This window comes from Hibiscus syriacus, unplaced genomic scaffold (genome assembly GCF_006381635.1).
Source record: "Hibiscus syriacus cultivar Baekdansim isolate YM2019G1 unplaced genomic scaffold, ASM638163v2 tig00110933_pilon, whole genome shotgun sequence".
NCBI classification, from domain to species: domain Eukaryota; kingdom Viridiplantae; phylum Streptophyta; class Magnoliopsida; order Malvales; family Malvaceae; genus Hibiscus; species Hibiscus syriacus.
Window position 1 is genome coordinate 1107848 of NW_024062919.1, and position 248322 is coordinate 1356169.

Here is a 248322-nt window from a genome sequence, read left to right on the forward strand (position 1 = left end):
TGGTTGCTCGGGCTATCTCAACATGGAAAGGTAAATCACTTCTTTCTATCTTGTATTGCTGAGAGCTGTCGAAATGGGTGTTGCACGCATACCTAGGATGGACCTTTCACCTGGATTGATGGGATTCGATCAGATTCGATCTAAAAATTCCAATCCGAATTGAGTCAGTTGAATCGAATTCATTTTAAAATATGATTGAATCAGATTCAAGTTTAAGATAAAAATTTGACTCGTCCCGACATAATGTTATACTTATCTCTTACCTATTTTGAGATATTTTCAATAATATCTATTTCTATGTCATTTTTTAATTAGATTTTTATTTTACCTAATAAAAATTAATTATATATATATCTAAGTTGAATCGAGTGCAAGTTTTGACCAAGAAAATCAGACCGAGTTTCAGGTTGGATCTTTTAAACCCAATTCGAATAAAATGTAAGTGGAAAGATTTTGAATTGGATTCGGGTGGAGCCAAAAACCGACCTTTCCCATTACCATCCTACACATACCTACTTCCAAGCAATTTAGGTTATAACAACAAAATCACAAGAAACAGACAAGGTTGAAAAAAAACAGCTTCAAAATTATCTTTGATGTTCTCTGAAATTAAAAGAATACAAGTATAGAAAGAAAACAATGAAACAGGGGATAAAAATAGTTTCCCATATGCAGGGGAAAACAACCATGAATTTTTACGCTACTATCAAACTGACAAATAATACTAATAAAAGCATTTGCAATCAACCCTTCATGTTGGGCTCACGATTTGCACTAATTATAGTGTTCTTGGTGGTGATGATGATGGATTCTCTCTAACATAAAGGCAAATCTGACGGTGGTGGTTGAATGGTCTGTAATTCTCCCACCCCATTTTCAACAAGGAAAGCCATTGCCAAGCCCCAATTGAGATGAACATCCAGGTGACAGTGCATTAGCCACACTCCTGTTTTTACCAAAACACTTTTAATAATCAACCATGACATGCATGAATGTTAAAAGAAGTAATTTTTAATGATGTTTTTACCTGGATTATCTGCTACGAATCTTATGACTGCCCATCCATTCACTGGCACTCCCACCGTGTTCCTTAAAGGTGGATCAACAAGATTGAATTTCGATGTATCTCTTTGTGGATTGAAGTTCCCAAAACCTTCTGCTATTATATAGAAATCGTATCCATGAAGATGAATCGGGTGGTTCTCTGGTGTCACAATGCTTGTGTCTTGAATCACGATTTGCACCCTTGAACCATACTTCAATCTGTACAACTTGGTTCCCGGAACAGGCTGAAAGAGGGAGCGGCTCACGTTTCCGGTGTAATCGAATTTTAATGGAGGGGCTCCGGGGAAATCTGTGGTGAAGACCCCCTGGAATTCCTTGTTGGTGAGCTTGTAACAGGGAGAAGTTTCGTGGGAGGACAAACGAGACATTGTTAATGCTAGCTGTGAAACGTGTACCATTCGGTCCTTGGCAACGCCGCTTGCGGAAATTCGGTGGGCAGTTGTTGAGCCCCAGACCAACTGTGAAGAACAGGCTTTCGTCGATATCTGTCGGGACTTCGACCTTTTCTCGACTCCTAAAGCTTTGGCTGAAAGCTGTGACAGTATTGGTATCATTGTAGGCTGGCAAAGAAGGCATAACTGGAGTGGTGACCTTGCAGTTTTTGGCAGCACAAGTGGCAGACTTGTATTCAAGAATGGCGATGGTGGTCGTGTTGTCGAATGGTGCGTTTTGTGCACTTTGGTAGGCTCGACCCGCCATGTAATATCGAGACGGTGGCTGATCACCTTGGATCAAAACATCAGTGGTCTGGCCAGGGCCTAGCATGAGGACTGAAGTGGTAAATGGTTTGGTATAGGAAGCATCAGCTCCAACAACAGTGAGCTTATGATTAGCTACTTTGAAGAAAAGGGGTTGGTTCAAGGCGGCATTGATCACTCTGAGGAGATTCGTCTCGCCAGAGTCAATGGGAACTATTGTAGTCTCTGCAAATATAGAATATAAAAATCATATGCAATTCAAGTTTGAATTTCAGTTATTATGGTTAAGATCTTGAAAGGTCGACGGGCGCACCGGCTGAAATAAGGAACGGAAATTACCTTTGGAGGAGCATTTATAGAGATCACCAGGTTGACCATTGATGGTATATGCATCAGAGACATTTGGAGCTGCCCCTGTTCTTGTTGCTTCCCTCATAACATCAATGGGGTTAGCATCCCACCATTCACCTAGTCATAATCATATCATCAACAAAATTTATCATTTTGATCATCTTAATTGTACTCATAGTCTAAAAGGAATTGTTGATGTTTTTACCAAGAAGGATTGGTGTTTCACGTTTCGGCTTATGGAAAGGGTAGGATTCGCCGTCTCTGGGACGGATGATGAGAGCTCCATAAACAGTAGCTCTAAGCCAAGAACTATGAGCATGCCACCACAATGTTCCTTCTTGTCCTTGAACTGTAAACCTATAAGTATAACTTCCTCCAGGTCTAATCGGACACTGAGTCACAAATTCCGGTCCATCTGCCCATCCGGTTCTCATTTGCCGAACACCATGCCTATATATCAAAAAAGTGGTTATGGTAACTCAAATGTGCAAATGACCATATGCAACTAGAAAGCTGATGGCATGCATGCATGCATGAATGAGTGAATTATACCAGTGGATGGTGACATTATATCTGGCTTTGTTGACAACAAGGACTTCAAGGGGTGTCGCCACTCTTAATCTCCAAAGTAGGTCCAGGAAACATGCCATTGACAGTGATGGAGTTCTGAGTCTTGCAGAGCCTCTTCACTTTTGTCGCTTCAATCTGTTTCATTGAAAATGACCAACATCAACTCTTTGATTCGAATCAAACGAAAACAATGGACAAATTAAGATCAAAAGAAAGTAACGAAGACGTACAACAAACCGGTGTCTATGAACTTCAGCATTTGCAGACAACACATAGCAAATGACAAGGAAAATGGCAAGGACAATGAAAGAAAAATTCTTGAAAATCTCCATTTAATCAAAGCTTACTCAGCTAAAAGCTTTGCCTTTGGTACTGATATGAGAGATAGAGAAAAGGGTATTTATAGGAAAGAGATGGAGATGTTCATAGGTTGGCCGATTAGGTGTTTGATCGGGCAAAAATGGTGATATTTGCAGCCAGAACCATAGTTCATACCGGCAAGGAGTTGTTGCACCACCCACTACTAGCCTATTAATTTCTTCAATGCTTGCTTCACAAGGAACCAAGAAATTATTCATACACTATATGCTTCATGGAGTCAGTATTGGTTTATACATCAAAATTGATATTGATGGTTAAAATCATTGTTTTAACCAAATGCAGTTTTCACATGCAACTTGAACTGTATGCTATACCATTTTTCACAATTTAGTATACATATTCAACCGAAAAATTTACCGGAGAAATTTATTAACTGACGAGAAACATCATTGATCGTTATACATTAAATGATTCATGATGCTGAATATGCTAGATCTTACAAATTAAACTCTATCGAACTTGAGTTAATTATTTTAATAAATTTTCTGAGATGACTAACCCATTTATATGCAATTTTTATTCATCAAAGTCATCCAACGTCAGCCGTAAAGGATTATTATTAAGACACGCACTTGGCTTACGTCAAATGTAGACTGAAAATTCTCCAGTCTTTATTTACTTTTTTCCAAAGAGAAAGACGTATGGGAGAAAAAGTCCACGTTTATTAGGTGGTCAGAATTATTATTAAAATAAAGAGAAATCGATTGTCCAACAACAGATTTCTTTAACGACATGTCTGTTGGAAACTTCCACCAGTCATTCGGATTTAGTTAGAATGTCATAAAACAGTTAAAGAGAAGATCTAAGTCTTTTATACGCATGTTTTCATGTTTGTTGAACTACAAAACATCACATTTATTTTTTAATAAGATATTTTTATTATAAAGTTTTTATTTTTTTAATTAAAATAGAGATTATTTTACATATCGGGTATGGACTTTAAAAAGTGATAGTTAGTGTCATATTTTATATACCTAACACGAGCTAAACTATATCAGTGATTAAGAGATGGTTGGTATTAAGGGTGAATATGAATTTTTATGTTAAGGGGCTGAATTTATAAAATTTAAAAGGGAGGTAAACTTATAACAAAGTTATAGGAGGGCGAAAACTTATTGTCAATAAAAAATCTAAAGAAAATATCTAAAATATATAACAATTTGAAATTCTTATGTAGCTACTACCCCCGCCCGTTCCCCCCGGTCCATCCCTGGTTGTTATCCCTAGAATTTTCAGGTTCAAGTACGATATCTGTATGAATGTTTGAGCATTTATTGTCAAATGTTTGAGAGTATTTCGAATATATATTATATTATAAAACTCATACTAATAAAAGAACATATTTTAGAATATAAGGGAATATTAAAGATATTGGATTTTTTTTTGAATAGTTTGGGGTGATTACAAAGTAATATATATTCAAAATCTTTTTTAGTGGTGAACAATGTATATACACCCTACAAACGTAGGTTATCAAACTCGAAACAATACATAGATTTGCTAGTGAATAAAAGCTAGTTTCATGTTTTTATAATTAAACAAAAAAGCAATGTATAAAAAAGATTAAAACCTTTAATTGCACCAATAGATTTGAGTGAAAAATGGGTAAATTTTGGTGGTTTTATGTTTTAGGTAACCAAATCAAATATTTCCCCCCAAAGTCGTAATGAGAACATCATAGAGAGTTTTGTCTGAAATTGGTTAGCTATCCATAAAAACCTGCCAATATAGGAAACTGTCACCGTCAAGAACATTGTAAGAGCGAGTAGGTTGATTTTATAATTTAAGTTTATTTCTAATTGGATTCCGTTTGCCCTATAAAATTACGGTTTTTTTAATCTATGTTATAAATTAATGAAGATCAAGCCCTATGCTATTGGCTATCTTTTTAATTTAATTTTCAATTTGATCTTTTAAGCATGGAAAAAGTTAAATAATATTACACATATCCGTATGCAATATACACCTAAGCTTATCTTTAATATGACTAAAATGAAATGAAAACGTGGTTTAAAACAATACAAGAATAATGTTTTGGATAAATTATAAATTTCATCATTCAACTTTTTTCTTACTCTTGTTTTGGTCACTAAAGTTTAAAAATTTTCAATTTACTCAATGAACATTCAATTTGCTCCTATTTTGGTCGCTTAACCATTAAATATTTAATGGTGTTATGTCTTGATAATTTTCTTTTAAAAGTTTCCTCAAAATTTTCTTTATTTTTTGTGAAAAATGTATAGTTTCAAAATCCCCTTTAATTTCTCGATGATGAATCATCTTCTTCCAAATCCCAATGGTGGGGAGGTGGAGGAGGAAGCAAGTTGTATATCGTGATTCCATGTTGACCAGATTTTAGATGTTATAGATCAGAGTAGTTTAGGGTTTCACAAGCTTTGGATTTAGGATTGAGTTTTGTGAGTTCTAAATTGATTTAGGTAAAATATAAACTAATAGAGTGGTATGAGACAATGAAGTGAGCACGTTCGTATCTTGAGTGGTCGGAGAAGATGTCGAAGAATGGTAATTGCAACGTCGACATGGCACAATCATGAACTGTAAAACTTTTATCTTTGGAGGAAAAAGATAAAATAAAAAGAAAAAAAGAGAAAATGATGTGGATGAAACATGGATTCCATATCAATAAAAAAATCCACATCAGCACACTCAATTCTCATGCCACCGTTCCGTTTATGATTTAACATCCAAATTATCAAACTAGAAGTAAATCGAAAATTAATGAATAAATTGAAATTTTTAAACTTCAATAACCAAAATAGGAGTTAGAATTTTTTTTAATGAAATGTATGATATACCCAATGTTTTTTTTAGTTCAACGAACATGATAGCATGAATAAACCTTTGGTTACGTACATCTTCTCTCTAACTGTTTTACGACAATTTAACTAATTCCAACATGACTGGTTCAAGTCCCCACCAGACATGTTAAAGAAATCTGTTGTTAGACAATCAAATTATCTGTTTTTATAATAATTCTGATCACCTAATAAAATTGGAGTTTTTTTTTTTTATTTATTTTTCTTCTCTTTTCTTTACATTGTCATGAGGCTGACTTTGAATGACTGATAAATTATAAAATATTATATTCATATGAGGTAGTCATTTCAGTAAATTAGTTGCATATAATTCCTTGTGAGGCAAACATTGAAGAAACTAATAGGCTAGTGGGTGCAACTACCTGCAGGTTTGAACCAAGTTTTTTCCTGGAAAAAAAACTACATCTCTTTCCTATAAATACCCTTTTCTCTATCTCTCATATCAATACCAAAAGGCATAGATTTGAGCTGAGTAAGCTTTGATCAAATGGAGATTTTCAAGAATTTTTCTTTCATTGTCATTGGTAGTTTCCTTGTCATTTGCTCTGTGTTGTCTGCAAATGCTGAAGTTCATCGACAACGATTCGTTGTATGGCTTCGTTTCTTTCTTTCTATCTTAATTTGTCCATTGTTTTCGTTTGATTTGAATCAAAGAGTTGATGTTGGTCATTTTCAATGAAACAGATTGAAGCGACAAAAGTGAAGAGGCTCTGCAAGACTCACAACACCATCACTGTCAATGGCATGCTTCCTGGACCTACCTTGGAGATCAAGAATGGCGACACCCTTGAAGTTCTTGTTGTCAACAAAGCCAGATATAATGTCACCATCCACTGGTAATTCATTCATTCATGCTTGCATGCTTGCATGCCATCAGCTTTCTAGTTGCATATGGTCATTTGCACATTTGAGTTACCATAACCACTTTGATATATAGGCATGGTGTTCGGCAAATGAGAACTGGATGGGCAGATGGACCGGAATTTGTGACTCAGTGTCCGATTAGATCCGGAGGAAGTTACACTTACAGGTTTACAGTTCAAGGACAAGAAGGAACATTGTGGTGGCATGCTCACAGTTCATGGCTTAGAGCCACTGTTTATGGAGCTCTCATCATCCGTCCCAGAGACGGCGAATCCTACCCTTTCCCTAAGCCGAAACGCGAAACACCAATCCTTCTCGGTAAAAAACATCTTAACATCAACAAATCCTTTTAGACTATGAGTAGAATTATGATAATCAAAAGGAAATGTGATGTTAATGGTATGATTATGATCAGGTGAATGGTGGGATGCAAACCCCATTGATGTTGTGAGGGAAGCAACAAGAACAGGGGCAGCTCCAAATGTCTCTGATGCATATACCATCAATGGTCAACCTGGTGATCTCTATAAATGCTCCTCCAAAGGTAATTTCCGTTCCTTATTTCAGCCGGTGCGCCGGTCCTTTCAAGATCTTAATAACTGAAATTCAAACTTGAATTGCAAATGATTTATATTCTATATTTGCAGAGACTACAATAGTTCCCATTGACTACGGCGAGACGAATCTCCTCAGAGTGATCAATGCCGCCTTGAACCAACCCCTTTTCTTCAAAGTAGCTAACCATAAGCTCACCGTTGTTGGAGCTGATGCTTCCTATACCAAACCATTTACCACTTCAGTCCTCATGCTAGGACCTGGCCAAACCACTGATGTTTTGATCCAAGGTGATCAGCCACCATCTCGATATTACATGGCGGGTCGAGCCTACCAAAGTGCACAAAATGCACCATTCGACAACACGACCACCACTGCCATTCTTGAATACAAGTCTGCCAATTGTGCTGCCAAAAACTGCAAGGTCACCACTCCAGTTATGCCTTCTTTGCCAGCCTACAATGATACTAATACTGTCACAGCCTTCAGCCAAAGCTTTAGGAGTCGAGAAAAGGTCGAAGTCCCAACCGATATCGATGAAAGCCTGTTCTTCACAGTTGGTCTGGGGCTCAACAACTGCCCACCAAATTTCCGCAAGCGTCGATGCCAAGGACCGAATGGTACACGATTCACAGCTAGCATGAACAATGTCTCATTTGTGCTCCCACGGAACTTCTCTTTGTTACAAGCTCACCAACAGGGAATTCCAGGGGTTTTCACCACAGATTTCCCCGGGACCCCTCCATTGAAATTCGATTACACCGGAAACGTGAGCCGGTCCCTCTTTCAGCCTGTTCCGGGAACCAAGCTGTACAAATTGAAGTATGGTTCAAGAGTACAAATAGTGATTCAAGACACAAGCATTGTGACACCAGAGAACCACCCGATTCATCTTCATGGATACGATTTCTATATAATAGCAGAAGGTTTTGGGAACTTCAATCCACAAAGAGATACATCGAAATTCAATCTTGTTGATCCACCTTTGAGGAACACAGTGGGAGTGCCAGTGAATGGATGGGCAGTCATAAGATTCGTAGCAGATAATCCAGGTAAAAACATCTTTAAAAATTACTTAATTTCTCATGTTAATGAAATCATTCATTTCTTGTTGTGAAATGACAGGAGTTTGGCTAATGCACTGTCACCTGGATGTGCATATCAATTGGGGTTTGGCAATGGCTTTCCTTGTTGAAAATGGAGTTGGAGAATTACAGACCATCCAACCACCACCGTCAGATTTGCCTATATGTTAGAGACAATTCGGCCTCATCGTCTCCAAAAAAACATTATAATTAGTGAAAATCATAAACCCAACAAGAAGGTCTAATTGCAAATGTATTCTTTTCATTACAGAAAGTTTTGTTTTGTTTTTTTAATTCAACTTAATTGTTTCTTCTGATATTGCTGTTAAAACAATTTAGATTTTGGATTCTAATGGAAGATCTGATTACAAAAAGTAAGAAACAAATGAAATAGATTATTCATTAATTGCAGAGATGGCCAGGTCAAGACTTAACTTTCTGAAACAACTGCTCTTAACAAACATCTCTTTAATTTAAAAAACACCATAAGCAATTAACAACCATGATTAACCAGCAGAAGATGGCTTGTTCAGCGCATCAGCAAAATGCAGATCTAAGTCTAGTTTTAGCTTTACCGGTTCTCTAACATAAATCCTTTCTTTATCTGTTCTATGTCAATCTAACTAATTTCAACTATCATGACTGGTGGAAGTCGACAAGGGTCGAGTTGAATTCGAATAATATTAGTTGAATCTGAGTGCCAAATTGACAGTATAACATAGAGTTCATATTGCACATGAAGAAATTACTCACTTTTAATAGGCTAGTAGGTGCAGCAGCCTTCTGCAGGTTTGAACCAAGTCATTGCCTGAAAGTATCACCATTTTGCCAAATCAAACACCAAATCTGCCAACTTCTAAACAACCATCTCCCTTTCCTATATAAACCCTTTTCTCTATCTCACTCAAATCACCAAAAGCAAAGAATTTAGCTAACTAATTAAGCTTTGATAAAATGGTAATTTTCAAGACATTTTCCTTCATTTTCCTTGTCCTTTGTTCTGCATTTTCTGCAAATGCGGAAACTCAACGACGCAAATTTGTTGTACGTCTTCATTTCTTTCTTTTAATCTTAATTTGTTTTGATTAGATTTATGTCAAAGTTTTGATGTTGGTGATTTGAATGAAAAAGATTGAAGCAACTAAAGTGAAGAGGCTCTGCAAGACTCATAACACCCATGACTGTTAATGGTATGTTTCCTGGACCCACCTTGGAGATAAAAAATGGTGACACCCTTGAAGTCCTAGTTGTCAACAAATCCAGATATAATGTCACCATCCACTGGTAATTCATTCACTCATGCATACATGCCATCAGCTTTGTAGTTGCATGTGGTCATTTGCACATTTGAGTTACCATAAACACTTTGATAGATAGGCATGGTGTTCGGCAAATGAGAACTGGATGGGCAGATGGACCGGAATTTGTGACTCAGTGTCCGATTAGACCCGGAGGTAGTTACACTTACAGGTTTACAGTTCAAGGACAACAAGGAACATTGTGGTGGCATGCTCACAGTTCATGGCTTAGAGCCACTGTTTATGGAGCTCTCATCATCCGCCCCAGAGACGGTGAATCCTATCCTTTCCCTAAGCCAAAACGCGTAACACCAATCCTTCTCGGTAAAAAATACATCTTAAATATCTACAATTATGATGATCAAAAGAATAAATTATGTTGATGATATGATTATGAATAGGTGAATGGTGGGATGCAAACCCCATTGATGTTGCGAGGGAAGCAACAAGAACAGGGGCAACTCCAAATGTCTCTGATGCATATACCATCAATGTTCAACCTGGCCGTGATCTCTTTAAATGCTCCTCTGAAGGTAATTTTCTTCCCTCGGTTCAGACCGAGTGAACCACACCTTCAGGTTTCAAGCTTTAAGGGTTTAGCCGGTGCCACGGTCATTTCAAGATCATAGCCATAATAACTGAACTTCAAACTCGAGTTCCATTTTCTTTTTGAAGAGACTACAATAGTTCCCATTGACTTCGGTGAGACGAATCTCCTCAGGGTCATCGATGCCGCCTTGAACCAACCCCTTTTCTTCAAAGTAGCCAGCCATAAACTCACCGTTGTTGGAGCTGATGCTTCCTATACCAAACCCTTCACCACTTCAGTCCTCATGATGGGCCCTGGCCAAACAATGGATGTTTTGATCCAAGGTGATCGGCCACCTTCTCGATATTACGTGGCGGCTCGAGCCTACCAAAGTGCGCAAAACTCACCATTCGACAACACAACAACCACTGCCATTCTCGAATACAAGTCTGCCACTTATGCTGCCAAAAACTGCAAGGCAACAACTCCAGTTATGCCTTCTTTACCAGCCTACAATGATACCAACAGAGTCACAGCCTTCATCCAAAGCTTTAGGAGTCAACAAAAGGTCGAAGTCCCGACTGATATCGACGAAAGCCTCTTCTTCACAGTCGGTCTTGGACTCAACTGCCCACCGAATTTCCACAAGCGTCGTTGCCAAGGACCAAATGGTAATCGTTTCACAGCTAGCATGAACAATTTCTCATTTGTGCTCTCGCGGAACTTCTCTTTGTTACAAGCTCACCAACAGGGAATTCCAGGGGGTTTCACCACAGATTTCCCAGTTACAAGCTCACCAACAGGGAATTCCAGGGGGTTTCACCACAGATTTCCCAGGAGCCCCTCCATTGAAATTCAATTACACCGGAAACGTGAGCCGATCCCTCTTTCAGCCTGTTCCGGGAACCAAGTCGTACAAATTGGAGTATGGTTCAAGAGTACAAATCGTGATTCAAGACACAAGCATTGTGACACCGGAGAATCACCCGATTCATCTTCATGGATACGATTTCTATATCATAGTAGAAGGTTTCGGGAACTTCAATCCAAAAAGAGATACATCGAAATTCAATCTCATTGATCCACCTTTGAGGAACACAGTGGGAGTTCCAGTGTATGGATTGGCAGTCATTAGATTCGTAGCAGATAAGTCAGGTAAAAACATCATTAAAAATTACTTCTTTTAACATTCATGTTTGATAATTGAAAGTGTTTTGGTAAAAACAGGAGTGGCTAATGCACTCTCACATGGATGTTCATAACAATAGGGTTTGGCAATGGCTTTCCTTGTTGAAAATGGAGTTGGATAATTACAAACCATTCAACCACCGCCGTCAGATTTGCCTTCATGTTAGAGGGAATCCATCATCATCATCTCCCAAAACACTATAATTACTGCAAATCATAAGCCCAACAAGAAGGGTAAATTGAAAATACTTTTATTGTTATTCTTAGAGATGAATGCTTGCATTAAAAGAGACTAACCGTCATCACTTAAACTTGTTTTTTGTTTGTCAGGTTAGTCCTTTAAGATAAAATCATTCTCTTCCTTTTGAAGACATTTTCTACATCTTTTTCATAACCAATAGAATTAAACTTAAACGTAGTATTATAGAATTTTCATATTTTTTTAATTTCTTCTGCTTGTTTTGAATCATTGTAATTTGTATATTATCAGCTTGTTGGTTCTTACATTATTTTGTCAGTGACAGTTTCCTATGTATGTATGTATGTATGTATGTATGTATGTATGTATGTATGTATGTATGTATGTATGTATGTATGTATGTATGTATGTATGTATGTATGTATGTATGTATGTATGTATGTATGTATGTATGTATGTATGTACGTACGTATATGTATGTATGTATGTATGTAGTATGTATGTATGTATGTGTATGTAGTATGTATGTATGTATGTATGTATGTATGTATGGTATGTATGTATGTATGTATGTATGTATGTATGTATGTATGTATGTATGTATGTATGTATGTATGTATGCATGCATGCATGTATGTATGTGACAAAAGATTTGCATTGAAAAACAATATTTTCTCTACTGAATCAGTTGCAGACAACTTCAAAATCTCCTACTCTTTCCAGGGAACGGAAGGAAACCAACTAACCTAAATCATAACAAAACTCGCTAGATATTTACAAGCTCATAGTCTAATGTCACTCGCTAATGCCCTAATGTCACTCGCTAATGCCCTAATGTCTCTCGCTGATTCCTAATGCCCTAATGTCACTCGCTAGTCGAAGGAACTCCAGCTCCATCATCACCAGAAGGTGCAGAACTAGCAGGTGTGTCTGGTCTAATCTCTTCTAGCTGCTGGAGAACCTGTTGAACTTCAGGCCTTGCCGACGGAGATGGATCGACACAATGTAAACCCAGTTTCAAAGTGTTTAGTAACTCGTCGCCGATGGAAGATGCATCCCTCATTAACTCGAGATCAAACACTTCATTAGTCCACTCTTCTTTGACTATGGAGGCAACCCATTGTGGCAAATCCACTCCATTCATTGCCTCTCCGGGGGGATTTCCCTGTTAGGAGTTCTAAGATGATGACTCCGACGCTATAGGCGTCCGTTTTAGTGTTGGCTTTCTTAAGCTTGGAAAGCTCCGGTGCTCGGTAACCTAATGCTCCTGCGGTCGCAATTACATTTGCATTTGCAGCAGCCGTCATCAGACGAGAAAGTCCGAAATCTGCTATTTTGGCATTTATTTTCTCATCAAGTAAGACATTGCTTGATGTAAGGTTCCCATGAATGATGTTTTCTTGAGTGTGAAGGTACATCAGCCCTCTCGTAACACCCTTTGCTATTCTCATCCTTGTCGGCCAATCTACCGTTGTCTCCGGCCCTCGAGCTGCCACAAGAATCCATGTTAGAAAACATAATTAGACTTCCCTTTAATCAGTCAAAATAGTTAAAATTTTACTTACCATGAAGGAATGTTGCAAGACTCCCTTTAGGCATGTAATCAAAAACAAGAAGCTTTTCTCCTTTAGGTCCCAAGTAATAAGCCCTCATCGCGAGAAGATTCCGATGCCGGATTTTGCCTAGAAGATTAACCTCGGTTTCGAATTCCTTTTGACCTTTGGTAATCTTCTCTCTTAATCTCTTCACTGCTACCTGGTTCCCATCCTCTAATGTGGCGTTGTAAACAGTCCCATAAGTACTTTTCCCCATAATCTCAGCAGTGGCACATAGAAGATCATCAGCAGTGAACACCATGGGACCATCGAAATGAACTAGTTTCCCACCAGTTTCTCCTCCCGGTTCGATTTCGCCAGCCGGAGTTGGAATCCCCTTCTCGCCTGCAGAAGACTAAGAAGCGGCTGGGGTCGTTGTTTGACCGTCTTTTTCTTTCGATGTAGCCCTTATAATCAAGGCGCACAGCAAAATCAAACATAGAACAAGGAGAACTATAAGAAGGGTTCCAACAGCAATCAGGATTATGTCTTTGGTACTAAGTTTTCGATGTTTATGTCTCGGTTTCTCGACGGCGAAGAAGGTAGATTCTGCAAAGGTGGTGGAGAAGGGCATGGAGGTGATCCACTATATCCACATAACTCGATATTCCCGACAAAAGAGCTCGAGTTGAACTTTTGGGACAGTGGAGCTGGAACAAGACCAGACAGGTTATTATATGAAACATTGAAGGAATTAAAAGTTTTGAGATTTGCTAGTGAAAATGGGATTTCTCCACTGAGCTTATTCCCCGACAAATCAAGTTTAGTCAAACTGGAAATGTTCCCAACAGATGCTGGAATTGGACCACTCAATTTGTTTCTCTTCAAAACAAGAACTGAAAGGTTGTGTAAACCCTGAATGGATTCAGGGATTTGGTCTTCAAGGCCATTGCTTTCCAGGTTCAAAACAACAAGAGAGGAAAGATTGAAGAGACTAACAGGCAAGCTTCCATTGATTGCATTATAAGAAAGGTCTAGATTTCTAAGCCTGGAATGATTTTGGGGACCCCAAGAATCTGGGATTGGACCAGAGAGGTTGTTGGGTTGAAGGTCAAGGAAAATAAGAGAACTTGACCGAGCGAAACTAACCGGGACCGATCCCGAAATCAAATTGAAGCTCAAGTTGAGCCTATAAAGCTTAGTAGAATTTGCAAGACTCTCAGGGACTACACCAGTGAGTGAATTGTTACTCAGGTCAAGAGTTTGAAGCGAAGGGCATGACCCTAATGTAGCCGGGATCGAACCCGAAAGCCTATTCTTGAACAATTGAACACCTCTAAGATCAGGAAGAACGCCCAATGCACGAGGTATCGAGCCTTGGATTACATCATCGTGGAGGCTAAGCTTACGAAGAGCTTGAAGCTGACCGATTTTCTCTGTAATTCTACCACCTAAACCTTTCCATGGGAGTTGAATAACAATGAATTGACCTTTTGCACACTTGATCCCGACCCAACCGTTCCAGCTCTTTAAGAACCCTTTGGAATCGATTAACTCTTGCTTAAACGCTTGAAGGGCTTGGAAATCAGCTGCTGTGACGACAACACCATCCCAACCCTGCTGATCACTTGAAACTGGTTCAATGAAGAAGCAACTGAAGAAACAAACAAGAAAGAAAATGTGGGTGAAAGGAGAAATACCCTTTGGTTCATCGTTTTGTTTATGCATTGCCATTAATGAATGAGTGGCAAACAGCTTAGAAATGGGGTTTAAGTGAAGTTTGAAGGCATGGGAGGAATGAAACAGAGGAAATGGGTAAACTTTACCAGAGGTGGGGTTTTACAGGGAAAGAACCACGTGAAGATCTCTGAAAGAGAGAATCTTTTGGCATTGGGACAAAATAGAAAAGGAAAAATAAAACCAAAACAGAAGACAAATGTCTGATGAAGATGTAATAAGGTAGCCTCTAGCGGCTAGTTTTTTTTTAATTTTTATTTTTGGAGGGGATTTCGAATTTCTCAATGTCGTTTTAAGTCTACGTTTTGACTGGCGTTCCTCTTATAACGGCTATCTTTTTTGAAATGGGTCCTACCCAAGAGACACCTGCAGGCTGCAGGAGATGATTATAATAGTATTATATTTGTGATGTTTTTCTTGAATCATATTTAAATTTAGATTGATAAAAGATAATGTTGTTCTTTTTAAAAATTTAGATTCAAATAATTATAGTTGTAAAGTATAAGTACGATATTAATGGACTACGAAACATTTTGAGCAAATTCTACATAATAATCACTTCAAATTATTAAAAAAACTAAGTTTAAGTGTTTTTGAAAACGTTTGATTATTTTTTAAAAAAATTAAAGCATATTTATCAAAATAATTATTTTGACCCCAATTTTTTGGAATGTTTTGACCACCAATGTTTGATTTTACCATAAAAAACCCTTAACATTTAACGTAATAGTCACTTTGGTCTTTATTCTTTTTTTCTAGAGCATTTTAACACTCAAAGTTTTCTAGGTTAAAATGCCCCTATTTTAGAACGTTAATAGTTTGTTAATTAATGATTTTCATTCATAGAAGGATATTTTTTTGCCTCAAAATGAAAACTTAGTAACTAAAATGTTAAAAAAAATAAAATCAAAATGATTATTTTAATAAAATTGGGGTCTAATTTTAATATCGTGCCAAAAATTAGATAGTTTATAATTTTTTTCATTCATTTAAGTGTCTCGTCAATAACTTCATTTCACATCCAAAATGCTAGTTTAATATTGGCTCTCGAGAACAATAATTTTAAGATTCAAATTCTAATCTTCACCCGAAATTGTTATGAAAAAAAAAACTCATTTTATATGAAAATCACTTTTATTAGATTTTTAATTTGAAAATTCAAACAATAATATTAAACATTTTTAAGATAAGAAAAAGGTAAAATGATTGTGTTAATTACGAGGGATGTGAGGATTTTGAGGGAGTGATACGAGGTTAAGATAAGATATTGAAATGTGATTTTGCGTTATAAAGTGTTGGATTTCATAAATTAATAATGATTTTATGATACGTTTGTATGAGATTTGAAGCTGAGTTGTTAAGTCCAAATCCGACATTATGGGTTTCATGTGAATGCATTTATGGCTTCCATTCTCAACCCATTTTTCCACATTAAATGGTACAGCACTTCAAACAAACTTAACTGTAGTTTTAACCTGATTCCTTCAACCAGACATGAAATTCCAATCACTGCATTTACAACCCATGCATGGTATCTACCAAACACATGCCATACATACATATCCCCATGGCATTACACTGTTCATGGTGAACTTTACTGAACCATATATATAGAGAGACGGAACTAAGATCAAACATTGAGAGATGTGAGGATTTATTAAATATAAGACCTTATTTGATTAATATATAAACTAACAATGACTTAAAATGTTATTCTACCAAAAAGTTTGGAAGGGCCACAATCCCTCCCACCCAACAAATGGCAACAATACAATACCATCCAAATGACATTGTAATCTGTTCCCCTAACCTCACCTAAAGTTAATATGATCAGCCAAATGCCCAGAGCGGGAAACCATGAGAGGTTCTCAACCTTTTTTTCCCTGTGCTCGCCATATCTCTATACTCATGTCAGAATTTGCGTTGAACACAGATTTCGCATGAATAATTCAAGCAAAATGAACAGTGGGAGCAACATAGACAACCAGAATGTTTCATGTTTAAAGAAAAAGCATTCAGAAGAAAACCATTTCTATTTTCGCTTCACTATAAATAAACCGCAAGCCTGGTTTATCAGATGCAACGACAATAGCCAGCAGAAACATTTTTTAATGTCACAGAAACTACATTATGCACTAATGATAAGAGGCGCTTTGCCCTCGGAAGATGGGAACAAAACAACTTTGAACAGTTGATGACGAATATATTACCGACGATTAGGCAATAAATGATTTAATGTTACCACAGCTGGCATTTAACCTCCTTATCATTACACCTAATACACCGACGATCAGGCAATAAACGATGCTATTCTGTATGTAGGAACATAAAACAAAAGGAACATCTCATTAGACTACATTTGAAGGTATTTCATGATTTTAGCACTATCAAGGATAGCAATTTTACTTGGCCGAGAACCTACGAGATTTCATGCATGTAAAAGTAGAGAAGACCATAAAACATGTGTTATCTAACAAGTACTATCATATTAAATCATTAAGCACACCAGTAAGTAGACAGGTTTTTATTTTTGAAGGTCAGTAAGCAGACGGTTACTACTAATCCTATTTGGTAAACTCAAAAGCAGAAATTTTGAATCGGTACTAGCTTCATAACATGATGACAGACACTTGAACAACATTGTTCTCACACATCTTGCAAGATGTACCATTTTCGAACAAATATGGAATAGTTTTAACCCCAATTCCACAGAAATTCAATTACTACAAGTTGATTGATGATTCTACTAAATCAAATAGCATACACTATGACGGCATCTCTAAAGAATCAGAATCACCTAATCATCGAAGATGTTAACCAATCAAGCTATTAATGCCCAACATTCACGTAAGCTAGAATCAATACACAATTTAATCTTTAAGCAACAATCAGAGCTAAAGTACAGGACAAACCAGTTAGCTAGGCCAAACCCCCACCTATGTTTAATTGCACTGGAGTATGAGTGTCGAATATAAGTACATCCTACATGGGTATGTTCAATTTTTTATAAGCTTTTTCATATACTTGAAGGGTTATCTCCTCAGACCCATGTCTGAACATTCATTGGACAAAGTCAAGGACATATTACTTCAAAAAAAATGAAGACCCAAGCAACATAGACCTCTATATTCACGAACAAGTAATTACTAAAGCATAACTTCCAACAAACAATTGCTATTAGACCTGAAAAACAGCAGTATAACTGTATAAGGCCTTGAGAAATAGAACATGAATACAAATACAATTGTTTCGTAAACAATTTTAAGCAAAATCTGATTCATAAAAATCAAAATTCCGAAGGTAATTAATACAGTATCCAAATCAAAACACCATAAGATGAAGATCTAACTCTTAATCCAAGTTCAGATTCAAATCTACATACAAAGGACATTAAGTAACAATTGAATATTCTAAAGAGTAAATCCTAATCGATTTGCCATAAGCGAAGGAAGTAAAAAAAATCATAAGCATGTAATGCTTGAAAGACCTGTTGATCACACGCGTGAGGCAACTGCAGGTGCGGCCGCAGCAGCTGCAGAGGTGGCGGCGCTGCCGAGGAATGAAAGGAATCCGGAGTTCGCGGGCTCCTGATCGTCTAAGAACAAGTCCTCTGGAACCCTAAAAGCACCGTGTAAGCAAACGATGGCGACACCAACCAAGAGCGCAGAGATCAAGAGCGATCCAACGCTGGTCAAGAAGACGACGAAGACGGTCAATACCATCAATGAGCCAAGCGTCTCGCGATCGGAGAACGTACGGCCGAAGATCACAACAGGTTGATCCGACGGTCGGAAGAGGTAAAGGAGGACCCAAGCGGCAAGGAGGCCAAGGAGGACGAGCAGAGAGAAGGGATGCGATAGGATAGAGAAAGCGAGCACAACCGCCAGCAGAGTAACATAATTGACCTTGAAGTATGAGAGGTTTCTGCGGATCCGGGAATAGGCGTCTGTTAAATTATCGGGCCGGGCCATGGCGGACCGATCTATGAGCTCGTACCAAGGACGGCGTTGGGAGAATCCTTGACGAATCGAGGAGGAAAGGCGCGACAGGAACGCGCGAAACGCGGGCGTGGCTATCGGAGGCTGCGATTGGGCACCAGTACCCGCCGTAGATTGAGAGGTAGTCATCGGAATGGTCGCGGGGGGCGCCATGGGTAACGAGTGAGACGGAAGTAAAGGTGGCGCGTGGGTTGGTGCTACCGTTTTTTTATAGCAATAGCAATTTGAGAGTACGGGGAAGTAGTTAACGGTGGATTGGTTATTTATTTCATTAAAGGTGCTAGGCCTGTAAATGAGACGAGACAGATCGTGAACTACTCGAAATTAATTTGATCTTGACTCGATAAATACTCATATCGAATGGACTCGACTTGAGCTTGAACTCGACTCGAGTTCTTAACGAGCTAAAACAAGCTACTAGATACTCGACTCGAAAAACTTGAGCAGCTCGAAAAAAATGTTATATTATAATTTTAGATTTTTTAAAATTACATTATTAAAATTACATTATTGATGAATAAATATTCTTGAATTGAAAATGGTTAACAATTATTTTTAAATAAATATTCTTATATTTATTTTAAATTAATAAAAAAATTATTTATCTAATGACAAATATTTAATATATTTCTAATGATAATATTTGCAATAACAATTTTTTTTAAATTGTTGTTATATTTTGAGGTTTCGAGTTCAAATATCATAAATATCAAGGGTTTGAGCATTTAATATCAGTATATTATATTGTACTTACCTCGTAACTAATTTTTTGTTTGATAATACATATAATATAATAAAAAATATGATTCAATTTAAATATTAATAATTTAAAAAATATATATCAAAATAGAGTATAATCGATTTTATAAAGAATTAAGAAAGAAAATCATTTAGACTTACATTAATATCTTAATTAACAAAATTAATGGCATCAAATCATATTTGAGAGAAAATGATCATCCCTACTACTAACTTGTACCATATAAAGTGATAGGATTTAGGGTTTATAATTTAGGGTTTAGGGTTTAGAGTTTATGTGATAGGATTTATGGTTTAGGTTTAGAGTTTATGTGATATGATTTAGGGTTTAGGGTTAAGATTTTTGTTCCTCAAAAAGCAAAAGAAAAACAATTTCACTAAGCCATCTAATTCCTTCTAATTATGTGACAAGGTTTAGGATTTAGGGTTTATAGTTTATGTGATAAGGTTTAGGATTTAGGATTTAGGGTATAGGGTTTATGTGATATGATTTAGGGTTTAGGATTTAGGGTTTATGTGATATGATTTAGGATTTAAGGTTTATAATTTATGTGATAGGATTTACGGTTTATGGTTTACGGTTTAGTGTTTAGGATTTATGATTTACGGTTTAGTGTTTATAATTTTAAACAATTTTTCGAAAAAAAAATTATGTGTGCAACTAGATTAAATTTATATAATTATCAAGATGTTTTTATCAATTTAACACGGTAGATCCGATAAATAACCAATCTTTAAATAAATTTAAAACAAATTAATTGTAAGGTTTACTTAGAAATACGAAAATTAAAGGAATGGTTGTAAATGTTTAATTTTAAAGTTTAATAAAAAAATTATATATAATTGCAAGAATAATTCAAATGTATTAGCTTTTCAACGATTATTATTCAATGCTTTGTATGGGCAGACGTTATTATTCAAGCATTCCAACAATTATTTAAGCTTTTCTTTAACTACTTACAATGCTTTTTTCACGCTTTGCCTCCTTTTTTTATTTACCAAATGTTAATGCAATCCACGTGGAACGCAAACGGGGAGTGTTCAGATAATATAGTACCAATTTCATTGTTGGGAACTGTATTAGGAACTTTTTTTTGAAAAGCATTCAACTTAATAAAATGTGTAAACGAGCCCCACTACCCAAAAAAATCAATTAATAATTGATTATTGTTGAAGACCAGCTGGTTCTTAATACACGAACAGAATTTTATTAAGACCAGCTGGTTCTTTGTACATTGTAAACGAGCCCCACTACCCAAAAAAAATCAATTAATAATTGATTATTGTTGAATTCACGACCAGAATTCAGATAATATAGTCGTTTCATTTCATCAAGTGTGTTGGGAACTGTCCAAGCACATGCTAACCTAAATGTGAGCTATCCAAGAATTGTTTATGGCCGTGTTGGGAACTGACAAAAGAAAGTTGATCGAAGCATTCCAAAACTGAGGAATCGATCGAAGCATTCCAAAACTGAGGAATCGATCGAAGCATTCCAAATGCTTGCGTCTGTGTGTTGGTGAACTTTGACTATACTTTCATGTCTCGGTTCCTACGATCGAATAGTACATTTCCCCTTTGGTGAGTTTGTTTATGAGTTTGTTTATCATTAAATAAATATTCCTTTAATTTTTTGTTTATATTGTCACTTGTATTTTCAGATATGTCTAGTGAACCACAAAGTTCTTCAATACCCATTGGTGTTTCAAGAGTTGAAGAGTTTTTTGTGAATGTTGATGATGAACATAACAAAGAAGAGTGCAATATAGAAGCTTCTGAACCTACTGTTGACAGCACAACAAAAGAAGTTGAGGTTGAAAATCCTTTCAAAGCCTTTAAGAGACCAAGAAGATCAAAGGTGTGGGATGATTTCTTTGAACCTGAAATCATAAACGAACAAAGTAAAGTAAGGTGTAAGTATTGCAAACATCCTCTTTCTGTCTTGAAATCTAAGAGCACTACTCATTTGAAAATTGCTTGAAATTTTGAAAAACATCCTCTTTCAGAAAGGTATTCCCTAGATATGCTTTGCATGATCATTCTTATAAGCATTGTCTTGATGATGATGAGTGGGGGAAAATTGAAAAACTGCTTGAAATTTTGAAAGTGTTTAAAGCCACTACTAACATTATATCAGGCTCTGAATATCCAACTTCTAACATGTTTCTTGGAGAGGTGCAAAGAATTAAAGTGTTGTTGGATTCAAAATTTGAGTCTACAGATGATTTTGTTAAGAATATGGTTGGTAACATGAAAGAGAGGTTTGACAAGTATTGGGGTGAATGCAATTTGTTAATGGCAATAGGTTCAGTATTAGATCCTAGATTGAAAATGAGGGATGTAGAAATTGCATTTCCCAAAATGTTTCCATCACATTTAGTTAGGGAGAACATTAGTAAGGTCAAAGACATCATGTATAAACTTTTTGATGAATATTTGACGATGCATTCTTCATCTTGTAATGTAGAAGAAAGTGAAGAACATGCATTTTCTATGGATGTTCATGGAGGTGATGTTACATCTAGTGGTTTGTATGAGTTTTTGCAAGACGTTTTTAGTGGAGAAACATTTGTACCGCGTGTGAAGTTTGAACTTGATTCATATTTGGATGAGGGGTGCATCTTTAGTCAAGATGTGAAATTTGATGTCATTGCTTGGTGGAAGGAGAAGTCAAACAAATTTCGTATTTTATCTAGGATAGCAGTAAATGTATTGGCTGTTCCTATTACTACTGTGGCTTCTGAAGCCACATTTAGTGCTGAAAGTCGTGTAATAGATCCTTATAGGTCTTCCCTTACTCCATAAATAGTTCAAATGTTGATGTGTGCAGGTGATTAGTGTAGATCCCTTCATGGAGTGAAAAGAAAGAATAAGGTAAATGTATTTTCTTATAACAAAGTTTGTTTACTTTTTTAAATATATGTAGACTTATTTGAGTTTTTAAATTATTGCAGAATGATGACAAACAACCGAAATAAATTATTATATCAATACATTTGAAAGAATCGATAATGTGACAAATTAAAAGGTTTAATATTTGAATTTGTTAATCTTGTATTTTTTTACTTCATATTTGTAATGATTTCATGTTTTTTATAGAATATTTTTTATTATATATTATCTTTTACTCTTTTTTATAAGTGCTATGTATGGAAGCTTGGGCATGTTATTGTTATTTTTTTTTTTGTGAATTTGGGTTTTGTGGTACATGAACATGTAGATTGGAATATTTTGTTGTTGAATTTCCTGTTTTCTATGGAAGATTAGCCTTTGTATTTTGAGTTTTGAAACACTACTTTTATGGCAATTGGCAAAAGTTGTTGTTTTGCTTTGGTATGCATCCTTTAAAGTTTATGAAATGAGTTCATATTATCATAAAAAATGTATTGATGATAGAAGGAACAAGGGAAAATTATTTATATATTTTAAATGTAATATAAGATTTTTGTAGATTCAAATTCGAGTTCGAGTTCGAGCTTCAATCGAGCTCATAATTTTTTTTAGTTCGAGCCTTTTCGAGTTCAAGTCGAGTTTCAATATTATCTTTCGAGTTCGAGTCGAGCTTGAAAATTTTAGGCTCGCGAGTTTTTGAGTCGAGTCAAGTTTACATTTAAAGTTTTTGAGTTCGAGTCGAGCTCGACTCAGCTCGTTTACACCCCTAGTCGGTGCGATGAAGAACTTCAAGTGTGCATGTTATGGGCATCCACCCTTCAACCCTAATAGTGGGTTGGATCTTGAAGCATACAACTTGCATGTTTGTAATTTGAGAGGGTGACATTGATTTGTCCATGTTAGGAGAGTGTGTGAGACACTATGACTGTAAATGAGACGAGACAGATCACGAGTTAAACAAGGTCGACTCAATCAGTGTTTGATAAATACTCGGATCGAATGGACTCGACTCGAATTTTTAACGAGCCAAAACAAGCTACTTGACACTCAACTCGAGTTAAACAAGATCGACTCGATCAATGTTCGATAAATACTTGGATCGAATGGACTCGACTCGAATTCTTAACGAGCCAAAACAAGCTACTTGATACTCGACTCGAAAAGCTCGTGAGTAACTCGAAAATATAATATATTAAGATTTTATTTTTAAGGCTTCAATCTAGTTAAGTTTAAGATTTTTTTTTATTTCGAGCCTGTCGAAACGATTTTTTTTCTTAAAAGTGAGATTTTGAAAACCACATTAAAAAAATGTGATTTAAAAGACCTCTCATTTCAAAAAATTTTGGATTTCATTTACGATCGAAAGATATGGTTCAAAGAGTCGCTACTAATCTTTGATTAGGGTGTGATTGGGCACCCAAAAACGCTTTGTCATTTTAAATAAAAATTAATTTTAATTAAAACAACAAATTGAGGTATGCGTTACCAAAAAATGAGTTCGGGAGTCGGTTACGTGTGGGGAAGAATTAGCACTCCCACAACGCCCTAAATCGGTACCTAGTCGATTAATTAACGTCTTTGCAATGAAATTTACAAATTCGACTTTAATTTGACTTTTGATCCCATAAAACAAATATGTAAATTTAAAAACATTCAAAAGCACTAAAATAAATTAAATTAAAATTACCGAGTCGTTTTAGAAAGATAAAGAATATTCGGTTATTTACAAATATCAAGACCAGATCTTAAAAGCTATAACAACCTTTTCTCGATAAATTTAAATAGCCGAACATTTCTTTTTCTTACATTCCCAAATTTTAAAGTAATTGATCAATTTTTAGGCGTCACTAATGAGATACACTTTTATTTTAAAATCATTAAAAGCGGACCTCAAATGCGTTATGACAACTCACTTAAAACAATTTTAAATTAAAAGTGTATTACCCTTAATCTAATTATGTAATATGTCGAGTTATGCACATGAGGATGTCATACATATCATGCAAAAATGTCATGCGATTCACAATTAAATCATTTGCATACTTGTACATGTACGAAAACATATCAACAATGCAAAACAAATACGAGCAACTACTTAAAGAATACAATCCTAACAATGGACTAAATTAAAATAAATTCACATGACTTTACACACATTAAATCGTAAATGTAATTTAAAGACGAGAACACATTATATGCAAACTACTCTTGCTTAATATGCAAAATACTCATATCGCGTGTACATGCATGTAACTACAAGTTATAAATTTATTCACAAGATGCAAAATACTACTTACATGTCATTACGTGTACATATATATCTATATTATATTATACATCACACGCATATATAAGTGGAATATAGAAAGCCACCACATGCATTCAACACGCATTCATGAAATATAGACTTACACACACACATATATTTATATATAATATTTGAAGAAATTTTAAAATAATCTAACACAAAGGTTCAAAGTTAATGGAATTCACAGGTAATTATTCCACTTACTACACGCATATTAAGGCTAAACATTGTAATTTTAATGAATTTATATGTATATTATTCTATGTGAAATCTAAACCTAGTCTCACTTCTCCATTTTCACGATTTGCACTCCTCTCCCCTTGTCTCTCAACAAACAGCGGCGCTAAATAGAGCCCACAGTTCCTCCACGTTTGGCAGGCCACCATGTTGATGGCTTTCTTCACTCCGACCACTATAGGATTCGACCAGGTAAGTCCTCTCAGGTCATCACTCTAGCCTGCACTCTTTTTTATTTAAATCCCCCAATCTAGAAACTAACCCCTAACTCATATGTAAGGTTTCCCGAGCAACTCTCAATGCTTCGGTCTCAACCCGGTGACTCAAATCGGTAAGCTTCTAACCTTTATTCTCGTTTCAAACAAAAATACACACACACATAAATCTCTGCTAGAAAATAAACAAAATGAAAGAAATACCTCCTAAATGCTTCATTTTTCTGGTTTTGTTCTTGTTAATACTTTCTATTTTTTGGTGTTGCTTTTGCTCGAGACAATGCTATGACCTTTGTTAATGATTGATGTTTTCCTTCGAATGGAACCGTGAAATTAAAAAAAATGAAAATTGCTTTCTTTTATTGCTTCCAAAAATGATGAACCAGAAAGTCTTTACAAAATTCCCCTTTTTTTAGTTATGTCTGTGTAATTTGTGATGGTTCCCCCCACTGATCCCTTTTGGTTGCCTTTTTGTTTCTTGTTTTTGGTCTCCCCTAAAAAACTGACCTTTTTCAGTTTTTTAATTCCCCCTATTTCCAGTGGTTAATTCCTTTGCACTCCTTTTCTTTTGTGTTGATGAATCCCCTTACTTTTTCTGTGTGTGTTTTTTTTTGTGTTGTCTCTCTTTCTCCCTTTTCTGTGTATCCTTGTTTCTGGTGGTTAATCCCAAATTTTTTATTAAAAAAACCCTTACAAACAGTTTTTCCGTTCTTATCACCCCTTTACAAACTATTTTTTAATGCAGTTTTCTTCCTCTCTTCTATAACTGTTATAACTGTTGCAGGTACGATTAAGCCGGTTTAGCAAGTGAGGCAGCTGGCAAGAGAGGCTTCCACGGTTGTTTGGGTGCATTTCGGGCTTGCTGTTCTTTGGGTCTTGTAACATGGTTTGGACTTAAACCCAAATTGAGTCATTGTAATGACCTAAAAAAATAACAATAGAATTAAATTAATATCTAATATTAATAATAATAAAAATAAAATAAAACAATAAAAATCCCGGACAAAACGCGTGTCTACATAGCCTTTTCGAGCTGCTCACGAGTTTCAGTTCAAGATTTCGAGTTCGAATTGAACTTAAAAATTTTAAGCTAGAGAGTTTTGGAGTTGAGTCGAACTCTATTTTAGAGTTTTCGAGTCGAGCCGAGCTCAGCAATACTCGAGCTCGACTCGACTTGTTTACACCAATAGGAGAGACATGCTTAAAGATGGAATTATATATTCACTTTGATATTTAATAGATAATATTTATTCGAAATTTTTTTAAATGTTAATAAATGTATATACCATATAGATGTAACTACTTAAACTCGAGACTTCTTAAAAGAACAACAGTCTCTTCTATAACTAATGTCGTACAATAAATTTTAAGCTTATTTTTTAATAATTTATTATAATTATAAAATAATATTTATTCATACAGACATAATTGTTTAAACCTAAAATTTAAAAAAAACAACATTCTCAGAATTACTAATGCTAGTCAATAGGTTCTTTAAGTCTATATATATATTTTTAAACTTACCATCTAAAAAAAGAGATATGTGTCCGTTAAGAATTTTTAACTAGTTTATAGATTATTTATTTAAGTCTATATTTTTAACGAAATTAAATTTAGATAAATATAATATCTGTCATTACATGCATGAATTCGACTAGACGCGTACACAATAATCAATGATGTACAGAGTAAAGAATATTTCTTTTAAGACTTTTATTTAATAATTGTGTAAATTATACGTTTAGTACTTAACAAAAAGAGATTTTTATGGGTAAATTATATTATTCATCACTCAACTATCTTATTCATCACTCAACTATCTTATCATTCCTATTTTGTTTATTAAAGTTTATTTTTTTTAATTTAATTATTTAACTTTCAAATTACTCCTAATTTAATCACTCTAACTTTCAAATTTATTTCTTTTATTTTAATTATATATCAAAAAAATAATAGTGAAAATTTTTCATGTCACAAAAATTATTAATAAGATAAATTAGAGTGATTAAAACATGAGCAATTTGAATGTTGAGTAGTTAAATGGAAAACTTTTAAATTTTAGTAACAAAAATAGAAGTGAGAAGATAGTTGAGTGGTAAATGATGTAATTTACTCATACTAAGTTTGTAACACCGAGATTCCAAAATGAAAAAAAAAGGTTAGATGTGATTTTAAAATAAATAAAAGTTTAAGTATTAAAACAAAATAAAATGGTTAGTTTAAGTATTAAACATGTAGTTTACCCTTAATAATAATGTAATATTCTCTTGTACATTTATTAGAGTTTTGATCGGAGAAGTTTAATATATGTGCGATTTTACCTAACAAACCTTTTACATTTTAAGGCCAATCATCAAATGTTCGAATATTATTTTAATAAGCTCTTATATTATTTTTGGCTTAGTGAATAAAAACTAATTAAATTCTCATAAAAGATTTACATTCAGGTAGTCTTTATATTTAAAATTTAATTATTAAACTTTTTTTATAATCGCGGGTATTCGATCTATTGATCAACTAATTTATATTAAATACTGTAGAGACAATGATGATCCTCCCAACATAATTTTATCTATTCGCAAACCCCCTAGTTTACCCTCCCAATCAATTATTTACCCTTAGCTCGGGCTATGCATATGCCTACCATAAAATTTGAATTTTCTTTGATTAATTATTTATTTTATTGATGTTGTCCATCTGAAAATTATTTGTATCTACTCATACGAAAATTTTATATTATTAATGGATATTTACCTACCCTCAAAAAATTTTATGGGTCTTCTACTAATTAATATATCTTATTATGATGATGATATGTGTCATTCAAGTAAAGAGTTTAATTAATTACTAAAGAGGTTAGTTCAATTAGCAAGCAGTTTGATATCGTTTAAGCAGATCTCGAGTTTAAATCTTTGTGTATGCAGAAAAATCTCATTGAGAGACTCACCCACTGAAGTCAGGTGTGTGATCCGGGTCGGTCTATCAAAAAGAAAAAAAAAAGAGTTTAATTAATTTTTTTTTTAAATTTTATTGATTTAATCGAGTGAAAAGTATAATATATATATAATTAAATATATTTAGAAAAATCAAAATCATTAATTTAGAAGATATATATAAAATTATATATATATATATAAATAAGAAAACTTATAAAATTTATAAGAGATATAAAAATAAAAAATATAACATTACATAAAATATTAAAAGAATTAAAAAGTATACTAAAGAAAATATTTGTTAAGTAATTAATTTTAAAGAGGTTAAAAACTTTCATGAAAACTAATGAGGGTTGTCACAAGTGGTTGGAGTTCATGAACTTAAACTCGTAAGATTAAGTTTGAAACTTACCACTGTCATTTTTGGTGGACAATCTATAAATTCTTATGTAAATCCTAATTGCGTCTTAGGTATGTCCTGACATTGTATTGGGAAACTATCCTTACCTAAATTTTTTTGTAAAAAAAAACCATGAAACCAATTTGGAGTTTTTCTATTTTATTTTATTTTTGTTTTTTGACAAGATAGTTTTTCTAATTTAAAATATATATTTATAGGGTTTAAATTTTCATTTGAGTTTACTCATTTGAAAAATAAAAGAGGTATATATTCTTTCCTACACGTTCCGAAATTCTAAATGTAATTTCTATATTCGAAAGCAATACTTTAGCTTTTCATTTTCACTATAGAGTCATCATTGAACCAATAATATTGATTGGAAAATTTTGCTTGCTTGGTATCATTATACTCTAAACGATTATAAAATAATATTTATTTAAAAAAATTAATCTACGACAATATTTATGATAAACATAACTGTTTAAATTTAGATCTTCTAGAAGAAAAAACATTTATTTTTATTATTATGATCATTTAATAAATTCATAAAAATATTAATTTAAAATAATTATTAGTATATTAATAAAGGTTTGTATTATTTAACTTGTTAATTGACATATGTCACAAATTTAATTTTATACACTTTCTTCCACTCATTTCATATCGAATAAATAGAAAATGGAATAATACATTAAAATATTATTATTCTTAGAGATTTTGAGTTCGATCAATTGTGCTTGTAATATGTGTACATTATTAATTGATTAAAAAAAATTCTAAACAGATACTACCTTATAATCACTTATATTATTAAAAACAAAATCAATAGAACAATAAATTAATAAAACCCTACATGTTCTCTCTTTTGTCTGTCTTGTATTATTTTTTCTTTACTTTTTTATATTTTTTTCATCATCTTAATGGTATTTATCTTAAATTGATCGTGGAGAGCTAATTTTTCTTTTTCTTTTATTTCCTTCCCCTTGAAATCTAAATCTAAGTTATGGTATTTTTATTTAATTAATATTTTTATTTTCGTATGAAAATGGTAACTAATTTTATATGTTATAATATACTATTTGATTATTTTTGTATCATTTTTTCTCGGGATTGAATTTGAGGTTACCTCTTTATATAATATTTATTTGATTACCATGTTGATTTATCCCTATTTTAGATCATTGAGTTGGATATTGATAGGATCTCATAATCATAAGAGATATGTTGCGATTAATTTATGCTAGTATTAATTTGTTAACGAGTCATTATTGTTATATGCATTTTTATGTTAGTATTGATGATGTTTATCCTTCATTGTCGATAATGATATTTATTTATGTATATTATTTGTCCAAGTTGTTTGATTGAGTTTTAATTATGGATGATCATGGGTTAGATCAGATCGAGTTTTTGGCTATCTGAATCCATCTTGAGTATAACATCCTTGATCCGATAATATATTTCAAAAAAACCCTAACACCTGAACCCGAACTTGATCCGATAATATATTTATTTATGTATATTTATTTATGTTTTAATTATGGATGATCATGGGTTAAGCATTTTTCACCTAAACCCGAACTTGATCCGATAATATATTTCAAAAAAACCCTAACACCTGAACCTGAATTTTCAAAAAAGAAAAACCAAACCTATCATATCAGAATGAGTCTGAACCCATCGAATTCAAGTTAATGTTCAATCCCTAATTTTAACTCTTTCATTATACGTCTTAATTCATACAGTTTAATGAGTGATTACTGATTATACTAATATTTATTTTATAAAATCCTTTTATAATATTTTTATGAGCCTAGGGTGATTACAATGTATTATTTGTTCGAAAGACTCTTAATCATTTGGTAATAAACGCTCGAACATTCCTGCAAATATAATACTCGAATTTGAAATCTCTAAAGACAACAATCATTTTTTAACAATTAAGTAATTTTAACTGTGCAACTTCCTTATAATTTTAGATATAAGCTCTTTATTCAATAAAAATAAGTGTTATTTTTAGCTAGAAAAAAAAACCTTGACCAACCCAGTGTTCAACATAAGGAATCTTGAAGGGACAAATTTCATCCAAACTTTTTAACAAGCGTTTGCTTTCTGAATACAAAAGTAGAGTTTTATATATTATTCCATCTAACCTAACCTTGCATGCATTGATTCCCTCAACTTTTGACTTTCCTTCCCCACAAGAATCTTAGTTTTTCAATAAAATGATCATCAATCTCATGAACTATCCATAACTTTCAAAAAAAAAAAAAACCAGCTTTCTTCAATGGCTTCCTGCTGCAATCCTGATATTTTCACCTGGCTTCAAAACCTTCCTCCAATTCATCAATGGAGAACAAATTCAGTGTCTATTTGCATATGTTCTTCATCGACGTCATTCCATCCATCACTCAACCTCTCCGTGACCAAAAACACGGAGAACTCGGCGTTTTCCGTCTCTGTTTTAGCCGATTTCAATCTCCCCATTCCTCTTTGGGCTTCGAAATCATTGAAAATGAACTCTAAAACGTCGAAACCATTCGAAGAAGAAACCATTTCTTGCCTTGTAATCAATGTAATCAAAGACGTTCTTAACTACGGTTCTAACATGAACAAGTACCCCACGATTCAAATCCCGAAACTCAACTCAATCTCGGGATTCAAACACGTCTTCAATCTCGCGTTTCTAACGCTTGCGCTCATGATTTGTATCTATGAAGCCCCGGCCGATCTCCGGTCGGCTTGTCTTGATAGTTTGAAGAATCAATTAACGAGTTGTCAATTGAGGGCGGCTTCGAAATCTTTGATGAGGTTGTTGGGATCAAACTTGGAGGAGCAATGGATGCGGTCTGTGAACCTTGCAATTACTAATTGGATCGCCGAGTTTCGAGTGACTAACCGCGGCAGGCTGACGATGAAGACGCCGTCTCCTTTGTATGCGTATGCCATTTCGAGGTTCGGATTATGGAAAGTTCAACTGTATTGCCCTATGATAGCCATGGATTTGGTGAATTCGAGCAACCCTTGCGCTGACGAGAGGCTCCTTTTCTCACTTAATTATCACCAGCTTGAAGGGGTTACTCAATTCAATTATAGGGTCATTGTGCAAGAAAAATGGATCGATGTGATGGTGAACATAGACAACATAAGGTAAGTTTATCTAAATTTTCATTAAATTCCGATCACTTCGTGTCAAATGCGAGTTTAGATCTAATTCGATCTATGATTATCGAGATTTGAACCTGTCATTGCTTCATTGCATGCACCCAAATTTGGTCATTATTTAAGTATATGGTCTGTTGTGCAACAGATGTGATGTAATCCGGATTGTAAACGAGACTCTAATGAACGAACGAGGAGTTGGGGTAGACGACAAGCATTTTCCGTCGCGAGTATCACTGCAGTTAACCCCGACGATCCAGTCCAACATAATAAGTGTCTCGGTAAGCAAGTCGTCGGACAACCCGACGAGAGAAATAGGAACAGAGAGAACCGTGGAGACCTCATTTGATCCTCCAAACTCTTTCTTGGGGCTGAAGGTATCCGCCGGCGAGACCATGACGATGAGCATGAAACCATGGAAGTTTGAGCAATCCGTTAAGGGCTACAGCGGGACGCTGAATTGGTTCCTCCACGACTATGTCGACGGCAGGGAAGTGGTGTCATCGAGACCATCCAAGTTCGCGTTGATTAACCCCAAGGCGTGGTTCAAAGATCGGTACTCGAGCGTTTACCGGCCTTTCACTAAGCAAGGAGGGGTGATCTTTGCAGGGGATGAGTATGGGGAAAGAATTTGGTGGAAAGTTGATAGGAGTGCTTTGGGGAAGACGATGGAATGGGAAATTAGAGGATGGATTTGGGTAACATATTGGCCTAATAAACACAGAACGTTTTATACTGAAACTAGGAGGCTTGAATTTAGAGAAATCCTTCATCTCAACATTTGTTAGCCAACTATAATATAAAATTTAATTTAATTATAAGTAATACATAACGATTTTGAGATTCGAATCTCAAAACTTATTATTATATTTTTCTTTGTATAAAAAATTATTTAATAGTTAAAATTAAATTAGTTATTGAGATATTTATCATTTATCACTTAAATTCATATCATGTTTGTATTAATTTATTAAATTATAATGATGTTTACATATTTAAATAACATTTGTTATTGTATGAATCAATTGACCTCGACGATTAAAGGAATGGTTGTTATTTTTATAGGTTTCAAGCTTGAGTTCTAACAACTTCAACATATTTAAATAACGATGGTTGTTATTGTTGATGTTTTTTTAGGAGGTGTTGGAATAGTTGATGTTGTTCGGGGTAGGAGGTAGTGGCATTCTTGATGTTGTTCATGTTAGACAAAATATTAATCTGAGAATTAAATAATAATAAAACAAATAAATATTATTATTGAATCAAGCGAAGCAAAATAAATACGAAATTAAAATTAAGAAACATGTAATCAGACATAGTTGGATAAACATAATAGGAATTTTTGTTAAGGCCTGTATGAATATAATTTTTTTTGTTGAGACATTTATGAATAGTTTTTTAAGATAAATTTATATCTCTTCGGTGTGAGTAATGTTGGCCGTCGATCTTCTAAGATATAACAACAAACGATCACAATAATAAGTATATCTGTAGTAATCAGTCGAACACAATCATGTATTTCTCTATCACCAGAAAGAACAAAATTGAAAGAAATTTTCTAAGTATTTTTCTATTCTGAAGTTCTAAGTTGTAACTTGTGTCCAATTTTATATCAACTTATTTATAATGGAGAGGAAATGAACTTAAAAGTTAATCTTTTGATGAAGAATTAAGACTATTTGATGAATGGATTCATTGAAAAGTTAACATGTGTAATTAAATGGATGTAACTTTAAACAAAAAAAAAAGTCTATTCATTAAATGAAATGACTTATTATAAATATCATCAATTTTATTCAATTAATATTTTATTTTCCAATATTTGAGGAGGAGGCAGTGGCGTTGTTGATGTTGTTCCAAGAGCTAAGAGGAGGTGGCATTATTAATGTTGTTCCAGGAGGAGGTGGTGGTGAAACTCGAAGTGGTGCTCCATTAAGTTCTATTTTTGACAGCGATGGGACTGGAGGTGGTGACAGAAGGCAAATGTGAAGGTGAAGGTGACCGTGGAAGCGGAAAAGGTGTTACAGCTGAAAGTAATGAAGGCAAATGTGACTCTGTCGCCATCGGTGTTGCATGTGCAACTTCTACATTTGGTTGCGACGTTAGGGGTGGGGGCAACGGTGGTCCTCTTGAGTCCTGATACTACACTTGGTTATAACAATGGTGGTGTCGGTTTCCGTTGGTAGATTACATTTGGAGGCAACAACGATGGTGCTTGTGGCGTTGGTGGTCCTCCTCATATTGCATTTGGCTGCAAGTATGGTGGTGCTAAGGATCTTATATCTACTCCGATATCTTTTGACAAACTTCGATGGTTGGGTTGGCGGTAAAACTTCAGCCAATGGTCTTGACGGTGGTGGTGAACGTGCTTCTATGTCAGTGTTCATATATGTTGATATCTTTGCTCGCTTTGATGGTGGTGTAAGTCTATGCTAAAAAAACTAAAATTACAATATATTTTTTAAAAATTATTATTCTATTAAAAATCTGTTTTTTATCATAAAAGTTTATAAATTTGTCATTTTTTTTAATTTTAATCTATAACATAAAATCATACGTATGTGTTTAGTAGCGTAAGCAATGAAACTTTAGTTAATGTTGATGTTGATAATGGTCACAATGGTGATGCTGACTGTGGCACCGGCTTATAGTTTTTGTTTTTTTTAAATGTTATATGAAATTGTTTTATTTTAATGAAAATTAAGCTCTTAATAATCTAAATCCAACGAATCAATAATATAAAAAATCATAACTAAACCCGTTTTAGCTAAACGTAAGAAACCACGGTTTAAGCTAAACGTAAGAAACCACTAGTGTAGTTTACCCAAAAATAAAACAAACTGACGTACAAGAAGACGATAATTTAAATATACATGCAGGTGATTACAATAATTTTTCCGCCACTGTTCGGCGAGCTTTGGGGCGGAGAAATTGAGGACAACGGCGGACATTTCGAATCTCTTCTCTCTCTCTCTCGCTCTTGAAAAGTACACTCTTTTTTTTTTCACCAACTGTTTAGCTATAGATCTTTATTCATTCTCTTTCTTTTCCAGTTTGCCTCACGATTTTCCCTCTATATTTCCTCTCTCTTTCTCTCTCTCTCATTGATTGTCGATTCCCATGACTGTCTCTTCCTCTTCCATTTCCAATGGAGTCCTATTCTGTTCTCGGATCATTTCACGGTAACTTCCTTTCTCTCATTTTCTCTCTTATTAGATTGATTTCTGTATTTTTTATTGAGTTCTTTTGGTTTGGTTTTATTGAACCATGAATAGAGAAATTTGTAATTAGGTCATAGATGTTTAATTTCATTCGGTGAAATCTGTTCTGGATCTAGTAAATTTTTTTTATTTTTTATTTTTACTTTTGATTTGTCATTGAGAAATATAAAATTAGCTTAAATTCCAGAGATCTGTCATTGGTCTTTTTTAATTTGAATAACAATTGCGGAAGTTAAGTTAGTCAGCTATGTGAATCTTTATTTCAAAAAATTTAGTGTTTTATTTTTACTGTTTATATTATTTATTGAAATGTTTTGAATCTTTTGAGATACTCTGTAGCATAGACTTAAATAGCTGTCTGCTATAGTAATAGTGGCCATTATATAATGCTTTTGGTGCCGTCCAAAACTGTGATTGCATGGCCGCAATATCCACAATAACACCTATTATATCCGTAATCGTGATAAAGGTAATGCAACCGCAATATAAGGGCCTGCTCTGTAGATTATATGGTTTGGCAACCATTTCGTATCTGTAGTTTTAATTTCTTTACATTAGCATAGTTGTGAGTTGTGACCTTAAAATTCATAAATTTTTTACACAAAATTTTGCGTATATGGTTTTATTTTCCACTAAAGCCCGCGCACTGCTCTTGAATTTTAGATTCTGTATTTGGTGTTTCACCAGCACATGGCTCACTTGAAAGGCCCGGCACAGTTCGTTTTTATTCCGGCAGCTGGCCTGCTTCAAGAAGATCATGTTTCCCAGGCTTGATATTTGGGGAGGAGAACCATTTTTCCAGAAAGCAAAATGTAACCCTAATATCATGTGTGAAGACACCGGAAGCAACTGTAACAGCCAAGTCAAATGGTGAGACTTAGGATGAAAAACTTTACTTGATGGTCCCTTATTGCATAAAGCTTGTTAAATATAGTTCAATTGCAGATCGAATCATGACACTGTTACTTTTGTATTTAAGCGTTTCTTCTGTTCAGAAATAGCTGATCTATACTGGTAGGAAAAAGGAAAATCTTCTTGTTTTGAATAACTAAAGCAAAATGGTTTTTAAAGTCATCTGTTTTGTGATTACATTACAACCTGAGGAATTTGTCTGATTTGCATCCTAAGGTTTAATAACTATTGATCCCACAGTTCAATCTGACCGCACCAAGAAAGGCTCATCAGAGAAGAAAACTTCACGGACTGCAACTTTTCCAAATGGATTTGAGGTGATTATAGAATCTTCAAATTGACCATATTTTCCATTCTTGCTTGTCATTCCTCCCTTCTTTATGAAAAGAGTTCGTTGGTGCAAAAAATTTGTTCATAAATGTTACCCTTTTCAGGATTTCATTTACATTTTGAGTCGGTTAATCATGTTTCTTTTATTCCAAACAACTTGATTGATGTAGTTTAGCTTGAGCATAATAATTTGTATCTGCCTCATTTGGAGAAAAAATTAGTATAAGTGCTGCCTGGTTTTGATCTTTATTCTCTTATTAGGTATAGCTGGAGTTTAACAAGTTTTTTTTACAACAGTACTGATATCAAGAATTCTATATTTTGAACATGAACAAAAACACCCACCTTTTAGGCAATACTTCATGCACTTTACAAAATCTACTAATCTAATAATCTTCTGTTTGCCAAACATTCTATATTGGGAATGTTTGTTTCTGTCTTTATGTTGCTCGTCTAGTTCGTACTATGTTTGTAGTTGTTTTCTTCTTGACAAGTCTTCTTTTGACCCATTTTTGATATTGTTGTCATCATTCATTGTAGCTTTTGCCCCTTTCATATTAATCAAAGAAAAAAATTCATTATTTTGAATATAATTTCCTAGCTATTAGCATTTTAATTCCTTAAACCGTCAGGCATTGGTACTGGAGGTATGTGATGAGACTGAGTTTGCTGAGTTGAAAATGAAGGTTGCTTCCTTTTCCCTTGTCATGTGATAGACTTGCATGCTTCTGCTAAATTCAGTCACAACTCAATGATTAATCTGTAAACATTTCGTAAAGATGTCTTAGTAATTATGAGAAAATCATAAGTGATGAAACCTTTCATGTCGATTATTTGACAATTGAATGGATGTAGAGCAGCTAATTATCCTACAGTATTTTCTATTCGGTTACCTTTTGCTTTATGCTAGATTGGAGACTTCAAAATGCATTTGAAGCGGAATGTTGGTGCCACAAAAGCTCCTTTGTCCAACATTTCACCTACGACAGCTCCACCAATCCCAACCAAACCAATGAACAAATCAGCTGCTGCCACCCCCTTCTCCTTCACCTCCGAAACCCTTTCCAGAGAAGGTTTCCCCATTCAAAAATACCGATTTCGAGAAGTCATCATCCAAGTTAGCTGCCTTGGAAGCTTCTGGATCTAATAACTATGTTTTCGTACCATCTCCTATTGTATGTTTTCTTCTATCAAGTGCAAAGCTTATATTTTTGTTTTCCATTTCGGAACACTGTAATGATCTTCACATTACTGCAGGTCCGCACATTCAGAAGGGGTCGACGTTAAAGGAAAGAAGCAACCTCCCATATGCAAAGAGGTATTATTTTCTTTCTTAATTGATGTCTTATAATCCAAAACATCATTCGATAGCAAATGAAGTGAACGCTGTTGTTTTCTTATTATGACCGTGTAACTTCAACTGGATTTTAATGATCCTCATAAATTGCAATAAAAAAATATTTAGGGTGATTTGATCAAAGAAGGACAAGTGATAGAATTCTTGGATCAATTTGGTACTGAACTTCCTGTTAAGGTGATTTCAAATTATTTCCGTTTGTTAGATAATAGTTTTTCCTTTTCAAGTAAGGTTAATGGTGATTGAGTGTGTTATTGATTTGTCGAACAGTCGGATGTTGCTGGGGAAGTCTTGAAGCTCCTCTTCGATGATGGAGGTATAACATTATCTGCATTTCATATTTAGTTCTATATCTTAATGTCTAGATTCGAGTCTATTTATAATGGTTCTATGGGTCTACTTGGTTTGATGTAATACCACATGAGAATTATATACCTAACCTAATCCTGAACAATAGTAACAACTGGTTTGATTCTTGAAACATTATGGCTGGTTCTAAAACAAGTCTGGTATGTGATCTGTTACCTTCGTTTCGACTGTTTGTGTTGCACAGATGGTGTCGGTTATGGAGATGCTCTCATTGCAGTCTTGCCATCGTTCCATCCCATCAAGTGATTTATGCTACTTTTTCTGCAGAGTTAATGTCCATTTTTCTAATCACACCCTTTCAATTGCTTCGTATTTTGACGGAGCAGCTTGCAATCATGCACAATCATGGCCGGTCATCTATAATCAATGGTTGCGCCCAGGAAATCATGGAATAATTGTTTAAGCATAACTATACATTGAGCATTACGCTTATCAATTGTATCAGTTAAAATCTATTTTTATTATTTTGATTTTTTTGTATAGTAAACTTGAAGACATTGTTGCAATCCTATGAGGTTATCATGTTTGTTGCAAATATACATTAGCTTATACTTGTCTAACTCTAGTTTTAATCAAGGTATGAGCTTCTAAAATACATTCTAAGCTTGTTTAAAACCTTTCCTATATATATAACCGATCATTTCCCTCGTTGGCTTGTCGATATTCATTGATCCCATCATTATCATGCTTTATGTCTTTAGAGTTTGTCTCCAGAAACGAGTAAACGAATGATCTTTAGATGAACATGTTCATTTTTCTCCATTTGGCAACCGTAAGCTAATGATTTCAGTTCATCGGGGCCATCAAGGTCAAGGACAGTGATGTCTGAACTGAAATGGAACCGCTTAAGGTTCCCCTATGGATCAGGATTCCGACAGAACATGGTGCCTTTTCTAGGACATTCAAGTTCACGTACCTTCATTGCGTGCCTCGTATTGGATCAGGGAATTGAGTACTTGGTCCGCTACTGATGACGTTTTTCAGTTGTGGTTGGTGCCCTACGAGGACCGGGGTTGATCTTCCCGTGAGTTCAAGCAGGACCATAGCCGTGACAGCAACGGAGCTAACCCGAGACTAAGGGTGTATAATGAACCCACCCTCCTTCCAAAGGTCGATGAAAGTAAGTTCAATAATGCCTCTTTGAGGGGTAAATTGAAGAACAAAGATGGTAGCATTAAATCTATAAGCTTGACCACAAAAGCAAAGACGACTATGATTCCAACAGAGTAACGTGTCCCAAAATCGATGCTGAAGACATTCGTTTGCAGGCCGCTGATAGTGCAGTAGGCCGGATAGAAAAAGGATAACCCGAGACTTTCTAGCTTCTACAATATAGCTGCGCCTAAAGGCGGTGGGACGAAGAATAAAATAGTTGGGAGGAAGAAACAAATGGTTGTAGAGGACTGAAAACACGATGGGAACGGAATTTCTGTGATAGAGAAAAGAACCGAAATCATCGAATGGCCGATCAAATAGCAAAACATAGAGGAAGAGAGAGTGATTCGATCGACATCGGTGTTGAGAATCTTGAGCTCATCTAGCAGTGTAGAAATTACAGGGAAAGCTGTTAAAGATTGTGATGAAGCAATAAGTAATAATGTGTTCTTGAGGTTGGTACTCATGGTGATCGACATCTCTAAGACAAACGCAAGCACAGCCGGCAAATTCATTGTAATGATGAGAACGGAAGTGCCGATGACCGCAAGAAATTTTCCCGGATGGGCCATCAGGGAAGGGTCCATCTTTACTCCGATTTTGAACAACATAAAGTCAAATCCGGAGAATACTTCCATTACCATTCGACTTCTTAAACTCATGAACAAGTTCGCATTCTCTAACATAATTCCCTACGTCCGTCTCTGCTCACAATCATCACCATACTCACCAGATCAAACTCATGAACAAACCAATACCAAAGGTCCAAAACTAAATATACCCTGAACCAAATCACTGTTGAATGTCAACTTAACCTCATGGTTCGTATCCTACACTGAAACCAAGAAAAATGCAACAAATAATAGGAAGAGAAATCATAATAGAAGAGAGAAAGAATAAAATAAACAAAAAAATCATCAAGATTCATTCTAAGAGTGATTAGAGGTAATTAGAGTGTTTTCTCACCGATCCGAACAGTAAATCAAGAAAAAAATTATATTTAAACATTTAAAAAAATATCTAAATAATATAGGATTTAAAAATATCATCAAAGTTAATGATTTTGAGCTATAAAATATAGATTTTGAACTTGATTAAACTCGTACTAGTAGAATAATTAAAATAAGTTTTAGATATCCAAATTTCTTTGTCAGTTGTTTACTTCTAAACTACTCGGGATCTCAATATCTAAGTATTCATTTAACTATGTACTAATCAAATTTTTTGACAACTCAAAATCAACAATTTTAGTCTTAACATTTGATCAAAAGAATTAAGTACCAAAATGAGAAAACATGTAAAATTTGAGGGGTAATTTGTCAATTAAACCCCTTACAACTTACTACTAATATATATATTGATCAGACCCTTACAAATTACTAATACAAAGGCATGCAAATGGTGACTATGAATAAATACAGGACCTCTGAATCTATTGGTAATATACATTACTACAACTCTTACAAGTTTTCTGCAGAAACTAATATCACAACGCCCCAATATAACCATTAGCACATGAAGAAGCCCCCATAAAAACCAAGGCTAATCTCGCAATCCGAACCCAATGGCATTTTCTTGGTCTTGTTGGGATAACACTGATCAAAGGAGGATACACTTTGGGGTCACTTGCCCCATTTAAAGCAATGATCTTTCCCATTAGGACCTGCAAGAGGGTAAGCAGCCCTTCAATTCTGTGACTGAATAGCTAAAGTTTCACTCATTTTCCAATGACCTGTTGTTGAACCACAAAGACAGAGACTGGTTTAGAGATCCCTGTTGAAGCTAGCATGTCTCCGATTGGCCCGAGCTCCGGCAAATCAGTCCATGCTGATAGACCTTCAAGGAGTGGTGATTCGGATTTCGCGTGTCGTCCGACTAGGATGAGATCATAGTTTGCATCCAATACAGACCCAACAAGCACGGATGTATCTGCCCCATGTCTTACTATCTCTTCCTTGTACAAAACATTCCCATTCTCCTTGCTTTGGTGTTTTATTTCTCTGAAGCATTCGTCATCTAACATAGCTTCCCATCCTTTGTGGCTGGACTTGTCGTCCTCTTTGAACCGTACGATGGTTAGGTAAACGGAAGGCCATCCTTTCATCCTTCTTGCAATGGAAAGAGCTTCTCTATCATCCTTGCCTCACAAGTAAAGCACACATACATGGTATGTGCATGAATTATCAGTGATCGATGAGGTACGAGCTTGGTCACGATCGATTAGGATGCCTACAGAACAAGGGGCCTTGTTCATGACTTTAGTGTTGAATGCCCTCAATTCTTTCGAATCCGAGATTAGGCTCCCTTTCCTGTTCCATTTCCTATGGAATGGAAGTGTGATCAATTCTACTGCATTGTCAAAGGCAACCCAACAGACGTCTTCATGCATCAGTGAGGGAGGCGATATCGCCGTGTAAACTTGCACTTGAGTTGGCTTAGTACATTGGGACTTGAAGTATTTGAAAACATCGATGATCGGTTTCCAGCGGCCACCATCGGAAGAACTCTTTTGGCCTAATTGGTGATTAAGGAGGAGAGGACTCGATCCACCAACAAGTTCTTCCAAGTAAAGCCCGAAAACCGATAAGGGAGTCCCGTCAGTAGGATTTGAAAGCTGAAGTAGCTTGATTGCAGACAATGCATCGTCTTGCCGATGTGCGCAGGCAAGAATTCGAGCACCCTCATTTAGAGAAGAGTTCAAGACGGTTCGTTTCTGGTAACCGCTGTATGTCTTTGATGGATCATGAAGCAATCTGGCAAGTATCGGCACAAGTGATGCGAAAAAGAACACTATCAATACGCCCCAGGTGAATTCTTGAGGCACAGCGGACTGAAATCAAGAATAACAAAGAGATATATAAGAAAAACAGACTTGTCTTGTGAGCAAAGAAAGGGTTAGTTAAGAACAAATGCTTCAAAGGGATTCCGAGGTCGAGTACCAGCTTGTCCGCAGTCGTCGCGAACGTCCCTAATTCGGTAATGCCTTTGGAACTCAACATCAGTGACAATGCAATGGCATCCTTTAAGGGAACTTTGAAACAAATTGCTGGAATGAACCCACAGGAGGTCTTAAACAAAAAACCTAAAGTGCATACGAAGATGATCCAATAAGGTGGTTGTCGGTTGAGTTCCCATAGATCCGATTTGTATCCGCAATAAGTCGACATAAGCGGCAGCATCCAACCCGATACAATGGTGTCGAGTTTCTCAATCAGAGTTGAAGCTAAGGGATGCCCTGTTGGCACTGTCAAGCCTAGTATAAAAGGGCCATACATGTATTGAAGTCCAGTATTTTCACCAACTATTGCAACAACTAGTAATGCTATAATCACAAAGAAGAGGTAAGAATCTTTGACAGGCTTCCCTTCCGGAGTTCTTCTGATGATCCAGTATATCATTTGTCGTAAGACCGTTACGATGAACAGAATCAACGTGATGATGAGAAAAATCGACTTCATCGCTACATGGGGCGATGCCAATCTCGTTAGCTGCACGAATTTATCCAAATTCACGATGACTACACTTATTAAGTCGCTAATCAAGGCCGATGACAGAGTGAGGTGTCCCAATTCGGAGTTGATGATCTTGAGATGCATCAAAAGGATGGCCACCACCGGAAACGGTGTCAACATCAATACGCCGGTGAAAAGCGCGACACGTTCCAGGTAAACTTCGTCGATCTTGTCGACGTTTAAGCTTATTTCTTTCGCGGTGTGGACGCCGAGTAAGAGGGGGAATACGATCACCAATGAGCCTATAGTCCATTCCCTTTTCCCGGATTTCCTGATCAGGTTCACATCCATCTTGACACCGATCAAGAACATGAAGAACAAATATCCGAACCGCGTCATCGTAGCGAGGACTTTCACCGACTGTCGGGGGAACAAAACCGACGATATGTTGGGAAAGAACCGGCCGAGAACCGACGGTCCGAGAATTATACCTGCCTGCCATTTGTACAACATTCCAACATCATTAACACTAAATTCCAAACATGTTTTACGTCAGGGAAAAAAAACAAACAAGAGTCAAACCCCATTGTTGTTACCAGAACTTCGGACGTAAGACGAGGCAAATATAATCGCCGGAGAACGAGGTGGAAGACGGTGGCGAGGATGAAAATAATAGCTAATTGGAGCTGTAAAATGATGAGGTGATGTTTGAAAATATTGTCATCACCTTTCTGGTTAAACAATCCTTCGGAAGTAACTGGAATGACTTTCCAGCAGGATCCATCGACCTTGTATTTAGGATCCAATTCATCGATAAACGAATCAGCCATGGCTCGTTTCTTGCTTCTGAATTGATAATCATTAACCCTTTTTGTTTTGGAAAACAATGGAGGAGTTAAATTTGGAGAGAATTGGATGGAAATATTTGGAAGAATACGAAGAATACGGCGAGTGCCCTTTGGGATTAATGGAGCTTACGATTTTTCATTTTGCACTGACCAACTGTTTTGTTTCTATTATTATTATTATTATTATCTATATGGAAACCCATTGTGATAATTAGGGATGAGAATGGTTGAGTTTGATCGAATTTTCAGTCAACTTAATCTTACTTGATAAAAATTATATTTTTTATTTGAAATATGACTCGATCTGGATTTACGACGATTTTATCTTACCCGAAACTCGACATGTCTTTGAGATAAAACTCAAACTCAACTACATCTAACCTGACACACATATTTATATATATATTTATATATATATAAAAGATTTTAAATTTTATTTGATAAAACTAAAAATCTAATTGAAAAAATAATAATATATAGAGGTGTATTATTAAAATTATCCCTAAATATATATAAGGTCTGATTACATTAATTTTTGGTCATGTCAGGTATTTTTCACCTTAAATTCGAATCTGACTCGACCCAAACTCATAATCGAAAAACCTATTTTTAATATAAAAAAATCAACTCAATAGAGTCAGATCAAATCGAAACTCATCAAATTTGGGTCTCATGGGCATCCCTAGCGATAACATCACATTTGGTATTTAGTTTTTTAAAAATTATTCAATAGGGTATCTATATTCTGTCAATATGTATATTATAGTACCTGAATTATTTTTTCGTTTATCATTATGGTACCTAGGTTAACGACATTAGTAAATATTTTTATTAAAATTATTTTTTGATTAATTTAAAGTGATTATAAGATAACATTTACTCTAAAATTTTTTAATCATTTAACAATAAAAATTCAAACACTCTTATAGTCTGGTGCTCGAACCTAAAACCTTTAAGAATAATAAATTAATTTAAAATATGTACATAAATATCAAATTAATCATTATTTGCATGTCCTATAATAATAAACAAAATGATAATTTTAATTTAAAACAACTCATTTAATTTAAGACATGTTCGAGTAGGTTTTTTCATTGTATCGTATTCAATAAAACCTAGAGAAAGTAGAGTAATAAGTCGATATAAGAGAAAACAAAAAGGAGGGGAAAGGATGAAAAATCGGAGTTTAACTCAAATATTTAAAGAATTATTTTAAATTATGATTAAATTTAAATAAAATATATAAATTTTAAAGACTAAAATAATTTTAATATCATGTCACATCGTCGTTTTCGTTTAATTGATAACTAAAATTAATTTTAGGCGACTAAGAAAAAAAGTTATAACATAAATGATCATTTATGTAAAAAAATAATAATATGATAACTAAAATTAAGTCGCTTCATCACTTATGTACATGTAACATGTAATACACTATCACTTTAAACACATATGACTTATCATGTAGAATATGATCGCAAAGAAAATGTGTGATAAGGGATCCATTGTAAGCAAATTTGAAGGGTATCCACAAGTTATCATCAGTAGCTCAACAAATGCTATGGCCTAAACGTTTCAAGGCCGAGACGAAGAAATAGGACTGGAGAAGATTATCTTGGTGCATATCTCTTTTTTGTCTAAAAGAAACGGCACGAAAATTATTTGTTAACTCACGATCAATACCTTAAAATTATAGGTTTAAAATGCAAAAAAATAATAGTAAATTCTAAAAAATATTTTTAAAATTATAGAAAGTTATATTAGAAACTCAAGAGGTATGAAATTACAAATTTAGATATAAAATTAGATCATCAGGTGAAAAATATAAAGAAAATATCTTGTATCGTTCTTCATCTGGATTTAAGATAATATACTTTACTACCACAATTCTTACACGTATATGCAAAAAAATTAATATCCTAAAGTTTAGATATCAATTACTAGGGTACATATGCATAACGTACGATAATGTTGGTGTTTATCTGAATCCAATGGCATGTTCTTGGTCTCTTTGGATCACTTGCCCATTTAAAGCAATATTGATCTTTGCATGAAAGAATGCATCCAGCCCTTCAATTCTCTCACGGAAAAGAGTGATGTTTCACTCAATTTCCAAGCACCTGTTGTTGCACCACAAACACAGAAACTGTTTTACTGATCTCTGAAGAAGCTAGCATATCTCCGATGGCCCCGAGCTCTGGCAAATCTACCCATGCCGATAAGCCTTCCACGAGCGGCGAGGAAGAGTCCGAGTGTCGTCCCACTAAGATAAGATCATAGTTTTCGTCCAACAGGGAACCAACAATCAATGATGTGTCTGCCCCATGTCTTGCTATCTCTTCCTTGTAGAAAACATTGTTGTTCTCCCTGCTTTGGTGTTTTATATCTCTCAAGCACTCCTCATCTAACATAGCTTCCCATCCCTGTTGAGCATCGTCCTCTTTGCACCGAATGACGGTTAGGTAAACCGAAGGCCATCCTTTCATCCTTCGTCCGATGGCAAGAGCCTCTCGGTCATCCTTGCCTCCCAAGTAAAGCACGCATACACGATACGTGGATGATTTGTCCGCCATTGGTAACCAACGGGATCGGTCACGATCTACTAGAATGCCTACTGAACAAGGTGCCTTGTTCATTACTCTAATGTTGAAGGCCCTCAATTCTTTGGAATCAGCTATTATCTTCCCTTTCCTGTTCCTTTTCCTATGGAATGGAAGTATTATTAATGCTACTGAATTTTGAAAGGAAACCCAGCAAACGTCTTCATGCATTAGTGATTGAGGTGATATTGCTGTGTAAACTTGAACTTGTGTTGGTTTACTGCATTGGTTCTTAAAGTGATTGAAAACGTCGATGATCGGTTGCCAGTGACCACCTTCGGAACAACTCTTTTGGCCTAATTGGTGATTAAGGAGGAGTGGACTCGATCCACCGACCAGTTCTTCCAAGTAAAGCCCGAAAACCGACAGGGGAGTCCCTATGAATGGATTTGTAAGTTGAAGTAGCTTGATTGCAGACAATGCATCATCTTTCCTATGTGCACAGGCCAGCACTCGGACACCCTCGTTTAGAGACGAGTTCAAGACGGTTCGTTTCTGGTAACCTCTGTATGTCTTTGATGGATCATAAAGCTTTCTGGTAACTATTGGCACAAGTGCTGCGTAAAACGATACAGACAATACGGCCCAGGAGAATTCTTGAGGGTCAATATCCTGAAATTAAGGGCAACAAAGAGAGATATAAACAAAACAGCCTTGGCTTATGACCAAGTAAAAGGACAGATTAAAAAAGTGATTCGAAGAGATTCTGGATCGAGTACCGTCTTGTCTACATTCGTGGCAAAACAACCTAATTCTATTATGCCTTTGGATGTTAACATCAGTGCCATTGCAGTGGCATCCTTCAGAGGCACTTTCAAACAAATTGCAGAGATGAACCCACATGCCATCTTAAACAAAACTCCGAAAGTAACCGTAAAAACTATCCAAGCAGGCGGTCGTCTTTTGAGTACCCACAAATCCGATCTGAATCCGCAATAAGTCGACATAAGTGGAAGCATCCAACCTGCTACAATGGTGTCTAGTTTCTCTATCAGTGTTGAAGCCAAGGGATGCCCTGTTGGCACTGTCAAGCCTAGTATAAATGGACCATACATGTATTGAAGTCCAGCATTTTCACCAGCAACTGCAACAACTAGTAACGCTATAATAACAAAGAAGAGGTAAGCATCTTTGACCGGCTTCCCTTCCGGTGTTCGTCGGATGATCCAGTATATCATCCCTCGTAAAATCATCACGACAAACATGATGAGGACGATAACGAGGAACGTCGACTTGAGAGCGACACGGTCCGACGCCAATTTACTTAGCTTGTCCATTTTATCCAAATTGACAATCACTACACTTATTAAGTCACTAATCAACGCTGATGACAGAGTAAGGTTTCCCAACTCGGAGTTGATGATCTTGAGATGCATTAGGAGAATGGCCACCACTGGAAATGAAGTTAACATGAACAAGCCTGCGAAAAGAGAAACCCATTGCTGGGCATCTTCTTCGACCTTGTCCACCTTTAAGCTAATGGTTTGGGCAGCGGAAACAATGAACAGAATGGGGAAGATGATAACAATGGAGCCTATAGTCCATTCCCTTCTACCAGATTTCCTTACAAGGTTCACATCCATCTTCACACCGATCAAGAACATGAAAAACAAGTACCCGAACCGTGTCAACGTCGACAGGACTTTCACCGCATGTCGGGAGAACAAGGTGGCCGAAACATCCGGAAGGTACCGGCCGAGTATCGTCGGACCGAGAATCACACCTGACTGCCATTTGCACAACATTCAAACATGAAACATCCTTCAGTTTGGTCCTTTTGGGACAAAACAAAACGACGTAAAAACATGCTACATATGTGATATTAAGGGTGTAAATCAATCAAACTTGAACAACATAACTTTTTTCGTGTTTGTTGGTTTATTTTTTAAAGTGTTCATGTTCAATTCGTTAAATTTTCATTATCATGTTCATGTTTATTTATTTATTTTTTAAAAGTGTTCGTATTCGTTCGTTTAACGTTCCCGAACATATTTATTTAATGTTCACAAACATATTCATTCAACGTTTGCGAGTATATTTGTTTATGTTGACAACAAACACTTTTTACCATTTTATTTATGAGTCAAAACAAATAATGAAATTATGCCATTAGTCCTTAAGTACCTTAGATTTCATAGTTTAAACTCAAAAAAATTTATTTTATGTTCAATGTACTCATTATCTTCACTAATATTTAAAATATAAAAAATAAAAAGGAAATGAAAAAGTAAACAAACTTATAAACAATTTGATAAAGAACCAATAAACGGGTATGTTTGTGAATATACCGAACACATTTTCGTTTGTATTTGTTAGTTTATTAAATGAACATAAAATTTTGTTCATACTCATTTATTTAGTTTAATAAACGGATATTATACGAACAATCTATGTGATATGTGCAAGGAACAAAGGGGAATACCAGGACTTCTGAGATGAGACGAGGCAAATAGAAGTGCCTTAGACAGAGGTGAATGGTGGTGGCAAGGATGAAGATGAGAGCCAACTGCAGTTGCAGAAGAATGAGCTGATGTTTGAAAATGCTTTCACCTTCTTTCTCGTTGAAGAATCCGTCGGAGATGACCGGAATGAATTTCCAACATGATCCGTCGATCCGGTATCTGGGATCCAAATCATGGTCAGCAGATGAATCAGCCATTGGGGTTTGCCTCAACGATCATTTCACAAAAGCTTTATTGTTTATACTCTGATACAATGGAGGAAGAGGGTGGATGAAAACATTAGAGGAAGACGAAGAATACGGAGAGTATCCTTTGAGATTAATGGAGCTTACGATTTCTCATTAGGCACTCACCAGCTGTTTTTAACTACTACATTTTAGCTATTTCTTTCTCGTTATTCTCATTTTTACATTTTTGGGCACCCTAATTTGGCCAAGGAAATATATATATATATATATATATATGTTTTGCGCATTAGAGCCATACCTTTTCTTTTCTTTTCTTTTTTTCTCGAATGGAACCCAAATAATATTATTAACGGGCATCTTTTTAATAAAGACACACCAACGTGAAAACGCTCTTCAAAAAGCGCGTTTTAGAGGGAGTGTCTTTATCTACGTAACAGATCATTCAGACGGTCTTTTCTACGTTGATGTCGCCCAAAGTCAAAATGAAAAAAATAAAAAACGATGGACTAAAATCTGTACGAGTTTCATTCAAAAAGAAACAACGTGCGCAATACTTGCTGAAAAAGGTATTATTCTAACAAAATTATCTTTTCTATAAAATTTCCATAATGCATAATTTATAGAATTTTCGATTATAGTAATTTTTCCTAATTATCTATGATTAATGTTAATATCAGGTTTAAACATTGTTGATATTGTTTTTATTTTTTAGAGTCTATAAAGTACGGTTGATAGATGTTTTTTAAATGAATACTATTTTGTAAAATAATTAAAATATGTTTACACAATTTTATCAATATGTTATAGATGGTTTCTAGTAATCTCTTACCGATAATCACAATTAATCCTAATAAATAAAATTAAATATTTTATTGTTGACGGAATTTGAACTCATTCTTAAGGTGTATCATTATATTTCTTTTGATGCATTTGATAAAAAATATTAGAAATAATTTGATTCAATAAAAAAAAGCTTTGAAAAAGATAAAATATATAAGAGATTATTTATTCGTCAATAAAAAATATTTATCAATTGTTTTATATAATTTTTAGATATAATGATAAATTTAAGTCCACAATTACATTTTTTCATTTTGGTATTTATTTTTTATTTAAAGTTCACCATCAATTTTTTAAAAAATCGTAAAATTAATCTTGCATTTTTTTCAAAATAATTAATTTTTTATTTTTTAAAATAAAATTATTTTTAAAAACATTAAATTTTCGACGTAGTTAATATATGGCGGTATGTGTAGACTTCATGAATGTTTTCAAAATATTTTTATAATTTTATTTAAAACATAACATATAAAAAATAATTTTATATTAATATAAAAACCCACATAACATATTAACCCAAATGTTTTTCTTTTTAGAAATAAAATACACATGAAACACAACCGGCCCCCAGACCGGGAATTCCTCCGAGCAATCTCACACACGCAAACGTTTCTTACAATATACGAAAAAAGGAAACCGTTGACTTGGAACTTTAACAGCGTACAGTTTACAGATCTAAACTGTTAATCATTATCCACCAATCAAACCTAACCACGTGTCCCTCTGTAATTCTTCATTCGTTTTTTTGTTTCTCAAGGCTCTCTCCTTTCATAAATCTCTGCAACTTCGGAAGAAAAAAAAAGATCAGATTTTTTCTATGGGGAATGCTCTGAGATTTTTGTATAGCCGTTGCTGCAAGCCCACCACAGCTGGAGGCTCCCACGGTGTCCCAACCTCCGACGACGGTGTTTCAGCTCTCTCCCATGATCTATTCCAATTCGATACCACCTCTCAGGTAATCTTTCTTCAACTTTTCAATCTTTGTTCCTTCAATAAAGCTAAAGAACGAATCTGGTTTTGCTTTGATTTTCGTTAAGATTGTGTTTCCAAATTTGTTTTAGGTTCCTGAAGGGCTAAGTAATCATGTGGTTTCGTCCAAGAAAGCTCAGGCCAACTGGTAATTTAATTATGAACAATTCTCCGACAATAATGATATGTTTGTACTTAGTTTTTTGTTTTGTCTGAAATATGACAACTGATGATGAAGGTATAGAAAGCTATTAGATGCTTGGAGAGAAGCCAAACCGCCGCCGAAAACGCCGGAGGAAGCTTCAAGGTTTGTCGTTCAGACGTTGAAGAGACACCAAAAGGCAGATGTTGAGGTGCAAAGTTGCAGAAACCACCATTAAATCTTACATCATTTGATTCAGATTATGACAAGTTTGTTTTTAATGTTTTCAGGGATTGTTGGCATACTATGGACTTCCTCAGCAGCCTTCTGCTAGCGGCCCAACATCATCGTCTCAAGCAGTCAAGTTCGAATTGCAGACTTTACCGGTATGGACCATCTTTCTCGAAACTTCAGATTCGGGTACAGATTTATGCTTGAAACGTGAATGAATATGAGTCGAACATAAGTATTGACATGGATAATGGAGTTGAAATAATTAGGTGGATCTGAAAGCAGTACCAGATGGAGATACCATAACAGTTTATGTAAGTACTACAGATCCTAGAGAGTCAGCTAACTTACCTCGAGAAGTCCGATTGGCTGCCGATCAAAGATCGAAAGCGTGTGCTGCCAAGAACCATACAAAAGCCAATGAACTTCACAAGAAAATTACTAATTCGGGATACAGGTTCAACAATTTAAATCATTCGAGTTTCCTATATTATCTCTTAAAACTGATGGTTACTAATACAGTTTATCTTCTTAACAATTACAGATTCTTAAATCTTCAGAATCAGGAGATCCTCGCTAGAAAGTATCGGATCCGGTTAAGGTAACATTAGTTCCTTCGTGAAATGTCGATGTTTCATCAGCTAAATATCATGACAGTGCAATGAAACAGGGGTATCGATGCGCCGGAGAGTTCGATGCCATACGGCAAAGAAGCAAAAGCAGAGCTGGTGAAGCTTATTCAAGGGAAATGTTTAAGGGTTGTTGTCTACGACGAAGATCGATATGGCCGATGTGTTGGTGATATATACTGCAATGGCAAATTTGTTCAGGTATTTATCTTCGAATGTAACACTTTCATCTCCTGGTTTACCTCATAAGAGCAGATTTCTCTAACAATCTCCATCTTGAACAGGAAGTACTGCTGAAAAAGGGGCTTGCATGGCATTACTCGGCTTACGACAACCGTGTAGAGCTCGAAACTGTGAGTAACCAACCATAACAATCTTGGTTTCAGGATGTCTTTTCCGCATCACCTTACGCATCGAATTTCGGCTGTCACCACTAGGTTTGCTCATCAAAGGTATTGTTTTCTTTTGGTACCTATAGGTGCCCAAAGAAGACAATACATTGATGGCTAAAATTCTAACTGATGCTCGGTAGAGACATCTTGAAACCTGATCGTTACACCATTCCTTTCTGCTAAAACTTTTTTCTGCCAATTCTGAACATCATGTGATTGAATAAAACTAGTGGGAACAAGAGGCTCGAGCAAAAAGAGTCGGTTTATGGGCTTCAACAAATCCTGAGAAGCCATGGGAATGGAGAAAGAACAAAAGACAAGGCAACTGACGCTGTTCCAGATAGAAGTGACCATCTAAACCAGCATAAAGAAACAAAGGATTGCCCTAATTAAGTTGTTGTGAATTGTAATAACTGTTCAAATGATATACAGAGTGTTCTAATTTATTATGAATTTGATTATTACAAATCTTATACTCTTTTGCATCAATATGACACTAAATTTGAGCAGTACCAACCGGAATCCGCATAAATCCTAACGAAGAGATAACGGAGCATATAAACAATCAATCAACTATCATAGACCGATATACATCAAAAAGAAGTCTACACTTATATGCAAGTTTCGCCAATAGAAGAGACCAGCGCTTTATTCATATATCTCGAATAACCGAAACATAATCAAGTGAGGCACAATGATAGAGAGATAGCCAAAATCAAGATAATGAGGAAAATTTCTGTTTATTTGATTCTTTCAAGTAACAAGAAATGGAGAACCAACAATTGAATACAACTTACGTATTTGCTGACAATTTTAAAAGGAATACAAGTTCAAGCTCATTGTGCATCACCCCTCGGTTCATCAGAGTCTGAGTCACTGGCGTTGTAACCTGAAGGAAACCGTAAGAATGATCATCCAAGAAAGCAGTTATCGACCGTAGTTTAGCAGAGAGGGAGCCAGGGAGAGTACCTGGACGCTTATCACTAACTTTCCATACGGAAGATCTGCTCCTTGAAGCTTTACCGATCCAAGCATGCCCCTAATTTCAGAAGAATCGATTAGCTAATACCAACATGATTCCGAGTTAACAAGCACACCATGAATGAAACTTTCAGGTGTCATCAAGCACCAATATAGGAACAAGTTCAGTGACATGAAAGCACCTTCTCTTGCAGAGAAATGCAAGAATTTTCCATATAAAAAGCAATCAATCAAGATTCCAATTAATGCAACATTTTTCTCAATAAAAGAAATACTAATTTGAGAACCAATTCCCAGATTTCCTAGGCATTTGGAATACTATTTACTACATCGCAAGAAAAGTTGCAAGAACACAAAGAACATGAAAAGCAACAAAATGAATCAAATTAGGCCTTTTTTTCAAGAATATATAACTCCGTGAATCAAATTGAATATGGAAAACTAAAGAGAGAAAGAGAGGGACCTGTTGAACATCTTTAGGAACACCATAGCCATTGCAATACATCTGTCCAACAAGGATTTGCATGTTGGTATCACCGGCCTTGGCCTCCTTAAGAGTGTCTTGGAACCATCCTTTTACCAACTCGGAAACCACCTGAGCCAGCGGAACCCGGTCCTGGTCACCCCAGGTATTATTATTATTATCCATTGCCTTCTGATTGACTCGCTCTGAGTTGAGACGGACGCCACTCGGCCTCGCCTTTTCGCGGCAAGAAACTCTGTTTCTGGATATGGGTTTGACGTGTTTTGGCCCGTGGAGTTTGTCTGATGGGACTGCTTTTGCAAAGTCTTGGCCTTTCGTCGTGCAAACAATTGATTTCCCCATAAAACAAACAGTTTTTGAAACCCAGAGTTATACTCCTAGTTTTTAGAACCAAAAAAAATCAACGAATTAGAAGCAGAGAATTGGAAGAAATGGGTTTACTATTTTTAGTACTTTGTTTTTGTGCTTTCTTTTCCCTTATCTGATCTTATTTCATGGTGACTGTTTTAATGAGACATGTCCCAAAGCAAAAGCAATTAGATTTTTTTCACATTTTAGATTTTTGAAACCCAGAGTTATACTCCTAGTTTTTAGAACCAAAAAAAATCAACGAATTAGAAGCAGAGAATTGGAAGAAATGGGTTTACTATTTTTAGTACTTTGTTTTTGTGCTTTCTTTTCCCTTATCTGATCTTATTTTCATGGTGACTGTTTTAATGAGACATGTCCCAAAGCAAAAGCAATTAGATTTTTTTCACATTTTAGATTTTTTTTTAAAACATCAATTTTTTAATTTATTAATTGACTAAACTATATCAGATTTTATAGAGACATATTATGGGAAACTCTCTCAATCCAATTTACTTCACGGGCAAATATTAGAATTCAGACTCTTAATTTTATTTAAGAAATCTAATATATTTTCTCACTAAACCTACTGGTTTATAAAAATAATTTAAAGTTTACTGGTAAAATAATTAAGGCTTCATGTAAAATAAATGCTCAAATTACTCTTAAAATTAACTTTAGATACTTAAATAAATTTTTATTAAAAATAGGTGTATAACGTCTCCAACGTTATACTTTTAGGTGTCAAGACTACTGTTAAGTGACACGTGTCATGCAAATAAATTTTCAAAAAAATTAAATAAAATTTTCAAAACTTTTATATACCTGAAACGCGTCACTTAACGATCAAATTTAACAGCAGGTACCTAAAAGTGTAACGTCGAAAATATTAGACGCCTATTTTTAACAAAAAAATTCTTTAAATATTTAAAGTTAATTTAAGTGTAATTTAAACACTTATTTTTTTTCAATAAGTAAATAATTAATATCTTTGAAAAGTGTTAAGGTATAGACAGATTCTTAGCGTGTTACTCATCCAATCCTAAAAAAAATTTGATTATTTTATCATTTCGAACCAAATTCATTCAAAACTAGATAAACAAGACCTACCATAAAAAACATATAATTAAATTTATCTAATCATAAAATTTAGGATAAATTAAATATCTAAATGATGTTAATTAAATTACATATTATTAATATTTTCAATTTAATCATTAATAGTTTAATTTTATCAATCAAATTATTTAAATATCTAAATGATGTTAATTAAATTACATATCATTAATATTTGACGTAAGTATTGATATGGTTGTTAACAAATTTGGTAACATATACATGAATTTAACTTTTTTTTTAAGCTTGTCCTATAAGTTAATTTTTTTTCTAAGATTCTTTCTATTTCAATATTGTTTTTTCCCACTATTTCTCAAACTATGGTATTATTGGCTCTCCTCTTATTTTTATAGTATTTTTAAATAAAAATAAAAATTTCATTAAAGAAAAATCAAATTTTTATGTTGTTATATTATGTTAATTGATGGAAAATTGAAAAAAAAAAAATCAACAATCTTGCATAATATTTAGATAATTTTAACTTTTTTCTACTAAATTCGTATTGATTTATTCAGCCTCTTAAGAGGCTATTCTGTTAAAGAAACTTCATGAAAGAAATAATAATCGAAATTTACGCTATATATACACATTTTATAATGTATTTTTCTTTTAAAAAATAATTATTTCAAAAATCGGGAGTTAAGCTCCGTCACTAACCTAAATAAATTGTATTAGTAGGTCTCATGCAATTTTTTTTTAAGAAAACATGAATTGACATACAATTTTTTTATAGCATTACAATATTCAATCTTCCTTAGTGTTATTAACACACAATTTCACATATTGTTATTAATAACAAACATAGCTTATTTTATTATTTGTCTTATCAAGTTAGCGGTTTGTTATTAGAATAACCATAAATAATTATTCGTGGTTAATTTATAATAAATTGATAATATAAGTGATTGAAATGAAACTTTATAAATGTTAATGATCAAAATAATAATAAAAATAGTCTTTTAAAAAAAAAAACTACTTATTTAAGAAAATATATATTTTTACACTTTTCCAAAATACAATTGTTTAGTCCTCTCTCTCATCCATGAATTTGTTTCGGTCTAATTTTCATCAAAAAAAAATCTCCACCATCCCTAGATTATTGGTGTGTTAACTCTAACAATTCATCAAAAATCACAAACAAATTAACAAGTTTATTCCTTTAAAACTCTCCAATTTTTATCTTCCCCATTCTCATCGGTCTTTTTCAACTTCATTTGATGATAATCTAAACTCGAAATGATCTGAAGGTATGTTTTTGAAGGTATGTTTTTATATCGACTTTATATGCATATCTGTACGCACATAAAGTGATTGTCAAGTTGTCGGTTTAAAAAAATGAACATTTGCAGGTATGTTTTTTAATTTTCAAAATACTTGTTTTTCACGTTTAAAGATGTCAAGTTCATGAAAGGAAATGATTTTATAGATATTCGAGCGTCGTATTAATCGTATTTATAATGCGACGTGATTTTGTTGAAAATTAGGTTCATAGAACTAGACTTGTATAGCACCATGTTTCCCACACTGGAAGAGATTCATTTTCCAGGAAATTTCAATATTAAATTTCCAGCAAAGAATTTGTAAACAGATTCAGAAACATGGCAACCGGCGATGAGATGATTAAGGTTGTTGGGGACAGATACTGTGTCCCATACACGATGGAGCTTGTCGTGAAGAAGAAATTGCAATCGTTTTCGAATTCGCACTACGATGTCTTCGACACCACCGGAAACATTCTGCTTCGAGTCGACTGCAGTGTCTGGAACTTGCAGCGGCGAAGGGTCGTGACGGATCCCGCAGGCTTCCCCGTCGTCACTCTCCGCGAAAAGGTTCGTAACACTCGAAAATCTCAAACACGTCACGGTTACATGAACAACATTTTTTGTGTGTCTAGTTGATGGATAATGATGTCATAGGGTACTGGAAAATTGCAGCAACCAATATCGTGGAAACAGGAATGGCAAATTCATGAAGGCGGAAACTCGGATTCGAACAATATTCTCTTCAGTGTGAAGAAATCGAGTGGTTTTCATATCAAAAGCAACCTCGACGTCTACTTAGGAAGCCGGTGCAAGAAAGGCACCGGCGATTTCCGCGTGACCGGGAGTATTGCTTCTCTTTCGATCAAGGTTCGGAGAGGGATTTCAGTCATTGCTGAGGTATAAAATTGATGCCTTTGCTTTGGTTTCTAATTTTCTAATTCAAGTATATGAATTCAGAATTAAAAAATTCGAATCGATTATCTGAATCAGTATTGCTTATTGCGAATTAAAATACAGGTTAGCCACAGCTACACATGGGAAAGCTACAAGGGCAAAGAGAGTTTCAAAATAAAAGTTTATCCAGAGGTGGATTATGCCTTCATTGTAGCTTTGCTGGTTATTACGCACGAAAACGAAAATGTATAATTTTTTTACGGGATAGAGATATGATTTTATGTTAATAATATAAACTTTTAGAAAGTTATGTAAAAAGTTAAATGATGTAAAACTAGATTACTAATAGAAAAAAATATAACTACGTGGAAATTTAAAATTTTAAAAAATACAATCGTATTTGAAATTTAAAAATAATTAATTGCATACAAAAGCCCAATATAAAAGACTTAGTTCGACCCATGAGCATGTCTCGACTATATTAATATAAAATATGAATCAAATTTAAATCTTAAAATTTTCATTCATTTTTTCCAAACTATATCTTTTAGAAAATAATTTACATCCATAATTACAATCAACATATTTGTACGAGTACAATAAAAATATTTTTTTATCACTTTGGTTTGTGTGAGTTTTAAATTTGGATAATTCCTAATTAGATTCATTCTAAATATGTGTTATTTTGAGTTCGAGTCATTACATGTTCAAATCATTTGAGGTCCAAATAATTATTTTAATATTGTTTGTTGTTTCATTTTCAGTTTAAATTTAAATTATTTTGAACCGAAATCGTTTTGAATCAATTTAAATTCAAATCAATTCAAACTTAACTAAAATAATCGAATTTTTATGATCAAATTAAATTGAATCGAAAACAAATATCGTGAATCGGATCAAAGTTTCAGAGTTGACATTTGAATCCACAAGATCACAACCCAACCACCAAGTTTGGAAGACAACAAATGAACTAATTCCAAAAGTGATGAAAAGAAAATAAAAGAAAAGTTTTCAAAAATATCTTTGTCCATACGTTAATACATTTGATGTTTGAGGCATTCAAACACTCAATCCACATTTGAACATATTATTTGGTTTTATTTCTCACATTAGTTGTTGTCTTAGCCTTTAATTGTCTAGTAAGCGTAAGAAAACGACGTAACAATCAGAAATATATTAAAAGGGCAGGTGGAGACAGTCACCTCTTTTGAAATTTTCATATTTTCTATGTATATTTTCTATTAACAATCTATTTTTATAAATCCACTCTCTAACATAAGATCGTACGTCTGTCCCTAGAAACAAACTCATGACTTGTAAAATAATCAAAACGTAGAAATTTGTTTAATCACTTTACGTGTAGATATAAAACAATAACTAACGAAGAGGTTTTAAAGAATTAACTATGTGTAAAAACATGAAAAACAAAAGTCAATGACAGATTAACTTGTCCAATTGATAGTTGTCTAAATGTGACGTAAGATCATTTAGATTAAAAAAACAACACAGTCCCCTCTTTTAGGGTCTGGAATTTAAATGGATAAAAACAAATACGTAGGAATTTTAAATCGTTGTGTGTTGATATAAAAAGAGAAAAAAAAAAACAGGAGTGAAATGAAAAACCATACAAATGTTGTTAAAAAGGAAAAAGAAACATGTACATTACGTGTTAGCACAAGCCCTAATCTAACATCAATGACAACACACATGTGTAAGTTTTATCTTCAATCATTCAATTACTGTATGTTTAAAAGATTATATTTATATGTTTGAAAAACCTAATATCTAAACAATATAAGAATTGATAATGTAAAGAAATAAATCTTACATTATTTTGTTATTGTTTTATTTTTCAAGTATTTAAATACAATCTTTTAAATATACATTTGTTAAGTGGTTAAAGACAAATTTATTCATATGTCATTGTCGCTCAACTCAACTCGTGCTCGTGCTAATATGTAATGTGTGCGTTTTTTTTCTTCTTGAACAAAATTTATAAAATTTTCCATTTCGATCCTATTTTTTCTTCTAAATTTGGTCCATATTATTTTCATTCTCCTTCAATTTCGTCCTCTGCCACCAAAATCGTCTCCATATGTCACTATATGCTTGGGGAAACATTATTCCCCATATCTTGTGCAAATATATATGTATATATATATTTGATAATGTATATGTTATAAACATGTGAAATTTGACGCAACGTTTCAAAGAATATTTCCAACTATCAATAAGAATAGGTTCAGATGATTGAATTTTTCCTATTAAGTAATCATTTTCCATTGTTCTTATCTTTGAATTAAATACAATATATATGGCCCTCAAAAGGTCAAGAATAAACCACAAGGGCTTCACAAGTTGTGGGTATTATTCTTTGAACCTTATCCATGTTGCCATCAACTGGAAATAACAACAAATTAAACCCCTTTTTCAAATAACAACAACGACAACAACAGTTACGACTACAAACACATTTCTTTAACATTTTTTTATGGGTGAAACCACAATTTTTTTTTAGAAAACTGAAAGATAATTTTACCATTTTGAATCTAAAATTATATAGGACTTAATTAAAATGTATCATTTTGAAGGGGGGATAACTCTTAAATTATATATCTTTTAATAGGACTTAATTAAATCTTGAAAATTCAATGGACTAAACATGAAAATTTCTCATTTACATGAAAATTATATATCATTTAGATGAAATTTTATTGTAATAATTTAAAACATTGTAATTTAAAGGGACTAAATTATCAATTTACACTTGAAGATTATATTTTTCTTGAATTAATCCAGATCGGTTACTACAGAGGCGAAGGCAACCCTTCCAACCCAGTTTGCTCAATTCTCAAACGCCAAGATTCGAACTCCTGACCTTACTTAAAGGATCTAGTGTCTTATCTCACTAGACAAATTGTTGGTTGGTAACTTAATTGTGTAACAAATACGTATATTTGAAAATATAAACTTAAAATTTTGGATTTAAATTTTATTTATTATGTTAATAAATAATAAAATAATAACTAAATTAGTTCAAGTGATAAATAATTTGATTTCATTTAAATATGTTTCGAGTTCAATGTCTTATATATAAAGAAAATTCTCATCGAGAGACTCGCCACCAAAATCATATATGCGACACAGATCCATCTGAATTAATCAGGACAAAATTCTAAAGAATCAAGAGGGCAATCATAATAATAATAATAATAATAATAATAATAATAATAATAATATAATAATAATAATAATAAAATATTAGATCTACTTATATTCTTAATATATCCCATATACATTGATTCCAATATGATATTATCTTTAATAAAAAGAAAAAGAAAAGAAGCAATATGCTCTTATCATCGTTTCATATAATCTCATATATAATATCACTTAAAAGTAGATAATTTATGTTATTTAATGGTAATATTACTATTAGGTCCCTCAAAGAATTTTATAATTCAATTTATGTTTTTAATGAAAATTCAATGGCTTTTGACTCTTGATTTTAATTATATCGATGATGAAATCGAGTTAACTTTCATTCATGATAGTCGAATTCAAGATATTTTTTTTAAAATACAATAATTTTATTACACAATGAAAACACATTACATTATAGGAGGACCACACTGGTAAATACATTGGATAGAAAACGCAAACACACCAAATGAAACAGACCCTACAGCAAACTGAAGTGGAAATAAAAGGGTCCCAACCCTACCAAGGAACTCACATCTCTGATCTCTCTGTCGTAAGTACAAGACCAATGAGGAGCTGACACGAGAGCACTCCTCGTTCTTATTTATATTATATTATCCTACTCACGGCTGCACCTGATCAGAGAGGAAGATAGTGAAATGACTAAATTGCCAGGACAAGACCCGGCACGGACTTTCCAACCCTGTTGGAAAAGCTGCTCTCCCAGACGGAAGTGCAATGCACCGAGGTAATCTCAGCCGTCGACGGTGGATTGTTGTAGTCGGACGGCGGAGATTGACTAGAGTTTCCGAGTCTGGTAACGGTGAGAGAAGTGTTCAGATACTCCCTCACTTGGGTGATTATCCCATCCGTTACGGTCCAGGCGTGAACCCAGGAGATTGAACGGCTGTGATCGCAGCCTTCGACGATGACGGTGGATCCGAAGGTGGTGAGTGAAAGGGGATCAAACTCGAATCGGAAAGAGTCGTCTGATGAAGCTCCGGTGAGAAGGGGCATCAAAAACTGGTGAGTAGTGGGACCGTGGAACCACCATTCGAGTTCGGCGGCGAGGATTTTGTGAACGGTGTTTACGTCTCGAGTGTTTAAGGCCTCATAGAGGGCAAGAACCACCGCTTGGTTCTTGTTGGTTTCCTCCACAGCTTTATCCTGAGTGTTAGCCAGATCTCGGAAGGGAACACGAAAGATCAAATGGATTGTAGGCGGAGATTTCTAGAGAGAAATGGATATAACCAGAGAGAACTGGTGAGGATTTTTGGGAGGATCAATGGGGGGGTTTATATAGGAAAAAGCAAGAAGCAACCATCAACTTGGCTTTGATTCTCTACAGTCGTTTCTCGTCCCGTAATCTACTCTCAATCACATCAAACCGGATGAATTTAAGTTTGGGTGAATTTAGGCTCGAATATTTCATATTTACATTATTTTATGTTCAAATCATTTAAATATTCAAACTTAGTTTTTTAATCGGGTTTTTATAATTTATAATTTATGAATTTGAATTATTTTATATTTGATTTATTTGAAATCATTTATTTATATTACTTAATTTTATTTTACTGATGGAATAAAATAGCCACATCGTGAACGATTCACTTTTTTAATTTTAACGGAGAATCATGGTCGATAGAGGAAATAGTTATCGTCGATTGATAGCTTTGTATAATGTGGTGAAAGTGGCATAGGGAGAAACGGAGTTAAGGGAAATGATGTGGCGTAGAGAGGAAGATTATTGATTTGATGGAGATGAGATCCTCTCTTCAATCTTTCTTTGAGGTACAAGTATCCTCATCATAACATAGTTGGTATCAGTCATATGATAACAGTATAATCAAATTTGTCTCTGATAAATTATATGGAGTTTTCAAAAGGTCTAATTATAAATATGTCTATGACGAAATTAAATTTGGTTCATATAATTTAGGGGTTAAGATGAGAATTCCCCAATATAAAATAATGTGAAAATATGGGTACACGTGGGAGGATCAGAATGGTGATACGGTAGACGGGGGCCACCGGCCAATGGTGTTGATAAATGATTTTTTGTTTTCGTCTATAATCTTATGCGGGTAGGCATACAGGTAAGCAGTCAGGAAATCTGGTCAAACCGACCATTGTTGACCCTAGTTAAGTTGCCTATAGTAAGGATTAGTTAAAAGCAATGTGAATTCATCATATAAACAAACAAAAAAAGAAAAGGTAATTTGACTTTTTATATAGGTAATTGAGAATACAATAAAGCTTATGATAAAATATAGGTAATAGTCGTTTAATATCACTTTCCAAACAAACAACGAAAAAAATTAGAAAAAAAAGAAAAAGAAAAAATACCGTGCTAATTTGACTTTTTATATAAACACAATTTATCATTTTTTGAACTTTAATAATATAAAATTTTAATTTCTTTAAAAATTTATTATTATTAATAATTTTAAAATTAAAAGTTATTTTTATTACATTATAGTACTCTTAAATTACACTTCATATAAATTTAAAAATATAATTATTATTATAAATAGATAAAATTAAATAAATATTAAATTATACTTTATATTCATCACGTTGTCTTGTTTTTTTTTTAATTTATTATGATCTTAATGATTAAAGGAAGTGTTATTATCCCTAGAGGTCTCAGGGTTAAGCGACGATATTTGCAAGGTGTGTCTCACGTTCATTGTTATTTGATTGAGAGAATTTCAAACATATACTACTTTATCATCACCTAAATAAAAAATGATAAATTTTTTGAATTATCTTATATTCATCTTAAATTATATTTTCATTATAATTTAAACTTTTATTTTTATAATTATATTAAATTAAATAAACAGTTTGAATAGATGATGTCAAATAAAATATTAAGTTATATTTTCTATTTATCTTTAATTACATATTTATCATATTCAGACTATTAAATATTTTTAATTTATAGATAAGAAATATCTTATTATTTCAAATTATTTATTATTTTATCCCAATTGTCACATCTAGAAATCAACATTAGGGCCGGGTCCTAGGAAAATGAAGACAAGAGAGCTTTGTCTTGTACAATAAAAGAGCAAATGGAGATTAAAAAGGGGCACCACTTGTTAATAACATGGTGAAATGCAGGCATCTGCTCCGACACAGTATGGAATAGGGATGTTGAGGGTGATCGTATTTTTATTTTTTTATATAATTTAAATATTTTATCAATTATCTAATTGTGTTTTCTTTAAAAAAAATTATATTTTTATATTTTAAAATTTTTAATATATTTCTTTTAACATAAAATTGTACTCCTGGCCCTGCTCCAACACTTTGCAAACCATGGGAACATGGTAATGTGCCCCAAGCTAGAAAATATAACGATAACTCGAATTAAGTGATCTTAGTGATTAAGAGATTATTGTTATTTTCAGAAGTTTTAGATTCGAGCATGACATTTGTAAGGATGTTTAAACGTTTATTGTCAGATGATTGAATCTTTCGAACATATGTTATAATAACCAAAAGACTAAACAAAACAATATCTTATAATCAAAAATCATTTGTTTACTTTAATCTAAAAAAGTGATAGCAACCTAAATTTTGCAAATAGATGCGGATTAAGGGGTTTGCTTTTATAATCAAAAATCATTTGTTTACTTTAATCTAAAAAAGTGATAGCAACCTAAATTTTGCAAATAGATGCGGATTAAGGGGTTTGCTTTTAACTCTTTAGTTCTAAATAGCAGTGAAATTAATGGCTAAGCTAGGAATTTATCTTAGGACCGACAAAAAACAATAGAATTTTGAAGGTTAAAAATGTAAATTTTATATTAAAAAGATTATAATATCTAATCTAAATTAATCGAGTGGAGTCTAGTTTTGTTGGTTGGCACAATAGTGCTTGTATTAAATAAATGGTTTGACAATTGAAATATACAATTAAAGCAATGTTTGGAAGGAATCTAATTCCCTAATATATTGTTAATACACTAGTTCTGGTAAATTTTCTTCCTTTATTCCCACTTGATAAATCACACCATTTCCCAACTCTTAGTGACTCTTGCCCACTCATCTACTCTTTTATTTTCTCTACCAAGTTTTTTTCAACGTCGAAAATATACCAAAAAAAGAATTATGAATCCGTAGTATAATAAATTTAAAGTTCAAATCTCAACATCTACATATTTTTTTGGTAAAGTACATAAATGATCCATCAACTATATGATGTTGCTTTGTTGAGTCCCCCAGCTGTCAAAAGTTACAAAAATGATCCTCCGACTATAGGATGTTGCTTTGTTCACTTCTCGACTATTCATATGTTCTAAACTCATCATTTTTTGTTAAAAATTTGACGATCGTTTGAGCTGACGTTAACCTCTTGACTAAGATATGATAAAATTATATTTTAACGAGACTCATGTTTCGCTTCTCATTTTGTACAGATTCAATGAAATCATGCAAAATCTTCCCTTTCAAAAAACAAATGATGTCTACTAGTACCGCCGTTGCTTTCAAGCACTGGCTCGACGACATAATATTTCAAATACTGACTCGACGACATAATATAAATAGAGACTCGGTCCATAAAATACATCCCAAACTATTATGGGATAATATTTTTATCATATCTCAATCAAAAAATTAGCGTCTAGCTCAAAAGACCGTCATTTTTTTGACTCAAAACGACAAGTTTAGAAAGTATGAATAATCAGATGATTATTGTGTAACTTTTAATAGTTGAATGACTTAACAAAGCAACATCCTATAATTAATAGATTATTTTATAACTTTTAATAGTCAAGAGACTCAACAAATAAGTGTTCTACAGTCGGGGACCATTTATATAATTTACCATAATTTTTTTTTGGGATTGATAAATAATTTGATTTGTATTTATTTATATTATTCGTGAACATGATTAGTTATATGTTCATTAACATGTTCGCATTCAATAGTCATCTTACTATTAATTCAATAATAATAATTACATTTATGATGATAATAATAATAAACACGAATAAGAATACAAGAAAGCTGGTGTCTCGCTGGCCATGATAATGACCCATGCAAAGAAGTAGAAAAAAATGACAAGACCACCATCCTCCTCGACTCCTCGTAATGAAGCCTTTGCTATTAACAGTACACCCCACTGGGATAGCTTTTGTTGGGAAATAATTGCCACGGCTTTTGTAGACACTGGACATGCCACTAAACTCTTAACAAATGAAATTAATTAATTTAACTAATAATAAAATGAACTCGATAATCACGTTAACATGAAAGGTATGGGCTGTGATACGAGGATGACAAAGGTGAATCTTAGATAAAGATTTGTGGTTGTTTTTAAAGTATGGAATATCAGTTGACTTACGATAAATTTTATGATAAGAATTAAATATTTTTAGATTGAGTTTCATCTTAATGAATTGTTTTTCGGTTACATTTCTATTTTTTTTGAAATGTTTCAATTGGACGTAGAACTTAAGATATGTATGTTTTAACGAATATAACACGTACATAGAATTATATACGATTTCAGTACGAGACTTTTAATGTATTATGATTTTTTAATTGTTATACTGGTTATTTGTGATTAAAGTTAGCATAATACTTTATATTATTTTACTCCATATAATTTAGGATAAAATTTGTCATTTATTTAATTTATTAAGAGTTCTATAGGCTTTATTTATTATTATTCAATCTTTTAAATTAAATCAAAGATGGTATTTTGTAAATTATCTCTTATATTTGAAATGTTTTCATAAGTTTCTCATATTTGAAGACACACTTTGATCGGGTAAGTTTCTCTCTTATATTTGAAGACATACTTTAGTTCTTTTTAATATTTTTTTATTAATATGGGATAAGTACAATATAATATCTGTTTTATAAGATTATTTTCCTTATATTTTTAGCGATTATTTTAACGTGTTCTTGTTTCATGTTCGTGGTAGTCTATATCTATCTTTCTCTTTACTAAGATACTTTCATAGAGGAAAGATTAGAGTCTGAAATAATTATTTTAAAAAGCGTGTAATATGAACATTGATTCGTCAGACAATGACACCGCTGCTCGGAAAATTTCCTCAGTTATGTTTCTTCTCTCTGTATCGAAGACGGAGTAGGTGGAATCATGGTTTCATCTTTACCTCCAATTGAAGACTCTTCTTTCACCGTAGAAAGTTGCCTGTCCGGACTATAATATTCCTTTGAAATGGGACTCGAAGAATTGGCTGTAAATCTCGTGGTCGGGCTGGAATTGTATACGGGCAAAGAACCGGGGCCGGGACTGAACTGGAAACTTCCGCCTTCACGAGGTAAAGGCGACATTGGCAGCTCGTTACCGTTGTTCGTTTGTTTTCTTAACAACTTATCTTCTACGATATCATAAGAATTCCCGGAGCGTACTTCCTGAGCAAGAGTGCACCAACAACAGAATATCCATAGCGTGCAATCACCAGCTCCTGGATTACCAAAACAAAAATTGTACGCCGGCAAATTGAATCTCTTTCTCATTTGAATCCTCCAGAAGCCACCGTAACATAAACCGAACAGACAAAGAACGATACCGGTAAAACTGAGAACCTCTCTGACAGTCTCGTTATCGATATTCACAGCAGCCAAGTTGAAAATCCAGAAAGGGGCCATACAAAACAGGAGAAAAGTAGCAATATGTACATACATGTTCCCGAACCCGAGTCTCTCCATGTTCCACCCGAAGACACAACAGCTACAGAAAACAGAAAGATATGCTAGAGAAATGTCATTCCAGAAGTCTAGTATCCCTCCACTCCAGAGAGGTCTGCTCTCAAAGATTTGTTCTGCATCTCCGGATGCGAATGAATATCGTTTCTCGAATAATTTTCGTCTCGACTGCTCCGATCTCCTACTTTCACCATCATCAACCACCTTCTGTGCTTCCTCGTCCATTTCACAAACATAATCCTTCCCAAGAGGGCTAATAATGGTGTAAAGACCAGCCAATGCCGGTGCAGCTATTGCAAATGATATACATATCGCAACACCAATCGGAGGTCGCTCGGATCTTTTGAATCCCCAGTTCAGACTACAAAGGGCATACTGCGCAAAACAGTTTATATGGAGTAGCACGACAACCACCATCATGTGTGCCCACTCATGGGGCTTATAAGTCCCGTTCTTACAGTATACTTTTCGGAGCCGGGAAACATCTTCCGGTTTCCATCTACAAAGAAGCACAAGATGGTAAAATCGCTCAGGGTGATGGTACAAACACATGAGAGTAAACAGAGCATTCAGAATTTGATTGTTGACTTCGAACCAGGCGTCTCTCTGGGACTTCTTAGGGAGCGCCTTATTCAACATTCCGGTCATGACAAGGAACAAAATAGCACCCGAGATAGCAACACACAGGATCCATACGAAAAGGGCCATATTCATGGGGTCCTTAATCCATTCCTTGCTCATTTTCAGGACAGAAACCCAATTGATCTTTTTGGTGAAAACCCCAGACAAACGTTCTCGTATCCCATGGCCACTTGAAGAAGCCACCAACCGAGAAACCTTGTCTCTTTCTTGAGCTAAACACTTGGAACTAGCAGATGCAGAACCGAAATTAAGAAACTTAAGCCTACTCGGTGGAGACATAGAGCTGATAAAGGACTTTCTTTGAGGGTTTTCACCATTTAGAAGCGTCTTTCTCGACGATGAAACGTGAAGAGAAATTTGCTTGGATTCCTCAATTGGCTCTTTCGAATTCCCATTATGACTTGAAGCCATTCTAATATCAAATAGAACCCTCAAATCAAATCCCAGAAATATGCAGGAGAAGCTCATATGCAGCAAAACCAGAAGAGTTGTTACTCTTAATAATTTTCACTTATTTAGTTGGCAACCCTAAAATTTCTTCGATTGTCGGCAAACAAATAAAATTTGGTCTTTAGCATCAGAAGAGTTTCCAGATAAATGAAAGAACACCCAGAAATTTGCTAAATTTCTTTCATCTAACAAACAAATAAAAAATCAGCAAATATAAACAAAAATTTGAAGGAAGACTGACCTGATCAGGTGAAACAGAAGCAAACTTATTGGCTGAAATTTAGGGTTATTGAAAGCAGAGAAATTGATTCATGAGAGAAGCTGCAATGGAATTTGTTTCTAAAACGAAAGATATCCGCTTTTGATTTAGTTGCAGCAACTGCAGGAAATGTGAACTTTCAGACATGACAAGATCACTCGTTTTGACCAATCACAAGTCTTACAGCAGAGGAGGATCTTCCTTTGAATGTTTGAATTGAAGTGGTCCCGATGTTCATCAGGTGGCTTCAAGGTTCAAACGTTTCTAGATGGCTTAATGCCACTTTTTTAGTCCCTGTATTTTACCTAAATTCTTAGTTTGACCATGGTACAAGGACCAAAGTGGTATTAAGCCATTTTGGAATATATTTTTCAGAAAATAAAAAGAAAACCCGTTAGATGAGAGTAATATTGTTGTTAAAAAAATTATTTAAAGATTTTGAAGACTTTCTACAGTATTCGTCAATTTCGTCAAATTTTCCGATGTTTTTGGTAAAATCATCATGCTTTCTTAATGATTATATTGTAATATTTTTAAATTTTGGGGAAGTCGATATCATTCCCTAACGATTATCTTCAATTTTTTTTAATTTTAAAGACTAAAATGAAAGGAAGGACGTACGTCAAATAAAAGGAATAAAAATATGGGTTAAAATGTAAAAAAAGAATCTTACGAGTCTAAAAAGAACAAAAATACAAGCGACATGTGTTTGTTACGAGCCAAACAGTAATTATACGTGTGTTTGAATAGTGTCTTCAATCACTTTAATAAATTAATATTTAAATATTTTTAAAAAATTATATATATACAATGAAAGGGTTAAAAAAATCTCATTATCAAAATTCTTGATTTTTAAACTGTCTTCTTTCAAAATAAAATTTGTAATTATTTTTACGTTTCATCTTTGTTTATTTTCATTCATTTAGCTTTTTTTCTTCTCTTTCTCATTTTGATTTTTTTCTTTGATTTTAATTTTTAATTAAAAATTAAAATTAGGGAAAAAGTCATAATCTTTTATTAAAAAGTCAAAAACTCAAAATTTTCTTTTTATAACAATAATATGAAAATCTCTTGATATGCATGTTGCAGTCTATGAAATATTTTGAAATATATATAAATTTGTGAATTAATAATATCCAAGTAAGCAAATTATAAGAGAGTATGGTTCGAATCTTATTTAGTTTTTTTTAATAGAAATCTTGTTTAGTTTGATTTAGAAATTTTAAAGTATAATCAATTTCTTTTAATAGTTTAAAGTGATTATATAATAATATTATATTAAAATTTTTCTTATTTTTTATTATACATTTTATATACACAACTATTTGAAGAAAAATCTACAAGAAAAAGACGTTTCTTATTATCACTAACTATCCAATAAATTCTTATAATAGTTATTTGTTTCTCTCGTTGGTAAGAACAGACCAAATATCAAGCCATAATAAATTTTATTTATATATATATATGATTTATTTGAATTATTTTTCCTTATAAATTGCAACATAAATGGTAAAAAATCGCACGTCTTGGAGTTTTGACGGCGGTACGCCGTGAAGAAAGAAGAAGAAAAAGATGTGCACAAGCTGATTGCTTTGTCATAAAGCCTTATCCTTTCAGACCAACCGAAATTTATTCATTATTTTATAGCAAACGGTGATAATTCAATATCCTGCAATCTGCTTCAATCATTTTCATTCTTCTATAATAACTCTCCAAGGAGCAAAGAAACTATTCTGATTCCAAAAACACAGCATGAAGGAAACAGAAGCTGGTTCCAGTGATCTCAGTGCACTTTTATCTGATGCAGATTCACTGGAAACCCAGTCTCCAAGAGCCCTTGGATCAGTTTCTGGTGCGGTGTTCAACATCTGCACAACAATGGTTGGAGCCGGAATCATGTCGATTCCGGCCACCATCAAGGTTTTAGGAATCATTCCGGGCTTTGCCGTCATGTTCATGGTTGCTGTCTTGGTTGAAATCACGGTTGAATTCTTGTTGAGGTACACTCAACATGGAAAATCAACGACTTATGCTGGATTAATGGCTGAGTCATTTGGATCATTGGGTTCCCTTGCTGTTCAAATCTCTGTTATGATCACTAACCTCGGTTGTCTCATCATTTACTTGATTATAATTGGTAAGTGGGTAGCTTTTTCTGTTTCCTTTTTCTGGGTTTTTACTGGTTTTGGTGTTTGAATCCATTAAAATGTAATAATAATTTTTTGTTTTCTAGGAGATGTTCTGTGTGGGAATCAATCTGGGGGGACCTTGCATTTGGGGGTTTTGCAGGAATGGTTTGGGATTCATTGGTGGAACTCTCGTGCTTATGTTATACTCTTGGTTGTGCTCTTTGTTATGCTTCCATTGGTGTCCTTGCCTCATATGAGTTAGTCAACTGATTTTAATGGCTAAATTGGTGTGTTTTTTAAAGTGTTATTGGCATCTGATTCTGAAGTTTTTGTTCTTTTTGCACTTCATTGTATGACAGATTCATTGAGGCACAGTTCCGCAATATCAATTCTTCTTGCATTGGTGTTCATTGCCATAAGCTCGGCAATGGCAATTTATGCATTTTGCAAAGGGAAAACACAGAACATTAGATTACTACCAGACTTTGCCAATCAAGTCTCTGTCTTTGATCTTTTCACTACTGTTCCGGTCCTCGTAACCGGATTCAGTTTTAATGTTAACGGTAATCGAACTGCATTTCTCGATTCCAGCATTGCGATTTCGGTTTTATTATGACGAACTTAAAATCTTTGGATATGAATGCAGTTCATCCCATAAGGTCAGAACTCAGCAGACCTTCTGATATGAGATATGCTGTCAGGGTTTCTTTAGCAATCTGCTTAGCCATTTACTTCTCTATCGGTTTCTTCGGGTACATGCTCTTCGGGGACTCCATCATGGCTGATATCCTAGTGAACTTCGATCAGAATTCGGATTCCGCAATTGGTCGACTCATAAACGATACAGTTCGATTAAGCTACGCGATGCACCTAGCTCTAGTCTTTCCAGTACTCAACTTCTCATTGAGGGCTAACATCGACGAACTCCTCTTCAAAAAGAAGCCCATCCTAGCCGAAGACAACACGAGATTCGCGATTCTCACTTGCGTATTGCTCACTGTTTCGTATATAATCGCCATAGTCCTACCGAATATCTGGTACTTCTTCCAGTTCCTGGGATCAACAACTGTTGTTTGCCTATCATTCATTTTTCCAGGAACCATTGTTCTCAGGTAATCAATCTCGAAACTTGAACTCGATAATAACTGCATGCAAACAGATTTCATCACTTACAAAATGGGATTTCATTGTCTTCACAGGGATGTTCATGGGATATCAACAAGACAAGATAAGATGATAGCCATTTTGGTGATAATGTTGGCTATTTTGACAAGCATAATTGCCATAGCTACTAACCTGTGGAGCGCGGGGTAGTTTTATATTGGAAGACAAAATGATAAAAATTTGTTGTTGTATTTAAAGCTTGTCTCTTATCACCATGTGAAGCATACTCGCAAGAGAATGTTATAGAGAATTCAAGAGGCCATGCTAAAGGTCAAATAAAGCAGCTTGGCCAGCTCATACAACCTTTACCAGATTTTATTGCACCATAAAGTTGAAAAGAAATCAACACCTTTGACTTATTATTATATAGAGAGAGATAGGGTTAGTATAAGTGAAAACACAGGTTAAATTTTTTTTACCAAAGAATTACACAGAAAAAAACGTTTTTTTTTCTGTGGGCCGCCTTCATTAAACTGCACATTTTAACCATACAAAGCCTAAACCTTTAGGTCTCCATTGACCCTTTGGACATGGAGTTCTACGGTTACCTCAGATGATTTCTTTTAGAAAATATTGAGATTTTGAGACATTATTAATTGATAAAATTAGATATTTAAACAATGATATTATTTTATAAAAAATAATGATATTATAATTTTATATTTTATTCATGAGACTTTTAAAAAAAATTATGATCAAAATAATTTAATGATAAAAGATAAATTAATATTTAAAATAAGTCATATGTAAATATTATTGAGGAAAATATGGTATCTTAAAACGTTTTTATCCCATATGAGAAAAGTATGAATTTAGAAAGTGATTATGAGGAAAAACCATTATGCTGACTAAGAATATGCAAGCTAATAGACTTTTCGGGGTGTAAATTAATCTCATTTAGGGTTGGGGTACCCACACGACATAGACATCTCAAAACAATCGGACTAATTAACTCCAATCGTTGAATACCACGTCGTGAGGATGGTTAGTCGAATTATTAAACTGGTGATTCCTATCTCCTGCTTTTAAGTCCAGATTCATTTTCGTGTCCATTTTAAACATTTTCCATGTATGTACATTCATCCAAGACAGCATTACCCCACTGATTTGTCCCTTGATTAAAAAAGAAATTATAATGATGATTGAACTGAGTAAATTACTTAATTCCTGACGCACCCTTCCTTAGATCTCACTGTCAACTGGTGACATTTATGTCATTGGACTGTTCCGCAATCAGCATCTTCATCTTTATATACACACATAAATTATTCTACTTTCACCAACCGCAAAATTTTCCATCTTCTGAAAATGTCGCCGGCTGCCGGAGTAAACGCACCACTGCTCCCCGATAGCAGGAAGTCTCCGGAGAAGCCTCCGTCGGTATCCGGTGCGGTTTTTAACGTGTCCACCAGCATTATTGGTGCTGGGATAATGTCAATCCCTGCAACAGTCAAGGTTCTAGGTGTGATTCCTGCGTTTGTGATGATTGTGGTTATAGCTTGGCTAGCACAGATTTATCGGTTGAGTTCTTGATGCGATACACTCATGCCGGCGACACGACTACGTACGCCGGTGTCATGAGGGAGTCGTTTGGGAAGGTTGGATCCATCCTTGTGCAGATATGTGTGATGATCACTAATCTTGGGTGCCTCATCATTTATTTGATCATCATAGGTAACTGGAATTACTAGCTTTATGCGTTTTCGACATGATCAATTATTAGATTTGTCGGTTTCGGATTGTTTATTCCGATATTTGACAATGTTTTTCCCATCAGGGGATGTTCTATCAGGAAATCAACCTGGAGGATCAGTTCACCTAGGTGTTCTGCAACAATGGTTTGGAATTCACTGGTGGAACTCGCGTGCTTTCGCGCTCCTCGTCACCCTCGTCGTCATTCTGCTTCCGTTGGTTATGTTCAAGCGCGTAGGTCAGTATACTCAAAAAGCCTTTTCATCGGTTTATAATTGTCGTACCGGCCGAAGAACTAAGCTTTAGTGTGCTCAATTTGCAGACTCCTTGAGGTTCAGCTCTGCAATATCAGTTTTTCTTGCTGTAGTGTTCGTCGGCATAAGTTCGGTTATGGCGATCATGTCGATTTTCGAAGGGAAAGCGAATAGCCTGAGACTGCTACCGGAATTCGGCGACAAAGCATCATTCTTCGATCTCTTCACTGCTGTCCCAGTAATTGTCACAGCTTTCACATTTCATTTCAATGGTGAGAAGTGAAAACAATTTGGCCTACTTAGTTGTATTTGTCACAAAAAAATTCTCATTCAAAAGGTTTTAATGAATGGTTGCAGTTCATCCGATCGGTTTCGAGATGGAAAAGCCTTCCGATATGATATCGGCAGTCCGAATTTCGATGGTCTTATGTGCTGCAATCTACTTCACCATCGGAGTCTTCGGATACCTACTGTTTGGTGATTCAATCATGGCAGATATACTCGTAAACTTCGATCAAAATTCCGGTTCGGCGATCGGATCTTTACTCAACGACATAGTTCGATTGAGCTACGCATTGCACCTCATGCTGGTGTTCCCTCTTTTAAACTTTTCGTTACGAGCCAACATCGATGAATTCCTTTTTCCAGGGAACACTCTCCTGGAAAAAGACAACACCAGATTCATGTCCATCACGCTTATTCTTTTAGCCTTCAGTTACTTGGCAGCCATAGCCATCCCTAACATATGGTACTTCTTTCAATTCATGGGATCGACCTCCGCGGTCTGCCTCGCGTTTATCTTCCCGGGCGCCATTTGTCTTAGGTAGTCTCTCAACCTCTGCACTTGTATCGAACCTCTGCAATCCGTTTGCATACATATATACACACATACACGCGAATATGCATAGTGTTTTGATTTGTTTTCCTTTATAGGGATGCTTGGGGCATATCGACGGTGAGGGATAGGATTTTGGCGGCGGTGATGATCATTCTGGCAGTAGTAACGAGCACGATCGCGATTTCTACCAACATATATAACTTTGTCACAGGAAATGAGTCATGATCTGGTTCCTGGTTTTTTGTTTTCTTTTTTTGCAGATAATTTTTTGTATCATAGTGTTTTTGGTTGTTTGTTTCATTACAACAGAGACAGCTTGGGTTTTGTTGCAAGAGTTTCAGATATTTAATACTACAAAAACTGGATGCCTGAATGATCCTACTTCATCGAATCACATGTTCTTTACAAATTGCTCACTAAAAGCACTTGCATTAGAGGATATTAGAATTTGATTCTTTTATAATGTAGTATTTATGTTTTATTTTTCTACAATTTAATATTATAATTTAATTTTAATACATTATCTGTATTTTTTTAGTCTGACATGATATTTGAATTTGATAAACATTGCATTTTTTGATATCCGAATCTGATATGTGCTACCATTATACATTCAATTGATGAGATGATATGTGATGTTTGTCAAACCCACCTACCACATTAGAGGAAAAAAATAACATAGGTATCGCATTAGAAAAATAAATAATTTCAAGTACCAAAATGTATAATAATTGTTTGATTCAAGTACTATATTGGAAAAATATAAATAATATATTAAAAACGTTAAACTTAAATATCAAATTATTTTAAAGTAGATATGTGGCACATAAAATTTAAAATATTTTTTAAACATTCAAAATTCTGATGTCTGATTGGGTAAAATTGTATTCTTTTCCTACAGTTTTTGATTTATGATTGTTATATTTTCATGTATTATTATCAAATAATATTGAATTGACAAATTAATTTTTTTATTAATATTTATATAAAAATAGTTTTTTCTTTGATTTTATTTGAATGAAATGTTAGAAAATTTTAATGAAAAATATTTAAATTATCGATTAAATATTATTAGATAATGTTATGTGAAAAACATGTTAAATAAAAGTGTTAATTTAAATTTTTTCGCTGAACGCCATTAATATAAATGACTTATTTTATTAACAATGATAATCGAATGATATAATTTGATTAAATTAAAACGTGTAGTGATCAAATTATTATTTTTTAAATTAATGATAAAAATGAATAAAAAGAAACTAAAGTGACGATTTTGATAACTCGAGAAGAAAGCAAGGCAATGCTAAAACAGTAAGTTTGTAGTTGAAGCAGAAAGCCGTCCCAAAAAAATTTTTTGGTAAAAATCCAAAAATGCCACCCAAATCCATCTCCCCAAAACCCTACTTCTTCTATGGCCACCGGAAGCCCTCCCAAAACCGTCCAGTTGTTTATGGCGGCCTCTTTTCGAACCGCCAGATCCTCAAAACACCCCAAACTCCTCCACCACTTTCACCACCCTTTGATCTCCATAAATGGGACCCACACCACCTCTCTCAGAATCCATCGCCGCCGCCGCCCATTCCCAATCCACGCCTTAACCCTAAACTCTCACCAATCGCCCGCTTCATCACGGATGCCTTCCGCAAGAACCAGTACACTTGGGGACCAACTGTTGTCTTTGAACTCAATAAGCTCCGTCGTGTTACTCCCTCGCTCGTGGCGGAAGTGCTCAAAGTCGAAGACGACCCCGTTTTGGCTTCAAAATTCTTTCGTTGGGCTGGTAAGCAGAAAGGATTTAAACATGATTTCGCTTCTTATAATGCTTTAGCTTATTGCCTCAATAGAAACGGTCGTTTTCGAGCTGCCGATCAGTTACCGGAGCTAATGGATTCGCAAGGGAAGCCGCCGACTGAAAAACAGTTTGAAATTCTAATACGCATGCATGCTGATAACAATAGAGGACAAAGGGTTTATTATGTGTATCAGAAAATGAGGAATTTCGGAATTAAGCCGCGTGTTTTTTTGTATAACCGAGTAATGGATGCATTGGTCAAAACAGGATATTTAAATTTAGCATTGTCTGTGTATGAGGATCTTAGAGGGGATGGTTTGGTGGAGGAAAGCATTACATTCATGATTTTGATCAAGGGTTTATGTAAGGCGGGGCGGATCGAAGAAATGCTAGAGGTTTTAGGGAAGATGAGGAACACGTCATGTAAGCCGGATGTTTTTGCGTATACGGCTATGATTAGGATCTTGGTTTCCGAAGGAAACTTGGACGGGTGTTTGCATGTTTGGGAGGAGATGCAGCGAGATGGGGTGGAGCCGGATGTAATGGCTTATGTAACATTAGTTGCAGGGTTGTGTAAGGGAGGAAGGGTGCAGAAAGGGTACGAGTTGTTCAAGGATATGAAAAGGAAAGGGATATTGATTGAGAGGGCTATCTATGGTGTCTTAATAGAAGGATTCGTGAAGGACGGGAAGGTTGGTTCTGCCTGTGGTTTGTTGAAGGATTTGATAGATTCTGGTTACAGGGCTGATTTGGGGATTTACACTTCACTTATCGAAGGCTTGTGTGATGCGAGGCTGGTTGATAGAGCACATAAGCTTTTTCAGGTAACCGCTCAAGAGGGCTTAGAGCCGGACTTTGCAACTGTGAGGCCCATGTTGCTGGCATTTGCAGAGATGAGACGAATGTCTGATTTTTGCAAGTTGCTAGAGCAGATGCAGAAGTTAGGGTTTTCTATTAATGATGATCTCTCTAAGTTTTTCTCGTTTGTGGTCGAGGAGGAGGAAAGAGCAGTAATGGCTTTACAAGTGTTCGATGAGTTAAAAGCGAAAGGTTACAGTAGTGTCCCAATCTACAATATTCTGATGGGGGCTCTCCACAAGACTGGGAAGGTGAAGCAAGCATTATCACTATTTCAAGAGATGAAGGATATGAATCTCGAGCCTGACTCCTCTACATATAGTAATGTGGTATTATGCTATGTTGAAGACGAGAACATTAGGGAAGCTTGCATCTGCCATAACAAAATTATAGAGATGGTATGTGTTCCTTCCATTGATGCTTACCGTTCTCTCGCTAAAGGTCTCTGCAGAATTGGGGAGATCGATGCAGCTATGATGATGGTTCGTGATTGCTTAGGTAATGTTACAAATGGTCCCATGGAATTTAAGTACACTCTTACTATCCTCCACGCTTGTGAATCAGGTGCTGAGAAAGTGATGGAAGTGTTGAATGAAATGATGCAAGAAGGTTTGCCTCCGGATAACGTTGTATGTTCTGGAATTATAGCCGGCATGTGCAAGTACCGGACCGTAGAAGAGGCGAGGAAGGTGTTTGCTAATTTGAGAATCCGGAAACTTATAACCGAAGCTAATCTGATTGTATATGATGAATTATTGATTGAATACATGGAGAAGAAAGCAGCTGACCTTGTGCTTTCGGGGTTGAAGTTCTTCGGTCTGGAATCAAAACTAAAAGCAAAGGGCTCCACCTTGTTGTCTTAGATCAAACTATAATGCAGTTGCAGTTAAATTGGTTTCGAGATTGAAGTTTGTACAATTGGCTCCGAGATGGAAACATCTTTCGACATGATATCAGCAGTCCGAAGTACGGTGCTCTTATGTGCTGCAATCTACCTCACCATCGGGGATTCAATCATGGCAGATATACTCGTTAACTTTGATCAAAATTCTGGTTCGGTAATCGGATCTTTACTCAATGACATAGTTTGATTGAGCTACGCACTGCAAAGCCAACATCGATGAATTTCTTTTTTCCAGAGAAAATTCACCTGGCAAAAGATAAGGACCAGATTCATGTCCCTCACGCTTGTTCTTTAGCCTTCAGTTACTTGGCAGCCATAGCCATCCCTAACTTATGGTGTACTTCTTTCAATTCATGGGTGAAAGTTGTCCCAATTTTATTTTAAAGTGATATTAAATGTATTTTTAATATTTTTATATAAATTTTGTAAAATAAAAATTCCCCCCAAAATTTGGATATATTATGTTGTTTCACCATTGATGTGCACCAAGATGTGTAACGTCTGTTAAGCCCATGTATCACAAAATATTAAAGAACATATTAAGTTGTTGAAATATAAAGAATTAATAAAAGCATTAGATGTTAAATTAAAAATAAAAAGTAAATAATGTAGTATTTGGTCAAAAAAAATTATCTTAATCAATTGATAATGGATATACACACTTTCTAAATTCAACTGTTCAAACACAAAAATTTTAGAAAAAATAACTCTCTTTTATCATTGAGGTTGCTTAATGGTTGAATAAAAAAATTATAATTTAGGAATCACTTCTACAGAAAACAGTGTAGAATCAATGTGGAAATTGGGTCAAGTTTAGGGGGCAATTTACTAATTAAACATTTTTTAATAAGAATCCGAATAGAGTAGGGTATTATAAGCCCAAGAAAGTATGGACTTGAATCATAACCCTAAACCCTCGAAGAGAAAGCCCTGCGTTAGTGGAAATGTTGAGAAGGAACATTCGCTTGAGAAGAATCTGTACAGGAAGAGCTTGGAAGGCAAAGAACGTTTGCTTTATGAGAAGAAACGGAAGATCAAAGAAGCCCTTGTTGGTACTATTCAATTTTCTCTCTTTTTTATCATAATTAAAATGTTCAGTATTTTTTATATAAAAAAATTGTTTCGTTGTAGAGGGAAAACCCATTCCGACTGAGCTCCGGAATGAGGAGGCCGTGCTTCGCCAAGAAATTGACCTTGAAGATGATTACACGGCCAGTAATGTTTATTTTTGTTTTTGCTAAAATTTGGATTTTTTTTCTTTTGCTATACTCTGTGGATTGGTGTTGATATATAAGTGCTTAATTTTGGTGGATTTTTAGTTCCCAAAACGCATATTGATGATGAGTATGCTAATGCCTCCGTACGAGACCCTAAGATTTTGCTGACAACGTCTCGGGATCCCAGTGCTCCCCTTATACAGTTTGTGAAGGTTGGTTTGTCTATTTTGCCGATAAATACCACTTTACTCTGATATTGTGTGTGTACGCGCGCGCGCTTTATTTTACATACTAATTTGGTTTCCTCTGGCACATTTCTTCTAGGAATTGAAGTTTGTCTTTCCTAATGCGGAGCGAATGAATCGTGGTGGTCAGGTCAGTGCATCATTGCATTGTTTCTTAATCTATGCTTTATTCCTTAGATTCTTCTTTGTGGTCTTTTTGTAATGATGCATTTGCTGAATTGTTGATAAGTCATTGCTTTTTATGTTGAGGATATGATATATGTGTGGTACTACTACTATCGGTTTTGGCTTTGGTTTTATTATCAGTAAGCTGGCCACGGTCATGTTCGTGTTCAGTGTTTAGAGTAATTCATTTAATTGTCAACATTCCATTTAACCTGTATTTTCTTTGAACCATTTCTCCATTAGTCTTCTCGACGCAATTTTGCTGTGGCAACCATTTTGATTTGCAACTTTCACCTTTTAAATAAAACCATTTCGAAAGCTTTGCCTCAGCTCTGCTAGTCATGATCCACATAATGAACACTAACACACTTATTTCACACTATAAATCTATATACTTATTTGACATCAAACTGGTTTTCTAGTGAAAATTAGAAGGTGATTTTATATCCCTATTTTTCATATTTGCAGGTTATATCTGAAAATATTGAAAGCTGCCATGCACATGAGTTTACAGATGTTATTTTGGTTCATGAGCATCGGGGTATACCAGATGGTTTGATCATAAGTCATCTACCTTTTGGTCCCACTGCATACTTTGGGTTACTCAATGTGGCAAGTATTTGATGACTCTTGCCTGCACAGTTGTTTACTTCATTTTCTATTTCTATGCTTGTTTTCTTAATATAATATTTCCCTCTAGGTTACAAGACATGACATTAAGGATAAGAAAGCCATGGGGACAATGCCTGAGGCTTACCCGCATTTGATTCTTGACAATTTTAAAACCAAGGTAGTCTAATCGCTTTATATGCCATATTTATAAATCATATAATGCAATTGGGTACAAATTATGCTTGCATACTTGAACCTTTGGGTTATTTTCTTTTTCAATTTATTTTGCCAGCTTGGTGAAAGGACAGCCAATTCTAAAACATTTATTCCCCGTGCCAAAGCCTGATACAAAACGAATTGTGACTTTTGCTAACCGGTCTTATTTCTTTCAGGTGGGTTATCTTGTAAATTTTATTGTTCTTTTGCATGCCATGGGGACAATGCCTGAGGCTTACCCGCATTTGATTCTTGACAATTTTAAAACCAAGGTAGTCTAATCGCTTTATATGCCATATTTATAAATCATATAATGCAATTGGGTACAAATTATATGCTTGCATACTTGAACCTTTGGGGTTATTTTCTTTTTCAATTTATTTTGCCAGCTTGGTGAAAGGACAGCCAACATTCTAAAACATTTATTCCCCGTGCCAAAGCCTGATACAAAACGAATTGTGACTTTTGCTAACCGGTCTGACTATATTTCTTTCAGGTGGGTTATCTTGTAAATTTTATTGTGTTCTTTTGCATTAGAAGGTAGATTAATATTGATATCATTAGTGGATAATAAGGGACCACTGAATTTCATCATGCGTACTTTCGAACTATCGGTCAATTGATTTCGAAACCTCGAAGTGAGTCAACTTCTCAGTTGTGGTTTTCTGTTATAATCCCAACAAAGATTGTTCTGCCGTGTTTCAATGGTATGAAGTGTTCACCCTCACTCATTGATAGCATGTAAACATGCAGCATCATATCTATATGAGAAGCCTGGGGGTCCTAAATCAGTTGAGTTGAAGGAGATTGGTCCTAGGTATGAATTGCGGCTTTATCAGGTAAGTATCTTGCCATATCGATAAACTACAAGGTTCCTCAAATCATTGGAATTGCAGTTTAAATTCAATTGACTTGGTTATGTTGCAGGTAAAATTAGGAACAATGGAGCAGAGTGAAGCGCAGATCGAATGGGTTATTAGACCTTACATGAACACAACCAAGAAACGCAGCTTCATCGGAAACGACCAAGAATCCGATGATAAAAGAAAGAAAATTGAAGGTTAAGTACCTCGAAACTTGTCACATTTTATTAGAGGAACAGTTATGAAGGATTACAGGCAACTTCCCTTTTTCTCAGTTCTTCCAGGGCCAGTTTCCTATGCACATTCTTTATTACAGTATAAAAGCAAAAATCAAATGGCCAGAGCATATCCATAACTGTACAAGCCCAATATCCTATAATTGTGTTTACTTAAATTTTTTACTTCAACAAATGTAATACCTATGTTCTCTTTTTAACCAACTTGGTACTTATATTGACAAACTAATACGCATTTGGTACATGTATTTCTAAATTAATATGAATTTCATATCATACTTATAATTTAATTTAAAATCTATTATTTAAGTTATTTAATATGGATCATTCTGTTTTATGTTTGATAGATACAATTAGCAAATATAATATTTGACAATTATAAGTACCAAATTGGTTCCAAGGAAATACATGTACCAGATTTATAGAAGCGACAAATTCAGATATACCAAATGGGTTTAAAAAAAAGGGTAAACTACATAAATGGTCTCTAATGTTTGAGTGTGTTTTCGTTTTCCTCACTAAAGTTTCAAAAGTAACAAATTTAGGTATCAAATTATATATTAAACCATGATTTTTCATGAAAATTCTTCCAAAGAACCATATTTAGCAACAATTCCCCTAAACTATAACTAAGTTTCAACCATAAAGTTACCGACATGGATAATCAGTCTACATCATCAAGGAAGGCTCCTCAACATAACCATTTATCACCTACATCACATTCTCCTTAGGTCCATGATGTCAACAATTCAACAAGGAGATAAGAGGTGTCATTCTGAATGAAAGCTAAAGCATTTTTTTTCAGTTTCCTTTTTGAATGTTAATTACTTTAATTTATGCAATAATGATGGGTTTGACTCCGTGAGTGGTTCATCATGTGTTGCATGTGAAAAGCAGCTAATCAGACAAAGGTAATACAATGTGTCTACATCTCTAATTAATTAGCCTCTCCCATGCAACAGTTGCAGAGACCAAAGTTAAACCTTTTCTGGTATAAACAACAGCCCCAACTATCATTGTCTCCTCTTTATTCTCAGAAAATGGGATTGTTTCAAGCTATTATCACCATTGTTATCTTGTCATGTTTATATTTAGCCCATGCAAAACCAAAAGGCAATGGCTTTGAGTTGAGAAAACAAGAGACTGATTGCAATCTGTACCAAGGGAAGTGGGTTTTTGATCACTCCTATCCTCTCCACAGCTCATCAGCTTGTCCCTTCATCCGCAAGGAATTCGACTGCATCAAGTACGGCCGCCCCGATCGCCTCTACCTTAAATATAGATGGCAACCAAGCAACTGCCAGTTGCCAAGGTGAGAGTGTCCAACACACCGATACATCTGATATAACATGAATGCTCTATATGTCATCCTAAGCTAATCTAATTTAGATAGGAGTGTCGAACACACCGATATATCTGATATAACATGAATGCTCTATATTTCATCCTAAGTTAATCTACTTTAGGTACAAGTGCCAAATACATGTATATGTTCTACGTACACGAATATATTCGATCTTTCTCGAACTTGTCATCTTTTGTTACTGTTGTCAATGTGGTCATCTGCAGTTGCATGCTTGGTTTTGAAGAATAAGATCCATTGTTTTTTATTGTTCAGTATGCTTTTTAGTTTCTGCATTAAAGTTTTTGGAGGAGAAATTAAACTAAAATACAGCCTGCTATGAGTTGTATGATATGAAAGGTCAGATGGTGATGGAAATTATTGAAAACGAAATTAGACTAAAAAGAATAGGAAATTAGAGGAAAATCAATAACTTTTGCCTAATCATAGCAATGAATTTTATATTCGTATCGAACATATTCATTCTAGAATCAAAATATTCGATGATCTCTCTTCGATCTAGGAAATTTAAATGATTTTATCTTGAAACTACTCTTTATTGTGCTTGAAAGTTGAAATTAGTATTATGCATTCCCAATAATTCTGGGATTTGTTTGAAATTCAAAACATCTGAATTGGACACAAATGAATGCCAGGTTTAATGGAGGGTATTTTCTGAAGAGATTGAAGGGGAAGAAGATAATGTTTATTGGGGACTCACTGAGTCTCAACGTCTGGCAATCATTAATATGCATGCTCCATGCTGCAGTGCCAAATTCCAACATAACCAGACAAGAGTTGAAAAACAACAGCATTTCCGCTGTCACATTCCAGGTAAACCTGCAATAAAAAACTTGACAGGTCACGCTGTTGATGAGATCTAAAAGTAAATCATAAAAGCAAACCATGTAAGAATCTGTGATTAAAAAAATGTTTCACGTGATTCATTAATTTGTCAGGATTACAAGGTATCCGTGATGCTGTTTCATTCACTGCACTTGGTGGACGTTGATGAGGAGAAAATTGGAAGAGTTCTGAATCTGAATTCAATGAGGAATGGGAATCTATGGAAGAACATTGATGTGCTAGTGTTCAACACTTGGCTATGGTGGTACCGCAGAGGATCGAAACAACAGTAATAAGCTCTACAATGAAACTCCGGCATGATTACCGAGCTTTTAACATCGGGAAATAAAAACAGTGTATGTGCTCGTTAAATTGCAGGTGGGATTATCTGAAAGTTGAAGGAAAAGTTGTGAAAGACATTGATCGTATGGTTGCATTTCGGACAGCTTTGACAACATGGGCCAAATGGGTTGATTCAGATGTGGATACTAACAGAACTAAAGTTATATTTCAAGGGATCTCTCCTTCACACTACAAGTGAGACCAGCAATTCCTTATGTTACTCGAATTTGAATATCTGTCTGACTATGTTTTCGTATGATATGAAATTTCAGTGGTGCGGAATGGAATGAGCCAAGAGTGAAGAATTGCTTGAAGGAAATAGAACCATTCACAGGATCGGTTTATCCGGCAGGGTTGCCTGAGGCAGCACATGTGGTTAAAGAGGTGATCAGTAGCATCAAGAAGCCTGTTCATTTGCTGGATATTACAGCTTTTGTCACAACTAAGAAAAGATGCACACCCTAGCTCTTACAATGGCTTCAAGGGGATGGATTGCACCCATTGGTGTGGCTGGCCTTACAGATACTTGGAATGAACTTTTGTATGCAGCTCTCCTTGGTTAAAGCATATATATTATTATAGATGCAATAGAGGCAGTATAAATTCATCATTGGAAATATTTTAAAAAATAAAACCGACTAGATCTTTTGTCAATCGACCAATTATGTAGCTAAACCATGAAAATATAATGGCGGATATTCTCCAAAAGCAAATAACATGTACACACAAATACAATAGTGTATGTCCAATGTATTGTATACATGCATAATTACTCTACCTAAAAGGAGTTGTCTTTAACTTTATGCATATAACAATACTCATAATAAATAATAAGAAAACAAAACAAAATCACTACTTAAGAAACATTAGAAAAATTTCAAGGACTTCCTCATATAACAATACTCATAATAAATAATAAGAAAACAAAACAAAATCACTACTTAAGAAACATTAGAAAAATTTCAAGGACTTCCTCAGTTTATCGTTACAAAAGATGATCTATATATATCAGTTCCAGTTAAATTCTCCATCTGAAGGTAAGGCGTGAGTCTTGACCAACTGTTAAACGGGAAGGAATAATCAAAGAGGTTGAATATTGTGCGAATGAGGTATAAAAACCGGGACTTCTATGTTTGTTGGTAGAAGAGAACATATGCTTGGTCATGTAACACCTTGTTTGTCCCAATGGCAGTGACAGAAGCATCATCGAAGTGCAGCCATTGGCCGTTGGGATAACGAGCATCAGCCGTATAATGCCCCTTGGAGGGCTCACTTCCATGATGGGTTATCGTAGCAACAAGTTCATATTTTGGCCCTATAAATAAAGTGCAGAAGTAAATGTTGAATACTGGATTGCAAACAAATTAGGAGGCAAAGAATAAAGAACATGAATGCATAATCATAGCAGATAAAGCAATGTACTCGTATTTAAACAAGTGAATGCAAAGAAGTATTACCTCAATGGTCGGAGAAACAAGTAGTTCCCGACCCAATACCAACTCAAGTGGGAAGTGTACAGGCTTATGCAGCTTAGTACTCCCCTGGCTTCCATAGCTAAAGCGCATCAGGTGCAAAATCATTATCTTTGAAAGTGTCTGTATCTTGACAAATTTTTTGGCAGTAACAACACCAGCCTGGCATACAGGAAAGTATGAGCCATAACATAAAAAAACACGCTTGAGATTTATAAACGTAGCAACAGCAGAAAGGAATCAATTAAAAGAAATAAATACCTTCCCAGCTGTCGATGCACGATAACCCTCAAGATTTTCTGGTGCCGAGAACAAATGAAGTGCATCCTCAATAGTATGAACAGCTTCAGGATGGATATCAAGGTGGAGCAATAGAAATGGTTGAACAGTAACAGAAGCTTTATTTCCTGCCACAATAATTAGGAAAAATAAAACATTACAATGTTAATAAATAGTACTATATCCAGGAAAGAGGGTACGAAATCCACCCAAGAAACAAAGCTAACATCTGGATTTGATAGATGGAGACAACCAAGATGAATATGTATTTTCACTTTCTTTACAGATAAAAATTAACATGTGGTTTCTCTATATCAGTGTTTAGGTTGTTTAGGCAAGGTTCGGGCCACTAGAGTTGTGAATTAAAAAAATAAAAAGAGGTTAGCAAACCCCATATAAGTACGTAACCAAACAAATAACCCCATGAATTGATTACATTCATATAATCCAATATACTTGGCAGCCATAACAAATGTCCTTACCTATTGCCTTCACCACACTTCTCAACTGTCCTCCAAAAATATCACTTAACTCTGATGGAAGGAAGCTTTGAGTTCTTGTGACTGCAGATTTGTTTTTTGGTCCAACAGTCTCCCATTCATCATCTTCCTCAGAAGAAACTAGTGAAGACCTAACCCCATTTGAGCTACTGGACTGCCCTTGAAGCTTAACCAATTCATCATGCATTTGATCCATGATAAAACTTAAAAATTCCTGAGCATCTTCCTGCCTGAAAAGGATGATAAACAAAATTCATCACAATGTTATTTCATTGAAAATGGTACATAGTTAAATATATTTACAGCTCTGATTTCAGGCATATACAAATATTTAAAATTTTAAATCAATAACAATATTATTAATAAAATGATGACTAGGAAGCTGTAGCAAGGTGGCAGTTAACTGTTAAACAATTGAGACCAAATGGGAGGAGAGAGAGATTGATAGGTGAGATTATTAAGCTCTCAAACAGTTTTAGCATTCCAGAAAGCATTAGAAAGAAATCTCGATGGCCAGGACTAGCATATATAAATATCAGTCCTACTCCATGATCATGGAGGGTGATATTTCAATACTAACACCTTGTTAACTGATCAAGTCTAGCTATTTTAAGAGAAATGGTCTACGTAAAAAAAGGCTACTTGGGACTAACAATTATAAATATAGCAATAATAATTGCGTAGAAAGTATACAAACCTTGGCCTACCAGATATGCTATTTGGAACATCTGGCGTAAAGCTTTTAAGGACAGATTCAAACATGACAGGGCTGAAAGGTCTCCCGATCTCAAGGGCTTTTGTATCCTTTTTCTTCAAACTAGAATCGGCGAATGACACATCAAAGTCTAGAAACTCAGCAAAAGAAGTTAATGTTGGATAGCCAACCTATCAAATCAAAACCAACAGAAGCTATGTTAGGTTAAATCTATCGAAAAGCTCATATTTGATCATCTTCTGATGATCATTTATTAGAACATAAGTTAAGGGAAACAACATAAGTACACAACACACCTTGGGCACCTTACAACATCTAAATCGCAGCAAGAGCTGGACAAAAGGAGAACAGGATAGGAGAGCCTGTAAAGTGGCATTGAGAAAGCATAAATTTCCAGAGTTAATCAAGCCACGGGGTGATAAATTTTTAACAACTTTAATTGGATCCTTCGCTTCTTTTGCAATGTCTCCTTGAACAGATCTTACTACTGAAATATCTTTCGTCCCATTCTGATCTATACCCTCTATAATGTGGCTCTCAAGGATGTGAAATTTTGAACTCCGAGAATCATTCAAAGGACCATATTCATTTAGGGATAGTTGCAGTGGAGTTGCATCAATGCCTTTTGCATTCGGCTTTTTTATGCCATTATTGATGCCACTACTGCCCGAACTCTTGGCACTTGCAGATTCTTTTGGAATTTGAGTTGCATTCGAGGAATGATCTATTCTTGTTTGACTACTTTTTACCTCCTCAATTAGAGAAGTTGAGGATGAAGACTCAACAGCCCCATTCGAGAAACTTAGCTTGTTGCTTAAATTACCATTGGTACTTCCCAAAGACCCTCCAGCTGAGCAATTAAAAGAACCAAATCGCAATTCCTTCTTTTCCACAGGCTTTTCAGATTTCCCAGGTGACTGTTTTGACAGCATTGACCTGGTTTCATCTTCAGTGAAGGACCCAAAAACAAATACCTGTTCATCATTCATAATAATCCAATTACAACCAAATCATATTTGTTATGTACGTAAGCCCAGCTACCAATCATCAAACAATTAGAAAACATTGATTCTCTAAAAACCCAACCCTATCTCCACCACCTCCCCCCCCCCACCAAAAAAAAACTAAACTAAACTTTTAAGGGCTGAACAACGAACCAAAAGTAAACCTATCTCAGGATTGAAGGAAAGTTACATGGTGCACATTTAACAATAATCCATATATAAAAGATATACTAAAAAGAAATTGAAATCGTTGAAAAGAGCTAAGGGGAAAATGAATAAACCTTAGAATCACTCATGTTTTATGCAAAGGAGAAGTTTGAGATGAAACGAGAACTATAGAGAAAAGATCAAAGCCTAGGGCTTGGGAGAACCCTGAATGTGAAGAGAATAAAGAGGATATGATTGAAGAAGACATGAAAGAGGAAACCACTTTGAAGGGGATATAAAGAGAGATCATTTATTGGAAGAACCCTCTCTTTGATCCTCTTCAACTCCACCAAAACTCAGCATCAACCGTCTTGGAAATCCAACTCAAACGCGAAATCTTAATCCTTTACTTGTTCGGATTTTTCTTTTGTTGTTTTGGATTTCTAGGGTTAGGTTTTTCCAATTATGTTTTTTATTTCTTTTTATTTAATGAGAGGATTGCACATTGCTTGTAAATGCAGATGGCGGTGACGTGTTGATGTTTTGGAAGGACTGGACTCTAGGTTTAGAATTATTAACCCTAACACCATTTTATATATTTATATAAAAATCTTTCATTATTCTATTTGTTTTTATTGAATGAATATTTTTAAAAATATATATAAATAGTTAGAAATATATTTTTACTTATATTACTTTCATTCGTCAAGACTTAATTAAAAAAATACTTAACATAAAAAATAAATTTTAAATTATACATCTTTTTATATTTAAAAAATATATATTTGTACTCACCCTATACAAAAAAAATTATATTATTAATATATATATGTGCTTACTCTAAAAATATTCATAGATTTATCATTGTTTGTTGTTGATGAAAATCAACATTGATCGTTATGATGTTAATGTAGTAATTAATTATATTGATAACGATATATTACGTTGACCTGATGATTATATATATTAACGTGAGAATTTATGTGAATAAGTGATGAGATAAATGAGTTTAATTTTTTGACCGAATTAGAATGTTTAATTTTGAAATCTAAAATAAGACTCTTAATATAACTTTATTGCAAAATTTATCCCAAAATTTGATTAAAATTATCAATTTTGTTGTTAGTAAAGTTGTCAGAAATTGTTAAAAGCGTATGACCTTAAAGAAGCCCTATGCAAATTGGAGTATTCGTAAGCTTCTGAATATGAGGGCAGAGGCTCGGCCTCTCTTTGATTGTGCTGGCGATTTACGCTTGATTTGGTATGAGATTCGTGACAAGCATCCTAAGGCTCTTTGGCATAGGATGGTTTGGCTTCCGTTACATGTCCCAAAACATGTTATTATTGTTTGGATGACTGTTTTGCGGAAGTTGCCTTCAAAGAATGGTTTGGCTGTCTTGCGGTTGTGTGGACTGAAGGGGGGGGGGTGAAGTTATGTATTGCTTGGGGTGTAGTTCTGTAGGGTGAGTTCTTTTTGGTTGTTTGGATGTTTGTAGCATCTTGGCTGCTGTCTTTTGGGTAATAAAATACAACTTATCCAAAAAATAATAAACTGTCAGAAAATTATATTTATGGAACGTCTTTGGGATTGTTTGATGGACAAAGATTAATTGATATACGATCAAAATAAGAATTAACCGTTTGAGATAATTATATAATCAATCTAATTGACACTAAAGTCAGGATTGTAGATCAAACATTAAAGTAGTTTGCTACTGCATCTATAGATCAACACCTCTTTGCATCACTTATTTGCTCTATGTTTGTACCTGCTAAACAAGATTGCCCGAGTTGTTGATGTTGATAGGGGTAGACCGAAGTGAGAAAAGTTGGATTGGATTCCCATCATTGCGTGTAGACGATATGGAGACGACCCCATTGCTGATGACTCGAGAGTTCTCATTGTAGTCAATACCGGAATGAAAATTAATTGTACCGGTGGGAATCCTATCAACCTTTTCTCACTTCAATCTACCTCTGTCGCCATCAACAGTTCCGATATGAACCTCGTGTTATACAATTCGGGAAATCTTGTTTTGCAAGTTACAAACGGAGAACACTTAGTATTGTGGTAAAGCTTTGATCATCCAACTGACTCTCCTGCCCGAGCCGATGAAATTGGGGGGGGGGGGGGGGTCAGTCATGGGAGAAGAATGTCACTTATGTCTTGGTTGATTGATTCGATCCTGCCGTACGGATCATTTACACTGGAATGGGATCTTGTAGAAACCTATTAGTTGTTGGGCTTAGAGAAAGGGTTTTATGTTCTACTGGAGACATTCTGTCCTTGGATATAAACAAGAACTACAATTTCCCTTATGTTTTAGTCTAGATGAACAATAATTTATTATACGATTGTAATTAGTCCATTTGTACATGGAGAAAGGAACATCGCCGGGTTATTGTTCCATCACGACGGGCTTTAGCACGGAGTACGGTTGCAAGAGATGGGAAGGACCAAAGTGCAGAAGCAAAGGTGATAAGTACGAAGTGAGATCCATAAGATCTACAGGTAGAGTTTCTATCAACAATACACTAATGGGGAACACCAGTCTTTCCATGAACGATTGTAAGTACATATGTTGGAATGATGCAATTGCTTTGGAGTCAATGCGATGATGGACCTCCGCCGTTGTCGGTTTCTTTCGGGGTCTTACGATGAAGGAGTGGTGGGTGGAATATCATTTCAAGTCATAATTTAAGCTTAAACTTGCTTGAACAGAGATGTTCCCACTTGACTTAATGACTTCAGAAGATGCAAGTGACATAAGAGCTTCAAACTGGAAACAAAGGTCAAAATCTAAACATATATACAGCAGAATTAATTGTGTCCGCTACAAACGGTTCTCGCCAGAAAATTGCTCGGAAATGGTGGCTTTGTACTCGTTTTCAAGGTGTACGGCGCTCTAACATTTTAAAACTTGTTCATCATTAGGGAACTCTGGGAGATGGACTAGAAGTGACAATAAAGAGATTATCTAGAGGATCAACACAAGGGCAAGTGGAGTTAAAAAATGAGCTTGTACTTAGAAAGTAAACATTTACTGTAACAACCGGAGTTTTCCCGGTGTGCAGGAAAATGCTAGAACATGTCCTAGAACCTGGTTGTTACAATTGATATACCAATCATATTACCGAACAAGAACATGGTTATTAACTGTAAGTTTGAAGAATGCAGTGGCTACATGTCTCCAGAATATGCAATCGATGGCATATTCTCTGAAACAATCTGACGTTTATAGCTTAGGAGTAATCGTGTTGGAAATGGTCAGTGGTCGGAAAAACAACAGCCACTTTGAGTTTGACCGTCCACTTAACCTCGATGGACATGTAAGTTCATATCATATTCTTACACGCAGGGGAACAGACACCATATTTGAACATAGGTTGATTTAAACTGTAAATGATTGTTGTTTGCAGGCATGGGGAAACATGATTCAGCACTAGAATTAATGGATCTGCTATGCGTAGATGATAGTCCACTTGATCGACCAACGATGTCTGATGTTATTTCGATCCTAAATGGAGAAACGCAATTGCCATTGCCAAAACACCCTACATTTTCCACTGGAAGAAGGATTGCAGAAACAAATGTAGGGGATAAAGAGATGGAAAATTACTCTGTCAACGGCCTAACCATGTCTACCATGGCTGCAAGATGATTAAAAGAGGTATAGGGGTTACATATACTCATATTCGTACTCCAAATCTACCGATGAATTGACCGAGCACTTTCCTATACCGTCCATCAGCTGAATCACAGGACAATCAGCAATTCTGATGAAAGACTAAATGTTTCTTTTGTGTTGGTTCTTGTAATCATATTGCTACACCATGTGGTTTACAAAGGTTGCAGTTTTCAACTCTATTATCCTGTTTGCAAGAAAAATAAGAGATATGACTTACTCTATGCAGAGTGCAGACAATCAGATGGTATGTAGCTCAGTTAAATGCCTGTTTCGGGTCAACCATAGATCATGTAAAGCCTGAAAAGAACATGAGCTGCTTCGGTTGTCGAAACTGTGTCGTCTTAGACATGGCTTCGCATGTACTTAGAAAGTCTCGATTTTGATAAAAATGAATAGTCGGAACAACGTAGACTACGCTAAAAAGATGCCATAGTTGACATCCTAGAGGCATATGCTAAGCAAAAAACCAGTGGATACTAATTAGTGAATAGTGATGATGACAATAATTCAGGAGTTTAAGGTGATTTGAAACAGCATGTGCATGCCATGTTCTTTAACATTTGTTAGACCTGCAATTTCCACTCACTATAATCTATTAAAAGTTCATCATAATTAGTACTTTGTAAACAAACCCATCATCTGATTGTGGACATATTTATATAATATTATATTAAATTGGCTATTTGATTATAATTGACAAAACTTGGATCGTGCTTTAATTGCAAAGTGCATCTGAAACACCTTAAAACAGTCCATTATATGACGTTTAACAGAATAAATAAATTGATGGTTTATAGTGGAGAGGAGACAGTATGTGAGGGCCAATAGTCCATTATTAGTGGATAAAAGAAGGTAAAGTATAAGAATGAGAGACTATTGTAAGGGGCAATGTACTTAATAAGTCTCTCTCCCTATTATAGGGATTGCATCAATTTAATCTCTCTATTATTGAATGGATCAGTTTAATCTTCTATTATTGAAGTTGGTACAAATTAGTCCTATTATAAAGACCTAGTTCAAATTAATCCCTCTACGGTTGAATGGATGAATTTAGTCCCTCTATTGTTTAGAAAATGACAATTATTGTTCAACAAAGTTAATCTTTTTAACTTTTATGGTTCAGCAAATGAAATCTCTTTTTGGAATTGAACTGTGACTGAAAAAGAGATAATGTAATTTTTTAAACAGTAAATGTCACATCTGTAAAAAAATTGTACTATTTGAGTCTTTTTATTAGTAGAGGGACTAAATTGATAAGTCATTATAATAGAGGGATCTAGCAGGTACTTTTACCCAATTATAAGTGATGGGTGATTCTTCATTCCTTGACATTCGGGCCCTTTCACAGCTGTCATTCCCTACCACAACACAAGGCTGCTTTGTTTTCTGGTAATATTCTCTCATCCCATCAATCAATAACCTCCCCACCCCACCCCCCAACACAAACACACTTCCCTCAATAATGCCACTTTGTATGTCATATGTATATACATATATACACAATTATATAAACTCTTTATTTGGTTCGTATTCGAATATAAAATAATCTTTCGAATATAAATACTTGTGTTTAAAACATAATATATATTTATATATATATAGTATCTCTGTGTACCACTTGTGCTGGAAGGCAATGGTCCATGTGTTTCTAAAAAGGAATGCTAAGTTTCCATTGAAGGCATAGGGAAAGGGATGTAAGGCAAAACTCAAGGTGTTAATTCCACATTTATTTCGTATTAGACACATTCATATTCAAATTCAATCCGAGTCCGAGTAATATGGTATAGCAAGGTTATATGTTTCTTGAAAAAGGGTTGGGGTAATTAGGTAATTTCACTACCAACAGACATGTTCAAATGTCTGTTAGGACTTGAGAAAAAGTAGTAATGAAAGGCCCCATGGAGCTCAATGACACATTCTGATAATTCATTGAAGAGCTTTTCCCTCCATGAAATAATACTGTGTATATCTCAGCTTTTTCTTTTCAAGTCATTCAGTGGTTGGTTAAGGCCCACAGCTTTGAACAGATGAAAGCACACCATGAATCATTGGACAGATCTTTATTTGTACATGGCTAGATTTTAATCTACTTTTGGGGTGCTTGTGGCTTCAGTTTTTCAAGGAGAGATTCTTGGTGGTTTTCATCTCACTTGTCTTGGTATTTGGTATAGGAATAAACAATGGTTGTTGATCTCAGATATCCAAGCTTTTTTCAAGCGGTGGTTCCTGTTTGATTCTGGGAAATGGGTGAGAATTCATTGCACTTTTCACAAGCGGTGATCTCTTGAAATATATATATATGTGTGTGTGTGTGTGTGTATGTATGTATGATTGTCACTTTCCTGGTATAGATTTCCTCCATTTTTGACTGAAGTTATGTTCAGGTTAAGGATTACTGAAAATAACTTGGAATTTTTTTAACTGAAGTGAAAAATCTAAAATGGCTAAGAGGAAGAGCTGGTTCAGCCTAGTGAAGAGGTTCTTTCTGTTTGAGACAATTGCAGAACAGAAAAGGTAACTTCTTTTGCTGTTTACTGAAGTTCCCCAGTTTTATTTTCTGTAAATCATCCTTTATGACATCTATTTTTCAGAAGGAGAGCAGAAGGAGATGGATATTTGGAAGGTCAAGGACCATAAGGTTGACAGCACCACCGATCGACACGAAAAAGGATGAGTGCACTGTGGCTGTTGCCACCGAAGAAGTTGTTTCAGCTGATCGGGTTGCGGCCGAGGTTGTTCAGCTCACTCATACCCTTCAATCTAGGCATATATGTGATGAACAAACCAATGATGTTCGACCGATGATGGTTCAAGAACTTGCAGCCACAAAAATCCAGGCTACCTTTAGGGGATACCTTGTAAGTTTCTTGTTCCATCTTTGCTTTAGTTGTTTTCTAGTGATTTGTTGTTGCCACACAAATTTGCATACTAACTGGACTATTATGAGCACAAACTTGTGCAGGCAAGGAAAGCGTTGCGGGCGCTGAAGGGGATAGTGAAGCTTCAAGCAATCATCCGAGGAACAGCGGTGAGACGACAAGCGATGAATACTCTAAAGTGCTTACAATCAATTATGAACATTCAGTCTCAGGTTTGTGCAAAGAGATTCCAAATGGCAGAAGAAACTTGGCAATATGATGAGACCAAACAGTTAGTGACATTGGAAGACAAGATCATTAAGGTATTTGTCAGACTCCTGTGTCACGGTTGAGTCTATTCATGTCGTAATTTCGACATAAATGTTTCAAAAAAAATTGCAGGTGGACATAAACAGTCAAAGAAGATGGGATGATAGCATTTTGACAAAGGAAGAGGCAGATGCAATGGTCTTAAGCAAGAAAGAAGCTGCAATCAAACGAGAACGGATAAAAGAGTACTCATACGTTCATCGGGTAAATCATAACCTTCTTTGCTTCAAGTATCTGTCTTTAAATTTGTATTCTCCTAATGCATTGTTCTGAGGAGTTTGAAAAGAAAATTGCAGAAGTCAGCTGAATCAGAACAAAACAAGGGTAATGGAAGATTGCAGTACTGGTTAGACAAATGGGTGGATACTCAAGTCAGTAAAAGTAAAGAGCTAGAAGATTTGGACTCGATTTGGACTTCGAATCGCAAGCAACCTACGGAAGAAAACAGAGCTAAACAACTAAGGCTGAAGACTTTCCCAAGACAATATCATTATAACTTGGAAGGATCTGATTCTCCGATCGTGCCGTTTCCACGAAGATCATTTCATAAGAAGCAATCTTCTTTGGGAGAAGACAATTGTTTTCCAACCTCTCCTGCAGTTCCAACGTACATGGCTGCTACACAATCCGCAAAGGCAAAGCTAAGATCAATGAGTTCACCAAAGCTAAGGCCCGTAAGTTTTGATACTCAGTCTGAAACCTACTCACCATATAAGAACAAGCTGTGCCTTGAATCTTCTATCACAAGGAGTAGTGCTTATCAGCAGCGATCCCCTAGCCTAAAGAGCGTGCCGGGTCCTGTGAAATCAAAACGTACCTTAAAGGATCTTAGCTTGAACTCCGAGTGTTCGTTGCGTAGTTGGGTGCAAGAAAGCACTTTTACATGATTGATTCTTCCATTCTGGTTATCGGCCTGCGGTAGCCTATTCGTAGTTGTTGTGTTGGTTTTGAACACTAGATGCTACTTTGTGCTTAAACAATTGAATGAATGAATCCAGTTTCACGTATGACTGATACCGAGTTGCCATTGCCGATTTAAGCACCAAAATCCTGGGTATCTATCACCAGGAGAATCAATGGAGGACCACAGTTTGTCATTTCATTTTTGTTTCCTTTCTCTAAATTTCTATGGAATTTTCGAAATATATATAAATAAAGCAATAATGAAGAGTTATCCTTGATTAACAGTATTCAAAGTAATGATTGTTAAACTCAGCTACTTAAGCTGTTCATTTTCCATAGAAACAAAAACATAAAACATGGACCCCTTCCATCGCCTTCAAACTAGACAGAAGTTCTACAGGTCAGTGGAGCGGCCGCGTCCTGTCTATCCACGACATCGATGAGCTTGTTAGCTATGGCACTAGCATAAACAGACGAACCTTCGTATATCTGCCAAAGAAATGCTCAAACTGTCAAACATGCGCATATGCAGGATGAAACAATATGTACAAGGGAAATATTTTACCTTGGAATTGAAGAGAAAGCTGTAATAGTCACCAATGTTGCCTCCAGCAACATGGTGGAGATCCAACTGAAGCTCGTCGAGGAGCCTGGACACGAAAAGCAAGCAATTGATCTTCTTCCTTTGAACGAGTTTAATGGTAACTTCGTTGTCGATGATGCGTACATGGACCTCGTAATCCTTAGACTTCCTTTGAAGCCAAGAACTGCTCAACGAAGTGTTGTAGAATTGGTCAGGATCACCACCTAGAGACTTGCAATCAACATCCCCTGCATCAGCATTTCTAACGGCATCTTCAGTCTTAAGCCTCTTGCTTCGATCTTGGCCGCATCGCTTCTTGTCGACGAGTATTTTAAGCTCATGAACCGTGTCGAGAAGTTCCTTGATGTAGCTTATAGCATCTCCAACTATAGATGCTCTATCATTCTTGATTGTATAGCCCAAATGAAAAAAAAAAACAACAAACAAAGATTAAACCTTTTTTATTGCAATTTATGGTAAAAGAAACAAGTTTTTTAGGGTACCTTGGTGGCAGTAGGGACCATTGTCCTCAAAGCCTGGTACTTGTCATTTAGATGGACTCTCCTTTCTCTTTCGGTTGCAAAGTGTTTGGTGGTTTTGCCAGCTTTATCTCTGTCTTTGGTACAACCAGCCGTGGAGATGTCCCTGGGGAACTCGATTATGCCATTGTCCCCATCATGATAAAGACCAACAACGCCGGCACCATCTTTGTCGTCAGCCGGCACGGTGTATCCATGCGGCAGAGATTGCAGCAACTCCCCTGAAAACAGGCGGCTGAGGGGGCAGGTTGAGATGGAAAAGTGGGTCGTATGCAACAGAGGGGGAGCCAGGTGTTGTTTCAAAGGAAATGGAGGAATTAGGGAGGAATGAGCATATGGGTAAGTGGAAAAGGCTGAGAAGGTCAGGTGTAGGAGTATAACCACCCGCAGCCGCGACGGCGGCTTCAGGGGAAGAAGAAGATGGGACCATATTGAAAGTTCCCCAATTGGACTGATCATAAGAAAGGTCTTGAGTTTGATAAGGAATCAAATGAGAACCGGCGTTGGTGGTGGCAGTTGTATTATCAAGCAGATAGTGTTGGTGGGTTTCCATATCCATAACACCGGCGGCGGAGACACCCTCAAGGTGGTGGTGGTTGTAAGAAGAGAGATTGAGACTGTCTTCCAAACTGTTGTGACAGGTGGGGGCAGCTGTCGGCAACCCCAACAGGTCCTGACAATCTGTCATGGAGTGGGGATCAAAACAACCACTCTCCTCGTACATTTTCATTCCTTTTTTTCTCAGACAGCAACAAAACAAAGATCAATAAATGTTTGTTTTCTGGCAAGAAGAAGAACAAGAAGCCTGTTTGATTTATTACAGAGATCTCTGAAACAACAAAAGAGATAGAAATGGAAGGATCTGGTTGAAGCTGGGGGGAGTTTTATATGTACGTAAGTGAAAGATGGTTTTTGCTTGTTTCCTGCGTGCCTGACTGCTGCCACTGAGCCAACCAGGTTTGCGGGACACGCGATTTGTGAATAATTCGTCTCCAACTCTCAGTTTGTTAGTTTAGTTACCAAATGGAATTCATCAACTTCGTCTTTCCTGCCCTCATTTTCCTGGGGTAAACTATAAGTTTAGTACCTAAACTATTACTTTTATTCATTTTTGGTACTTAAACTTTATTTATTTTTAAATCATATCTAACATTTAATTTAGATTTTATTTTGATACTCTGCCATTCAAACTGAAGTTTAAAAATCATACCTAAACTATCTTCTCACTCTTATTTTTGTCATTAAAGTTTAAATTTTTTTTAATTTAATTACTCAACTTTTAAAGTGTTCTTGTTTTAATCACTCTAATTTATTTTATTAATATTTTTTATGACATGACATTTTTTTATTATTTTATTAATATATAATTAAAATAAAAAAAAATTAATATATCACAAATAGAAGTGAGAAGGTAGTTGAATATGAATGATATAATTTAGGCATAAAAAATCACGTTCAACAGTTCCATTAAGTTTTGAACGATGGAGTATCAAAATGAAAGCTAAATTAAACGTTACGTATGGTTTTGACAAAAAAAATAAAGTTTAGGTACCAAAACAGAACAAAAATATAATTTATGCAATAAACGTGTAGTTTACTCTTTTCTTTATTAAAATATAATTTTTTATTTAATCATAATTTGATTAATAAATTAAAATATAATTATAATTAAATTCTCCATCTAACCCTAATTCGATTAAGAAATTAGAGTAAAGTTGCATATAACTTTCCCATGCAAACTGCTCGCCCCAACGAACTCACCCCAAACCAATTAGCCTTCATTTTCCGCTTCATTAACAATGTTTCTTTCTTTCTTCTAATTAATTTTCAAATAAAATTTAAAAAGAATCACTACAGGTATTGTTTTGTATTATTAAAAAATTATAATTCGTGACAATTTAGTATTAATTAAATTAATTTTATTATTATATTAATGTAAAAATTACAAATGTAAACGTGTTAAAACGGATATTATTTTATTATTATACTTTTGATGATGATATTATTAAAAGGAACAATCAGAAATGTTGAATATAATTCATAAAATGAATATACAATATAAAAAAAATCAATTATTAAAATAAAATATATATAATGCCTAGTTTAGTTTATGTGTACAGGTGTTGTTTTATATAGTCCTAAAGTTTTTAATTTAATAACATTTTAGGTCCTTATCAGTTTAATTTAAGCAAAAATTAGATTTTTGTTCCTTTTAATTTTTAGATTAAATACATAATGAGTCTTCATTATTTTAAATTTAAGTATCTTGCCTCTCTTAATATTTGATATTGACTCCGTCTCTGCATGTATAACAACTTAATATTATTTAATATTATACTTGTATTATATAAGATTATAATATACTCACGATGTGGATGAAATAAAATAATAATATTTTAAAAATTTATTGAAAAATCTTCATAGATAAGGTGATAAACTTTAATAATTGATCTGAAATTAGATGGACCACGTCATGCAATCGAAGAAATTGTTAGATGGCAGCAAGCAAAGAGTCGTCACCTCGAAAGGAAACACAAATCTTATAAACTTGGTCGCATGAAATATGAAGTTTGATGGGATATCTCAACTCAAAAGTATGCTAGAGTAATTATATCTGTAGAGTATATATTATTAATGATTATAAAATATTATGAATATATATTTTGTTATAATTACTCTAAATTATTTAAAAAAAATGTGTTAGGTGTCGTAACCGGTTTTCGTCCGGGCACGAAATATTCATTTGGCGGTGAAATTGATGTGAATAAATGGTTTTGAAAATAATTTAGGAGTCGCCATCGGCCTTTTGGGTCAGGTAGGTCGAATACCTAAAAAATATCTTTTAAAAGAGTTTTTAAGAAAACATCAATTAAAAGATAAACTGATCTGCGTTTTAACCAAAAATTCGTTCTTTTTAATAATAAAAAGGGATTCGTGGTCGGTTACGTTTAGGGAAGGATTAGCACCCCTACAACGCCCAAAATTGGTACTTTTTAATTATAAATTGTCTCTATTATTAAATTAAAAATTCAAAATGTATTTAATTCATAATCCTATTTGATTTAAATATTATTATAATTTTAAGAAAATATATTAATATATCTTTATTTATTTACTCAGAAATATCAGAAAAGGGCTTCTAGTTGCTTTAAGACAGCTCCTTTCTTAATATTAATAAATAAATACATATCAAAATATGTTTATTTTTCTTAAAAGTAGTTTATAAAATTAAATTTATAAATAGGATTTTTATTTAATAAACAAATAGAATAAAAAAATTTATATATTATATAACTTAATAATAAAAATAAAAATCATGAAGATAATAATTTAAACATACATCAAAAGTAATAACAAAATAAAATAATAATAATTAAAATGAAAGAAAAAAATAAAAGTATAAAAACTATTGGATCATATTCATAATATATGAACTTAAAATGTAAAAATAATAAAACTTATGGTTAAAATTAAGATTATATAATTTAATGATCAAATTATAAAAATAAATAGTAAGAGACATGGTTAGAGTTATCATAAAAATAAATATTAGTAGTGTAATTAGCCATTAATTATTTAATCAGTGATTAAAATAGTAATATTAAAATTATTAGGGACTAAATGTGATATTTATCATAAATATATTATTTAATACTGGTAAGGACTAAAACATAATAAAATAAAATTCAAAGACTGAATTAAATGTTCAGAAATTAATTTCAGTGATTAAAATGAATAATTATAAAACTTGGATGGCTACGGAAATGGTTTAGCCATGCGTGAAATTACAGATATACCCTCCCCAAAACGACGTCGTTTGGGAGAGGGTATATCCGAAACCGGCTGGCCCGAAGGGCCAACCCTCATTTTTTCTCTCCTCTCTCTAACTGAGAGAGTAAATATTCTCTCTCGCCTCTCTCTTCAAATCCCTCATCGGAGGGATTAGAGTTCTGGCCGGCCACCGTGCTCCGGTGCCGACCACCGCCGCCGGCCACCGCTCTCGGTGGTCGGGAAATTTTAATTTTTACCAAAACATAGATCGGGCCGTCCTAATGACGGATCCGGTGACCGTTTTCCTTAAAAAGCTCCTGATCGGAGCAAATCCGTGAAAATACCTTCGGGTTTTGGTTGTTTCCGGCGACGGTTGGGGTTCTTTGATGACAAAGTAAGTTTCCTCTTCTCTTCTCTCTTTTTTCCTTTTTTTTTTGTTCTGGACGTTGGTTGCTGTTCGTATCTCTCCCTGTTTTTTTGTTCTGTTTTGTTTGTTGTCGTTCTCTGCGTCTGTTTCTTTGTTGTTCTACGTTGCTCCTTTTTTTTTTTCTTGCAGGTGTGGTGGCTTTTATAGCCACCACCGAGGCTCTCGTCGGACCGGTTACAAGGGTGTAAGGCTCGGTGAGTCACCAAAGCTATGCTGGTGACTCACCATAGAGCCGACGTGTGCGGCTGTTATCATGGCAGCAAAGCTTCTGGAGGCTTCTGGCGAGGGCATCGGCAGCTGGAACGTCTGGAAGCAACGGCGGCGGCCGTGTGGTCCCTAGGGTTATGATACCCTAGGGTTTCAAGCTGGATAGTTTTGGACCGTTGGATCTTGCCAGATCCAACGGTGGAGATCATGGCGGCTGGGGCATGAGATAAGAAACCCTAGTTGGGTTTTAGGGTTTACGTTGGGCTTCTGTATCTGGGCCTGAGTTTGTAATTGGGCTTTGTAAATTTAATAAATAATATAATAATATAATATAATACTAATATAATAATTTTAATAATAATAATAAATTTAAATGAAAAAAATTGATGTCTACAGCTGCCCCTCTTTGGTTATTCTTGTGTTAAAGAATAGAGCAAAGACGAAAGAGACAATAATTTTTTCATTTGGCTTCTTTGAGTAGGATGGAAATGTTTGAAAATCATCACTGAAGGGCTTACAGATGACCCGAAGGCTTTGAAAACATCAAAAAGCTCCCGAAGGCTTTTTGGAAACATCATGCACTGAAGGACTTACAGATGACCCGAAGGCTTTGAAAACATCAAAAAGCTCCCGAAGGCTTTTTGGAAACATCATGCACTGAAGGACTTACAGATGACCCGAATGATTTGAAAACATCAAAAAGCTCCCGAAGGCTTTTTGGAAACATCATGCACTGAAGGACTTACAGATGACCCGAAGGATTTGAAAATATCAAAAAGCTTCCGAAGGCTTTTTTGGAAACATCATGCACTGAAGGACTTACAGATGACCCGAAGGATTTGAAAATATCAAAAAGCTTCCGAAGGCTTTTTGAAAACATCATGCACTGAAGGACTTACAGATGACCCGAAGGATTGAAAATATAAAAAGCTTCCGAAGGCTTTTTGGAAACATCATGCACTGAAGGACTTACAGATGACCCGAAGGATTTGAAAATATCAAAAAGCTTCCGAAGGCTTTTTGAAAACATCATGCACTGAAGGACTTACAGATGACCCGAAGGCTTTGAAAATATCAAAAAGCTCCTGAAGGCTTTTTGGAAACATCATGCACTGAAGGACTTACAGATGTGGGAAATAGTTTACTAAGTAAGAAACTATGGAAATTGTTTTCTTACTATTCAACAATTTCATTTTCAGAAAAGATTGAATGAGAAACTATGGAAATCGTTTTCTCATTATTTTTCAAAAACATGTTGATTGGGTAACATGACCCAATCTCAAAATAATGCTCATTTTGTGGATTACGTTCATCTATTCTTCAGATGTTTACGTGATTCCTGTATTGTGGTTTGAATACCTTCTTCTTGTAAGGTATTTCTTACCATGAATCTTCTTGTTCTTCCGAAGATCTCTGGATATCAATGTAGCAACTTATGCTATCAAGCTTGCATTTCTGCAGAATCATCTGATCAACTTGTATCTTTACTGTCTTCTTTGCTTCATGAAGGTCTCAGAAGAAATGTTTCATTGTGGAACTCTTGTCGTAGTCAAAATTATGACCCTGATGCCCCATTTTGTCTTGGATAAAACCAACTTTATTTGCTTGGACTTGTGTAGAAATCCCATAAAGCTTTCATCTTTGAAAAGAGAATATCATCTTTAAAAAGAGAATCTATCATCTTTGAAGAGTGTAGATGTATATATGCCTGACTCAGCAGGGATTAATTAGGAGAGTAGAGCCTGTTCTAATTTGACTCTTGAAACATATCACAAGGAAGATCTATTCCAATTCCTTTCATGTCTCCACATATAATCAGATCTCGAATAAGGCAACTGGGACCATATCATGTCAAGATGCTTAACAACAACTTGTCGTTCAACCTTAGTTGGCTCCACTAGTTTTTTCTTGTCAAAATTTTCATCTCTCCTTCTGTAGAAAGAAGTCTTCATTTCACTTTTAATCTTGAAGTTGAAGAAGACAAAATTCATCTTGGGTCAATAAATGGAAACCATATGATTGCAACACTAGTTCAACACCATAATCACTGGTTCATAAAACATTTGACAACACATTCATCATCTCGTAGCTTCCACTCAGATGTTCGTAAAACATTTGACAACACATTCATCCTTTCCTGTGGCTTCTGCCCGGATTTCTGGTCAATGATGCTTTTGTATGATGTCACAAGACCACTTGAGAACAAAAACTCAGTGGGGAATACAAATGAGATATTGGTATGGCCAAAAAGTTGCTCAAATCCACAAGATATGCTAGTATCGAATTGAATAAGAGACCAACTGATCTTGATATCATCTCGGGCAAGGGCAAGTGTGATACTGATCATGTTTTCTTCTGTAATGAGCATTGTAGAAAATAGAAACACTTCAGCTAAAGGATCCATGTACGGAAGGGAGTTCATGGAATTCTTGCTGTTGGGGATGAAATGCACATGATAAACCAAAATAGATGAAAACTCAGTTCACCCTGGCTGGCAATGATAACCCCAGTAATAACGGGAATAACAGTAATATAAGTGAGTCGAGTCTCCATTTTCAATGTCATCAAGTAAGCAAAAAATTGATGTGAAAAACAGCTTCATAACCTCAACAGTATGATTGAAACTAACTGTCAGGAATCTCAAAAAGCTATTTTCAATCATCACCAACACACATAATGCAAAATTCAAAGCTGAGATCTTGAGGAACTGAACCCTGGATCAAATAATCTTCCTGGGGACCATCTTTATTCATGCAACCATGATGTATCTTAACAAAGAACACACTGTCATGTGATACATGATTTAAGAAGATTGGGTATTTGAAAACCATACTTGCTGAGTAGATATTTGTTCAACAACATGACCCTAAGCAACTGCCTGATGAACGAAGCAATTATGTGTAGTTAGCTCGACTGCCTGTTTTACCATTTTCATTCTTCATATCTTTCTGTCTCATTGGAATATTTGTTCAAGTTAATGATCTTTACATAGGATATTGTGGGCCTTCAGCATACCCCAACATTGGCTAATACAAGTGTTCAAAATGCATCAACAGTCTGATTCTGATTGAAATGGGTTTTCAGCATGCCCCAATATTTGCTGATACAGATGTTAAAAGTGTGCTCAATATTACTTCTTATTGAGATGAGCCTCCAAGAATGCCCAAATATTCATATTGTTGTGAGCCTTCAAAATGCCCCAATATTATTTCTGGTTGAAATGGGCCCTCAAGATTTCCCTCTAGATTTATCTGATTCACTCTCAATCTCTGTTTTACTGGAATGTCATGATCCCCACGAGGTCCCATTTTGACAATACACTGTTGTACTTGTGGCTTTATTCATGCCCCAAATATGTTTATCTTGAATACTCTCATTCTGGTGTTACTGAAACAATGTTGTCAAGTAAATGGAAAATTCTCTTTATGTTGTCATAAACTTAAGAAGTATTCATCATTCATTCCAGGTTGACACAGTGGCTTATCATCTTTCAATGAAGGTCATCTCTGAAATATACTTTTTTGTGGGAGAGAAACCAATTTATGCGAATAGTAATCTGATGCAATGGCAAGATTACATATGCAGTGGTACAGGCTCATCAAAATCCGTACCCATGCAACATTTTATTCTGATAACAACTCATCTGATTATGAAGTGATTTTTCAGAATGATTTCACAGATATTGATAGTTCTTCTGATACCGAGGAAATGTATTCTGATTCTGATGAGGAGAGTAAACTGTTATACTGACAAAAATGAAATTCTCAGAGGCTGAGGTTTCAATAGCCATGAAGAAATGTGGTTCAGATTCATCAATTGCAGAATTGACAGATTTATATGTGCTGAGCAAATGGCTAGGTTACTGATGCACTTCTTATGGTAGAAGATAGGAAGCCATTATGCAATGATCCCAATTACAAGCAAAGGCGAAACTTGGGCTATGATTTGTGGAAAAGGAAGAAGCAGAGGAAGCTTGAAAAGAAGCTTCTTAATGAGATGATCTGCAGTTCATTTTTCAATTCCAATGATCGGTTCTGGGGTTTCTACCGAATCAGATCAGATAATTCAAAGAACACTTCCAGAGATGCTATGAGCTCATTCATCTTCCAAATTCAATGATTGGTTCTGTGGTTTCATACCAAACCGATCAGATAACTCAAAGAACACTTCCAGAAGTACTATTGGGTCTTCTTATTTCTACTATGAGCACATGACACTTGTTCAGTTAATGTTTGGACTGGAATATATAGTACTTATTCGATGTAGAGCCAAAATTTGTAGATTCGAAGCATTTTCATACTATTACACTGAAAAGGGCTATATTCATAATTCTGTCAATTAGAACAGATTTTCTCTTATTCTGCTTCCTCCATGTGCTGATGCTTTTCCATTGACAAAGAAATGATGTCTTCCTGGGATCCAAGAACAAAGTTGAACTGTTTATAACATGTACAGGAATGCCAAATTGACAGAAAGGATCTGTAAGGCTCTTGAAGCTTATGACAATGAAACACCTTCGAGTGTCCAGAAGTATGTTCTGATGAGTGCTTGAAAATGGAATCTGGTATGGATTAGAAGGAATAAAGGTTCTACTTGAACCTGATGATGGGAAATGCTTCTAGGTTTCCCTAAAAACATACACGAGGAGGAGGATCTGCTAAAGACATGTTCCCGGTGGATGCAGAGGCTGTCTTCTACTGTCTTGGCATATTTTGAAAACAGATGTGCAAGAACTGAATGATGATTAGTTGGAGCAATTGATGAGTAGATTTGTCGAATTCGACCTTATTGTCAGTGGCATCCAGCGTAACAACCTTACTTATAAAAAGGCCTATAAGGGTAGATTCTGTTCCAATGTCTTGTTCTGTGCCCTAAATCCTCAAATTCAATTCAACAATCTTCTGAAGGACATAATGGATATCATCTTGACAAAGAAAAGATAGTCATAGAAAAAGTAGCAATGATGTATCAAGACTTGAGCCAACACCAGAGTGCATAGTGACTTGTTCATGGCTTTATGATGTAATCTTCTAGAGAACATGAATTGATGGTTGGGGAAAATAATCTCTGGTGATGCTTATTGCCCTCAGCATGAGATAAACGATAATCTTTCTTGATGAGCTGCTAATAATGTCATAGGGGAGTGTCACAAGTTCAATTCTCCAGACTTTCTGGCTTCTTGGACCACTTGCCTTCAAAAATGTGAAGCGCTTCATTCTTCTGGCTTCGTTCATTCTTTTTCTACAACAGAGGTAGAATAAGCAACAATTGCTTTAAGGATCTTCCTCATTTGAGACTGTACTGTTTGAAAATGTTTTTTCTCCTTTCTTTATTGAAGAATGAAAGAATTTTGCAAAGTATTACCCCTTTCAGGTTCACAATATAATCGAATCATAAACAATGAGTTTAATGAATATCAAATAAATCAACTACACTTTTAAATCATTCAAAAATCATAGTCCTATGGCAAGTGTCAAAATTATTGACTGATTTGAGGTGTAGGTTGATTTTGGTAAAGTAGGTTCTTTCAAGTTGGTTCAGTATGTCGCTTCGGCTTACACTAACTTGAAAAAATGGTTGTTATTCCCATCTTGTAGAGATGCTTCTTGTTTCCCTACTCTCAGGAACGTCTTTGGGATGTGCGTGCTTTATTAAGAGCTTAAGATCGTCTCTTGTCGTTGTTGCACCATTCATTATTCGAGCCGCCTTTTTTTTAGGTTTTCAACACGAATCCTCCTTTGGTTTCAAGATGTTATTTAAAAATTTACATCTTGAACCCCCCTTTATCATTTTTCATATCATGCATTAAAGATTTTAAAAAACAATTTTTGCAAATAAAAATCAATCTTGGAAGGGGGAATGAATTCTAAAGATATCATCTTTTACTTAGAAATCCATGTATGATTAAAATGGACTTTTCAGGTACGTAACGTAGGCCATGGCTTATGGTTACGAAAGAAAGGGATAAAAAGGCCCAAATAAGTGTTTAAGGGTAATCAAACCAAGGATCAATTCATTCTGATGCCATCAATCTTGCCTTGCTTAACTTGGATCTGCTTTGTTGGGATTTTTCCATCAACTGGATCCCTCTAGATTGCAAATTTTGGATTCATTTCCATTTTCTCATATCTTAAGCATTTCTTGCTCTTCTTGTTTGTACTTGATCAACTTTGTAACTTGAGGCTCAATAAGTCACCCATCTTGATTCAATTTTCCTTCTTCTTTTTCCTTTTTGTTTTTTTTTTCTTTCTATTTTTTTTTTCTTTGCTGGATGAGTATAATACTTCAACTGCTTTGAGCACCTCATTTTCCTTTTGCATTTTGGAGATTTTCCATTATTCTTGATTGGATTGATCTTCAAGCACTCTGTATTTGACATACTTTGTAATTCAAAACTTTCTTGACTTCATGGAAACTTGTCTTCGTAATAAAACTGTATTGACAATCTTCATTCTTGTGAGCAAATATCTTTCACCTTGCCCCCTAATGTGGAGGGTGATCCTTGGTTAGGGTTGAATTAGAAGAAAATTATTCAGGCTCAAATGGGACAACAAAGGATATATATATATTAAAGGATAAATGAAACAATGCCGTTCATCATCTCATACACAGAAACCTTTGTAAAAAGAGGTATCCACAGGGGGATGAATATTCAGATTAACTTTATTTACATGAAAAAATGTAATTAATGCATGATATATTTATTTCAATCAATCACTTTCCCCTTCTTCTTTGAATATGCCCTAATCACTCGAATTATCATCAATGAGTTGGTACCTGATGCCTCATCTCGTCTCTTCTGCAGTAAAATTCACGAATAGCTGAAAGTTTGGTTCTTTTGAGGTCTTTGGTTTATGATGGTTTTGTGTTTGGAAGGACAAATGTGACTTTTAAAGTCATGTATATGGTGGAAGGTAGTATCATCAATCAAACGACTCTACCCGAGAAGGTAAACATCTAGTGTTTGTGTCTCAAAAACAGGTAGAGACATTTCTTCAGAGTCTCAGATAAATGTAGTATCAGGATTTGGTTTTGGTAAAGGTCGAGTAATTGGTGTTGGATGGATATTGAAGATATAATTTATCACTTGCCAATAAATCTATAACTTTTGAAAATTAAAAGAATATTTAATCTACTTGATACTCAATAATTTCAAGATTAAAACTTGATTCCTTGCTCATAATCTTAATAAGCAACACACATTTATTATTGCACAAAGCGGAGAAAGAAACAAAAAACAAGTTCAAACAAGATGCTGAAAATAGAAAAGTACTATAGTGGTAGATACACTTCCACTTGTTCATGCATCATCACTCCTTTAATGTCGGTTGTGTAATAAGATCAGAGTCATTGTCTTTATTTGCCCCCCATTTCTTGATCATTTTTTGTGTCAAGATTCTTTTGTCAACAAAATCTCAATTTCTTTTAATAGTGGCCTACATTGCCTGTAGAATGCCCGTCTTGATCATTTTTTGTGTCAAGATTCTTTTGTCAACAAGAATCTCAATTTCTTTTAATAGTGGCCTACAATTGCCTGTAGAATGCCCGGATACCCCAAGTGAAAATTACAAACTCTATCTTGATCATAGCTATGAGCAGAAGGGTTTGGTGTCACTTTAGTTGGTCTTGGTGTGATGTATTGACCTTTAACCAATGAGGATACAATTCTGAAATAGAAGTTTGGAACACTTCCAAAGTTTTTCTTGATCGTATGCCTTTATTTGGTCTATCTGAACAGTTACTTGCTCTTTTTCTTTTGCAGTTGCGGGGATTCTGGATGCGACATACATTCACATCATCAGCTTTCGCTTTTTGATCCGTTGGGCTCTTGGATGTGACTTTTGAGTTTTCTTCATTGATTACATTCTCAATTAAATCTCCACTTGTCATAAGATTCTCAAATTCGTTTGTCGGATTTGCCTGCATTAACTCGAAGAAAGGCGTTGGAAGGGAATCACGAAACATATGTGATATTTCTTCTTCTAATATGGGAGGTTGAACTTGTGCTGCCACCCCTCTCCATCTTAAGGCATATTCTTGAAATCTTTCATTGGTTTTCTTCTTTACTCTTCGAAGATCCATACATGTTAAAGCTAAGCCTTTAACATACCGATATTGTCCCAAAAATGCATCAGCTAAATCTACCCATTTCTTGATCTGTTCTTGGGTCAACTGATTGTACCAGACTACTGCTGGGTTAACAAGGCTATCATGGAAAGAGTGAATTAACAGGTCAGAATTTAAATATCCTCCATTTTTCTGCAAAACATTCTCAGGTGTATTAGAGGACAACTTGTGCCATCATATTTCTCAAAATCAGGCATTTTGAATTCATGGGGAATAATCAAATCTGGAACCAAGCTAAGCTCTCTTGCTTCTAATTCTTTGTGGGAAGTATCAACACATTTCATACTTTTGATTGCTTCATCCAATTCTTGAATCTTTCCTCATACTGCGAATAATGAACAAGGCTATTCTTTGGGTTCAATTGGGATGCCCAGAGGGTTTTACCATTTTCGACTCTTCAATCTGACAGCATCGTTGCTCTATAACAGTTGTATCTTCTTTATCAGATTCCATTTCCTGGATAATTTGATCTGATCCATCTGGTACTGAATCTGAAACTTCTTTCCTTGTATCCCGAGGTAACCCTGTCAATGGTTCTGGCCACTGATCTTGTAGTCCCTTATAAGATTGCTCCATTGTTTTCATGATGACAGTAAGTAATATGAATGAATGACCTTGGTTTTACTGTTACAAACCTTCATTAATTATTAACATGTTTTTATAATTAAAATACATGACAGTACTTTAATAAAAATGTGAAAAATGCATAAATGGAAAATAAGAATGCAAAATGTGCAATTCAAAGATATAAAAAGTAAAAATACAAAATGAAAATGCACAGATACAAAATGTAAATGCATGTATGAAAGGTGTTACTTTAGAGTGATCATCTTAGAACAGATTTCATTGAACACAAAAGCTTCAGTACATCAAACAACACTTTTACATGTAAGGAACAACTTTTAATCCTAACTTCAACAAAACTTTACATATAGGGAATAACTTTCCCATTTTCTTCTCTAAAACCAAGTTAGATTATCAGCTTATGGGCCATATTGCTTGTCTGGACTGCAGCTTCTTCATGACATTCTGGGATTCTTTCATCTCCTATGTAATTCTTGGAGTTGATCATTTTCCTTTGTGAGAACATTTGTGTTCAAAAAGTTTTTGGAGAAGATCTTCATGTATGTTGCAACTCTTTTTCAATTTGGTGATCCCTGATATCCACTCTTCTGGGGTTTTCCTATACCAGCATTTTGAAAAGCTTGACTGACCTTCTGGAAGTCTTTATGTATGTTTTCCATTTTGGTGCTCAATTATCGTATTCAATCTTCAAATGACGTATTTGAGCTTTAAACCTTAGCAAATCTTCTTCTCTCTGGGCGCCCCTACTGATACTCTTACCTTTGAAGACTTTTGGTATTAATCTATCAGGACCCTTAGTTACCAAACTAGGTCGATCATTTACCATAAATTGTAAGGTTCCATGATCCAAAAGACTTTGGACTCGGCGTTGAAGGCAAGACAATTCTCGATGGTATGTCCTTGAGCTCCGGCATGATATTCACAATGAACGTTGATGTCATACCAATTTGGATACGGAGGTTGGAACGGTTTTATATAATGGATCCACTTCTTGTGCTTCAAATAGCTTCTCATACAACTCTTTATATGATATGGGGATAGTATCAAGATGAAAACCGCCTTTTGTCTTGGATTGAACCTGAGTTTTAGACATTGGGAGCAGACCAAACTTTGATGATTTCTGATTACATGATTTCTTCTCTTGTCTGGGAGCTTGTACAGTCGTCACCATTTCTTTGGTATCTCCATACATTTTTGAATACGAATGATGACTGTCTGTAATTTCTTAAATTGGTTAAGAATCGAATCCCTTGCGTATCTGAAACTGCAGAGTTAGGTTCATTGAGCTCTCTCTCTTTCTGCTGGAACCTCTTTTCCTTTGGCCAAAACAGATATTCTCCATCATCTTGGTCATCTGATCTCTCATTTCTCGTATCTCCTTTGCTCCTTAATGGTCATACGATCTTTGAGTGCATATCTTGTTTCTATCCTCAGAGTTTCCTGATATGTCTTCTTTGGCCGCATCATATTTTGTTTGATCATAAAACTTTTTGTCCATTTATGATTTCTTTCCAATATGATGAACAGTCTTTCAAAGTAAACACCTTTTGGTCATGATCATGCCATGCAAACAACAGAAAATAATTTAAACAAATTAGAGAAAAATAACATACATGGGAAATAAGAAAAATAAAATGGTTAATACCAACTAATTGAAAGAAAAATTTATTGATCATGGTATATAATAAATCCTAACCTCATGCTTTCTAGTTCCATACTTTGTTTGGAAAAATTAACCTAACCGCATGATTTCTAGTTCGCATGCATTATTCAGGGAGAAAAAAATAATAAAAATAAATTAAAATCTAGAGTTATTTTTCCTTTGTGTACACCTATGAACAGAGGTTCAGTACTGTCTTAGATTAGGTGAATTTCTAGGGTTTATATATGCAGAGTTTCAGTTCTAGGAGTAAAGGTACTCGAATTGTCCTTGTTGATGCCCCCTTGAGCTGTCAAACCTCAATCCTAGTCCATTACAGACTTAAGCGGATCGAGTTCAATTCGAGGGGATACATTTCTCTATGACTAACACGGAGAATAAATTCTCACGAAGACATAGAGCATATGAACCCCAAAGTTACTTGCTAGGTCTGACACGGAGATAATTCTCACGAAGACGTCGCTTTCACTCCCACTTAAAAGGGACAAGCTCAATTATAGAGCTTTATGTTATGCAATGCAAGTGTTGTGTGTGAGAGGAAATATTCAAACCTCTAACAGATAAATAAAATAATTAATACCTGAATAAAAAAACAATATTAATATAAAAATAAAAATAATAAAAATTTGAAGAAAAGAATTAAAAATTAAATAAATGAATTTTTAATTTCTAATTAATAGAGCAATTTATTTGATTTTAAAGTTTGACTGTCCCCAGCAGAGTCGCCAAGCTGTCGTAACCGGTTTTCGTCCGGGCACGAACTATTCATTGGCGGTGAATTGATGTGAATAAATGGTTTTGAAAATAATTTAGGAGTCGCCATCGGCCTTTTGGGTCAGGTAGGTCGAATACCTAAAAAATATCTTTTAAAAGAGTTTTAAGAAACATCATTAAAAGATAAACTGATCTGCGTTTTAACCAAAAATTCGTTCTTTTTAATAATAAAAGGATTCGTGGTCGGTTACGTTTGGAAGGATTAGCACCCCTACAACGCCTAAAAGTAGTTTATAAAATTAAATTTATAAATAGGATTTTTATTTAATAAACAAATAGAATAAATAAATATATATATTTATATAACTTAATAATAAAAATAAAATAATCATGAAGATAATAATTTAAACATACATCAAAAGTAATAACAAAATAAAATAATAATAATTAAAATGAAAGAAAATAAAAGTAATAACATTAAAACTATTGGATCATATTCATAAATATATGAACTTAAAATGTAAAATAATAAAAATGGTTAAAATTAAGATTATATATAATTTAATGATCAAATTATAAAATATAAATATGTAAGAGACATGGTTGAGTTATCATAAAATATAAATATTAGTAGTGTAATTAGCCATTAATTATTAATCAGTGATTAAAATAGTAATATTAAAATTATTAGGGACTAAATGTGATATTTATCATAAATATATTATTTAATACTGGTAAGGACTAAACATAATAAATAAATTCAAAGACTGAATTAAAATGTTCAGAAATTAATTCAGTGATTAAAATGAATAATATAAAACTTGGATGGCTACGGAAATGGTTTAGCCATGCGTGAAATTACATATACCCTCCCCAAAACGACGTCGTTTGGGAGAGGGTATAAGTATCCGAAACGGCTGGCCCGAAGGGCCAACCCCTCATTTCTTTTTCTCTCCTCTCTCTCTAACTGAGAGAGTAAATATTCTCTCGCCTCTCTTCAAATCCCTCATCGGAGGGATTAGAGTTCTGGCCGGCCACCGTGCTCCGGTGCCGACCACCGCCGCCGGCCGCTCTCGGTGGTCGGGAAATTTTAATTTTTACCAAAACATAGATCGGGCCGTCCTAATGACGGATCCGGTGACCGTTTTCCTTAAAAAGCTCCTGATCGGAGCAAATCCGTGAAAATACCTTCGGGTTTTGGTTGTTTCCGGCGACGGTTGGGGTTCTTTGATGACAAAGTAAGTTTCCTTCTTCTTTCTTCTTTTTTTTTTTTTTTTGTTCTGGACGTTGGTTGCTGTTCGTATCTCTCCCTGTTTTTTTTGTTCTGTTTGTTTGTTGTGTCTCTGCCGTCTGTTTCTTTGTTGTTCTACGTTGCTTTTTTTTTTTTCTTGCAGGTGTGGTGGCTTTATAGCCACCACCGAGGCTCTCGTCGGACCGGTTACAAGGGTGTAAGGCTCGGTGAGTCACCAAAGCTATGCTGGTGACTCACCATAGAGCGCGTGTGCGGCTGTTATCATGGCAGCAAAGCTTCTGGAGGCTTCTGGCGAGGGCATCGGCAGCTGGAACGTCTGGAAGCAACGGCGGCGGCCGTGTGGTCCCTAGGGTTATGATACCCTAGGGTTTCAAGCTGGATAGTTTTGGACCGTTGGATCTTGCCAGATCCAACGGTGGAGATCACTGGCGGCTGGGGCATGAGATAAGAAACCCTAGTTGGGTTTTAGGGTTTACGTTGGGCTTCTGTATCTGGGCCTGAGTTATTGTAATTGGGCTTTGTAATATTTAATAAATAATATATAATAATTATAATAATAATACTAATAATAATAATTTTAATAATAATAATAAATTTAAATGAAAAAAATTGATGTCTACATTAGGCATAGATCGTTTAAGGCCCAAAGCATGACACTCGGGTTTAAGAATGAATGTTTTAAGTTAAAGGGACAAATTTATAAAATTCTAAGGAGTAGAAATAGATTTTCAATAGAAATTATTAAAAAAATATATCTAAAATAAATGATAATTTGATATTTTTAGGAGACGATTGATTTTAACTTTGATTATATTGCATTGCATGTGACTATATGGATTTAGATAGATAAATAATTAAATATCCTCCACTTGATGCGAACAACATATTTCCTCCATCTGAATCCGACTCGACTTGAATTTTTAGAGTATACATCTGACCCGACCCAACCCGATATAAAATAAGGACCTACTTAAAAAACTATAGAAAGAGGAGTATCATAGCAATTATCCATAAATTTATATAAAAAATATACTATTACTCTCAGGTCAGGTCGAAGATTTTTTATCATCCACTCGAACTCGACCCGGATGAACCCAATTTTTTTTTAAAAAAAAATCCTACCCTACCAAATTAAATCGGATCAAAATCCATTGGTTTCAAATCAAATTATCATCTTATTCAAACTGTATAAAAGAATCTTTATAGTATATATTTTATGCGTATTTAATCTCTGTACGTAATATGATATTTTAAAGATAAAGTATATTAATGGTCCCATAACTATTAAAATTTATAAAATAATATTGATTATATGAAGTTATTTTATTGAGTTTTCCGATTATTAAAGTTACAAAATGATTATATAATTATTCATTATGTTTAAATCTTATTATTTTTTGTTAAAAAAAGTAACAGTTGTATGAGTTAGACTTTAACATACTGATTAAAATACGATAGTCGTTTTTTATTATGAGATTAGATTTTATCTTAGTCAACAGATTAACATCCGATTTAGACTGTTGTCAATTTTTTTAACGAAAAAAATATGAATTTAAAATATATAAATAATTAAATGATCATTTTATAATTTTCAGTAATCGAATAACTCAACAAAATTAGAATTATTTATAGAACTTGTAATATTCAAGACTCAACAAAGTTAGATATTATCTTCAGTTTTAATGTTAACTTTTTAAAGCACATGATAAGAAGTTTTTTAATTTTTTTTTAAATGAGAAAATTTGCTAAAATCTGTATATATATAGGAAAAATGATCAACAGCCTTATTTCTTTGTATAATCATGTTAAATTGAAGAAGTAGCCGAAAAGTGAAAAAGAAAAAAAAAAGAGGAAAAAATTTTCTGGACAATACGTGTGTGAAATCAGCAAAGGGATCCTCCCTGACAGCATCACAACAGGAAGGAGCTGGAAACTGGGATTAAAGCTATGCTAAGGTAACCGCAGTCATGATTTTTGTTCTTTAAATTTCACGATTTTTCCATTTCTTCTTGTTTTTAACTAGTCTCCCCCCAAAGTTTCAGCTAAACCAGCTTCTTCATTTCCATTTTCTTTGAGCTGATCAATCTCATTCTTGACTACCAATTTTGTAATTTCATCTGAATTGTTTGAAAGGTTTGAGCTTTTTCTTTCATCACATGTTTTTCATTTGCATAAAACTGACCTAAAAGAAAGGTCCTAACTGATGTTACCTCGTTGAAGAAGAAGACTACATAAACGAGTTCTATCACTTTCGCTTACCTTTCTTTCTTTTGTTGGTTTATAGTAGTTTGGTACATAGCTATCTATCTGAGTTTTCAAAGTTTGCTTTTTCCTTGCTGGATAACATATGATGTGGGTTCTTGGTTGATGCCTTTCCCATGGTCGATTTCCCAGAATTAGAAAGAAAAAAAATTGGGGTCAAAGAAGGGCTAAAGATTTCAGATTGTATTGTTGTTGATTAGTTGGTTTTGGTTTTTGTCTTTGGAGGATTGAACCGTTTTGATATCGCTTATATAAACTTTTCTTCTGAATTTGTAGAACTTATTTCTATATCGCAGGCCTAGAATTCTTGAATTAGAAGCTTGGGATATTTGTCCTTACATTTGATTTTAATCAGGGAAGAAAGATGCCAAGCACTAGTGAAGAAATGAATCAGAATTCGCATGCCAATGGCCCCATTCAGAGGTCTAATGGTTCTTTAGAAGAGAAACTCGATGAGCTTCGGCATTTGATGGGAAAATCGGAAGGCGATCCGTTGAGGATTGTTGGCATCGGGGCAGGTGCTTGGGGTAGTGTATTCACTGCTTTGCTGCAAGACAGTTATGGTCATCTGAGGGATAAGGTGTTGATAAGAATATGGAGGAGGCCTGGAAAGATAGTTGATAAGGCCATGGCTGAGCACTTATTTGAAGTGATCAATTATAGGGAGGATGTTTTGAGGAGACTGATTAGACGGTGTGCTTACTTGAAGTACGTTGAGGCAAGATTAGGTGATAGGATTCTGTACGCAGATGAGATTTTGAAAGATGGTTTCTGCTTGAATATGATTGATACTCCGCTTTGTCCTTTAAAGGTTGTTACGAACTTGCAAGAAGCTGTTTGGGATGCTGATATTGTAATTAATGGCTTGCCATCAACAGAAACTCGTGTGGTGTTTGAGGAAATTAGAAGGTATTGGAAAGAAAGAATAACAGTGCCCATAATCATATCTCTGGCAAAGGGTATAGAAGCCGAGTTTGTGCCTGAACCTCGCATAATAACTCCCACCCTGATGATCAATCGAGCAAGTAAGCTTCCTTTTCTGTTTCTTGAAGTTTTGGCTATAGCCATATTAACTGTTTTAACTTATTTGCTGAATTTCAAGATAAAATTCATTTCAATATGGATCTTGCTCTTGTTCCTGCAGCTGAAATCCCCATCGAGAACATTCTCTATCTTGGAGGACCTAATATTGCTTCAGAGATTTACAATAAAGAATACGCTAATGCTCGAATTTGTGGGGCTGAAAAGTGGAGGAAACCATTGGCAAAGTTCTTAAGGCAACCCCATTTTATCGTGTGGGACAATGGTGATCTTGTTACTCATGAAGTTATGGGTGGTTTGAAGAATGTCTATGCCATTGGAGCTGGTAATCTCTAATTTTTTGCAAGCATGCTACATCTTGTACGTCATACAATAGGCTATATGACAAGATTGGTTTGATGATAAGGAATATCCTTGGAAGAGGCAACAAAATTCTTCAATTTATTGAATTGATCAACACAATTCTGTCTAATGTATGATCAAAACAGGACCTATAACCAGTAAAAAAGAAAAACAAAAGTGTTGAGTGAATGTCCTACTTTCCTTACGCGGTTGTAGGTATTGTGATTTTGACTTGTTTGATCTTTAAGTGGTGGATATTACTTGCTAACCTTTACTCCACAATCTCCAAGATGCTAAAGGACATTGGCTCAACGCATTTGCATCCTATATTCATGCTGCAAAACAACTTATCTTTGGACTAAATTAATTCAACTTCAATTTTAGAAATAAGTTTAGATTTCAAATCTTTGTTATTTAACTTCCTGTATTGATTCCACAGGAATGGTAGCAGCTCTAACCAATGAGAGCGCCACTAGCAAATCGGTATACTTTGCACTGTGTACATCTGAGATGATATTTATCACTCATCTCTTGGCAGAAGAGCCTGAAAAACTTGCGGGGCCTTTGTTGGCTGACACCTATGTAACCCTGTTAAAAGGTCGTAATGCATGGTATGGGCAACAGCTGGCCAACGGAGTATTGAACCTTGAAATGGGTGATAGCATCAAGGGGAAGGGTATGATTCAGGTATGAACTTTTCTGTTCCATGGAGGATTTTGAGCAAACAGTTTTAGGTTGGTTTGAGAAGAGATGAGTTGATACTCTCATCTAACTTGAAGCAAATCATCGAAAATTAAGCATCATTCTAGATCAAGATCATCGGATGTCTGCCGAATCTGGTATGCAGACAACCTATGTTGTATAATAGGAATACAAAAAGGCCTTATTGCCTAAGAAATGTTTGCTTTCATTCTCTAGAATGACTGTGGAAGTATAGAGGCATGTCTTAAAAACTTTTGCATTAACTCCTAAGCACGTTTAAGCAGATGAAGTATCCCAGACCATTCCTGGACTGGTAAAGATCAATTTCCCATTGATTCTGTGGCCATTTTATCACTATTTAGTAATAGAACAAGATTCCACCTCTTCTTTTTCATCGTTTTCTATCTGATCCCATCAGCTAATTCCTATTACAAATATTATTCTTATTATTATGGCAGGGCGTCTCTGCTGTCAAAGGTTTTTATGAGCTGCTTAGTCAGTCCAGCTTGAGCGTCCTGCACCCCGAAGAAAACAAATCAGTAGCTCCTGTGGAGCTTTGCCCCATCTTGAAGGTGCTATATAAAATACTTATAACGAGGTACTCGATTTCTTTTTTCCCACTGGCTAGGTGATCTTTTTCATTATAGAAAAAACTCGAGAAGTGTGAGCTGATGAAGCTTGATTTGAATGTTCAGGGAGTCCCCATTACACGCCATCCTTGATGCATTAAGGGATGAAACCATGCATGACCCGAAAGATCGTATCGAGATAGCTCAAACTCATGTGTTCTACAGACCATCCCTTCTTGGTAATCAGCCTTGATAAGGTAAAGATGATGATCAGCTAACTTTCTTGGTTATTCTCATCTTGGGATGTGAATTTCATAGGGGGATCACTAGGGTAGGTTCTATTGTTAAAAGTAGTTGTTGCAGTCCGGCAAAGTATTAGAACTGTGATGACTTGTGAGATTAATGTTCTTTTTGTTTATTAAAAGGGCGGAAAAAAGCATGTTTGTTTTTATGTATATTCCAGCACTTTTTTTTTTTATTTATATTCCCCCCATAAAGTGAACCTCCTTTTAGACCCTATAAGCATTTAGTTGGTTACATCAAGCTTATAGGCTACTTGCATGATATACCCTAACATATAGAAATAAACTCATGATTTTATATTAAAATATCCGAATTTAAGAATTTATATTAAAAATTTAAGTATATAAAATAAAATTATTAATATAAAATATAAAAAAATTTATCTAAAATATATAAAATTTTAAAATAGTATATAACTACGCCCTTCAAACACTCGCCACTACCTCGAAGATGGCAAAGTTTAGGTGATGTTATTCATCCTTGAAATGAACACATTGATGAAAATGGTGGATCCGAATTTCATAGGGAAACTGATGCTATTCGTCCTACTATTGTCATTAAAGTTGATATGTACACATTTATGCATATAATCACTGATTACGGGAGCGAAACTGTCTAAAAGGGTAAAATCCCCAAGCCGCCACAAAATTGCATGATTTAGACAGGGTCTAGAAACATAGGATAGCCTTGTCGAGATACGTAAGGAGTTGTAACTCCTGGATGGATTTTTTAATCATTTTAACACAAGAAGTCTTTGATCAAGTTGGACGCTTGAATTTTGATCACCTGTGTAAAATGTAAATGATTAGAGCTACGTAACTTTCCCGAAACCAAACAAGTCCCCTGGACAAAAGTAAATTCATCTTTTGCGGAAAGGGAAAATGACTGGAACAGATGTTTTATTTCTTCATTAACTGACCCCTCTACGTGTCATGTTAAAGAACATGACAGCTTTGTACTGAATCAACTTTACCCTGCCAATTGCTTGCTTCCTTTTTCTTTTGCCTTTGATTACATTCACAGACTTCAAGGCCACAGCAAAGGTAGAAAAGCAAAAGAAAAAGACCCCCCAAAGTTATTTTTTACTGTGTGATAATGGCAGAAACAAAAGCTCACACATCCCCAAAGATTCCCCATTTACTGTGTAAACTATGAAAAATTGTCATTTTTACTGTCCATTGGTAAAAGGCAAGAGCCAAAGGAGATGAATATTTAACAAAAGTAGCATATCAGTGATTGAGCCAAATGGGTGAGTGGTGGTGATGGGGGAAGAAGACCCCAGAAACAACCTAGCACTTACATAGATTATTATTATTATTTACTAAACAATGGTCCACTTGTGTTGTCAGCCTTCCGCCACCCATGTGATTTTTTATGTCTTTGTGGACCTTCCAGTTTCCTCCCCCTCAAATGAATGTCATATCAATGTCCTTAAAAAAATAAAAAATCTGAATTCTAAAGGCGTACATGGCCCCACCGTTAATCAATAATGCTAGTAGTGCCATTGCAATTCTGCCATCATTGCATGTTCAGGTAAGATTTTAACACAATCAGACAAATTCTTGTACCACATGAAAATCCATATTAGATTACAATTTGAAACTCCCGTTTCTTTATCTGAAGGGTTGACACTAAGCAGCAACTGGCTACAAATAGCAGATCTTTTGATTAAGGTACTGTTAACTGATATTTAACATTCTTCCCCATTGTGTTTTACTATTTTCTGCAACTGTGTTTCCCTTCTTGCTGTACAAACATGGAGTTACAAGCAGAAAGATGAACTAATTAAGGGTTTTTCCTGTTTCTGACACTAAGCAGCAACTGGCTACAAATAGCAGATCTTTTGATTAAGGTACTGTTAACTGATATTTAACATTCTTCCCCATTGTGTTTTACTATTTTCTGCAACTGTGTTTCCCTTCTTGCTCTGTACAAACATGGAGTTACAAGCAAGAAAAGAAATGAACTAATTAAGGGTTTTTCCTTGTTTCTCCCAGGGAAACCATGGGGAGGAAGAAAATTACAGTTCAAGGGGAGTTACAACTACACATGGACTGATATTTTTTTCTTCTTGCTATGCTTCTTTTTTACCTGTGGTCCGAACTACTGAAACAATAGATAACAATATTACAACAAAAGAAAAGAAATGGCTGTGACCCACTTCCTTCACTGCCAGGGAAACCATGGGGAGGAAGAAAATTACAGTTCAAGGGGAGTTACAACTACACATGGACTGATATTTTTTTCTTCTTGCTATGCTTCTTTTTTACCTGTGGTCCAAACTACTGAAACAATAGATAACAATATTACAACAAAAGAAAAGAAATGGCTGTGACCCACTTCCTTCACTGCCTTTTATGTACGCATTTTGTATGGTTGTAAGTATAGTATCGACGACGATTACAAGAAAAGGGCCGAGGTGGTTCGGATTATAGTGAACTGTGGTGGTGGTCTCTATAGATCTCTCTGATATGAAATTTTGTTTGATTTGTAGCATAGGAAGCTAAATTCCAACAGGGCAAGTTGGGCCGCCGGTGCCTGCACACATACCAATGGTCCCATGTCCGGAAGAGAACCTGTATTGAGAAGCAATACTCATGTTACAGATCATTTTGATACTTTGTATACCCAACCTTGTAAAGATTCCATTTATAATCATAAATTCATATTGTGAGTATTATCAATAATAATGATGATGTACCTGGGCATTTGGCAGTTGAATGAATTGAACGATGGCATGTCTAATGCATTATTTGCAGGAATCAAGGTTGGACGGACCCAATTATTGTTTATAGAAGAAGCCGGGACTGACACATCCCTATCGGTTTCAGTATTAGAGAGTGCAGACGAGTACTCTCCGGCAGCTTTTGTAGGAGATGCAAAAGGGTTATCGGGAAGGTTGTGCTCCAAACTGCAATTTGATACAATAGATGCATAAGTTATACAAATCAACAGACTATTATCACTGGAAACAATATGATATTTGAATGTACAAAGTTTGATTACTTGAATACCTTTCTGGTTGTTTGCCATCTTCACGATGGGGGCTCTCCTTGCTGGTACCATTGACTTCAAAACTAGCCGATTCTTTACCCACAGCAGTAGCATTACACTCTGCTTGCTTCTCGGAAGCATTCACAGATAAGGCCGGCACAGGGCTGGAACAATGCTCTGCAATGAGATGTAGCAAGCCGTTTCATATGAATTCGATGATGACTCGATTAAATTGTTACATTCAAAATGAAAATTGTGTAGCTACCTTGTGGAGCTTTTTGACCGTTGTGAAATTGAGGTATTATAAGGGACTGGTTGAACATGTTTGGCGAGTGAGTAGGCGATGGAAACGGACTTCCATTAGAAAGAGCCGTGTGATGGTGATTCTTCTTCACACCAAGGAGTTGCAGGCCCATCAGCCTTCTATTTTGAAGATCAAGGGCTTGCTGAAGATCAGCTTGCTCCTCCAATTTTCTTCTCCATAACAAATCCTGGTTATTGTAAAACATCCTCGGTCCTACAAGTCGAACGGATACTGTTAGCCTGACAATCGTGTACATCACAAGGAAAATAGACAATGGCTTCGGCCTACCAAGCTGAAGGTCAAACAGGTCTCGGGGGCTCGAATCAAGGCCAGTAGTAGTACCACAAGGAGAGAACTCTCCTCTTTCCATTTGTTGCTGTTTCCTGCAAGATAAGAAAGTAGGTTTACCAGATCTAGACCAAGTAAGCAAATCAGCCGAACTAAGATTTCAAAGTGAGAGAGGATGCCTGTACTTGTCCGGGACTTTTCCTTTCTCCTTATAAGGCTTCACCAGAACACGAGCATCGCAAACGAAATGAGGGTTTCCTTTAGCCAGGATGAGTTTCACGGTCTCAGGGTAAACAAAAGTAACAAATCCAAACATTCTCTTCTGCTGGTATGGAATCCTCACATCTTGAACCGGGCCGTATATACTTAAAAAGGATAAACACAAATAGTTTTAGAAACAAAATACTTTAACCAACGTAGAAGAGTACAATATTCAACAAAATACCTGAAATAGTTCGACACATCCTCCTCTCTGAAGGTGCTATCAGCTGGGAAGGTCAAGTAGATCTGTCTTGAAGCTGGGTTAACCATGCCTGCTCGGTTAAATTTGTTCATGTCATCACCCATCATTAAAGCAGCAGCTGCTGCTGCTGCTGCTGCCGCCCTACAGTTCAGAAACCAATATGAAATCTTTAATCAGTAGCTATTACATAATTAACAGGACATAGAAAAGAGATCAACTACCAAATACCTGTGAGAATCATTTTGTTGCTGTTGAAGAAACGAGTTCATGCACTTTGGTGAGTAAGGAGGGAAGGAAGCAGAACCCATGAGCCGCGAAGCAGCAGGCAACCTCTGTTGCTGAGCGGATTTAGATCTAAGTAACTCATGGCACTGGTCCATCTCGATCTTGTTAGGTGAGCCAACCATGGCGGCACAATCTGCTCCAGACTCCCCAAGGCCACCATGTATAAATCTGCAATTGTCCCCGTTTTTACAGTACCCTCTAGCAAAATACAAGCAGGGTCTCCACCCAAAACCGGAAACCGGGTCATCAGCTCCCAAAATATCACTCACAGAGCTACTCATGTGAAGGGAAGTTTCCCAATATGAAGGGAACCCCATGGCATCAGTGGTGCCACGAGCACCAGCAACTGAACCAGAGGACAAATCAGCGGCTTGTGGGTAGAAGAAATCATGGTTTTGGGGGTTAAGCTGTGGTGAGCTTTCGTTGAGGAAAGATAGTTGATCTTGAAGTTGAAACTCATCGACCATATCAGTGGCCCTACCGTTTCCATAGAAAGGCAAAGAAGAAGGATTCAAAGAGCCACTGCTCGAACTGATCAAGTCATCAGGGTTTGGTAGTTCAGACAAAGGACTCCATGCAGAAGTACCAGAAGTAGAGAGGTTAGTAGGGATGGTGAGAGAAGATGGTATGAGCCTGGAAGCAGATGAGTTCTGCCTTGGAATTTTAAAAGGAGAAGGAGAAGCTGGAGTTGAAGGTGAAGAAGGAGAGTTAGAAGGAAGACCAAACTCCTTCTTAGCCTTTAGTATCACAGACTGAAGTGAAGCTTCAGGACCAAAGGCTAAACGAATCATCTCCTTCTCACCATGGTCCTGAATCAGCAGTAGACCCATGATTTTAGAAGCGTTTTCTGGTTCCAAGGCCTGGATTCTAGAGAAAACGATCCTGGTTGCTTCATAGTTATCCATAATAGAGAGAAAAAAACAGAACGTTCACTTGCTGTATACTTTTTTCTTGTATGGTTTTTAGAACGTAAGAAAGGGGTTTTACAAGTAAAACATCTTTCTCTTTATCAACCACAACCTCTACCTACCAACCGGTGAGTTGTGACCAGTTAGCAGCATTGCAGGAGTCTCTTTTTATCCCTTCATCTTATTTATTCCCACAAAAGAAGGTACTTTTTTTCTTTAAAAGAGAAAAAAGAAGGGAGAGAGAGCTTGAATAAAACGTATACTGTGGAGAAAGTAGTAATAAATGAGAAAAGATATGCTTCAAAAAGGAGTTTCCCGTCCCGTGTGAATGAGATTTAAAAGGAAGCAAAACAAGCAAACATGGACATGGTGGTTGAATTTTCTTATAAAGTTGCAGTACAGTGACACAATGAGAGAGAAAGAGAAAACAAAGTTTCCACTTGCAAAGTTACTTCCCTTCCTTAATTAATAGTACTGGTTAGATTGGATTAGATTTGAAAACCCAAACAAAGTTCCGACCTTTGGGTAAATATTATATATATGGAAGGTTTGAACTTTCAAGTGAAGAAGAAGAAGGGAGTTGCTTTATTTGTTGATTCTCTCTCTGTTTATCTCTCTCTCTGCAAGTATTGTGTCAGTTTCTCTGAATTAGTGCTTTGTTGGTTTCAAAGTTTTATTAAAAATCTGAACCCAAAAGAAGTGCCATTGAAGGGTGTGGAGAATGAGGTGGCAGTGAGCGTCAATTGCTTCGCCGTTAGTGCTCAGTTGTTGGGTTCTGGAGCCTACAGTAGTGGACTTGGCCAGTCAAAGGTAATGGCTTTGGAGCTCTCGTTCCCGGCATCAACAGTGCTTTCTCTCTCCACTGTAATTAATAAAGGATAAACTACATCTATTATCACTAAAATTTGAATGAGTTTTATTTTTACTACTAAAGTTACATTAATTTGAGCTATAAAAATGTAAGTTAAAATATTAGTAACCAAACTTAAAGTTTATTCAAACTTTAGTGACCATAAAATATAATTTACCATTAATAAATAAACAACTAAAAAATTGAGAAAAGAATGATAATTGTTTATTTATTAATTTGAGAGGATTATAAGGTAGTATATGAACATAAATACACCTTATAAAAGCTAATCTCGAATATAAAATCTCTCATTAGAACAATGTTCCTTTCATTACCAAAGTCATTTGATAATTCTAATTAAATCATTGTTTTTTTAAATATCTAATTAAATCATTGTTTTTTTTTAAATATCTAATTAAATCATTGTTGAATATGTATTCTTATACTTTTAGATATTATTTAAAATTAATTAATTAATTAAAATATTATATTATAATAAATACTTTATCTTTGGAGAGTAAGTGGCACGCACCAATGAGCAAAATATGTTAACCAATAAAATAAATATTAACCAAGTTGTTAAAATGGTTATAACTGCATAGGTGAGCTGGCATAACAAATAGATTCTTCTAGTATGGAGGTTGTAAATGATAAATACAGGCTTGTGAAATGAAAAATACAGAACATTTGAAAATGATTAACAGAAAAGTTTTACGGTAAATCTAACATGGTATAAGAGCGTCTTGGGATCTGTGGGTATCTACCTTCCTTAGTTTTTTTCTTCTTCTTACTTTGTTCTGCTGGTGGTGAGATGGGTGATACAGACGTATCATCGGCGACGCTGCAAAAGATCTTCACCAACAAACGACTCAGTGTCGTCTTGGATGAACACAACTTTCTCTTATGGAAACAACAAGTGCTTCTGGCGGTTCGTAGTCATCGCCTGGAAAAACTTCTCACTGGTGCAGTCACTCCTCCTCTGGCAACGGTGGTTCTGGGAAATGGTACGGTTGGTGAAAATGAAGAATATGAAATATTTGTTGCACAAGACAGTGCACTTGCTTCATGGCTTCTGTCCACTATAAGCCCGTCGATCCTTCCCCATTTGGTCGGAGCTGATACGGCTACGCAGGTATGGGCTACGGTCACTAAGTATTTTGCCAGCAAGTCGACACCGACGATAATGAATCTTCATTATCGTTTGAAAGCAGTTCGTAAAGGTGAAATGAGCATGCGAACGTTCATATCTCAGGTCAAGGAGCTTTGTGATGCTCTTGCCGCGTGTGGTTCTCCAATGACCGAGTATGAGCAAGTGGCGACCATTTTGAAACGGTCTTCTATCGGAGTACCGACCGTTTATTGCTGTTATCACTGCTAGCAGAGAACCTTTCACGTTGGATGGTGTTATGCATGTGTTGCTTGATGCAGAATTACAACATAAGGGTTTTGAGGAGGCTGATAGCTTGGCGATCAGCGCAAATCTTGCGAACCTTCAGGTTTCTGACGTACCGGTGAATGGGGTTGTTCCTTCAACTGGATCGTCTCCTAGTTTTTCTGCTTATCGCCAGGGTGGTCGAGGTCATGGTAAGCCTCGAATTCAATGTCAACTTTGTGGGAAAATTGGTCACTTAGTGAACCGTTGCTGGTATAGGTTCGACCAAAATTTTCAAGGGGTCTCTGCGGGGCGTTCTTCTTCGACTGTCAATCCAGCTGCTCATTCTTATGTTTTTTCCTCATCACCTGCGTGTGGCTATTAAGGAGTGTGGGATTCCAATGCTACAGTAGCTGCGGCTGAATGTGCTCCTAAGTCCAATATGGGTAGTTATGGTGTTGCTCGATCATTTGGGAAATGGATTGTCGATTCAGGTGCCACCTATCATGTGATGTCGGATGCAGATAATGTCGTTGGTTGAGAGGAGTATACCGGACATGGTAAGCTTGTGGTTGGTAATGGTAACGACTTATCTATTTCCAACATTGGTCATTCTTGTTTATATGGCCGTGATCGTTCTTTAACGTTAAATAATTTACTTCATGTTCCTCATATATCGAAGAACTTAGTATCGATTTCTAAGCTTGCCAAAGATAACCGCATATTTCTTGAATTTCATGCTCATAGATGTGTAGTTCGGGATGAAGCTACAAGAGCGGTGCTACTTGAAGGATGTGAGAAAGATGGTCTCTATGAGTTTGACTCTATCTTGCTAAGGAATAATGATCATGCCGAGTGTAATGTAGCTCGTGGGGTTGTTGATTTTCGCTTATGGCACAACCGATTAGGACATCTTTCTCGGGATATATTACTCAAAGTGTGTAGAGAATGTAATGTTGATACAACTTTGGTTAATGATGAATTTGTTTGCGTTGCTTGTCACTCTGGAAAAAGTCATTCTCTACCTTTTTCTCCATCTGTTAATACTTATACCGAGCCATTTCACTTAATATTTGTGGATCTATGGGGGCCTCCTCACGTTGTGTCCAATGGATATCGATACTATATGTCGTGTGTTGATGCATGTACCAGGTATAATTGGGTTTATCTGTTAAAAAAGAAGTCTCAAGCTTTGTATGCCTTCAAACTGTTCCAACGATTAATTTGTGTACTGTTTAATAAGGAAATTAAGGAAGTTCAGAGTGATTGGGGTGGAGAGTTCCGTCCTTTCACTAAAGCTCTTCAAGAACTCGGGATACGTCATCGACTCACTTGCCCTCACACGTCTCAACAAAATGGAATTGTTGAGCGTAAACATCGTCACATTGTTGAAATGGCTATTACGCTTCTTGCTCAGGCCTCATTACCACTAAAGTATTGGTCATATGTTGTTGTTACGGCAGTTTATTTGATCAACAGATTGCCTACAAAAGTTCTACACATCTCGACTCCGTTCAGTAAGTTATTTGGTAAAAATCTGAGTTATGAACACCTACGTGTCTTTGGATGTCATTGTTTCCCATATCTTCGGCCGTTTCAGTCACACAAGCTTGCTTTCCGGTCACAGGCTTGCACTTTTTTGGGTTATAGCGTGCAACACGAGGGTTATTTATGCATGGCACCGGATGAACGAATATTTATTTCTCGACACGTTAAGTTTGACGAGGGCACTTTTCCTTTTGCAAGACAGGTTATAGAGTCGATTCCTGCTTCCACTACGATGTCCTTGATGCCATACACCAAGATTGTTCAGGTTCCAGGCACTCAACAACTAAATCGTGTTCTTGCTCCAGCTACGTTGCACGACAATCCTAGTTCTGGTTCAAGTGGAACTTCGGTATCTTCTCTCCCGGTTGCAAATGCATATGATAACATGGGACAAGCGAATATGATGCCCACAAATTCAGTTGTTCAAACTCACTCGTCTGATGACTTACAAACAATACATGCGACTGAAAATTCAGAAGCTAGTTCTAGTAATTCACTTCAAGGGTCATCAACTTTTGTTCCACCTGAAGCTGCTGCTACGGGTACAGTATATGGACCTCTTCCTTCCATGTCCAATATCCATCCTATGGTTACTAGGAGTAAAGTTGGCACTTTTAAACCGAAAGCTTTCTCTGTAAATTCTATGATCGATGGCGATGAACCAGTGTCAATTCAACAAGCTTTGCTCTCACCCATATGGAAGGAGGTTGTTATGACTGAATACAATGCGCTGGTTCAAAATGGCACTTGGCGATTAGTTTCGTTACCTCATGGTCGGACGGCTATCGGATGTAAATGGTTTTCCGAATTAAAAAGAATGCTGATGGGTCAGTTGCACGACAAGCCAGACTTGTAGCAAAGGCTTTGCTCAAGTTCCTGGTCAGGACTTCCACGACACCTTTAGTCCTGTCATCAAACCGTCCACAGTTAAGGTAGTTTTATCATTAGGTAATGAATTCTCTCTAAAAGATTTAGGGGAATTGAATTTCTTTTTGGGATTGGAAGTTACACGAAATGATCAGAAGTTAGTTCTACGACAAAAGAAGTTCATTCTGAGTTGCTTGGCAAAGCTGGAATGCGTGGCTCATCCGGTGCTAACACCAATGGTTTTATCACCAAAATTAAGTAAGAATGGTGAAGTCTATTACCAGATGCTCAAATGTATAGAAGTGTCGTGGGGGCTCTATTATCTCAATCATACACGTTCCGGACATTGCGTTAGTGTAAATCGCATGGCTCAATATATGCATGCCCTGATCGTCGTTTCCATTTCTGGATTTTGTGTGTTCCTTGGCGGAAATCTGGTATCTTGGTCGTCTAAACGACAACGCTCAGTCAAGGTCCACCACTGAAGCAGAGTATCGGGGATTGCAGAAGCTGTTACTGATGTTGTGGCTTCCAGCTTTCTCAAAGATATGGGTATAGTGTGCTTTAGTCAGCCTGTCATTTGGAACTGAAGCAGAGTATCGTGGGATTGCAGAAGCTGTTACTGATGTTGTGTGGCTTACAGCTTTGCTCAAAGATATGGGTATAGTGTGCTTTAGTCAGCCTGTCATTTGGAGCGACAATACTAGTGCTATTGCCATGAGCGCAAACCCAGTGTTTCACTCACGTTCGAAACATGTTGAGTTGGATTTACATTTCATTCGGGAAAAGGTTGCTGCTGGTGATGTTGCAGTTAATTATGTTCCTGCCTCACATCAATGTGCAGATGGTTTAACCAAACCCTTGTCAAGAGCTTATTTTTCTATGTTTCGCGAAAGGATGCATGTCTATGGAGGTGATGTTGAAGCCGTAGAAAGTAGGGAGAATGCTAACCAATAAAACAAATATTAGCCAAGTTGTTAAAATGGTTATAACTGCATAGGTGAGCTGACATAACAAATAGATTCTTCTAGTATGGAGGTTGTAAATGATAAATATAGGCTTGTAAAATTAAAAATACAGAACATTTGAAAATTATTAACAGAAAAGTTTTACAGTAAATCTAACAGAGAGGGCATTGAGTTGACTCACCCATTTCAGCTTTACTTGATCCGAGTGGCATCACTGGATGATGGTTTGTTTGATTAGGCTGAGTCGGGTCCTTTGCCCACTCTCTCAGCATCTCTTTTTCCCTACATCAACGAATCCTACTCTCCCTCTCTCAATGCCTTTCCCATAAATTATTTCTTTTTATCTGCTGACTGAATGCGAAATATTTTTTAAGAGTGTATATATATATAGGTATAATAATAATATTATTTTTTAACATTTGTATAAATTATCATTTTGTTTTCTATTTTTTAAAAGTATTTTAACTTTAAACATTTTAATTTTAGTCAAAATAAATAAAATAAATCTTGTTAGATAGAAATCATTAGTTAACTAACGATCAACATATGCTATTAATATGATATTTTCACACGTGTTTAATAGGTGATATGGTACATGCTATGTCAATAATTGAACAAATATAAAAATACCATGTCGGTAACATGGGTTGATTGAGTCAACTACCGATTTCCGTCCAACATGATATGTTTTGATCTAAAATTAAAACTTCAGTAATCTATTTTCACTCATTCAACAGTATTAAATTTGTATAAAACTAAAATAGTTATACGTTGTGTAATAAGATTGAATTAATATTATATTAATATTTATAGGATCTAATTAAAATATTTTAATATATGAAAGAAAGGGTGTGTAATGTAATTAACCCACGTATTGTGATTATATTATTGCATAATTTGACGTAGTTGAATTTTGAGGTGGGGTAGATATGTAGTATTTGAAAATTATGTGTTGGTTCCTCCTTTATATGGAAAAACATGTAGTGTTAACGAGAAGATAACCCCACAGCCAAATAAATAAATAAATAAAATCATGAGTGAATCAGCCCCACCACAAAAGTCACTCACTCATTGACTCACTCACTCATTATTCACAGCTCATATCTCAATTATACACTCACCTTTCTATTCACCTTTATGTTGTATGCCATATGTGAAGATCATGAATTATTTGGTTTGGAAGTAAAGACGATCTTTAGGGTGTGATTAGTTGGTAGAATATGAGATTATGATGGGAATGAAATTCACATTTCCTCATTTGGTTGGTCTAGAATGTCATTCTCGGTAATCTTATATTATTAATAGTGAATTTTTTTGGGTATATTACCGGGAATGTCATTACCTCCCTTTCCTTAGGTATTGTTAGATTACCGACGTTTTGGACTAAAATGACCTTAATTTTTTTTCTTTCAAAAATAGTATTATTCTGCTATTGAATAATAAAAATTCTACGAAGGTAAATTACAAATTTATCCTTAAACTATTTTAGATTTACAAAAAAAAAGTCTATAATTAAAATTTTATATGAAGTTTAGTGGTTAAAATAAAATTTTACCCTTTCATTAAACCTTTTTATATTTTTAAATTTGTAAAAAAAAATTTATATAAATTTTATGAATTTAATTTTTTTTAAAGAAAATATATAAATATTTTCTAATTTATTAAAAAAATAAATATATAATAAGAACAATTTAGTTAAATATACATTCAAATAATCTTTTATTCATTTAACAAAACATGGTTATCTTACATTTCTGCTAAACCAATCAAACACAAAATACAACATTCCCAGTAATCCTATTCTCTGGTAATCTTTTATTCTCACTAGTAATCTTACATTTCGTGAACCAAACGCACCCTTAAAGTTTTCCTCTCTTTTTTTTTTATTAAAAAAAGACATTCTCCCTTTATAAAGTAATATAGTCCAATACTCATCGATTGATTGATATTAAATTAAAATTAGATGTTTTATATGATTGTATTTGAAATTTAATCAAACTATATTCTTAAACTAAAGTCAAAGAGCTCTTAGATTTTTTTCCATTTATAATACTCGAACTCAGAAGCCTACAAGTAACAATTATAATTGAGTTTGTTATGCATTAATTCAAATTCTAATAACTTTTTTTAAAAATTTTGATATAATTTTAGTTGACGATTATTTGTGATTAAATTTATTTAGGTATGTATTTAGGTAAGAATTATAGGGGAAAAATTATTGAAGAGATGTAATCTTTTTTGGATATCTATTTGGGAGATGAGTTTTGTAAGAATATTGAAAGAATTTTTATAAACATTACATCTATGGGATATGACAGTTTATAAGATACAATGAATTTATGATATACAAAAAATTTATGTATTTAAATTAGGTAAAATTTGAGAAAAATAGATGTGAACAAATTTAGAGATTTGAGGATGATGTCAAATTAGTTAGGGAAATAGAGATGTTTCTATAGTGATTGATAAAATCGTCGAGGAATGAAGACGACTTTATTCTAAATTTTTTAATATTTTTGATACCAAATTGTAAAAAGTTGAAAGTGAGTGACTAAAATATGTTTTCCCCATAAATCAACATTGAGTTAATTTTGGACACCGTCCACTTCCTTGTACTCATCATTGCATTTTATTATAGTCATTCTTTTATAAAATTTCATTTTAGTCATTGTACTTTTAATTTCCTTTCAAGTTAGTTATAAAAATATTAAAATAAGAAAAGAAAATTGGAGTAAAGCAATCGGAAGCTGCTCGCAACTTTGCCGAAGTCGATTTTAGCTGTCAACGATCTTTCTTGCACTATAGAAACATCTCTATTTCTATAATTAATCTGATATTATCTCAAAATCCCTAATTTTTATTTTCAGCATTTATTTTCCCCTAATAAGTCTTTAAACTATTTATAATCTTTATAGTGTTTTTTTCTCTATTGTGATCCCTAATCCTGTTAATAAAAAATAGATTCCACAATTGCTACTTTCCAAGGTGCAGAAGGGTGAGCATTGGCAATGAGCAACAAAAGAATTTTTTTTGAAATGTGGGAGTTGAAAAGCAAAAGGCACTCGTTCATGATTCAGGCAAACTACCAACAGCGTTGCTCCCACATGGGGGTGTTGTGGCCATCATTGTAATCCACTTTTTACCTTTAAGCATTGCAGTCTGCCATCTGCTATATGCTATTTGGTAGTAGCATTTTACCATTTCTGTATGTATTCATTCATCCCATCCCATTCCAATTTGAGAAAAACACAATCTTTCCTCTTAATTTGTGTTGAAACATGGTTATTTGAAGCTAGTTCTTGGAAGTTTGTAGCTTGTTGTAATGATACTTGTTGATGAAAAACTTCTTTTACTACCTGTGCTCTTACGTACACTCCCTTGATTCTTCCCACATGTAGGCAACTATTGAGTGAGGATAAATTATTTTCTCAATTAGGGTGGAATGAATAGTGTAGGAGAGCACATGACGTGTTCCGTTTTGTTGTTTTTACTGCAATCGACTGGAGCTCACAACCTGAAAGCACACAATTGAAAACTGTGGGTTCTTTTCAAGGTCTTTATTGGTCTCGGATTTGACTGGTGAATACAAGTCGAGTGTTTCACGGTTGACACAACTTTCAAGCTCCATGGTTTGGTTTTTGTGTTTCCATGAAAGGGTCGTTGTTCAAGTGTTGCAGTCTCAAAAAAGTGGCTGGAAGTTGGAGTTTCTGGAGACGAAAAGTTGTGGGGTTTATTAGCGAGGAGCATGGGTCCGCCTTTCAACCAACCATATGTGACTCGAAAAATACTCTCCTTCCGGAATTTGATCCGATATAAATTTAGGGTGACTTCACTTAATTAGAAATCCGATCAAATTCGACTCGAATAAATATATTTATAATAAATATTAATTTCATTCGACTCGAATAAATATGGCTGGCTGTCCCTTTTTCCCATATGTATGTGATAGGGGGAGGTAAGATAGTAGGCTACCCCCAACACCAGGTTGAGAGTAGCTTCCGTAAGAGACCTCCGAATTATAAAATGCCCTCCGTGGGACTCGATCCCACAACCTCAAGGTTAAGAACCTTGTGCTCTACCAACTGAGTTGGATGGTCATTTCCGACTCGAATAAATATATTTATAATAAATATTAATTTCATTCAATAAAATAAAGATTTAATTGAAAAAATAATTTAGAGGGTTATTATTGTAATTATATATATATATGGTATAATTATATTATTTTTTTAGGTTGGGTCGGTTGAATATTTTTCATCCTAAACTTAAACCCGACCCACTCAAATATATCCTCTAAAAAACTTGATTTGACCGAAACCCAAACCCGAATTTTATGAAAAAACTCGACCCCATAAGATCAGGTCGAAAATCGACATGAAGATTATTGATAGTTGTTAGGTTTTTGTGGAAGAAGAAGCATATATTCAAGGGAAGGTTGAAGTTATATGTACAAGTAAAATTACCAATGCATTTGAGAACATATTCAAAAGTAACATAACAAGACACACTATCATCTTAAAACGAATTTATATGTTAGAAATTTAAGAGCGAAAAATAATAAAAGCGAAATCAACATAAAAGTAAGACATACACAAGAGATAAAATATAATGTGATTTGGTCTTACCTACATCCATTGATGAAAAGAACAAGAATCAACTATAAACATAGAGATCACAAGGAGTACAAATGCATGATATCCCATATTTCCCAAAATCCGATATATATCAAAACTCATATCCCAAAACACTCTCCTAATATCCCTACAAAATCAATCTTTACAATATAAATCATTGATAATGAATAACATTATAATTGTGTCATTTAAGTAACAAGGCATGAGTGGTTGTGTCGGATATTTTGGTTCAAAATCTTCAATATATTCTCATCTCATTTGCATCATAAAATTAAAAAATAAAACATTTAGTATGGATGTGTTTTTGTTTTGGACGTTTAAACATGGAACTTGAAAACTTTTGGTTTTGGACGTGCCTTGATCTTGTTTGAATTGGATGATATAATGGGTGCAAGTATATGGGATGTTACTTTTGTTTATATATCAAAACTTAGGATTTTGGTGATTAGTTTATTTGAACAAGTAACATTCTATAGTAAATTAACCATTAAGTAATTATACAATCCAAAAACAAGTTATAAATCAAAGAGAATGTAAATTTATATTATATATTTAAACTCTGAGAAGCACTAATACGTACTATTGGAGGCATGGGAGAGGAATAGAGACTCACATGACTAATCCAATATAAGGATAATATCATATAGGTAAAAACTTATGCATAGAACCATAGATATAGCAAGTAGAGAAATCAGATAAATTCTGAAATATGATCTAGGATTTTGATTGAGTTGGGATCCTCAGAGGTTGAAATCCGTGCTTGAGACTTGCGTCCCAAACTTTGTCAATGCTTGAGATGGTGTAACCACATTCATGTTCCTCCCATCCTTCTAGACCATGCACTATCCCAGCTATGCGCCATACACTCATCACTCTCCTTGGCAGCCAGTTCTGTCATATGAATTCAAATTGTATTATTTATGCATATATATCACCAAGTAGGCCCGAAACATTACCAAGTTTGGCGACCAACCTCACAAGAATCTACGTTCTCAAGTGCCACGGGAGTCTGCATTGCAGGTGTGGTGTGGTAGAAGCAGTCTTTGCGCAGTTTTTTGGGTGGGAATTGCGAGAAGGGAATAAACAGTGTTCCTTTAGCTGCCTTTCTTTGTTCTTCTTCTTCTAATTCATCTCCCACTAACCATATCTGCAACATATCAAACAATCCATCAGCACCACTATTGAGCTGCTTGAAAGTGATAATTGAGACTTTAATTACCTTGTAAGAGCTATAACTCTTTGACATAACCAATTTACCCTCAGTGTTGGCGCCAAATGACTTATCAAGCTTCTCATATTCATCCTCGCGTGATACAGCAACCTGAATGCCCTTCTGGCATAGGGCAAACGCGACAGCAACAGCGACCTTAGCTAGTTTGCCTCGAAGAAGTACTTGGGTTGTTCCCTTTGGTATGCTGTTAAGAAGAACTGCTACCGCCAAGCTACTCCCATCCACTAACTTCACTCTAAGCTTGGGATGCTTCTTCACATACACCTCACCATACTTGTTCAGCTCTTCACTCTGCACAATATTCAATTTTATGTAATTATCACACGATCATAGTGACTGATTATGGGGAAGAAAGGGGAGAAAACTTGCCTGATTCATGAGGCCAAGGCTCAACACACTAGCACCTTTTTCATCAGCCTCTAATACAGAGTCCTCAATCAAGTTATTGATGGACTCCTTTTGCCATTTCAAGCGATACTGAACATTAATTAAAGCATTGTTAACGATTGAGACAAATACATACATAACCAACAGTGATGGTGCTGCATTAATAATGGTTCCTAACCTGCGGTCTGTATTTGGGTATGGCCCATGTCTGTGCTTTGATTTTATCAAAACGGTTCCTTTCAACAACAAAAGTTCGACCATAAATCCATGTAAGCATCATGGACCACAAAGTAACAGGCCAGAGGAACCACAAGTACCAAACAGATGAGTATGGTTTAGAGGCAAAGGAGGCAAATCCAATGCGGAGATGATAGATTGACTCAGGTGTGATTAGGTGAGTCAGATGCACCACGTTTGGCGATTCCTCCTTTCTTTTGAGTGAATTTTCATACAAGGTATCTGATGTTTTGTCCATTGTGCCATACATGTAATCATAGATTGGCATAAACAACGAGTAGTTGACCCTGAATTGTGTGTGATGTAACGAGTGGAATCTACAGAAAACCCAACAAAAAGTATTATTGAAGTGTTATTAAGTTAGTGCAATTAGTGCTAGAATTCCTTTTAAGGTTTTCCAAAATTCATTACCAGTACAAAAATGAATAGGGAACATTAACTATTGGTAAGCAAAGGACAAAAAAAACGGATGAGATATTTATTAATTGAGAACTGAGCCACATGCTGAGAAATGCAGACAAGCATTCAATGTGATATCGTTGTACAAGGTACAAAAACTGTTTGCAAAACATGTTGACACGTATCCATCAACTGATAATGTTTCGCTAATTACAGGGCTTTATTACAACATAAAACATCTATTTTCAGCTCTATAATGTCATGTAGTCAGTCAAGACATTGTTAGGTAGGAGTACTTAAGATTAAAGCTCGATTATTTGCCTAATAACCGGTATAGTCGTATCTTAATTGCCATTAATAAGGTATTTTGACCATGGAGAGAGAGGACTTACGATGGAGTGTACATTAGGTACTTAAAAGGAGGGAAAACGGAGAAGATCCAGTTGGGAATGAGCTCGAAGTTGCAATGGGACAAAAAAAACGGATGAGATATTTATTAATTGAGAACTGAGCCACTTGGCTGAGAAATGCAGACAAGCATTCAATGTGATCACGTTGTACAAAGTACAAAAACTGTTTGCAAAACATGTTGATACGTATCCATCAACTGATAATGATTCGCTAATTACAGGGCTTTATTACAACATAAAACATCTATTTTCAGCTCTATAATGTCATGTAGTCAGTCAAGACATTGTTAGGTAAGATTACTTAAGAATGAAGCTAGATTATTTGCCTAATAACTCGTATCATTATTGCCATTAATAAGGTATTTTGATCATGAAGAGAGAGGACTTACGATGGAGTGTACATTAGGTACTTAAGAGGAGGGAAAACGGAGAAGATCCAGTTGGGAATGAGCTCGAAGTTGCAATGACCCATGTTGTTCATCAAGTCGATGTAAGAGATGTAGACAGCATAGGCGACGATGGAAGCGGTTCCAGTTACAGCTATCGTCAACATTGGTATTGCGAACAAGAGAAAGTATGATATGTGCTCTGCAAATGGATGTATCACAGCTGCAACACCCACACTCATTATATTATTACAGTTTAAAGTTCAAAATGTTTAAAGGAGAGGTGCTTACAAGTAATAGGCTCAGTGACAATGGAGGAATGGTGATGAGAATGGTAGCGAGAGTAAAGATAATGATGGTGCAGTGCTCTATGAAGCCAGTAGTAGAGAAACTCCACAGGACCGGCATGGAGCAACATGGCTATAATCACACCATCCATTCTCCATATAGGTATGTGTGAAGCTCCTGGTACGTATTTGTTGCCCAAGTAAAACAGGATTCCATTGAACAATATTTGATCATCCCTGCAATAATATTCATGGTCAACACTGCCACTTTTAAAGATGATATTCAGAAACAAAAAATATAACATCATATATTATATATTACCAGTTACTTTCTCTATCAACTTGGTCAAATTCTATACCCTTGTCCACAATCCTGTTGGTGCCTTTAGCAGTTCGATAACGAGAAAAGCTGATCCATATCTGGTTGTGCAACATTCTCCATAACATGAACGGGATTATAGAAAGATTGGCATAATCCCAGTCCTTTGCATCCTTCCCCATGATTGAGTATATGCTCTCAGTAATCCATGGAGCCAGGATTATGTACTGTAAAAATCCATCCAACAGCAAAATATGTAACTGCATGAGAGAAATATCTGATATATAAGAGAGAAAATGAGAAGATCATGTTACCTTAAAGCTTCCAAGAGGCTTCCATGGCCAATCTGTGAGAATTCCTGGTTTAGAAGCCATGCTTTTGCTACCTGCAAATGGCTTAGGGGTGCAGTCGTATATATGGTGCAATCAAGCTGAACTGTAGCCAGGTAAATCAAAACCAGCAAACCCTACAGAACGACACGTGATCGTCCTTTTTCTTTGTCTAAAATCAGGTAAGATCAGCAGCCTATATTAAATTATTAAGATTATACAAAGACCAACATAACTGTGAGAAAGTTGCCATCCACTTTTCCATTTTTGACGACTAGTTTAACTCATGAATTTATTGTTCTCAACTGTTTCAGCTGGTTGTTGTCCAGTCCATTCTATTACAGCCGAACTGCATGTTCTCATTCATTTCTTTCTTCTTTTACCTTTTAAAATAAATGTTGAATTGAATGGCTAACTCTATTTCTAACTGTGCCTGGAAATGTGGTCATGCAAATTCAATGTTTAGGATATAGGTTATCTCCAAGCAAACGCTAATCTCGCCCATTTCACATTTTCCAGATGCTTAGTAGTTATCTACTTTGGCCTCCTACCCAATTAATGTGCTGCTTACATAATTCTCTATATTATTAAACAAATTTAACCCAAGCGAGGCATGCAATATACATCTCACATGAACTTATTAAACGATTTTAATGATAAAGAGGAATGTTGTTCTTCGATTCTAAGTTTGAACATATGTTTTTACATAGTATATATACATTCATTATTAATTAACTAAAATATTCTGAATAAATATTATCATATAATCTCCTCGTTAATAAATAAAAGTTTAACCCAAGCGAGGCATGCAAACATACATCTCACAATCTGAAGGCAGATGGCATTCCTTTGTTTTTCCCTGGAGAGATAAAGGTTAGGTGATGGGACGTTACCCCAATTGAGAGCAAGGAAGATATACTTTCGGTTTCATAAAAAATTGAAAGTGATATTTGTAGATTATCTATCAAATGAATCTATTTTTTTTAGACTAAACCATCAATACTAATAGTAATGACTACTTAATAAATGAAATCAACTCACATTGATAATATCATGGGTAAATTATAATTTTTTACACTCAACTTTCTTTTTATTTCTTTTTTTATCATTAAATTTTAAAAGTTCTTGATTTTCTTACACAGTTTTGTCATTGCTTCTATTTTCGTTAAATAGTTAATAAAGTTATGATATGACTAACGATACCAAAATGATATCATTCTATAAAAGTCAAATTATATAATGTCGTTTTGGATCCTATAAAAGTCATTTTCTTCTCTCTTTTTTTCTCATTTTTTCTTTCTTCTTTCTTCTTTCTTTCTTCTTTCTTATTCCTTTCTTTATTCTCTTTCTCTACCCAGATTATAACCACATCTTGTCATGATTGACCACTACACTAGCTATTGGGGTTCATCTCAATTGATTCCTTTATGTTATGAGGTATTCAACACTCACAACATCAATTGTTGATGATGATTTTTAGGTTATGGTGGCTATTATCATTTCACCCCTTCTGATTTAGACGAAGAGCCACAACCAGTGGTTTATGATGGAGTTATAAACAATCAATATCGTTTGGTTTGTTATATCTAAAAAAGCAAGAATTTTTTAGAAGAATATTCAACCCCAACTTCCTTTCTCTTGGTTAAGGAATTATAGTGATCCTTAATATCAATGTCAGACCAAGTGTTATGATAACTAATTGTAAGCTGACAGGTTGAATGGTTGACAATAAATTTGATTCTAACATATCATATCAATTTGCTAGTGGTCATATCAAAAATCATATCAATGACAAATGATTATGTAGAGGGTATGAAACCTTAGAGTTTGTGATTGACAGAGGGGACCCTTCGATAATCTCTTCTTATTCAGGAGATTATTAATTTTTAGAGTTGATTGTGGGAGAGGCTTGATGAGGTATAACATGTATTTAATTTATTTATTGATTAATTCATATATAAATTTGTAATGATCTATTATGAGATGACTTTGGGTATGCCAATTTAACTTGAAATCGATAAATTATAACCTGACCTGATCTTATTAAATCTTTTTTTTTTCAGTTTAGGTTCAGGTCGATCGATCATATTTTATATATGATGAGGTTGGGTTAGGTTGGATCAAGTTCAGGTGAAGTGTGAATTTTTTTTGTCTTGATCCGATTTGAGAGTAATAATATATTTTCCCTATAAATTTAGGGATAATTGTTATAATATCTTCTTTTTCTATAGTTCTTTTAATTAGGTCTCTATTTTACATCGAGTTGGGTTAGATCAAATTAAATTGGGTTATAGTCTTAAAATTTGGGTTGAATCGGGTTTATGTATAAAAATATTCTCTTCAGATTGGGTCGAGTTGAGTCGGGCAATGTTAGGTGAAAAATATATAATTCTCAAGTTGAGTTGAGTTCGGATGGAGGGTATACAATTTTCGGATCAGATCAGATTGACAAAAACTCAATCTAAATTAATCCATTATCATCTTTAAATGACTCTCTTAATTGATTTTTTTTTACAACATCAAAATTTCAATACAAATAATATTTAAAAAAATTAATTCTCTCTTTTTTTTAATCAACCGTCAGTTGTTTTTTGAAAATATTTTTTAAAAGTTAAATCATTCCTATAGCATTTGCTTTTTTTCATACCCAGTTACCAACATATTCTCACAAGATATGACGTCGTTTTCTATTGCATAAGTTGAAATGGAATCTGACGTTTGGCCAAAAAGGGGAAGATCGACCGGTGGAATAAAGCACTTCACCTTTCTCATTCTTCTTTTCCCATAAAACTAAATGATAAAGCTCCATCAAGAACTACGGTCCCTTCCACTCTCTATATACGTTTAATTAAATATTAAAAATAATAAAATATTTAAAATAATAAAAATTTGTTATGTATTTAATTTAAAAAACAGAGGAGGTAAAAATTTAATCTTATTTAAATTTAAACTGATAAAAACCTAAAATACTATTATATTAAAATTTGAGAAGAACTATAGTCCCTTCCACTCTCTATATGCGTTTGTACTTACTCACGTTTAGTTATGATTTTACAGATAATTTAATTTATGGTATAAGAAGTGGTGTGACATTCAGATCCGAAATAATATATATTTTCTAAATGATATAATAGCTGATTTTTTTTTACTTTAAAAAGTAAATTGAGATTAATTATAATATGATAACTTATTGATAGTGATCTGTAATAATTTGTCATGTTATTTGACGTTGATGGATTGAAACATGATGTTGATTTGTAATAATTAGTTGTAAGTTTGTCTAAATGAGCATGAATGAGAGTATTATGGATGAATGGTTTAATTTTGTGTTTTGTATCATGTCTTAAATGACCTATTATAGACATTGTGACCAATTGATACTTTTAGGTAAGGTTGGTATGTAACATAGATATGTACTTGTACGTCAAGTATGTTTATTTTTAGCTTTTTATTATATGTTTATTTTTAATTTGATTTAATGCTTAGGTTAATTTTTGTGTTTATGGTATTGTTTTTATCATATATATATGATATGTTGGTAATATGTTGGTACGTTGTTGGTATGTTAAATTTGTATTATTTAATTTAAATTAATTAAATTATACAAATGATTTAGAAAGTTCGACTCAAATCGACGATGCAGCAAGAAATCTAAACGAGGATATGGAGGAGACAGTCTATAGAGATCAGTGTCAAAGGAGTCAGCAAAATTAATTGGCACACAAAACGGCAAGCCTGATGATTTGATATTTGTGTCTGTGTGCTTTCTAATTTGACAAATGGCTACAATCATTGATGCATGGATTTAGTTGGGTAGGAGACACGTCGGTCCACACCGACCTCATTAACCATACCAGCCATTTGGTTGTCAGGATTGGGTCCTAGACATATTTATTTTTGTTATATCATAACCATGATTTTCAGAACCGGACCGATTAACGAACCGGTCATTATATTTAATAAAAAATAATTTTTATCACAGTCATAACATATATAAGTTAAAAACATAAAATCAAAGTGAAACAAAATGATTCAAATTAACTACAACATAATATTTAAGGTAAAACATATTAAATAATAAATATAATTATATAACTATAATTAAAAAATAAATTTGGGGTTAAAAAAATCATAACAAAATGATATTGTTTGATTTAATTTTTTTAAAAAACAATCCCACATGACTAAGAAACATAGAAGAGCATCCCAAAAGTCTAAAGAGTAAAAATATGAGAACAAAACAATATCACATTGCTAAGAAACATAGAAGCGCATCACAACTAACTTCTATAAATAATAGAGATAATTTGACATTCAAAATCATGGAGTCTTTTGGTGAGTATTGAGTGAACTATTCTTTCACTTCAATCAAGCTCGAATTTTAGGCTTCAATCGAGCTTCTATTTTTTTTTTGAGTTTAAGCCTTTTTGAGTTCAAGTTTCAATATTATATTTCGAGTTTGAGTTGAACTTGATAATTTTTAGTTTGTGAGTTTGAGTTGAGTTGAGCTTACTTTTAAAGTTTTCAAGTTCGAGTCGAGCTCAGCAATACTCGAGTTCGACTTGGCTCGTTTAACAAACGACGTTGTTTGGTTTAATTTTTTTTAAAAAAAAAACAAAAATCTCGGTCCGGTCCGGTTTTCAAAATATAGATCATAACATGGTGTGGCTTCCAATTACTCACTATATTCTTTAGACTTCATTATTATTATTTGTTCTGTTTTCTAATTATTATTTATGTTTATAGTAAATTATTGAAAGAAATTTCTTTATTTTTTTACTGTCTTAGTTAATTCGATGGGACTCTTTTATATTTAAATCATTGAATAAGCAGATGAAAGACTTGCGTCTAATGTAAATATATTGTCATGCCAAAGCTGTACTCGTTATGCACTTATTGTTAGAAGCGGATGGGGAAATGCAACAGATTAATTTAATTTGACGCTCTTTGTGTAAGCTACTTTTTGGGTGCAGTTTAATTAACCATCTATGCCTACATCTAAAGTATTTCCCTAATTGTACGAGATGATTCAATTGAACATGTAGCAATCCCTTAATGACGACGCGTCATCAATGCCATAAACCAATTAGAAAGTCAGTTAAGAGTTGTATAATTATGTCAAGATTTTTATTTTAATGTTCATCTCTTTCTGTTGTATTTTTGTTGTTTGATGTGATCGATATTTTAACAAAGACATTTAATAATTATTTTTCTTGATGTATCGATATTGACTGAAATTCTTGTTGTTAAACATGATTGTATCATTTTTTTAGCTTCAAAATGGGTGAGTAATATCAGGCTTATTCTTGAAAGCAATAACAAGATTATAGTCTAGTTCTTGACTTATTTAAAATTGTAATACTCTCAATCTGGTCTAGTCATAGACCACATCATTGATATCACAATTGTTCTCTGACCAATAAGGTAAGTTGAAACATGAGTTTATTCATGACCAATAATTTAAGGGCATTAGTTTAGTGTGTTGGGAATAGACACGTTGACATCTTTAACAAATGCTACCTCGTTGGTGTCGCCGCCCTAGCTTTGTGGCTACCCAAAGCCTGGTAAGAGTTGAAGCTTTTGTTGCAAACCCTGCACTTGTGGCTAACTTTTCCGTCTTCTGTACCCAGTGACTGCGATGGAGGTGGTAAGGTATTTGAAAAAAAAAGTTAGATGGTTTTGAGGGTAAATTAGATATAAAATCATTATTTAAGGATTCATTTGATATTTTAACAGTAGTTTAAGAGTAAAATTAAGTCTAAACCCCTTTTTTAAGGTTGTCACATCAAAAGTTTAACGGAGACGACGATGGAGTGAGATCATTTTATTACAAACCGCTAACGTTAGTGATTAATACGTTACTTTTAAAACTTCAATGGAGAAAATAAAAACTTACTCAAACATTAGTATTCGTATATGTAGTTTATCTTAAATGTTTATATGAATTACAATTAAACATTTTAACCAACAACCAACTTGCCTAGTCAGATGCGACACTAGATTCCTTAAGTAATGTTAAGGGTTCGAACTCTAACGTTTACGAATGGAGCAAACTGGTTGAGAGGGTGTCCTCGTCTCTGTAGTATTTGATCTGAATTAGTCAGTCAATAAATCAGATATCAGTGATTAATTCAAGAAAAATTAAACATTTTGATATTCTATAATATTAAACAATTAATCTTATAAACTATGAAATAAATTGATTTTCTATGGATTTTTTTCGGTGGTTGAGTTTGGAATAAAAATAAATTCACCAAAAAAATTATGAAATAAATTTTATTAAAAGTTTTTGTATAAATATTTAAATGTTATAATCTTCCATTGTCAAAAGTAGATTATTATAATATAATTATCTATTTTTTTTTAATTTTGTAGACATTAAGAATAATATTTCAAAAATATAAAAATTATGCAGTCTAATAAATTTGTTTTTGTTAAAAGTCAACTTTTATATTTGTTGTGTCAATATAACAATTCATATATTTTATATAGGACTCAACTTAAATTATAGATATAATATTTTAATCTCAAACTTGATGCTATTTTTAAAATATTATTTATTTATGTTAAAAGTCCCTATAGTTTTTTTTTTTTAATTTTTTTCCTCTAAAGGTGTGTTTTATTAAATGCACTTTGCCACATGTACAAAAAGTGTTTTTCTATAGAAAGTACTTTTGCTGACTTGGATGCCACGTCAGAAATTGCCATGGATTGCTACTAGATCACATCATCACTTTTATATCACGCTTTAACTTAATGGTTCATAATTTGCATATATTATACTTAACATAAAATATACATAACTACTAATTTAACAACATGGCTCAAGCATCATGCAAACACATATTGCAAAATTATATATATAGACATTATTCTTGGAATTTAGTAAAATACCAATACACTGATAAAAGAAAACTCAAAGATTACACTGATAAAATACCATTTTTTTTATTTTCGTCCTGAGTCTAGAAATAGTTCGGACCAACCTTGTCTATAATCATGATTTAGTCATAGTCAATATCAGTCACAATAACAATGGTGGTTTTCATGAAAAAAACATCAGCAATAACAAAAACAAAGATCATGAATATAATGTTAGATTCAATAAATGTCCAATGGTACTCTTTCTACATACAAAAACACAAATTCCTTACGTCATTATATACTAATGACGATTTGAAAGTTGTGGAACTGGTGGATGGATGGTGGTTGGAAAGTGATGGGCCAACGGACGGAGAGAGGGTGACAAAAATGAAGGGGCACTGACTTGAATGCTAGGCAAATTTTAGGATTTGAGCGCTTTCTTTTGATCCAGGAGTTGGAGGGTTGATTTGGGTCTAGGGTTTGTATTTTAAGTATTTTGATTTTCTTTTTATTTTAAATATTACATGGCATTATATATAAACAAAATATACCATGTCATAGTAAAATGCATCATATTATTGGAAAATATTAATAAAAAAAGTTATATCAGTTTAGAGTGATTAAAATATGATTAATTCGAAGTTGAGTGATTAAATTAAAAATATAATTTTTTTAATGACTAAGATAAGAGTTAAAAGATAATTAAATAATGAACCGTATAATTTATCCTTTAATTTTTAGTTGATGCTATATGTTTTATATGTCTTATGTGGGATGCATCTTTTCTTACATTATTGATAAAAATTTAATAGGTTATAAAAAAAGAAGGGAAAAATAACATCCGCAGCAGATAGGCTATTAGATTAATCATCTCTGATTATTAAAAAAGATTTACTATTTATGATTTATCTAAATTATTTGTATTAGAAATGAGAACAAAATCACGTGACAAAAATCACATGCCAAAGCATACCATCATTGTCATGTTACATGTGTCTCATAATTCTATATTAAAAGATGAATTTATAAAAATTTTATGGACGAGTAACCTCACCGGCCGACTTGATCCATCCCTGGTTGCCACTGTATGCGACCTTAAACGCTATGCTCAGCCGCCGCTTCTGTCTGCCCATCATCGCCATTACCATCTGCTCCATTTATTCTTTCAAACTCAATATATTTATACCACTTAGCGCATATTACGTAGATCACAAGATCAACCGATGTCAAAGCTGCTAGCATGAAGAAAAACAGATCCAAATGACCATTGTTAAGGTTGCTAGGGATCCATCCAGGCAGATCATCTTTTCTCGATACTTTCATAACGATTGTCACCAGCAAATCACTTACGTAATTTCCAAGTGATATTGATGTCATGCAAAGTGCACTCCCAAAGCTCTTTAAACCATCCGGTGCTTGTCCGTTAAAGAACTCCAATTGACCGACGTACATGAACACCTCCGATGCTCCGATCAGCATGTACTGTGGGATTTGCCAGAATATGCTCAAAGAGCTTGCGTTTACACAGTTGGGGCAGTCTTTTTTTGCGTCATTCAATCTCCACACTTCCACTACACCAGCTGCGACCATTGCTAGTATAGCTATAACAAGGCCGATCCCCATTCTTTGAAGCTCGGTGAGACCCTTTGGTTCAGACTTTATTTTTGCAACAATGGGGTCAAGAGCAAACCTGTAAAGGAAAATGAACATCGCCACGCTGAGTATGTCGAAGCTAGACATGCCAGCCGCCGGGATGTTGAAATCGGAAATGTTGGTTTTCATGGCGGTGCCTTGTTCGACGAAGAGAGATGCCATTTGAGTGAAGACGACGGAGTAAAGTATGGTGCATAGCCAAATTGGGAGGAGTTTCAGTATGCATTTCACTTCTTCAACTTGTGTTACTGTGCAGAGACGCCATGGATTGCGACCGTAAAAGTTTTTATCTTGCTTGGAGGAGTGATCTTTGGGTGTCATAATTGCTGCTTTATCCAAAAATCTGAGATTAAAAACTATTAGGAACAATTTTAACAAGAAGAACATGTTAGTAATACTAAGTTTTCATACATGAACCTACCTGAAACCATCTGTATGGAGTATCTTTCTGTCACCATTCAAGGCAGATTCCATTTTATCCCCTTCAAACAAATTCTCTTCTCCTTGATTCGTCTTAGCCTTCCATTTTCCTGTTGCAGCAACCAATACTTGGCAAAACCTCGAGAGAGGGTTGCCCTTGGGTTCGAAGTGTCTATACCTGGGTGTCCCAATCAGAAAGAGGACTAGTGCCAAAAAGGCAGAGGCAGTGGATGCCCAAAATCCAAGTGGCCACATGCCCTGATCCTCAAAGTAGCCCAAAACAGTATCTGAAAAGAGTGATCCAAGGTTCAAAGCCAAATAGAAGTAGCTAAAGAAGGCTACTTTTGATTTCCCTTCTTTAGGGTGTTCCTCATCAAACTGATCAGCCCCGAAGGTGGCTATGTTCGGCTGGTAACCTCCATTTCCTAGGGCTACAAGGTATACCGATAAGTAGAAGAAGACGATATGGAAAGTGGAGTGAGATCCGCACGGAGTTCGTTCATCACCGCAGCCGCGGGGTTTGAGTAAGAACACAGAGGATGAAACCGATAACAATACCAATCCCTGTAGTGTTCCAAATTGAAACAACCTTGCATTAGGCCATTTCCACCCATATATATGTATATGAAGAAAGGAATTGAACTTACAACAACAAAGATAGCTTGGAATATGGCACAAGTCTTGTACCTTCCCCAGTAAGAGTCACTAAGGAAGGCACCGAGGAGAGAGAAAACGTAGACCGTCCCAAGCCATTTGCTGACGTCGTTTGCAGCGGCGGCTGCATTGTCTTGGCCGAGCACCCTCGTTAAAAATAGCACCAGGTTCACCCCGACTCCAAAGAATGCCAACGTTGCCAACCCTTGGTTAACTGAACATCATGATATATATATGAACATTCAAAACAAATTATAGAGAAAATTTGCATGCATGAAATTCCATATATATATATGTGAAGATGTACCCAAGAGTAGAATTACAGAAACCCAAGTTCCAGTTCTGGCTCTAATAGCAGGTCGACCATGTCGATCCACAGCTCCATCTAATGTGTATACCTCTTCACCCATTTCCATCTTTTCAATACTTACCTAATATATAGTTTCAATCAGTTTACAACATAATTAAAAGTATATACCATTGCCATACCAGAAGAAATCATGTCCATCAGATATTGTTTATTGAACCAAGGGTTAACACTGGACCCAGTATACATGTATACATATAGGATAGGATATCCAATATTACGGAGATTTGAGCTTCATAGATGATGAAAATTCAAGTGGGGAAAAAAAAGATGATCACCAACCCTTTGGAAGTGTTATTTAGACAAGCCATATATGATGTTAACTACACAAAAAATAGGTAAGAATATATTATAGCTTGAGAGAAGAAGAGAGTAAAGGGCAGACAGGAGAATCGTTTGAAGGAGATGCTTATTGGAAGGATGGGCGACCGTATCTGTATATATAGAATCAAATTGCAGCAATTAATGGACGTTTGAAATTTGTTGGAGAGGCGAAAAACAACAGGATGGTCCATGTAGTGAAACTTTGAACATGAAAAGCAATGCAAATAGCTTCGAAAGCAAGGGTAATGGCCTAATGGGGTTGAGGTTTAGACCGAGGGGGACCACACAAAAGTGAATATTAGTGAGGCGTTGTGGTCACCTTTTTTCGCCCAGGTGAAAAAAAAACTAGTATGATTTGGGATTTTTTTCTATGAAAGATTTGAAATGTGAGGAGTCGCTGCCAATCATTTTAAGATGTAATGAAATACCAAAAAATTGGGTAATTTTAATAAAATATTTTAATTTATCAAAAATATCAAATTTGGGTTTGCAAAAACTAGAAATCAAGTTCGGGAGTCGATTACTCTTAGAGAATGACTAGCACCTCCACATCGCCCAGAAATTGATACTTAATCGATCACCTTATATTTAAAAGTTAGAAATTTTGAGTTCAAGGTTTTATTTAATTTAAAATTTTACTATGGATTCACAATTGAAAATGATGCTCGTTTATTTAAGGCAATAGCGTTCGCTCCTAGCATGAATGCAGAGAAGATCAATTATTATGTCCAATAATCAAACATTGCCTTGGAATTTTGGAAACATGACAGGGTTTTCTAAAAGGACGTCGACATACTTCGGGAATCACCAGTAATCAACCCTTGAGCATATTTGCGGGTGACTCCCTAATAAGTGAACATTGTCTTGGGTTTGAAAACATGATACAATCAAACAATTTATTATTAAACCTAATTAAACTAAGGGTTGATTAAGACTTTTTCTAACTTAAAGTGTCAATTATGTGATTTAAAGAACCTAAGGGACTAAACCTAGAAATAGAGACTCTAATATTAATCCTATTTGATTTAAACCAGTTATTTGGATCGAATAATCGAGATGGTCCCTTGAGCATGAAGGCGAGGGCCAACTCATATTATTCCCTAAATTAAAAGACTAGAGTGAAATCTAACCTAATATGGAGGTTCTAATTAAAGCCTAATTAATTATGTTAAGAGAAAACCTAATTAAAAGGCTAAAGGCTAAAGTGGAAAGAATCTAGATCTAAAAGGCTAAACTTGAAGTCTAAGGTTCTAATTAATGACTAAATTAAGAGAAACCTAAATATAAAGGTTCAATCTACAAATTTAAAAATCTAGGATTAAATTAAGATAAAATAAGATACATAAATTGAGAAAATTGTGAAAACATATAAATAAGAAATTAAAGGATTAATTAGAAAATTTGAAATTAAAATAAATAAATAAATAAATCACCCATTAAGATGTAAATTAACAATAATTAAAGTCTCACGTTCAAAACAAAAAATTAGTGGCTAAATTGATATGAAATAAAGTCAAACATCAAATTTACGAAGGATAAAAACATGCAAACATGGACTAACATGCAACGAAAATAAAATTCAACAGCCAAATAAACAAAAAAAAAACAGTAATCTTAAATTAGTGACTAAATTAAAAAGTAGCTAAAATTAAGCATGAAAAAAATCATAATTATGACAGTGACCAAAATATAAAAACACAGCTAAATGAGAGGGACCAAAACACATTTTTCCATTTTAAACCTAACAAACTAAAGAATAAACATAAAAGGAAAAATCATGCAATTAGGACACCAAAATTTAAAATAAAATAAACAAGCTTAAGATCAAGGACTATGATGCAAAAATACAACAAAGGTATAGGGGCTACTACATGAATAAACCATGAATTTAATTATGGATGAACAATGAACAAAAAAAGTAAACTAATAGCATAAGGACATGAATATCGAATTAAAATAAAAAAGGACAGATGGGTGACCATTTTGTAAAAACATGGATAATCTTGGGGGACCAAATTGAATACGTAATATAGTTACAAGGACCGTAGAGAGGGTTAGACCCTCCGGATCTTAAATGTACGTATGGGAGCCCAAAACGACGTCGTGTGCTAGGGATATGTAAACCCCCTTTTCTTATATTTTTCTCATTTTTTCTTCTTCCCTCTCTCTCCTCTCAAAAAATGCTCTCGCCGACTTTTCACCGTACCGGCTGCCGTCTCCGGCTAAAAACTTCAGGGCTAGCTACCATGCATCATCGACTCGAATTTCGTTTGTCACGATCTAAGATGCAACCTACTTGATAAAATATTATTTAAGAGGGAAACAAAAGAATCTGTGATGAATACGAAGATTATTTAATTAATATAATAATACGATTTTATACCTAATGTTTTCTCAAGTGATGATGCAATTTTATAATCTTATACAATTTTCAATATAATAATTTTTTTTCTGCTATATGTGATTTTTTCCTTTAAGATTTCCGAATAAAATTTGCGCGTTCTGTCATATTTTGTTTGTTTTGGTTTAGACTAAGCTAGCTTTGTTGATATTAACATGTTCAAACCTGCTCCAGCTCTGCTTTTGCACATCTGATGAATTTGTAGGAAAAAGTAGCAGCCTCAACTACAAAGAATAACACCTCTTTGGATGAATTTTGACCAATAATTAGTATTTTGTCTTAATTTTTGACTTTTTACTTAAGTTTAGATTTTATTAATAAAAATAATCAAAATTACAACGCGAGAATATTAGGAATAATAGTCACCAAAAAACTTTTATATAAAATAAAAATACCAAACCCAAAGATACGAAGAAGCATTAAACAATATTCCATTAAGAATGACGTCTAACATCATAACAACTCAGTAACCTTCATAAAACCCTTTGTCACTGTCGAATGAGATGCTTTACGAAATGATAAAGAAGTAGCGAGCGAATCAAACGATTTGATAGGTTACTTCACCACACAATTCTGATTATATCGGCAAATAACCTTTTTATCAAAGAGGGATCTGACAATACATGACCACCGAAAAACTAATCCGAAAACAAATGTCATGAAGAATCTTTGTGCGAGCATCAACGCGACTGTCGAGGTATGTGAAAACGTACCAAAAGACATAAGAAACATGTCATAAGAGCAGAGAAAAAATGTGTCATAAAAGTAGAGAAAAACTTGTCACTAAAACAAAAATTCTTATTTAAAATTAAAAGAATTTAAAAAAAAACAAATAACATATAAAAAAGAATAAAATAATAATAATCACCGACGGTAAGAACCGCTTCCATTGAATAAATAACTTCATTTCTATGTTCTCGAACTCTAAACATGGACTATAAAATAAATATGAAAAACAAGAGGAAATCATGAGTTTCACAAGGAAGGTGGAATACCCCATTAGCCATTGTTTCTACAAAACCCACATTAGCCATTGTTTCTACAAAATGAAAGCTTAATTCTTGTCAATCAAAGTATACCCTTATTAAAGAGTTAATTGCATAACATGTCTTTAAAGTATGATTCTCATTTCAAATTGTTCCTTAAATTTTTAAATATTTTAATTTCATCATTAAACTATGACTCATTCTAAATTAGTCCTCAAATTTTTGAACAATTTAATTTCATCCCCAAACCATGACATTCATTCTAAATTGGTCCCTAAACTTTTTTTACATTCCAATTTTATCGCAGACTATATGTATATACTAATCACATCCCTTGTTAAACTATACAGTTATATTATTGTATGTTAAAAAAAACAAAATCAAGGTTAAACTATGGTTGAAACTAATTACATATTTTGATGAATTTAGGGATGAAATTGGAAGATTCAAAAGTTTTGGGACCAATTTAGGAAGTGGGCTATATTTTAAGTATGTAATTAGAATGTTCAAAAGTTTAAGCACTAATTTAAAATGAGAGTCATTGTTTATGGATGAAATTAAAATATTTAAAAGTTTAATAACCAATTTAAAATTAGAGTTATAGTTTAGGGATATATGATGCGATTAACTCACTATTAAATGAATATCGAATTCGTGTATCCAACGCATGCGGACTTGTATGTGTATATAGACCATAGGTATGGACGTATTATATATAGATGTCTTCTCTAGTGTAGCTCGAGGGTTTGAGACCCGTTTCAACTATTAAATGAATATGGAATTCGTGCATCCAACGCATGCGGACTTGTGTATGTGTGTATATATATAGACCATAGGTATGGAAGTATTATATATAAATGCCTTCTCTAGTGTAGGTCGAGGGTTTGAGACCCGTTTCAACGTCAGCAATTTTCATAATAATATTCATGAGTGACTCAACTGTCCACAACTCCACATCATGCACCACCCAAGCCCCAAGAATATAAACTATACTTCCCTTTGTATATCTTCATCGAGTGATGGGATGAGGGGAGACGGTTAAGATGATTTATATATTCTAAATATATTTTTATTTATAATCTATTTTCGTCTTCCAAATTATTTTAAATTCATCTTCTCCTAAAATATTATAAATTCATCATTCTAGCATAAAAGCATATGCTTGTGTCTTCCATCATCCTTATATGCCAATATGCCATCACTATTTGCATCATATAATACTTTTTATAACCACCAATCTTAACAGTTGAGTGTGTGAGACAATTAATAGACAATATGCATAGACCCAATACCATTCTAAATCAACCCAACTTAATTGATTATGCAGCCTAAAGAAGCCTAATAGGCTATGCCGTGATGATGGGACGTAGGCCAATTCAAAGTTCAAACTATACCAAACCTACATTTACAATTATTCCATTACTTTTTACTACTAATTTGTAATTTATAAGTAATGAAAGTTAAGCTACAACCACATTGAAGAATTGGAGTCTGTCAATATCACTACCTACACATGATGGCCAAGAAACAAATACCACCACACCTAGGGTTTGGTTTATATATGACAAGAATCAAATACATGATAGTGATCGGATTCATGGATTATATAAGTATACAAATAGTATAATGTTAAAAAAACTTTAATATTCGATTAAATAATCATGTTTGTCCCTATTCCGTCTTTTGAAGTATTTTGACTCCTCGATGTTTCATTTTATGAAAAAAAAACCTCTATATGGATGAAAAACGTTAGTTTACAAAAGGTTAATACTCCAAAATAAAGATATTTTTACCCTAAAATGAAATGTTAAAAGTAAAAATATTTAAGGAAAATGAACATGAACCAAAACAATTATTTTGTTAAACGGCAAAAACTAGAATATCCTAAAAAAAGATTAAAATAATTATTTTAATAAAAAATTTAGACTAATTTTAACCTTACGTCTATGTAAATTAACTTATAAAACAATATGGGGAGCACGAACCTCCACCGTTATGATTATGTTAGTCCTGCTTCGCAACTCTTTTTTTACTTTTGTCATATTGATTCAATAAATAATCGACAGATAAAACAATTGAATGAATCATACAATAATTACTATGTCAAATCTCATGATATTTTTTTTAAAAAAATCTATTAAAAAGCTATATTTAATTCTCATGTTGTATATTAAGAAATTCGGCACAATATAATAAAATAAAACATGAGATGAGATAAAATAATAGTAATTATATTAACACGACATATATATGTTATTATATCGAAAATTATATAAAATAAATTATTAGAATGTAAAAAACTTGTATAAATTTATAGTACTTACAATACAAAATAACAAGGACGTTATAAGTTGTGCTAGACAATTCTGTATTTAAATTAAATTACTCTAATAAATATGTTAATTGAGACCCAACACAAAATTACATAAAATGAATTTGTATATAAATAAATTACTTATTGGATGATTGAAGAAAAGATTTATATATGAGTATCGACGTTACTATCTGGATGGTTTGTATTTGTGCAAATATGTGTCTTAAACACGAATTATGCGCATTTTTTCCTTTTCTTTTTAATAAAATTTGTAAATTTCTTTAAAGTTTTTAGTTCATTATGCTTCATTTTTTTTTCATTTTGATTTTGAATGATGTTAGCATGGAAGAGGTCATCAAAATATCATGTCACGTAGATAAATGCACATTCTCCAAAGCGTGTCTTTTGAAAGGTGTTTCTTTGTGGACACACATTTATCAAAAGGGTATTATTTTGATCAATAATGCTAATGAAAAGATTCTAAGAGTAGTTAAGGGTGATAGCTGGTAAGTGGTTAGGCAGTTTAGATGCAACCCCCTGGTGTAATTGCATGGGTTTAGACTTTATATTCTTGTATTTTCTTTAATGAAATCAGTGCATGAGGGGGGGGGGGAATAAGAGTTAAAATTTAACATGGTATCAGATTCTCTTGATTCTGGGAAATCTTTTCGCATTCAATGTTGTGCCTGATGGTTATGTTTGGCTTGTTTTCTCACAAGCTTGACGAGTGTTTTTGATGCCATCCCAAGATCTTTCTTCTGCTTCAACAGATTGTGTTGAATCCTTCACTCTCAAGGTCGATAAAATATTCACAAACAAGAAGATAAGTGTCGTGCTGGATGAGTTTAACTTCTTGTTATGGAAGCAGCAGATGCTTCTTGTTGTGCACAGTCACCGACTGGAAAAATTCCTCACCGGAACAGTTTCACCTTCAAGCTTTACGGTGACGCTGGCAGAATAGTGAAGACGTCCCTAATGAAAAGTTTGAACCTTTCATAGCTCAGGACAGTGTTGGCCTCGTGGCTTTTCTGTACTGTAAGTCATTTGCTACTATCGCAGTTGGTTGGAGCAGAAACAACGACCAATATTTGGAAAACCATTAATCCGTTCTTTGCTAGCGAGTCAACCAAACGATTATGAATTTTCCATTACAAATTGAAATCAATTCGAAAAGGAGATCCAGTATACGTGCCTTCATCTCCCAAGTCAAGGAAGTGTGCGATGCTTTAACAGCTTGCGAGAGCTCGATTTTGAGATTATGAACAAGTTGTCACCATTCTAAATGCACTAACCTTCGAATATCAACCATTTGTTTCTGTAGTTACGACCAATAGGGAACCTTTCTCACTAATTTTTGTTCTTGTTGATGCGAAGGTACATCAAAGAAATTTTGATCAAGTTGATAGTCTCAACATTAATGTTAATATTGCACAAGTTTCGATTGCCGACTCTTATGGGAATCGTACATTGAAGTCCTCTTAACAATGGTCTAAACGATCAGAGCTTCATCAGGGGGATCGAGGACAGGGATGAGTACGATTGCAATGGCAGTTGGTCAAATTTTATTTTATCAATCAAAACCAATTTGAAATTTTCAAATTGAATTAAATGGAAGGACATTTAAATTTAAATTATTTAAATTCTTTTAATTAAGTTTAACTCTATTTAAATTTTATTTCAATTTTTCGAAAGGAAAAGAACATCGTTAAAACTCATTTTCTTTAAAAAAACAAATAAAATTTAAATCGAGTTAAGTTGAATTAAAATAATTTAAATTTGAAATAGAGAAATAAAAGACCTTTATATGATAAACTTGATTTAGTAATTTACCACGTAAACCTAATGAAATTTAAATTAATTCAATAATTAATAATTATATAATTTTAATTTATTTTTATAATTATTTCATAAATTATATAACTTATAATTTTAATGTTTCATTAGGGTTTTTTATATTTCTAGATATATTTTAAAAATTGATATCAACTTAAGATATATTTCATCAAATTATTAATTGATTGTTTTGAATATTCAAATGTAAAATTTAATTTTAATTAAAGTAAAAATTCAAAATATTAATTTAATTTTTTTCAAAAGTAAACTAATTTTATTTAATTAATTTAAATTTTAAATTTATGAACAAATTAAGTGATCTCAATAATAAAATATTGTTATGTCTAGCGGACTTAAATTTAAATAATTATATCTACAAAGTATGTGCGTGTTATGATAAAAAAAAATTTCTTTATCAGATATCATCTTAAATTCACCATATAATATTTTGTTTTTAAAATATTATTTTTAATATTAAAAATAAAATAAAACCAAACAAGCTTTGGAAAACAATTGGGCCGACCCAACCGACGGGACAGAGACAGATCAAGCGGGAACTATTTCTTAAGACCTAACATATTTAAAAAAGGTAAACTACATTTTAGGTCACTAAGTTATGCATATGATTCTATTTAGACCATAAAATTAAATTTTTTATTAATTTTATTAATCAAGTCATTTATCGTCAAATTTTTAGAAAAATAGATGATGTAACACATTTATATCGTAATTCATTTAGAAGTATGTGTTATTATTGAAAATTAGATTTATTATTTTAAAATTATTATTTTTCTTTATTACCTTTTATTTTTATAATTATAATATATATATATAATAAGAGATTTAAATAGATGTTTGTTCAAAATAACAGTTGTTATATAACAGTAATGGTGTCGTCTGAAATCGTTATTGCATGATTGAGATATTCATAATGACTGCAATATCATCCACTATGTAGCAATTGCGATAAACACAACACAATAAAAAATGCAACCAAAACTATAATTTAAATTCACATGTATAATCATTCAATTAAGTTTTTTTAACTTAATTAATAATTTTAAAATTTTATATTTATATGTAATAAGTTGCTATAAATTTAACTGAAGTATACTACGTATGATTTGATCGAAATTAAATTAAAAGTTAAGTGATTTAAATGACTAAGTCTTTGGTTAAGCGGTTAAAATAAAATTGCACCCATAATTTAATGACCCTAAAAGTTAGGGTAAACTATACATTTACTACATTAATTATTACTTTTGTTTCTTAATTATCAATTTTGTTTTGTTTTGGTCTCCTAATTATTATTTTTTTAAATCATACCTAATCTAACATTATAATTTTGATCATCCACTATTAAAAAATTAATAGAATTATTGTCGTTTAATTTTTTTTAAATAATAATGTGACATTATATTATGGTAACATATCAATATCATTGTTAAGTTTTTAATCATGGCTGACCAAAATGAAATCAAAACTAAACATTAGGTATGCTTTTGAAAAATAATAATTGAATGACTAAAATGGAATAAGAGTGATAGTTGGGTACTACATGTGTAGTTTACCCTTGAAGTTAACTTGGACAGCCGTGGCCTTTTCCTCTTCTTTTCAACTCCATTTCTAGTCAACTGTGTTTGTCTTCGACTGCTCTGCTTCTTCTGCTTAATCTCCTCCTACTACTTACAGTTCAACCTCATTCTGGGATTTGGCTTTATTTTCTGCTTCGTGTCTCATTATCGTTTACTCTCATTCACTTCATGTGTCAAAAGGCTTTGTCACTGTCACTGTGATGGGCTGCTTTCAGTCCAAAACCACCCTTCTTCCTCCCTCTCATCACCCTCCTCCTCTTCCTCTTGAATCCCACAACAACCCAGATCTAGGTCCTTTCATTCTCCCAATGTCCATGCCCTTCATCTTCATTTGCCTGATTATGGGTTTCTTTATTTTTTTTGTTTTTCAGATGGGAATGGGGAGCAACCGGCGGTGCCGGCATTCAAGGGAATTCGACCTGGCGGAGCTACGGGCGGCTACCAACGGCTTTAGAAGCGACCTGATAGTGTCGGAGAGCGGGGACAAGGCTCCCAATGTGGTGTACCGAGGGAAGTTGAAGAGCAACCGAGTGGTGGCGATTAAGCGGTTCTCGAAGCTGTCGTGGCCCGACCCACACCAGTTTGTTAACGAAGCTGCTGGAGTCGGTAAAGTCCGCCACAAGAGATTGGTTAATTTGATCGGATGCTGCGCCGAGGGGGACGAGCGGTTGTTGGTTGCGGAATATATGCCTAATGATACCCTCTCTAAGCACCTCTTCCACTGTATGCCTTTTTGTCTTCTTGCCTTTTAACCCTTTACTACTACTAAAGAGAAAAACAAAATACAAAAAGCACCCTCTTTTACTCCCAGTGTTTGTGTATCTTATTTATGGACAATGCAGGGGAAAAACAGCCTTTGCCATGGGAAATGCGCCTTAGAGTTGCTTACCATGTTGCACAAGCCCTTGATCACTGCAATGCTGAGAACCTTAAAATTTATCATGATTTAAATGCTTATCGAGTTCTTTTCGATGAGGTTCGATTTGATCATTCCCTTTTTACCATGATATTTTTCTTGCTTGTTCTTCCTCTGCTGCTAAGTGGAGGAAATTAAATGTCAGTTGACATCTTTTTTGGTATTACTACTATAGTTAGAGTTGGGATTTCATTATCACAGCCTTTAGTTCCAACATTCTCTATGGTTTAACATTTGATTTTGCCCTCATGCTTTCATACGTGAGATTTAGGTGCAGTTTTTAATTACATTTTAGAATTTGAATCCCGACTCATATGAGAGTCCTTTAAATAGTTTAACTCATAGCGGCCAACTTGGCTTTTGTCGTTTGGATGATGTTGGAATTGATTGATTCAGCCAGATGAAGTAATAAACTACAGCATTGGCAAAATAGAAAATAGGATCCACTGCATAGATATCATATTACCATGCTCCATGACTAAAATTATTGATTGTTATATGCTCTATGTTTATAACTTGTCTCTGGAGGCAGACTAGTTGCCAGGATTGACGTTGGACATTTTTGTTTATTTTGAGCTTCTAATTTCATTCTACTTCAGGATTGTGATCCTCGATTATCTAGTTTTGGACTGATGAAAAATAGCCGAGATGGAAAAAGCTATAGTACTAATTTGGCTTATACTCCTCCTGAGTTTTTGAGGACTGGTAAATTCTTCTGACATATTATATCCCTTTTAAAAGGAAAGGGACTAATTTCTGAATGAATATCCCTTCACTGCTAATTTATTTGATTTTTGACTCCACAGGCAGGGTTGTTCCTGAGAGTGTGATTTACAGTTATGGAACTGTTCTCCTGGATCTCTTAAGTGGAAAGCATATCCCTCCCAGCCATGTATGAGACATTCGGTTATCCAAATTCAATTTTGTTCTTTCTGTTTCCCTGCTTATGCTGCCTTGAAGTTTTTATTCATGAAATTTTGCTTTTTTTGGTAGAATGTAAATGAATCATGAGTTTCTTGGCAAGTTGTATCTTTGATATTTGAACTTGTGATTAGAATTCAAAAATGATTTCATACTATGCAAGAAGCTCCTGGAACTGAGGCTTCTGGTATTGTTTTGTATATTTAGGAGCTTGTTGGATTAATTAAGGAATTAAGGTCTCCTGCCAGTTTCACAAGCAGTTTTTCATGTTGGGAGGCAAGAAAGTTACTATCTATAAAATGTTAGCTGAATGCAAAATGTCTTAACATAGAAGTTCCAAATATCTACTATACTATTCTAGAATAGTCCTATAGGTAATGTTGGGTTTTGTCCGCTGTCCCATGAGATGAGTCAAGGGAAAAAATAGAACTATTATGTATATGTATATGCACGTGCACACACACAGCAGAAACATAAACCAGATTAGCATTGCAGCCCTTTAAGGATGCGAGTACTCTTGTTTATCCTTGGTCTAACCTTAGTATGGAACTGTGATTTTTTTCATTTGGGTTTCTTTTTTGGTTAATGATGATATTCTGCTTATTTATTCATTTATTTTGGTTTTTTCTCTACTAAATTTCTACATATTCCGTCAATTTTGTTTTTATCGGTTTTAACACTGTTATGTGACTCTTGATTCTCCAGGCATTGGATTTGTTAAGAGGAAAGAATTTATTCTTGTTATTAGATTCTTCCCTGGAAGGACAGTATGCTAATGAAGATGCCAGGGAATTGGTTGAATTGGCTTCAAAATGCCTTCAGTATGAGGCTAGAGATCGACCTGATATCAAATTCCTCCTTTCAGCAGTGACACCTCTTCAAAAACAGAAAGATGTACAAGTTTCAAGCCATTGAACTCACTGCCATTTCAATATAGAGCGTGATGTATAGATGCATCTTAAGATCTACTAAATTAATGCTTTCCCGTTGCTTTCCTTAGGTTGCATCTCATGTTCTAATGGGTTTATCTAAGATGCCACCGGTGCTGCCAGCTATGCTTTCCCCGCTTGGAAAGGCATGTGCTGGGATGGACCTTACTGCAGTGCATGATATCTTGCTTAAAACTGGTTATAAAGATGAAGAAGGTGCAGAAAATGAGGTGGGTTTTGGTTACTATTTTGATTTCTCAAATTTACGAAATAATAATCGACATTCATAGGTTCATGTTCTGCCTGATGGTTTCCTTCTCATGGTCTAATTTGCCGGTGGTGTTTGTGAAGCTTTCGTTTCAAGAGTGGACACAACAAGTTCAAGATATGTTGAATACAAAGAAATTTGGGGATATTGCGTTTCGAGACAAGGATTTCAAAAATGCTATCGAGTACTACACAAAGGTACCTTTCTTCCTCTAGTTGATTTGTTTACTTCTCACAGGATATATTAAATAATATGTTGGTTTGTGTTTTGTGTTTCAACTGCTGGTTCATTTGCCCCCTCTTCAAATACAGTTGGTATCGATGATGCCTGGTCCATCTGGTACTGTATTCGTGAGAAGAACCCTCTCGTACTTGATGATCGGCGAACCAGAACTTGCCTTGAGAGATGCTATGCAGGCTCAGGTTTGCTTGCCCGAATGGCCCACTGCCTTCTACATGCAAGCTCTTGCCCTCTCCAAGCTTGGAATGGAAACTGATGCACAAGACATGTTGAATGATGGAGCCTCATTCGAGGCCAAGAAGCAAAACGGTTGGCATGTCTAGGCAGAGCAATGTTTTAAGCTTTCAGGCACTAGATCCTTTTTCCTCCACCCCCTGATCCTTTCGCCTCATACCATGTGCCGGTGAGAGCTTGGAAGAAAACGGTAACAGAAAGGTATAGGTGAGAGGGTCATTTTGAGTGTTATTTTATTGTTAAAATGATAGTTAGCTCGAGTTAAAGAGATGTATGTATATGATGAAATAATCAGAGTAATCACTAGGCAATGACTGAATCTTTCGACGCTGGTGGTGCTGATTTTTGGTGCAAATTTGGTTTGAGGCTTTATATGGATGAAAAGTGGGATTTGAGTTGGTTATTTATAAATATGAATACGTTTATATAAAACTTGAAATTCATATTTTAAGTCAAATTGAACTTAAAAACAAATATAAAATTTATTAATATTATACATAAATCCGACTAGAACACAGCTTACCAACTAGGGTGGTAAAACTTCACTCGATTCAAAAATTAGTCTTTTCAACAAGATTCGATTCAAATAAAATTGATTTGAATGGACTCGACTTGTAATTTTCATAATAATATTCATGAGTGACTCAACTGTCCGCAACTCGTCGTCATGCACCAGCCAAGCCTCAAGAAATTAAACTATATTTCCATTTACATAAGAAACTACTTTTGGACAGCATGTGGTATGAGTTTAGCCTCAACTCTGTGTCTTTTAGTCGTAGACCCATCACCTTCTGTCTGGGGAATGGAGAAGTTACCTGTGTTGTCGCCTACTGTAATGTCTTCTAGTATCTCACTATTGAATTCCAAGACAATCCATTTTACTATAATGTAATGATCATACATCATCATCACTCTACATGCATTCATGACCCATTGGTTCATGGCTCACTCTTAATGTACTACTAATAATGCATATTAGGAATCTACAAAGCCTTCATGTTTGGTTAACCAGAGTGTGATTGTAATCATGCCTGAACGATGATGATGCATTTAAGCCTGGATGGCCTACTTCCACGGTGGAGCTCATCGGTAAGATATCATTTATTGCTATTCCTTACAAAGAACACATTCCACCGGGAAGATATCATTTATCGCTGTTTCTTACAAAGAACACAAGCGTCTCCGCCGTTTAACTTCACCTCCTGTCAATGGTCATGAAGCGTTTACATCCTGCACATCAAGGAGATTTGATTCTTAACTATGGTGAGAATTTCTCGCATCTTTCTTGCATGTCGAGTTAATTATCTTAAGCTAATGACGTGTGAGCGTACAAAATTACACGTCCAGGGCCGAGTTCGGGACCATGCATAGCGATATTTTTACATCATCCATGCATGCAGATAACGGTTTTTCAGGTTGTACCATTCCGAACAAATGGAGAAACAAAAAATGGGATTACCAATGAAATGATATACAAATACACCTGCATTTCCGATTAAATAGCTAGAAATAGTTGCACCAACTCCGTGCAGTGTGGTAAGAACCAAAAAATCGAAAGCAAAACTGACAATGTATACAAGCACGAATTCGACCCGATACATCAAAATGCATGGATAACATATCTCACCATCACACTTTAACGTCCCCATGAAGGCTTTCTACGGGTTGATGTTGCACTCTCGCAAATACATAACATCGCTATCTACATACTTTGCCCAGTAGTTTTTATACTTAGGTATGGCTATCTCCAACCATGGTTTCAAATTGCCATTATAGTGTATAACAGCAGCTTCTTCAATCTCCCTCTGGTTTACGTTCGGATTGTAGCCAAGCCCGAGCACATGCCAAGATTTGTTCAGGGAATATGTGCGTTTCCAAAATGTTATGAGACCGGGAGGCAGGGTCCCCAACTTCCACAATTGTCTGTCACGATTCTACACGTAAAAGAAACTTCAAAATTAGAAACAAGATATACAATAGCATAGAAAGCCATTTAGAAATGGAGGTACCTATATAATATTGTATAGAAAAAGCGTCATTTAAGGCATAGCATTCATTACACCACTTAAAGGAATACAGTGTTGTTCCTAGATGATGATATAGTAGTCCAAAAGGACGACCTTACCGGCCTTTGGTCCCTTGGTTTGAAGGGAAATATCTAATATAAGAACTTTCTCCAAGTAGCACGTCCTTTAAAATTAGGAAACTAGGGTTCTAAAGATTTTCGATATCCAAGTTCCCCGAAATGACACTTTTTACTCCTTTCATTTATACTTTAAGTGCTATTGCTAAACTTCCTTGACACTGGGTAAGAGAATCAAACAAACTTCGTCTTAGCAAGTGTAATTAGGTGATCCCTAATTATGACTAGTAATGTAAACTTACCAGCCTACTTTACTATCTGCTAAGCAAAGGTTACTTACCAGCCTCTGCCATCCATGATACACCTCCGTAATGTTTTGCCGCCTCCATTCATCCAAATCAAAAATATTCATTCCATATGCCCATCCGCAAGCATGTGGGTCGAAGTTCTTTGAGATAAGGGGATTTGAGAAGTTGAGATACCGATCAAACCGATGGAAGCTTTCTCCACAAGTTTCAACAGCACCATTGACATTTCCCTTCAAATCAAGGGACCAAAGACCAGTAAGGTCCTTTTGGACTACTATATCATCATCTAGGAACAACACTTTATTTAGTTTTGGGAAAATCTCTGGTAGATAAAACCGAAGATGGTTCAGGATGGACAAATATTTTGGGTTCCGGAACTTCAGATTTTGATCAGAATTAGCCCGATGTGCCCTGAAGTAATATTCAATCATGGAAGGAGAACCCAACTGCTTGAGAACTGGACTGTAGCTTGCGTTCAACCATGTAAATTCTTCAATGTTCTGGACCTGAATAGTGGCTTTCCCAGGTGGATTACCTAGAAACCACATTTTCATCGCCACATAATTAAGCCCATCCGTAACGATGTGGAAAACATGATTCAAAGGGTGCTGCAAGGAATTAAGTAAATTTGATGAGCTCAACATGTAAACAAAGAGCAGGGGATCAAATCTCATTATGCACATACCATGCCGTTTTATACACACACATATATAACATTTACTTCTCAAGTTTATAAATGATTAAAATGAAATGGAAATGGAAAAATTAAGATTAGAAGTGATTAACAGTCTCTCTATCCATGAACAACCAAAGTACGAGTTAAGTATTCGTAGAAGAGTACATTTTACCTTAGCATGGGAAACAGTGGAGTTTACAACAACTGCCGCTGCCAATATATTATCTGAGAAAAGGGCATAATGGTACTGCCGAGGGTCTTCTAATTTCTGCTGATTTGGAAAGTTCTGTTGAGAAGAATTCAAGCTATAATACTCAGAAGTAAGACGCAAAGGCAGGCAATGAAGACCCTTGGGAAGAGTTTTTGCAGTTAATTGAGTCAAGAACATGGTCTGCTTTTTGTGCACTCGGAGTTGCTCTTCAGATGAGTGAAGCATAGCCCGCAGCTTCTTTACCACAGTGGCACAGTCATCTTGAACTTGCTTCGCTTTTTCTAATGATTGCTCCATTGCTTTCATCTTATCAACGGCACTGCAAAAGGAAAAAGAGGCAAAAATTAACAAATTAAAGTGATGTGGAAACTGTATTTTACTTTAAAATCCTTCAAAGACTTGGGTGAAACTGAAGAAATAAAGGAGCACGAGCTGGAATTTGACAAATGAAAAGAAAAACCAAGAGAGTTTAAATACAGAGCAGCAATCCTATGTTCAGAAAGAAGAGTTACTTTTTCGGCAGATCTGTGTCCTTAGTTGCATCACCAAGAGAACGTGTAACTTCCTTAACCCGCTGTCGAAGCTCCCTCGTTACATGTGGGTTGTTTTTTATCGATGGAAGAGAGAGATATAATTTTGCACGGATGAGCTGATCTTTGAGGCGGCACACCTGAGCATCTGCTGGTTCAGTCTGTCTGTTACGCTTGTTATCTGAACGCTCTTTCTGGTCAATCTTGCGAGCTGGCTGAGTTGGTTTCTGCTCAAGCTTTACAGCCTAGTCATAAAGCAAACAGGTGCAATAACTGTTAATTAAGCCTACACTTAGGTCTAAAATTTCCTCTTATTGTGAATCCTGGAGACATGGCAGCATCAAGAAACTGGTCTTAGCTTGGAGAAACAATATTGGTAAACGAAAATAGCACAAAGTGCCAACAAGCTTGAAAGGGTTACGGAATAACATCACTTGAAGGCTAAAGATTACATGAACCTTATCAAATAAATGTTCTATTTAGATATGCAATTCAAAATTGAAGAACATATGCAGCAAAGGTTTACAAAGTACAGACAGGGGACACTCAAGTATTGATAGTATCAAAACAATCTCAAAATCCTTAAATATAAAAATGAGAGGCAAGTATAATAAAATCAAAAGAGGAATATTCAGAAACCGAAATCACTGGAGACTGGGAATTCCAAGTAATACGCTGCTATGGAAATATGAGAAGACTCAACAACAGGCTGATTTATAGTAGGCGAAAGCTAAAAAAAACATAGGGGAAGCAATACCGAGATGTCAGATGCATTGGGACGGGAATCCAGGGCAGTGGTGAGATTGTGGGTTGCTCGATCGACAACCTGTCTAATGGGGTTAGATAATTGCTGTTGTCTTTCTTCCTCGGTGGCATAAAACACTCGTGTTGATGTATGTTCCCTCGTCACTGAGAAAAATCTAACACCATAAATACAAATTCGAATTTATACATTTTTTTCCATTAAAGCAAACAACAGAATAAATAATTACCATTGGGAAAGGACTCGGTAGATTGGCCAGAATATACAACTCCAATGGGTTCTTTCAAGGTGGAAGTTTCCTATGGCAAAAAAAAAAAATAGACATCGAAGGAAATCAGATCTGAAAACCAATTCAACAATTTCCTGCCATGAACAAGATACGGAACTAATCTACTATGTAGAAATACCTGGTGTTGAAGAACATTGAGATGTCTGGTATTATCACCCGACACCGTCTGCACAAGAAAAGAAAAATAAATAAAAAAGATTATGTGCTTCACGATGCTATATAATCAAAATCGTTAACCCCCAAGGGAAAGAAACTTACAAAAGCTCCAACATCATCAAGGAAATCGCGTCTTGCTGCAGAAATCAGCGTCAAAGAATGGTAAATGAAAAACAAAGCCCATAATCATAAAAAGAAAAGAAAGTTTACATACAAGGAGGATTGACGAAGGTGCCGAATCTATCAGTGTAAAATAAAAGAGGAGCAATGACGGTAATCGACAGCAAACCCAAGACTATATGCCTGACCTTCATATTTTTCTCTCTTTCTTTTTTCACTTTATATCATTAGAACGATTTGCTCATTTCTTTACCACCACAACCAAGAATAGAAAAGATATTGAAAACCAGCCACTGTCTGGAATTGATTTGCAGATAGAAGAACAACAGAAAGATGAAGAGATCTGTGTGAGAAGGGGTTCTATTTCTGGGTTTTCAGTTGTAGTCTTTGTAGATCTATATAGTACTATTGATCATTAGATTTATTTATTTATTTCAGTTATTCAATAATGTTATACGCGAAGAATGTTTTAAGTATAAAAATAAGGATAAGATATACCGAATATCACTTATGGATATTTTTAGTTCTAAACTTTAAATTGTTTTAATTTTAATATCAAATTTAACTAAGATATTAAATTGTTCAAATTTAATAATGGGTTGATATGATTATTTTTTCTTATAAATTTTAGTTTGAGTATCGGTTTTGTTATTAAATTTTAACTGTTTCAAGTTTAAGCATTAAACTTTAGTTTACTTATCAATTTGATTCTTACAAAAAATTATTAACTCCCTTGATCATTGTTGCCAGGCAATCGTCGTTTATCACCAGTCGTCACTCGTGGTAAAATTAGATCAAAACGTTCAAATTTCATTCCTCTTTCTTCTATTTGGATTTGCTTTCTACGAAATTCAACCTAAATTGATGAAAATTTACCAAATGTTCAACATTCTAATATTATAATCTCCTCCTCCGACTATATGGTAAGAGTAGTTTCAATAAATGTTCATGTTTTTGAAAAATATTGTTTATCATTGTTCGAATTTTCGAATAAGCATAAAAATCCCTCAAATTTGAGAAAACCTTCAAACTAAGAAATAATGGACTTTTTTGTGTTTAATTTTATGAGTTTTAAAGAAGTTTTGAGAAAATCTAATTCATAAAGTGAAAAATGATAGAGGACAATAAGACGAGTTCATAAATATATAAGTGATCATAAAAAAATATCAAAAAATGATCGTTTTTAGTAATGACTAAAAATAGATTTAAAAAACCTGATTTTTAATTAAAAAAATATTTTAAGTTTTTAACTTCAACGTCAACACTAAAAAGATTATATCATTTGCTATGGTCGATCGTTTAATGTCCCATGCTTTACTTGAACTTAAAATTAAAGTTTAATGTTAAAATTTAATGATAAAATTAATAAAAACCCTAAATTTCATTAATATTTGAGATAATTTACCCTAAAGTTAAAGAAAGAAATAATCAGTTAACCAGCAGCACAAAGCAGAGAGAAACATCCCATACTGTTTTGTATAGTAAGATTTAGATACATTTAAAGTGAAAACCATAAAGAAAAAGAGTGTCGGCAAAAGTCTTCGTCCAAATTTGATATTATGATGGAAGTGTTCGTGAATAGGATGAAATCATAGTTTGAGAATTTAAAAAAAAAACAATGATTATTGAACGATAATTGACAATAATCACCATAATGAAAGTAAATAAAAAAATTCAGTGACTGTAATGCAAATTTTACAAGTTTGGTGACTCAAATACAAGCATACTAAAAAATATGAAATACCAGTGTAGTTTACCCTAAATTTTATATCTAAAAACAACTCTATCACACATGACAAATAGTCTGGTATACACACCATAAACATTATTATCCATGCTGCGCTGCAACACAACAAACTCTATTTGGACTGTACTGCTACAAATACGATATCGATATTCGACAAAAATATTCACATCATAAGATAATAATATTCCAACAGTTATAGAATCCAGCAGTCACACCATTAAACAATATCTCTATTTTGACTACGAATTCATGTCACAAGTTGATAATATTCCAACAGTGAAATAAACCCTGCACACTTGGTCTAATTAATCTCCGGTCATTGAAATGGAGAGGGTAAAACCATCGATTACGACACGAGGATAGTTCTATCAAACCAATTCCGATAAGGCTTCCCCCCGCAAAAATAAGCCTGTCTCATGCTCCTAACAGTCGAGTAACCTGCATGCATTTGGTTTATCGGATCCAAACAATAATCACAGCCTAGAAGGCTACAACTTAAAGCAGTAACATCCTAGTAAAAACCACCTCACCAGAGCATCCACACATGCAATTAGGTTGATGTTTTAAGTTTAGCTAGCTCGTCCAATGCAGCTTTAAGTGGTTCGCTGAGCCTGCTTTTCTTAGCCTATAGATCACACCAATAAAAATTTCAAACTAGCATCTTTGTTTCTTTTACACCAAAAGAAGAAAAAAAAAAACCATCATTTTCTGATTTAAGGAAAAAATTCGTATTGGTCATACCTGCAAGGATCGGACGAGAGCAAAAACTTCCTCAACGGTTTCTGGACAAGTATTTGCAATCATACAAATCTGCAACAAGAAGTTGGAACTTAGATGGTAGCATGATTGTGTCAAAGTAACCACTTAGGTTAAGACACTATACCTCACTGTTAGAGACACCATGTTTTGAAAGAGATCTGAGATTTGAGTTAATGGTTCAACAGGAGACGAAGCAAAAAAGATTAATGTCATCTAAGCAACCAAAGGAAAAAAATGTATCAAAATATGAGTTCCATTGGAAACAGAAAACCAAGGATACTGAAGAACTTTTCTAACATACTGCGGATTAGTATAACAGCTACCACCCTTGGAATACTGCAGTCCCGAATGAAATGATCTAAAAAGGATGACGAGTTAGAGCAAATTGATGAACCCTTCCACACAAGACCAAAGGCTCAAAGCAAGTTCTTACTCAGGGAGCTTAACAGTTGGATCGCCAGAGAGTACAACCATTTGGTCTTGAATGCCTTCTAAGATACTGGCAGCCTCACAATCCATAATGCATTTAACATTTTCTGGAAGTTCTGCAAATAATGGCAAGGACATTTACAGCTTAAGGGAAAAGTTTAAGATGCAGATCTTAAAACCAATACTAATTTCAGAAAAGAAAGGGCGAAATGAATCTTAAAAACCAAGAGTAATGAAAATAAAAGAAATAACGTGGCCAACAGAAGAGGAACTACAACAAAGTTTAGCAATCAATCAGAAAATAAATAATATGTACAATCCGGGAAAAAAAATAAAAACCAATATGCAACACATAGTTACAACATATTAGATCAAGAAAAGAACTGGCTTGGAAATTGATCTAACAAGAAATACAAATTAGGAAAAGGAAGTGCACAGCTAGATACAGAGAAAGAAAATATGATCCTTTGGCAATTTAACAGCACAAAAACTTGGAATAAAAGTAAAGAAAAAAGATTTACTTCCTTGAAAACAAATGTATTTTTCCTCTTTAAATGAAAATTATTACTATTTATACATTGACAACAGGATGTGCACACTCATTTCAATAAACAAGCTAATTGAAATTCTTAGCAAAGATGCCATTGTTTTATTGTTTTCCCGTCCTACAACTTGAAGTACTGTTAATCATTTAAATAAAGAAAAAAGTATAAATACGACCTAAATGTAGACTAGACAAAGAAATAACTTGGTGAAACAAAGAGTAACAAATCATTGAAAGAAACATGAATGGTAGTTAAGGCAAGTAAAAACCCTGTTCAACTCTGAGCTCCAATGTCTGTGATTCTTTGGCCACATGAGTCTTCCCACCATTGCTGACTTTGTCTCCTTTTCCACCTTGTACATTACATTTTATGCAGTATCAATAAAAACAGGCAATACCATAAAAAACAACAGTAAAGATAATTCCTTTTCTGGAAAAAACCCCAAGAACCGAGGACGGAAAAGTACCTTTACCAAAAGGGGTTGCGAACTTGCCATCAGATTTTCCCGATGAGAAATTAAACTGAACATCAGGTGAACCTAAAAAGAGAGAAAAATATAGACAAAGCGGGCCTTGTAAGGAGAATAAACGTAAAAGAGTCATGCTCACAGAGGAAGAGGGAAAAAAAATCGACCTTCAGTTCCGAACTGAACTTTCCTTCCCTTCTTTGATTTTGCTGAACCATCATCTTTTCCTTCCAATATTAATGAAGCCACGGAAGAAGGGTGTTAAATGGTAACAAAGTATTTACATCCAAAAGAGTGCATGCATGATATCAAAATTTGTTCTAATGTATGATGCCATGGAAAAAGTTACAGAGAAATGCAAATAAGAAACGATAAAAAAAAGCACCCAAATTGATTGATAACAGTAAACAACAAAGAGGGAGCATGTGGTACCAGGCAGCTTAGGAAATGTTTGATGAATTGTACGACTATGGATAATAATTAAGTAGTAAAAAAAATAGGGGGGTTTTGCACCATGAGAGAGCAATTAACATCTAAATAAAAGATTTCAGAAGAAAAAACAGTAGAGGGATCAAAATAAGGCATCATGAATCAAAGGAAGAAGAAGAGAGAAGAAAGTCAAACCAGAAGATGATTTGAGAGAAGATTTGGGTGTTGCTTTGGTGGGCAACGTAAACATTCTGCCTCCCTTGTCCGACATTTTCACCACTAACCTGTAGAATCTATGGATTGATTATTCAAAACCCACACCGTTTTTAAGCCTTTTTTTTCTCCCCCAACAAAGTGAAGCGAAAATCATGCAATAAAAATAAAATAATAAATGTAATCGCAAACCCAGTGAAAAGATGTTGAAAAGAAATTACCCAACGGAGCAGACTGAGTGAAGCTGGAGAGATATACACGAGACGGGAAAAGAATCTGTTGTAGACTCACTGTCTGCGTTCCTTCTTCAAAACCTGGAAACTTTTGGCTGGCGGGTCATGAATAATTTATGCTACTGATGTGTTGCGTGGGCTACTTTTATGTCTTTTGGGGGCTCAAAAACAAAAAACTATGCTGCGATTTGGGATCATCCCTATATCAAGTGACTCAAGTTGGTACCGTTTAGACTTTAGGGAAGACGATTAGATTAAAATCGGATTCTGATCTAATCCGATTAATTTTGTTCATTAGAAAATTTTGAGTTTATATCGGTCGGTTGAATTTCATAAAATTGTGTCAGGTTAGGGGACTCGAAACTTTTTTATATCTAAGGATAATTGTTATAATACCATCCCTATATATTTATTTTTAATTATATTCTTAATCTACTTATAAAAAAATCTTTTTATATTTATGTCGAGTCAGGTCGGATGTGAGTATTTATCTTAACATTTGAATCAAGTTTCGACTCAAATAAGATATCTCTAAACTCTGATCAGATCAAATTCATATAAAGAGATATATTACTCAATTCCAATCAGGTTAACTAACAACTTGACCGATTATCATCCCTGTATACACTAATGAAATAGTGTTACATTAACAATAAGATGTGTATAAACTAACATACAACTCAGGGATGGATCGAAGGGGATGAGTGAGAGAAGTCATTCTTCTGAAAATTTAAAATTATTATATATTTTAGATTTTTTTCTTTATATTTTCTATTGAATTTTTTTTAACCCCTGAAATTCTATAAGTTCGTCATTTACTAAAATTTTAAAAGTTCACACCAAACACAAAATCTCACCTCCTTCCGGAATTACTACCTACCACCCTGAATTACGACCTACCATGTCAGCTCATGGATGTTGAATAGTCTAATCATCGTTTTCATTAAAATCGCACCAATTTAATTAGAAAGAAGAAAATCGAGTGTTAAATTTAACTTAAAATAAAGAACAATAGCTAGATTAACAAACGATATGATGTTAAGAGCTAAATTTATCATTATACTTTAATAACACTATTGTTGTTGTCATTAAAGTGATGGTAAATGTATTAATAACCTTAAACATTCAACTGATATATGAATTTACTATTGGTTGAACATAATTAGTTAAATTCCCAATCCTAATTGATCCGCTTCATCATGAAGAAGAAGAAGAAGATGATGATAATGATTTGCAGCCAACAACTGCATAACCCACCCTGCAAGTAAAACATCTGTAGAAACCTAAAACAACAAAACAAACACAAGAGAACAAAATCATGATCCTTAAAAATCTTCAAATCTCAGTCAGGTTTAACATTCCATTGTACAAAGAAAATTTTGCCAGTAAACTACAACAAAAATTTCTCCAACTTCAGGTGAAAATAATAGCTTGCTACCTCACACATATTTTCAGTCATTCTGTCAAACCAAAGTGTGAATGATGCAAGTTGCATGAGCATTTCAGCTTCATTCAATGACTAGTCACCGAATAGATCATCTTCACTATCATAATCTTTAAAGGCAGTTCTACTTCCAGGTTTTCCACTTGAAACATCAGTACCCTTTCCAGTAATAGCATCCTTTGTAGGAGAAGATGAACCTTGCCTGCCGGTCGAACTATTGGAACCGTACGCCCAGGAAGAACCCACTTTGTCGGATAAAGATTCTCCATAAAGATCATCGTAGATCCCACCTTTAGGAGCATTTTTTACCTTATTCAAGACTTCTTGCAATTTATCGGTCACACCTTTCTGAATAACACTTTCTTCCTTTACGGATGATTGATCCTTACCTTTAGGAATTACGGTTGTCTGTACTAGAGATTCATATTTGCCAACAAGACTTCCTTCTTTAACACCTAGAGGCCCAGGTGCCGTTTCTACGTCTGCACCATCTGAAATTCCAACAACTTCAACCAGTTCCCCCCCAGCGTGATCCTTGAAGGTCACTTTTAGTTTCCTCATTCTCTTAGCGCGTCTCTCTGACTCTGTGTTGCCTTCAGTTCCAGCTAATGAGATGGAAGATGCACGGGACTTTGGCAGCAGTTCAGGTTTGCTCAGACCGTAACGATTTATAAGTGTATTATATGCAACAACAGCTTCTTCATCAGAAGGATCAGGCTTTGGGGGTAGATTTATCTCGGTGGGAGGTGGGGGATGAGGAAATAGAGCAGCATTATTCTTCCGTAAGATGTAAATTCTTGTTGATGCAGCAAAGCGCAAAGATTGCCCTGCTTCAAGCTCAACAGGCGTATCTTTTGTCAAACGCTCATTTGCAACAAATGTTCCATGTGCTGACCCCAAATCGATTACATAAATGCTGTTAAGATTGTAACAGCTGGTGTTTAAAACTTTACTTGTGGTTTTAAAAGTAACTTGAGAACTTTCTAAATCAACACTACATCCAAGAATGAAGACGAGGATTTGATTTCATATAAATAGAATTAGACTTATGTTGTCTACCGATGACTACAAATACAAGGCAATAACTAGAAGAGCATCAACTTCAATTTGAATTGCTGACCAGTAAACTCAGCCAAGTGGAAAATAGAAAGAAATAGAAAAGGAAGTGACCTGCCATTCTTGTGAGGAACGACAGCAGCATGCTGGCGTGAAACAGACTGATGATCAAGCACGAAATCACAAGCATGATGTTGCCTTCCAAAGATGTGCCTGCGTCTATCAAGTTTAATGCGATCAAGCACCTGTCCTTCCTTAAGAACTTCGAGATGATAGACACCAGGACGAGGCTCAATAGCCCAATCAGGAGGCTGCCAAGTGGATTGACCCCCACCAAGCTGAGTGGCAGGCTGAACCTGAGTTTGGTCCTCCCGCTGAGGCTGAGCAGCCGCATTTTGAGAATGAGAATGTTGTTGAACTTGAACAGGAGTAGTTTTCGGGGAAGAATTTATCGAGACCGAGAAGGGTTCCAAAGATTGAGCTTTCCTGAATTTCTCAAGACCACCTCTCCCATACATGTTTGACCCTCTTCTATCAATGATATTACTCAGAAGGAAACAAATAATTCCAGTGTATTCAATTGTTAATTACTAATATTCTTCTGTCACTACTCAGAAGCATCAGCAGCAGCATAATTCCAGACATCAAGTTAGCAGCAACCTGGACTCAAATCATTCACAGAACTGCAACCTAGTATCAAAACCCCGACGAACACATCAAAATTTTAAGCTACACAAAACTAAAAGAATCAAATAGAGATGGGTTTAGTTCAAATTTTGCAGAAAATGGATAGGAATTCGAAAACCCATATTTCTCCAACCAATGATACAGACAAATTATGGTCTAAAAGTCTGCTTCGAACACAAATGATCCAATCTTCTACAAAGAAATACTCAAAGAGCGATGAAGTTGAGTAATAGCAGAGCGAGAGAGAGAGACGAAGAGACTAACCTTTTCGCAGAGAGCGATGACGGAGAGAAGAGCAAACAAATCGACCACATTTGATATACAAATTCAACACTCTCACTCTGTACGTATCATCATCTTCAACCAAAACCCAATTCCTTTTTTCTAAAGGACAAATCAACAAGCAACAAGAAGAAGCTTTCTTTGTTGCTTTCAGCGCGCTATGCCGGGGAAGGGAAAAGGGATCCCATCCACCACGGCTATTTATTCCCCGTGTTTTCTTTCTTTTGTTTCCTAATTTCTGAGAGTTAAACCAATTTTATTTAGGGTAAATTAATTATTGGTCGTCAAACTATTACCAACTTTTTACTTTGATCATAAAACTGTTTTTCTCTTGTATACTATGGTTATGTTTTTTTCTAATTTGATCATGGACAGTTAAACAATTAATCAAAATATATATAAAAAAAAATACTATTAGTGATGATCTTATAAAAAAAAGTGATGATCAAAATAGAAAATGTTAATAATTTGATGATCAATAAGGTAATTCAAATATTAACATATATAATTTGTGTTTTAATTTTAACAACTGCTATATGGATCAGTATACCAATAGTACATCTTAACACCAATTTTCTTTTTCTTTTACTTACCAATGTTGTATCTTCGGCCAGAACCGGGTTAAAGCAGCCATAACACGCCTATATTTTCCGAAGACTGTTATCTTTGGCAGCCAGCAATTTTGACATTCGCCTTCGAGCAAAAGTTTCGGTTCGACTTCGAGTGAGATACTCGTGCAGATCACGGAAATACTGCAAATCTGGATAGATCTCGATTCTACAAGGCACAATACAGGAAACCAACCAAAGAATGCACCAACTTTCTGAATATGATGCTGATCTGCCAATCGAGTATATGTATCAGCAATACTCCCACCTAACATCCCTTTGCTCCCGAGTGCAAGTCCTCGATTTGGTATCCAAGGTGAAGCTGCAAAATATGGAAAGTTTAAAGTGGTCAGCAATGAGGAAGCATCATACTTGAAGATAAATAGGTAAGAAGTTCTTCGTGGCATTCATACATTGCCTCTCATACACATCAGCCTTTTCTGACTCCCATGGAGTGCAAGAATAGTTAAGACCGCCAGCTCTCTTCATAGCTTTGTATTCCATTTGGCCGCCACTGAATAACTCCATGACGAAACCGATCTGAATCAGCGATAAAACAATTACCTCCATCTGATGCAGAGAACATATATCTAAAACACATGCATTCAAATAGTCAAAATGCTACATTTACATGCTAGGACTCCATTAATAAGCTTTAACAAAAATGAGGTGAAAATGTTCACAATAGGATACATGACTAGTTCCATAGGTTCAGGGAGTGAGAGAGATCGAAGACAAACGAGAACAGGAAGAGAACATGAATGAACCTCGGACATACTGACATCCTCAAGGACTAAGAAAGATCCACTCTCCAGATTCGAGGCCTTTTGACTCGGACTCGTCTTCAAGACTTCAACTATTTGCACTTTCTGCTCGGGGCACCAGGCTCGAGGCTCTGGCCTCCCATAGAGCCATGATTGTTCTAGTCGATAAAAAATTGAAAATTAACAAACATATCAAAAGACAGAGAAAATCATAAACACAATGTCACAGAAGATGGATTGATCGTTCACCGATGAGCTACATTGAAAGATACAAAAGATTGATAATGGAATTTCAGCCGGCCTTCCTCATCTTGAGTCTTTGCACCATGTCGCATCCGATCCTCTTCCTGGACGGAGAGTCGCAACAATGTCTGGACTGCCCATTGATGCCTGAGCCAACTTGCCTTGCAGAGGAACCCACACATCAGCTAGATCAGACATATTAGATCTTACAAAAAGCAATACTGAAGAATTGATTAAAGTGACTCATTATTCAAGACTATGCTAGTGCGACTGCAAACGCGTACGCTGAACCCGAACATAGACAGAACAATGTTGAATTCACCATTCCAATGGGGGGAAGATTTCTGGTACTTGATTGAGCTGCTTCTAGTTTTCCCATTGAAAGTGAACACCACGTATGGATCGCAGAACCCTCTTGGATCTACAGCAGCTAAACTACTTCCTTCAATCAATGCAACTGTTAGTAATCATCCATCCCCTATTGTTAGAGTCAAGAAAAAGGAAATCAAATGACAAGACACAAGAAACAAGACACTGCAACTCTTCTCACAAGCCGAGCAGAGTAGTGATTAAATGAAAATATTACATTTCTGCGCTCTGGCATGCATGAAGCGTGAGATTAACTGCCGCACCCTTTTGCCTTGAAGAACCAAAACAGCACACACAATCAATTCACCAATTGAATCAGGCAAGTCAAGGCCAATGAACTCTAGTCCTTGAATTGACCTAGGTCCTGCTATGTAGATAAGGACTATTACATATAAGCTCATCAAAACTGTGGAAGCCATGTTAAAATTAGCAAAGTACTGGACTGCCAACTTCCAATCTGACTGGGGTTCTGCCTGCAATGATCCCGAAAGCTGTTCTTTGTTCAAACCGATATCCTTTGGATCAACTGGCTTAATAGTCTGCTCTAGTAGAGTAGTGAAATGTCATTCTCAATTTTCCAAGGCCCAAATAATCTTATATCCCTTACAATTTCAACGTTATTAGCCCTTTTTTTTACCAAAAGGATTAGAATTTAATATTACTTTCAAATTTTAATATGATTAAAATTTGATATTACTTCCATATTTAGGCTTAAGTATAACAATGTGTCTAATCTAGGCCCTTTTTTTAAATTAGCGTCTAACGTTCATTTTATTTTAATTTAGTGTCTAATATTTCATTCCCGTTAAAATGGGTTAAACCATGACGGATTGTTAAATTTAATCATTAATCCATTAAAAATATCACCTGACATATTTTTTAATATTAAAAAATTAATTAAAATGAAAAATTAAACCTTATTTAGGTTTTAACCACTTTTAGCGATATTATTCTCTTGATATTGTTTCTCTCCGGCACGGCAGCGATGGACTCTTTGCTAGCCAATTACGCTTCTTCCGACGAAGATGAACCCCAACAAATCACACACCCGCCGACGATAAAGAACCCCTCTCTCCCTCCACCCAAATCTTCTTCCCTTTTCTCTTCTCTTCCGCAGCCTAAACAACCCTTCAAATCCACCCTAAATGACCAAGACGACGGCGACGGTCAAAACCAAGCTAAGTTCTCCAATCTTCATCGCTCTCTTATTCCTTTCCCTTGCTTTGCTTCGTCTCTCTACGGCGCCGTTCTCTATATTCGTCATTCGCTTTACCGTTCTGGCTTCTCCTCTCATTCGCTTGCCGGTGCCGGTAATCAGTGTTGGAAATTTGACGTGGGGAGGAAATGGAAAGACTCCAATGGTTGAGTTCTTAGCGAAGCGCTTAGCTGATTATGGAATTTCATCTCTTATTTTGACAAGGGTATTCCTTCTTATCGGTACTGGTACTACTTTAATTATTGCATTTGATTTTTCATTTGGTAACTGTAAATTTTTATAGTGGTGTGTTGATTTGGAAGATTGACCATTGGATTTAAGTAAGTTTGAGTGGATTGTAATTGTTTTGTTTTTTCGAATTTCAATGTTTAGTGGCAAAGAATAGAGCTGAATTATGTTTCTCAGTTGCTGTCACTTTCAATGGAGCTAAAAATTGGTTCTCTTGAAGGGCTATGCTGGTGGAGATGAAGCTAAAATGCTAAAAAGGCGACGGTCAAAACCAAGCTAAACAACCCCTCAAATCCGCCTTAAATGACCAAGACGTCGGCGACGGCGGTAAAATAACTGCTAGTATCCCCAAACTCGAACCCATTCAAGCTTTTCTCTCATCTCCCCCAACCCAAATCCCAAACCCCTCACAGCCACCCAATCCTCCAATCGCCAAGAGAATTGTTCAATTCAGGCCTCCCATAAACCCTAGTAGCCACGGTGGAGGTGGGAAACAATCATTTTTCCTGTTGAATGTGTTGCGGTGGATGTGGAAAACAGGGGGACTTGACATTTTTGATTAATTTTTTATTTTTAAAAATTATTTTTTAATATTAAAAAAATATATCAGATTACATTTTTAATGAATTAACTGTCAAATTTAACTGTATGTTATGGATTGACGTATTTTGAATAATTGAATGAAATGTTAGCATCAAATTGAAATGAAATAAACGTTAGATACTAAATTAGAAACATCTTTATATATTTAAGCTTCATATTTACTAAAAAACTAAAATTAAATTAAAAGAATGAATCAATTCATAAAATAATTATAAAAAAATTATAATATCTTCTTCTTCTTTTATTGCTAACTCTATATCTTCCTTCTTCAATCGTTATTTTTGTTTATGTTATAATGAATACCGTTAGCTACCATTCTTGTTTTATTATATTTTAATTTAAAATTATTCGTTACAAGTGATAGAGACATTTTACCCTTTCTGTAATTAACGAAGGGACACAGTTATTAAGTGGGACTAAGAAGAAACTGATTAAAAAAAACTTCATCAAATTATTTAGTTGGATTTCGGTTTGAATTTATTTAATTTTGTTTATATAAAAAATGTTCAATCTATATCCGTTTTTTTTTCAGTTTAATGTCTGACGTTTATTTCGTTCAAAAAAGTCATTTCCCTTATAAGTGGTTTGATGAATTCATGGATGAATCATGAAAGTTCCAAACTCCTAATAATTTGAAAATTTGCAAAGAACCCTAGTAATTTGAAAATTTACAAGGAATCCTAATAACTTATAGTTAATCCAATTCCTTCAAAAGGTCCTTTTTCCTTATACTTGTTGAAAAACTTCATCTCCCTATCGGTGATAAGTGTCTTGATGAATTCATGGATGAAAGTTCCAAACTCTTCTGGTTTCAACATAATTTCGTCTCTCGATCATAAACATCTTAATCCCCGGCTGTCCATACAGGTATTAGTTGAAATTCTTAAAGCTTATTCCCCTTTTTGTTTATAATTTCACTGAAGTTCATGGTCTGGAAACAGGTGATCATGGCGATTTCGAGGTGCAGGAGAGAAGCTACGGGACTGAAGGAAGAAAACAGGGCGTTCATGGAAACGAGAATCCAACAACTCTCGTTGAAGTTGGAGAAGAAAGTTTTGATGGAATCGAAGCTGAATGGGTTCAATGGTTTCAGAGGAGTTCTATAAGCAATGAGGAATGTGAGCTTATTGCTTCTGATGTTGCTGCTCTACGGGGTGGTCCATTGTTGGCAAGAGTCGAGTTTTTTAAGAGGAGGGAGCGAAGGGCGTTTGTTTTTCAGATCAAGTTTGATGATATCGACGGCGAGGTTGCAGCAGAGGATGGCAGAGGAGATAAACGAGATGAAGGGGAAAGGTGGTGAGATATTGATGTATGAGTTTCGAAGATCAAAGATGACAATGGAGGAGGTGAAAGGGGAGCTGGAGAGGATAATTAGTGGTGGTGGAGTGGGAAACAGAGGTGGGGTTGAGAGAGAAAGTTAATAATTATAAATTATTATTTTATGATTTGATAATGAATTTTTTTTATTAAATTTAAATATTGTCATATATTTTATTTAAGATTTAGAAGTTACTAAAAAAATTAAGAGTTAATATATTAAAATTTTAAATATAAGACCCTAAATAAGGTATTTAATAATTTTTTTAAAATTTACAGTAATAATTTTTGTAAAAATTTACAGTGACAATGTAGTATATGTTTAAATACTTTCAACTATTTGAGAATGAATGCTTAAAGTTTAATATACGCGATGTTCGAATACAAAACTTCAAGGAATAACAATAAATCTCTTAACCAATGAAATAATTTGATTCGTACTATATATATAAATAATATAATAACATTAAAATTCAGTTTATAAAATGATTTTATTATCATTAATGTATAAAATAATAATATTTAAATATTTATAATATCTTATTTATATTTAATTAAATAAATTAGAAAAAACAATAAAAAGAAATTTCTTTTTAAAAAATTTAAAAACGATTAATCAAACCGATTCGTACAAGTAAAATCCAAATTCATTTGATTAACTTTTAGGGTAAACTACACATTTAATATCTTAACTGTCATTTTTGTTTCATTTTGGTCATCAAATTATTAGTTTTTTTTCAAGATTATATCTTATGTTAAGATTTAGTTTCATTTTGGTCACTCACTGTTAAAATTTAATAGAATTGTTGATGTAATATTTTTAAAAAAAATCAATGATAACGTAGTATTACCTTATGATGAACATCAACATCACTGTTAATTGTTTAACGTTAAGTGATCAAAATAAAATTAAAACATAATATTAAATATGATTTTGAAATAAAAAATAGTTGAATGATCAAAACATAACAAAAGCGACAGTTTATGTACTAAGTGTGTAGTTTACCCTATATTTTAATATTGGATTCAGTTTATGAAAAACCAAAACAGTGTAATAATCGTAAATCTTTAATAATATTAGATTGTTGGGGAGTCATTATACTTTTCAAATTTGATTTTCTAGTTGCAAAGTTCTTTCCTTTTCCGTTTCCGTTTTGGGTTCCTTTCCTTTTTCTAATTTGCTTTGTGTTTTTCCGAAACAAAACTGTCCAATTCATACTCAGTGGAAAAGGAAAAGAAAAACAAGAGCCGAGAATTTAGTATACAAAGACTCAAAAACACTACGATCCCCCACCATCAACAATCGTCGTGTTCTGGAATGGGAATCGGTTGTCAGGAAGCCATCATCGAGTTACAGGCATTGATGGATCCAGGTGTCTCCTCTCTCTTTCTCTCTCTCTCTCTCTCTCTCTCTCTTCTCTTTTTCTTTGAAATTGGTAGGCTCAGTCGATCCCAGAAAATTTTCTGATCTTTCTTAATCACGGCAGTCGAAGAACCCCTCAACAGAACGCTTCAGGTACACCCATTTCACCCTTTTCTTTTTCTTTCTTGTTATAGTCAGCGCCAGTCAAATGTGTTTCTTTTCCTGGTGAAAAGAAAAAAATTTCAAATTCTGCTTGATCTGCTCTTACATTCAAATTGATTTATTGCTACTACTTCAAATGTGAACTTAGTTGCCCATTCTACAACGATTTTACAATGGATCCGGTACTAGGAACAAGAATATTAAAACTCAAATCGCTACTTGTATGGAACGCGATTTAGTATGAAAGAAATTGAAACATTCTTTTGGAACTTAGGTATATAATTTTACACAAATAAGTGATTTCGAATAAATAAATAAAATTCGAAGTTTGTTAATTATTTATTTACTCAATAAATTTATAATAAACTACATATTAAATGTAAACTGGGATTGTGTGAATCAATTTGAAAAATTCCTGGGAAGATAGTGATTTCTAGTAGCAATACTTACTTCCCACCAAATGGAACTGAATCAAGTATCCTATCAGTTTTTTCCCTCTAAACTAGGAAGGCGGGCAAATAGGAATATGAATGTACTTGCACAATAATATGCCCTTTGTTTTTGTTTGCCTTAAAAAGGTATTGATGATCTGTCCATGAAGCTCTTTACTGGTTCAGTTTATGTAACTTTGTTGATATGCTTTATAAGTTTAAACATAACTAAAGTATTTTTTGTTTTGATGCATTGTTGATTCTTCCTTGTCTGCTGTCTGATAACTGCTGACTGGATGTTTTACGTTTCAATATGTTTATTTTCAACTTCACGGGATGATGATTCTGCACCGGTTTTTCAATTCTTTTCTAGTAATTGTTTCCCAACATGCAGAATGTCCATCAAGGCTTTAGACCTGAAACATTGGCGCGCTTTCTAAAAGCAAGAGAATGGAATGTTGCCAAAGCCCATAAAATGGTTAGTTAACTGGTGTTAAACCCAAAAGACATCTACCCTAGGTTCATTTTTCAGTTTGAAAAGCGGGAAACAGATAACTGCCATTTTTGTTGTGGCAGTATATTGATCATAAATGCCCCTTTTTGTATTACCAAATTGATTAATCGTATCTTGTTTCAGTTGGTGGAGTGCTTGCATTGGAGGGTGCAGAATAACATTGATGAGATATTAGCAGTAAGTTTCTGTATTCTCAGGTGTTGCAGCCTGGTTGTAACTGATTGCTTTTCTAGGTAGATTGTTTTATTGACGACTGTCTCGGCATTTTATTTTTCAAACAAGCAAACTAAATTGGAAGATTCCGACGGTTCTTTTATTGGTGATTGCAGTTTTTTAATGATCATCATTTTGTCTACATGGGTTATGTAACATTTACGATAAAATTGATTCTATAAGTTAACGTCATTGACTACTACACTTATGACATTATTACATTTTGCTAAATAATAACTTTATTTTCGCCCCGTAAGAAACAATCCTGGCCACATTCCTAATCTCTCTCTCTCAGACTTGAAAATATTATACCTATCTTCTTTTCTTTCTGCTATTGCATGCTTCAGTCTTATATTGAGTTGTTTGGTGATTCATTCTAATGTATAAGATTGGAGTAAATGGTTGTCACTATGTAATTTTGTTTTTATTGGATGTAAACTTGTTCAACAGAAACCCATTGTTCCTACGGAACTTTACAGAGCAGTGCGTGATTCACAGCTTATTGGAATGTCTGGCTACTCGAGAGACGTATGCTCATACATTTCAAATCTTATCTAGTTTATGGTGCTTACATTTTCAGTCATACTAAGTTGTGCACCATGTGGGACACAAGCACACTTGATTATAATGAATTTGTAATAGAAATAGCATTTTCTTTCACATATGTTATTTAAATTTAAAATTTTCCATTTCCAGGGGCTTCCTGTCTTTGCTATTGGCGTAGGACTTAGCACACTTGACAAAGCATCTGTAAGTTTTAGGGTAATGTGCAATAAGTATTTCATTTTTGAGCATAAGAAACTAATCTTTGGTATTTATTGCTTCTTCGATTGCTATTATAGGTTCACTACTATGTGCAGTCACATATTCAAATCAACGAATATCGGGATCGCATAATTCTGGTGAGTGATAAGAGTTGGAAGCTTGATGTTTCCAGCATTTCCTGGTTATTTGTTTGACTTTTATGCACTATTTGTTTGACTTTTATGCGTTGCTTTAGCCTTCTGCATCTAAGAAGCACGGGCGACCTATAACCACCTGTATAAAAGTGTTGGATATGACTGGTTTGAAGCTTTCAGCACTGAGCCAAATAAAGGTATCGTCTTGAGTTTTTATTTTCTGTATTTGTTATATTGGACTTGGATGGTAGGATTTGCAACCGATATGCTATATGCAATTTCCTTATTTTGAATCTCTAAAACTGATAATCCGATGTATTGCATTTTAACCTCATGGATCAGTATGACGATTAAATTCATTATTTTAAAACAGTTGATGACAATCATCTCCACAATTGATGACTTGAATTACCCAGAGAAGACAAATACATACTACGTTGTTAACGTGCCATATGTTTTCTCTGCTTGTTGGAAGGTAAGCCTTTGAATATGTATTCCATTACCCAATAAATGGTTTTGGCATCGATTGATTCAACTGTTGAATTCTTAGCAGGTCGTCAAGCCCCTCTTGCAAGAGAGAACAAGGAAAAAAATTCAAGTTTTGCCAGGTTGCGGTCGAGATGAACTATTGAAGGTAAGATTGAATCATGAGGTTAAAACACCATTTCACTGCCACTTTACTGCTTCAAGAATACTGATTTTGTTGGTGGAATATTTTATTTTTATAGATAATGGATCTCGAGTCGCTGCCACATTTCTGTAGAAAAGAAGGGTCCGGGTCATCACGCCATTCTGAAAACGAAAACTGCTATTCGCTGGATCATCCTTTTCACCAACAGCTCTACAACTACATAAAGCAGCAATCTTTGCTCACCGAACCCTCTCGACCAATCAAACAGGGATCTTTTCACGTGGATCTACCCGAGCCGGCTGCTGAAGGAACAGAGATTGCTAAAACTCTGGAATCAGAGTTGCAAAAGATCGACAAGGGAAACGAGCTGTCAAAATCCGTCAGTGGCATCAAAATAGACGATGACTGATCCCGTAGTGCCTCTACAAGCATTGTACAACTCGACTAGTGATTCGTAATCAGAACCGGCATCAAGCACACGTATGTGTCAGCCTCGTTAGAAGATGACTGCGGTTCAACTTGGACCGTTCCCGTTATAGTAGGATATAAAGGAAAGAGTAATACACCTGGCTCACATCATCTTTTAGGTTAGTTTTAGTAAGACAGTGCACGTATGTGTGTGTGTATGGTGATTGAAGTTCATCCTCAACTGAGTTGAAGTAGGAATAGCATTGTATTAATATTGAGTTTAACGATTTTTTACGTAATAATAATATTACTTGAACAGAAGAAAAAGGGATAATTTCCATCCACGTGCATAAATAAACTCGTCAGATTCAATCCTTGCATATTCATGCGGTGTGTGTTTTTCCATTAATAATTTATGTATTTTTTTATTTTCCATTAATAATTTAATTTCGTATTTTTGAAGTTTTATAATTTTACGCTTTTAGAATAGGCTATGAATGATTCAAAGCATAATTTCTTTTCAAAGTCCAATGGAATTACGGAAAAGATCTTCAGGTAAATGTATATATTCTGGATAAGTTTGGAGATCAATTCGCACATGAGACTACATTTTCTCAAGACTACTCTAGTGCTACTTGAATTATTCATAAATTATGAATTTAGTCCACTTATTTTAATTTAGAGTAAACTACACTCATAACCACTTAATTATGAGGGATTTTAATTTGATCACCGATCTTTTAATTTGGTCAATTAAATTATTTAATTATTTGAATGATGTCAATCAAGTCACCAGTCATTAACATTTGATGGAGGATTGACATGATAATTAATAAATTAGTATAATTATACATTTAGTCTTCACTGCTTACACATTCTATCAATTTGGTCCTAATTTTAATTTAATTCAAAAAAATTAATCCTTCAATTAGATAGTGGCATGTTTCATCAACAACATTTGTTATGACAAAAAAAATTGACCCTATAGGGTCAGGTTAGAACCCGTTAGGTGCATTCCTAGGCTTAACGGCTAAGCGTTGGACCCTTTTACATGGCAAGTCAAAACATATAGTAATTCGAAAATATTTTTTAAGACTATTTACCAATTTGATACAGAATTAAGTTGACGAACCAATTTGAGATAAAAATATCAAGCTAAGTATCATTTTATATAATAAACCCAAAAAAGAAAAGTGAAAGAGTGCAACGTGTACGTGGAGTGAGGGTTTAGTTGGAGTAGGAACGGATCAACCCTGAATTATTTTCTTTCTAGGTTTGGTTAAAAGTAAAATGCATGTTCCATGGGAAATTTTGCATGCATCGCCCTTGGTCATTGTTTATCTTCCATTGTCGACTGACCTAATCAATGTTTGGACCTATATGGCTATATGTTATTTTAAACCTGCAATCAAGAATGGACGTAAGATTTTATGTCAATGATAAACTTATAAAAATTTTAAGGAATAAAAACATATTATTAATAAAAAGTATCAAGAAAAAATATAAACTATACGATAATTTGAAATTTTCATAATCACGCCCTTATCTCGATGCATCACTATGTGCAATGGCATCATGCCCATTTCACATTTAAATTTCAAAGTCAACGCCAATTTTTTTTTTAAAAAAAAGAAAGATTCTAATTGTTATCAACGTTAAAACACGTCGGTCCAAACTTAACCAACATAACCATTATCGTATTCGTTCACATTATATTGTTATGAACTTATGATACTAAATTAATACGGTTGCTACCACTATAAGTAATGATCCTGATCTTAACTCCTGGCCCTGCATTCATTACCTTGGCCTCCTGCATTCTCTCCGATCGATCCGAACATAAGGTAGAGGTGTTCATAAGTCGGACTAGACCGGACGAATGTTTGGCATCGACATCATTCATGATTATACGAGTTTGACTTAATCTCAAACATGTTTGATCTTTTTTTCAGGCAACAAGATTCAGAAACAGCCATGTCTGCATCACTGAATTCGACTCCTACATATGAAAATGAAGAAGGGACTCTAGATTTTAAACTACTGAATGCGGTGAACGATAGGTACGGAGGAGTCGTCGTTGAAGTGACTCTAGCTATGGACTCTGCCCTCTTTGCTTCTCTTCTAAGAGCTTTGATCGCGCGGTGGCAGCACCAGGGTAAAAGAGGTGTGTGGATCAAGTTGCCTATTCAGCACGTTAATCTTGTTGAAGCTGCTGTCAAGGTGATATTATTGTCATTTGGAGCCTAATTATTGAATTCCGTATGTATAACTGAACCGCATTTTATGTTTAATACTGTATTTGCTGCTCCAGGAAGGATGTTGGTATCACCATGCTGAGCCAAATTATTTGATGCTTGTTTGTTGGATTCCTCAAGGGCCACACACTCTTCCGGCAAACGCCTCGCATCGAATCGGCATTGGCGCTTTTGTAATGAACGAAAACAGAGAGGTACGTTCCCATTTCCATGCACCTTGAAGATGGTTTATATGATACATATGCTCGAACCAGCCTGCAATTCTCCCTGCACTGTTGTTCTTAGGTTCTAGTGGTTCAAGAGAATATTGGACGGTTTCGAGGGACCGGAGTGTGGAAGTTCCCTACGGGAGTAGTGAACGAGGTACTCTTATCACCATCGCCGTAGATATAATACCGTGGTGGATGTATATACTCGTTGTTGAGCAATATATTTCAATTTCGTCTCCAGGGTGAAGATCTCTGTGCAGCTGCAGTTAGAGAAGTCAAAGAAGAGACAGCTGTAAGTGCTAATAAGTAGAAAATATTCAGTTCATATACACAAACTATTGAACCTTGTCAATCTGAGACGCTTACAGATGGTTTTCAATTAATATATTCGTTGTTTTTCCAATTCAGATCGACACAAGATTCATTGAAGTACTAGCATTCAGGTATGAAATCTGTGTAATCATCACTAATCGTAAGTCATAACCGAAACACAAGCATGTGTCTAAGAACAACATCATTCACTTTCTGCACCTCAAAGAAACACTAGGAGCAGGATGCATTTTATATACATATATATATATATATATTCGTGTTTCATGTCGTTTACAGACAAAGCCACAAGGTATTCTTCGAAAAGTCGGATATATTCTTCCTTTGTCTGTTGGAACCACTTTCTTCCGAAATCCAGAAGCAGGAATCTGAGATAGAGGCAGCTAAGGTAACTCCCAGTCCAAGTGATAACAATGAATCAAGTTTTCTTTTTCTTTTAAGGGTGTCTTGTTCATCTCCACTACTTTATGCAGTGGATGCCATTTGAAGAATATGCAGCGCAGCCGTTCGTCCAGAAACACGAGCTCTTTAAATGCAGCGTCGACATATGCTTAGCAAAGAAAGATGGGAACTATTCTGGCTTCTCTCCAGTGCCAACCTCAACCGCATTCTCCGACGAAATGAACTACATGTACTTCAATACTCATGACCTCAATGGCCATCATTCATAAAACAAAATTCTTTGGTTCAGATCATGTCACAGCCATCATTCAATAAAGATTCATTAGTTGTAATAAATTATGTATCTGTGATACATATATATATATATATATTGGAACCGGGACCGGGACCGGGACCAAGACAGGGAGATAGCAGGAATTAATAGCTTCATATTATTCTTCATTCATCAAGCTAGCTAGCAACAACCATATCAGAATCGTAAATAAAAAGCAAATTTCTGCTATATATCAGGCAAACAGACAAAGAAAAACATTAATTACCTCCTCTTCAAATGATGATCGGATCATCGGAACAAAGCGTAAGCGTTACTTTACAGCTTAGATTATATATAGTAAAACTCTGCGACGTACGTAAGTCTGTAATATAACATGTTACAAAACTAAACCATTTCTGCTTTGCATTCCGGATCTTCATTCATCGTTGTCCTGTTTCTTGTTGCTGTGCATGTGGTCGATTTGGTCTATTTAAAAACCGGACATCCTTCAACCGAGATACCTGGGGCTGTCGGACAGCTTGCAAGAGGACAATGATCAACCTTAGTTCCCCACCATTTCAAGTCATGACCCTCGTTTTGTAAAGCGAAGAACAGTAAAACGCCCATGAAAGCTGTTCCGGCATCTAATGCTGCAGATAGAACATAGTTATATTTCTGCCACCACCGCTTGTGGTACTTGAACACAAAGTAGTTGAAGATGGTTCCGGTGACAAGCCAACTCGCAATGTTGGTGGGAGTTGCAGGTGGCATTCCGGCAAAACCATAAGATATAACCGGGATGTTAATCAAGGGGATCCATTTCTTTTCAGGGTAAATCTTGCTCAAAACCCAAACAGGAACCGGCAACACCGCTCCAATAAGGAACAACCAAACTAAGTTACGGTACATCCCTCCTGGTCCGAAAAGCCTCTTCGGTCCAATTAAGCCCCATATAACAGAGGCGTCGAACGTGACACGGTATTTAGGACAAGTCCATGGGCTATCAGGATGCGTCCCTTCAATATCGCAGATGTCTTGAATGCCATCTAACATCCACCAAGCAACTCCAAGGTTGACAACACCTGCTACTACAGTTCCCACAAGCTGGGAAAACATAAAAACAACTATTCTTTATTAAAGTTTCAATAGTTTTCTAAGATAACTAAAAGCTCAATGGCAGAAAGTGTACCTGAGCCGTGTACATGCAGCGCGGTGGGATTTTCATGTAGTGCCCAAGTTTGAGATCAGACAAGAAAGAAAGAGCATGAACCGTGCTGATCCGCCCATAAATCTTGAAGAGCAGGTTTGCGATGGGCTTTCCGGGCAAGACATAACCAATCATGAACTGTGCTATAATGTCATAGCCAGGTTGCTGCAAGTAGAAATGTTGTTAGAAACTAGTTAATGAAGTCACCATTGCATGCAAGTAAGTAACTACAACAGACAGCATAGCATACTTTACCTGGTTCGTAGTTGCCTGAATGACTCCGATCGGAAGGGTGACAATCCAGGCCAAACCAAAGGCAAACAGCATACCCCACCATGGCAGCTGTACCTCTTTCTTATATACAAAGGACATCAAAAGCGACAGAGCAATACTTCCGATTAATAAAATGTAAAACCACCATTCAGGAACTTGTTTGTACTTCTTCATCAACTTTGCATGGATGTCCAACTTCACATTCTTCATTGCCGATCTGCTCTGCCTCAGAATATCCCTACGCAAAACAAAACCGAGAGTTAACTTCGTCTTTCGACGTGATCACAATCAAAAAAGTCTTAAACCAGTAAAACTGTACCTGCCATTAAACAATGCCACATGAGTGAGGGTTGCAGTGAACCGAGCAAACCCCGACCCAATCGATAAGGCAAAAAGAGGGCTAAGGTAGAGTTTGCCATAACTGTTATATGCAGGGATATTTAGCTGATACTGCGGTGTCAAGATCTTAGTTGTATCATATTTATGCCCACTGGAAGTAAACAACTGGTTAGAGAATATAGGGAATTTCTGAGCATCGAAGGTGTTATACTTCCAATAACAAACAGGAACAATGATGTAGATGAACATGATAAAGCCTATCCCAACATTGACAATCGACGACCAAGGAGCAACCAGTGGACTGCCATGGTAAGCCGATATCCCGGCCCAGTCAAGGGTGAATGCACCAACACCGAGTCCATGGTATCCGGACCCTATTTGCTGAGCAGTGATACTATGTGGCCATGCCCAACACACCCACGAGAAGAATGTCAATATCGGGAATAAATAGCCTGGCAAAGCATAATAGGCAAAGCTTGCCAACATTACAGCTAGAAAGAATTGCATCCGAGTCAATCCCTTCTTTTTCTCGTCCCTCTCATGGAGTGCTCTGAGAATAAAACATAAAAAAAATGTAAAACTACTGTAAGGCATGAAGCATCCATCAGCTTCAGAATATAATCAAAACATGTCAATATATACTTGTACTGTTCTTGGTATTATATGTCTCATCATTGTGCAATTATATATCCACACATATGAAGTTAAATCTTCCAAGCATCAAACACAAGCAATTGAAATGATTAAGCTTTTTGCTACTGTGAGAACAAATGAGAGGTTTTTGTTCTCACGGGACCCTTTGGACCAAAAAGTCTTCAGGATTCTAAAAATTCCAACTTTTTTCTTTGTCCTTTCCAAGAAAATTCCTATGGACCAATTCACAAAATGATGATAATGAAGGGTGAAAAAGGAAGGGCAATGGTGTGAAAACACTGACCTAAACAGAGAAACCTGAGCCAAGTTTGATGGCCACCACATTTCTGCAGGATCAACCAGGTACCTCCTAAGCATACCAGCCCATCCATATCCCAAAATCTGCATATAATCAACAGTCAAAGTCTCAAAGATTCAATAAAAAAAATCAATTTTAAATCAACTTCAAAAGAAAGTGAGAAGACCCAAGTTCTCAACATAAATAAAATAATAAAAGTAGTAGCAAAAACAAGTGTTGTGCAAAATACCTGAGTAGTCAAGACAATAAGGACTCCACAGAGGAAATTCAAGCTCTGTTTATAATAAGCTTTCATGACAGTTATGGCACCAATGGAATAAGCATCGCCTCCACCAAAAGACACCCCACAATTGGCGAAGATGGTGATGATAACATGCTCCTTGATGTTGAACGGCCCGGGGTTCAAGCTGAATCGCCACCCGAGGAGGCTATACTCGGTGATCGGAAGAGTCCTGGCCATGAACTTGCCAATGGGCAAGGCGGAGATTTGCATAAGGATTGCGGAGATGGTGAGTGGCTGCGTACGGTAGGTGAAGAAAGTGTTAAGGAAGATTAGGAGGATGCATGATGTCAAACCGAGGAACCAGGCACGGAAAGTCATGACGGGGAGGGAAGGGTCGTCGGTTTCGGGCACCACCAGCGCCACCTCCTCCACCGGACTCCTTTCTTCGTTCTCGGTGGTTTCTTCCCCATTTGGTTTCTCGGGATCCGTATGGGTCTTTGTCGCCATTGAAGCTGGGGAAAGAATGAAACTTCAAAGAGAGAGTGAGAGATTCAGTGGCGTAAGTAGGTAAGAAAGACAAGAAAGTCTCAACTCTCAACTCTAAGGTTTGGTTTTCATGTTGGAAAAAAGTGACGATAAATGCATGCTTAATAATAGGCAGGAAGATGTGCCTGTGGGGGCACGGGAACCTAAGAAAGAGAGTGGAAGACATACATATTATGACAAAATTGTCCCTTCTTCTCATTTTATTCACCCATTTATTTTCGCGATCCTGTTTTGATATTTAATTATTATTTTTTAAAATTTATATTTAATATTATATTTTAATTTTATTTTCGCCGTTCGTCATTAAAAAATTAACGATAATGCTAAAGTGATACATGAGGCAATATTATGTCGGCATCGGAAAAAAACATAAAAATTATTATGTCAGTAATTTTATTTATTTTTTAACAGTTATTGATCATAACGGAATTAAAACTTAATATTATATATAATTTTAAAAGAGTTAATTAAATGACAAAACAAAATCGTAAAAATAGATGGATTTATAATTTAACCTTCAATTAATTGAGAAATACATTATGTTTGATTATTTTTGTTTAGTAAATAGTAAGTATTATTTAAAAATATATTTTAACTCTACAACGGTAATATTTATAAAGATTTATGTTATAGTTTTTCTTATATAAAATTAAGATATGGTATTTTAAAATATATCAAAACGAAATCGTTGATTCACCTCAAATAGTAAAAGAAATTGTTGTTCTTCTTGAGACATTGAGTTCGAGCAACTAAGTCTGCAAGATATGTAATCACCTCAGACTAATATATATATGTATATGATAGGATACACAAATGTAAAACCGTTTGATGAGTGAAAATGAATAGTTAAAATTAACAGTAGAAAATAAGAATATATTAACAAGACAAAAAAGATAAAAAATTAATTTCAGTCATTTATTTTCACTCATCCAATGATCATATATATATATAAAACTAAAAAAAATTTACATTATATATATATATATATAATATTCTACTTCTTTATTTATATATATCTATTATTCCATTTCCATGTCTTCTATTCCATAAATGTTATTAATTCCGTAAAGAAAGAGCTTTATTCCTATTCCATCCATGTACTATTCCATTAATGAGTTTAAATTAACAACCTTTCACTACTCAGCAAAGCGATTTCTTTGGAAAGATACCTTCATAATTCCATTACTTAAATTTGGATTATCTTCTTTAGAGGGCAATTTTAAAATTTTAATTATTGATAAAAAGTTTATGAAACTTTTGAGGGTGAAATGATGATCTATGTCCCTTTATGTTTTCTTTGGGACGTCTAAGGTCAAAAACTATAACAGATGTATATTAATTTGATCTTTTATTTTTATAATGTTAATAATCATTTCAAATACTAATAATATTACAAAATAGAATGATTGAATTATCCCAAATTGAGATAAAAGGATTCAATTTAGATTCAAACATTGTAGAAGGACCGAAACTAGAATTTGACCTTCGATAGCTTTTTATGCTTATCCAATTATTTGCTTGTGTAATTTTATAATTGACTTAGCTTTCCTTTGCGAAGATTTCACCCTTTTTCTGGTATGGAGAATATTTACATTTTTATTATTGAACTCACTAGGAAGAATAATACTCTTTTTTTATTATTGAAATCACTGAATGATTTCGAAATATATGTATATTTAAAGTTTGGGGTACCAAAATGTACATTTACCCAGATGTATAAGATTAGACATATTAATACATGCTTCGCATTACAACTAGTAATTAACTAACTAAAACAACTAGGAATCAAATCATAATAGGAGGAATACCAATAAGATTCTTCTGTTTTCAACTTAAAATAGGAATTGGAGGATTAATTGGTAAATATATTTTTGCAGCACTTAATGTGATTTATCCAATAATCAATTAAAAAGTGAAATTAATGGAATTTGGGACTAGTGGAAGAGGGTTTCTTTTGGCGTGTGAGTGTCACGTTCCTTTTGGCGTCTGACACACTTTCTTCACCTTCTGCCCTAAACCCAAGTTGTCTTTACATGTGGTTTACATGTCCGGGACCCACACTCTACGCTCCACGTCGGGTGCTGCATTGACATGGTGCTGACGTGACGGATAGCGCCGTCACTGATGTCAGTTTGGCGCCGTTATCTTCCCAACAGGCTATGGCCACGTAGGACAACAGGCAGGCGGCCTGCTCATGTCCTGTAAGAAAAAGGAAGGAAAACCACTTGGCGTTAACAAAAACGCCGTGAAAAGATGAATACACTTGGCACTCGTAATATGATTGGCACTCCAACTCCAACGACCCAAATTCGAAGTGTTGAAAGAGATTTGCTTAAACCTCCTCCATCCATTCATCCATTCTTTGCTTGAGAATCATGATCTTGTATATATTCACCTCATTATATGTACAGTTATGTACAGTGTGAAATTCACCTTTAGATCATGATAGGCACACTTTCACCCTAAAATATTGTATAAGAAAATGCTTAATTTGAATTAAATTTAAATTGATAAGAATACAAAGTATCATTAAACCATAAATTTTAAGCGAAGATCTTTATGTCAAATGATACTTCACAAACTTCTTCTGAAAGAGTTGAAAATCTTCCAGCTCTATTATTTAATATTTCTTTACTAAATTCCTAAATGTAAACTCTTAACATAATATTTTAACACTTACATACTCTTATATTGTATAATATTTAACTTTTCTTATGATATAAATTACATAACATAGAAAAGAAAAGAAATTTGATAATTATAAATCTGAAAACAAGTCGAATCAAGTATAAGCTTTGTATTGAACTTGAGTTTCATTCATAATTTAAATGACTCTGACTTCAAGTCCGACTTCTTTTGTCTAGACATACTTTTTTTAATCTAATAATTATCTATGATTTTTTTAAAAAAAATTGATGAATTTTTTATTTTTAAAAAATAATCTGACTCAGAGTAAGTCTATCATGTCATTCGTGTGTGTATATATATATAATTGTTATGTAAGGATTGTGTTATAATATAATGCGGTGGTGCTATTAACTATACAATAGTTTCTGCTTCTAGTAGTTGTTGTACAGTGCAATTGGTGGTAGGGTAGAGAGAGAAGACCTAGGGTAGGGTGGAGGTGAATCCACGAAGCACCGGACGGAGGACTGCACACCAATCGCCGATCGTTTTCCGTTGTGGAGGGACCCTTCACCCCCTCCCCTTTTTTATGTTGCCGAGTCCTCCATTCGAGTTGACCTCCAACGGAGCTTTCTATCTTATGCCTAACGCCACTCCCAACTTCGACCAATCAAACTAACTACAAGTGTGTGGCATCACATGACTCGCAATAGATAAACTTATGTACATTGTTTAATCTTATCTTTTACGATACATTAACGTACGTACGTGCAAAAGCTAGTACCCCCCTCGAACACTAGTTAAGGCATCTTAGTGCAAAAGAGTGAAGGGCCTCGACAAACTCACCTGTCACCACACTAAGTCCATAGAAAGTGGGACAATCTTCGATCTCTCCATCAATAGTGATGGCTGAGCAGCACCATGATCAGTTTGGTCATCCAAAGTGATCCATTAAAGTAAGACATCTTACCAGTTACTCCTCGGATCGATGCGCCAAACACACTTTATGTTGAAGTGTAATTATTCATAACAGTTGTTCTGTACCCAACACTTTAATGCCTATACAAATCAAGGCCAATGGATTACTAGGGCTGTTAATTTAGAATCTTTAAACGGCTCCCTCTATCATTCTTATGATCGACTATATGACCACCTAACCGCGCTGCTTTACCTATCGTGTTCGTGTGATAGACTCAGTTCAGGTTCGAGCCTTGTATGAGAGCATAAAGCAAGTGCTCACTTAATGGATCCGTGGTCCAGTCTGATACCCCATTTTGGTACTTGTTTCTTACAAGTTGATGACAGCCCAACTAGCGTGCTGTTTTGTTCTCAGAGCTTTTCAGAGTCACTATATTATCAGTCTTTAGTACATGCAACATGCACAATATCTTCTGCTCTGAACTCCAAACACCAACAGGTGAGCCTGCCTTTTAAAGGCTCTGATTAATCCATAATCTAACCGAACATGTGTATATTCTTGGAGAAATCAATTACTAGTGATAGAGGTAGCAACAAGGGGGTCTAATTAAGATGAGTGGCTCATGCATGCAGACTGAGAGTATATGCACCATATGTGGAAATCCAAGCATGCGTTAATTTTGGAAAGTTCCTGGACGATAATTCGTCAAACATCCATGTACTTGGCATAGTTTGGATACTTTGTAAGGAATGCCGCAAGTGGCATCCCGAAGGTCCATGTATCCAGACAAAAGCATTTCGTTCCCACTGATGACATGCACTCTGGGAAGAAAATGTGTTGCAATTGGTGTGAAGGCAGAGGATGGTGCAAAAGGCTGCTCCGGTCATGGGTGGATCTGCTGGTATTGTACTGCTTCTACTGTCGTGGCTTCGTGTAATGGTTCTGTCAGCTCTTCTTGTGGAAGATGCAGCGGAGAAAACTGGTCCTCGCCATCTTGCACAGTGTCACGTATTGGTAGGGGCAAATCCAACATATCCATAAATATCTTTGTGGGCGGATACATGGACGTTAAAAACATAAAATTTTTAAATGAGTTGAACACATAAAAGTTTTGAATGAGATGGATATATAAAATTTCAGATAAACATTATCAGTAATATAAGAAATTAATCGAATAAAATTTTAGACTTGAGGGCATATATAAGAAGTTGTGAATCGGTTACTGCATATCGGAGAAGTGAGAAATATAAATCCTACATAAAAAAAGATTAAAATTTATTAACCAGGACTCTCTATTATACGTATTTTTTGAGAGTAAGATAATTACCTATCGACGGTAGTAGGATTTCATATTAAGGGATTAATTTTATAAAAAAAATTGTCTAGGATTTTATATTAGAGGAATGAATTTATAAAATATTAAAAAATAAAATTTATAAAATTTTAGAAGAGATAAAAATATGTTATCAGTAGAAATTACATATAAAAAATTCTGTCTACCCATTCCTTTCTCCCTGGATTTTGAATTTTGATGTCTCATTTCCAATGGATGGGGACCATGTAAACGTCATATTCACTCATTTTCCAATATTTTACCACGACTAAGGTTTCGTGGGAATCCATCGACCATAGTTATACCTAACATCAAACATTAACTTTGTCAATCAATCTAATAAATCTTTTCTACAATATTTAAAATATTTATATACAATTTAAATTTATAAACAAAAAGATCACATATAAATATATAATATCACAATATACATATAAAAACCATATTAATCAATTTAAATTATTACATTTTAAATTTTGTAACATAACATCTGAAATAAATATTTTAAAATTTTAAAAAAAATTCTAAATTATTAAATAATAAATTATTTTTTAAAAATAACTTTAAAAAATAAAATCAATTATTATTATTTTTAAATAGTTTAGAATGATTATAAGGTAATATCTGATTATCTGTTCAAAAACTTTTTTAGTCATCGATAACATACAATCGAAAACATAACATACAATTTCTTTAATAAAAAAATAATATTATCTTTAATCAGCTAAATGATCTAATATTAAATGACTAACACATGATAAAAAGAAATTGTATGTAGGTTGGACCCTACCAAGGACAAGTAATTAAAAATATTAAATTATATGGTTATGTGGAGTCAGGGATCTCTCTTTCCATTTGGTGTTGTTTCACTTTCAAATTATATCACCATTTAATTCCTCCTTGTATCTCTTCAATTGAAATCCCAGATTTCTCAGTTCCAAGCTATGGCGGACAAGGTTTCTTCAATCTTATCCCTTTCTTTCTTTGTAATTTGTAAATTGTCACGAAAATCCCAGATTCCTCTTTCTTTCTTACATGTCAGAACCTGAATCTTGTAGTTGTTCTTTCCATTTATCTGCTAATGATGATATTGGAATTATTTGTTTTTTCTACGCAAATCCACTAATCTAATAGTCTAATATATATATATATATATATATATATATATATATATGTGTACGGATATAGGTGACAATAATGGTGCTGAAGGTGGACCTTCAGTGCTGCCGCTGCTACAAGAAGGTTAAGAAAATACTCTCTAAATTCCCTCGTGAGTTTCTGTTCTTGAATTCTTGTGTTTTTGTAAGATATTTTTATGTTCTTTTATGATTCAAGTTAAATTTGATTATGGGAAGAGATACGAGATCAGATTTACGACGAGAAGGCCAAAACAGTGACGATTAAAGTGGTATGTTGCAATCCTGAGAAGCTTAGAGACAAGCTATGCTGCAAAGGTGGCGGATCCATCAAGAGCATTGAGATCAAGCCACCTCCGAAACCACCTACACCTACACCAGCACCTGCACCCACACCAAAACCAAAGCCAGAACCGACACCAAAACCAACACCGGCACCAACTCCAACACCAGCTCCTCCAGCACCGATACCAAAACCAACACCGGCACCAGCACCAATACCGACACCGAAACCTACACCAACACCGGCGCCAACACCGATACCGACACCGGCGCCAGCATATCCGCCCATGGGATGTTGTTGCACGGAATGTTACCATGGCAGAGGTGGGGGGCCTTGCTATTATGGTGGACCACCTCCTCCACTCCCACGCCCATGTTATGTGACTTACGGTAGGCCAGTTTACGACAATTGGACCAGCGGCGGGTATAACTCGTACTGTTATTGCGACGAAAATCCACAAGGTTGCTCAATCATGTAACGTCCACTGCTGACCAGATCGAAAAGCATGCCCTATTGCCTGTTCGATGATTCGGTAAACAAATGTTAAAGGCGAACATCACCTTGGGACCTGTTCTAAAACCGAACTTGATCTTCTCAATAAGTTCCTGTAACTCTTTTGGGCTCAAAATTTTAGCACTAAGGTTCGGACCAAATAGGATGTGTCGATGCAAGCGTTACCAAAAGTTTGGGTTTGCAGTGAGTTGTGATGTTTGAAATGGATTGTGTTGACTTGTCTTTTGAATTTTGTCATTTGTGGAAAATGTTATTGTTTCCGGCTTTCCGTTTTACAAACTGGAAAAAGACCATTATTAGAAAGTACCCAGAATTTTGTATAGAAATGTTGTAGCAACTCGGTCTGGTCCATTGAAAAATCACTTGAAGCATTAGACTCGATTGTAATCTGTGAAGCACGGGCACGGCAATCCAATGCCGTTTTAAGTACCCAATACGATTTTGGGACGGGTACAGGTCGGGTACAATTTGAGTATGTGTCAAGAATGTTCCGTGTTGAAAGGGTACAACTAAAGTAAGTTGGATGCGTCTGAGAGATTTATGTGGACGTATCGAAAATAATGTTTGATCTTCACACACGTACTCAGAGTTATCTATGATTGATGAGCGGAGATAACTGAGAATCAATCTCGCACTTCCATTATGATATTATACTGAATAACCCAAACAATCCCCATTGAACACAGAGGGATCCAAGACTTCTGGCAGATGGTTCACGCTACACAAATGATGTGTTATGTTCGTTTATGTTCACGAACAAACTCGTTTATAAACTTGTTTATTCGGTTCTCCATTTTTTCTCTTTTTTTTTTAATATTTTTTATGAAGACAAATACAACTTTATTCATTGTAATCATCATTTATATCCCATATTAAGGCCAGCCGCCAGCCATCGCATGCACATTGAAATGGAAAGGAAAGAATGGTTGAGTACCTGCTGCGAAAAGCAATCCATCATATAAAATTCCACACAAATTCCACGTGTCACCAATCAATTGTGTTGTTACCCCTTAGCCCTTTAGGTCCTACGCTGCGTGCCTAAATCATAAGGCTGTCTGTTGAATCCTCCATCTCTGCTCTTATTTCCTTTTCAAAATCATTTCTACAATTCAGAGCTCAGTTCAGATCATAAGCTATGGCCAAGAAGGTTCCTTTAATCTCATCTCTTTGTAATTTATGTGTAAATTGTAATACATTTTGTTTAATCTGCCCGCCTTTCGTGTGTATGGATGTAGGTGACTATAATGGTGCTTAAGGTGGACCTTCAGTGCTGCAAATGCTACAAGAATGCGAAGAAAGTGCTCTGCAAATTCCCTCGTGAGTTTCTCTTGTTTGATTTTCGTGTTTATTTTTTTTGGTAATTGCAAAAGTTGTATGATGATTGAGCGAGAAATGTTTTAACTTGATGTTTTTTATGACGTGTTTTGCTAACAAGAGAAATACTAGACCAAATTTACGACAACAAGGCAGACACGGTGGCGATTAAGGTGGTATGCTGCGATCCTGAGAGGCTTCGGGACAAGTTATGCTGCAAGGGCAGCGGATCCATCAAGAGCATTGAGATCAAACCACCGACACTCGAAAAGCCCAAAGCCCCTGAAAAACCCGAAGTCCCCGAAAAGCCTAAAGAGCTCGAAAACCCAAAGAATCTGAATAGCTAAAGGAACCCGAGAAGCCGAAAGCACCCGAAAAGCCCAAAGTACCCGAAAAGCCCAAAGCTCCCTAAAAGTCGAAGGAGGCTTTTTTGGCCCAATAAGGATAAAGTGTTTTTATTTAGCCCATTAGGGCATCTCGATTTATATTTTGGGATATACGATATTTTCTATAGTGTTATTGAAACTCATCACGTCGAGGTGACGAGTTCCAATAAAAAAAATTATTCGAACTCGTCACGCCGTGGTGACGAGTTCCAATAAAATATAATTTTTTATTAAAATCTATCACATCGAAGTAAAAAGTTAGAATAAAAAATATATTTTTCATTGAAACTCATCATCTCGACCTGACGAGTTCTATGTCACTATAAAAAATACCATAGATCACAAAATAAATTTTTATTTACCCTAACAGGCTAAATAAAAAATCTATATACCTTATTGGGCTAATTTTGCCACCGAAGGAATCTGAAAACCTAAAGAACCTGAAAAACCGAAAGAACCACTGGCTCTACCTCCAGCGCCAGCACCACCGAAGCAACCCGAACCTTGTCCTCAGCCGCCAATGGCATATCCGACCATCGGATGCTGTTGCACGCAATGCTATCATGGAATTCCTGGGGGACCTTGCTATTATTACGGTGGAGCACCTCCACCGCCATGTTACGAGACTTACGGTAGACCGGTTTACGATAGCTGGGGCGGCGACGGGTATAGCTACTGTTACAGCAAGCGGCAAGGTGAATGCTTTAGCGACGATAACCCAAATGGTTGCTCAATCATGTAAAGCGTAAACGCCGCACATGGTACCGAGCGTATAGTCAATTTCATGGACCATGTTACATCATTCATAATAACGTTGCACGACGTACATTTCATTAGAATATTAATGTGGTCACATAGTCAATATATAGGGGGATTAATAAGGTTGGTGCCCCACAATTGCTGGGTTATTACAGGCTTACAAAAAGTTTGTTATCAACAATCGTATAAAAATAATTAATTTAATAAAGATGATTATTTGCTTTTTGAATGGAGCTTCTCCTTTCATTTTCTTTGGTTTATTTTTAGGGTAAAGTATATAAATGGTCCCAAGACCATAGGACGTTGCATTGTTTAGTCCCCTAAATATTAAAAGTTATAAAATAGTCACCGCTATTTATATATTTTAGACTCATCATTTTCTATTAAAAAAAATGGTGGTCCTCTGAGTTTGATGTTAACATATTGATTGAGATATGATAAAATCTAATCTCAGATCTGTTTGAGTTGTATTTTATGGATTAACTCTTCGTTTACATTATGTCACCGTGCCAGTGTTTGAAACATAATGCTATCGAGCCAATGCTTGAAAGCAACGGTGATACCAATAAACATCATTAAAATATAATTTGAGCATATCACACTCAGCATGTTAACGTATAACTCATACGACTGTCAAAGTTTAATGAAAACGGACGAGTTTGGAACATATAAATAGTTGAGTGATCATTAGGCCTGTCCCAATAGATTTGGAGGCCCTGTGCTAGATTTACAATGAGGTCCCTAAAATATTTAAGACTAAATTGTAAAATATCAAAATTTATCATATTTAAGACGAAATTCTAAAATATCAAAATTTATCAAAATCCAAACATATGAAACAAAGACAATGTCAAAAAACAATTATATAATTGTGACATTTTATTTAAAAAAATCATCATTCGAACACCCTTAGAAGCAAAATCTAGATATTTTTTTAAAGTGTGGGCCTCCAGATTTTGGGACCGACGTATCACATGTTACACTTGCCGATAGACTGGTCTGGTGATCATTTGAAACTTTTAATAGTGCCCTATAATCCAATGACAATTTTATAACTTTTAATAACAGGAGGATTCAACGAAATAATGTCCTATAGCCAAAACTCAGAAGACTTAATAAAATAGTATATTATAGTTGGCGTATCCGTCTTTTTATTAGTGTATTGTTAGTTAAAAACTCGAGTTTAGTATTACGAAAATTTATAATAATATCGAATTAAAAAGATGTTGATATCATTTTATTTCAATTAATTAACTTATAGATGCACTCTGTATTAATTAAAACGAAACGGAAAAAGAAGAATATGATAAGCTTTCCCATTGTAGGTGGAGAGCTCAGCAGCCACCACCAAAAGTGGCCAATTCCTTCAAGTTGCTACTAACTTGACATGTTACTGGATTAACCAATCAATTAGTAAATTCCTTAAATAATATTACTAATTAATTAAAACCAGGTTCATTCATTGCATTTAAAGTTTTCTTTTATTGGTTGGGTTGATTGAACTAAATTAATTATATAGTGTACAGAAATGTATATACATTAGTCAAGCGCCCCCCCCATTTTTTTCTTTTAAATTAAAACACCAAATGAAAATAAAAGAAAATAAAATCAATAACCAGTTAGTCCAATAGAATAAGATATTAAATTTTTAAACATTGTTAAGAGTTCAAATCTTAACGTTTACAATTAGAGGCTAAAATGACCAGTTTGATAAACGTTGAGGGGCTGATTTTGACACTATATCTTAAATTTATTATTTACTTTGTGATAAATTATGATTTACGTTTGCTTTAATTTATATTACAGTTTCAAGGAATAGGTTGTGTTTAAAGTTGCTTTCAAATTATGTATATTCCAAATATTTATTTTCCATAACCAGGTCAATTCCGACCTTAGCTCAGTTGGTAGAGCGGAGGACTGTAGTAGGAAAATCTTCTGTCTGATATCCTTAGGTCGCTGGTTCGAATCCGGCAGGTCGGAATAAAATTTTTGCCACCTGATTTTTTTTTTAAATCACAATCTAGCAATAGAAAAACTGCATTTAAGGGGGGGGGGGGGAACAGGGGAGTGTCATGTCAATCTCAAGTACATTAGCAAAACACAATAGGAACAATCACCATCATCATCCTATGATTCTTCTTTTAACCCTATGATTCTTCTTTTAACCATTACAAACCCATTCTCATCATCCACAATCAACTTTGTCTTTCTTTAACTAGCTTTTATTAGCAAGAAAAACCCATTTCAATTCAATATTTACACTCACAATCATAACCAAGACATGGACAATGAATCAAATGAATTCCAATTCTTCTTCAACTTCCACCATCCATGGCCACTCTTCAAGATGTCTGGCTTACCCTGCTCAATAAACATTGTCGTATTCAAGTCCAAACGATCCACTAACAGTGTAGAAATAACAAGTTTTGTCATAAACTCGATTGAGCCTGTTGGATCGTATCTCATGATGATATGATCCAACGAGCTGGATCGAGTATTGGCGACTAAATGTATATCAACCAACCTTCTAGGAGAGTTGTTGATGTTTCTCATCTTTCTGGTATCCTCCATTTTGGCTGATTCATTCTTCTTTTCTTTGATTAGTGCTTCTTTCTTCACTCGTTTAGACTCCACTTCCATGGCTCTTGACAATGCTTCGACCTTCTTCATCAGCATCTGTAAAAAGAATTACCTCTTTCAGTAATTCATACATACATACATACATACATATATACATACATACATACATACATACATACATACATACATACATACATACATACATACATACATACATACATACATACATACATACATACATACATACATACATACATACATACATACATACATACATACATACATACATACATACATACATACATACATACATACATACATACATACATACATACATACATACATACATACATACATACATACATACATACATACATACATACATACATACATACATACAGACAGACAAACAAGGGAACAAGTACTAGTGCTTCACCTTTATCTCTTCATCTTTAGCGTTCAAACTGCTATCTTTAGCGTCACAAAACTTCCTTAGATTGATCACCTCTTTCTGAAGCCTGTCGTACAAATACCCCGAAACCATATCTTCGGCACCACTATCGGCGGCGGCACTGTCTTTCCGTACATTAGCATCCGCGTTTACCTTCATTTCTTCATTTTGCTTTTCACTACCATCAGCAACCTTACACCTAGACGCCCACAAATTTCTCCTTACCATATTTTCTTCTGGTGCAGCCCTATATTTCAAGCTACCACCTTGTTTCATTCTGGCATTGGCTGTTTCGATTTCTACACTCGGCTGCTGATGCGAAGAGCCACTTATGGTGGAACCCCGTGGCTGTGAGGTAGACCTCTTCCTTGGTCCACTGCTTCCTGTTAAAAGAGCTAAGATATTGCTGGACTTGGCTGGTTTCGGTGACAAACTTGATACATGTTTTAAGCCATCTTCTATTATCTTGAGCCTTAGCTTGAATTTCTCCTTAAGCTGTGCTTCTGCCTTTTCTGTTCTCTCCGACACTGCTAGTTTGTCCTTTAATCTCTGCATCTCCGCCTGTAAACACACGAATTTTGTGATTCGTTGATCGAATAAATATGTTACGTTCGAGGAAATTTATCAACATTGACTTATTTTCAAATAATTTACCTGCAACAGCCTCCTATCTTCCAGCCATTGCTTGACAGGCATTACTTTGTCATTCTCATCCTTCCACTCGTTTGCCACGACGGCCGCCACACGGTTTGCCGAGACTTTAACCCTTGCAAGCTCTCTCTCAAGTGTCCTCTTTTCTTCCTGCATTAATCAACTCATTGCTGTTAATAACTATATGAAGAACTAACTAGGATAGTTCTTGTAAGCATGGAACATACATTAAGTTCTGAAATTTGTCTCTGATAGTCACGGATAGAATTAGCAGCAACCCCACCAGCCAAAATCGCCTCCTCGAGTTCCTTAATCGTTTGGGTTAGCTTTTCGACCTCTAACACCTTCTGGCGATTGGTTTTCTCAAGGATCTTGTTCTCCTCCTGCATTAAGATATACAATTTCGATGTGTTAAAACGATTTCGAATCCCTTACAAGGGTGTTCACTTGGTCCGTTCAGTTAACTTACCTGACATATCTCAATCTGTCTCCTTAACTCAAAGTTCTGATTTTGAACTTCCTCAACTATCAAAGCCCTTTCTAAAGCACTTCTCAAAATCCGCCCTGCTTCGAGCAAGGCGGACTCTTTCGACTTAGTGAGATGTTCTAATGCCCTCTTATCTTCCTGCAGTGCCGCGATCTCGTTCTTGTACATTTTAATCTCCGCCTCGAGAGGAGCAATGACGGATTCGATAGAAACACCATCATCATCCTTTTGATTTGAATGCACTCTTCTGAGAGTTGCTTCAGCAGCAAACTGAGCAGCCAATGCATCTTTCTTCTCATTCGTCAGCCTCTTGATTTCGAGGTTCTACAGTCGGAATACGATTAATTCAAGAAAACTACACCCTGGAGCTGCACATTAATAAAAGTACAGAGATCACTATCAAGAAAACTAAAGGCACCTAACCTTATATTCAAGGACATTCTCAGTGACCCTATGTTTCTCATCCAACTTTTGAACTTCACTCTGGAGCTGCACATTAAGCTACATTAATCAAACATGATAACATCAATTAAATACATCAATCCAACATAATATAATTTCTCCTACTTCTTGTATGGCCTTATCCTTCAATGCTTCAGTTGCTCTCAAAGCTTTGATTTCAGCCTGTGCAGAACCTAACTCCCTTCCCTTTTCTGGAACAACATTCACAATTGGTCAGTAACAAGTAACATGACATGTTCAGTTTCAGAAACAAAATCATCAGACAACCTTTGAGTTGGTTCTGCAATCGGGTGAGCTCTAACACGACATGCCCCGCGAATGATTCCTCAGGACACACCATTTTTTCCCCGATAACGTGTTTATGTTTCCGGCACTTGATACTGCACCCAACGATACCAGCAGCAGCAGCAGCAGCAGCAACAATAACAGAAGACTTGGGGTTGTTAAGGAATATATATATATATAAATGGGTTTAGTATTTTAGTTAAAGAAAGTGAGAGAGTCCATTACTTGAAGGAATTGACCGCAAAGAGAGGAAAGCTTACCTTAATCTTAAGCAAATATCCGAAAAGCAACTAAGCTTCACTTTCATTCATATTATCATTATTTGACAATGATGCCAACTTTTCATTTCTTTTCTCTAAATGATTCATTATCATAACTATAATATTAATTACCACTTAAACCTAATCATATGTTAGTCGACTTTCCCTAAAATTAAATTCATAAACTATATATATATAAATATGTATATATACATGCGTTGTACCAAAAGTGTATTAGCTGGTGCCATTTGCTGCAAACTTTAGTGTATGACAGATAAATCAAAAAGCAACTAAGCCAATAATAGGGAGACAAATCGAGAATTTTGAGTTATCTTTATTCTAATCATTTTAAAAATTGAAATGCTTTGCTTGGTTGTCATTCTTTTCAACACTCGAGCTATGTTCATATCTAAGTTTATGATACGATAATACATTGATGGTGTATGAAATTGACGAGGAGTCGTTGAGTTTTTCTAACTTGGTAATGTTATGGTGAAAGATCATCCTTTTGGGGAAGAAATTAAATGGATTCCTTAAGCGCTAAACATTTGTTGGAAGCGTAGATGGGCACTCAGTAATTTATAACTCGAACTTTTATTTATTGATACGAAAGAAAATATGTTACAACGACACTGTCAATATTACAATACTACAACACTAGCTTCGGCTAGTTTACAAGCTTTGCTAAGCTTTCTTTTAAATTCTCTCTAATTTTTTTCTCGTTACTCACACACTCACTTGGACCTAAACACACATATTTATATATGTAATAAACCGACTTAAATTTTGCTAGATACTTCCATGTCGTGTTCTACTCTAATTTTGATAAAATTTTGTAATACACGTTTTAAGCTTTCTACACTCTTCTTGCCGACACTAATAATTGAGTTTGTCTTCTAACACTACCCCTCAAACTCGATTTTCCATTCCGAGCTTTTCTTTGAGTCGGTTGAATATATCTGCTCTCAATGGTTTTGTGAAAATGTATGCTATTTGATCTTCAGTTCTGCAGTAAATTAGCTCCACATTTTTTTTTCTTCACCTGCTCTCGTATAAAATGATAATTTGTATCAATATGCTTGTTTCGGCTATGGGAGACTGGATTCTTAGCAAGGGAAATTGTAGACTTGTTGTCGACATAGATTGTAATTGGTTCTTCTTGTGCCAAATTTAGCTCGTTCAAAATATTCTTTAACCACATTGTTTGGCAAGTGCACGCTGCTGCGACTATGTATTCTGCTTCACATGTTGAAAGAGCTACCGTTTGTTGCTTCTTTGATGACCATGAAAATGTTGCAGAGCCGATATGAAATAGATATCCAGTTGTGCTTTTCCGATCGTCTAAGTCTCCCCCATAATCACTATCAGAATAACCAACCAGCTTTGAATTTTCTGAATGCGTGTAGAATAAGTCATGACCTGTTGTACCTTTGACATACCTGAGGATTCTTTTTACTGCAATCCAATGATCTTGTTTCGGATTCTCCATGAATCTACTTACCAATCCCACAGAGTATGTTATGTCTGGTCGTGTGATAGCCAGATACCTTAGACTTACAACGATGTTTTTAAACAACGTCGGATTCACTTATTCTCTTGTTGAATTCACACTTAATTTGACTCCTGGTTCTGCTGGAGTAGCTACCGACTTGCAATCTTTCATTCTAAATTTTCTTAAAATTTCTTCTACATACTTCTTTTGTGATATAAATATTCCTTATTGCATTTGCTTAACTTCAACTCCAAGGAAGTATGACATTTCTCCAATATCTGTCATTTCAAATTCTTTAGTCATAGTTTTCTTAAAATCATCGAATATACCTGGATTATTTCCTGTGAAAATCATGTCGTCCACATATAAGCACACGATCATGATATCACATTCTTCATTTTTCTTTGTGTATAAGGCATGCTCGTATGGACTCTCCATGAACTCGTTTCTCTGGAAATATTCATCAATCCTCGTGTTCCATGCTCTCGGGGCTTGCTTCAGACTATATAGAGCTTTCTTCAATCGATAAACTTTGTCTTCATGTCCATTTTTAATGTATCCAGGTGGTTGCTCAATATAAACTTCTTCTTTTAGGTAGCCATTTAGAAATGCTGACTTCACATCCATTTGATAAATTTTCCATCTTTTTTGTGCTGCGACTGTTGTGAGAAGTCTGATGGTCTCAATCCTTGCTACTGGAGCAAATACTTCATCATAGTCTATTCCTTGTTTTTTTTATAGCCTTTGACAACTAGCCTCGCTTTGTGCTTCTCGACCTTTCCTTCTTTATTGGTCTTTGTCTTGTAAACCCATTTTACTCCAATTGGGTTATGACCTTCTGGTTGTCTTGTTAGCTCCCATGTATCATTTCTTTCAATTGAAGCAATTTCTTCATCCATTGCATTTCTCCATTTGTCATCTTCAACCGCTTCTTCGTATGTTATTGGATCACTGTTCACAAGTAAGCAGAAAAGTGAAACATTATTTAGTTCATAATCGTTGTACCTTTCTGGCATTCTTCTCTCTCTTGTGGATCTTCGAAGTTCTGTGGGAGGTGCTTCAGAATCTTCTATTATGTTGCTGGCATCGCTGTTGCTGCTTGAGGACGATGGTACATTTTGTTGAGGACCTTGATCATCAGCTTGTTCATCTTGATTGATAAGATCGTCATCTTTAAAAAATAGTCCTTCAACTTTCTTTTCCTCTTTGCTCCATCTCCAATAGTATGCTTCATCGAACTCGACATCTCTTGAAATAATTATCTTCTTGGTAAGAGGATTATATAATCTGTAAGTTTTGCTTCTTTCATCATAGCCAATGAAAATACATTTTTCTCCTCTGTCATCAAGCTTCTTTCTGATCTGTTCAGGAACGTGGGCATGTACGATGCATCCAAAAATCTTGAGGTGTCCAACTCTTGGTTTCTGACCACTCCATGCTTCGTTTGGCGTCATATACTTCACACTTTTTGTTGGACATCTGTTCAATAGGTAAACTGCACATCGAACTGCTTCAGCCCATAAATTTCTCGGTAGTTGCTTGCATTTTATCATGCTTCTTGCCATGTCTAGGATTTTGCGATTCTTTCTTTCTGCAACTCCATTTTGTTGTGGCGTGTATCTGGCTATCAGTTGATGGATGATGCCATGCTCTTTGCAAAATTCTTCAAATAACTTTGATGTATATTCACCTCCTCTATCTGATCTGAGTATCTTCAAATATTGACCGCTTTGTTTTTCCGCCATTGCTTTGAATTCTTTCAATTTTTCCAGCGCTTTTGACTTTTCTTTCAAGATGTAAATCCAACATTTCCTGCTAAAATCATCAATAAAAGTTAGGAAGTACCTGTTACCGCCAAGCGATGGTATGTCAAAAGGACCTGCTATATCTGTGTGTACTATCTCCAGCGGTCTTCGGGAACGCCAGGATCTACCAACTTCAAAGCTTTGTCTATGTTGCTTTCCTTTGATGCAAGCCTCACATAATTGATTTGGAGGGTTGATCTCTGGTAGTCCTTTCACCATGTTTGTTTTTTATAACATCTTCAAACCATAAAATCCAAGATGTCCATATCTTAGATGCCATAGCCATGAACCATCTTTGATCGCGGTCTTCATGCACTTGACTTCTCCCGACTTGATATCAATTGTAAAGAGACGATTTCGAGTCATATCAGATTGGGCTATCAATTCTCCTTCTTTATTTTTGATGGCAAGCGAGCGGTTCTTCATATGTACTTCGTATCCTTTTTCCAGGAGTTGACCAAGACTGATGATATTGCTTTTCAAAGCAGGTACATAATAAACATCTGAAATATATTTCTTTTCTCCATTTCTCTGAGTAATCATGACTTCGCATTTTCCTTTTATTTCTGCGTGCAAGTCATCTCCGAACATTACTCGCCCATGAACTGTTTCATCTAATTTCACAAACAGTTCCCTTTGAACACACATATGGTTGCTGGCACAATTATCAAGATACCAAATATTTTTCTTGAATTCCTCATTTCCTTTATAAGTGAAGAATACATGAGATTTTTCAATTTTTTCTTCTTGAGCTGCTGCTACGTTATTTCTTTCTTCTTGTTTAGGAGCAGATCTACAATTATAACTATAATGTCCATACTTATTGCAATTATAACATTGTACCTGGAATTTACTTCCTTGTTGATATTTGCCCCTATCTCGGCCTCTGAATCCTCGTCCACGACCTGATGTTGGATTGCTTTCACACATTTGATCGGTGCCATATGATCTACCACCACGTCCACGAGTTCATCGTCCTCCTCTGTATCTTCCACGATAACCACCACGATTTCCTCAACCTCGTGTGTAGTTGCTGCTAGCTTCTCATTCGTTGACATTCATCTTGCTTTGTAGAGCTTGCTCCAAATTTTCTGAATCTTCATTTTGTTTTATTTTCTTCTCATGGGCTTGAAGTGAACCCACAAGCTCATCGATCGATATCTGAGATAAATCTTTTGATTCTTCGATTGCCACAATCACGTAATCAAATTTTCTTGTTAATGACCGCAAATTTTTTTCCATCACTCTAACATCGTCGAGTGATTCGCCATTTCTTTTCATTTCATTTATGACCGCTTTCACATGGCTAATATAATCATCGATGGTTTCTGTATTTTTCATTTTTAACATCTCAAACTCAGCTCGGAGAGTTTGTAAGCGTACATTTTTTGCTTTTTCGGCACCTTGTAGAGATTTTTGCAAAATCTCCCACGCTTGTTTTGCGGTCTTCGCATCAGAAATTTTTTCAAAGGTAGATTTGTCTACTCCTTGAAAAATAAAGAACAACACTCTTTTGTCTTTTTTCCGAGATTCCTTCAATACCTTCTTTTCTTCATTGGCCAGGGCTGTTTCTATTGCTGCATTTTCAGGCTCGGTGTAACAATCATTGAGTATATCCCAACACTCTTGGGAGCCTAGTAACGCCTTCATTTGAATGCTCCAATTTCCATAATTCGTCTTTGTCAATCTCGGAATTTGTGGTTGAATCATGTTGGACATCTTCTCCATCACGTTGAACTCGAACTAAGCTCTGAAGCCACTTGTTGGAAGCGTAGATGGACACTCAGTAATTTATAACTCTAACTTTTATTTATTGATACGAAAGAAAATATGTTACAACGACACTCTCAATATTATAATATTACAACACTAGCTTCGGCTAGTTTACAAGCTTTGCTAAACTTTCTTTTAAATTCTCTCTAATTTTTTTCTCGTTACTCACACTCACTTGGACCTAAACACACATATTTATATATATGTAATAAACCAACTTAAATTTTGCTAGATACTTCCATGCCGTGTTCTACTCTAATTTTGATAAGATTTCAGCCTTGAATTTGCTTCCCACGTTTTTAGCTTTCTACACTCTTCTTGCCGACACTAATAATTGAGTTTGTCTTCTAACAACATTGCAGAAACCTAGGGCTTGTTCTTGTAGGGTTCATGAGGGCACTCAAACACGGTTTGAATGAACCAAGTTAATGAGATATTGATGACCCTAATCTGAAAGTGATAACCAGAGATTTAAACGCGGATAAGCCATTTGGAGATTGTTAAGATATGAGACGGATTATAAAAAGGAGTGAGCGGATGCTGAAATTTTAAATTTTTTGATATTTTCGATTAAAAGCTACTTTTGTTCCATTAATATTTTATAAATTAATCATATATGTTATAATTTTATAAATTCATCCTTAAATATAAAATTATGTATTCATCTTTATCGTCAATCCCACCAACACCCAATGACCGAGACAAAACAATAAACTTTGCTTAAGGTTAACGGTTCTTTTTATGTTAATTATAGCACAATTGAATTCTCCACTAATCTTGGTGTCGATTGCGATTAAGCTAATCTTTGGAAGGTCTTTTTATGGTATTACTACACCATTAACTACTGGATTTTAGGATTTCTCTCATTTTGGTCCTTAAATTATAAAGAGTTTTTCTTTATCATATTCTTTATTAAATTTAGAGTTTTTCTATTTTCAATTGTTATCAGAAACTATTATTGTTTGACATCTTTTACAGATACCGTAAATACCAGTGAATTCATATTTTTGATTTGTTTGTTTTCCGCAATAAAGAGAGGAATGTAGAGACTACATTATCGTATCGTTGATAATTTAATAGTCCAATGACAAAAAAATTCTAATTCACAATGTCTTTAATAAAATTGTACCCAAGGGCTTCACTCTTTAGGCCTGCTTTTGTGTGATCAAATTTGAAAGGATGGCAACGGGACGGTTTCGAGTCGGGTATTGGTCTCCCTTTCCTGTTCCTGTTTAAAAAATATGTATCTGTCTCCGGTTAAAAAATCGCGGGGAAACGGGTATCCCCGTTTAACATAAACGATTATTTAAACATGTAATTTTCACCAGCAGCAGAGCAAGGAAGGTGAAGATCCGCGAAGCAAGACTTGAGAGCAGTCGCAGAGAAAGTGACGAGTAGGTCAAGATGTGTTCTCCTAAATCTTAATCTCCTTTATATATATTTTTAATTTAAATTAAATTTATTAATATTATATATATATAATAATTATTTTTAATATTTATCGGGCCAGGTATCGGGTAATCGGGGCGGAGATTACCAAACCCATCCCTGTTTAACAAATTTAGTTTTTTCCTATCTCCGTTTATCATCTCCGAACCAGACTCGTTTAATTCAGTTTTCGGTTTTCCCCGAAAGGTTCAGGTTTTTTTGTCATCCCTAGGTAAGGATACACACACACATATATATACTAAACAAAATTGATTACAAAGTAATATATGTTTTAAATATTTTTAACTATTTAACAATAAATAATTAATTACCCTTGCAGTTGTTGGTGCTTGAACCCGTGATCTTTAGAAACAACAACGATTTATTTAACTACTGAGGTAAGTTGATTTATGCACATATGAGAATATTATAAGAAAAAGTAAGATTCCCAATTAGTAATCTAATGTTATAATGTCAAAATTAGTCCCCATTGTTTATTAAAATGGTCATTTTGATCATTATTCTTTTTAATGAGCATTTTGACCCTCAAACATTTTATTTTAGAGCAAAAATATCCCTAAGGGTGTGTTTGGTTCACGGAATGTAAGATTACCAGTGGGAATAAAAGATTACCAGGGAATAGGATTACTGGGAATGTTACATTACTGTGTTTGGTTGGTTTGGCAGGAATGTAAGATTACAGTGTTTGGTTGGAGGAATAAAAGATTACTGGAATGTATATTTTACCAAATTGTCCTTGTTTTATATTTGTTTTTTAACAAGTGAAATTCTAAATATTTAAATAAAAATTATTTATATAAAAATTCTATTTGTTGATAATATATTACTTGAGTATTTAAATATATCATGTATTATTTTAATTTTAATTAATATTAATTTTTACATAATTTATGTAAAAATATATTAAAATTTTACATCAACATTTAACTAAATGTTTACATTGTGGAAATTCTTCATAGATATTCATAATAATAAAAAGATGTAAATTATTTTTGTTATCTAATATATAATATTTATTATATCTTCTATATACAATAATTTATTTATTTATCTTTTATATTTATACTTAATTATGCATATTTTATCATTATTATTTATCTCATTAATTTATATTACAAAAACATAATTCAAATAAGTAAGAAAATATAACACTAAAAATCATATTATCTATAATTTTATATTTCACCGTCATTCATCATTATATTGTTAATATTTTAATAAAATGTTGTTGTCTTCTCATTGTGCTTTAAAATTCATTATTTTTTTTGCAATGCTTAAATAAAATAAAACATTGCTTTTTCTGCTGTCTCAATGGATCATGTGTAAATCTTGCATACAAAACAAATATGGCTTAGAGCTATAGAAGTTTTCTTCATCTCAGGAAACGAAACAGTGATCCACCGAGAAATCCCACGAACTGATGTACGACGACGGTGGAATCATGTTGGGGTCAATAGAACGTCTCAACGCTTGAAGAGCTCTGGTGTCCGACCTCAACCTTATCAAATGAACAAGTGCGAACACTGAAGCTAAAACCATTGCAACGACAACGGAATTCGAAGAAGAGGATGAGATCGAATCCGTTTCTTTGAAGATTTTATTTGATGGTAACGTAAGTTAGGGGGCATAAGGTATAAACAGTTACATTTAGATGGTATAATTTACACGATGATAATAAAGTAAAGACGCTGAACATCAAGTAGAAAGATAGTGAACTGGTTTCTTTATCTAAGGCACAAAATTTGATCTTTACTCCTTTCAACCTACTTTCTATCAACAAAAAATATTATACAAAAATTTTGTAATTTGGTGAAACAAGCATGGAGCTGTCACTAGATTTGTCCATGGTTCAAATTATTTATTTAATTTTTTTTTAATTCTTTTTTGTTGTCTTCAGGTTCCAAGTCTTCTTCCCGACTAAACCGGACCGACTCACGTCGCACATCTAATTTTGGTATATGAGTCACTCAACGGGAATTTACATGTAAATCCAATAGTAAAAGAGAATATTATTCTCCTTAATGGGATTGAAACACAACTATAACTTTCATTAATATGTTGAGTAACATCAGTAGTATAAAAAGACTATTATTCTTCCTAAAAGATTCGGGTTTCAAACAATTTCTGTAAAACGTATATATATATTATTAATAGGCTAAAAAGATTTTGAACAAATAGTATCTTATTCACCTCAAAAACAACTCTTCTAGAATTGATCAAGCCAAATCTATATGAAATTGCAGTATGATTTCCCATGAACTTGAAGATCATATATGTATGTTCATGTTCGAAAGCGCATCGAAAACTTGTTCCTATAAAGAAAAACGAAGGCAACATAATCGGAAAGCAAGACGAGATGCTATGCGTACATATGAAACTATATAGTTTGATCACATCGCATACAACCTCATCCTAGATCAGGGACCATGAAGTACTCGTCGTCATCGTCTGGGATCTCGATTCTAGGCTTCTTAAGAGGCATGGGTAGGTCGGTATGTGCTAAAGCCTCCTGAGGCAATTGATCACCGAAAAGACCAATGTCTGCCAGCCATTCAAGCTCTCCAAGCTCAAACTGCTCTTTCTGCGACAAAACAAGGAACAAAAAAATTATTGGAAGACGAATAAAATTCAATCGAACTCGAATCGTAGTGTTGGATTAATAATAGTTTCTCACCTTGTTTAGAGATTGAATGTCCGAGAGTTCTAACAGATCATCAACAGCCCATTGGGAAGCAAAGCTTGAGTGCTGATGTTGCGGCGTTTTCATTGAAGTCTGAGGTGCACTCTTGTTGGGTGGCTCCAACACATTGTTTTCAGTCTTTTTATTGCAACTCGAACTCAAGGCGACTCAGATTTCGGTGGCGAGGAACCTTTGGTGGTTCGCGGCAAGGCTACCGACAGGATGGATCTGTTCGTCGCAATCACGGTAGAAAAGGGCTCTATCTTCAACACAAAAGATGAAAACTGCTTTGTCCTGTATGACATATATGCACAAGATTCACAGTCTATGTTAGAACATTCAAACTCAGCATGTATTAAGAGGATTCAAATCCATAGTACGACGTGATTAATTTCTTATACTATTACTATGTTCGGATTTCGTAACGCTAGTGATAAATAAGATTACAAAAAATTCATGAAATAAACCAGAAAAAGCGAAATTCTGAACCTGGCAAATATCACAAGGAGGAAGCTTGTTGGAAAGGCACTGAAGGAGAAGCCTTTGGTGCTTGCTTGCAAGCTTGTTAGCTGCATGAACTTCAATGTCACATTTAGCACAAAGTGCAGCCTCATCTGCACAACATATCACTGTTGCTTGTGCTCTTTCACAAACATCACACTAGATTTTCATTTTCTTTTTCTTTCACTAAAGCTTGGATCTTTTGATTGAAATCACTCTTCCAGACCAAATATTTCCCCTTGTTTCATAAATTCAAGAGGAACCCATTGTTCAAAACCTTGAGACAATGATGAAAAACTGGACCCCAAGAAGTAAAAAGGTTCTCTCTTTTTTTCCTGAGAAACAAACACCCAAGTAATAGAACAGAGGATATTCAGAAAATCAAGAGAAACCTACAGTTTACAAACTTGTGAAAACGATAAAAACTGAAGCAAGAAGTGAACAAGATCTGGGTATACCTTAAACAAGTTTCCTTTCTCGTTCTTTCCTGAGAAAAGAGGGGAGGAAAAGAAAAGAAAAAAATCTGGGGAAAATATGGGATTTAAGAGAAGATAAGAGAGAGAGCTTGGAATCGTGGAAGATACAAGAATGAAAGAATTAACGGTGGAAAATCAAAGAGATTGGATTGGAGATAAGATTGTGAAATCAAAATCAAGAACAAAGAACGCTTGGGAGAAAAAGCGGAGGTAAACGGGAAAAGAGGGTATTTTAGCCCATAGAACAGGGAATAAAAGAATACCTAAGAAAAGCATGGGAATAACATTCCTAATAAACGGAGAATTTTTTTTACTGTTTGGAATATATTATTCCTTCCTAGAGGGAATATTTCCCATCCAAACATGGGATTTTGAATCTAGAAAAAAAAATACCCACCAGGAATCTTATATTCCATGATCCAATCACCCCCTAACAGTTAACAAAATAGTTATTTTGGCCTTATTCTTTTTAGAACATTTTAGGCATCAACGTTTTATTTTAGGGTAAAAGAATCATATTTTGGAACATTAATTATGTGTTCAACTAACGATTTTCATCCATAGAGTGGTATTTTTACCCCCAAAATGAAACGTTGAGTCAAAATGCTCTAGAAAAAGAAGAGAGGACCAAAACGATTGTTTTGATAAATACTGTAGGCTAATTTTGGCATGTCATGATGATAAAATTACCCCAACGTTTGCACAAATGATTATTTTTTAATATATTATTTTTTGGGAGCATTTTATCTCTTAACATTTAATTTTTGGTCAAAACATACCCTATAGAATAAAAATCGTTTGTTGTAATCAATCCATGTTACTGACATGATACATACCATATCATTACTTTGGGTGACGCGACAAATGACACGTTAGTAACATAGATTGATTGTTAGTCAACTAACGGTTTTCATCCAACATGGTTTGTTTTGATCAAAAATTAAAAGTTAAGGGATAAAATTGTCTAAGAAAAAATAAGAAATAAAATGACTATTTATACAACGTTAGAAGGTATTTTTATCATTATGTCTAATCTAATCTTAATCTTCATTTCCATAGAGCAGCAGCCAGAAGGACAAAGCAACCGCCCAATCCTAGTAGTGGACAAAGCATATATTCCCAACACACATCATTCCTTTTCCTTCTTTTAAAAGAAGAATCCAATAATGATTGTACAAAATTCGAATCCAAATTCAAAATTAATGTTCAATCGACCTACCCTTATTAATTTTAAACTTGTTGATATTAGGTTTAAATATGATTTTACTCCCTCTATTATATTGAAATTTGAGATTTCATCTCTTTACTTTAATTTAACATAATCTAGTCATCTACTCTTATAATGTTAGCGTTTGGTCTAATAGTAAAGTCAATAAATTTAAGTTAAGGGGTTAAAGTGATAATATGCATTTTTTTTCATAAAACACCTTTAAGCATTTAATTCATATGCAAATTCATTTATTTATTTTTGGTCATCTTAAGTAAAATTAGCTGACCCTTATTCCCATATGTAAGGGAGAAGTAAGATAGTATGGAAGAACTCATCCAGTAGTCCCAATAGTTTAAGGGAGTTTTGTTCCCCTAAAAGGGTTTGGGTTCAAATAGTTGCGTATGTAGGTGTGTGTTGTTAATATCTAAGAAAGATTATGAATAGATAATACTTTGTAATCATCATAAACTATTAAAAGAAAAGTAGATGGTCAAATTGTATCAGATTAAAATAGAGAGATTGAATAAGTAAAAGGACTGAAACCAAATTAGACCGTTTAATAGTTTGAAAAGTTGGAAGGCTATAAATGTAATTAGAGAAAATAGAGCCAAAATGGAAGTAGAATTATGTAGGGGGAAAGAAGAATAATGTCTCCAAGAAAAACAAGACACAACGTAAGTAGAAAGCAAACTAGTTTTCTCAAACCACCTTATACAATCTTAATACATTCCACATTACACATCATATGCTCACATGCAATTCTCCTTCCCTTGCTTGATTTCTTATTCCTTAGCAATGAAGCCAGTTGATATCCAGCCGAAGCTGAACCCATACCGATATCATTTCATCGTAACGATCCTCGTCTCATCGATTGTCGCCTTTCTATCGTACGCAGCTCCGAGTCTGCTCACCGTTCTCGCCTACTTCTGACCTCTTTTCGCTTCCACGGCCGTGTTGTTGGTGGCGATAATGACATTTCGCATTTGGCGACCGAAGCTCATGGTGAAAAAGCCGGAGAAGGACTGTTGGACTACGTTTCAGCCGCCAGACCGGAGCAAATGGACGAGGAGCCTCGGTGATTTGAGTGAGCAAAAACAACATGGTCCGGCCTGGTTCCTAGTTTGCATTGCTTGTACAGAAAAGGTTGTAATTCTTCTAAACTTGCCTTACAAAATGTGGAAAGCAATGTCTAATGTCCCTTGAAAATTGAATGTTTCCGAATAGTGATGTTACATGTAGTTGGATTGTCTCTCTCTGTGTTCTTTGGCAGTCTTTAATTTTTTTCTTCTAAACCGACGAGAGCCGTGCCGGAGAACGCATAAATGCCTGCGAGTATCTTCGCCGACGAGCTATGGGGTACAACGGATACGAGTAGAATTTTTTGTTAGGAGAAATGAACTTCTAAAATTTAATGAGGGATTGAAAATATATTTTTAATACAAAAAAAACATATAAAATTATAAAATATATGAAAATTTTAAATTTTTAGGAATAATTTTCCCAAATCATATCCGACCACGGTCATCGTCACGATACAAAAATAAAATAATCTTATATTAATTTAATTATATTTTTAAGAATGATATTTTAATTTCTTTAACATATCCAATTAGTTTGCGACAAGAATTCAATCAAAGGGTTTTTTTTTAAACAAGTTAATTTTATTAAAAAAATGAAATATTCATAATTACAATACAACCATAATCGTAAACTAAACACATAATTAAGATATTTTTCTATAACAACACAAAAAATAGTCAATTAAGATCACACAAAGAGTAAAATGTTAAAAACCTAATCAAAAACTTGAACAAAAGATAGATACGAATAGATCTAACTGTATCGGTAAACGAACTATAAAAGGGATAGAGCTATTGAAAGATTATTGACAAATCGTAAATCAGAGTTGAGCGATGTGGGAAAATAATCCACGAACGCAAATCATGCGTCCAAATTCAATTCGAGATTCCAAAGCAATGAAGATAGGCATGATAACAAATAAGCTTCATCTTAATCAGTCGTGGCGAATATCAAACCCAATCCTGAGGAAAAAAAATAAACAAAAATAATGATCAAACAACAAAAAATGTACTAAAAGACAGAGAAAATGTACTATAAAGATAGTGTTATTAAAAATTGAAAAAAAATCAAAGATATAGTATAAGAAAATAAATAAAAACAAGAAATACCAGCGGGTGTAACCGACATCAAGATTGATGCTACCATTTATCAATCAAAGTTGAAGAGAAGAACCAACCACGTTTAAAGCAAAAAAAAAAAGAACCTTAAACCCTAATAGAATATATTAATAAAAATATATATACAATATAGATATGGATGCCAAAATATTTGAAATGATTCTAAATTTTTTGTAAAATTTTAGGATACATATAACTTTTAGTTTCTAAAACCTTTTTGGTGCAATTAGGTGCCCGACTTTTATTTTTGGTACAATTAGATGTCTATTATTTTTAAATTACACGTGCTATATTAAAAAAATTTAAAGCTTTACCTTTGAATCTATAACAAATATAATATTTGTAAATAAACGGTATTAAAATTATGAATATATAAATCAATTATAATTTAAAAAATACTGAATACCTAATTGCGTAGAAAACCTCAAATATCTAATTATACTATTAAAAGTTAAATACTTAATTACACAAAAAATTAACTTTCACATTACACATAAATGTTAAAGAAACAAAAAAAATCATATTTACCTAAAATTTATATTATATATATATTTATATATATTGCTTTTCGAGAAAAAATTTAACATGCTTACTATTCATATTAATTGTAAAAGGGATAATATTACATCTTATACTTATATTTTTAACTAAATATTTAATATGTGATATATAATTTTAAAATATTTAATATAATAAATTTTTATAAAATATCGAATATAATACTTGTACTTTGACAAAAGATCAAATGTGATATATATACTTTATTAAAATGTTTCATGTGTTAATTAAAGTACCATTAGGTGTATTATTATGATATTGAAATTAATATTGTTAATAAGTGTCATATCTAAATATTATTGTTTTACTTGAATACCACTGCTAATAATTATTAAATTAATTAATTAAAAATTATATATACTGTAATAATATTCAGAATAATAGTTCAAGTATGACATCATTATATTTGACTATTTGAGTCTAGATGATTGTGGGCCTAAAGCCATCTTTTTGGGCACTCAGATTAGCCCATGAACTGTGTCTATGGCGGCCTAATGGTGGACATTTCCCAGTAGTAATCTTCGAGGACTTTTCATAATACGAGGGAAAAGGGAAAATAAAGAAAAAGTAGACCGCTTGTCGGGGACGCAGAGGAAGAACAATAAGAAGGAAGCTTAAAGCATTTTTCGATTGGTTTACTGTACGTTGATCTTCACTGCTTAACCACTTTGTTATGTAAGTTTCTTAGCTCAAATGAGTAGCTTCGTAATCAGTTGTTTTTAATTATTTGTTTTAATTCTTGAAGGGTTTATGCTGTAGGGTTTTGGGTGAGTCTAGGATTGCAGTGACATTGGTTGTAGTTGAATATATTTCGATCCGATTATATATAATGGCATCCATAGCATCGAAAAACATGTGGCTGAGAAGGCAGCAATGCCCTTGTGGTGACTGGAAATGTTATGTAGCATATGAAGGAGATGCTGAAGAAACATCAATAGCTTCCCAGATGGTAAAAACCGAATCACTTCAGTCCCAAGCCATGGTTGCTCCCTATGTCGGGATGGTTTTTAAGACTGACGATGATGCTTTTGAGTATTATGGACATTTTGCTAGGAAAAATGGGTTTTCTATTAGGAAAGAGAGGTCTAGACTGAGCCCTCAATTGGGTATTTATAAGCGCGATTTCGTTTGCTATCGTTCCGGATTCGCACCTGCGAGGAAAAAGCTTTCTGGTGAACACCATAGAGATAGGAAATCGGTGCGGTGTGGATGTGATGCAAAGATGTATTTGTCTAAGGAAGTAATGGATGGGGTTTCTCAATGGTTTGTTGTACAGTTTAGCAATGTTCATAATCATGAACTTTTAGAAGATGACCAGGTCCGACTCTTGCCTGCATATAGGAAGATTCATGAGACAGATCAGGAGAGGATTCTACTACTTTCGAAAGCTGGGTTTCCTATACATCGTATAGTGAAGGTTTTGGAGTTAGAAAAAGGCATTCAAGGTGGGCAATTGCCTTTTTTTGAGAGAGATGTTAGGAATTTTTGTTCAAAACCGGAAGAAACTGGTTCAAGAAAATGATGCTTTGCTCAATGAGAAAAGAGAAAATGATACGTTGGAACTTCTTGAGGCATGTAAAGCAACAAAAGAGGCAGATCAAGACTTTGTTTATGATTTTACAGTAGATCAGAATGATAAGATTGAGAACATTGCTTGGTCATATGGTGTTTCTGTTAATTCATATGCCTTGTTCGGTGATGTTGTTTATTTTGAAACCACTTATAGATCCATCACATATGATATGCTTTTTGGGGCATGGTTCGGAATTGACAACAATGGTCAACCAATTTTCTTTGGTTGTGTTTTATTGCAAGATGAAACATTACGCTCCTTTGCATGGGCCTTACAGGTTTAATGCATTAACACTCTGCATTTTATGTAGGCTTTTATGTATCTTCTTCGTTTAGACTTTTTTCTTTGCCTTTTGGTGCAGACACTTATTCGCTTCATGAAAGGGAGATGTCCACAGACAATTTTAAGTGATCTTGATCCACGGCTTAGAGATGCTATAAGAAGTGAATTACCGAGTACTAACCATGTCATGTCTATATGGGACATTCTTCCCAAGGTATCTAGCTGGTTCTCAATTCAGCTTGGGTCTCAGTATGAAGAATTTAAATCAGAGTTTGATACATTGTATCGCCTGGAGAGTACGGAGGAATTTGAGCTGCGATGGAATCAAATGGTTTCCATATTTGGACCTGGTTCAGATAAACATATTACTTTACTGTACAATCTTCGCACATGTTGGGCACTGTCATATGTGAGAGTTCATTTTCTTGCTCGAATGGCAACAACAGCCTATTCAAAGTCTGTAGATGCTTTCTTGAAAGGGATCTTCAGTGCTCAATCATGTTTGCGTGGATTTTTTGAGCAGGTATGTCGATTACAAATTCTGTATTTGAATCCCTCTACTATTTCTTTTCATTTTTGATATGTTCGTTGCTATTATGATTGATTTTCAGGTTGGCGTTGCAGCCAATGTACAAAACCAGCCACATCAAGAGATGCAGTATATGCATATGAAAACATGCTTACCCATTGAAGAGCATTCACGTCAAATTCTTACACCCTTTGCATTCAATGCTCTACAAAATGAATTAATAGTAAGCATGCAGTATGCTGCATCAGAAATGTCCAATGGATCATATCTTGTACGTCATTTCAGAAAGATTGATGGTGAATGTCTTGTTGTATGGATTCCAGAAGATGAACAGATTCACTGTTCATGTAAGGAGTTTGAGTCTTCTGGGATACTCTGCAGACATGCTCTTCGTGTATTTATAGATAAGAACTACTTTCAACTTCCTGACAAATACTTTCTAAGTAGATGGCGAAGGGAAAGCACTTTGATGTTTTACGATGATCATTCTGTTCTTCACAAAGATGATGCATGGTTTCAAGAATTCCAGTCATTAACTGAAACTCTATTTACAGAATCATCAATTACGAAAGAGCGTTCTGATTATATTCGTAGGGAGCTGACAAAGAAACTTACAACACTCCTCAACGAGGTTAGAGATATGCCAGAAAGTGATGGTGTACCCATGGATTTTACGCTTACACCAACGGATTAGTCAGAGAGTGGTTAAAGCTGCATTTCAGAGTAAATAGAACCACTGGATACCACAATAACAAAAGTGATAACTATATAAAAGTAAGTGTACCATGAAGATGATCATGTTGTAGTTGGCAGTAGTTCAATTTTTACATGCAAGTGGAAAGAATGTTGTTGGAAATTTGAGATGTGAACTTACTTACGGTAGCCTGCAATTTGAGATGTCATTAATGTTTTCTTCAGCCCTCGTATCCACATTGAAAATAATGGTGAAGTAATCACTGAACTTAGTTTGCTTCCACCTTCTCATTTGGCGTATTTGCCTCTGGAAGATATTTTTTTTGTAGTCTTTTCCTTTTTTTTTGTGCTTAGAGCTCATTTCTACAGTTGTATTTATTTCATTTCAGTGTATGTTTTAAATTGTGCTTTTGTAGTTCATTGTGTCATATCAACAGTTTTCTTTTAAACCAGAAGACAACCTCTTCATTTGTAACATAGATGGGTTGAAAAACTACATGGTAGCACTATTTCTTCCATGTTTTGCATGGTGCCAGACAGATCTAATTAGGTTATTGGTACTGGGAAAGGTTATTCGAGATTAGATATTGTTCAGTTGGACTATTTTCTTCTTTTGGTCAATCATTGAGCTGCTGTGTTCTTCCTCCCCACCCCCTCCCCACATTTTTAGATAGGTAATTTACTCTAACCAATTCCGATTGCGGAATTTTCTTAAGCATCACAGTTAACTGAAACTGGAATTTTCCTGGTGGTGTGCTTTAGACTTTTAGAATATAGCTGCAATTTCATTTGGTGATGTTCTGTTGATCAGCAATAGCATACCAATGTCATTTTCATGGAAACGGCCAGGGTAGGTATAGCAAAATTGTGCTGATTTTGGTTACTATACCGAATTATGCATTCTTTTGGGGGAATAGCTTGTTGGTTTGATTGCTCAACTGTTCCTACCAGAATTATTGATAATTATTCGGATGCATTTTCGTCTCCGATTGCAGGACAGATGCAAGAATGGCAATGCTTCCTCATTGATGTCTGCCACTGTGGGATCCTTCTAGACAAGCTCTCTTCCTCCATACCTGGTATGCCTTTGCAGGTACGGAATCTAAATCATTCATTCAATGCGAATATCAAGGGCAAAAGGGTCCCTCGGGCCCTCGGCTGACTGTGGAGATCGTCCATTATATCGACAAATAACAGAAACAGTAAACAAAGAAATGAAAATGGAAGGGATCATAGATTTGTAGCCACATGATTGTGGGAACCCCATGGATGGGAGTCTCTGCCTGAAACTGTACAAAGTAGTAGATGACAAAAGACAAATAGATCAAATATAGACAGTGTATGATTTAGTTCTGTTTTGCCCTCAAGAACTGATAACATCGTGCTGCTTTTTTTTTTAATTAATCACTAGTATCTGATCTATTGATCGACTAATTCAGATCAGAGTTTACTCCATTCACAAACGTCAGGATTTGAACCTTTGACATTGTTTAAAGAATCTAATATCTGATCTCATTAGACTAACTGATCGTTGGTTGGAGGTCGATAAGTATTAAAATTTTCAACCAAACTTGACTCATCATTTTTAACATGAATTCGATCTCCATTAAATTGATAAATATCTTAAACTCCACGAATGTGCCGTTCAACAACTTTAATCAGACTGATATTATTCGACATCACCTTTGACTGACATTAATTTTGTTCGACTTATTATTTTTTTCTTTTCTCTACAAATATTTCGATTTACTGTTTCTTGTAGAAGCTCCATAAAAAGCTTAAAGTTTATCTCAAACTTTCGACCTTCTCCTTTGTCGATCACATAATGTAATTGTTGTATCAGCACGGGATTTAGATTTATTATTTTTTTCATCGATGCCTATATTTTCACTTCACTGTTGAGATTTTTCATTCGACCATTTAAGTGTTGAAGGCAAAAATAGAATTTACAAGTAAAAATAAGTTATGTGATTTAAGGTTTGATTTAATTATGATTTAATATTTATAATTTAATTGAAATTTGGTTGCCAAATTGAAATTAATAAAATGATGAATGTGGTGATCAATTAAAAATTAATAAAAAAATCAAACCAATATACAATTTGATAAATAAATTGTCGAGTGACTAAAATAAAAATATTAAAAATAATAATTAAATGAATTTTAAAATTTTAATAAAAAAATAAGAGTAAGAAAAAAAGTCGAATGATCTATTTAATTTATTTCTATTAAAATGTGAACCACACTCTGAACTGTCGCATTAACCCATCCCATTTTATACTCTGTTCACTGTCAATTCCAATTATTTGAGTTACGTTTCAACTTAAGTAAACATGTCATGTAAGGTTATTATTGTAAGAAAATATTTTAAAAAATTTCAACAACTAATTTTAATTGGCCAATCGCAACCAGTTCTTTAAAACAGTACGACACGACTTAAAAAATAACAAATCGAAAAAAATTAAAATTTTATATTTAATACATTAACAATATATATTAATGATTATAAATATTTTATTAAAAACTGTAACCTTTATTTATAAAATTTAATCTGTAATTTTGTTTAAAAATTAATATTTATTTCACGATACCAATTATTTATCAGTCAAAACACATATGATCCTTTCCATGAATCGTGGAAATAAAACAATGAATTAAAATATAATAACCTTCAATCATAGTATATATCATCATCCTATCTTTATTATTTAATTACTTGTGTCACTGTAATATTGGTTATTATAATATGAAAATCAACTTATTTGTATGACGTGTCGGATTTTTAATATAGAAATTACATAGCATCTCCTACCTAGTCCATTCTAGCGTTTTCCACTTAGCTCCGCAAATGAATTATTTTAACATATATTATAAAGGATAAAAATAATAATTTTAGAAATTGAATAATATAAGGATTCAAATTTTATTATCTAAATTATAGTTTAAAATGAAAGAAAAATTTATAGTCTAACCAAGGACAGATGTATGATTTTTTATAAAAGGTAAACTTTAAAGATATTAAGAGATGAAGAATTTATAAAATTTTAATTATGAAAAAACGTATAATATATATAATGATTTTAATTTTTTATAACAATACTAAATTTCGAGTCTGGTAAATTATACAAAAGCAAGGTAGAGCATATTGAAGAGAAAAAAATACTATAATTACTACGTACGTATGTAACATGATGATAAGATATGCTAGCTCATGAATCACATTTCCTTCAAATATACATATATATTGTTAATTAGATGCAACCATCTGTTGTTGTTGTTGTGCTTCAATCCTGATTTCTTCCTTCATTTTCCTTATGAATTCTTCAATCTTCCTGTTCAATTCCTCCGTGCTGATACTGACCTCATCCTGTTCTTGATCAGCCGCCGACCATCGTTTCTTTCTTTGTTTGTCTTCTTCACCGCCATTGGTATCATCTTCCACAACCACAGATGCTTCACTTTCTTCTTCTTCTCTCCGAGATTCAACTTCGTCTCCACAACTATCTTCTGGTACTTCAACGACTAAAGGCACGTGACGGATATCATACTCACCACCGCCATCAACTTCTAAAGCTTTCGGCCGGCTAGAGACGGAGGTTTTGGCTATGAAAGCGAGGATTCCGTTGCAGATGAGGAACATGTACTTCCTCTCGAGTGTGTGGGTGAATAGTGAGAAAAGGAAAGTGGAGAAATAGACATTGAATGAATATGGGAACAAAGAGTAGGCGAAGCTTGAAGAGTGGCAAAGGAAAATGGACAGAAAAGCAACTGATACAACGATCTGCAATGTGTTTTTAAGAAACTGGTGGTATTTGCCTAAAGCTTGGACCTTCATCTCTACATGCTTCTGGTATTCATCCATAGTTTGAGTCGATTTCTTGTAATCGAAAATGATTTGTTTGAGGAGTGAATGAGAAAGATGATGGTAGGAGTTGGTGAAGCATTTATATATAGAAAAGGCAAGAGCAATGATAAACTTATAAGTAGTAGAAGACGGTGTAATGTAAGGGTAAATGGATATGTGTTTTCTTCTTCCTTTGAAGCTTCTAGGCTCCAGCAAATTATGCCCACTACTTGTACATGCATATCCACTACCACACTGTATCATGACGTTTGGGTTTGGATATTCTTATAATTAGAAAAGAGTAGAAAAAAATGGGGTAGGGATAAGTGTTTGATCGAGTCGAGTTAAAAAAATTCAAATTATTTAAATTGACAAATCATATTTTATACCTCAAACTTGATTTGAAAATTTTCCGAGTTAGTCGAGTTGTTCAAGTTCCTATTTAAATTTAATTGTAAATATTTATAATAATTTGATACTATTTAATTCCAATTTTAATGATTTTCTATAACCATATGAGATATATTTCTTCATATTTTTTTAATATGTGATATACATATATCATACAAAGTCAATGACATCGACTTAAACTTGAAAACTAATCAACTAATTACTAAAAATTTTGAATTATTCTAGTTCTATTAAATAACTCGATTTGCATTTGAAATTTGTTTGAGTCGAATTTATAAAATTACAACTTAAAATCAATTCGAACTGAGTCGAGTTTTACTCACCTTATATCGCGGGATCATTACTCTATTGTCAAAATATATACAACACAACCATTTATAAATTATAAGGTCTCTTTTTTCTTTCCTGACATGAAATTAATATTTCTAATCTCTCTAAAATTTAACATTAAATAATAATTCATAAATTAAATGCTTAAAAAATAGTGATCAACACCAACAACCAGTTGGTCAAGTGGAATGGGGCACTAGGTCTCTTAAGCAAGTCAGGGTTCGAATCCTGACATTGCGAATGGAGCAAACTGGATAGGGAGAATCGCCTTCGCCTTTGCAGTATGCCTTTGCAGTATCCAATTTGGATTTAATCGATCAATAGATCGGATACTAGTGATTAATTCAAAAAAAAAAACTAGTGATCAACTACCTCATAGAGACAAGAGAAACATTAATTGTGTTGCAATTATCTTAATTAGTGCCATCTGTTTAAAACCATTTCAACCAAATTAACTCCGCTGAAAACTATATGGAGAACTCGAGAAAACATTAGGGACTTCATTGTATCATTACAATTACCCAGCTTCAACTCTGCTGTTTCACCGGAAAAAGGGAAAAGAATCCACAATTTATATTAAAAGCTTAATATAATATATAAAAATTATATTCGATACATTATCCACAAAATGAACATAATCATATATATATATAATGATAACGGTGCAGGCGGCATTAACTCTAGTTGAGAGAGTGTACATATGCTCTCTCTAAATTATGCTCATTAAGATATATAACGTATCCCACATGATAAACTGAATAAATAGATGATTCTAACTCATATATATAATACGATTATGTAATACTGCTCATAGTTATTAACTGCATGCATACATCGTCGAGCTCGAGAAATTATCTTCAAACCTGAAACGCCGACGAAAATCGATCAATGTTGATCAGGCCACAAGAATGCCCCCATTGCATAAGCTCTCTTCTCATCAAGGCTGCTAAGGCTGCCGTCTAAATTCAGGCCATATTCTCTGAGAAGCAGATCCACTTTCCACTCCTCCATCTTCTCGTAATTCGATTTCGTGTACCGAGGGTAGTGCAGCGGCATCTGGAACCCCGAGTCGGGGTACTGTTTCACTTTCCGAGACGATGTTGGATCACAGTTCGACGAGACCTTCGAGCTCTTACAGTGCCTCAGGTTATTAGGCTCGTTCTGGTACCCCAACACATGACATGCAGAATGCAGAAACCATCTCAGAGCCATGGTTCTTCCCTGTATATCTCATAGCTTTCACCCACATATATATATATATATATATATATATATATATATATATATATATATATATTATGGGAGTGAAGACAAAACACGTGAGGGACAACACTTCGTATTACAAGCATCAATCAAGCAAAGCAAGGCTATTCTTATACGACATATAATTCAATTTAATAATTAGGCATTGATTCTTCAAATATTATATTTAGGGTTAGGTTTTTTTGTCTAATATAATATTTGGATCGTCTACTTGAGGTGTTTACTCGTGTCTTTTCGTGTATAATCGAGTGTCTTATTGTCCAAAGTTTCGCTTCTCTTAACCTTAAATTAGGGTTATAATTAATTTATAATTAATGATTGAGCTTAATGATTAAACTTTTTTTAATTGTTATCGAATAGAAAAGAGTGTTTTGAAATGTACAATTTATGTTGTGTACTAGAAGACGAGTAGAGATATAACTTGAGTGGGAAGAGATGGACTTGTGAATTATATTTTATACATATATGGTCATATCATCACAAATATGATCTGATGAAACTTAAAAGAAAACAACTAATCATTCATTATTCTAGAATTTTGGTCGAGGGGATTGAGCCAAGTCAGTCGTTTGTTATGATTTATATTTGATATATTGTTGTTAATGAATATAATCATATATTATTAAAAATGTTGTAATATTCTAAATCCATATTGGATGTCAAATAGGAGGTTCCTAAACTACAATTTCGTTCTCAATTTATCTTTAATTTTAAAATATTTAATTTTAGTCCTCCTGTGGTTTTACCTTCATATGTTTGCTTTAGAGGTCGATTCTCATCTTCCAACCCACAAATTTATAAAATGTGTTCAACACTTATGGCGTAGCTCTGTGTCAAGTGGTTAGATTTTCTTAGTGGATTCTCATCGGTTACTTTATTTATTATTGACAAAGAAATTCGTCGTCTTTGATACTCGTGTTTCGAAACCTATTTACTTTGAATAATTTTGCTCAGAAAACCTATATGGGGCTGCTAAGTTTTGCACATAGATGTGGTAAAGGCTTTGAAGTTGGGAAGCCCATCTCTGGTTGGAACACCATATTAAAACAGAGCTTGGATCACTCAAAATTTATGAAAGTGACTTACAAGTTGTTTGAGGGTTTTGGTTTTCCTCTTCGATAGAGCAAACTGAGTCAAGTCGTAAGGGTTGCTACATCGATTTTAAGGAAGGAGGAGAAAAACTAGCTAGCCGTTTTGAAGGAAGCTGAGTGGTTAAGCATTTTAGAGATAATCACAGCTCAACTTCTGTTTTGGTATTGTCTTAAAATTAATAGCCCCAATGGGGCTAATGATACCGTACCTGTTGATGATTTTCCTTCGGGGGTTAGGAGTTGTAGGGGAGCATGGCCCCATGGAGGAAAGGATAATTTGGCGAAGGTGTTAATGGGTTTTAAGGTAGAGGAGGGGGATACTATGCTTGTCTGTAGTAATTGTCACCATAGAGCATGGTCGAAAGGGTTTATATTAAGGGATCATGTCAGGGGTTTTGGACCTTATATGGATGATGAGAGTGTCGCGGAAGAATTATTGCGTCCAAAGGTGACTCCAACAGAAGAAGTCGATCAAGAGTCGAAGGACTCCCTTAATAATGCCTTGAGTGAATTGACAGGGTGTGATTCAGATAATTTTCGAAGTAAGAAGAGTGGTAGGCCAGAAAGGATTCATAGTCTGTTGGACTTTTGGTGTTTCGATGCAGCTTTTTAGAGTAATGGGTTCGGGGAGTTATTGGTTTGAGGGATTAATCGTTTAGGTTTCAATCAATTCAAATATAAATTAAATGAATTTAAGTTGTTAATTTTTATACTATTAAATTGAATCGAATCTTCTGGTACAGGCTAATATGCCATTAATCCAATCTATAGTAATATATTTATTCCGCATAAAATTAACGATACATACATATGTATATCAATATGCGGCATGAGAGATAAGATTATCTTGAAAGGATAAGATAAAGTTGTGCTAATGGAACGACCACAAAAACTGAGTAAACTCAAAGAGAAGCAAAAACCAAATAAGCTGAAAACCTAATATCCATAACTGTAAGTAAAATCGGTGATTCCAACCATAGCCGAAAGTATTTGCGAAACAATGAAGATTCCACCACCCAAAATCACCAATATAAGAACCGCAGAGATGGGGTTCTTCAACAACTCCAGTATAGGCTGCATGATGGTATAAATAGCCCCCGTACTGACCGTCAGTGCATAAAGCGCGTATCTCCTCACATTGTCCCAAAACACCTCCATCAACGGCCCTTCAGGACCCAAAGCCAAAGCCTTTTGAACATCGGCTTCCATCAGGATCAAAGCCAAACCCATAGAAACAGCTCCCACCACCACGAACCGTGAAAAATCACTTGGTGGAGCATATGTGCGCTCTCTTTTGTGGGTTTCTTGAATCACTGGCTTGTTTATTATTGCAGTGGTTCTCGGTGGCGTGCTCCGGTGGTTGTTGTTGTGGGTTTTGAATGTGGTGATGCGTTGAAGGGGGTGGATGATGGTGGTGGAGATTTTGTGGTGAGGTTGGTGTGGCTTGGAGCCGGATGGGGAGGGGGAGATTTGGAGAGTGAGCGTTGAGATCTTCATTATTATTATTTTTTTGGCCGAGAGTTGCAGAGCTTTTGGGATGTTATTGCTAAGCTTATTTGGGTGGCAATTGGCACCTACTTCCAAGTGTGATTACTATGAGGGGGTGAACTTTCATTGTCGTTCATCCACACCTTATCCTTCTCTATCTGTATATATATATTTAACCAGTACGCACCTTATCGTATATACACCTAAGAGAATACATTTAACTCTGTTAACATATTGTTAAAAAAATTTAAATTATTATATATTTGTGATATTTTTTTATCGATAACTTATATTTTCTCTTAAGTTTTGAAAAGTTAGTTTTTTTCTTAATGTTTTAGAAGTTAATCTTATAACATAAGAGTACGGGTCCTTAATATAACATACAAAATTAAAATAAAATCTTTTGTTTAATAATAAGATTTTGAATATTATATATAATATATGAAATAATAATAAATTAAAGTTGATGAAAAATAGTTGAATATTTTGTATTTAATTTTTTTAATAATTTTAATTTATTATCTTATAATGTATGCTTTTTTTTTTGAAATTTTTTTATGAGTTAACTGTATGATTGTTCACTTTCGTTTGTGTTAATAAGTGTTATCGAATCTTTGAGGAAACCGGACATAGCCTTGTTGTTGTTTACGTGGTGATTACAATCAATATTCAGACAACTAAAATAGAGATTGAACTTAAAATTTTATAATAGGCGTGTTGAACTTATGAAATTTTAGAAGAATAAAATATATTATTAATAAAAAATATATAAAGTAAATATTTAAATTATATGGAAATTTAAACTTGTGAAGGAACCCTCCCACTGACCCCCTTCCTCAAAATATTTACAATGGGCAAGAGATGTAAAACAAACCAAGATGTTAAGAAGACGTCAGTTGTGGAACATGAGTCCGTAACTGTAAACATGCATGCACTTTATTCATTAAAAAAACCAAACCAAGATGTCAAGAAGACATCATTTGTGCTACGTTTTTTATTTAGCGAAGTAACACGACTCATTCATTACATGTTTTAAGGGCCGCTGTCCTATTTATCGTCTCACTTCCTCTTCTCCTCCTCAAGCCATGCCTTTGCTGGTTGCCATCCTAATCATCTGAAAAATAGCTGTCAAGTAAATGAATATAGTTACAATTCAGTCCTCATACTTTATAAAAATTTACAAACAAATCCTATAAATAAAAGGGCAGAGAGGCAGCATACATGATCCGACAACCACAAAGACAAAGAAGCCTAGAAGAATTGGACCGACAGGGTACCCATTGCTTTTCCTTGTTGCCACAGATCCCCTCTTTGTAATGTTCCTTTGAAACATTGCAACCTTCATTCCCGATAGGCGCTTTGAGGTAGTCTTATCAAAATCACAATTACAACAAATTCCATTAGAGTAAAACACGGTACAGGTGAACTTAAGAGGACTAAAACTGCAATTCTATCATTTAACCAAGGGGGAAAAAACATCACAGAAGCATCAATATCGACATGCAATTGCAATACGATGATTCATACATATCCTCACATGGATTACCGTTGATAAAGTTATCAAACAGAGAAGCACGCACACTCTGTCTCAGAAGAGAAAATGAGATAAGAAACAATTGCAAATTCAGCATAGAAGAGAGTATATTTAGAGATGGACCTATGATTTTACCTTACAGGATGAACTTTTAAAATTTTATGAGGGAAAACTTATAAAACAGATTATCAATAAAAAATATAAAGAAAAATATAAAATATACGATAATTTGAAAATTTCAAGCGATAACTGCCTTCGGTGTATCCCTGAGTGCAAATTATACAGAAACGTTGAGGTTTACCATTTTCTAGAAGTGCGTTTGTTGAAAGCAGCGGCGAGGGTTAGTGAGGGAGGGGATGAGAAGATGGGTGGTTGCTGAAAGAGTGAGAACAGGTATCTTTTTCTATGCAAAACGTGGTGACAACTTTATTTTTGTGCGATACGTTATGAGCAAAATGACATCTAAATTAAGAAATAAAATCAAACATGGAAGTTTTCATTGTTTTTAGGTTATATTATTAATGCATTCGTGATCGGTATTAAATATTTGATTATAGGTTAATTCCTATGTTTAAACTTGGCAACGATCTAATTTACAGATTATTTCCAATTAAATCTTTTGTCAGTTATGTACGAATCAAGTGAGATTAGTGATGAAGGAATTTGTTATTATCTCAAACTATGACTTTTATTTTGCATTGGTCCCTAAACTTTAAACTTTTGATGTTTCAATAACGTATCCTATTCTACTCTCTTTCGTGCTAGCAGAGGTGTGGAACATGAAAAACTCAGCAGCTTTACCGAGTAACAATTTCTTGGGGGGGGGGGGACAGCCTTCATTTATTGATTGTCAAATGGATTCCAAAACTACACTTTTATCATCATTAACATTATATATTATATATAACAAACGTAAAATTACATAAAAAAAAACCTTGGAAATTACCCTATAAAAGTGAAACAAATTAGTACATATTGGCACCCAAATTTCTACCAGCCGGAGCTGTTCTTGCCCTTATTGCCACCATATAAGCGGAACACACCAAAAGCAGAGATACAAGACAGGACCACCATGATAATGCACACCAGTAGTGCCACTGCTATTCCTTCACCAACCTGATTGCAGAATTTCCCGTACATGTTGCATATCACCATCCACTGGAGCTGCGTTTGCCCCAGTTTGGCAAACGCAGCTGATTGTGCTGCGGCTCCCACTGCAGCCACGTTCAAGTACGCCAGGGCCTGCAAAAGAACATCGTATGTTAATCATTATATATATATATGTGTGTGCATGTGCATGCTCATTTCTGGATACATAAAAGACATGCCCTGCTTAAATCAGGGCCACTCTATCCTCTCCTTCAAGATAGGAAAATGCAAATGCTGGATATTGTTAAGGTTTGATTAAGGTTGAATCCAGTCGAACTAAGCTTGAACAGTATGGAGTTCAAGCTCAAGATTGACTAAAATTTACTACTTTGCCTTGAAACTTGGCTTCCATGATTGAATTCTATTATTGAAACTCCTTGACATGATTTTCAAACTCGAACTTAAACTTGAAGTAATGTTGAACTATTTAAACTTGACTCAATTAAGCTCCTTAACGTGACTCATGTATTCAGGGTCAAAGCCAGGATATCAGTTCAGAGAGAGGTAATGTATAGTTAACAATAGAAAATGGAGGACAAAATCAAAATAAACTAAATATGGGGTTTAAGGTTGGATCGAGTCGAACTGAACTCAAACAGTAAGAAGGTTAAGCTCAAGATAGACTCAAATTCACTACTTTGACTTGAAACTCAGCTTCCGACCGGATTAAATCATATTATTGAAGCTCCATGATTTTCAAACTCGAACTCAAACAAAAATGCTCAACTTACATTCATTAACATCAAGTGAACCCAAGAAAACCAAACCAAGCCATGCAAGTGTAAACTACAACACGATTCTCACATGTTCATTAAATTTTATCATTTCATTTATGTGCATTATCAGCCAACTATCACCACAAATTTTCCTTCTCCACCTACCACCATTACTTATCAGATTTTCAAAACCGCGTGAAGATCCCGTCCACCATTACTTATTTGCGTTTACAATGAAAAACTCATATAAATCATAGAACGAACACGAAAAGTAAAATAAATTATTAACTATTTAGTTAACAAGTAAATAAAGGTAGATCAACAATCAATCTCCATGAAACAGCATCAATGACCAACCTTTTTTTCTCCTAGGAAACTTGCTTATAGAGGGTACACGTAGTTATATGAGTTCCCAGAGGGTTTTCGTTTTTCCAGACAATAATATGAAATAAAGGCTTAGCAGCAATATTACCTACTACCCTGACAAATACATTAACTTCAACATTCAAAGCTTGTCTAACAACAAAATTTTGTGACCAACTTTTCTTTTTCAGTTTCTATTTCTTTTCTCTCTACCACTTGAATGAAACAATTGTTCTTCTCTTTCAATTCATTCCACCTACTTAGAGATAATTCCCATTTTACAGTTTTTTTACTTTATTTTGGCCTAATATTCATTTTAATTCTAGTTTAGGTATCAAAGTGAAAAAAAAAATAGTTAAGCAGAGACAGATGTATAATTTCATATTAAGGGAGGGCAAACTTATCAAGTTTTAGGTGAGTCAACTTATAAAATTTTAGTGGACGAAAACAAATAATTAATGAAAAATACAAAGAAAATATCTAAAATGCACGAGAATTTAAATTTTACAGGGGCCACTCTCCCACCCACCCCTTTCAATCGATCTCTCGTTAAGAGGCTGAATTGAGTATTAAACCTTTTTTTCATCTACTAAGCATGCAATTAAGAATCATCTTTTTTCCTTTTAGAAAGAATGTAAGCATGAAAACTGCAAAAATAAATGGTTATATTTGGTTAAATGAACGCTTTACCCAATTCTGGAAATATGAATATTTCTGCTGCTGAAACATACATATATATACACATACATATATAAGGTATGGGGGAGATGCATGCAAAGAGAACAATACTAAACAAAGAATACAACACAAATAAACCTGATCTCCAGAGAAGATAGCCAAAGCCAGAGGCTTACTGAAAAGCACACTTCCTCTCACCATACCCACAGCGCAACGCACTGCTTGTGCCAATGAGTAGGCTGCAGATATGACATTTGCTACCACCAAAAACCTGGGTAAAATGTACACAAAAGTTTATCAAAAGAAGTAGAAACTTTAAAAGAAGGGGATAACGTCTAGAGAGCAAAGGGTCATTACATAACGGCTTTCATGTCTGTAAATCTAGCTGTCTTTCGAATCGAGAAGATTTCCTTGGTCTGAGTATCTGTTCCCACAAGAACAGCTGCAAGAACACTTAGGCCACATATCATACACCTTAAGACCAGCTCTGTAAGTTTCACTCTTCTATCGATGACCTTCAAATCAGTGCCCGGTATACGGGGACATTGCCGGGGCTAACTCCCACACCCAGGTAACTCATCTTTTAGCTTAATACCTTAAAGACAATACCCTAACGGAGAAGGAAGAAATGAAGTAAACCAGCAAAAGCTCTTGAAAGAACAATGCACGTACACGGTAGACCTAACTAAGTTCCAGTGCCACCAGCATACAACCACCCCCTTCTTAAATAGGCTCGACCAAGACTTGGTTGGAAGAGTAGAATGTATAAAGGTTAAAAGAAAAAGAGCAAATAATACTAGTATTTTATTGTGCTTTGCTTGAAAAATGATTGACGAAAAAATTAATATTATTTTACTAGAATAAATGAAAATGACATGAAATGATTTCTTGCATTAAATTTGACAACTATATTATAAAATAACATATTAAAACATAAAAATAGATTATTATTGATTTGTGGTATTTATAAAAGAACGAGTGATAGAACTCATCAAATGAACTTAGTTTAAAGGGGTGTTATTCTCCTTAAAAGTATTGAGCTTGAGTACTTGTAATCCCTCATACTATTCAAAAAATAAGTGCAAGTTGAGATGAAAATATTACAAATAAAAACTAAAATTACTTTTAGGTCGGATAGAATAATATTTTCGGGTGTAAGTCATAAACGTAAGTTTTTTGTTGCAACCACAAATATTATAAATTTAAATAATTTTTTGGTTGAACAATATAATATTTTAAGTTAAAATGTCTTAAATTGACCTTAAACTAGATCAGTGCACAACAGAATTATCCCATTGATGAGGTTCTTGTCTGATGTTTATGTTCCTACCGGCCTTTACCTTGTAATAATAGGTTCAAGTTAAACATGTTCCAGATCAGTAGCATAACGTCGTTTTTCAATATATATTGCTATGGGTTTTGTCGTTGCACTAGGGCCTTTTTTGTTGTAAAATTCAAATAACAATGAAATTTCATCTGAAGAGAATTAAGTAATTAAATTCCATTTATTTCAATAAATACAAATAATTATAGAGATTTGACTTTTGGTTTCAGATATGTGGTGATAGAGCTTTGCCTAGCAAGAGTGTGGGAGTGTAGAGGGAGAATATAACGGATGTTTTTTCTATTAGTATGAGATAGATATAAGATAATTTATGTTCGAAAGATTATTAATCATTTAAAAATAAATATTCATACACTCTTATAAGTGTGTTCCAACCCAGGGCCTCAAAGGATGTTAAAACGGTTAATTCAATTTATCAGCCGAATCAAATTAGTTAAAACTGAATTAATTAATTTTTTAATCATTAATTGAATCAATTTTTTTAAAAATTATTAACCAAATCAAACAAAGTTCGGCAATTTTTTTAAATTAATCAAAATTTGTTGGAAATTTTTTAGTTAGATTAACCTAAGTTAATCTAAGTCTAATTTTCGTATCTTAATTAACAAATTAATATTCAAGTTTAGAATTTTTAACAGAAACGGGTGAATTTGGAGCGCCCTTAGAGCCCACACTCTAAAATCATGGAAATGGAGGATTGAACAAAGATGATGGAACGTGTAGTCAAACAAAGAGGCGTAGAGGGAAAGGGCCATGTCATGTGTACAGACTAAGACCACACAACGGGGGACATTAATGGCGTTTAACCTCTGCATTAATGACATTTTCGTGTGGGGAAAAAGAAAACCCGGAAAAAGATGAATGAAACACCAGCACAGGGTTTTTCTTTCATTAATATTAGGCACTAGAAGGGGCATTTGTTGTTCCAAGAAGAAGGTGAGATAAGGTTTAAGGGACTGCCCTTAATCTTTCTCTCACAACGATGCTGCTGCAGGGTGTGGCTTGGATTTAATGACTACCCATTGCTTCTTCTTCTTCTAATGAACGTTGCATTTTCTCAGTAAGATATGCCATTTTAGCAAGATAGAGAAGAAGTTTTCACCAAATTTAAAGTCATTCTACGCATTGCTTTGGGAATTTTGAAGATCAAACAAGTGGAGTCGTTAACCAAATTAAAGAGAATAATCATGAGATTGCGATTGTCTAATCTTAGTAAATCCAAGGTCGATAACATTAATATTGTTTGTAAAATGTGCAGAGGAAATTGCTGTTCGAAAAAGTAGAGATTCGAATTATAAAATTATGGTTTTATATTCTATTTATGATATCTTTATAATGATAAATTATGTTTTCAAAATGATTAAATGAAGAACGAAAAATTGACGTTTAAAATAAGTAATTTGTGAATTATAGCGAGGAAAAATGGAAACTTATAATCCGGATACCAAGTATGAGACATGTTTATTTATATGAACCAATTTTAGTACTATAGATTGTGCAAGATATGTTCTCAAACAATGACTCTTATTTTAAATTGATACTTGAATTTTTGAATATTTAATTCCATCTTCAAATTATGAGTCTCATTCTAAATGGTCCTTAAACTTTTGAAAATTATGATTTCATCCCTAAACTATGACCCTCATTTTAGATTGGTCCCCAAACTTTTGAATCTTCCAATTTCATCTCCAAATTCATTCAAATATGTAATTAGTTCCAGTCATAGTTTAAACTAAATTTTATTTTATTTTAAAATATAATAATATAACTTGGTCTAACGATCTTATTAACAATGGATGTGATTAGTATATATGTATAGTTTGGGTGAACTTAAAATGTTCAAAAAGTTTGGAGACTAATTTAGAATGAATGTCATAGTTTGGGGATAGAATTGGCATGTTCAAAAGTTTTAAGACTAATTTAGAATGAAGGTAATAGTTTAAAGATGAAAATGGAATATTTAAAAGTTTAGAGACTAATTAAAATTAAAATTATTAACTTGAGGACATGTGATACAATTAACTCTAAGTATTCGGTGTGAAATTCCTATTTAAAGTGTATAAACTTATAAGGTTTCTTATTTCGTTCCTTCTTTCTTTCTTTTTTCTTTTTTTTTGATTCCATTATAATTTATCTTAATTACTATTAATATTTATTTATTGGATAATCTTTTATCTGACCATTGTAATGTTAGCTTAAAAACTAGACTTGATATTCCGATGGGGTTGGGTTTTCGGAGAAGATAGCATCGGCCGTACCTTTAGCCCGACTACATATACAAATTATGGGCAATACAACCGAAAGTCATGACATAGATTTTCCGTGATGTACATGGCTACAAAATCTATATCATTATTTAATATTTTGTTACTTAGATTAATGGTCACCAAATTAATTGAAATATTATAAATTATTTGTATTTATAAAGTATAATAAATATTATTTTAAAAGTTCTAATCAAAAAATAAATATTTATATTGAATTTCTTGTTTATTTATGTATTTAAAGTTTTTTTATCAAAATATCTGTCTAATAATTTTAACGTTATTATTTTAAAGGTAATTTTATTACGACTATTAAAAAAATTGTTAAAATCAATCATTTAGGGTTTGATATTTGGTCTAAAATTTAATTTTTTTTTGAAAAAAATATAAAATTTCAAAAAAAAATCTTAACTTTTCTTATTTTTTTTACAAATAATCCAAAAATTCATAAAACTCTAATTTCCAAATCTCTAAAACCTTAAATCTCTTGTCCATAATCTCCAAATCCCATTTATTGTTGCCAAAATTAGCCACCTCTTGTGCCCCTTTCGTGAGCGGTGTAGGTCGAATGATGGTCGAATGATGCAAATGGGAGAAGGAAAAGGGTGATTACATTGGTTTCATGATGAGTGCAGACGAGCATCGAGGATGGGGAGAGGAGAAAACATGGGTGAACAATATTGGGGTGCATCGACGATAGGGTGTGACGAAGTGTCTGTCCCAAGGTTTTAAAAAACGGTCCACGATCGTGATTTCGGTCGCGATATAGCGGTTTCGCCGCTGTCCGAGTTACACGCAACGGCCGCAATCACGGTAAATCCGAAATAACCGAAAACGCGACCGCGACCGCGATTTAAAACCCTGGTCTGCCCTGCAACAAATTTTATAGGGAGGTAGAAGGGGCAGTTGGAGGAGGAAAGAATTAGGGATTTGAATATTGAAGATTTAGGGAGATTTAGATATTTAGAAGATTGTGATGATGGTAAAGGAGATGCCCAATAGTGGAAATTCGACTATAGGTGGGTGGACATTCGACGATAGCAATGGTGGCCGACAATGATAATCAACTTTGGAATTAGAGATTTTAGAAGTTTTTTTTTATGATTTTAGAGAAATTTAGAATTTTTTTAAAAACAATAATTTTAAGTTCTTTAAATAAATTTTAAAAAAATTATGAATACGTCATGTGTCATGTTTTAAGTGATTGATGAATTTTTTTAATGATCGTGGCGAAATTGATCTTAAAATAGTAATAGATAAAACGTTAAACACTTATCTAATAAAATTTAAACACCTAAAATAAATAAGAGATATAATTGAACTATTATAATTTTTTAAATAAAAATATTAAATTTATTATTGAAAATTCAAACTCATAATAAAAAATCTTCATAGATAAATATTATTTTTTGTCTAAATTCACTTTAAATAATATATTTTTTTATAAGTCCAACTATTTACATAAATATTTCTTTTATTTTTTAATGTATATTTTTAAAACGTGTACCTCAGTTTGATATTACTTAGTGACATCATCTCAATTTAAAAAGTATACTTAAATTAAAAAAGTATATTTTAAAAAAATTATATACCTACAAGGTTATAATAGTAACTTAATTTTATTTTTAATAAATAATTATTATTTAACCATTGGATCAGGTTTTGCATAGGCATATTATGAAGGCGATCCTTCGAACCCAGTTTACTTCATTCGTAAACGTTAAGATTCAAACTTCTAATATTACTTAAGGAATATAGTGTTCATCCCACTAGATCAACTGATTGTTTAATATTTTAAAAGAATAACAATAAAAACTAAAACTTATTTAAAAATAAAATATTTAAAAATAAAATAAAATAGTTTATTATAAAATAAATATTGTCCACTCAAAACTAATGGATAAAACGTGATGGAAGGATTGTGTGAAGTAGAAAAAAGTACATATCAATTTGAGGATCTCTTGGGTTAGCGAGCAATACTATACTCAATTTTATCCACATTATTTGCCTATGGATTTGTTCATATGATTAATTAATGTGAGGGATCACATTCATCTTCTATAAATGCATACACAAATGGGACGGCTACCCAATCTATATATCATATCCAATCCAATCATAGGAAGCATTGTACGTATCTCTAATCGATTTTTTTTTTTTGCTCGACAGAAGAAATTCTTTATTAAATAAATCCCGAGTCAGGAGTCTTGTTAAAAACCTCCTAAACTTAAGTGGAGGAAAAGAGTACTCTTGATTAGGTGCAAAATACAACTCCAAACGATACAAACAAAACAAAACACAATACACACGAAGATGCCCCTTCAATTTCTGAAGCCCCTTGCCAAAGGCAAGGATGGGAACAATGCAACATTACAACTACCAACAAACTAAGTGTAACGGCAGCACCTTGAACCGACACTTTAAAGACTTAACACAAACATCATCTCTAGAACCAGCACAGACAAAATGGGGCTGAAACAAGCATAGCTAACGTCATCTAAATGAAGAACAGAGAACGTCTGCATGCTTCGACAAAAACGATCCAGACCATACCTAGAAATAGATTGATTAATGACCTAACCGACAAAGAGAAAGCCAACAAAACAAGCAAAGCAGCTAACGAAAACTCCAGCACTGTAGAAGTTATCCAGACCAACTAGCAACCAAACTTTCAACAGGAATAACCCAAAAACAATAGTTAACGAGATAAATTGAAGCTTACTATTGTAAAATAATTTATAATCATCATAGATTAAATTGTGGATGAAGTCTGGTTTGAGAGTTAAGATTAAGTTCTTAGAAGTTTGAATTCTCTCTATCTATTACTGAGGAATAGGAGATTGAACAATTTATAAGTAATTCGATTAAGTTTATTTTTAAAGTTAAATAAACGGTTATAAATAAGTTTTTTTATACTGACTTATAAATGAACTAAATACGAGTAAAATATATTTGATTTTAAAGAGAGTTCTATCATTAGGGGTGTAAATGAACATAGTGTTCGACGAATTATTCCTAAAACGTTTGTATATCGTTCGTTTATGTTCTTCTACTAAGCTAAATAATCGAGTATGGACATAATGTTTATATTCATTTAGTAAAAGAACGAACACAAACAAATGTGTGTTCGGTTCATTTATGTCCACGAACAAACTCGTTTATCAACTCATCTATTAGCTCATTTACTCGGTTCCCTTTTCCTTTTGTTTTTTACATTTTAATTGTTGGTGAAGGTTGAGATTAAATTGAACATAAGGTGATTTTTGGAGTTTAAATTGTGTAGCCTATGGAATTTAAAGACTAGAGACATAATTCCACCATGTTTTTGGCTTGCAAATAAAAGAGAAAAAAGAGAGTTTGGTTGTCGTACATTAAACGAATATGTTTGTGAGCGTTAAATAAACATATTCACGAATGATAAATAAACAAATACAAACACCTTCAAAAATAAATAAACAAACATAAATTGAATATAAATAGTTTCGTAAATAAACAAAAGAAAACAAACATATATTTGTTTAAACTAGATTCATTTACTCTCCTATTAATAATCAAGAAGGGAATATGTTGTAACTTTCCAAACGAAATGATGATTGCAATGATTGTGCCCTCCACCTAGGGAGCAGTTTCAAATTTACATGAATTATTGCCTGTCAAACAAAGAAACACAACTTAGATTTCAATCATGGCTTCTCTTTGCCCCACCTTGTGCTAACCCTAAAAGAAAGAAAGCGACATGAATCTAACATGATTAGTTCAATTCATTGAATATTCATTAGTATTTCCACCGGCATCAGACTTTGAGTCTCATTAACATGTCCATCAGAGTAAAATATCTTACTTGGGTCAAGATCTGTGATGACGGCAGCAGAATTGAAGTAGCAAGTAGCTCCTTTGTTTCTTGAACTTCTGATAGTAGTTGTTGAAGGCATAAGATGCATGGTCCTTTATAGTAGTTGGATAATAACAAGGTTGATTCTTTTGTATCTTACTGCAATCTGCTCCCCCCTTTCCACAAGCCCAATCAAGTGCCTTGAGCAACTCTTCTTCTGGTGTTTGCTCATCAGCTATACACCATTCTCTGAACCCTACACCTACTGACAAAAGCAAGATTTTACGTTAAGGAACAAACTTATAAAACTTTAGGGTTGAAAACAGTGAAATATCAATGAAATCATTAAACATGACATTTTTACCTGCTGTCATCTGCAATGTTAGAGAAACCAAGGAGAGAACAAACAGTGTCCTAAATAGAGCAGATGCCATTGTGGGTGGCTAAAGATGGAATGTTGGGCATTTGGTTTACCACTGCCACCAATATTTAGCTAATGGCTATAGTGAAAGTAGTCTCGGCAAGTTATTGTTTGCTTTTTTCAAAGTAAAGGTTCCTTTCTTTTATTTATCCCTACATTGTTCCTTCCATCTTACGAAAGTAAACTCTGAATACCACAAATATAACGCTTAGGGAAATTCAACTAATGGAACCAAAAGAAAACGGGGTATCTATATATGTGTTGAACTAAAGGACTAACATCGATTGAGTTTAATTTAGTTGATATTATTACTGGTAAAATATATATAGGAGGACGTGAGGGCGAACGAACTTTAGATTCATAGATATTATATATTATGAGTAGAATTTATCTATAGATTATATAAATCTTACTTATGAATGATGATTAAACTTATGTTAAATGGTAACCTTGGACTAAGCTTATGCTTATGGTTTAAGCTTTTAATCTGCAATCAATAGGTCTCGTAGTCCTAATGTTGGTGAGGGCAGACAAAAAGCAAAAGCAAAAGCAAAAGCTAAAGAAGAAAGCTTTAGACATTAAATACGATCCACAAGAAATTTCTGTTTCGGCCTTTGGGGCTGCACCCGATTATCCGCCACAAATTGGGCTGATAAATTTTTTATTAATTAATTGGGAATTATTAATTAACTTGAGTGGTAAAAGAAAATATTGCTTTAAGATTCAAGCAACTACATATGTAAGACGTGTATGAATTATAAATGATTAAGAAAAATTCAGAATATATATTATCTTGTAATTATTTCATACTATTATAGAAAATCAATTAAAAAATACAGCCCAATATTCAATCTTTGGAGTTGCTATGGAAATGACTAATTTTTTTTAAAATAAATTATATAGATACATTATTAATATATAAAAATTATATAAATTCATAGTAATTCGAATGTACAATAAAAAAACACTAATAGTCAACAATCTCTAAAGTAGGGCGTTAAAATCTCTCAGTTGATACCTCTCCTCCAATAGATTATGGGTTCATTAAAAAATGGTTGTCCCTTTTTCCCATATATATGGGGTAAGGGGGAGGTAAGATAGTAGATTACCCCCAACACCAGGTTGAGAGCAGCTTCCGTAAGAGACCTTCGAATTATGAAATGCCCTCCATGGGACTCGATCCCACGACCTCAAGATTATGGGTTCATTACTTGAGCAAAATTCTCTTATCCTCTCTCCTTAAGTAGGAATTGTTAAAAAACAAAACAAAACAAACACTAATATACAATATCAAATAAATTTTCTTTAAATTAATTTTATATGATAGAGTATATAAATGTTATAAATTATGCATTTACCTTTGATTTAATTATCGGAGGTTAGGGGTGGTTTAGATATTATAATATGTACTTTAGAAATTTTAATATACTTTAGATATTATATATGTATTTATTGACCTATGTTTATACTAATCTTCCTTCATTGTTTGGACAATGAATATACTTAATTATAGATTTTACATTTTATCGAAAGTGGTCATATCTAAATACTAGAGTGAATAAGATAATGTTCCATTAAAAATTAAAATTTAATTTTAGTGATATAGCGTGCCATAATTCATCAATGCATGATTACTTCTTCTTTTTCTATAAAAACATATAAATATTTATTTATCTAGAATAGTTCGTATAAAGTAATATAATATTAATATTCAACTTTCTATTAATATACGTTTGACGTAATACATAATAATATGTATTATACTTTCAAAAAGAATTCGAGTTCAAATCTTTGCTGACAGTGTTAGAATGAGTAATTAAATTTTTTGAATATGAATATTACGGACATTATTATTGTATGGCATATTTTAAGTGTATTTGAACTTTTATTTATCTTTCCAATATCAATTTTAGATTTGTACTGATTATTTCTTATATTTTAACAAACCATTTTCCAAACAAGATAGTAACTCTTGTAATAATTAAAAAATTTCCATATATTATTATTTGTGTATCAAATGTTGCATAAATATTAAAGGGGGAGAAAAGCCTCTTCTAGGCTTGTTAGAAATTACTTATATCTATAATATATAAGATAGAACAACACGAAGGAAAATTACTTATACTCGATCGATGATATGAATACTACTATTACTATGTCCAACTCTTTCACTATTATTACCTACTACAAGGACCAAACTAATTATATCATTCATTACAGATGAAGAGATGTATCAACGTCATCACAATACTCCGAATCTTGGATTTTGTCGCGACCGACATGTAAAGACGTCGATGAAGGTGTTCCGATGATTGTCGGCAACAAGGCAAAAAGTGGGGTCTCCATGCACCCCAAAGTACTGGAACTCGACGCTGCTGCACCACCAGACCAGATTGATAGATTAGGCACTTGACGAGGTGGTGCCACTGATGTAAACAAGTGGAACAACAACAAACCCGATGGCGGCGACTCATAAGAAGTGGGGTGAATGTTGCATTGTTTAGGCTGCTCCGACAACTTTCTCAATAGTTCCCTCTCTTCCCTCATCTCTTTCATTCTCTCCAACTGCCTAAACCTCTCTTGAAGTAACGCAATGGACAGTGATTGCGTCGACACGACATGATCGTCGATGCTTTCTCTTCCCATTTGTGGCCTTAAGGAAACATACATTGAAGGGTATGTACTTGTGTATGTGTATATATATAGGGTGTTGGGATGGTTGATTGTTTCGGTTACTTGCTTTTGTTAGTTCAAGACATGCATTTGTAGTTGTTCGATGAAATTCTAGGGGGAATTAGAATCGGAAGGTAAGGGGAAAAAGTCCAAGAGGAAAAGGTTGTATGGGGCAATCTATAGGACGAAGTACTTTGGGTTTAGTGTACGTAAGGAAGAAAAAAAGAGTCCGAAAGAATGTTGAAAGGTAAGCACATGGGATTGGAATTTGGAAGGGCATATTTGGAGCAACAATAGATTTAGGGGATGCTCTCTTGTCAGACCTATCTTAGCTTGCCCCAACCCATTGCTTCTTTTTAGCTCAAGAGATGCTGGTGCCCTTCATAGTGGGGGTTGTTTTAAAACAAATATCCACTCATTCAAATTTATTAATATTTTTCGATACTCCAATGCTAATCCATCTCACTTTAAAAGTAAAATGATTAAAATGTGTCCTGCATCATAAAAGAGGACCTGTACATTAATTTTACCCGTTGTTAACTGTATATGGACGGGGGTAAAAGACAAGGGGTAGAATAGAATAGGGACAGCAATCTTAGGAGGCTCATAATGCTTTGATTGAACAATAATGTATGACAAAGACAGACAGGCAGACACACATCAAACATTCTCTCTCTCTCTCATTTTGATTGAGATATGTTTTGTCCTCATGTTTTTGGAATGGAATGGCATGCACACATGAAAGCTGCATATGCCACCAACAGTGTTTGGGATTTGAATGCTTCCTCTATGCACTGGAATGAAGAAGAAAAAAAAACCCTCCCTAAGGATGAGAATGGAACCGAACAGTATACAATTGAATCGAAAGTCGAAACACTCGAGTTATTTTATCATCCCCACTAGTATGGTTTTCAAAATCGGACCGGTCAGCGAACTAGCCGTGCTACCGGTTCACTGGTTCAACCGGTCGAACCAGTTAGACCGATCGGAAGAACCGGACGACGTCATAATTATTTAAAAAATTAAATAAAAATACCAAAAACATTTAATAAAAAACTAAAAACATCCCCCACACCAAAATTCCATCATTCATTACTTGATTCACTTCTAATAAAAATCTCCAAACATTACACATTAAAACCAAAGCAAAAGTTGATTAACCTTCAAAATAAAAATTTAACTTTTTTAATTTTTTATTGATGGCCGGTTCTTAGCGGTTCCGGTTCAAACGGTTCACAGCCGGTTCACCGGTTCGTTGCGGTTCACTAGTAGCGGTTTAATCGGGTTAGAATGAACCAAACCTGGCAACGATTCCCGGTTGAACCGGTCGATCCGATCCGGTTTTCAAAACAGTGCCCACTAGTTACTAAATGTGTAAACAAACATAATGTTCAATGAACTATTCATATAATGTTCATTTTTGTTCATTTATTAATAATGTTCATTTTTGTTCATTTATTAATAATGTTCATTTTTGTTCATTTATTAATAATGTTCATTTTTGTTCATTTATTAATCTAAATAAACGAGTATAAACAAGATTTTACGTTTATTTAATAAACG

At 34.7% G+C, this 248322-nt stretch overlaps 32 protein-coding genes, 1 long non-coding RNA gene, 1 other non-coding gene and 11 pseudogenes across 50 annotated transcripts; 19 read left to right on the forward strand and 26 right to left on the reverse strand.

Annotated features, from left to right (window-relative positions):
- Positions 1–635: 635 nt before the first annotated feature.
- LOC120147032 lies at positions 636–3047 on the reverse strand (annotated as a pseudogene).
- Positions 3048–6385: 3338 nt separating this feature from the next.
- LOC120147029 (laccase-5-like) lies at positions 6386–11652 on the forward strand. Of its 2 annotated transcripts, XM_039160501.1 has the most exons (8): positions 6386–6491; positions 6587–6738; positions 6840–7084; positions 7182–7310; positions 7414–8373; positions 8447–8577; positions 10069–10078; positions 11633–11652. In XM_039160501.1, the coding sequence occupies exons 1-6, from the start codon at positions 6390–6392 to the stop codon at positions 8575–8577; spliced, it is 1719 nt and encodes a 572-aa protein (XP_039016432.1). In that variant the 5' UTR covers positions 6386–6389; the 3' UTR covers positions 10069–10078; positions 11633–11652. The 2 variants fall into 2 exon arrangements, with proteins under 2 accessions (XP_039016432.1, XP_039016431.1); XM_039160500.1 differs by lacking the exons at positions 10069–10078; positions 11633–11652 and having other exon boundaries at positions 8447–8584.
- Positions 9569–11657, forward strand: LOC120147030 (annotated as a pseudogene).
- Positions 11658–12464: 807 nt separating this feature from the next.
- LOC120147028 lies at positions 12465–14912 on the reverse strand (annotated as a pseudogene).
- A 3218-nt stretch (positions 14913–18130) lies between these two features.
- LOC120147031 (PRA1 family protein B3-like) lies at positions 18131–19134 on the reverse strand. Its single transcript, XM_039160502.1, has one exon. The coding sequence runs from the start codon at positions 19041–19043 to the stop codon at positions 18387–18389; it is 657 nt and encodes a 218-aa protein (XP_039016433.1). The 5' UTR covers positions 19044–19134; the 3' UTR covers positions 18131–18386.
- An 11769-nt stretch (positions 19135–30903) lies between these two features.
- Positions 30904–32654, forward strand: LOC120146978. The gene is made up of 2 exons (XM_039160457.1): positions 30904–31787; positions 31948–32654. Exons 1-2 carry the CDS (start codon positions 30925–30927, stop codon positions 32585–32587), a joined length of 1503 nt encoding a protein of 500 aa, XP_039016388.1. The 5' UTR covers positions 30904–30924; the 3' UTR covers positions 32588–32654.
- Positions 32655–34687: 2033 nt separating this feature from the next.
- On the forward strand, positions 34688–38523 carry LOC120146979 (annotated as a pseudogene).
- Positions 38524–40824: 2301 nt separating this feature from the next.
- Positions 40825–43425, reverse strand: LOC120147091 (annotated as a pseudogene).
- Positions 43426–45389: 1964 nt separating this feature from the next.
- On the reverse strand, positions 45390–48702 carry LOC120147093 (cation/H(+) antiporter 4-like). The gene is made up of 3 exons (XM_039160544.1): positions 48466–48702; positions 46763–47770; positions 45390–46655 (listed from the first exon to the last, which is right to left on the reverse strand). The coding sequence occupies exons 1-3, from the start codon at positions 48700–48702 to the stop codon at positions 45549–45551; spliced, it is 2352 nt and encodes a 783-aa protein (XP_039016475.1). The 3' UTR covers positions 45390–45548.
- A 1633-nt stretch (positions 48703–50335) lies between these two features.
- LOC120147226 (staphylococcal-like nuclease CAN1) lies at positions 50336–52345 on the forward strand. Of its 2 annotated transcripts, XM_039160664.1 has the most exons (9): positions 50336–50488; positions 50595–50650; positions 50741–50855; positions 50935–51030; positions 51145–51332; positions 51420–51476; positions 51546–51705; positions 51789–51857; positions 52127–52345. In XM_039160664.1, exons 1-9 carry the CDS (start codon positions 50351–50353, stop codon positions 52223–52225), a joined length of 978 nt encoding a protein of 325 aa, XP_039016595.1. In that variant the 5' UTR covers positions 50336–50350; the 3' UTR covers positions 52226–52345. The 2 variants fall into 2 exon arrangements, with proteins under 2 accessions (XP_039016595.1, XP_039016594.1); XM_039160663.1 differs by having other exon boundaries at positions 51145–51476.
- A 275-nt stretch (positions 52346–52620) lies between these two features.
- On the reverse strand, positions 52621–53756 carry LOC120147227. Its single transcript, XM_039160665.1, has 3 exons — positions 53341–53756; positions 52866–52935; positions 52621–52785 (listed from the first exon to the last, which is right to left on the reverse strand). The coding sequence occupies exons 1-3, from the start codon at positions 53701–53703 to the stop codon at positions 52733–52735; spliced, it is 486 nt and encodes a 161-aa protein (XP_039016596.1). The 5' UTR covers positions 53704–53756; the 3' UTR covers positions 52621–52732.
- Positions 53757–56357: 2601 nt separating this feature from the next.
- On the forward strand, positions 56358–57238 carry LOC120147047 (protein LURP-one-related 14-like). Its single transcript, XM_039160513.1, has 3 exons — positions 56358–56654; positions 56742–56984; positions 57105–57238. Exons 1-3 carry the CDS (start codon positions 56424–56426, stop codon positions 57231–57233), a joined length of 603 nt encoding a protein of 200 aa, XP_039016444.1. The 5' UTR covers positions 56358–56423; the 3' UTR covers positions 57234–57238.
- Positions 57239–60609: 3371 nt separating this feature from the next.
- Positions 60610–61454, reverse strand: LOC120146988 (wound-induced protein 1-like). Its single transcript, XM_039160464.1, has 2 exons — positions 60777–61454; positions 60610–60739 (listed from the first exon to the last, which is right to left on the reverse strand). The coding sequence occupies exon 1, from the start codon at positions 61197–61199 to the stop codon at positions 60846–60848; it is 354 nt and encodes a 117-aa protein (XP_039016395.1). The 5' UTR covers positions 61200–61454; the 3' UTR covers positions 60610–60739; positions 60777–60845.
- A 4735-nt stretch (positions 61455–66189) lies between these two features.
- On the reverse strand, positions 66190–68363 carry LOC120146953. The gene is made up of 2 exons (XM_039160428.1): positions 68212–68363; positions 66190–67932 (listed from the first exon to the last, which is right to left on the reverse strand). Exon 2 carries the CDS (start codon positions 67929–67931, stop codon positions 66264–66266), a length of 1668 nt encoding a protein of 555 aa, XP_039016359.1. The 5' UTR covers position 67932; positions 68212–68363; the 3' UTR covers positions 66190–66263.
- A 1523-nt stretch (positions 68364–69886) lies between these two features.
- LOC120147218 (amino acid transporter AVT6C-like) lies at positions 69887–71891 on the forward strand. 2 transcript variants are annotated; one of them, XM_039160655.1, is made up of 6 exons: positions 69887–70366; positions 70463–70615; positions 70718–70921; positions 71005–71470; positions 71558–71692; positions 71752–71891. In XM_039160655.1, exons 1-5 carry the CDS (start codon positions 69982–69984, stop codon positions 71670–71672), a joined length of 1323 nt encoding a protein of 440 aa, XP_039016586.1. In that variant the 5' UTR covers positions 69887–69981; the 3' UTR covers positions 71673–71692; positions 71752–71891. The 2 variants fall into 2 exon arrangements, with proteins under 2 accessions (XP_039016586.1, XP_039016585.1); XM_039160654.1 differs by having other exon boundaries at positions 71558–71675; positions 71746–71891.
- An 870-nt stretch (positions 71892–72761) lies between these two features.
- Positions 72762–74676, forward strand: LOC120146950 (annotated as a pseudogene).
- A 994-nt stretch (positions 74677–75670) lies between these two features.
- Positions 75671–78193, forward strand: LOC120146990 (pentatricopeptide repeat-containing protein At4g20740-like). Its single transcript, XM_039160465.1, has one exon. The coding sequence runs from the start codon at positions 75678–75680 to the stop codon at positions 77817–77819; it is 2142 nt and encodes a 713-aa protein (XP_039016396.1). The 5' UTR covers positions 75671–75677; the 3' UTR covers positions 77820–78193.
- A 556-nt stretch (positions 78194–78749) lies between these two features.
- On the forward strand, positions 78750–81537 carry LOC120147094 (U3 small nucleolar ribonucleoprotein protein IMP4-like). The gene is made up of 9 exons (XM_039160545.1): positions 78750–78912; positions 78992–79075; positions 79180–79289; positions 79402–79452; positions 79956–80099; positions 80188–80277; positions 80705–80811; positions 81069–81154; positions 81243–81537. The coding sequence occupies exons 1-8, from the start codon at positions 78750–78752 to the stop codon at positions 81082–81084; spliced, it is 765 nt and encodes a 254-aa protein (XP_039016476.1). The 3' UTR covers positions 81085–81154; positions 81243–81537.
- An 871-nt stretch (positions 81538–82408) lies between these two features.
- Positions 82409–84596, forward strand: LOC120146997 (annotated as a pseudogene).
- Positions 84597–84855: 259 nt separating this feature from the next.
- On the reverse strand, positions 84856–88536 carry LOC120147095 (ubiquitin carboxyl-terminal hydrolase 24-like). The gene is made up of 7 exons (XM_039160546.1): positions 88196–88536; positions 87207–87884; positions 86893–87080; positions 86178–86425; positions 85678–85823; positions 85402–85578; positions 84856–85259 (listed from the first exon to the last, which is right to left on the reverse strand). The coding sequence occupies exons 1-7, from the start codon at positions 88208–88210 to the stop codon at positions 85230–85232; spliced, it is 1482 nt and encodes a 493-aa protein (XP_039016477.1). The 5' UTR covers positions 88211–88536; the 3' UTR covers positions 84856–85229.
- Positions 88537–94171: 5635 nt separating this feature from the next.
- On the forward strand, positions 94172–95939 carry LOC120146998 (protein IQ-DOMAIN 14-like). The gene is made up of 5 exons (XM_039160475.1): positions 94172–94264; positions 94342–94608; positions 94713–94931; positions 95011–95142; positions 95235–95939. Exons 2-5 carry the CDS (start codon positions 94552–94554, stop codon positions 95823–95825), a joined length of 999 nt encoding a protein of 332 aa, XP_039016406.1. The 5' UTR covers positions 94172–94264; positions 94342–94551; the 3' UTR covers positions 95826–95939.
- Positions 95940–96133: 194 nt separating this feature from the next.
- LOC120146996 lies at positions 96134–113434 on the reverse strand (annotated as a pseudogene).
- A 2083-nt stretch (positions 113435–115517) lies between these two features.
- Positions 115518–119096, forward strand: LOC120146994 (probable glycerol-3-phosphate dehydrogenase [NAD(+)] 1, cytosolic). Of its 3 annotated transcripts, none has more exons than XM_039160473.1 (6): positions 115518–115661; positions 116324–116993; positions 117113–117334; positions 117791–118038; positions 118512–118651; positions 118749–119096. In XM_039160473.1, the coding sequence occupies exons 2-6, from the start codon at positions 116333–116335 to the stop codon at positions 118873–118875; spliced, it is 1398 nt and encodes a 465-aa protein (XP_039016404.1). In that variant the 5' UTR covers positions 115518–115661; positions 116324–116332; the 3' UTR covers positions 118876–119096. The 3 variants fall into 3 exon arrangements, with proteins under 3 accessions (XP_039016404.1, XP_039016403.1, XP_039016402.1); XM_039160472.1 differs by lacking the exon at positions 115518–115661 and adding an exon at positions 115702–115946 and having other exon boundaries at positions 116265–116993; XM_039160471.1 differs by lacking the exon at positions 115518–115661 and having other exon boundaries at positions 115993–116993.
- Positions 119097–121097: 2001 nt separating this feature from the next.
- On the reverse strand, positions 121098–124515 carry LOC120146991 (zinc finger CCCH domain-containing protein 46-like). Of its 2 annotated transcripts, none has more exons than XM_039160466.1 (8): positions 123203–124515; positions 122957–123115; positions 122691–122876; positions 122512–122606; positions 122185–122436; positions 121940–122096; positions 121627–121836; positions 121098–121501 (listed from the first exon to the last, which is right to left on the reverse strand). In XM_039160466.1, the coding sequence occupies exons 1-8, from the start codon at positions 124162–124164 to the stop codon at positions 121429–121431; spliced, it is 2094 nt and encodes a 697-aa protein (XP_039016397.1). In that variant the 5' UTR covers positions 124165–124515; the 3' UTR covers positions 121098–121428. The 2 variants fall into 2 exon arrangements, with proteins under 2 accessions (XP_039016397.1, XP_039016398.1); XM_039160467.1 differs by having other exon boundaries at positions 122697–122876; positions 123203–124513.
- Positions 124516–135024: 10509 nt separating this feature from the next.
- On the reverse strand, positions 135025–138436 carry LOC120146992 (very-long-chain aldehyde decarbonylase CER1-like). 2 transcript variants are annotated; one of them, XM_039160468.1, is made up of 9 exons: positions 138377–138436; positions 138066–138289; positions 137748–137980; positions 137460–137679; positions 136203–136578; positions 136007–136114; positions 135626–135928; positions 135380–135553; positions 135121–135297 (listed from the first exon to the last, which is right to left on the reverse strand). In XM_039160468.1, the coding sequence occupies exons 1-9, from the start codon at positions 138434–138436 to the stop codon at positions 135121–135123; spliced, it is 1875 nt and encodes a 624-aa protein (XP_039016399.1). The 2 variants fall into 2 exon arrangements, with proteins under 2 accessions (XP_039016400.1, XP_039016399.1); XM_039160469.1 differs by lacking the exons at positions 137460–137679; positions 137748–137980; positions 138066–138289; positions 138377–138436 and adding an exon at positions 137053–137108 and having other exon boundaries at positions 135025–135297.
- A 7814-nt stretch (positions 138437–146250) lies between these two features.
- On the reverse strand, positions 146251–148486 carry LOC120146993 (protein NRT1/ PTR FAMILY 7.2-like). Its single transcript, XM_039160470.1, has 4 exons — positions 148290–148486; positions 147976–148196; positions 147330–147892; positions 146251–147251 (listed from the first exon to the last, which is right to left on the reverse strand). The coding sequence occupies exons 1-4, from the start codon at positions 148396–148398 to the stop codon at positions 146351–146353; spliced, it is 1794 nt and encodes a 597-aa protein (XP_039016401.1). The 5' UTR covers positions 148399–148486; the 3' UTR covers positions 146251–146350.
- A 9477-nt stretch (positions 148487–157963) lies between these two features.
- On the forward strand, positions 157964–161703 carry LOC120146964 (serine/threonine-protein kinase BSK2-like). Its single transcript, XM_039160440.1, has 9 exons — positions 157964–158093; positions 158174–158525; positions 158645–158778; positions 159318–159423; positions 159525–159610; positions 160345–160533; positions 160640–160798; positions 160920–161033; positions 161148–161703. Exons 2-9 carry the CDS (start codon positions 158174–158176, stop codon positions 161397–161399), a joined length of 1392 nt encoding a protein of 463 aa, XP_039016371.1. The 5' UTR covers positions 157964–158093; the 3' UTR covers positions 161400–161703.
- A 1074-nt stretch (positions 161704–162777) lies between these two features.
- On the reverse strand, positions 162778–166815 carry LOC120146962 (probable galacturonosyltransferase 4). Of its 2 annotated transcripts, none has more exons than XM_039160435.1 (9): positions 166541–166815; positions 166429–166463; positions 166289–166336; positions 166108–166180; positions 165876–166030; positions 165101–165363; positions 164550–164907; positions 163734–164309; positions 162778–163244 (listed from the first exon to the last, which is right to left on the reverse strand). In XM_039160435.1, the coding sequence occupies exons 1-9, from the start codon at positions 166638–166640 to the stop codon at positions 162969–162971; spliced, it is 1884 nt and encodes a 627-aa protein (XP_039016366.1). In that variant the 5' UTR covers positions 166641–166815; the 3' UTR covers positions 162778–162968. The 2 variants fall into 2 exon arrangements, with proteins under 2 accessions (XP_039016366.1, XP_039016367.1); XM_039160436.1 differs by having other exon boundaries at positions 165876–166027; positions 166111–166180; positions 166541–166814.
- Positions 166816–168322: 1507 nt separating this feature from the next.
- Positions 168323–171556, reverse strand: LOC120146967 (DNA-directed RNA polymerases IV and V subunit 4-like). Of its 6 annotated transcripts, none has more exons than XM_039160447.1 (11): positions 171256–171549; positions 171017–171114; positions 170560–170619; positions 170393–170464; positions 170199–170278; positions 169386–169501; positions 169233–169310; positions 169077–169110; positions 168935–169003; positions 168724–168818; positions 168323–168615 (listed from the first exon to the last, which is right to left on the reverse strand). In XM_039160447.1, exons 2-10 carry the CDS (start codon positions 171090–171092, stop codon positions 168744–168746), a joined length of 660 nt encoding a protein of 219 aa, XP_039016378.1. In that variant the 5' UTR covers positions 171093–171114; positions 171256–171549; the 3' UTR covers positions 168323–168615; positions 168724–168743. The 6 variants fall into 6 exon arrangements, with proteins under 6 accessions (XP_039016378.1, XP_039016379.1, XP_039016377.1 ...); XM_039160448.1 differs by having other exon boundaries at positions 168323–168631; XM_039160446.1 differs by having other exon boundaries at positions 168323–168601; positions 168716–168818; positions 171256–171548.
- A 1019-nt stretch (positions 171557–172575) lies between these two features.
- LOC120146965 (protein phosphatase 1 regulatory inhibitor subunit PPP1R8 homolog) lies at positions 172576–174977 on the reverse strand. Of its 2 annotated transcripts, none has more exons than XM_039160441.1 (3): positions 174719–174977; positions 173882–174450; positions 172576–173627 (listed from the first exon to the last, which is right to left on the reverse strand). In XM_039160441.1, exons 2-3 carry the CDS (start codon positions 174283–174285, stop codon positions 172787–172789), a joined length of 1245 nt encoding a protein of 414 aa, XP_039016372.1. In that variant the 5' UTR covers positions 174286–174450; positions 174719–174977; the 3' UTR covers positions 172576–172786. The 2 variants fall into 2 exon arrangements, with proteins under 2 accessions (XP_039016372.1, XP_039016373.1); XM_039160442.1 differs by having other exon boundaries at positions 173882–174457.
- A 780-nt stretch (positions 174978–175757) lies between these two features.
- LOC120146973 lies at positions 175758–176372 on the reverse strand. Its single transcript, XR_005518261.1, has 3 exons — positions 176358–176372; positions 176085–176266; positions 175758–175884 (listed from the first exon to the last, which is right to left on the reverse strand). It is a non-coding gene; the product is annotated as an uncharacterized LOC120146973 (long non-coding RNA).
- A 3197-nt stretch (positions 176373–179569) lies between these two features.
- Positions 179570–198878, forward strand: LOC120146968 (anther-specific proline-rich protein APG-like). Of its 2 annotated transcripts, XM_039160452.1 has the most exons (4): positions 179570–179575; positions 197507–197527; positions 197760–197841; positions 197927–198878. In XM_039160452.1, the coding sequence occupies exons 2-4, from the start codon at positions 197516–197518 to the stop codon at positions 198466–198468; spliced, it is 636 nt and encodes a 211-aa protein (XP_039016383.1). In that variant the 5' UTR covers positions 179570–179575; positions 197507–197515; the 3' UTR covers positions 198469–198878. The 2 variants fall into 2 exon arrangements, with proteins under 2 accessions (XP_039016383.1, XP_039016382.1); XM_039160451.1 differs by lacking the exon at positions 179570–179575 and having other exon boundaries at positions 197423–197527.
- Positions 181341–185009, forward strand: LOC120146966 (SEC14 cytosolic factor-like). The gene is made up of 11 exons (XM_039160443.1): positions 181341–181457; positions 181572–181600; positions 182435–182518; positions 182678–182731; positions 183218–183295; positions 183464–183517; positions 183610–183669; positions 183768–183863; positions 184040–184141; positions 184220–184300; positions 184395–185009. The coding sequence occupies exons 1-11, from the start codon at positions 181403–181405 to the stop codon at positions 184704–184706; spliced, it is 1005 nt and encodes a 334-aa protein (XP_039016374.1). The 5' UTR covers positions 181341–181402; the 3' UTR covers positions 184707–185009.
- On the forward strand, positions 186662–188170 carry LOC120147096 (nudix hydrolase 2-like). Its single transcript, XM_039160548.1, has 7 exons — positions 186662–186925; positions 187017–187154; positions 187246–187323; positions 187411–187461; positions 187578–187612; positions 187779–187887; positions 187973–188170. Exons 1-7 carry the CDS (start codon positions 186680–186682, stop codon positions 188168–188170), a joined length of 855 nt encoding a protein of 284 aa, XP_039016479.1. The 5' UTR covers positions 186662–186679.
- LOC120146960 (oligopeptide transporter 3-like) lies at positions 188310–200195 on the reverse strand. Its single transcript, XM_039160434.1, has 8 exons — positions 200171–200195; positions 199964–200099; positions 191155–191677; positions 190911–191008; positions 189954–190523; positions 189617–189872; positions 189344–189526; positions 188310–189258 (listed from the first exon to the last, which is right to left on the reverse strand). The coding sequence occupies exons 2-8, from the start codon at positions 200059–200061 to the stop codon at positions 188641–188643; spliced, it is 2346 nt and encodes a 781-aa protein (XP_039016365.1). The 5' UTR covers positions 200062–200099; positions 200171–200195; the 3' UTR covers positions 188310–188640.
- A 2653-nt stretch (positions 200196–202848) lies between these two features.
- TRNAY-GUA lies at positions 202849–202942 on the forward strand. Its single transcript has 2 exons — positions 202849–202885; positions 202907–202942. It is a non-coding gene; the product is annotated as a tRNA-Tyr (tRNA).
- A 172-nt stretch (positions 202943–203114) lies between these two features.
- LOC120146963 (microtubule-associated protein 70-5-like) lies at positions 203115–206027 on the reverse strand. 2 transcript variants are annotated; one of them, XM_039160438.1, is made up of 9 exons: positions 205861–206027; positions 205699–205784; positions 205555–205620; positions 205114–205455; positions 204872–205027; positions 204648–204794; positions 204147–204554; positions 203487–203638; positions 203115–203323 (listed from the first exon to the last, which is right to left on the reverse strand). In XM_039160438.1, the coding sequence occupies exons 1-9, from the start codon at positions 205931–205933 to the stop codon at positions 203305–203307; spliced, it is 1449 nt and encodes a 482-aa protein (XP_039016369.1). In that variant the 5' UTR covers positions 205934–206027; the 3' UTR covers positions 203115–203304. The 2 variants fall into 2 exon arrangements, with proteins under 2 accessions (XP_039016369.1, XP_039016368.1); XM_039160437.1 differs by having other exon boundaries at positions 203116–203323; positions 203979–204554.
- Positions 206028–215041: 9014 nt separating this feature from the next.
- LOC120146972 (B-box zinc finger protein 25-like) lies at positions 215042–216067 on the reverse strand. The gene is made up of 3 exons (XM_039160455.1): positions 215827–216067; positions 215332–215631; positions 215042–215238 (listed from the first exon to the last, which is right to left on the reverse strand). The coding sequence occupies exons 2-3, from the start codon at positions 215422–215424 to the stop codon at positions 215065–215067; spliced, it is 267 nt and encodes an 88-aa protein (XP_039016386.1). The 5' UTR covers positions 215425–215631; positions 215827–216067; the 3' UTR covers positions 215042–215064.
- A 4750-nt stretch (positions 216068–220817) lies between these two features.
- Positions 220818–223769, forward strand: LOC120146961 (annotated as a pseudogene).
- Positions 223770–226604: 2835 nt separating this feature from the next.
- On the reverse strand, positions 226605–227219 carry LOC120147097. The gene has a single exon (XM_039160549.1). It carries the CDS (start codon positions 227217–227219, stop codon positions 226605–226607), a length of 615 nt encoding a protein of 204 aa, XP_039016480.1.
- Positions 227220–228607: 1388 nt separating this feature from the next.
- LOC120146971 lies at positions 228608–229173 on the reverse strand. The gene has a single exon (XM_039160454.1). It carries the CDS (start codon positions 229152–229154, stop codon positions 228828–228830), a length of 327 nt encoding a protein of 108 aa, XP_039016385.1. The 5' UTR covers positions 229155–229173; the 3' UTR covers positions 228608–228827.
- A 1947-nt stretch (positions 229174–231120) lies between these two features.
- LOC120146969 lies at positions 231121–231910 on the reverse strand. The gene is made up of 2 exons (XM_039160453.1): positions 231226–231910; positions 231121–231177 (listed from the first exon to the last, which is right to left on the reverse strand). Exon 1 carries the CDS (start codon positions 231791–231793, stop codon positions 231233–231235), a length of 561 nt encoding a protein of 186 aa, XP_039016384.1. The 5' UTR covers positions 231794–231910; the 3' UTR covers positions 231121–231177; positions 231226–231232.
- A 907-nt stretch (positions 231911–232817) lies between these two features.
- Positions 232818–233622, reverse strand: LOC120147098. Its single transcript, XM_039160550.1, has 4 exons — positions 233602–233622; positions 233312–233367; positions 233006–233226; positions 232818–232909 (listed from the first exon to the last, which is right to left on the reverse strand). The coding sequence occupies exons 1-4, from the start codon at positions 233620–233622 to the stop codon at positions 232863–232865; spliced, it is 345 nt and encodes a 114-aa protein (XP_039016481.1). The 3' UTR covers positions 232818–232862.
- A 575-nt stretch (positions 233623–234197) lies between these two features.
- On the reverse strand, positions 234198–236906 carry LOC120146974 (annotated as a pseudogene).
- Positions 236907–243433: 6527 nt separating this feature from the next.
- Positions 243434–244184, reverse strand: LOC120147044 (annotated as a pseudogene).
- Positions 244185–248322: the final 4138 nt, after the last annotated feature.

What these genes read in the sequence shown, in the direction of transcription:
- LOC120147029 (XM_039160501.1), top strand. Translation starts at nt 6,390, where the DNA reads ATGGAGATTTTCAAGAATTTTTCTTTCATTGTCATTGGTAGTTTCCTT. An exon ending in TTCATCGACAACGATTCGTT is followed by an intron (nt 6,492 to 6,586) that starts GTATGGCTTCGT and finishes TCAATGAAACAG; the next exon opens with ATTGAAGCGACAAAAGTGAA. An exon ending in TATAATGTCACCATCCACTG is followed by an intron (nt 6,739 to 6,839) that starts GTAATTCATTCA and finishes TTTGATATATAG; the next exon opens with GCATGGTGTTCGGCAAATGA.
- LOC120147031 (XM_039160502.1), bottom strand. Translation starts at nt 19,043, where the DNA reads ATGGCGCCCCCCGCGACCATTCCGATGACTACCTCTCAATCTACGGCG.
- LOC120146978 (XM_039160457.1), top strand. Translation starts at nt 30,925, where the DNA reads ATGGCTTCCTGCTGCAATCCTGATATTTTCACCTGGCTTCAAAACCTT. An exon ending in GTGAACATAGACAACATAAG is followed by an intron (nt 31,788 to 31,947) that starts GTAAGTTTATCT and finishes GTTGTGCAACAG; the next exon opens with ATGTGATGTAATCCGGATTG.
- LOC120147093 (XM_039160544.1), bottom strand. Translation starts at nt 48,702, where the DNA reads ATGGCTGATTCATCTGCTGACCATGATTTGGATCCCAGATACCGGATC. An exon ending in GTCTCATCTCAGAAGTCCTG is followed by an intron (nt 47,771 to 48,465) that starts GTATTCCCCTTT and finishes TGCAAATGGCAG; the next exon opens with TCAGGTGTGATTCTCGGTCC. An exon ending in CCACGAATGTAGACAAGACG is followed by an intron (nt 46,656 to 46,762) that starts GTACTCGATCCA and finishes CCTTAATTTCAG; the next exon opens with GATATTGACCCTCAAGAATT.
- LOC120147226 (XM_039160663.1), top strand. Translation starts at nt 50,351, where the DNA reads ATGGGGAATGCTCTGAGATTTTTGTATAGCCGTTGCTGCAAGCCCACC. An exon ending in ACCAAAAGGCAGATGTTGAG is followed by an intron (nt 50,856 to 50,934) that starts GTGCAAAGTTGC and finishes TAATGTTTTCAG; the next exon opens with GGATTGTTGGCATACTATGG. An exon ending in TCGAATTGCAGACTTTACCG is followed by an intron (nt 51,031 to 51,144) that starts GTATGGACCATC and finishes TGAAATAATTAG; the next exon opens with GTGGATCTGAAAGCAGTACC.
- LOC120147227 (XM_039160665.1), bottom strand. Translation starts at nt 53,703, where the DNA reads ATGGGGAAATCAATTGTTTGCACGACGAAAGGCCAAGACTTTGCAAAA. An exon ending in TTCCTAAAGATGTTCAACAG is followed by an intron (nt 52,936 to 53,340) that starts GTCCCTCTCTTT and finishes TTCTGAAATTAG; the next exon opens with GGGCATGCTTGGATCGGTAA. An exon ending in AGTTAGTGATAAGCGTCCAG is followed by an intron (nt 52,786 to 52,865) that starts GTACTCTCCCTG and finishes GGTTTCCTTCAG; the next exon opens with GTTACAACGCCAGTGACTCA.
- LOC120147047 (XM_039160513.1), top strand. Translation starts at nt 56,424, where the DNA reads ATGGCAACCGGCGATGAGATGATTAAGGTTGTTGGGGACAGATACTGT. An exon ending in TCGTCACTCTCCGCGAAAAG is followed by an intron (nt 56,655 to 56,741) that starts GTTCGTAACACT and finishes ATGATGTCATAG; the next exon opens with GGTACTGGAAAATTGCAGCA. An exon ending in GGATTTCAGTCATTGCTGAG is followed by an intron (nt 56,985 to 57,104) that starts GTATAAAATTGA and finishes ATTAAAATACAG; the next exon opens with GTTAGCCACAGCTACACATG.
- LOC120146988 (XM_039160464.1), bottom strand. Translation starts at nt 61,199, where the DNA reads ATGCCCCTTCTCACCGGAGCTTCATCAGACGACTCTTTCCGATTCGAG.
- LOC120146953 (XM_039160428.1), bottom strand. Translation starts at nt 67,931, where the DNA reads ATGGCTTCAAGTCATAATGGGAATTCGAAAGAGCCAATTGAGGAATCC.
- LOC120147218 (XM_039160655.1), top strand. Translation starts at nt 69,982, where the DNA reads ATGAAGGAAACAGAAGCTGGTTCCAGTGATCTCAGTGCACTTTTATCT. An exon ending in CATTTACTTGATTATAATTG is followed by an intron (nt 70,367 to 70,462) that starts GTAAGTGGGTAG and finishes TTTGTTTTCTAG; the next exon opens with GAGATGTTCTGTGTGGGAAT. An exon ending in GGTGTCCTTGCCTCATATGA is followed by an intron (nt 70,616 to 70,717) that starts GTTAGTCAACTG and finishes ATTGTATGACAG; the next exon opens with ATTCATTGAGGCACAGTTCC.
- LOC120146990 (XM_039160465.1), top strand. Translation starts at nt 75,678, where the DNA reads ATGCCACCCAAATCCATCTCCCCAAAACCCTACTTCTTCTATGGCCAC.
- LOC120147094 (XM_039160545.1), top strand. Translation starts at nt 78,750, where the DNA reads ATGGACTTGAATCATAACCCTAAACCCTCGAAGAGAAAGCCCTGCGTT. An exon ending in GAATGAATCGTGGTGGTCAG is followed by an intron (nt 79,453 to 79,955) that starts GTCAGTGCATCA and finishes TCATATTTGCAG; the next exon opens with GTTATATCTGAAAATATTGA. An exon ending in ACTTTGGGTTACTCAATGTG is followed by an intron (nt 80,100 to 80,187) that starts GCAAGTATTTGA and finishes ATTTCCCTCTAG; the next exon opens with GTTACAAGACATGACATTAA.
- LOC120147095 (XM_039160546.1), bottom strand. An exon ending in GATGTTGTAAGGTGCCCAAG is followed by an intron (nt 87,081 to 87,206) that starts GTGTGTTGTGTA and finishes TTGATTTGATAG; the next exon opens with GTTGGCTATCCAACATTAAC. An exon ending in TTGTTTCTCCGACCATTGAG is followed by an intron (nt 85,260 to 85,401) that starts GTAATACTTCTT and finishes CTTTATTTATAG; the next exon opens with GGCCAAAATATGAACTTGTT.
- LOC120146998 (XM_039160475.1), top strand. Translation starts at nt 94,552, where the DNA reads ATGATGGTTCAAGAACTTGCAGCCACAAAAATCCAGGCTACCTTTAGG. An exon ending in TGGAAGACAAGATCATTAAG is followed by an intron (nt 94,932 to 95,010) that starts GTATTTGTCAGA and finishes AAAAAATTGCAG; the next exon opens with GTGGACATAAACAGTCAAAG. An exon ending in AGTACTCATACGTTCATCGG is followed by an intron (nt 95,143 to 95,234) that starts GTAAATCATAAC and finishes AGAAAATTGCAG; the next exon opens with AAGTCAGCTGAATCAGAACA.
- LOC120146994 (XM_039160473.1), top strand. Translation starts at nt 116,333, where the DNA reads ATGCCAAGCACTAGTGAAGAAATGAATCAGAATTCGCATGCCAATGGC. An exon ending in TGTCTATGCCATTGGAGCTG is followed by an intron (nt 117,335 to 117,790) that starts GTAATCTCTAAT and finishes TTGATTCCACAG; the next exon opens with GAATGGTAGCAGCTCTAACC. An exon ending in TATAAAATACTTATAACGAG is followed by an intron (nt 118,652 to 118,748) that starts GTACTCGATTTC and finishes TTGAATGTTCAG; the next exon opens with GGAGTCCCCATTACACGCCA.
- LOC120146991 (XM_039160466.1), bottom strand. Translation starts at nt 124,164, where the DNA reads ATGGATAACTATGAAGCAACCAGGATCGTTTTCTCTAGAATCCAGGCC. An exon ending in CCTGTTTGACCTTCAGCTTG is followed by an intron (nt 122,437 to 122,511) that starts GTAGGCCGAAGC and finishes TTCGACTTGTAG; the next exon opens with GACCGAGGATGTTTTACAAT. An exon ending in TTCAACTGCCAAATGCCCAG is followed by an intron (nt 121,502 to 121,626) that starts GTACATCATCAT and finishes TTCTCAATACAG; the next exon opens with GTTCTCTTCCGGACATGGGA.
- LOC120146992 (XM_039160468.1), bottom strand. Translation starts at nt 138,436, where the DNA reads ATGGCTTCTAAACCAGGAATTCTCACAGATTGGCCATGGAAGCCTCTT. An exon ending in TACCTAATGTACACTCCATC is followed by an intron (nt 136,579 to 137,459) that starts GTAAGTCCTCTC and finishes GGTTTTCTGTAG; the next exon opens with ATTCCACTCGTTACATCACA. An exon ending in TACCCAAATACAGACCGCAG is followed by an intron (nt 136,115 to 136,202) that starts GTTAGGAACCAT and finishes ATTAATGTTCAG; the next exon opens with TATCGCTTGAAATGGCAAAA.
- LOC120146993 (XM_039160470.1), bottom strand. Translation starts at nt 148,398, where the DNA reads ATGGAAATGGGTGAAGAGGTATACACATTAGATGGAGCTGTGGATCGA. An exon ending in TCCAAGCTATCTTTGTTGTT is followed by an intron (nt 147,893 to 147,975) that starts GTAAGTTCAATT and finishes GGAACACTACAG; the next exon opens with GGATTGGTATTGTTATCGGT. An exon ending in CTCCATACAGATGGTTTCAG is followed by an intron (nt 147,252 to 147,329) that starts GTAGGTTCATGT and finishes TTTTAATCTCAG; the next exon opens with ATTTTTGGATAAAGCAGCAA.
- LOC120146964 (XM_039160440.1), top strand. Translation starts at nt 158,174, where the DNA reads ATGGGAATGGGGAGCAACCGGCGGTGCCGGCATTCAAGGGAATTCGAC. An exon ending in CTCTAAGCACCTCTTCCACT is followed by an intron (nt 158,526 to 158,644) that starts GTATGCCTTTTT and finishes TGGACAATGCAG; the next exon opens with GGGAAAAACAGCCTTTGCCA. An exon ending in AAGAAGGTGCAGAAAATGAG is followed by an intron (nt 160,799 to 160,919) that starts GTGGGTTTTGGT and finishes GTGTTTGTGAAG; the next exon opens with CTTTCGTTTCAAGAGTGGAC.
- LOC120146962 (XM_039160435.1), bottom strand. Translation starts at nt 166,640, where the DNA reads ATGAAGGTCAGGCATATAGTCTTGGGTTTGCTGTCGATTACCGTCATT. An exon ending in CACCTTCGTCAATCCTCCTT is followed by an intron (nt 166,464 to 166,540) that starts GTATGTAAACTT and finishes TGATTTCTGCAG; the next exon opens with CAAGACGCGATTTCCTTGAT. An exon ending in CGAGTCCTTTCCCAATGGTA is followed by an intron (nt 166,031 to 166,107) that starts ATTATTTATTCT and finishes TTAGATTTTTCT; the next exon opens with CAGTGACGAGGGAACATACA.
- LOC120146967 (XM_039160447.1), bottom strand. Translation starts at nt 171,092, where the DNA reads ATGTCGGACAAGGGAGGCAGAATGTTTACGTTGCCCACCAAAGCAACA. An exon ending in CCAACTGTTAAGCTCCCTGA is followed by an intron (nt 169,311 to 169,385) that starts GTAAGAACTTGC and finishes CATCCTTTTTAG; the next exon opens with ATCATTTCATTCGGGACTGC. An exon ending in CTCTCGTCCGATCCTTGCAG is followed by an intron (nt 168,819 to 168,934) that starts GTATGACCAATA and finishes TGTGATCTATAG; the next exon opens with GCTAAGAAAAGCAGGCTCAG.
- LOC120146965 (XM_039160441.1), bottom strand. Translation starts at nt 174,285, where the DNA reads ATGTATGGGAGAGGTGGTCTTGAGAAATTCAGGAAAGCTCAATCTTTG. An exon ending in GTTCCTCACAAGAATGGCAG is followed by an intron (nt 173,628 to 173,881) that starts GTCACTTCCTTT and finishes CAATCTTAACAG; the next exon opens with CATTTATGTAATCGATTTGG.
- LOC120146966 (XM_039160443.1), top strand. Translation starts at nt 181,403, where the DNA reads ATGGGAATCGGTTGTCAGGAAGCCATCATCGAGTTACAGGCATTGATG. An exon ending in ACAGGCATTGATGGATCCAG is followed by an intron (nt 181,458 to 181,571) that starts GTGTCTCCTCTC and finishes TAATCACGGCAG; the next exon opens with TCGAAGAACCCCTCAACAGA. An exon ending in TTTTCTCTGCTTGTTGGAAG is followed by an intron (nt 184,142 to 184,219) that starts GTAAGCCTTTGA and finishes AATTCTTAGCAG; the next exon opens with GTCGTCAAGCCCCTCTTGCA.
- LOC120147096 (XM_039160548.1), top strand. Translation starts at nt 186,680, where the DNA reads ATGTCTGCATCACTGAATTCGACTCCTACATATGAAAATGAAGAAGGG. An exon ending in TAATGAACGAAAACAGAGAG is followed by an intron (nt 187,155 to 187,245) that starts GTACGTTCCCAT and finishes TGTTGTTCTTAG; the next exon opens with GTTCTAGTGGTTCAAGAGAA. An exon ending in ATTGAAGTACTAGCATTCAG is followed by an intron (nt 187,613 to 187,778) that starts GTATGAAATCTG and finishes TGTCGTTTACAG; the next exon opens with ACAAAGCCACAAGGTATTCT.
- LOC120146968 (XM_039160452.1), top strand. An exon ending in AATACTCTCTAAATTCCCTC is followed by an intron (nt 197,842 to 197,926) that starts GTGAGTTTCTGT and finishes GATTATGGGAAG; the next exon opens with AGATACGAGATCAGATTTAC.
- LOC120146960 (XM_039160434.1), bottom strand. Translation starts at nt 200,061, where the DNA reads ATGCTCTTGATGGATCCGCTGCCCTTGCAGCATAACTTGTCCCGAAGC. An exon ending in TTCAGGCAACTACGAACCAG is followed by an intron (nt 189,527 to 189,616) that starts GTAAAGTATGCT and finishes TTCTACTTGCAG; the next exon opens with CAACCTGGCTATGACATTAT. An exon ending in GCTGCATGTACACGGCTCAG is followed by an intron (nt 189,259 to 189,343) that starts GTACACTTTCTG and finishes ATGTTTTCCCAG; the next exon opens with CTTGTGGGAACTGTAGTAGC.
- LOC120146963 (XM_039160437.1), bottom strand. Translation starts at nt 205,933, where the DNA reads ATGGTGTGTCCTGAGGAATCATTCGCGGGGCATGTCGTGTTAGAGCTC. An exon ending in ATTGCAGAACCAACTCAAAG is followed by an intron (nt 205,785 to 205,860) that starts GTTGTCTGATGA and finishes ATGTTGTTCCAG; the next exon opens with AAAAGGGAAGGGAGTTAGGT. An exon ending in GACAAATTTCAGAACTTAAT is followed by an intron (nt 204,795 to 204,871) that starts GTATGTTCCATG and finishes TGATTAATGCAG; the next exon opens with GAAGAAAAGAGGACACTTGA.
- LOC120146972 (XM_039160455.1), bottom strand. Translation starts at nt 215,424, where the DNA reads ATGAAAACGCCGCAACATCAGCACTCAAGCTTTGCTTCCCAATGGGCT. An exon ending in ACATTCAATCTCTAAACAAG is followed by an intron (nt 215,239 to 215,331) that starts GTGAGAAACTAT and finishes GTTTTGTCGCAG; the next exon opens with AAAGAGCAGTTTGAGCTTGG.
- LOC120147097 (XM_039160549.1), bottom strand. Translation starts at nt 227,219, where the DNA reads ATGGATGAATACCAGAAGCATGTAGAGATGAAGGTCCAAGCTTTAGGC.
- LOC120146971 (XM_039160454.1), bottom strand. Translation starts at nt 229,154, where the DNA reads ATGGCTCTGAGATGGTTTCTGCATTCTGCATGTCATGTGTTGGGGTAC.
- LOC120146969 (XM_039160453.1), bottom strand. Translation starts at nt 231,793, where the DNA reads ATGAAGATCTCAACGCTCACTCTCCAAATCTCCCCCTCCCCATCCGGC.
- LOC120147098 (XM_039160550.1), bottom strand. Translation starts at nt 233,622, where the DNA reads ATGGTAAACCTCAACGTTTCT. An exon ending in TGGTAAACCTCAACGTTTCT is followed by an intron (nt 233,368 to 233,601) that starts GTATAATTTGCA and finishes CTTCTGAGACAG; the next exon opens with AGTGTGCGTGCTTCTCTGTT. An exon ending in CTTTGTGGTTGTCGGATCAT is followed by an intron (nt 232,910 to 233,005) that starts GTATGCTGCCTC and finishes TTTACTTGACAG; the next exon opens with CTATTTTTCAGATGATTAGG.